Genomic DNA, 288,358 nt, shown 5'->3' with positions numbered 1-288,358 from the left:
CCAATATATCTACTGAAGGAGATAAAAGGATGCAGGATGCTGGAATTTTGAGCAAAACACCAAAAAGCTGGACTATCTCAGCGGATCAGGCAGCACCTCTTAGGAGAAAAAAAAGTAGGTGACGTTTCGGGTCGAGACCCTTCTTCGGACTGAGTGTCACTGGAGAGGGGAACGAGAGGTGGAGCCCACAATGGTCCATTGTCGGCTGTGGAAGAGGTGATAACGAAGAACTGGAGCGGGCCAGGCGGCATCTGTAGATGAAATTGACAAGCCGCGTTTCGAGTCGGAAGGGTCCAAACCCGAAACGTCGCCTATCTATCTGTTCCCTCCACCCATGCAGCCTCCCGCTGAGTTACTCCAGCACTTGATGTTTTTCTCCACTGAAGACTCAGTTACTCACTGCGCCGCCTGGGTTAGACAACCCACGGGACATTAAAACTGGCATTTAAAACTGTCGCTAATTTTTTTTTTTTTAATATAAGCACGTAGCAACATTATAACTTCTTTAATTTTGGACAAAATTTGAACTTGCAAGTGCACAACAGGAGTCAGTTCCAGCACAAGGCTGCATTGTAATTGCTGGTATTTTAGTCTTACCTGGATTCACCTGGAGTGACCCACGCTAATCGCCATGTATGGATTCAACGGATTGTACGGGGAATGTAGAATTGACCCCTAGCTGTTGAGAGAAAGGGGCGAGCCCCGATACCAAACCCCTCGGTACGTGTGTGTCGCTCGTCTGATCGCCTGCCGCCGCTACATTGAGACCACCCCCTTCAGCAAGCGAATGCGTCTTTGCCTCTCCGCTCTTGCTGTCTGTCGTTCGCTGCAGGTCCAGTACCTGCCGGCTGCTGGTCTTCTGTCACTGACTCTCGTACTGTCTCAGCCTGCACTTCGCTTTTTGTTTCTCAGGTTTGAAAGGGGAAATCCCCAGAATCACAAGCTGGCATTAGACCACCAGCAAGTTCCATGCGTCACTGGAGGTACACTGGAGAAGCAGGGGGACACACACACACTGCCAACCAAACTGTTCTCACTAACCTGCCCCTCACAGAGCAACCAGCCAGTTATGGTGTCGCCCTGCTGAAGGAAGGAGACTGGTAACTCATAGGCTGGGCTCATTCTGAAAGGCAAAAGAAAAATGCATTCTTTCTAGGAAGTTGCACTGAGAATAACTGATGAGGAGGGGGAGTGAATTACAAGGGAAGAATTTTAATAAGGGATTTGGGTGATGCCTGAAGGATTAATACTGATTTGTGACTGGGAACTGTTAAACCCACCTGAAATGTTAACAATTTATAGTTTTATTTCATTGTATTTAATGGAAAGGTGGGTAAATAAATACATTGTCCCTAGTGTGTAGGATTAGTGTTGGTGTACGGGGTGATTGCTGGTCATCGCAGACTCGGTGGGCCAAAGGACTTGTTTCCCTGCTGTATCTAAAGACTCCTGGAAATGGTTTGGATTGTATATTTCTCCCCCCCCCCCCCACCCACTCATATTTAAATTTAGAGTCCATAATATGAATTAAATGATTGCAATCAAATGGAATCCAGCTGGGAATCGACTTGCATCTTGTTCTGACAACATGACCTGAAAGATAACTGATGTTTTAATTCTTATCACATAAAGATTGTTTAGAGCGATTGTAACTTTTTAGTTTTAAAAATGTGAACATTTAACATACAGTAACTGGCTCAGAGCTATGTATCCTCCAATATCAGAATAGTGGGTTAGGGTAGAAGTTGGTTGATGGTTGACACAGACCCAGTAAGCCAAAATGCCTGTTTACATGCTGTATAGAGTCATACAGTGTAGAAACAAGCTATTCAGCCCAAGCTGCTCACATTAGTCCCACTTGCCTGCATTTGGCCCACACCCTTCTAAACATGTACCTGTCCAAATGTATTTTGAACATTGTGATATGCCTGAACTTCCTCCTCTGGCAATTTATTCCATACACCCACCACCCTTTGTGTAAAGAAGTTGTCCTTCAGGTTCCTATTAAATCTTTCCCCCCTCACCTTAAAACCATGCACTCTGGTTCTTGATTCGCTTACTCTGGGTAAAATACTGTGCAATTACCCTATCTATTCCTCTCATGATCTTATACACCTCTATAAGATCATCCATCATTCTCCTATGCTCTAAGGAATAAAGTCCTAGCCGGTTCAACCTCGCCCTGTAGTTCAGGCCATGTCCTGGCAACATCCTCGTAAATCCTCTCTGCACGCTTTCCAGCTTAACAATATCTTTTTTATAACGGGGAGACCAAAACTGAACATAATATTCAAAATGTGCCCTCACCAATGTCTTGTATCGCTAACAAACTCCAGAAGCAAGGAAGTAACCTTGCATGATAATACAATGGTTGTGCTACAACTACAGCAGTACACCCCAAACCGCACATTAGGATGAAAATGAAGACACTAGAAAGGAAGAGTGGAAATGACTTACTATAGTGTTTCAAAGATAAGAGATTTCAGTTATGATGACATTAGAAACATAGAAAATAGGTGCAGGAGGAGGCCATTTGGCCCTTCGAGCCAGCACCGCCATTCATTGTGATCATGGCTGATCTTTCCTTATCAATAACCCGTGCCTGCCTTCTCCCCATATCCCTTGACTCCACTAGCCCCTAGAGCTCTATCTAACTCTCTCTTAAATCCATCCAATGATTTGGCCTCCACTGCCCTCTGTGGCAGGGAATTCCATAAATTTAGAGATTCTAGATTAAAGGTAGACACAAAATGCTGAAATAACTCAGCGGGAGAAGCAGCATCTCTGGAGAGAGGGAATGGGCGACGTTTCGGGTCGAGACCCTTCTTCGGACTGATGTCAGGGGAGGGGGCGGGACAAAGATAGAATGAAGGCGGAGACAGTACGACTAGTGGGAGAACTGGGAAGGGGAAGGAGATGGAGAGAGGAAGCAAGCGATATCTGAAGTTAGAGAAGTCAATGTTCATACTGCTGCAGTGTAAATTACCCATCGTTAGAGAAGTTAATGTTCATACCACTGTGGTTTACAGAAGTCAATATTCATACCGCTGGGGATTAGAGAAGTCAATGTTCACACTTATGTTCAATAGATGTTATGTTCATACACTGTTCAATAGAGATTCTGGATTGTTTGCCTTGGATCAGAGATAACAGAGATGAGATTTGATAGAGGTATATATATTTTTTAGATGTAATGCAGCCAGGTTTACAGAGATAATTGTTCCTGTTAGCAGTGTGATCAAAAACAGTGACCTACGGTGATTGGCAAAAGATCCAGGGGTAACATGAAGAAGAATTATAAGCAACAAATGGACTGAAACAAGAGCAGAGGACTCCGCGGAAGGACAACTGGTTCAGTCCAGGTTAACCTTGGGTAACACTCCAGTGGAATGTGGAGGGAAGTTTACACCCTCTTTCAGGTGAGACATAAAATTGAGGACACGTCTGCTTTCTCAAGACGACATAAACAAATCCCATCAACTATTGCAAAGATGAGCATAGTTTCCTCCTGTGTTCTGGCCAATGTTTTTCTTCTCACTCTGCACCACAAGAGAGCTTATCAGTTTGGTTCACATTGCAGGTTGCGAGAATTTGCAGTGAAGAAATTATCAACAACATTTCCTGCATTTCAATAGTGACTATATTTCAACACTATCTAATTGGTTGTACAGAGCATTTGTGGTTTCTGAGAATTATGTGAAAGGCGATGTTGAAATTGATAATTTTTCTGCTGAGACGAAGCTGACATGAGAGGTCGGAAGTCCAAAGAATGGAAGAAACCGATGGCAACAGATGTGGATAAACTCCACACCAATTATCCAATTATTTATGTCCCCACAATGGTAAATAATGTTTACCATTTACAGTGTGCTTTCAGTGAATATTCTCCCCCCATGTGTCACCACCTTGTTAGATGTCCTACTAAGCTCCTTTTTACGAATAGTTCCAGCATTTGTTTGCCTAACCTGTCCATGTTCCACCTGTAATTTCCCTCCGTTTTTGTTAATTACCAAAATGAATATAAAACACATCAATCCCCTTCATTCATATTTGAAAGTAATTCACCGCAACAGAAAGCAAAGTAAACAATCCCAAATCAAATCAATGTGCCAAAACAGTAATAAAATATATTAGAGATAGGCCTTTGGTGACCGTCTTAGTCCGGAGAAGAGTATGTAAACTGAAGAAGTAGAAATAAGGAACTGCAGGTGCTAATTTAGCAAGGAAAGGCACAAAATGCTGAAGTAACTCAACGAGTCATGCAGATTCCCTAGAGAACATGGATAGGTGACATTTCGGGTCAGGACTCTTCTTCAGCCTTCATATTGAGGAAGGGTCCTGAGCTGAAACACCAGCTATCCATGTTCTCCAGAGATGCTACCTGACCCATTGAGTTGCACCAGCATTTTGTTTCAATATGCAAACTGAACTGAGCACAAAGAAATCCTCTGCACACCAGTGCTCCAGCAAGTAGAACAGACTACACGATGATCCAATCTGTGGCAGCTTGTTCTAATCACTGTGGGTGCAGTCACTACCTAATTAATTCTGTTATCTCCATCAACCTGCCTCCTAATGAACAGCAACCATCCTTGACCATCGTTGACTCATTCAGTAACTCTTCTGAGAGGACGCGCATCACATTCACAAGGAGTGATGGGGAAAAACAACCTTGCTGCCTCCAAAGAATTCTCCATATACTTGACAGTATCACTGAACCATTATCAATGTACTTTCCCTGGCCACCACTTTCAGTACTGAGGTTCAAATTACATGCAGTTGGCCCTGTCGGACAACCACATGACTCACCTTGTCTGTACGGAGTTTGTGCGTTCTCCCTTTGACTGCGTGCGTTTTCTCCCAGTGCTCCAATTTCCTCGCATATTCCAATGACATGCAGGTTTGTAGGTTAATTGGCTTCTGTAAATTGTCCCTAGTGTGTAGGATACAACTAGTGTATGGGTAGACAAAAATGCTGGAGAAACTCAGCGGGTGAGGCAGCATCTATATAGCGAAGGAAATAGGCAATGTTTCGGATCGAGACCCTTCTTCAGACTGATGTGAGGGCGGGAAGAAGAAAGGAAGAGGCGGAGACAGTGGGCTGAGGGAGAGCTGGGAAGGGAAGGAGAAAGCAGGGACTACCTGAAATTGGAGAAGTCAATGTTCATACCACTGGGGTGTAAAATGCTCAAGCAAAATATGAGGTGCTGCTCCTCCAACTTACGGTGGGCCTCACTCTGGCCATGGAGGAGGCACAGGACAGAAAGGTCGTATTTGGAATGGGAGAGGGAATTGAAGTGCTGAGCCACCGGGAGATCAGTTTGGTTATTGCGAACCGAGCGGAGGTGTTGGGCGAAGCGATCGCCAAGCCTACGCTTGGTCTGATCAATGTAGAGACTGCTTGGGTCCTTGAATGGAGTCAAGGGGGGAGGTAAAGCGATAAGTGTAGCATTTCCTGCGGTTGCAAGGGAAAGTGCCAGGAGAGGGGGTGGTTTGGGTGGGAAAGGACGAATTGACCTGGGAGTTACCAGGAAATGGTCTCTGCGGAAAGCAGACAGGGACGGAGATGGGAAGATGTTGCCAGTGGTGGGATCCCGTTGGAGGAGGTGAAAATAGCGGAGTAGAGTGGTAGAGTAAAGGTGAGGACAAGGGGGACTTTGCCCTTGTTACGAGTGGGGGGATGGGGAGTGAGAGCAAAGTTACGGGGTATAGAAGAGACCCTGGTGAGAGCCTCATCTATAGTAGAAGAGGGGAACCCCAGTTCTCTGAAGAATTAGGACATCTCCCATGCCCTGGTTTGGAACCTAGTGTATGGGTGATCACTGGTCAGCCTCCACTTGGTGGGCTGAAGGGCCCGTTTCCTACTGTATTTACTAAACTAAACTTAACTCAAACTATCAAAAGTACACTCTATCTTGAGCTCCATCACAGGAAGAGAATATCAAGACAGGGGAAAAAAGATGAAAGAATATTCTTACCACCTCCTTGAAAGAGTGTCACATCCCTGATGACTCTGTGTGATGTTATTATCCTGTGATGTTAATCCTGTTTTGAGATACTTTGTTGACATCAGGGGTTGGAAATGAATCATTCAGGACATTATGCACAATGAATACAAATAACCAGATAAAGCTTTATTCATTGTGGATCTAGCTATGATCTATAAAACAATCATTAATTAAACTGGATCTGAACAACAGAACACATTTTTTTAATCATGCCAATTTTACGGATTGTGAACACTGGCCAAAGATATTTTTACAAACTGCCAGGACTGGAAGGAGATAAACTTTGATAAATATCTGGGGTGTTGCCTTGTTTTTGCTCTTGCTCTCACTGCCCACGTTTATCTCTGCCACAGAAGGCAGTGGAGGGCAAATCACTGGATGTTTTCAAGAGAGAGTTAGATATAGCTTTTTGGGCTCACGGAATCAAGGGATGCAGGAAAAGAGGAAAAATTGTTCGTCCCAGTTTGGCAAAAAAATAAATCAGGGAAGGTAGTGCATCCGTGGATAACAAGGGAAATCAGGGATAGTATCAAAACAAAAGATGAAGCGTACAAATTAGCCAGAAAAAGCAGCCTACCAGAGGACTGGGAGAAATTCAGAGACCAGCAGAGGAGGACAAAGGGCTTAATTAGGAAAGGGAAAATAGATTATGAAAGAAAACTGGCAGGGAACATAAAAACTGACTGCAAAAGCTTTTATAGATATGTGAAGAGAAAAAGATTAGTTAAAACAAATGTAGGTCCCTTGCAGTCAGAAACGGGTGAATTGATCATGGGGAACAAGGACATGGCAGACCAATTGAATAACTACTTTGTTTCTGTCTTCACTAAGGAAGACATAAATAATCTGCCGGAAATAGCAGGGGACCGGGGGTCAAATGAGATGGAGGAACTGAGTGAAATCCAGGTTAGCCGGGAAGTGGTGTTAGGTAAATTGAATGGATTAAAGGCCGATAAATCCCCAGGGCCAGATAGGCTGCATCCTAGAGTACTTAAGGAAGTAGCCCCAGAAATAGTGGATGCATTAGTGATAATTTTTCAAAACTCTTTAGATTCTGGAGTAGTTCCTGAGGATTGGAGGGTAGCTAATGTAACACCACTTTTTAAAAAGGGAGGGAGAGAGAAAACGGGGAATTACAGACCAGTTAGTCTAACGTCGGTAGTGGGGAAACTGCTAGAATCAGTTTTAAAGATGGGATAGCAGCACATTTGGAAAGTGGTGAAATCATTGGACAAAGTCAGCATGGATTTATGAAGGGTAAATCATGTCTGACGAATCTTATAGAATTTTTCGAGGATGTAACTAGTAGAGTGGATAAGGGAGAAGTCCCACATAAGAGATTAGTATACAAACTTAAAGCATACGGTATTGGGGGTTCAGTATTGATGTGGATAGAGAACTGGCTGGCAGACAGGAAGCAAAGAGTAGGAGTAAACGGGTCCTTTTCACAATGGCAGGCAGTGACTAGTGGGGTACCGCAAGGCTCAGTTCTGGGACCCCAGCTATTTACGATATATATTAATGATTTGGACGAGGGAATTGAATGCAACATCTCCCAGTTTGCGGGTGACACGAAGCTGGGGGGCAGTGTTAGCTGTGAGGAGGATGCTAGGAGGCTGCAAGGTGACTTGGATAGGCTGGGTGAGTGGGCAAATGCATGGCAGATGCAGTATAATGTGGATAAATGTGAGGTTATCCACTTTGGTGGCAAAAACAGGAAAGTAGATTATCATCTGAATGGTGGCCGATTAGGAAAGGGGGCGATGCAACGAGACCTGGGTGTCATGGTACACCAGTCATTTAAAGTAGGCATGCAGGTGCAGCAGGCAGTGAAGAAGGCGAATGGTATGTTAGCATTCATAACAAAAGGGTTTGAGTATAGGAGCAGAGAGGTTCTACTGCAGTTGTACAGGGTCTTGGTGAGACCACACCTGGAGTATTGCGTACAGTTTTGGTCTCCTAATCTGAGGAAAGACATTCTTGCCATAGAGGGAGTACAGAGAAGGTTCACCAGACTGATTCCTGGGATGTCAGGACTTTCATATGAAGAAAGACTGGATAGACTCGGTTTGTACTCGCTAGAATTTAGAAGATTGAGGCGGGATCTTATAGAAACGTACAAAATTCTTAAGGGGTTGGACAGGCTAGATGCAGGAAGATTGTTCCCGATGTTGGGGAAGTCCAGAACAAGGGGTCACAGTTTAAGGATAAAGGGGAAATCTTTTAGGACCGAGATGAAGAAAACTTTTTTCACACAGAGAGTGGTGAATCTGTGGAATTCTCTCCCGCAGAAGGTAGTTGAGGCCAGTTCATTGGCTCTATTTAAGAGGGAGTTAGATGTGGCCCTTGTGGCTAAAGGGATCAGGGGGTATGGAGAGAAGGCAGGTACAGGATATTGAGCTGGATGATCAGCCATGATCATATTGAATGGCGGTGCAGGCTCGAAGGGCCGAATGGCCTACTCCTGCACCTATTTTCTATGTTTCTATGTTTCTATAAGAGCAGGAATGGGGTACTGATTTTGGATGATTAGCCATGAACATATTGAATGGCGGTGCTGGCGCGAAGGGCCAAATGGCCTACCCCTGCACGTAATTTCAATGTTTCTATCTGTTCCAGATATGATGGTTGAATTGAAGTGAGGCTTTGAGAAGCAAGTTGGCTTCAAGTATCATATCCTAAGGCCCCTTGCCTAGAAAGCCCTGACATCCTCTGACAGCTCGCCATTGTCAACGGCATTGGAACTGTTATTAATTGTCTCTGCTAGCCTAGAGCATTTGAAAGCTATTCATGTAAAATTTAAATGAACCAAAAAAAGTATTTTAAAAGTATAAAAAGTTTTGCGTAAAGCTCTGTAAAATGTTATAATAATTAGTAACATTAAAATAACGTAAAATAATAAAAAGATCAGTGGGAGTGTCCAAGCATGCGGAGAGGTAGAAAATGTATTGAGCTGCTCATGTTAAAATCCTATTATGCATGTACATGTTTCCATTTGCATTAGGAGTTCAGCCAGTATATTACTAAAGCTTTAATCATCAAATCCTTAAAATGGCAGTACATTTTCACTTGCATGTTTTTCTCTCCTAATTTCTAGCATATAACAAACACCCTGGCTGAGTGGCGACCTTTGAATCAAACTGAATAAAGAAATTAGCTGAATTAAAACAACATCAGGCACATTTTATGTGAAAGATTAATTGGAAAGCACCAGGGATTGATGCCAGAAACTTAATGTTCCTAGTTAGCATTGAGAACTCTGAAATCTGAATATTAATTGGTCATGATTTGCAAGTAATGGAGAATAAAAGATGACAATCAGCTCATAGTTCCAAACACAGGAAAATATTGAATTTATTTTCAGTGAGGAGAGATTCTCGCAAACAACGCCTCAACACAAAGACCTATTTCAAGGAAAGATAAGTTAAATTCAGTTTCAAACACAAAACATAGAACAGCACAGCACAGGAACAGGCTCTTCATCCCAAAATGTTTATGCCAAATATGATGCCAAGATAAACTAATCTCATCTGCCTGCATATGCTCCATGGCTTATTACCATGGAGAAATCTCTGGGCCGGGAGAGTTGTGCAGCCTAATAAAAGGGGGAAACAGCAACTTCCATCACACCTCAGCCCGCTGATTCACAGCTCACTGGTAGCCTCTCCACACCGATCCATAAAGAGATCACTGATGTATTTATGCCAAGTTCTGACAACAGCAGTACTGTCAGTAAATTGCCTTTTTCTATATAATGCGATACTGATCCATTAAATGCTGATTCCTTTAGCGTTCATTCCTGGGTGTGCATCTTGAGTTTTGCACAATGTATCAGGCTACCAAGAAATGGTAAAGTTCAGAAAATGTCAAGAACTAGATAATGTCATGGCAGAATTATAGAGAATGGTGACGTTCCAGGAATAACCGTTGAGGAGGTTAAATTTAGTGTTACAGTCTTATTCACTTCAAGAATTTAAGATGAGGGGAAAGATTTAATAGGAAACTGTGGAGCAACTTATTCACTCAGGGGATAGTGAGTATATGGAATGAGCTGCCAGAAGAGGTACTTGAGGCAGGTCCTATAACAGCAGATACTTGAACAGCTACCTGGAGAGGAAAAGTTCAGAGGGATATGGGCCAAATGCAGGCAAATGGGATTAGCCTAGACAGGGCAGCTTGGTCGGCATGGACAAGTTGGGATGAAGAGTCCTTTGCCTTGCTGTATGACCCTATGATTGAATGACCCTAATTTAACTTTGCAAATAAGACCTTCCTGAACTGTGAATTGTATTGCAATCTTTTATAATAGGCGTACCATGCGTTATGCATCTATGCTCATCAAAAAAATATTTTCTATAATTAAAATGCAGCAGGGAATTATTTTAAACGTCACAGAGATTTAAGGCAACAATTATTTAAATCATAGGGAATGGGTGAAGTTGGCAAAGTGCTTTCATATGGAAATTCTACTATAATTAATCATTGCGAGAAATCTTCTACTGGAGGAAGCATGGCTTACAAAATAAGTTAAGAATAGCACTAGATCCAAAGATAAGAACATTAAATTGCCAGAATATGTAGAAGGCCTGAGGATGAGGAGCAGTTTAAAATTTAGCGAGAATGACCTGAAGTTTGATTTAGAAAGGGAAAAGAGTAAAGGGCCTGTCCCACTTACGTGTCCTTGGCACGCAAATTACGCGACCTCGTGGTCGCGTTGAGCCGAGACGGTCGAGCGAAGGTCGGGCGCGATTACATGCGTACGCGCAGCCGTCTAGAGCGCGTGACGTCATTTGAAGATGGACACAAAGCTGGAGTAACTCAGCAGGATCGGCAGCATCTCTGGAGAGAAGGAATGGGTGACGTTTCATGTCGAGACTCTTCTTCAGTCTGAAAAGAAGGGTCTTGATCCGAAACGTCACCCATTGCTTCTCTCCAGAGATGCTGCCGGTCCCGTTGAGTTACTCCTGCATTTTGTGTCTATCTTCAATTTTCTTGGCCCCGCTCTGGGAGTAGAAGTGGGGGCGGATCCGGACCGCAACGGCCGTAAGCCCCAGGCCGAGTTCGACGATCATTTGCCTGCTTCTGCTGCAGTTGGAGGTGACACGTTGCTTCGCGCCAGGGTCTTGGGCCTGTCCCACTTTGGCCGTCAGTTCCGCGACAGGCCGTTGTCGCGCAAATATATTGTTCACTGCATGAATTTCGGAGCCCCGCGCGATGCCGGGACCAGCCCTGCACAACTCCATACCCCTCCGCGCTTCTAAGTGGGACCGGCCCCGCGCAGCCATACGGTGCCCGTACGCCTCGAGCGACCACGAGGTCGCATAATTTGCGAGCCAAGGACGCGTAAGTGGGACAGGCCCTTAAGCATACAAGAGTTATCTTGCAGGTAACATTGTACATTTTCTCCAAATACGTAGAAAACCAAAAGGATAAAGAATAAAAATATAATTGTCTTTTAGCCAGAAGTGGGAGAATTTATAACAGAGAATAAAGAAGTTGAATAAATTATTGACAAAGCCAAATTATTTACAAAAACATCCCATGATGCTCGGGTGCCAAGGTCTTGTGAAAAGGAGGAATTTAAGAAAGTTAGTATTAGTCTGAAAGTTCTGGAGAAATTAATGAGTCTGAAAACCAATAAATCCCCCGGGCCTGCTACTTTGCATCCAGACTACATAAATAAATAACTATAGAAGGAGCTGATGGATTGGATGTCAAGTTCCAACATTTTATTGATCATGCAACAATTCTTGCAGATTTTGAGGTGGCCAATTACAATTAAAGCACAATTAAAGTACTTGTGCTATGACTCCAGGATTAGCACTCAACTAAGAAAACCAAGCCCAAAACCAAATACACCAACTTACAATAAATGACACCACATGCAAAAAAAACCAGTTACCTACATATTAATTCTCTTTAAAAAAAAAAATGATCCTGTAGATGTAAGTATATCATTGGGGTCATCAAGTGGGCACCTCTCTTCATTGGAGTTTTCTTGAGTTAGGCCAACAACACCTCGGGAAGGTTCAACAGTTGGTTCTGGCGTACCTCTCTACAACCAATTTCCTCCTCTGTTGGACCAGCCTTACTCCACACTGGTTACCCTGTGCTGAGCCCTCAGCCTCCTTTCCCTTGCTGCACCCTACCAACAATGTCTGCATGCCTCAGAGCTGCTTGTGGTTCTTCTACTGCCTGCTTTGAGTTTCACTTCCTCCCTCTAGTCACACTTGGTACCAGATTACTAACCAAGGTTATGCCCTGATAATTGCAACTCTAACCTCACCTTAGCACACTTAAACTCCTCTGTTAGGTTGGACAATGGTAAATGGAGAATTCCTTTCCCATCCAAAGCCTCATTACTAAGGCACCGTGGAACTCCTAACTATTTCTTAAGGTATGAACTAACCAATCTCTCTAACCTCTCCACCTCAGAATTTGCCACCTCATATACTGTCAATGGCCACATCAACCTAGGGAACAGCCCAAACTGCAAACACCGCAACTTCAACTTGCTTGGAAGCCCTGACTTCTCTATCCTTTCTAACCTGTCAGTAACATCCTTTCTAAGTTGCTGAACTTGCTCAGTGTCATCCAACTTCCTGTTATACCACCCACCCTAACTTTTAACTGGTTTCTCCATCATAGATGGGATTTCTTCTTCATCTGCACAGAATATTTTCTCTACTGCCTTTCCTCTTGCCAAAGAAATACTCTGTGATTTACCTGGCTTAATCTTCAATCTAGCCCATTTAAGATTATTATGCCACGATTTTAACAAAGAGGGAGAGAGAAAAAATGGAAATTGCCCGTCTGTTTCAAAGGCTGTATGATCACAACACTTAGAAACTATCAATGGGATCACATAAATCCAATATGGATTCATGACATCATATTTTATAAATCTATTGGAGTTCATCAATTTGAAGTGAACCTGTGGAATTCTCCGTAGAACTGTCCTGATTATATTTAAGAAGGAGCTAAGTAGGTTGATAGACCTAAAGGACATCAAAGAATTTGGGAAAAGAGCGGCAATATGGAATTGAGATAGAGGATTGACAATGAGTGCAATGAATGATGGAACTGCATAACACTGCTCCCAACTATTATAAGTTTCTATGTTTCCATAAGGCTAATCTATTGAAACTTGACAGTATAGTTATACTTGTGTAAATACAGTTCAAGATAATACCATTAAAATTAACATTTGGGAAGGAAAGAGGACTTCATAGAGAGCCATTCAGGACACATGTGAATTCCAAGCTTCCACAAATGGCATTGTAAGAATTGCAATGTCAGAATGAAAACCTAATTATTTTGTGATATAGGCTGAAAATAAAAATTAGCCAGTATATTAGTGATAACTATATTGTTTGTCTTTGAACTAATGGACCTTTTTCATCCACCTCAGATCAGATTAAAACCTCACCTCATTTCATTCAAAAGACAGCATAGACATTTAAATGTCAGGCTGGAACATTTGAACATCCAGTACTTGAATCAGAAATGAAAGTACTCTCAGCCGAGCTGCACCTGCCACTAATAAATAATACCTCTCAAAGGTAACTGTGAAAAGGGACATGGAAATTGGATTGCGTAGTGTTGTTTAGGAATGAGGATGAGAAAAAAAGCAAAGGAAATCACCTCACAATCAGTCTTAATTGTAGATTGTTTTGTGATTAACAGCAACAGGAGAATTGAGGATGTGAAAAGCCATCAGTTTCCTTTAATTCATCTACTTGAAGTTTCAATAACTCACGATTGTAGAACGTTGAAGAACCTTTCCTTCCATGCACTTTTAAGAAACTTAGTCTTGATGTTGCCAACTATATGTGTTAAGAATGTCCAAATTTCATCCCTGAGATTAAATCCTCTATTTGGAATGATTATAGTCAGGCTCTCACCGCAGTTGAAAATCCATTTAACGGTGAAGGTTCTGTACTTTCAAAATCAATATCGAAAGGTAAAACACATCTCACAATCAGTCTTAGTCATAAATCGTTTAGTGCATTGAGCAGGCCATCAGCATCTTTGCAGAGAAGACATGTGGTTTTGGCTCAGATTTTGATTAGATTGAATGGGATTCAATCATTTGGCAACCTGTGATGAGCAAGCAAGTTACTTCACACTTCTGCATGATTTTCTCCCTCTTTTACTTTTATGATTTGCTTAAATACCCTTGCAGGAATGGTTGTTCATAGTTAATCTTCCTGAGAGTACCATGAAGTTGCTGAATGTTTGCATTAACTTGCCTAGAATGAAAGGACTATTCCTTCACTGCAGAAATACACTTTTAATCAATTGGTCATTACCAACGCTGCGGGCAGCTCTTCTACTGTGTTGTCCCAATAGAATGGTCTCATCCTCCCATATCACAAGGGAAAGCAGGAGCCACAATTAAAAACATAAACTATTTCAATCAACGATAACGCCAGAGGGTACAAATTATCTGACTGCAGAATTACATTTTATTACTTAAATTTGGATTCAGTTCAGTTAGACAATTTCAAAAGCCAAAGGCACATATCACAATAGGAATAGATTGAACATCCCATGTCTAGAAATCCCTAGCAGGATGGATAATTGAAGTTACAAGTGACAAGCTGTTTAGAGTTCACTTGCACAATGAAATGGGAATACTTTTGCACGCTGAAATGGAAATACAACAATCGCCTAATCATTGCTGATCTCCACAGTATAGAAGTAGAATTTCAAATTCATTCTACAGTATATACCCTTTTCCCAAGGTAAGGCAGTCTAAAACAAGAGGGCGTCAGTTTAAGGAGAAGGGAAAGATTTCAAAGGAACCTGAGGGTTTTATTCACAGAAGGTGGTGGGTGTACGGAATGAGCTACCAAAGGAAATGGTCGAGGTGGGTAGAATACAATGTTTAAAAGACATTTAGTCATATACATGAAAAGGAAATGCTTAGAGGGAAATGGATTAAACACTGGCAGAGAGGACTAGTTTGGGTAGGTACCCTGATCTTCATGGACAAATTAGGCCAAAGAGCCTGTCGCCATGTTGTATAGTTCTATGACAGATTCCCTAATTCTTTAGCTTAATCACAGCAAATCAATCTATACTATTTAAACATATTTGAGTTGCCTATATTTGAGATTGGGAATGAAAAATGACAACAGAATGACTGACATAGGGAAATATAGAAAAATAGGTGCAGGAGTGGGTCATTCAGCCATTCGAGCCAGCACTGCCATTCAATATGATCATGGCTGATCATCTAAAAATCAGTACCCCATTCCTGCTTTTTCCCCCATATCCCTTGATTCCATTAGCCCTAAGAGTTAAATCTAAAGGGCCTGTCCCACTTGGCGACTTTTTCGGCAACATTTCAGAACAGTTCAAAATCCAGCGGCGACAAAAGAAATGTTGCGACACTTGAAAAAATACCGCGCGTCACACCGCGTCACGCTGTCTCTCGCCGCAAATTTTTCGGTGACATGATACGTCAGTCGTTGATGCTGGCAGTTGCCGAAAAAAATCGCCAAGTTGGACAGGCCCTTAACTCTCTCTTGAAGTCTGACTTGATTTGCCTGAAAGCCAAACAACAACCCAATGTGGTGAATAATGGCTGATTCAGAATTAAATGTTTCATCAGGTCTATCCTAGTTTATAATACATAATATGGCTTTGAGTTTTGCTTAATTGAGCAGAAAGGAATTAATTTCTCCTAAGGCATTTTTGGAACCACTTTGGTAATTAACAATCCAATAAAATTATACTATTGAATTTCCCGGCTTGCAACAGATTGCAATTTATTTTTATCTTTAGGAACAAAGTGTCAAATGCCTCTTAATAATGTCTCAATTCCAAAAATCTAAGAGGAGCCACATTCTGTACTCAACAATGTAAATGGACGATAAGACAATGTTCTTCCACAAAATCTTTACTCCACAATTCCATCAAACAAACGTTTCTGATGGAAGTGTTGGATGCCACAGGTAGGACAAGCAGTGTTTGATAAATTGATTAGGATTTTATACACTAATTCTTCTGTTTGCTCCCAATTTGATTTGGAATTGTTTTAGAATTTGACCAATTTTCTATGAAAACTTATTCACCAAATCATATACTTTCATTCCCTCGGGTCTCGTGTGAAAACATTCATATTCTAGACACCGGGCTTCCTTAAAGGTTTAGAACCCATTGAACATTCACATTTTCTAACCATGTTTTGGAAATGTTGAGCTGTTGTTTTCCATTTGTCATCAGTTGAAATACATTGAGAATCTCATCCACCTGAACTCTGATCTTCCTATGGAACTTCCAATTTCCATACATGTACCAAATGATCAGATTTACAAGTTAAAAATAGAAATGGCTGATATTCTCAGAGGGATTGAGGAATGTAGTTTAACACTGGGTTAATGAATGTGATCCATTTGACAAAGGATCACATGGAAGACTGGTTTGGAATATTAAATCGCATAGGATCTATGGTGAACTAGCCAGTGGATACAAAATTATCCTGAAGGTAAGAGACAGAGTGATGGTAGAGGGTTGTTTTTCAGACTGGAGGCCTATAAACAAGCGGTGTGTCACAGGAATCAGTGCTGAATGAACTTTTGCCATTATTTATGTTAACAATTTGAATCTGAATATCAGTCGAAAAAAGGGTGCAAAAAAGATTTACAAGGATATTACCAAGTCTGAGAACTTTAAATTATAAGGAGAGTCTGGATATGCTGGGACCTTCCCCTGGCGTATAGGAGGCTGAGGGGTGATCTTGTTCAGGTTTATAAAATCATAAGTGGCACAGATAGGGTGATTAGACACATCCTTTTTCTTGAGGATATAGTTTTAAGTGTGAGGGGAAGCTTTAAAAGGTACATGACAGACATTTTATTTAATGCTGCAGGTGCTGCATATGTGGAACGAGCTGTCAGAGGAAGTGGTAGGGGCATGTACAATTTCCACATTTAAAAGTCACGGAGAGGTAAATGGAGAGGAAAGGTTTGGAGGGGTCAGGACCAGGTGGAGGCAAGTGGGATGAACTAGGTTATCCCGGCTGTACATGACAAGTTGGACTGAAGGGCCTGCATCAATGTCTATATGACTGCCCATCAGTGAAGGGTGTGTGGATTAGGAGAATGCTATTGCGGATGCATCCTACCACTAATTGATGCCTGCTCAAAATACAATCACTGCACTATTATAAAACAATTTTTTTGCAGAGGAAAACCATGTTTATAAATTGCTAACAAATTGAATAATATTTGTTCTTCAGCATGCGAATGGAAATTCTTTACTTTTTTTTTTTGCATTCTTTGCCCATTGACCACCTGAGTCATCCAAAGCACTTAGCTGCAGAGTAAATTCCTCTTTAGCAGGGGAAGCACAACGCAGTTATTTACAGCTCTCAGTCTGCCTCAGTAAATATTTGAAACCACCTCCAGGCAGCGTCATTGCAGCCTTCTATTCAAACATAATCACAAGTGAATTACTGAAGAGTGGGCAGGTGTTCATTGATCAGAGCATAATTTTAAATTGTATTTGAATTTTTTGCAATGTCCTCTTAAGTCATCAGCTCAATCCCCATATGCCTGATGCAGAATTTTAACAAAATACTGACATATTGATATATTTATAAGCAACTGGACAATATCACATCTTGGAACGTGGCAATTGTTTCCCCATTCAAACAGAAAATAATGAGCTTTTACCCTGAACATCTTTTACATATGTTTTACATGAAACAGCTTTTACCCTGAATTAAGGGACAGAAGTTTAGGGGTAACATGAGGGGGAACTTCTTTACTCAGAGAGTGGTAGCGGTGTGGAATGAGCTTCCAGTGGAAGTGGTGGCGGCAGGTTCGTTGGTATCATTTAAAAGTAAATTGGATAGGCATATGGATGAGAAGGGAATGGAGGGTTATGGTATGAGTGCAGGCAGGTGGGACTAAGGGAAAAAAGTTGTTCGGCACGGACTTGTAGGGCCGAGATGGCCTGTTTCCGTGCTGTAATTGTTATATGGTTATATGGTTAACATCATTAAATACTGTTATTTTCCCTTCACGATTCCCCTCTCAATTTTTACATTATGTTTAACATTCCATCTTTGCATAATTACATCTCTGTCAAATCATTGCTGGGACCTCTGTTGTTTGTGATATATATAAGTGACTTGGATAAAAATGAAGATGGGTTGGTTAGTAAGTTTGTAGATGACATAACAATTGGTGGAGATGCAGACAGTGAAGAAGGCTATCACAGGATACAGCGGGATATTGTTTTAGTTACAAAAATGGGTAAAGAAATGGAGTTTAATCCAAGTATAGGTGTAAGGTGTTGCAATTTAGGAGGTCAAATATAAGTAGAAAATAATGGCAAGAGCCTTAACAGCATTGATGTATAAAAGTATCTTAGGATCCAAGTCCATAGCTCCCTGAAAATGGCAACATATATCTAAGTAGATAGGGTGGTATGCTTGCCTTCATCACTTGGGGCATTGAGTCAGGAAGATATGTTGTAGCCTTTTAAAACTTTGGTTAGGCCACATTTGGAGTACAGTGTGCAACTCCATTACAGAAAGATTGTGGAGGCTTTGAAGATGATTTATTAGGATGCTGCCTGAACTGAGGTGAGGTTTAACAAACTTGGATTGTGTTTGCTGGAGCATCGGAGTCTGAGTGATGATCTAGTAGAAGTATATAAAATTATGAGGGGCACACTGAGGCTAGACCGTCAGAACCTTTCCCCAAGGGTGGAAATTTAAAGGAAATGCATGGGACAAGTTTTTTACAAAGAGAGTGGTAGTTGCCTGGAACCTGTTTGAGAGGCGTTTAAATTTGCAATGAATATGCAGGGACTGGACGGATGTAGAATATATGCCGGCAGAGGATATTAGTTTAACTTGGTATCATATTTTGCAGGGACATTTGGGTCAAAGGGTCTGTTCCAACAAAGAACTGCAGACATTGTTTATAATAATAATAATAATACATTTTATTTATGGGCGCCTTTCAAGAGTCTCAAGGACACCTTACAAAAATTGAGCATGTATAGGAAAAACATGTAAGGGGAATGAAATAAATAGTAGAGACATGACTAGTACACAAAGTAAAGACAGAATTCAATACAAAACACAGCATGAGGCAAGTAATGCACAGATGAAAAGGGACGGGGACGTGGGGCTAAGGATAGGCAGAGGTGAAGAGATGGGTCTTGAGGCGGGACTGGAAGATGGGGAGGGACACAGAATTGCGGATCAGTTGGGGGAGGGAGTTCCAGAGCCTGGGAGCTGCCCTGGAGAAGGCTCTGTCCCCAAAACTGCGGAGGTTGGACTTGTGGATGGAGAGGAGACCGGCTGATGTGGATCTGAGGGACCGTGAGGGTTGGTAGGGGGAGAGGAGGTCAATGAGATATGTGGGGGCCAGATGGTGGAGGGCTTTGTAGGTGAGGACCAGGATTTTGTAGGTGATCCGGTGGGAGATGGGAAGCCAGTGAAGTTTTTTGAGGACTGGAGTGATGTGATGCCAGGATTTGGTGTGGGTGATGAGTCGGGCGGCTGCGTTCTGGACCAGTTGGAGTCGGTTGATGTAGGTGGAGCTGATGCCAAGGAGAAGTGAGTTGCAATAGTCCAGTCGGGAGGAGATGAAGGCATGGATGAGTCTTTCAGCAGCAGGCGGAGTGAGAGAGGGTCTGAGTTTGGCGATGTTGCGGAGATGAAAGAAGGAGGTTTTAATGACATGGCGGATGTGAGGCTCAAGGGAGAGGGTGGAATCAAAGATCACGCCAAGGTTATACCAAAGAAAGACTCAAATGCTGGAGAAACTTAGCGGGTCAGGCAACATCTTAAACTAAATCTCATACCTTTGGTACAATAAACCAAATATTGTCAAAGAAAGGAACGATGTGGTTTAAGTCTTTAAAAAAAATGCATTGTAATAGTTTGAAGGAAATTGGCAACACTGACCAACAATTTCATTAATTGATTTAACTAATGTTGCTAATCATGTGTATTTTGTTTAAACAAAAATAAACCCGATAGATGGTTCTTATTAAGCTGAATGAAGTGTTAGCGATCCCATCACTGGTTTTCCTTTCTTAGTATGTAGGTTAATTTCACATATTTTGTCTGCTATATTACTGCATTTTCCGGTTTCAGGTTAATGAAACCTACATTCAATAAACATGTATTTTTTTGCGACATAAACCAGAATTTCAAAATATATTAAAACAGATGTCTGGCCTTGTGTCATTATTCATAGTTTGGGGAAATTCCTTTGTGAACTGGCCATATCTCTTTCATTACTTGTTTGTGTTACTTCTGTTAAATAGTCTTGCCAGCGGAGTTACGTTGAGTTTTATTTCCATCCTACTCATGCATTTTCTGTAGGGCTATTCAGTGATATCTTGGACATTTGAAATGTTGGTGGTATTTTGTACTTATTCTTTGGCATTTTAATCCTACAGTTTTCATGCAGTTTTGATCATTGTGCATCAAGTGGGTTTAACTAGAGAGTAGTCAAGGTTTATTAACTGCAACATCATTTTAATATATCGTTTATAGACCTTCAAGAGAAAGATGTTCTTTTGCTTCAATAAACTGTGCACAATAATGCAAAATTATGACATATGATGCTGGAAATCTGAAATTAAAAATCAAACATTAAGCTTGAAAGATTCAGCAGTTCAGGCAAAATATGTGGAAAGAGAATCAGAGTTAACATTTTTGGTCCTGTACTCGGAAAGAGAGAACAGGGCAGTTTGAAGTAGCAGAGAAGGTGGGTGAAGGATGATACAGATAAAGGGAATATCTCTGAGAGAGTGAGTCCAAATGAATTAATGTTTCAGTTGAATCAGATTATGCCTCCTTGAATATGTAATGTATTGGTTAAAGCAATCCGAGGTTCATGCCCAACAGGCCCGTGTATACTAATTGAAAGAGAAATCTTTCAGGCCAAGAAAGAGAAATCTTTCAGGCCAAAATCACAGGTCGATGATTGGCAGAAATGGCCCATTCTCATACGGACAGAAAGAAAAAGAAAAAGCAAACTATCTAAAGCTGGAAGATTCAGTATTCCATTCAGAATGCCTCAAGGAGCCTGAACAGATGATGTGGTGCTGATTGCCTAGTCTGCATTTGGCCTCAATGTAAAAGTTAAAGAGGCCGTAGACAGAAAGGTCAGAGAGGGAGTGGGATGGTGAATTAAAGCAGCATTCAACCATAAGCTTATGGTCACTCCTGCAGACTGAGAGCGGGTGCTCTGCAAACTCATCACTCAATCTGCTTGTGGCTTCCCCAAAGTAGAGATGGCCACCGTGTGATCACCAAATGCACTAAGCCAGATTGGAAGAAGTGCAAGTAAATTACTGCGTCGTTTGGAAAGATTGTTTGGCTCCTTGGATGGTGGGAATGTGGAAGTGCTTCTTTTTTTTCTTGCGTATGGCGTGCACAGCCTAAAGTTGTAGGACAACTTGTCCTATTTGATCTTATTTGATTGTGCACACCAGGTTGATTGCAGTTGTTGAAACAGTGAAGGTTGCAATCTCCCACCCCGTGGAAGTGCTATAAGATGGAGAATTATTATTGGGTCAGACCAGGGAACAAGGTGGAATGCTATTGGAGCTGACCAAATACATTTCTGACAGTTTTGTCATCACTGCAAGGAACCATATCACATATGATAAGCATACTTCTATTTCAGAATTCTTCCAATTGACTTTTTTCCCTAAAGATAAGTGGAGAATTATCCAAATTATGTCAGAATATATAAACTAAGTGGTATTGAAGTCATATAAACACATGGCAAATTAATTTAGGAGAAAAGACCACCCAAAAAGTTATCAGAAGTAATGTATGGAAGGTCACAAGAATGTGCACATTGTCAGATTCATGACGAGATAGATATATATCACTTGGGACCCAATCGGCTTGTTCAGTGTAGCAAGTAAATTACATCATAAACATAATAACAGAAATGTGGCAAAGGAATAATTATTTGTTGACTGAGATACTCAAGAAATCTATAAATAAAGCGTTGTCAGCGCATCAAATTACAATCTTAGACTTGCTGAATATAAATCTTAGATGCCACCTATGGAGGTCTAGGTGAAAAAAAGACTTAGGTAGGTTGGAAATTTTAATTTGAAAGGTATGACAATAGATAACCAATGGGAAAAGTTTAAATAAATATGCTTACTATTGAAAGAAATCTCTGCTGGAAATGTGGCAAGCCAATGGCTCAATAAGCTGGTTATGGAAAATTATTGGAGGATGCTAGCAATGTTGTCAAAGCAGTGTAAACGCATGACAATTGGGAGGATTTGGCCACTAGAGTCTTTGCTGACTCGGCAAAGTAATCCCATCAGGGGAGTCATGTTTGACAGATCTGTTAGAGTTTGTTGAAGTTTTAATTAGCAGAATAGATAAGGGAGAACTGGTGAATGTGGGGCAGAGAAAAAAACGATTGAACATAAATAGAATGCACAATATTGGCAGTAGTATACTATAAGAGATTGCAGATAGACACAAAAAGCTGGAGTAACTCAGCAGGACATGCAGCATCTCAAAGGTATCAAAGGGATTTTTTTTTATTGGTCACATTCACATACACCTAGGTGTAGTGAAGTGAAATGCTTCTTGCCATTTTGCAGCACATAAAGAAGGAATACAGACATAACATTAATAAGAGTTTTAAACATAAAGAACATCCCCCCAGAATGGTTCCCATTAAGAGGGAAGGCACAAAGTCCATTCCCCAACCCCAGTTCACCCATAGTCGGGCCTATTGATGCCTCCACAGTTGCCTCTACGGAGGCCCGATGTTCCAGGCCGTTCTTGCCGGGTGATGTTGCTCCGGCGTCGGGAGAGTCCTCTCAGCGGCTTGGGAACCCTGGAACGGCCGCTTCCGTACTGGAGTCCGCGGCTTCCGAAGCCAACAAGGCCGCGCCGGTTGGAGCTCCACAACTGGCGATCTCATCTAGAGATCCCAGGCTCCCGGTGTAAAGTTCAGCGCCGCCGTCCGCAGCTGGTCGCTCCACAGTCCCGCAGCTCCGCGATGTTTGCCTCAGCGATCTTCAGCTCACCGGAGCTCCAGCGCGGCGACCCGGGCAAGGCATCGCCCGCTCCGCGATAGCGCTCCAGCGCTGTGCCGCCACCGAAGCCGAGGTTCTGGGCGGTCCCCGACAGGAAACGCCGCTCCAGGCCCGCTGGTAGGCCGCGAGGACGGGTCGAAGCTGCAGCCCGGAAGAAAAGCTGCCTTTCCGACCAGGTAGGGACCCTGAAAGATAGTTTCCCCCCCTCCCCCCCCCCCCCCCCCCACCCCCCACATAAAAATGTCTAGACCTCCAAACAAAACACTTTAACTAACTAAAATAAAAATAAAAAGATGAAAAGACAGACAGCTGCTGGCTGGGCAGCCATGCACAGGACAGCGCCCCCTAGATCTAGGAGAGAAACAATAGGTAACGTTTTGGGTCGAAACCCTTCTTCAGATTGCAGACTGGTTAATAGACAGAATACAGAGTTCTACCAATGTAAACATGGATTCCTACAAATTAAGAAAGGAAAGGCCTATTCCAGACATGCATGCAACATTCATACTAAACCCAATTTCAATGCAATAAGTGATTTTCAGATAAAGTCTAAATTTAAGATTTGTTCTTGTATTAACAATAGACAGTGAGCCACCAGTGTTGTACCAATAGCTCAAGACATGGAAATGTTCCAACTTCCATTTCCCATGGTCTAATGCTGAGGCACTTGTTTAAATTGCATCATGTGGCTGCTGTCTCACTTCCCCATTTAAGGTGCCCGTATTCGAGACCAGAGTGGGGTGGGAATGTTACCTAACAAGACACTGTTTTTTTAACTTGCGCATCTCATAACCTACAATCGGAATCTCCAAAATTCGATATGAAATGAATATGCAGCACAGTGGCACAGCTGGTAGAGCTGTTGCCTCACAGCACCAGATGCCCGAGTTCGATCCTCACCTTGGGTGCTGTCTGTGTGTAGTTTGCACGTTCTTCCTGTGACTGTGTGGGTTTCCTTCAGGTGCTTTGGGTTCCTCCAACATCCTAAAGATGTGTGGATTTGTAGGTTAATTGGTCTCTATAAATTTGCTCCAAAAGTGTAGGGAATGGATGTGAAAGTGGGGTAACTTAGAACTACTGTGGATTCAATGGTCAATGTGCTCACATCGAAGGGCCTGGGTCGAAGGGCCTGTTTCCATGCTATATCTCTAAAACTAAATATCAGCTTATTGACCAAAATTGCTGCATCTGAGTAATGTGTAATAAAATAATGAAGATTATTGCTTATTTTCAGTGCGAGGGTGCAAAAATTATTAACTTTCCCAATGGAGCCTATATAGACATATGTTTCATTTTTAATGTACTGCTATGCTACAAATAATTTAACTCTGCTATACTTGGTCAGGAGAAGATTTAATCCATTAACCTTACACAAATGCCAATAAAGCTACTTGTCTTGAAAAAGCACTGCCTTGAAAATTATTCTACACTATTTCAGATACTGATTAATTTACACCATCCCTACAGGCAGTGGATTTCTGATCCTGTCTTTACTCTTCCAAAAAAGCTATTTTCTCATTTCACTCTTTAACTTTTACCCCAAATGTAATAAGTGTCTCCTGGACCATAACTCATCCACTAATGGGAACAGTTTCCCTCTAGTTACCCCCCATCTAAACTTGTTATGGCAGACAAAGTACCCAAATCATAAACTATTTTACAAAGAAAACTGAGCAGAGAGATGATGGAAAGCCGCAATTTTGTGAAATACCATCAAACCAGGACTGTGCTCATATTGCGGGAAATATTTCCAGTTCCTTTCTCACTAACCTAACAGGAACCAAGAAAGCATGTGCAATTTCAATGTTAGGTCTGGTTCCAATCTTCTCCTCTTCTGTTCCTCCCTTAACAACCTTCCTTCTCTTGTTTATTAATGCAGCTTTTCTGCAGTCATTTGAACACAACAGCTCAGAGTACATTATTTTCTCTTTCTACATTCCTACTGTGAGGGGATGTGCTAAAATGCATATATTAAGCCAATGCATTGCATAATTCCTTGCCTTCACTACAAAACTTTCTTTGCTTCTTCCTACAATCTTTCCAACCCCAAGCAGATAATTAGCAGCCTGGTGCTTTCCGGTGTATTTTGACTTATCAGTATTGATCAACTCGCACCCATAAGCATAGTAACATCACAGTGTGGGGTTTCCAGTTGAACCAGCATGCCATGGTCATCAGTGCCTATATACCAACCTTAGAAGCTGTGGACAGGGCCGGATTTAGACGAAGAGAGGCCCTAAGCTGTTCCACGTGAGCCCCCACCTCCACGACTAGAGGAAGATGGTCCACCAGATTGACACCGATTTGCAGCCGAGCATGGCCAATGAGATAAGGGGCTGGAAAGCTGTGCTTTATTTATTTATTTATTTATTTATTGCCACTGCTAGTGTCGAGTTATTGGCTTAAAACACTGTGTGGATGTGGCAGAGGAAGCTTCTTTTCCACTTTAAAAAGACCTTGGTCCACAATCCAGAGGAGGACAAATCGATTCTCCTGGGTGATTTCAATGCCAGGTTCAGTAAAGACAAAATCTACTGCCTGTCATGAATAGCTTTGAGGGAATAGGGACCATTAATTCCAATGGAGCACTCATCCTATCAAAATGTATGGAACAAAGTCTTACCAAAACCATCAGACAATTTTACGAGAGTAACAAGCACAAGACCCCGATAAATCCAGCCACTGGAGCCCATTAGATTATATCATCATTCAAGTAAGGATGTCCATATCACTCAAGCTATGACAAGTACTGACTTATCTTTGTCAGCCTGGTCCCAAAGCAACAGAGGTGGCAGATACACTACTGCAAGAAAATCAATGTTGAAGCCCGCAAAGAACATTTAAAGACAGATCTTCTCCCTTAGGACCACTAAACCAGGCCTGGTAAAGAAGCCAAGAGTTTCTCCTCTGGTGCTAATTATTGTGGGCTTCAAGACAGTTCAGACATGCTACATCTCCTATTACTTGGGGTTGTCAGGTTGGACCTGAAGTACATCTGAACGTTCACAGGTTGTACTTCAAGTCGCTGACAATTTGTTTGTTGAAGCAAAGAAGAGAATATACCTTATGTAATTAACATCACAAATTAAAGGTCCTCTACAAATCTTCCCCACAACACCTCCGCCCTGTGCAACACTTCACACCAAAAATTATAGTCTACAAGCAGACCTGGAAAACATGGAGAGCAGGAAAACGCTATCCATATCTTGGCAAAGGCAGATATCGGTGATGAAATTCACCATTGTCTTTGGTGCACTGGCACAATCATTGACTGTCTGAGGAATAGCCTTTTTAAGGAAGAAGACCAGCACAAAACTAATGATCTACCAGGCAGCAGTGCCTACCTCTTGGCACTTTAGTATATACCAGCAGCCTCTCCCTGTCCAATATCTCCAGCATTGAGGCTCTAATTACATTCAGTTGGTTCAAATAGGCAGAGCACTCTATTTGCTAATTCAGCACCGCACTCTTGAAAGGTGGTCTATTCCACGTGCCATCATGGCAAGCGATTACCAGAATGTCCTTGAACATGTAACATTGCCTCAGCTTGTGAAAATTGTTGGCCTGTGACTGCTGACAAAGGAGGAAGAACATGAAACATGTGACATGAGACATGATCTGTTCGTGGCAGGTAATGACCTATGAACGATTGAGATTTTGAGGAGATGATCGATGCCAGTACAGCTGTGGATGATGTCTTCATAGATTTTAGTAAGGCATTTGATAATGTCCCTCATGATAGGTTGATTCAGAAGAATAAGATTTTTTTACACAGAGAGTTGAGGATGCCTGGAACGCTCTGGATTTCAGGGATGCTGGTGGAGGCAGACATGATACAATATTGTCACAGTTGCAAAATAATAGCGGCAATGTTGAGTTTTTAACCTTAGTAAGCTTTACCAAGTATGAAAACAAATACTGTATCTGAAGAAGGGTTTCGGCCCGAAAAGTTGCCTATTTTATCGCTCCATAGATGCTGCTGCACCCGCTGAGTTTCTCCAGCATTTTTGTGTACCTTCGATTTTCCATTTTTGTGTACATTCGATACAGTTCCTTCTTAAACACTGTATCCGACATTGTCTCTCTGGAGCGCGATAAACAAGATTTATTTATATGATGTACATTTTTATGTAAAATGGCATTTTAAATAATAAGTTCATCTTCACTGTTTGCTTTATCAAAGAGCTATCCAATTTGTCCCACTAACTAATTCCGTCCCCATCACAGTTCTTTCCCCTTTCAAGCATTCATCCCTCTTGTTTCTTTACTTTCATTTCACTGCACATCTTGTATGTGTACGTGACAAATAAAACTTGAATTGACTTGGAAATTACAGATGAATTTATTTCAACGCCCATGTTTTTAGAAAGGATTCCAACTCACTTGAATTTACCTTGATTTCCTGGTATACTCTCAATAACCATCAACTACATAGTTCCTGGAAAACTAATATCACTGACTTGTAATGAAATACTGTAATTTCTTCCAATTACGTAATTATTCAATTTGTTTAATCCAAAGTATAATCTGGAGCTACTAGCAGATACATTGATACTGGAGATGCTGCATACAGTGGCCCAAGCCTTCTCACACTTTGGCAACATATTGTTATACAGTAGGTTGCAGACATTCACTCATTGACTGTATTCAAAGCTGAGATTGATAGTTTGTCGGATTCAGGTGATACAGTAGTGTGTCACCAAACTGGTTGACTGGTAAGACTGGATAAGCAATGATGACATGCAAATTAGGGGCCATTTACAGAGAAATATAAAATCAAGCAGTCAATAATTAGTGAAATTCAATTAGCTGAATTGTATTAGAGATGAGTACACCTTACTCTCACTTGAGAACATCTGGAATAGAAATTATTGCATTATTATCCTCTTAATTGAAAGATATTTACAAATCCTAAATAACATTCAGAGCGAAACAGAATAAAACCATGGATGTGCTGTTAATTTTAGAGATTATGGAAAGGTGTGCGTAGGACACGAGGTAATAAAGTGCAGTATGTAATTCAACAATAAGTAATTCCGAGAACATTTCCTTGAAATGAAATGAAGGTGCGAGGAAAGCTAAGCAGTCCATGAAATGAATGACAATCCTGCTTTATTTCCTCTGCCAAACAAAGTACTAATATATAAGAAGGTACTGCAGATGCTGGAAAATCGAAGGTACACAAAAATGCTGGAGAAACTCAGCGGGTGCAGCAGCATCTATGGAGCGAAGTAAATAGGCAACGTTTCGGACCGAAACCCTTCTTCAGACTAAGTACTAAGTAGATTTTTACTTGTCATACTTGTGCAGCTCAGACAGAGGGACCAATTGCCCAAAGGGAACTTGTCCCCTTGGGTCCCTCCTTCTTCTTTCAGACTCTTCTGTGCGAAGAAGGGTCTCAACCTGAAACATCACCCATTCGTTCTCTTCAGAGATTCTGCCTGTCCCGCTGACTTACTCCAGCATTTGGTATCTATCTTTGGTTTAAACCAGCATCTGCAGTTCCTTCCTACACCCTTGGGCCCCTTCCTTGATATCAATCAGTCTGTGACTTTCATTGGACACAAAACAACCAACTAAAGCAGCGATGATGTTGCGGCATCCTGTGTGAAATTGTTTGTCTTTATGACCACTGACTATGAGGATACTATTTGCAGTGCCATCTAGCATTGTTGTACACTGGGGAATGTAATCAGTCACAGGGACATTTGATCAGTGCTTCCATGTTATAGCATTCTAGATCAGGGAAAGGGCTGAATGTCTTTTTCCGGACAGGAGGAAGACTGTGAGTTTAAGGTGTTGCAGCTAGTCTCCTTCAGCTTCAAGGATTTCCTGCAACCAATCTGAGGGGTCTCCTGGGCAGGAGTGGAAAACCTAATTACTTGAAGATTGTCTGACCCTGGAAATTACTCCAGGTTAACTGAGTCATAGTCGGGTCTGAACCCTTCTTCAAACTGAAAGATAGAGAAGGCCAGAACAAATGTTTTGTTCTGAGCTTCCCTATCTTTCAGTCTGAAGAAAGGTTTCGACCTGAAACATCACCTGTTCCTTTTCACCAGAGATGCTGCCTGACCCACTGAGTTGCTCCAGCATTTTTGTGTCAATCTTCAGTATAAACAAGTATTTCCAGTTCCTTCTTACACAAACTAAAAACTATATTGGACTTCAACAATTCCGCCGTGCAATATGATAATGGCACATCTATGACCTAACTAATTTTCCCCTCACTTGTAAGCATCTTTTGTAAATTAAAATATATCAACAGCAGTTGTAAAATTAACAACTGATGGAACATGAGTTGTCACTTGTGAATGAGGGTTCCAAACATTTAACTTTCTTGCTTCCTTCACTTATTGTTGAAGAGCCTGGCTCCAGTGTAATCCCATAATCCCCACCTCTTAGCTCCAACATCAGCAGCTGGGGTATAAAGTGAATGTCACTTTTTTTTCACGTTTCCACTCAACATAATGTGGCTAAACAGTTATATAAGGAGTTGATAAGTTGGTATCAAGTTGAGACTTTTCTTTTTCACAGAGGATCAGTGGCGGACTGGCCAGGGTGTCAGCTTGCCCAATGGTAAATGGGCCCCTGATGAAATGGGCCCCCTTTGTCTCCTGGCAACCAATATTTTTAGACCCAGTCCGCCACTGCAGAGGATGGTGGGTGTATGGAATGAGCTGCCAATGGAGGTAGTTGAGGCAGTTACAATAACAACATTTAAAAGACACTTGGACAGGTACGTCCATGCATAGGAAATGTTTAGAGGGATTTGGACCAAATGTGGGCATATGGGATGAACTGAAAAGGGGCATCTTGGTCAGTGTGAATGAGTTGGGCCATATTTCTGTGCTATGGGTACCTATGTCTATGAAGACCAGATGATTGCTTTGTTGCTTCCCACTTGATCCTGGAAGGCAGGTTAAAGTCTGCAAATGCAATATTTTTAAAAATAAAATTTCAAATGCACAGAGTATTGCAAGATTTTTCAGAGTCCTGGCAACTATGTCTATTGTGACAGCTGCTTAAACAGAAACAGGCAGGTGTAACTCTCATTAATACAGCCTCCTGCGTTATAGTAAATAATAATTTCTTCCATTAGAAATATTCTACTTTATGCTGAAGTAATTTCCTGGCATAATAACAGCTGTCCGTCTCTGCTCAGCTGCCTCTGTAACACTACAGTTCCAATCCACTCACTGGTCCGGTGTGTATGTAATAATTCATGGCACTGACTGCATCTGACCAAGTGCCCTGGGCATTCCCAATTGATATTTTCTAAAGGTAGTCATTTATTTGTTTTGGTTCACTTCAAAAGCAATTTAAAAGTCATTGATGTTCTATGAGTGGAAAATTTCAAAAATATTAGGATTTAAAAACTTCTCTTAACAAAAGAGAACAACTTCAGTTAAGACATATACTGAACAATTTGGGCATGGAAATAGATTGAGCTCATTTTTAAGAGTCAGAATTGGCAGATGGCACAATAATAGGGAGCAATTAGCTGTGCAGTGGGCTGTGAGTGACTTCAGGATATTGCTAGCAGGTTGATAGATCAGGGAAGTAGGAGATGGATGGAGTTTAATGAAGGGAAGTATAGCATAATATATTTTAGGGGTAGGGGAAGAATACAGAAAGTAAATTTACACTATAGTATACAGTAAAACAAAAGGGCGGCATAGAGATAGAGCTGCTGCCTCACAGTGCCAGAGACCCGGATTCGATCCTGATCTTGGGTGCTGTCTGTGTGGAGTTTGTACGTTCTCCCTGTGACGTCACGTGCATTTCCTCCGGGTGCTCTGGTTTCCTCCCACATTCGGAAGATGTGCAGGTTTGTGGGTGAATTGCCCCTTGAGTGTTGTGGGCTAACTGATGTGAACGGGTGATTACTGGTCGGTGTGGACTCGGTAGGCCACAGCTGTATCTCTAAACTAAATTAAAAAAACTAAAACCACAGTATATGTAGGAATTGTGCAATTAAATCTTTTAAATGTGGATGGGTAAGATGTAGTTTAAAAAAGGAACAAGATATTTCTGCTTTATAGACAGATATATGTGTTGCAAAAGAAAACCGATAACACTGAAAGGATACAATTTGCTGCCTCGGAGTTGTGAAAATATTATGGCTTAATTTGAATAGAGCCTGCGGAGGTGCATTTGTGGGAGAGAAGACATCGGACTAATTATCGTTGCTTTTCAAGGTCCTGCCACTGCAAAGTTCAATCAAACCCAAGATCTGAGACAGTAACTATTGGCCGATCTTTACACGTACTGCCACTAAGGAAATCCTTGGTAACCAGGGCCATGGAGTGAGGATGAGAGCTTTGGAGAGTGAAACCTGGATGGTGCAGTGGTGGTTCGAACATCAATCAAAGGAGTGAAGTTGGAAGATGAAGAGTGAGAATGGGTCAGTGGAGGAGATTGGGGATGATCGTTTCCATCAGATACCATTGATCAGTTGGAGCAAGGGTAAGATCAAAAGGACCTAGGGTGAAGATCAGACCAGGGGTCAGTAGTGGCAGATGTTCAGTAGAGAATTGTCAGGCCAGGATAGACACAACATGCTGGAGTAACTCAGCGGGACAGGCAGCATCTCTGGAGAGAAGGAATGGGTGACGGTTCGGGTCGAGACCCTTCTTCAGACTGGAATATGATCTGATGTCAGGCTGATGACCTGATGTCAGGCCAGGATATTGGTAAGGAAGACGAGGTGAGGTTGATGGAGTGGGCGGCTGATGGAGTGGTTGGATCAAAGGCGGTTTGTGCAAAGGATGAGATGAGAGGTGATGGTCAGTGTATGGCAAGGAGGCTGGCAGTTTGAAGGAGAGGGATGGGGTAGAGGAAATTGGTGGTGAAAATGTCTGTAACTGTGCCAGTGCCTGACATATTAGAATAAAGACGTCTTTGCCATACTGAGTCCAATGCTTCTGTTGTCGACCTTCTCACCATATCCAGGCACATTTACTTGATCGTGGTTGCAGGGTTCCTTCTCCCTCTGCTGGAGAAGAGCATCCAGTAAACTCTTCACTGCTCAGTACAGGCAAGCATTAATTATAAAGGATCCTAACTTTGTTTCCTACTCTTGTTTCAAATCTCCTAATGTCTCCACTTTATTTCTCTGTTGTCCTCAATTGAAATCACATCATAAAAGATTTTACCAAAGCCAATGCATTGCGTTCAAGACCAAAATTACAATGCCATCGGGAGATAGACTTGCTGAATATTAACCAAATATCTCACCCAATATTAAACGCAAGCACCACATGCCCCCAACGTTGAAAGTTTCTGTACTGGAGCAGCAAAAGTCCAGTAAAGATGTAATGGACACCTTCAAGGTTTAGAGAGATCTTGCACATTCAAACATGAAACTTTGATACGTTTCTGTGAGAAACAATACAAATAGGATTGTCATCAACACATTAAAAAGAGTGGTAGATTTGTGGAGGGACATTCCAAAGAATCCTTTGCTGGAAATCCAGGTAAAAGTAAAATCAATAACACCCAAGTATATAATTACTTGAGAAAGAAAAGTTATCTTCGGGAAAGAGCACCTAATTGGCTGACTACAATGGACCAAATCACGTGTTCCTTTCTGGTGTACAAAGGCCACATTACTCGCATTTCAGAAGGCAAGATGGTCTAACTAGACTGTCTCAGTCCATTAATTTGGATGTGATACAAACAAGTGAAGTGAAAGAACGGGACCTCCACCATTGCTGGAGAGAGGCCACGCATGCCCACACTGACCTTTCTGTACTCCATTATCAGAGTGACGCCACATGTGTACTGGAGGAACAGAACTTAATTTTCCGCTTGGTTAGCTTGCAACCTAATGGTATGAACATTGAATTCTCCAATTTTAGATAACTCCAACCCCCCCCCCCCACCTTCCTTCTTCCCCTACAACCTTCCCCCTCATCATCTTGCCCCCCTCTTCTCCCCTGTGCCCCACACTCGCACCTATTTCTCCCCTCACCCCACCCCTTCCTCCTCCATTCCTACCTCAAGCTTCACAATTTGCAACTCTTCTATCCTTTTGCCTCACACCTCCCGTCATTTCTGGCCATTGTGGAATCATCTGCCGATCAAAAAAAAATCCCCAGATTATCAACCTATAATCTGTCATGCTTTGTTTTTTCATCCCCACCCTCCTCATACATTGAAGAAAGGTCCCGACCCGACACATCACCTATCCATGTTCTCCAGAGACGCTGCATGACCCGCTGTGATAATCCAGCACTTTGTGTCTTTTTTTGATGTGAGATTACTGTAGTTCTAACATAGCGGGTAAACTTAGCCAAGGGAAGTTTTTTCTCAGTTCTGTACTAAATGAGCAAACTGTTTTACTTTGGAGCCCAATATTAATTCTGTTCTTTAAGCCCTGTGGGAAATTCATTGTTATTGAGAAGACATTCCTTCCATTACAAGGGCACAGTAGTACATGCACAACCAGTCCTAATTTGTGTCGCCTTTTCAACATTGTATAGGCTCATTGCTTTTGGCACTTACATGTCCCCGTTTTATTACATAAATCTTCTGTGGGATATACTACCATTTGGTTATTACCTTCTTTCTTGAGTAAAATAGCATACACTGACAGCCAGTCGCAGATATTCCAGTCATAAAAAACTTGAGTCAACCTTCCATTATTAACTGCTGCTCACAATTATTTACGGCATTCATATTTGATCATTTTGAATACTGAGTGTATATATAGTAATAACATTTAACATTACTCTCCTCACATTCCAAATGGCTTTACAAATAATTAATGACTTTTGAAATATCATCATAGTTGTAATTTGAAATTGCAATTGATATTAGAAATTTGTGTCAAAGTTACACAAGGCCAGAGTTAAGTCAAAGTTGTTAATTATTTTTCTATCAGGATTAATTTTGAAGGCCTGCTTCAGCCTGTTAGGACTATGTGGATTAAGGTGTATTATGTGACTATAGCCTTTGTTTTTTCTCTGACAGAAAAATAGCATTTTGCAGAGATTGGGCAAGCAAGCAGAATATCTAATGTTCACATCTAACAGGCATTGCAGGGGTTAATGATCCAAATAACATGGTGAATTTAGAATTGTGGTGCATCCTGGAACTATTGCACGCCCTAGAATTCTTTGCTCAAGGTTGTGTGAGCACAGTAACTGTGGTGGTCCAATTAAAAAATCCATTCTCAAGGGCAACTGCCCATGGTGTAGTTGCAAGAAAATAAGTGTAAAAGTAAATCTTGGAATTTAACTCATTGCAAAACCTCTAATTGTTAAATTCAAAATCCGTTAATAGAATTCAAAAATATATTGTTTATTTTAATGTTATTTGTTTTCTGCACGTAACAAGAAATGGATGATTTATGGATACATGGAGGAACAGAACTTCATTTTCCGCTTGGTTAGCTTGCAACCTAATGGTATGAACTTGAATTCTCCAATTTTAGACAACTCCAACCCCCCCCCCCCCCCCCACCTTCCTTCTTCCCCTACAACCTTCCCCCTCATCATCTTGCCCCCCTCTTCTCCCCTGTGCCCCACACTCGCACCTATTTCTCCCCTCACCCCACCCCTTCCTCCTCCATTCCTACCTCAAGCTTCACAATTTGCAACTCTTCTATCCTTTTGCCTCACACCTCCCGTCATTTCTGGCCATTGTGGAATCATCTGCCGATCAAAAAAAAATCCCCAGATTATCAACCTATAATCTGTCATGCTTTGTTTTTTCATCCCCACCCTCCCCATACATTGAAGAAAGATCCCGACCCGACACATCACCTATCCATGTTCTCCAGAGACGCTGCCTGACCCGCTGTGATAATCCAGCACTTTGTGTCTTTTTTTGAAGTGAGATTACTGTAGTTCTAACATAGCGGGTAAACTTAGTCAAGGGAAGTTTTTTCTCAGTTCTGTACTAAATGAGCAAACTGTTTTACTTTGGAGCCCAATATTAATTCTGTTCTTTAAGCCCCGTGGGAAATTCATTGTTATTGAGAAGACATTCCTTCCATTACAAGGGCACAGTAGTACATGCACAACCAGTCCTAATTTGTGTCGCCTTTTCAGCATTGTATAGGCTCATTGCTTTTGGCACTTACATGTCCCCGTTTTATTACATAAATCTTCTGTGGGATATACTACCATTTGGTTATTACCTTCTTTCTTGAGTAAAATAGCATACACTGACTGCCAGTCGCAGATATTCCAGTCATAAAAAACTTGAGTCAACCTTCGTTATTAACTGCTGCTCACAATTATTTACGGCATTCATATTTGATCATTTTGAATACTGAGTGTATATATAGTAATAACATTTAACATTACTCTCCTCACATTCCAAATGGCTTTACAAATAATTAATGACTTTTGAAATATCATCATAGTTGTAATTTGAAATTGCAATTGATATTAGAAATTTGTGTCAAAGTTACACAAGGCCAGAGTTAAGTCAAAGTTGTTAATTATTTTTCTATCAGGATTAATTTTGAAGGCCTGCTTCAGCCTGTTAGGACTACCCTGTATGTGGATTAAGGTGTATTATGTGACTATAGCCTTTGTTTTTTCTCTGACAGAAAAATAGCATTTTGCAGAGATTGGGCAAGCAAGCAGAATATCTAATGTTCACATCTAACAGGCATTGCAGGGGTTAATGATCCAAATAACATGGTGAATTTAGAATTGTGGTGCATCCTGGAACTATTGCACGCCCTAGAATTCTTTGCTCAAGGTTGTGTGAGCACAGTAACTGTGGTGGTCCAATTAAAAAATCCATTCTCAAGGGCAACTGCCCATGGTGTAGTTGCAAGAAAATAAGTGTAAAAGTAAATCTTGGAATTTAACTCATTGCAAAACCTCTAATTGTTAAATTTAAAATCCGTTAATAGAATTCAAAAATATATTGTTTATTTTAATGTTATTTGTTTTCTGCACGTAACAAGAAATGGATGATTTATGGATATTCTGCATGCATTTGTAAAGGCAGCTATACCTGACTGGTTTAGTTGATTAAATGAAGGATTCGCTTGTTAAAATATTGTAAGTGTAATGGATATCGAAAAGGGGATATTTTGAAAGCTGTTCAATATGTTGCTGCGAGAGACAAACACAAAACTAAACATTTGGCTTTCGAGTGATATCAAAGTGAATTAATGGAAAATGTTAAAGTAACAAAAGTAACATAAAGTAATCCAAATATCTCTCCCATCTGTGATAAATGTCCTTCTCAAAATGCCAACATTACACACTCATTTGCTTCTTGTACAAAACTTCATAAATTTTGGTGTGATATATTTGATATATTCACAAAGCTATTTAAGATAAAAATGGAAAATGGAACCGAATACTGAAATGATTATATTTGGAGTAAGGGGAGACGGGAATAAATTAAATAAACCCCAAAACTCATTCTTTAATTATGGGTTAATAATAGCAAAAAAACATATACTTAAATTCTGAAAAAATGCTAATACACCAACAGTTAAAATGTGGATCAGTAATATGTTGGACACAGCACATTTGGAAGAAATGAGATTCCTCCTAATAGACAAATAAGACCAATTCTTAATGAGTTGGTCTCCATTTATTGATTTCTTGGATTCATGTGGTGCAACAGTATCGTAAAAATTAAAAGTTTCAGGTCTGGGTGAAAGACGACCTAGAATATAAAAAATCATCTCCTTGTGGCGATTGGATAAACTCCCTCCTGCTTTCCTTCCTCACTTATTTCTTTTCTTCACTATTTCCTTTTTCTGCTTCTTACTCACGCACACTAGTCTATCCACTCTTTACTACCTCTTTTTCTTTTTCTCTTCTTACTTTTCTTGTTAAAAAAAGAAAAGAAAAAGGAGGTTGTACAGAGAATGTAATATGTTAACATAATTTTGGGAACCTGGAAAAAGGTGCCATTGTATTGTACTGACTTCTAATAAATAAAAAAAATTTAAAAATAAAAAAACAAAACAAAAGTAATGGGTACGGAATAAATATGGCACAGAGAAGTGTCCTCGGATCTGCTACCCACTTTATGTGACTGATTCGGATATAACACAAGAGAAATTATGCCATTAAGTTTGTTAGATGTTAGGGAGTTAGATGTGGCCCTTGTGGCTAAAGGGATCAGGGAGTATGGAGAGAAGGCAGGTACAGGATACTGAGTTGGATGATCAGCCATGATCATATTGAATGGCGGTGCAGGCTCGGAGGGCCGAATGGCCTACTCCTGCACCTATTTTCTATGTTTCTATGTCTATGTTTCTATGCTTATACCAAATTAGCCGCACAGCAATGGGTGAGGATGTAGGATGATGATACTGCAGGACGAAACAGCTGAGATGGTCACGTGGCAAAACAGGATGCTAAATGCAATGAAATGCAGTTCGGCAAATTCTGAGAAAACAAGAATGAAAGAAACTTCCTTTTAAATGATGCAATCCTTAAAAGAATGGCGAAATGTAAGAGCCAGATCTTTAAGATAAGAGATGAGCGCAGGATTAAAAAATAAAAACAAAAAAAATTATAAGGTGCATTGAATGTAAATAGCAAAATGTGTTGTTGAACTTTTACAGGACATTAATTGGCTATTATCTGCAATCAAATCACTGAACGGATTTTTCATATGCTGAAAATGAATTCCCAATCTTTCAATCTACCTTGTGCGGCCCTTGCACTTTTTAAATACTTTTGCATAACCTAATGTATCCATGTATGGCATGATTTACCTCAATAGCATGCAAAACAAAGCTTTTCACTATCTCAGTACACATGACAATAATAAACCAACACCAATACCAATATCAATACTGGAGTCAGAAAGAATAGTAGAGTCAGGTAAAGAACATGACATTGATCTTGCAGTTTAAAAAAAATACAAAAGATTAAAAGGATGGGCATATGGTTAGTGAATATTATAATAACTGTCCATCTAATTAGCTCTTCTATTCATTTTCAGAAAGGAAGAAATGGTAAGGACTGAGAATTACCACTGAAAGAATGAAGGGAATGTTGGAAGACATTTTCCAAAATAAATATTCCATAATGGAATATTGTCATTTAAACACTTTTGATGTAGGATATGTATTAAAAAATAACTCATCTATCTATCTAATCAGGAAGAGGACAATTAGATAGGGACAACACAAAGTAAGATTGTTATTGCTGATACAAAATTAATGCTGGTACATAATATAAAGTGTGAGACAATATCTAAAAAAGCATCTAAGGCGTATATTGGACACAGGAAAAGGCATGGAAGTGGAAGGAAGAGTGTACATTCAATGCTAGAGGGAACATGCAACTGAACTAACTGATATAATTAGCAATGTTACAAAATTTTGAGATTTTAAAAATCAAGTCTGTAATTTATCCCATCAGATAAAGCATAAAAATAAGTTTAATTTGACACCTAATTCACTTTCATATCTCAAGTATTTAAAAAGTTATGGCCATTTTCATACTCGGAAATGAGCATCTTGTTCCCTATTGATTTTCTATGGACATAACAAAAAAGTTGTGACCGTGAACAGTCAAAAGCCCATAACTTTCTTAAAAATTAAGAGAACTGAATGAAATTTTCAGTTATCATAGATTGAAGCATTCTGAAACAAATATAAAATAATCTTACTTGGATGACCTGAAATTAAAGCATATAATTAGTTAGTTACCTAATTGTAGCTAATTTCAGACTTCAATTACTAGATCTAAACATCTATCCATTTCTTAATAAATGATTAACATTTTTAAATAGCCTAAATGTCCAAATAATATTCACAAATAATTCACAATAAAACATGATTTTTAAATCTCATTTACATTAATTTATAGGCCAAATGGAAGGAATTCAGTGTTCAATTGCTGTAAATAAATGCCCATTTAAATCAGCTTTCCAGTGGGTCTCTGTGGAACGCGCTGGTTTAGAACGTTCACATTGCGGTAGATTTGTGCCCCCAAATGCCCAGAAAAATACTGCGCGATATAATGGGCCCAAAATGAGCTACTCGCAATATTAAACTTTGTATAAAGGGATCTTTAGAAGCCCTTTTTAATGTAAAAATATACAACCTACCTTCTATGGTTTGCTTTATGAGACCCTGCGGTTGCTGGCGGTCGCGGGTTTAGAGATTGATTTTTAAACTACTATAACTATTATTCAAGGCCTTTAAACCTAATAATAGCTTTTGCGACGGGGTCTTCCAGCGATTTTACGTTAATAATTAACTAGGCTGAACATCTTCGATTTGAACAGCCTAGAGAAAATCGCGTTTTAAACCCGCCCCCTCTAAACGGCGCCAAAATCGCGCACACCCGCAGCGGCAGATTTTCAAAGACGCTTCAGGTAGGCTTTGCAACATACCTAATATAATAAAAAGGAACTGCAGATGCTGGTTTATATTAGTTAGACAGAAAATGCTGGAATCAGGCAGCATCTCTGGAGAAAATAGTTGACATTTCAGGTTGAGACCCTTCTTCAGAACTAGATTGTTGGAAACTCTCTGTCTTCTGATCTTCAAGCTAATGGCGATTCATTGGCTGGACTCATTTCTCTGTTTCTTAACTATTGTTAACTGTTTTAAATGTCTTGCAAATTCTTTAATAAACAGTACCTCAACCCACAACTCTGTAATTAAAAACAATGCTCTAAACTATATTGAACTACTTAAAAATTCAGCTATTTATAAATTTAAGTCGGAAAATAAAGTCAGAAGCACAATTACTGACACATTCAATCGCGCGTGCCAGAACCAGTTAACCAGCAGAGGGAAATCTGCTGGGTATTGGCATGATGTAATGTAAGCTTGTTCAAGTCCCAGCATTAACGCAAACTGCCAAAGTAGAGAAAATGAACAAAATACATATAGTGAGAAATGTAACATATACCAAGCAAGGTGTAATTATTCACAATTATTGCTAAATTAATAACAAGGTTTATTTTGTGGACCACCTGGCACAGTGTATTGCTGAAAGAGCAAGTTCCTCTTATCTTCAGTGTCCAAGGTTCAATCCTGACCTAAGTCCTGTCTAAGTGGAGTTTGCATGTTCTCCTAGTGGGCTTCCTCTGTGTGCTACAATTTCCTCTCGCAGCCCAAAAATGTGCAGGTTGGTGGGTTAATTGGCCTCTGTGAAATACTCCTAGTGTGAGGATGAGTGGGAAAAGCCGGGGGTAAGGTGGTGGAATAAAACGGCTTCATGCAGGATTAGTATGTGGGTGAAAATCAAAACAAACTGCACATGTTAGAAATCTTAAACAAAAATCTGAAAATGTGCCGGGATCGAGTTAAAAAATCTTTAGAATCTTTAGAGAGATCTTGCACATTCAAACATGAAACTTTGATACGTTTCTGTGAGAAACAATACAAATAGAATTGTCATCAACACATTAAAAAGAGTGGTAGATTTGTGGAGGGACATTCCAAAGAATCCTTTGCTGGAAATCCAGGTAAAAGTAAAATCAATAACACCCAAGTATATAATTACTTGAGAAAGAAAAGTTATCTTCGGGAAAGAGCACCTAATTGGCTGACTACAATGGGCCAAATCACGTGTTCCTTTCTGGTGTACAAAGGCCACATTACTCGCATTTCAGAAGGCAAGATGGTCTAACTAGACTGTTTCAGTCCATTAATTTGGATGTGATACAAACAAGTGAAGTGAAAGAACGGGACCTCCGCCATTGCTGGAGAGAGGCCACGCATGCCCACACTGACCTTTCTGTACTCCATTATCAGAGTGACGCCACATGTGTACTGGAGGAACAGAACTTCATTTTCCGCTTCGTTAGCTTGCAACCTAATGGTATGAACATTGAATTCTCCAATTTTAGATAACTCCAACCCCCCCCCCCACCTTCCTTCTTCCCCTACAACCTTCCCCCTCATCATCTTGCCCCCCTCTACTCCCCTGTGCCCCACACTCGCACCTATTTCTCCCCTCACCCCACCCCTTCCTCCTCCATTCCTACCTCAAGCTTCACAATTTGCAACTCTTCTATCCTTTTGCCTCACACCTCCCATCATTTCTGGCCATTGTGGAATCATCTGCCGATCAAAAAAAAATCCCCAGATTATCAACCTATAATCTGTCATGCTTTGATTTTTCATCCCCACCCTCCCCATACATTGAAGAAAGGTCCCGACCCGACACATCACCTATCCATGTTCTCCAGAGACGCTGCCTGACCCGCTGTGATAATCCAGCACTTTGTGTCTTTTTTTGAAGTGAGATTACTGTAGTTCTAACATAGCGGGTAAATTTAGCCAAGGGAAGTTTTTTCTCAGTTCTGTACTAAATGAGCAAACTGTTTTACTTTGGAGCCCAATATTAATTCTGTTCTTTAAGCCCCGTGGGAAATTCATTGTTATTGAGAAGACATTCCTTCCATTACAAGGGCACAGTAGTACATGCACAACCAGTCCTAATTTGTGTCGCCTTTTCAGCATTGTATAGGCTCATTGCTTTTGGCACTTACATGTCCCCGTTTTATTACATAAATCTTCTGTGGGATATACTACCATTTGGTTATTACCTTCTTTCTTGAGTAAAATAGCATACACTGACTGCCAGTCGCAGATATTCCAGTCATAAAAAGCTTGAGTCAACCTTCCATTATTAACTGCTGCTCACAATTATTTACGGCATTCATATTTGATCATTTTGAATACTGAGTGTATATATAGTAATAACATTTAACATTACTCTCCTCACATTCCAAATGGCTTTACAAATAATTAATGACTTTTGAAATATCATCATAGTTGTAATTTGAAATTGCAATTGATATTAGAAATTTGTGTCAAAGTTACACCAAGGCCAGAGTTAAGTCAAAGTTGTTAATTATTTTTCTATCAGGATTAATTTTGAAGGCCTGCTTCAGCCTGTTAGGACTATGTGGATTAAGGTGTATTATGTGACTACAGCCTTTGTTTTTTCTCTGACAGAAAAATAGCATTTTGCAGAGATTGGGCAAGCAAGCAGAATATCTAATGTTCACATCTAACAGGCATTGCAGGGGTTAATGATCCAAATAACATGGTGAATTTAGAATTGTGGTGCATCCTGGAACTATTGCACGCCCTAGAATTCTTTGCTCAAGGTTGTGTGAGCACAGTAACTGTGGTGGTCCAATTAAAAAATCCATTCTCAAGGGCAACTGCCCATGGTGTAGTTGCAAGAAAATAAGTGTAAAAGTAAATCTTGGAATTTAACTCATTGCAAAACCTCTAATTGTTAAATTCAAAATCCGTTAATAGAATTCAAAAATATATTGTTTATTTTAATGTTATTTGTTTTCTGCACGTAACAAGAAATGGATGATTTATGGATATTCTGCATGCATTTGTAAAGGCAGCTATACCCGACTGGTTTAGTTGATTAAATGAAGGATTCGCTTGTTAAAATATTGTAAGTGTAATGGATATCGAAAAGGGGATATTTTGAAAGCTGTTCAATATGTTGCTGCAAGAGATAAACACAAAACTAAACATTTGGTTTTCGAGTGATATCTAAGTGAATTAATGGAAAATGTTAAAGTAACAAAAGTAACATAAAGTAATCCAAATATCTCTCCCATCTGTGATAAATGTCTTTCTCAAAATGCCAATATTACACACTCATTTGCTTCTTGTACAAAACTTCATAAATTTTGGTGTGATATATTTGATATATTCACAAAGCTATTTAAGATAAAAATGGAACCGAATACTGAAATAATTATATTTGGAGTAAGGGGAGACGGGAATAAATTAAATAAACCCCAAAACTCATTCTTTAATTATGGGTTAATAATAGCAAAAAAACTTATACTTAAATTCTGAAAAAATGCTAATACACCAACAGTTAAAATGTGGATCAGTAATATGTTGGACACAGCACATTTGGAAGAAATGAGATTCCTCCTAATAGACAAAAAAGACCAATTCTTAATGAGTTGGTCTCCATTTATTGATTTCTTGGATTCATGTGGTGCAACAGTATCCTAAAAATTAAAAGTTTCAGGTCTGGGTGAAAGACGACCTAGAATATAAAAAATCATCTCCTTGTGGCGATTGGATAAACTCCTTCCTGCTTTCCTTCCTCACTTATTTCTTTTCTTCACTATTTCCTTTTTCTGCTTCTTACTCACGCACACTAGTCTATCCACTCTTTACTACCTCTTTTTCTTTTTCTCTTCTTACTTTTCTTGTTAAAAAAAGAAAAGAAAAAGGAGGTTGTACAGAGAATGTAATATGTTAACATAATTTTGGGAACCTGGAAAAAGGTACCACTGAATTGTACTGACTTCTAATAAATAAAAAAAATGTTTAAATAAAAAAACAAAACAAAAGTAATGGGTACAGAATAAATATGGCACAGAGAAGTGTCCTCGGATCTGCTACCCACTTTATGTGACTGATTCGGATATAACACAAGAGAAATGATGCCATTAAGTTTGTTAGATGTTAGGGAGTTAGATGTGGCCCTTGTGGCTAAAGGGATCAGGGGGTATGGAGAGAAGGCAGGTACAGGATACTGAGTTGGATGATCAGCCATGATCATATTGAATGGCGGTGCAGGCTCGAAGGGCCGAATGGCCTACTCCTGCACCTATTTTCTATGTTTCTATGTCTATGTTTCTATGCTTATACCAAATTAGCCGCACAGCAATGGGTGAGGATGTAGGATGATGATACTGCAGGACGAAACAGCTGAGATGGTCACGTGGCAAAACAGGATGCTAAATGCAATGAAATGCAGTTCGGCAAATTCTGAGAAAACAAGAATGAAAGAAACTTCCTTTTAAATGATGCAATCCTTAAAAGAATGGCGAAATGTAAGAGCCAGATCTTTAAGATAAGAGATGAGCGCAGGATTAAAAAATAAAAACAAAAAAAACTTTAAGGTGCATTGAATGTAAATAGCAAAATGTGTTGTTGAACTTTTACAGGATATTAGTTGGCTATTATCTGCAATCAAATCACTGAACGGATTTGTCATATGCTGAAAATGAATTCCCAATCTTTCAATCTACCTTGTGCGGCCCTTGCACTTTTTAAATACTTTTGCATAACCTAATGTATCCATGTATGGCATGATTTGCCTCAATAGCATGCAAAACAAAGCTTTTCACTATCTCAGTACACATGACAATAATAAACCAACACCAATACCAATATCAATACTGGAGTCAGAAAGAATAGTAGAGTCAGGTAAAGAACATGACATTGATCTTGCAGTTTAAAAAAAATACAAAAGATTAAAAGGATGGGCATATGGTTAGTGAATATTATAATAACTGTCCATCTAATTAGCTCTTCTATTCATTTTCAGAAAGGAAGAAATGGTAAGGACTGAGAATTACCACTGAAAGAATGAAGGGAATGTTGGAAGACATTTTCCAAAATAAATATTCCATAATGGAATATTGTCATTTAAACACTTTTGATGTAGGATATGTATTAAAAAATAACTCATCTATCTATCTAATCAGGAAGAGGACAATTAGGTAGGGACAACACAAAGTAAGATTGTTATTGCTGATACAAAATTAATGCTGGTACATAATATAAAGTGTGAGACAATATCTAAAAAAGCATCTAAGGCGTATATTGGACACAGGAAAAGGCATGGAAGTGGAAGGAAGAGTGTACATTCAATGCTAGAGGGAACATGCAACTGAACTAACTGATATAATAAAAAGGAACTGCAGATGCTGGTTTATATTAGTTAGACAGAAAATGCTGGAATCAGGCAGCATCTCTGGAGAAAATAGTTGACATTTCAGGGTGAGACCCTTCTTCAGAACTAGATTGTTGGAAACTCTCTGTCTTCTGATCTTCAAGCTAATGGCGATTCATTGGCTGGACTCATTTCTCTGTTTCTTAACTATTGTTAACTGTTTTAAATGTCTTGCAAATTCTTTAATAAACAGTACCTCAACCCACAACTCTGTAATTAAAAACAATGCTCTAAACTATATTGAACTACTTAAAAATTCAGCTATTTATAAATTTAAGTCGGAAAATAAAGTCAGAAGCACAATTACTGACACATTCAATCGCGCGTGCCAGAACCAGTTAACCAGCAGAGGGAAATCTGCTGGGTATTGGCATGATGTAATGTAAGCTTGTTCGTCCCAGCATTAACACAAACTGCCAAAGTAGAGAAAATGAACAAAATACATATAGTGAGAAATGTAACATATACCAAGCAAGGTGTAATTATTCACAATTATTGCTAAATTAATAACAAGGTTTATTTTGTGGACCACCTGGCACAGTGTATTGCTGAAAGAGCCAGTTCCTCTTATCTTCAGTGTCCAAGGTTCAATCCTGACCTAAGTCCTGTCTAAGTGGAGTTTGCATGTTCTCCTAGTGGGCTTCCTCTGTGTGCTACAATTTCCTCTCGCAGCCCAAAAATGTGCAGGTTGGTGGGTTAATTGGCCTCTGTGAAATACCCCTAGTGTGAGGATGAGTGGGAAAAGCCGGGGGTAAGGTGGTGGAATAAAACGGCTTCATGCAGGATTAGTATGTGGGTGAAAATCAAAACAAACTGCACACGTTAGAAATCTTAAACAAAAATCTGAAAATGTGCCGGGATCGAGTTAAAAAATCTTTAGAATCTTTAGAGAGATCTTGCACATTCAAACATGAAACTTTGATACGTTTCTGTGAGAAACAATACAAATAGGATTGTCATCAACACATTAAAAAGAGTGGTAGATTTGTGGAGGGACATTCCAAAGAATCCTTTGCTGGAAATCCAGGTAAAAGTAAAATCAATAACACCCAAGTATATAATTACTTGAGAAAGAAAAGTTATCTTCGGGAAAGAGCACCTAATTGGCTGACTACAATGGACCAAATCACGAGTTCCTTTCTGGTGTACAAAGGCCACATTACTCGCATTTCAGAAGGCAAGATGGTCTAACTAGACTGTTTCAGTCCATTAATTTGGATGTGATACAAACAAGTGAAGTGAAAGAACGGGACCTCCACCATTGCTGGAGAGAGGCCACGCATGCCCACATTGACCTTTCTGTACTCCATTATCAGAGTGACGCCACATGTGTACTGGAGGAACAGAACTTCATTTTCCACTTGGTTAGCTTGCAACCTAATGGTATGAACATTGAATTCTCCAATTTTAGATAACTCCAACCCCCCCCCCACCTTCCTTCTTCCCCTACAACCTTCCCCCTCATCATCTTGCCCCCCTCTTCTCCCCTGTGCCCCACACTCGCACCTATTTCTCCCCTCACCCCACCCCTTCCTCCTCCATTCCTACCTCAAGCTTCACAATTTGCAACTCTTCTATCCTTTTGCCTCACACCTCCCGTCATTTCTGGCCATTGTGGAATCATCTGCCGATCAAAAAAAAATCCCCAGATTATCAACCTATAATCTGTCGTGCTTTGTTTTTTCATCCCCACCCTCCCCATACATTGAAGAAAGGTCCCGACCCGACACATCACCTATCCATGTTCTCCAGAGACGCTGCCTGACCCGCTGTGATAATCCAGCACTTTGTGTCTTTTTTTGAAGTGAGATTACTGTAGTTCTAACATAGCGGGTAAACTTAGCCAAGGGAAGTTTTTTCTCAGTTCTGTACTAAATGAGCAAACTGTTTTACTTTGGAGCCCAATATTAATTCTGTTCTTTAAGCCCTGTTGGAAATTCATTGTTATTGAGAAGACATTCCTTCCATTACAAGGGCACAGTAGTACATGCACAACCAGTCCTAATTTGTGTCGCCTTTTCAGCATTGTATAGGCTCATTGCTTTTGGCACTTACATGTCCCCGTTTTATTACATAAATCTTCTGTGGGATATACTACCATTTGGTTATTACCTTCTTTCTTGAGTAAAATAGCATACACTGACAGCCAGTCGCAGATATTCCAGTCATAAAAAGCTTGAGTCAACCTTCCGTTATTAACTGCTGCTCACAATTATTTACGGCATTCATATTTGATCATTTTGAATACTGAGTGTATATATAGTAATAACATTTAACATTACTCTCCTCACATTCCAAATGGCTTTACAAATAATTAATGACTTTTGAAATATCATCATAGTTGTAATTTGAAATTGCAATTGATATTAGAAATTTGTGTCAAAGTTACACAAGGCCAGAGTTAAGTCAAAGTTGTTAATTATTTTTCTATCAGGATTAATTTTGAAGGCCTGCTTCAGCCTGTTAGGACTATGTGGATTAAGGTGTATTATGTGACTATAGCCTTTGTTTTTTCTTTGACAGAAAAATAGCATTTTGCAGAGATTGGGCAAGCAAGCAGAATATCTAATGTTCACATCTAACAGGCATTGCAGGGGTTAATGATCCAAATGACATGGTGAATTTAGAATTGTGGTGCATCCTGGAACTATTGCACGCCCTAGAATTCTTTGCCCAAGGTTGTGTGAGCACAGTAACTGTGGTGGTCCAATTAAAAAATCCATTCTCAAGGGCAACTGCCCATGGTGTAGTTGCAAGAAAATAAGTGTAAAAGTAAATCTTGGAATTTAACTCATTGCAAAACCTCTAATTGTTAAATTTAAACTCCATTAATAGAATTCAAAAATATATTGTTTATTTTAATGTTATTTGTTTTCTGCACGTAACAAGAAATGGATGATTTATGGATATTCTGCATGCATTTGTAAAGGCAGCTATACCTGACTGGTTTAGTTGATTAACTGAAGGATTCGCTTGTTAAAATATTGTAAGTGTAATGGATATCGAAAAGGGGATATTTTGAAAGCTGTTCAATATGTTGCTGCAAGAGATAAACACAAAACTAAACATTTGGCTTTCGAGTGATATCTAAGTGAATTAATGGAAAATGTTAAAGTAACAAAAGTAACATAAAGTAATCCAAATATCTCTCCCATCTGTGATAAATGTCTTTCTCAAAATGCCAATATTACACACTCATTTGCTTCTTGTACAAAACTTCATAAATTTTGGTGTGATATATTTGATATATTCACAAAGCTATTTAAGATAAAAATGGAACCGAATACTGAAATAATTATATTTGGAGTAAGGGGAGACGGGAATAAATTAAATAAACCCCAAAACTCATTCTTTAATTATGGGTTAATAATAGCAAAAAAACTTATACTTAAATTCTGAAAAAATGCTAATACACCAACAGTTAAAATGTGGATCAGTAATATGTTGGACACAGCACATTTGGAAGAAATGAGATTCCTCCTAATAGACAAATAAGACCAATTCTTAATGAGTTGGTCTCCATTTATTGATTTCTTGGATTCATGTGGTGCAACAGTATCGTAAAAATTAAAAGTTTCAGGTCTGGGTGAAAGACGACCTAGAATATAAAAAATCATCTCCTTGTGGCGATTGGATAAACTCCCTCCTGCTTTCCTTCCTCACATTTCTTTTCTTCACTATTTCCTTTTTCTGCTTCTTACTCACGCACACTAGTCTATCCACTCTTTACTACCTCTTTTTCTTTTTCTCTTCTTACTTTTCTTGTTAAAAAAAGAAAAGAAAAAGGAGGTTGTACAGAGAATGTAATATGTTAACATAATTTTGGGAACCTGGAATAAGGTACCACTGTATTGTACTGACTTCTAATAAATAAAAAAAATGTTTAAATAAAAAAACAAAACAAAAGTAATGGGTACGGAATAAATATGGCACAGAGAAGTGTCCTCGGATCTGCTACCCACTTTATGTGACTGATTCGGATATAACACAAGAGAAATGATGCCATTAAGTTTGTTAGATGTTAGGGAGTTAGATGTGGCCCTTGTGGCTAAAGGGATCAGGGGGTATGGAGAGAAGGCAGGTACAGGATACTGAGTTGGATGATCAGCCATGATCATATTGAATGGCGGTGCAGGCTCGAAGGGCCGAATGGCCTACTCCTGCACCTATTTTCTATGTTTCTATGTCTATGTTTCTATGCTTATACCAAATTAGCCGCACAGCAATGGGTGAGGATGTAGGATGATGATACTGCAGGACGAAACAGCTGAGATGGTCATGTGGCAAAACAGGATGCTAAATGCAATGAAATGCAGTTCGGCAAATTCTGAGAAAACAAGAATGAAAGGAACTTCCTTTTAAATGATGCAATCCTTAAAAGAATGGCGAAATGTAAGAGCCAGATCTTTAAGATAAGAGATGAGCGCAGGATTAAAAAATTAAAACAAAAAAAACTTTAAGGTGCATTGAATGTAAATAGCAAAATGTGTTGTTGAACTTTTACAGGATATTAGTTGGCTATTATCTGCAATCAAATCACTGAACGGATTTGTCATATGCTGAAAATGAATTCCCAATCTTTCAATCTACCTTGTGCGGCCCTTGCACTTTTTAAATACTTTTGCATAACCTAATGTATCCATGTATGGCATGATTTACCTCAATAGCATGCAAAACAAAGCTTTTCACTATCTCAGTACACATGACAATAATAAACCAACACCAATACCAATATCAATACTGGAGTCAGAAAGAATAGTAGAGTCAGGTAAAGAACATGACATTGATCTTGCAGTTTAAAAAAAATACAAAAGATTAAAAGGAGGGGCATATGGTTAGTGAATATTATAATAACTGTCCATCTAATTAGCTCTTCTATTCATTTTCAGAAAGGAAGAAATGGTAAGGACTGAGAATTACCACTGAAAGAATGAAGGGAATGTTGGAAGACATTTTCCAAAATAAATATTCCATAATGGAATATTGTCATTTAAACACTTTTGATGTAGGATATGTATTAAAAAATAACTCATCTATCTATCTAATCAGGAAGAGGACAATTAGATAGGGACAACACAAAGTAAGATTGTTAATGCTGATACAAAATTAATGCTGGTACATAATATAAAGTGTGAGACAATATCTAAAAAAGCATCTAAGGCATATATTGGACACAGGAAAAGGCATGGAAGTGGAAGGAAGAGTGTACATTCAATGCTAGAGGGAACATGCAACTGAACTAACTGATATAATAAAAAGGAACTGCAGATGCTGGTTTATATTAGTTAGACAGAAAGTGCTGGAATCAGGCAGCATCTCTGGAGAAAATAGTTGACATTTCAGGTTGAGACCCTTCTTCAGAACTAGATTGTTGGAAACTCTCTGTCTTCTGATCTTCAAGCTAATGGTGATTCATTGGCTGGACTCATTTCTCTGTTTCTTAACTATTGTTAACTGTTTTAAATGTCTTGCAAATTCTTTAATAAACAGTACCTCAACCCACAACTCTGTAATTAAAACCAATGCTCTAAACTATATTGAACTACTTAAAAATTCAGCTATTTATAAATTTAAGTTGGAAAATAAAGTCAGAAGCACAATTACTGACACATTCAATCGCGCGTGCCAGAACCAGTTAACCAGCAGAGGGAAATCTGCTGGGTATTGGCATGATGTAATGTAAGCTTGTTCGTCCCAGCATTAACACAAACTGCCAAAGTAGAGAAAATGAACAAAATACATATAGTGAGAAATGTAACATATACCAAGCAAGGTGTAATTATTCACAATTATTGCCAAATTAATAACAAGGTTTATTTTGTGGACCACCTGGCACAGTGTATTGTTGAAAGAGCAAGTTCCTCTTATCTTCAGTGTCCAAGGTTCAATCCTGACCTAAGACCTGTCCAAGTGGAGTTTGCATGTTCTCCTAGTGGGCTTCCCCTGTGTGCTACAATTTTACTTCGGAGTCACGTGAGTGACTACGTGAAGAACCCGCTCAGTGCGCAGGCGCGGCATTACGCCAGCAGTGCAACAGCGGCTGCCACGGGAGTTAGGCACTCCCGTTACAGGATGAACCGGACCGTCAGGTGAGTACCCTGAGGTCGGGTTTTCTTTTACAGGTGAGCCTTTATCTGCTTGTGTTTTTTACAGGCAGAGAAAAAGGCTCTGGAACAAAACTGTCCCCCGTTTTCCCGTTGGGGAGGGGGGCAGCAACAGGCGGTAGGAGCGTTACCCGGTGTTCCGTAATTCCCCGACACCGTGCCGAGGCCAGCCCGCTAGTACCTGAAGCAGCGGGCTGGACGCATAGCCACTCGAGAGGCATCCGGCAGGTGTTCCCGATGTCGGACGGGACGTCTCTCCACCCGCACGGGGGGAGAGAGAGCCGCCTGAGCCGCTGGAGCGGCTCACGGAGCAGGTGCCTGCGAGACGCGCTGCTTGAGGGGCGCTCTCGCTACTACAAGGCACAAAAGCTCCAGAAGAACCTGTCCCCCGCTCGACTCCAGCGGAGGAGCGTTCCATTGCAGGGGGGGTAGCAACAGGCGGTAGGAACAATTACCGGTCGCACCGCTATCCCCATCACCGCGCCGAGCCCAGTCCCGCTAGTGCCTGAACTGCGGGCTGGATGTCTTGCCATCCGAACAGGCATCCGGCCGGTGGCGTCCGATTCGTCGGACGGGGACATGTCTCCACCTAAATGGAGGAGAGACAGCCGCCTGAGCTGCATCCAACAGCAATTGGAGCAGCTCCAGCGAGATGCGCAGAAAGAGCGCTCTCGCGGAGGGAGGTCAGGCACCCCCTCCACAGTGCTTCATGCACTGCCCTCTGCTCCCTCATTGCTGGAGGCTAGCATTGGTGACCAGGGCTGGGCTGGTCTGGAACAGGGGCAGGCGGACGAATTCGGGAGTATGCCAGGGGTGCAGGAACATGAAGAGCTGTTGGGTGTGATGGACCGCTTGTAGCAACCCCACGGGCTGGAGCACCGCTGGAACCAAGAATGGCGGCCAGCATCAACCATTACTGGAAAAGGTGCTCGCTGAGGTGCTGAAACAACACAGCACCAGAAAACGGTGAGGCCCTCAAAGTAAAAAGTGTCAACAGCCAAATCTGGGGGCATGTGCGTCACACATCCAGACCCAAGAACTCAAGCTACAGATTCAGATTCAATTTTAATTTTCATTGTCAGTGTACAGTACAGAGACGACGAAATGCATTTAGCATCTCCCTGGAAGAGCGACATAGCAAATTATTTGAATAAATAATAATAAGTGATAATAAGTGGGGGGTGGGGGGGTGATTGGCAGTCACCGAGGTACGTTGTTGAGTAGAGTGACAGCCGCCGGGAAGAAGCTGTTCCTGGACCTGCTGGTTCGGCAACGGAGAGACCTGTAGCGCCTCCCGGATGGTAGGAGGGTAAACAGTCCATGGTTGGGGTGAGAGCAGTCCTTGAGAGCAGTACAGCGGATCCTAAGGCTCCTGACGTCAGCCATCACAGCCTTTGCTCGTTCCGTGGAGACCACGGAGATGGATACCTGCCAGCAGGATGTGCTGGCATTAATGTGTACCACACAATTTGAGATCAACAATCTCCGGAGGGAAACATAAGACCTGCCCTCAATCCCAAATTTGCTGGCTTGTGTAAAGCCCCAGCTGCGGAGACGGACGCGCTGCTATTTGGGAAAGATTTCAATAAAAAACTGAAGGAGATGCAGGAAGCATCAAAAACCTTCGGCCTAATGAGGGCAGGCCCCGGGACGAGCAAACCAAGACCTCCGATACCCAAGCGGCAGCACCCCACGGCACCCACCAGTCGACGTCCGCAATATGGGACTGGTGAACGCTTGGGGTCCGCACATTATCCCCAAAGATCTTTTAGATCAGGGCCCGCAGCGGACCCTCTGGAAAATGCGCCTCCCCCCAACATCGCCAGCACGTCAGAACAAAATCTTCAGGAAAATGAAGAAACAGAATCGCCAATAACCATGGAGGTAGTTGGGTCTGGTCCCTACCAGCATATAGAGAATAAGGGTGCTTTATTAACAGGGGGAGATTACACTTGTTTAAAAAAGCATGGGGTATGGTCACGAGTGACAAGTATATACTCAACAACATTACAGGATATAAAATACAATTCATGTCAGAAAAAAAAAAAAAAAAAGAAAAAAAAAGAAAAACGCCGCCAGTTCAACAATGGCCCCAAAGGGTATTTCTCCCTCCGTCAAAGAGAAACGTGAGGGACAAGCTGAACTGGTGAGACTTATCACAAAGGGGGTCATCGAAAAGACCAAACATGAACCTTTGGAATTTGTATCGAATATATTCACTAAAACCAAAAAAGATGGTGTCTGTCGCATCATCATTGACTTAACATCATTAAACAAATTTGTTAAGTATATACATTTCAAAATGGAGACATATGTTACTGCCAAACAACTGAATTCCAAAGGACACTTCATGGCAAGCATTTATCTTAAATATGCTTACTATCTAGTACCCATATACAAGGATCATCGCAGATGCCTAAAATTTATCTGGATGGTACAAAGCATTGCCCTATGGGCGAACTTCAGCCCAAGATTATTCACCAAAATATTGAACCCAGCCATGGCAATACTAAGAAAACAAAAACATATTGTCATGGCATATCTGGAGGATATTCTGATAGTAGGGAAAACGATGGAATTGGCTGTGGCAGCAGTATCAGCTACAAAACAGCTCCTCGAAACTCTGGGGTTCGTCCTACATCCAGATAAATCTAAGTTGAAGCCATCCACTATCATGGACTACCTGGGCTTCACAATTAACTCAGTCCATATGACTGTTACCTTGCCAAAGGCAAAAATAGTTGAATTAGCACAATCATGCAACAAATTAATGGTCAACGAGCGACCAACTATTCGACAAGTAGCAAGAGTAATTGGGGAAATGGTAGCAGCATTTCCGGCTACACAATTCGGACCTTTGCACTATCAAAAAATTTACAGAGAGCAAAGGTACGGGCAATAAAACGACATACAGGTCACTATGATCGTGTCATGAACTTACCCACTGAAGCAATATCAGAGCTACAGTGGTGGGCAGAAAACGTTTGGCATAGTTTCAGCCCTATCTTTATCACTAACCCTACTTTAGTTATTCAAACAGATGCCAGTGCTCAAGGCTGGGGAGCGACTAACTCCATATCCAGCACAAGTGGTAGATGGACTAAACTAGAGTCATCATTACTACTTACACTGGGCATTAACTATCTAGAGATGTTGGGCGCCTTTTATGGTTTAAAAGCATATGTATCTAATATGCAGCACTTGCATGTTCGGTTACAAATTGATAAATACTACGGTGATGGCTTATATTAACCATATGGGTAGCATAAAATCATTATCATGCGACAAATTGGTCAACATGATTTGGCAATGGTATGTCGAAAGACATATTTGGCTATCAGCTACTTACCTACCAGGTAAGCTAAACACCCATGCCATGAGAAAATTAAACGCCTGGGTTGCAAGTTTGAACAGACTTTACCTGGAACTGGGATTGTCCAAACAAACCATCACCACCATGTCGGCATCCCTTCGAACATCCACCAAGAGGCAGTACTTAACCAGCATCAAAAAAGGGAGAAGTACTGCCAGGAAACATGGACAACATACGCAACAGCTACAGCCACCAACATACTGGAGTTCCTGGCCATCTACACCACGATGTAGGGATCAGCTACAGTGCCATCAACACAGCGCAGAGTGCTCTTTCTGCTTATCTCAAACCAGCGCCAGGACAACAGGCGATGGGATCCCATCCACTGGTGGTAAAACTGATGAAGGGCATTTACAATATCAAGCCCTAAGCCCAGGTATACCCATATTTGGGATATCAGTGTGGTCCTGACATATCTCAGGGAATGGCCACCAGCCAGATCCGCCGGCCTCGAGCAAGCTACACTAAAGACGCTCATGTTGATGGCACTTGTATCCGCTCAGAGGGTCCAGTCACTACACCTATTGCGACTGGACAACATGATCACAGCTCCAGACCAGATCTGTCGTTATCCAGCGACTGGTCAAACAGAGCAGACCAGGAACACCTAATCCAGTCGTGGCTTACCCACCAGAACCACGGTTATGTGCCATGACCCACCTACTATCCTACATAGACACAACCAGAATATTCGAGGGAGATGAAAAGCCTTGTGGGTCAGTCACAAAAACCTTATGGTGGGGTACGAGCCAAACCATTGCGAGATGGCTCAAGCAGGTGCTAGAAACTGCTGGGATAAACACTAACATGTACAAATTTTATTCCACCAGGGCAGCATCCATGTCGACGGCTAAAGAATGGACATGCCTATAGACCACATCCTGGCTACAGCAGGATGGTGGGAAGGGAAAAGACCGTTCAGAAATTTTATAATAAGCCGTTGGCAAAACCTGGTTTATTTGCAGTAAAGATTTACGAACTGCAAATATTTAATTTAAGCCCAGGGGAGCAACTTAATTCTTTGTTGTTATTGTTTAAAAAATACCATTGTGTTTTTCTACAAATAGACTCATTGGTTCATTACGATAACACTTCCTCCCTCAAGAACTTCGGCAGTGAGTGAAATGAAACTGTTACACGGTTTGAAATCACAGAGCTTTGAAATCTTCACGTAGTCACTCACGTGACTCCGAAGTAAAATAGTAAGATTAAACGAGAACTTACCAGTTTGAAGTTTGATCTGTATTTTATGAGGAGTTACGATGAGGGATTACGTGCCCTCCGCTCCCACCCTCATTATATGGATCAAACTAATAAATTGATGTCTCCTTATCTTTACTATGTTTACTTCAAAATAACTGTGTCTATCTGTGATTCCACACCGCTGCTTGGAAGTATGCCGCGCCTGCGCACTGAGCGGGTTCTTCACGTAATCCCTCATCGTAACTCCTCATAAAATACAGATCAAACTTCAAACTGGTAAATTCTCGTTTAATCTTACTATTTCCTCTCGCAGCCCAAAAATGTGCAGGTTGGTGGGTTAATTGGCCTCTGTGAAATACCCCTAGTGTGAGGATGAGTGGGTAAAGCCGGGGGTAAGGTGGTGGAATAAAACGGCTTCATGCAGGATTAGTATGTGGGTGAAAATCAAAACAAACTGCACATGTTAGAAATCTTAAACAAAAATCTGAAAATGTGCCGGGATCGAGTTAAAAAATCTTTAGAATCTTTAGAGAGATCTTGCACATTCAAACATGAAACTTTGATACGTTTCTGTAAGAAACAATACAAATAGGATTGTCATCAACACATTAAAAAGAGTGGTAGATTTGTGGAGGGACATTCCAAAGAATCCTTTGCTGGAAATCCAGGTAAAAGAAAAATCAATAACACCCAAGTATATAATTACTTGAGAAAGAAAAGTTATCTTCGGGAAAGAGCACCTAATTGGCTGACTACAATGGGCCAAATCACGTGTTCCTTTCTGGTGTACAAAGGCCACATTACTCGCATTTCAGAAGGCAAGATGGTCTAACTAGACTGTTTCAGTCCATTAATTTGGATGTGATACAAACAAGTGAAGTGAAAGAACGGGACCTCCGCCATTGCTGGAGAGAGGCCACGCATGCCCACACTGACCTTTCTGTACTCCATTATCAGAGTGACGCCACATGTGTACTGGAGGAACAGAACTTCATTTTCCGCTTGGTTAGCTTGCAACCTAATGGTATGAACATTGAATTCTCCAATTTTAGACAACTCCAACCCCCCCCCCCACCTTCCTTCTTCCCCTACAACCTTCCCCCTCATCATCTTGCCCCCCTCTACTCCCCTGTGCCCCACACTCGCACCTATTTCTCCCCTCACCCCACCCCTTCCTCCTCCATTCCTACCTCAAGCTTCACAATTTGCAACTCTTCTACCCTTTTGCCTCATACCTCCCGTCATTTCCGGCCATTGTGGAATCATCTGCCAATCAAAAAAAAATCCCCAGATTATCAACCTATAATCTGTCATGCTTTGTTTTTTTCATCCCCACCCTCCCCGACCCGACACATCACCTATCCATGTTCTCCAGAGACGCTGCCTGACCCGCTGTGATAATCCAGCACTTTGTGTCTTTTTTTGAAGTGAGATTACTGTAGTTCTAACATAGCGGGTAAACTTAGCCAAGGGAAGTTTTTTCTCAGTTCTGTACTAAATGAGCAAACTGTTTTACTTTGGAGCCCAATATTAATTCTGTTCTTTAAGCCCCGTGGGAAATTCATTGTTATTGAGAAGACATTCCTTCCATTACAAGGGCACAGTAGTACATGCACAACCAGTCCTAATTTGTGTCGCCTTTTCAGCATTGTATAGGCTCATTGCTTTTGGCACTTACATGTCCCCGTTTTATTACATAAATCTTCTGTGGGATATACTACCATTTGGTTATTACCTTCTTTCTTGAGTAAAATAGCATACACTGACAGCCAGTCGCAGATATTCCAGTCATAAAAAGCTTGAGTCAACCTTCCATTATTAACTGCTGCTCACAATTATTTACGGCATTCATATTTGAGGTTGGGCAAGCAAGCAGAATATCTAATGTTCACATCTAACAGGCATTGCAGGGGTTAATGATCCAAATAACATGGTGAATTTAGAATTGTGGTGCATCCTGGAACTATTGCACGCCCTAGAATTCTTTGCTCAAGGTTGTGTGAGCACAGTAACTGTGGTGGTCCAATTAAAAAATCCATTCTCAAGGGCAACTGCCCATGGTGTAGTTGCAAGAAAATAAGTGTAAAAGTAAATCTTGGAATTTAACTCATTGCAAAACCTCTAATTGTTAAATTTAAAATCCGTTAATAGAATTCAAAAATATATTGTTTATTTTAATGTTATTTGTTTTCTGCACGTAACAAGAAATGGATGATTTATGGATATTCTGCATGCATTTGTAAAGGCAGCTATACCTGACTGGTTTAGTTGGTTAAATGAAGGATTCGCTTTTAAAATATTGTAAGTGTAATGGATATCGAAAAGGGGATATTTTGAAAGCTGTTCAATATGTTGCTGCAAGAGATAAACACAAAACTAAACATTTGGCTTTCGAGTGATATCTAAGTGAATTAATGGAAAATGTTAAAGTAACAAACGTAACATAAAGTAATCCAAATATCTCTCCCATCTGTGATAAATGTCTTTCTCAAAATGCCAACATTACACACTCATTTGCTTCTTGTACAAAACTTCATAAATTTTGGTGTGATATATTTGATATATTCACAAAGCTATTTAAGATAAAAATGGAACCGAATACTGAAATAATTATATTTGGAGTAAGGGGAGACGGGAATAAATTAAATAAACCCCAAAACTCATTCTTTAATTATGGGTTAATAATAGCAAAAAAACTTATACTTAAATTCTGAAAAAATGCTAATACACCAACAGTTAAAATGTGGATCAGTAATATGTTGGACACAGCACATTTGGAAGAAATGAGATTCCTCCTAATAGACAAATAAGACCAATTCTTAATGAGTTGGTCTCCATTTATTGATTTCTTGGATTCATGTGGTGCAACAGTATCGTAAAAATTAAAAGTTTCAGGTCTGGGTGAAAGACGGCCTAGAATATAAAAAATCATCTCCTTGTGGCGATTGGATAAACTCCCTCCTGCTTTCCTTCCTCACTTATTTCTTGTAAAGGAGTGATTGCTGACACACTGTAACCTTTACTGGTAGTTTATTATAGCACATGGCACACACGTCCCAGCACTGACTGCATCCAGCCTTCAGGCGTACCGGGACCTAGTGGGAGGAACAAAGGGAGGATACTACAGTTATACTAATATGATGGGGCGTGGTTAGTGGTGATGAGGTAACTACATTATAGGTTGCATGCATAACCCATCTACATCCTTTCCCTTACAATTCGAACAAGTTACTACAGTAGCAGGTTTATTATACAGTACCTGCAAAGCTAAGCATATTCTCCGTAGCGAGCCGGAGGTTTTACAATCCGACCCGAGCGAGTGCGCACAGCACCTTCACCCTCCCCGCCCGAAAGAATAGGAGGAGGGACAGGAGCAGAAACAGGAGGGGGAGAGAAGATGGGTGGGGAACCCAGCTTGGAGGGGGAACGGAGAGGCACAGGAGAGCCAGGTGAGAATGGAGGGGTAGAACGAGCTGAAGTTGGAGAGAGGGAAGACCTTGCAGGGGACAACAGAGCCTGGGGAGCAAAACCGGGAGGAGCAGGGGGGGCTATCCGAGGCAAAAGGACCGACCGTGGCGTGCAGGGAGCAGATGGTACGTTAGTGGAGGAAGGCTCGACACGCGAAGGAGGGGTATACGGAACCGCAGGAGGTGGTTTGGGCTCGTTAACCGCCAGCAGGTGCTGGCGGCTGCGTCGGTATACAGTCCCTTCGAAATTCACGAGGTAGGACCGTGGCGCGCTGTCAAACCCGACGACGGTGGCAAGTCGGGAATAGCCGGTGGGCGTCTGCAAACGGACGACCTGTCCAGGCATCAGTGGAGAAAGAGGGCGGCAGGATTTATCATGCGATCGTCGCTGGATCTCGTGCTTCTGGGCAATACGTTTCTGGACATCAGCAGGCTGCAGGACTTTAGGCATCAGGGACTGCTGGGCAATAGGCATCGGAGGGCGTACAACTCGGGACATGAGTCACTGGGCAGGGGATCCCATGGTACTGTCTCTGGAAATGTTGCGAAGGTTCAGGAGACCCTGGTAGAAATCCCCGTTCGAGAGGCGGGTTTGTTCAAGCAGGTGCTTAGCGCTGCGGACCGCCCGTTCAGCTAGACCATTGCTCTGCGGGTACTCCGGGCTGCTAGTGAAATGATTAAAGTTCCACTTTGTGGCAAATGCTCGAAACTCGGTGCTGGTGAACTGGCGACCGTTGTCTGTCTGCAGCCGGACAGGGGAACCAAACGTGGCAAAGTGGCGGCGAAGCTTGCTGATCACCATCTCGGAGGTGATGGCAGGGAGGAGGTCCACCTCGAACCAATTCGAGTAAGAGTCTACTAGCACAAGGTATTGCCTCCCACGCCAGTCGAAGATATCGGCCGCCAGAGAAGACCAGGGCATGTCAGGGGCAGGCTGCTGCAAAAGTGGCTGTCTTTGCTGATGCGGGGCAAGCGAGTGACAGTCCGGACAGGAATCCACCCTGGCCTGGATGTATTTAGCCATGGCCGGCCAGTAGTACTGTTCCTGGGCATGTGAGATGGTGGCATCTGCACCGGGATGTCCCATGTGGGCGGCATCAAAATACAAGCCACGCAGCGATTCCGGGATGACAACTTTGTGTCCTTTGATAATAATACCGTCACGAAGGACTAACTCATCGCGGACCAAAAAATAGGGGTGGACGCTGGCAGGCAACGAATTCCGTTTGGTGGGCCACCCCCGCTTGATGACAGCAGCAAGCTGCTGCAGGTCGGGGTCGTTTGCGGTGTGTTCAACCAAGCACTGCAGCTGGTGAGAAGGGACGAAGTTGACGTTCAGTACCTGTAAGTCCGACTGCTCGAAGGGGTGCTGGTCGCAGGAGGCACGGGGGGCCCGGGACAGTGCATCAGCCACATGCATCTCGGTGCCCCTCTTATATACGATTTTAAAGTCAAAACGCTGTAGCTGCAGCATCATCCGCTGTAGCCTGGCAGGAGCGCAGTGTATTGGTTTGTTAAGTATCGTTACCAGTGGCTGGTGATCCGTCTCAACGGTGAACCTGGTGCCAAATAAGAAGTCCTTAAACTTCGAACACGCGAAAACCACCGCCAGCAGCTCCTTCTCTATCTGGGCATAGCGCTGCTCTGTGTCCGTCATGGTCCTGGAGGCATAGGAGATGGGCAGCAGCGAGTCACCAGCGTGGGGTTGCAGGCAGGCAGCACCCAGACCAAATCGAGAGGCATCGCAAGTGACTACGATTGGACGCAGCAGATCAAAAAACTTCAGTGTAGGTGTGCTGACCAGCCTCGTCTTTAGCAGATCAAATGCCTGCTGGTGGTGCGGAAACCATGCCCAGGCAATGTCCTTCTTTGTGAGCTGTCTCAGGGGTGCGCTCAACTCGCTGAGGTCGGGGATAAACTTCCCCAGGTAATTCACCATACCCAGGAAGCGCTGCAGACTGACAGCGTCTGTCGGGGCGGGCAGCTCAGAGATTGCGCTGGTCTTTTGCGGGTCTGGCTTCAACCCTTGGGCCGTGAAAACGTGGCCGACATATGTGACCTCAGGCACCCGGAACTTGCACTTTGACCGATTGAGCTTCAAATTAATCTGCCGCGCACGGTCCAAAATCCGCCGGAGGTTGTGGTCATGTTCGGCCACATCCCTCCCATAGACCAGAATGTCATCCACAATGATCGCGCAGGGCAGACCTGCGAATAATTGTTCCATAGAACGCTGAAATACCTCGCTGGCAGAGTTGATGCCGAACGGCATCCGTAAAAACTTAAACCTGCCGAAGGGCGTGCTGAACGTGGTCAGGTCCGTGGAGCGTTTGTCCAGTGGTATCTGCCAAAACGAACTTTTTGCATCGAGGACGGAGAACACAGTAGCTTGTCCCACCTGGGCGGCAACATCTTCGACAGTCCTCATGGGGTAGTGGGGCCGTTTAATCGCCATATTTAAGTCCTTAGGGTTGATGCATATCCGTATCTCGTTTTTTCCTTTCTTCAACGTGGCGACCATGGTGGAGACCCATACGGTTGGATCGCTGACAGCCTCCAGCACTCCCATGTTGACCATGTCCTTCAGCATATTCTCCACCTTGCCCTTCATGGCAAAAGACACTCTGTGAGGTGGACGGATCACAGGCTCCACAGATGGGTCAGTCGCGATCTTGTACACCACCGGCAGCTTCCCCAACTTGTGGTCAAACAGGTCTGGGTACTCACATAGTGGATCCATCACAGGTTGCACCTCGTGGACCGTACGGGCAAACGACACTAGCCCAAGATCCTGGCAGGCCTGGTTGCTAAGCAACGTCACACAGTCACTGTCCAGAATGAAGAAAGACAGGTCCTGGGAAGATTCCTGCAGCACGCAGTGGAAAGTTGCCCTCCCCACAGGTGTTAGTTCCTCTCCCCCATAGGCACGCAAAACAGAGCGGTCTGCAATCAGCAGCTCATTATTCCTTATCTGGTGGAACAGCTTTGTTGACATTACGTTCACTTTCGCCCCCGTGTCAAGTTTAGCAGAGAAAGACTTATTGTTTACAGTTATGTTCACAGAAGGATCGGGGAGGCGAGATCGGCTGTGGAGGAGAGTGTAAATACTTACATCTCCCGTGGAAAAGCTGAGCTCAGAGTCGGGGGCAGCGTCAACAGAGGGCTGAGAGTCCATCTCGCTATCAACTTGCAGAAGGTTGTTTAGGAGTTGTCTGGGAGCTGGGGGCACTTTCCCACGGGATCGGCAGGCAGCTGCAAAATGGTTTCTTCTCCCGCAGAAATTGCAGGTTTTCCCGAGGGCTGGGCACTGTGATTCTGAGGAGTGCACGTAGTTGCAGTTAGGACACTTTTTAGATCTTGGGTCCCGGGGTGTACGAACGGGCCGCGGTGGAGGGCGAAAGTTGTCCTTCATCCGTCGTTGTCCAGCAACACCAGTTAAGTTTATGGCTCGGTTGTCAGACCCCCTCTGTCCATGAGGAGGGGTGACCAGTTCGGCAATGCGGCACGCATGCATTGCCTGAGTCAGGGTTAGGTCAGGCCGTTGCAGCAGGTCGGCGCGCAGCTTCTGATCGATCATACCGGTAACGAGAATGTCTCTGGTAAGCTGGTCGCGCATGGTTTCGAATCGGCACCGCTGGGCAAGGTGCCGCAGGTCGGCAATGAAGCATTCAACAGGTTCATCCGGCTGTTGCTTGCGTGAGAAGAACCTGGCCCGCTCCAGTATACGGTTGGAGGGCAGGTCACATATCTCCGCGAATTTGCGCAAAAGACATACCGGGTCGTCGGCCGATTCAGCTGGCTCGACCGGTTGGTCGTTGTCATCCAGGACCGCTGGTTCGTAGACAAAGGCTTGAGCTCTCTTCATTGCGTAGGGACCGGCCAGGTTGAGCAGGAGTGATGCTTTGACCGCGGCTGGGTCGTTCCGGTTCGCAATATTGACGTAGTGAGTGTAGTCCATCACAAAAGTTGACCATCGTTCCGCAATGTCAGCGTCGAAGACAAGGGGAGATGGCTTTCGGCATGAGGATGCCATGTCAAGGGAAACCCAAAACTGGGCACTAACGGGGACAAAATAAATGAAAACCGGTAAACGGGAAACGCGAGTTTTAAACTTCTGACGCCATGTAAAGGAGTGATTGCTGACACACTGTAACCTTTACTGGTAGTTTATTATAGCACATGGCACACACGTCCCAGCACTGACTGCATCCAGCCTTCAGGCGTACCGGGACCTAGTGGGAGGAACAAAGGGAGGATACTACAGTTATACTAATATGATGGGGCGTGGTTAGTGGTGATGAGGTAACTACATTATAGGTTGCATGCATAACCCATCTACATTTCTTTTCTTCACTATTTCCTTTTTCTGCTTCTTACTCACGCACACTAGTCTATCCACTCTTTACTACCTCTTTTTCTTTTTCTCTTCTTACTTTTCTTGTTAAAAAAAGAAAAGAAAAAGGAGGTTGTACAGAGAATGTAATATGTTAACATAATTTTGGGAACCTGGAAAAAGGTACCACTGTATTGTACTGACTTCTAATAAATAAAATTTAAAAAAAAATAAAAAACAAAACAAAAGTAATGGGTACGGAATAAATATGGCACAGAGAAGTGTCCTCGGATCTGCTACCCACTTTATGTGACTGATTCGGATATAACACAAGAGAAATTATGCCATTAAGTTTGTTAGATGTTAGGGAGTTAGATGTGGCCCTTGTGGCTAAAGGGATCAGGGGTATGGAGAGAAGGCAGGTACAGGATACCGAGTTGGATGATCAGCCATGATCATATTGAATGGCGGTGCAGGCTCGAAGGGCCGAATGGCCTACTCCTGCACCTATTTTCTATGTTTCTATGTCTATGTTTCTATGCTTATACCAAATTAGCCGCACAGCAATGGGTGAGGATGTAGGATGATGATACTGCAGGACGAAACAACAGAAGTGGAAGGAAGAGTGTACATTCAATGCTAGAGGGAACATGAAACTGAACTAACTGATATAATAAAAAGGAACTGCAGATGCTGGTTTATATTAGTTAGACAGAAAATGCTGGAATCAGGCAGCATCTCTGGAGAAAATAGTTGACATTTCAGGTTGAGACCCTTCTTCAGAACTAGATTGTTGGAAACTCTCTGTCTTCTGATCTTCAAGCTAATGGTGATTCATTGGCTGGACTCATTTCTCTGTTTCTTAACTATTGTTAACTGTTTTAAATGTCTTGCAAATTCTTTAATAAACAGTACCTCAACCCACAACTCTGTAATTAAAAACAATGCTCTAAACTATATTGAACTACTTAAAAATTCAGCTATTTATAAATTTAAGTCGGAAAATAAAGTCAGAAGCACAATTACTGACACATTCAATCGCGCGTGCCAGAACCAGTTAACCAGCAGAGGGAAATCTGCTGGGTATTGGCATGATGTAATGTAAGCTTGTTCGTCCCAGCATTAACGCAAACTGCCAAAGTAGAGAAAATGAACAAAATACATATAGTGAGAAATGTAACATATACCAAGCAAGGTGTAATTATTCACAATTATTGCTAAATTAATAACAAGGTTTATTTTGTGGACCACCTGGCACAGTGTATTGCTGAAAGAGCCAGTTCCTTTTATCTTCAGTGTCCAAGGATCAATCCTGACCTAAGTCCTGTCTAAGTGGAGTTTGCATGTTCTCCTAGTGGGCTTCCTCTGTGTGCTACAATTTCCTCTCGCAGCCCAAAAAATGTGCAGGTTGGTGGGTTAATTGGCCTCTGTGAAATACCCCTAGTGTGAGGATGAGTGGGAAAATCCGGGGGTAAGGTGGTGGAATAAAACGGCTTCATGCAGGATTAGTATGTGGGTGAAAATCAAAACAAACTGCACATGTTAGAAATCTTAAACAAAAATCTGAAAATGTGCCGGGATCGAGTTAAAAAATCTTATCAGGTTTGCTGAACGTCGAGGGTACTGACTCCATCAAACGGTACCGGTGGATTTGGGATTTAAAACGATCTTATCGTAAAAACTGGATGAGAAAGAGAAGAGGTCAGAGAGGACCCAAGAAGACTACAATCAGTTTCCAGCTCCAAAAAGCTCTGGATGAGCTTGAAACCACCCCGGAACTCACTTTTGAAAGTTTGGAAGAGGAGCTGGTACCTCAACAACCTACAAGCGATATGGCTGCGAGAAGTGATACAAAGGAGAAGAAATGAAAAGCTGGGAAGAAACGGTAAGAGCTAATATTCTTAAAGACATTACTAAAGATCTTCAGAAGCAATTTGCCAAAATGAATTCTACAATTCAGAACAACTTCTCCACTATGGAGGGCAATCTTTCTAAGAAAATTGATAATAGCTGCGGCGAAGTAAAAGAGCTTTATGTAGCCCTGAACCAGCAGTTTAAAGATTTGGAGTCCGGGACTGCGAAGGAATTGGAAAGTATGCAGAGAGATTATAACAATAAACATGACACCCTGCTGAAGCAATTAACAGACACGGAAAAATTGATGGAAGAGATGGAGGGTGAAATGGAACAGATGAGCCAAGAAATAACAGGTCTGAAAAAACAACACGATACGAATTGGAGCTAACGAATAAACTGAATGAGAAATGTCAAGATTTAGAGGCCAGGTCAAGGAGGCAAAATCTGAGAATAGTAGGAGTTAAAGAGGGTGCTGAACACGGCCTTCAAATGCGTGATTTTATTACTAATCTACTTAAAGATGTTTTCAAACTTCCAGAAAAACCAAAGATAGATCTGGCTCACCGAGTGGGTCGCTTCCAAAAACATGATAATGCTACACCAAGGCAAATTATTGTAAAGTTCCTGGATATTTCAACTTTGGAAACTCTATTAAAGAAGATAACCTATGGAGAAAATCTTACATTCGCTGATAATATCGTAGGATTCTACAGGGATTATCCTCGGGAAATTCTGGCAAAAAGACGCGAGTTTAAAAGGGCAAGCAGTATTTTATATGGACATTCTGAAGTTCGTTACGGCGTGATCTATCCAGTGAATATGCTAATTACGTTTAATGGCAAGCAACGCTCATTTACGGACCCGGACTCTGCTTGCAAATACGCCCAGGAGATTTTAAACAAAATTCAAGGATGAACAGAATAATAGACATTTTATCTGTGGAACTTTGTTTTTTTTTCTGTTTCAATTAAGACACTAGAACGCTTCAGACGGTTACCAGACAGGCTTATCTGGCAAGAATGTGTTATTCAATAACAGAGGCCGAATTAAACTTCTGAAATGAAAGCACAGATGGAAGCTCAAGGTCGCAAGCTCGTCACCAAACCCTTCAGCACGGAGAACTATGAGACCGTCTCCTTTTGAAATGGCCATGATATGAGGCATTTGTTCCACACTATATGACCTATTATTTATACATATAACTAACTAACTAATTAACCACTTACGCGCAATAAACTCAACTAACGTTAAAGGCGTAATGTACTATACTAACACGACTAACTATATAGCAGGAAGGATGGGGGAGGTTAGACATATATTTTAAATACTAAATACTAATTATGAATTAACTAACATACAGGTAAATGAAAAGTGTAATTATTGACGAGGTACTTTAACCCATAATTTCTTTTATTTTAATCCAAATCTTCTACCTTCCCTTTTATTTTATTCTATTTTAAACTGTTCAGCGATTAATTGACCTGATATGATAATTTTGGTAACAATTAGAGGGAACCGACTAACGATGGGTCAAATTCTAATAGGGGGATACGGCCCAGTGCATAATCTCATCGACGGAGGTCAATTTAAAAACAAACCTAGCTACCTTAGGTGGCTTTTTTGTAATTTATCGCTTTTTTGATAAATTACACTCACTTTTTTTGTTTATTCACAATTATGTGTTGTATGACTTAATAATTTTTATGTACACTTTATTTTATGTTTTTCTCTTTCCCTTAATTATGTTTAATAGTGTCAGGAGATGTAAAACTACTGTAGAAATTATGAAGGACAACTCTGGATTCGGGATTCCGAGGTACTTGGCTGCATCACATGAATCATACAGTCTGGTAATAATAGCCAATGTAAGATAATAGTCGAATAAATATCGGAGGTCTCACCTTCTTTAGTTGGAACATCAGAGGTGCGAATGAGCCAATTAAGAGGGGTAAAATTCTGGCACATTTAAAATCATTAAATATGGATATTGCTTTCCTACAAGAGACACATTTGAAACAACAAACTCAGATCAGATTAAGGGCAAATTGGATAGGTCAAACCTATTACTCCTCATTCACCTCTAAAGCAAGAGGCACGGCCATTATAATTCGGAAGGGTATACCTTTTAAATTAAAGAAATCCATATCTGATAAAGAGGGAAGATATGTTATAGTCACGGGAGAAATTTACAATACACCATTAATTATGATAAATATTTACGCGCCTAATTTTGATAACCCACAATTTTTTAGGAAAATAATAGACTTAATCGCAGAGCATAATTATCAAAATATAATAATGGGGGGAGATTTTAACTGTGTTATAGACCCATACGTAGATAAATCAATAAAGCTAGGGAAGCGTCTTGTTAAAACTAAGACCTGTGAATTTTTAAATACTTATATAAAAAATAATAACATAGCTGATGTTTGGAGAATAGCAAATCCAAGTGGTAGGGAATACTCATTTTATTCATCAGTTCACAAAACATATTCGCGAATTGACTATTTCTTATTGGACACAAAATTAATCCCGTATACGAATAAACCATCATATCATAATAGTATTATTTCTGATCATTCACCATTGACTTTTATACTTAAAATTGAGGGAATGCCGACTATAAAACCTTTTTGGAGATTCAATGTACACATATTAAATAACCCGCAGGGTTATGAGTATATAAAAGAACAAATAAAACTTTTTTTCGAAATAAATGACACGCCGGGTATTTCTGCACCGCTATTATGGGAAACCTTCAAGGCATATATTCGCGGTGTCATAATTTCTTACCAAAGTTTTCAAAATAAGGAAAATAAAAGAGAACTTCAGCGGATAGAACAGAAAATAAAATTACTAGAACTGGACAATGCAACTGACCCAACCATAAATAAACATAATAAGATAACTTTATTGAAATATAAAGTCAATAGAATACTATCGGCTAGAGTAATAAGATTATTCCAAATTACAAAACAAACACACTTTGAATTTGGGGATAAGCCACATAAACTACTTGCGAGGCAACTGAAGCAACGAGAAAAGGAAAAAACTATTACTAAAATTAAATCGGATAAGGGTGAGTTTTTAACACTGCCTAAGGATATTAATAAGAGGTTTGCCCAATTTTATCATAATTTATATACATCTAAAATAAATACAGATGTAAGTAAAATTACAAATTTTTTAGATAATTGCAAGCTTCCAAAATTGGATAGTTTAGAACAAGAGCAATTAGGAGCACGGATTACTAATGAAGAAATAAAACAAATAATAAACTCACTGAAAAATGGGAAGACCCCAGGACCAGACGGTTTTAGTAATTAATTTTATAAAAGATTTCAGGAGTCAATTGTACCAAGATTATTCAATTTATACACGCAGGCTTATACTGAAAATAAACTACCAGAAACCCTAGCAGAAGCAACAATAACACTTATACCAAAAAAAGATAAAGATTTAGATGAACCGGGTTCTTATAGAGCTATTTCACTTCTAAATACGGATCAGAAAATTTTAGCAAAGATTCTAGCTAGAAGGCTAAATAATTATATTAATAATTTAATAAATACGGATCAAACGGGATTTATACCCAAAAGACAATCATTTAATAATTTGAGAAGGCTTTTCAATATAATGTACTCTCATAATGAGGACAACGAAGATATTTCAGTTGTCACGCTGGATGCAGAGAAGGCATTTGATCAAGTAGAATGGCAGTATTTATACAAGGTACTCCAAAAATTTAATATGGGAGAGAATTTTATTAGATGGGTTAAACTACTTTACGATAGACCTACGGCAAGAATACTAACTAACAACACGCTATCTCCAAAATTTTACTTATCAAGGGGTAATAGGTAAGGGTGTGCCTTATCACCATTGCTATTTGCCCTTATGATAGAACCGTTGGCCGAAAAGATTAGAAATCACCCGAATATTCACGGATATAACACTAAGGACTCAAAGAATAAAATTTCACCATATGCTGATGATATCCTTTTATATATTACTAATACACAAACGAGTATACCCACCTTATTAACACTAATTGAGGAATTCGGCTCTTTTTCAGGATATAGAATAAATTGGAATAAAAGCGAAATTATGTCTAAAACCACAGGATTCGAGACACTTACTAAAATTCCCCTTCAAAATTGCAACAGAAAAATTCAAGTATCTGGGTATTCAAATTACGAGAAGACACAAATCATTATTTAGTGCCAATTTTATACCACTATTAAATAAACTGAATGATATGATTAAATTTTGGAAAACGCTTCCGCTCTCATTGATAGGTAGAATTAACGCTATAAAAATGACTTTCTTACCACAATTAATATATTTGTTTCAAGCGATCCCAATATATATTCCAAAATATTTTTTCAAAAATCTAGATTCCACTATCACTAATTTTATATGGGACTACAGAACACATAGAATTCAACGAAAGCATTTGTGCAAATCTAAAGAAGTTGGGGGTTTATCATTACCTAACTTTATGTATTACTACTATGCAGTGCATATTAAGAACATAATGTACTGGCTGGATAGTTCCACTCAGCAGTTGGAGTGGATAAGAATGGAGAAAGAGGAGTGCTATCCGCACGATATAGGAACGATCCTGCTCTCACCGATAAAATTGAATAGTATAATATATAAGAAGAACCCAATTATTCACACTATAATAAGAATTTGGAAACAAATAAAAGTATCCTTGAAATTAAATAATTTATCAGTACTAACCCCACTATTGAACAACCCCGCATTCAAACCTTCTCTCATCGATAACACATATCAACAATGGGATAGACTGGGGATTAGGAAAGTAGGGGATATGTATGAATTGGGCAAACTGTTATCGTTTCAACAATTAAAATTAAAATTTAAATTGAAGGATAATCAATATTTTAAATATATACAGGTATGTGACTTTATGAAGAAATATACACATAGATTTCAAACTATATTTTTAGACCCTTTAGAAGAAGCAATGAATATTGAGGCTGATTCACAAAAATTAATATCATACTTTTATAATAATACTAGACCAAGTGCAGACCCGTTGGGTCTGTTTCCCTAACGGCGTTTGCGGGGGGGGGGGGGGGCGGTGAGAAGAGGGGAGGGAGGGGAGAGGAGGAGGAGGAAACGGGATAGATTTGGGAGGGAAAGGAGAGCGGGGTAGGGGGTGAGAGATGGGGGGAGAGATGTGGGGGAGGGGGGATGGGGAAGATGGGGAGGAGGGAGGGAGGGGGAGAGGGGTGGGGGAGAGAGGGGAAAGAGTGGGGAGGGAGAGTGGAGGGGGAAGGGGGAGAGGTGGAAGAGTGGGGAGGGAGGTGGAGAGGGGTAGGGGGAGTGATGGAAGAGGGACAGAGGGGTAGGAGGAAGGGGGCGGGTGGAGAGAGGGAAGGGGGCGGGTGGAGAGAGGGAAGGGGTGGCGTAGAGAGGGAAGGGGGGTGGGGGAGAGAGGGATGGGTTGGAGAGGGAGAGGGGTGAGGAGAGGGAAACATAGAACCATTGAAATTAAGTGCAGGAGTAGGCCATTCGGCCCTTCGAGCCTGCACCACCATTCAATATGATCGTGGCTGTTCATCCAACTCAGTATCCTGTACCTGCCTTCTCTCCATACCCCCTGATCCCTTTAGCCACAAGGGCCACATCTAACTCCCTCTTAAATACAGCCAATGAACAGGCCTCAACTACCTTCTGTGCCAGTGAATTCCAGAGATTCACCACTCTCTGTGTGAAAAATGTTTTTCTCATCTTGGCCCTAAAAGATTTACCCCTTATCCTTAAACTGTGACCCCTTGTTCTGGACTTCCCCAACATCTGGAACAATCTTCCTGCATCTAGCCTGTCCGACCCCTTAAGAATTTTGTACGTTTCTATAAGATACCCCCTCAATCTTCTAAATTCTAGCATGTACAAGCCGAGTCTATCCAGTCTTTCGTCATATGAAAATCCTGACATCCCAGGAATCAGTCTGGTGAACCTTCTCTATACTCCCTCTATGGCAACAATGTATTTGAACATTGGGCATTGTGACATCACACGATGGAACGTTCACTAGGGGCTGGGGCTCCTGCAAAGGCATATGTAAATGAATCCATTCCGATTGGACATATGTGAACATCGGGCATTGTGACATCACACGATGGAACGTTCACCAGGGGCTGGGGCTGGTGCTGACTCTATGGGTGAGAAGCCAGTTTATTTTTGAAATATTGGGGGGGGGGGGCGAAGGATTTGATTAAAAATGTGTACTTAAACATGACGAAATGTAATGAGGAGCGGATACTTAGAAAGAAAAGTGAAATCTCTACCGAAATGGAAAAGATGTCGGCAATTCTGCGTCTGGTTTCGGAGTTGCAGGGAATCAAAGGAAGAAATGCAGCCGGAAGCCGTACATGTAAATGGATCCATTCCGATAGGACGTCTGCGAGCGTCGGGCATCGCGATTGAACATCTGCGAGCATCGGGCATTGTGACATCGCACGGCGGTAACGAATCGAAAGGCAGAAAGGCAGCCGGATGGATGTCGGACGGATGGGACGAGAGTTTTATATAATAATAGATATTAAATAGAGAATCACCCTCAACAGAAGCACTAAGGGAAGATTGGGAACATGAGCTAATGATAAAGATCTCGAAGGATAGATGGGAAAAGTATTTGATGAATACACATAACTGTTCTATTAATGCAAGACATAATTTAATTCAATTCAAATTATTACATAGACTATGTTATTCAAAAACGAGGTTGAATAAATTTTATCCAAACGTCTCTCCCAGATGCGATAAATGTTTGTTTCAAAACACTAATTAATATAACACATTCATTTGTAGGATGTACAAAGTTGAATAAATTTTGGAGTGATATATTTGATATATTTACAAAGCTTTTCAAGTCAAGAATAGAACCCAAAATGGAATGGATTATATTTGGAATAATAGGAGAAGATACCAATTTAAATAAAGACCAAAATGTTTTTTTTAATTATGGGTTAATAATTGGAAAGAAATTGATACTTAAATTTTGGAAAAATATAACCATACCAACTGTTAAAATGTGGATTAGGAATATGATGGACATAGCACGCCTTGAAGAAATGAGACTCCGACTAATAGATAAATATGACCAATTCTTAAAGAGTTGGTCTCCTTTCATCGACTTTTTGGAATCATGTGATGCAGCGGTACCGTAAGGATTGCTGATTTCAGTTCATGACGTGGATAGATCTACATCTCCGAATACAGATTTGAAAATTTCTCTTTTAAGGGGCCTTCTCTTCTATTTCTACTTTCCACTTTTTCTTTTTATTTTTTTTATTTTTTTTATATACACACTTCACGTTTTTCTACTCTCTACCATCTATTTTTCCACTTTTTCTCCTTTCTATTGTTTTCTTTTTCTTGTCTTGCTTACTTCCTTCTCATAACATAAAACTAGAGGTTGTACATAGAATGGATTACGGTATGACATAGTTGGCACCTAAAATTAGGTGCTATTGTACTGTTTTGTACTGTATTAACTTCTAATAAAATAAATTTAAAAAAAAGAAATAAAAATAAAAATAAAAAAATAAAAAATCTGAAAATGCTGGAAATGCTCAGCTGCTCAAGTTGGATCAGTTTGAAGAGAAACTGAGTCAATGTTTCAGGACAGAGACTCTTCATCAGAACTCATGGGGATATGGATGCTTGATGGGGGGCATGGACTTGGTGGACCAAAGCACCTGTGCTGTATCTCACTCTGACTGTGACTATGACAAAAAGAAAGAAGCACATGATCAAAGGAACAAATTACTGTTTGATGTTTTCAAATGCTGCTTAAAGATCAAGTTATGAGGTTCTATTCAAATCTGTCCAACACAGCTGTTCTTTGTGGAGGCTGAACGTGTGTATGCAGCTAACAGAAAATAGACAAAAATCTAATGATTTCTCCTCAACCTCTGCCTGTGCTTTCATGTTGTCAAATCAACTGCCCTGCAAGTAAATATATTACACTTGTTAAAGGAATGTAGCAAATTGGGGCTCAAACCATAAACTCTGATTCACATATATACTGCTGAAAGATTTTTGAAACTAATAACTCTCCCAACTAACAATTTCCCAGGAAATGTCATCAAAAATAATTTGGTAATTTAGGTGTATATGTTAGACCATAAGGCATAAGGCCAATGGGCTATCTGTCAGTTTTGCCTCCTCATGAAGTCATAACCTCCCCTTATATTTGGTAGGTGATGGGTTTTTATGAGTCAGCATAATACACATTATAAATAGTGCTATATTTTGTTACATTCCACATTTGTGTGATTATAAAAGTAAAAGAAGATTGGAATTTGAGAATGAAATAGACTAGTCAGTGGCCTTTAATATTTGTGTTTTAGCTCTTGTAGGACATCAGCATGGACAAGATATGAGAAGGAAAAAATGCCCCAACAAACAATTTGCAAAACATAGTAACATTTTTCAAGAAACAAATCTGTAAAACATGCACCCACTGTTTGTGTAAAGTCACCAGTTAAGGTCCTTTATCCCACTGTATGGACTGCCCTTATATACAAACCTGCTGCTGTAGAACTGAGGCATTTTCTGCCATGTGGGAACTTAGTTCACAGCAGTATTATCTTATCTTGCAGAGAAATCTGACTAGTTGAGTTAAATGCTCTGGTCTAACTACACGTGGTCCGTGGTTGGTTTATGTTCTAATTAAATATATTAAGTAAATCAGCGGCCAAAGTTCTGACTTGTTAACGGCGTGGGTAACAAACAGTTCTCAAGAATGAAATCCTGTTGTAATCAGGAGAGGGTCTGTGGTAATGTAAGTCTTTATCCAAAGTTGAGTTGACAAAGTCCAAACAAACTGGGCTGCATCACGACTAAGTGTTAAAATATTCATGAAGCCTTGATGTGTAGCAGCAGGAAGGAGAATATGAAATGTAAGGAAAGAGACTAAGTCATAAGCAATATCATCATCTTTGATAGTGTCTGCATCTCCAGTGGCATTATGTGTAGTTATTAAATCAATCCCTTCAGCCTGGGCTTCAGGCACTGAATTCCCCAAAGGTCCTCTCACTGCCATTGACAGAGAACCTTGATGTCTTTCTGAGGAACTCTCTGTTCCTCAAACCTTATCCACCAGTGGCTTAAGAACAGGCTCAGAGAAACAGTGGATGGTGGGAGAGAAGTTTCTGCTCACTCCAGCTGTGGAAGGACTTCCATAAAGCGCCATGGTTTTACAGATTAGGCTTGCTTTAGGGTTGACTGGTGCTACTATTGTGCTAATGAGGTCTGAGCACGAAGTTCCCTCCAATCGCTCAAAGGAACACGCTAATCTCATGCTGCAAGTCCCAAACCTATTTTCCAGCACTATCCAATTTGTATCGTAATTATTTTTTGCTTAAGGCTCAAAATATTTAAATTCATAGCTTGACTTTGTATGTGCTGAAATTTCAAAATGTTTGTGTGACTGAATGTAACAACTCATTGTGCAGAGTTAAACAGATATCTTGACTTCCCCAGGCAGCCAGCAGCTGAAACAGCAGGTTTCTAATTGGATTGATCACAAACTGCTGCTGGATTGATGATGACTATTATGATGGTTGGCTGATTTATACTGTATGTGTTCAACTGCATGAACTGTTGAGTTTGTTTATTTTGCCTGTTAAGCCACCAATGTGTTTATGTTTCTACTTCAGATTTGTATGTCCTATTGCCCATGAATATTTCAACAGCAATGAAGAAATGTAGATTGGATCATTAGATCTATACTCCTCATAATTTGATATAGCTCAGTCATATCTCCCCCAGCACCACCTCCTATGCCCCAGGGAGAACAGGCTCAGCTCCTCCAGTCTCTCCTCTGAACTGAACAGCTTCATCCCAGGTAACATTTGGTGAATCTCCTCTCCACCTTCTCATGTGCGGTATCTGCTCACTCCACCACTGGAGGCCCAGCCTATGCTTAGACCACTCCACTGGTGTCCAGGGTAGATGGGAGCTAAAGGCCCAAATAAATCCTTAAAAGTATTAATAACCAGCAAAGCCTCCCGCCTCCCCTCTCACCCCCCCCCCCCCCCCCCCCCCCCCCCCTTTGTCACTTTAGTTTAGTTTTAGTTTAGTTTAGTTTAGTTTAGTTTCGGGATACTGTGCGGAAATAGGCCTTTTGGCCAACTGAGTCCGCACCAACGAGCGATCCTCACACACTAACACCATCCTACACAAATTAGGGATAATTTACAATTTTAACCTAAGCCAATTAGCCTACAAACCCGTATGTCTTTGGAGCGTGGGAGGAAACCGGAGCACCCGGCGAAAGCCCACACAAGTCACAGGGAGAACATATAAACACCACACAGACACCACCTGTAGTCAGGATCGAATTGGGGTCCCTGGTACTGTAAGACAGCAACTTTACCATTGTGCCACCTCGCACCTTGTCAATGTTGCAAGTTGATTGAATAATGTTTCTGAAGTATTAAAAAACATCTTTTAAAACAGATTGTATAAAATATCTGCTGCTGCAATATTTATGTAGCTTGCACCCAAATTGCTGATTTTACCTGAAAACAAACCCGTGGGTGATATTGCAATGGCACACCTTCGTCACTTGAGGGCGTTCCATATCACCGTTACTCAGGTGGGTGTTAAATAGCATCAATGAAGACGTTGGCTGTACTGAACTTGACTGACCATCAATCTGCAGCACTCATGGATAAAGATTATGGAGTTTATACCTGACATTCACAATCAGGTGCATCAACATAATGAATACATCAATCCACGAAGAGTGGTAAATAAACGAAAACTGCAGGTGCTGAAAATCTAGAAAACTCAGTAGATCAGGCAGCATCGGGGAAAGGAGAAATAATGTTAACTCTTCAGGTCAATAACCATAAGAAATAGGGTAGATGAAAAATATGTTACTTTAAAGTTGTAAATAGAATGGGTGAGGGATAGGACAAAGACAATGTCTGTGCTATGGTGAGGTCAGAGTTAGGCTGAGGATAAGTTGTGGAGGTGCTCCAGTCAATGGGGGCAGTTACAGAGGGACAATAAACCAAATCTATAAGGTAAACACTGTTACAGAATGAAAATACAAAGAAAGGTGACGAATGAAGGGCTGTGGTACATTCTTGATTAGTATGTGTCACAGGTTACGGGGAGAAGGCAGGAGAATGGGGTTAGGAGGGAGAGATAAATCAGCCATGATTGAATGGCGGAGTAGACATGATGGGCCGAATAGCCTAATTCTACTCCTATTCCTTATGACCTCATGTCTAGCCGGTCAGGCTGTGCCATTGGAAAGATAAAAATACTGAGCCATTGCAATAGATGGATGACTTACAGCAGAAATGGCCAGTTCTGATACAGACAGAGAATGAGTTATCTGAATTATAGAAATGAATGTTAAGTTTGGAAGGCTACAGCATGCCCACAAAAGGAAGAAGAGATGTTGTTCTTTGAGTTTAGGTCTTGTTATAACAGTACAGCAGGCTGCAGACAGAAAGATCCGAGTGGAAGAATTAAAATGGCAGACATGAAAGAGGTCTGAGTCATCCCCATTGATTGATTGCAAGTGCTCTCAATTTTGTCACCCAACCTGCGTATGGTTTTCCAGTTGGCGAGAACTCCACCATTGCCAGCGTGAAGCCACTTGCAAATTGGAGGAACAGCACCTCATATTCAGCTGGGTAGCTTACAACCCAACAGTATGAACATTGCATTCTGTCATTTTAGCTACCTTTTGCAAACATCTCCTTCCTTCCCTCCCATCCCCCCCTCCTTCCCCCTCTCCTTCCCCCCTCACCTCCCCCCCTTCCATCCGCCCCCTTCCTTCCTCCCCCTCTCCTTCCCCCCTCAACTCCCCCCCTTCCATCCGCCCCCTTCCTCCCCCCCCTCCTTCCCCCCTCACCTACCCCCTTCCACCCGCCCCCTTCGTCCCTCCCGCCCTCCTTCCACCCTCTCCTTCCCCCCTCACCTCCCCCTTCCATCCGCCCCCTTCCTCCCCCCTCCCCCCCTCTACCTCCTCCCCACTTCCCCCTCCCTCTATCCCCCTCTCCCTCTCTCCCCCCCTCTCTCTTCCTCTCTCCCCCCTCCCCTTCTGCCTTCCCTCCCTCTTCCTCCACTAGAAATCCATTAACCAGTTCCACAGTTCATAACTATGTCTCCCTCTTGGGCTCACACTGTCTCTAGCCATCAGCCGTTCCTTTTTATTATGTTTTTCCAGTGTTTTGGAGATCACATTGTTAACACTGAATGGAACAATGAAGAATTAATCTGGTGCGTGCGAATCACTACTTCATTGGGAAGGACTGTTTGGGTTCCTGGAAATGGAGTGCTGTTTCAGATTGGTCACACCTCACTGCCCAGCACTATGCAACTTTTTGACATCCTTTTAATATTTCAGGTTATCAGCACCTGCAATCTTTTTGTATTTCATTTACATTCCGTTGTTTGTATTTTTATTCTGACTGTCCTCATCTCATAGCTTGTGTTGATTTTTTTTCTTCACTGGATAACTCCAATTTATTGTCAAGAAATATTTGTCCTCACCCCATCAGAGATATTCCCATATGTCTTCTGTCCTCACATCATCCCAGTATTCCATCCTGAAGAATGGCATATATAAGTAAGTAAGTAAGTAAGTAAGTAAATAAGTTTATTGGCCAAGTATTCACATTTTACAAGGAATTTGCCTTGGTGCCAATATGCAATAATTTTAACAATTGTGAGTATTAGTTTGGTGATGTTAAAAATAGTGGATAAACACACAGTCCACAGAGGCCCCCTGGTGAAGTTTCGTCACGTTTTGTCATGCACCAAGCACAGAGAAGGTGAAAAAAACAACTACTTTGATAATGTCTCAGTGGGTTGCCCAGTCATTAAATCTGTTACTTCAAAACCGAGAGAGAGCCAAACCAATCCACACATTTGAATTATCTTTGTATGTCCTATAACTTGTGTCAATTTGTGAAAACTGGTGCTTCAGATCTAACTAAAACAAAAAAATAATTAAAATAACTGAAAAACAAAATTGTTTTAGTGTGTTGAAAGATGAACGGCTAGATGAAGCCTGTTTCCACGCTGTATGACTTCATCTATGAAAGGCTGGATTTCTTTTTGGATTGCCCCTATTGTCACTTACTGAAAATTTGTAGGGAGAATTTGTTCCAGGCAAACTTTACAACTGAACAGGTTTACTCATGTTTCCAGCGACTAAAGGTATGTGAACTCTGTCTTCCTTGATTGACACTTGGCTAATCTTTTTGTCTGCAGACCTGTTCTCTCTTGTGTTCTATTGCTGCCAAGGAGATCTAACATGCTTAATTTTTTATCAATTGCAAACATTTGGTTTCAGTGATACCATTATCTGGAAGAGATATGTAGTTACGTAGGATGAGAGGGGATCTTACAGAAACATATAAAATTCTTAAGGGATTGGATAGGCTAGATGCAGGAAAAATGTTCCCGATGTTGGGGGAGTCCAGAACCGGGGGTCACAGTTTAAGAATAAGGGGTAGGCCATGTAGGTCTGAGATGAGGAAAAACGTTTTCACCCAGAGAGTTGTGAATCTGTGGAATTCTCTGCCACAGCAGGCAGTGGAGGCCAATTCACTGGATGTTTTCAAGAGAGTTAGATTTAGCTCTTAGGGCTAAGGGAATCGAGCGATATGGGTCAAAAGCTGGAACAGGGTAATAATTTTGGATGATCAGCCATGATCATATTGAATGGTGGTGCTGGCTCAAGAAGCCAAATGACCTACTCCTGCACCTTATTTTCTATGTTTCGATGTTTCTATGTTCTCTTTCTGAGTACAACGCCTTGTTCAGTCAATATACAGGAATGAATGTGGAGATCTCACATGGGTTGCTTTATGGAGCAGCTCTATATTTGCAAGCTGAAAAATATTTGTACTAAGGGAGGTCTTGTGGTGCCTGATACTTACAGAGGTCTGCAAACTGTTTTCTATGTGATACTAAAAAAAATTGAAGTGCATGTCTATTTGGGCAGAGTTGTGTTTAGTCCAGAATCACAGGGTTTCCTCTGTGTCCTCCAGTTTATGCCAGCATCACAAATAAATATTGCTGTGTTTCAATATTGGTTGCTGTGAATTGCTTCAAAGAGGAGCTGATGGGCATTTGTGAGAAAAAAAAGAAGTTGCAGAGATACAGGGGAATAATGAGAGGGGGAATGGGACTGCTGGGATTATTCTCTGGGCGGCTGCATTCATCTGCTCACTTGAGTGCCTGTTATGTGTCATTATAAATATAAGACCAGATACAGAAGAAGGGTCTCGACCCAAAACATCACCCATTCCTTCCCTCCAGAGATGCTACCTGTCCCGCTGAGTTACTCCAGCCTTTTGTGTCTATCTTCGGTTGAAACATCTGCAGTTTCTCCCTACAGAGTAAGTATTCAAGCTGCTTATTTTGTGTTACTAATTTCCAAAAATGCACAAATGAATTTGCAGTGCATGGTAATTGGTGCTGCACCTTCTCCAAATGAAGGTGAACTAATGGAAGGTTGAAATGTTTGTTGACTCATTTTTTGTAACTGAGTGCTACAACCGACACCCCACAATGGAAACACACTGTCCCTCCCTCATACCAATGGCAGCTTGTTCTGGGTAATTTTAACAGCCGTGATTCCTGGTGCCTTGTTGTAATCGAACCCTCAGGGTTGGCTGAAGGAGTCTCATGAGCGCAGGTGTTCTATTGGCAGTTTGTTTTTGAGTAACTGTCAACAACTGTCAGTAACTGTCATTCTAGCACCCACGCTTATGGAAGCAACATTACTTTAGGCTGTCTTATTCGACTCGGGTGATTCATTGTTTGTGTTCTAAAATAAAGAACTTTTCGTACACCCTAAAGTTTTGACTTGCAAAACTATAGTGTTTACTATAGTGTCTACTATAAGAGGGAGTACAGAGAAGGTTCACCAGACTGATTCCTGGGATGGCAGGACTTTCATATGAAGAAAGATTGGATAGACTCGGCTTGTACTCGCTAGAATTTAGAAGATTGAGGGGGGATCTTATAGAAACTTACAAAATTCTTAAGGGGTTGGACAGGCTAGATGCAGGAAGATTGTTCCCGATGTTGGGAAAGTCCAGAACAAGGGGTCACAGTTTAAGGATAAGAGGGAAGTATTTTAGGACCGAGATGAGAAAATCATTTTTTACACAGAGAGCGGTGAATCTGTGAAATTCTCTGCCACAGTAGGTAGTTGAGGCCAGTTCATTGGCTAGATTTAAGAGGGAGTTAGATGTGGCCCTTGTGGCTAAAGGGATCAGGGGGTATGGAGAGAAGGCAGGTATGGGACATTGAATTGGATGATCAGCCATGGCCGAATGGCCTACTGCTGCACCTATTTTCTATGTTTCTATGTTTAATGAATCACCCACTCCAATTAATATACACTGCAAATTTGTAAATACATTCACAATGGTTTGGAAATTAATTACACAGAAGGAATAACACAATTATTTAAAATGGTGTTGTAGAGCTGCTGCCACACAGCGCCAGAGACCCCAGGTTCGATCCTGACTGTGCGGAGTTTGTGCGTTCTCCCCGGTGACCAACTGGGATTTGCTCCGGGTGCTCTAGTTTCCTCCCACATTCCAAAGATGTGTAGGTTAGGTTTTAACAATAGCAACAATGGAGTTTTTGTTGCACGTGTCAAGTGCACTTTACTCAACTACCACGGCAAGTGACGTGCTGCCTCATCTAGAATGACTGCTTGAGTCCCCGGATCTTGGGAAGGAAAGTAGGTAAATGTGCAGGCAGAGCAACTCTGGGAAAATGCCATGAAATGGGAAGTGGTACGTGCAGATAGAAGAGTGGACCAGGAATTCACAGAGAGAAGAGCCCCATAGCATGGCGATAAGGGATGGAGAGTAAGATTTATCTGGTGATGAAATCCAATGGAAAGTGGCGGAAATTATGATGGGTGATCTGGTGAATATGGAAGGCTGATGGGCGGAAGGTGATGTTAAAGGGAATCCTATCTTTGTTCTGGCTTGGGGGAGAGAAGGAAAGAATGAATAAATAAACATGCTCCAGGTTGGCCCTCCACAAACATGGTTGTACTTTTCAGTTTCAGTTTCTTTCTTATCTTTCACTTCTGTCTCAGTTTTTAAAGCAAGTTTTACAGCCAGTTTTTAAAGCAATTTTTACCTTCACAATTTTGATCTACTCCCTACCACAGATATCCCCCTGTCCTTTCATCCTCCTCCTCGCAGGCACTTAAAACACTCTTGTTTTCTTACTTTTCCAAATCCTATGAAATAAGTGTTAACCTGAAACATTGGCTCTATTTCTTTCTTGCTAGTTGCGTTGCCAATCGCTTTAAATATTTTCTGTTTTAACTTTGGATTTCTAGTGTCTGCATGTTTTTGTTGAATGTGATTGTGAGTGTTGTTTCTCTGCCTAAAGGGGCTGTCCCACTTGGGCGACCTAATTGGCGAGTTTAGAAGAGCTTAGGAGAGTTTGAAAAAATGTCATGTTGAAGACCTCCTTCGACTATGTTGAAGACCAGCTTCAACTAGCTACGACTCGCTACGACTAACTTCGGGAAAATTGGTCACAGAATAGTGGAGAGTGAAGACGACCTCCTTCGACCGCCCTTCGACCAATGATCTTATAGCAGAGCAAGATAGGCTACTCCTGCGAAATGCAATGGACTGACGTGTAGTACGCTATGGAGGGGATCATCCGCTATAGGATCTTTGCCTTCGACTATGATGAAGACTATCTACGACTACCTTCGACTACCTTCGACTACCCTCGATTACCTACGACTAACATGCCGACCTACTAAAACGACGAGTAAAAAAAGTATTGATTTTTTCCATGGCGACCTTTTTTTACACGTGGGCATTTTTCAACATGGTGAAAAATACGCCGCGACCTAGCTGAGGCCTTGAGTACACGGGGACTACTCTCGAGCATGAAGGAAAGTTACAAAGACCTCCTACGACATTGTGTCGACCATGCTGCGAGTATGAGTCGAGGGCAAACTCGGCAGAACGCGCGGATTAGGTCGCCCAAGTGGGACAGCCCCCTTAAGGTGGGGAGTTGGCTTATTTTTTTATTAATGATTACATCAAATGTACAAAAGCACAGTCGAAACTCAAGATGGAATGATGATTGTATCGGATGAGAAGAACATTTTCTTTCCCCTGTTTGATTTTAACGTTCTTTGGCGTTGTTAAGAAACTACCGGTTCTGAGCGTGTTGGGGCAGCCTGCTGGAATTATCTTGCTTCACTGAGTTCTGTTTCATGGATGAGTGAGAAGGTTTGTGCAGTGATGGATTGATGATCATGCGGCAATTGCCCAGGATTTGTCCAGAAACATTGAACTTTGTCTCAATATTGTCTTCAGAATAACATCAACCATTAATCTGGAGGGTGTGCAGGGAGGTATGATTGAGCTGCTTTGGTTTCTGCTAATGTTTAGTGTAGTTAAGGATTAAAAAGTAATCATAAAATAACCAGTCGACCCATTCTCCATTATTCTTCTGTTCAGGTGCAAATCAATTCACCTGGCCTGATTTCAAAACATTCAGTTCCATCCCACACAATTAGTGCACCATATTCAAGTTTCAGACGCAACCTATTCAACAGTGGGCAACGAATAAAAGTCACTTCATGTGCCTTGAGTGATCAGTCAATACAAAGAATGATTGGTTTCAACCAAACTAATTCCTGGAGAATTTCAAAACCTGGAATTAAGAGTTTATAGATTGTTTGGTTTTGCATTCATTATTTTGACAAACTTTTAAATGTTGAGCGTGAATGAGTGTATCAGTGGAAATTAAAGGAATGAATTATTACAACAGTTTCAAATTAACATAGTTTCCCTGATGTAATTGTCCTGCTAATGTATTGTATAATATAATATATATTAGCATATATATGTATCTTCAATCGTCTTTGTTTTGTAAACTTCTAATCGTAAACTCCCAATGTTCTTCTACACACTAACCTCAGCAAGGATGATCTTCTATGGACGATGTCTTTGGCTGGATTATGGACTTCAGTTTTTGCACTATTATGGTTACCTAATATTACGGTTATTAATTTAAAAGAAAATTATTATATTGATCTGTGCTTCTGCGTTTACAGGCTTGTTGAACTGCAACTAGTAAAAATTGCATTGTTCTGTTGCCACTACATGTAACAATGAAACGCTCTTGACTCTTGAAAGGAACCATGCTCAGTCAAGACAAGGACACTTTACATACTATCCACAGTACAGTTTGGAACGGCAAGTGACAGTTTTCATTTAAATAAAAACAGAAAATGCTGGGAGAACGTAACCGATCTGGCAGCCTCTGAGAAAGTTGACAAGGCAAACGTTTCTAATCTTAGATCCTTCAACAGAAATGTGAAAAGGGGAAATATGTTAAGGTAGCAGAAAAAGTGGGGTCGGATGCTGGGAAAGGGAAATTCTCTGAATGGATGACCAATATTGTGATAGTTAAGGACAGGTTTATACAAAAAAAGGAAAAAACCCCCTAGGATAGCAGGCTTATACATGTAGACTCGTACAGTTCCCATGCTGACAGAAAGAGAGTGAGTCATTTAAAGATTAGTTTAGAGATATAGCAAATTATTTGAATATTGAAATTTGATAAATTGACAATTAAAGGCATATGAAGTTTAATCTAGATTTTTTCTCTTTTTATTTTTATTTTTTATTAACCATATGCGATAATATGAGTTGTTATTTTGGGCTTCATAATGCCCCATTAATTTAAACATAAATGGTCCAGGACCTCATACTTTGATCTATTTGCATAAATATGAGCTATGCAGACTGAGGTGTGTATGCTCGTTTTTTTTTCTTTTTCTCTCTCTCTCTCTCAATGACGCAGCCTAATCTTGTGTGCTTTGTCTGTCCTGTCTTCTGTGTGTGTGTGTGTTTGTGTCAATCTGTGTATGTGGCTCTCTCGTCCCCTTTCTCATGCTATTTCCCTGCCCCACTCCCCCAACCTTATCTACACCCAATTGATCCACAATTGATACAGCTAAAGGCCTAAAAATCATCCATTTGAACATTAGGAGTCTTCTTCCAAAGATAGAGTTAATTAGAGTTTGGATTGCACAGAATAAACCTGACATAATAACATTTTCAGAAACATGGTTACATAGTGAAATTTGTGACAATGATATTCATATTGATAATTTTGCATTATATAGAGCAGATAGGCCTACGAGAGCTGGAGGTGTGGCTTGTTATGTGTCAACTCGCTTTATATCTGAACCTGCTATCCCTAAAGTAACCTCATCTCTCTTTGAAAGCCTTTTCATTAGGTTAAAACTTCATGAGAATAAACATCTAATTATCGGCACTATCTATCGACCCCCCCCCTGTTCATCCTGACTCAACTAAGTCCCTAATTTTCACTCTCACCTCTATTGAACACCCATGTGAATTAGTGCTTCTTGGTGACTTCAATAAAAACTGGCTCGATCGCTCCTCTTCTAACGACAAAAAACTTGCTTAAAAGTATAAACCTGACCCAGTTAATCAACGAACCTACCAGAGTTCATGGCAATTCTACATCACTATTAGATTGGATTCTTGTTACCCATCCTGACCGAATCTTAACATCTGGTGTTTTGTCAGATTGCTTTAGCGATCATTCTGCTATTTTCTGTGTGTGGAAGATTAAACCTTCCCGTCTCCCTCCTAAACATATTCGTGTTAGACAATGTAGAAAATTTAATTATGATAATTATATGCATGACCTGATTGCAATAAACTGGGACAGGTTTCAACTTATACCAACTGTCGAGGATGCCTGGAATTATTTATACACTGAAGTCACAAGAGTTATCGATAAGCATGCCCCCTGGAGAGAAATAAAAGTCAAGGGAAAACATTTACCATGGATTAGTGCTGATTTGATCAACCTTTTTAATGAGCGGGATAAAGTCTGGAAGACTTTCAGGGAAACAAAGGACCCTGCTGATTGGGAAAAATATAGGTCCTTAAGGAATCAGTGTACGACAAAAACACGTAATGCTAAATCAAGTCATTTTAAAAAACATCTTTCTGAAGACATGCATAAATCCAAAAAAGTTCTGGAAAAGACTAAATAATGTTCTTAATAAATCAAATCAAAATATCAGCACTCAGATTCGGGTCAACAATGACATAATTCAGGACCCTGCTGTTATATCCAATGCTTTCAACCAGCACTTTTCCACTGTATGTAGCTCTACTGTATTTGACTCATCTATTATATGTGACTTTCCAGCTACCTCTACATGTAGAAGCTCTTTTTCTTTCCAAAAAATAAAACCTGTTGACGTTCAACGTGCTATTAATGAATTAAAGGATGATTGTGGATCTGGACCAGCTGGTATTGAGACTAAATTCATTAAGTTAGGAGCTAATATTCTAATGTACCCACTATGCGACCTGTTTAATTTATCCTTCTCAACTTGTACCCTCCCTTCCGCATGGAAGTGTGCCAATGTTACTCCACTGCATAAGGGAGGCGACCCACACGATATTAACAATTACCGCCCCATCTCAATTATCAACTCGGTGGCTAAAATCCTCGAGAAACTAGTGTTCAACCAGCTATCACATTATGTCTCAACTTTCAACATTTTATCTCCATGCCAGTCTGGGTTCAGACCTAATCACTCCACAACTACAGCTCTGTTAAAACTCACCAGCGATGTGTTCACAGCTTCTGAGGATGGTAAACTCACCGGTGCCATCTTTCTTGATTTAACCAAGGCCTTTGATGTTGTTGACCACTACCTACTGCTTGATAAACTTTACTCTATTGGTCTTTCTCAAAACAATCTACTGTGGTTTAACTCATACCTTCATAACAGACGCCAATGTGTCACCTTTAATGGAAGTCAATCCAATTCCTTAATTGTTGAGAAGGGGGTCCCGCAAGGTTCGTCTTTGGGACCATTCCTTTTCTCTATTTTCATAAACGACCTCCCTAATATCTGTTCTGACTGTCAAACACAACTATATGCCGATGATGCAATGCTATATACATCTAGTACTAACAAGTCTGAAATTGAAAGATCCCTTCAATCAGATCTTACTTCTGTTCAGAAATGGCTATTATTTAACAAATTAATTTTAAATAAAAATAAATCATGCAGTATGTCATTTGGTACCAGACAAGGCCTTGGTAATTCTGTAGATCTGACTATATCATTTAATGAAGGATCACCATTAGAACAAGTATTGAACTTCAAATATCTTGGTGTTTGGCTCGACCCAACGCTTTCATTTACGCAGCATAGTGAGACGATTACTAAAAAACTCAGCTGTAATCTAGCTATTCTTTACCGCCATATAAATTGTTTCACCTTTCAGATGAGAAAAAGAATTGTCTCTCAACTACTACTACCAACACTGGATTATGTTGATATTGTCTATCAGAATACATTTGATACACATCTTCAACCCCTCAATGTAGTTTATAATAGTCTTTGCAGATTTATTTTAAGGTGTCCATATATAACTCACCACTGTTCTATGTACGAAACTCTAAACTGGTTATCCCCCCACGCTCGAAGATGCTACCACTGGTTCCAGTTCATCTTTAAATGCATCCATCTCAATTACCCTTCTTATTTAAAACAAGACCTATTACCATACACACCCTCATATTCACTAAGACATATTCAGCAACCCTTCTTTTTTATTCCAAGAACTAACAAAGAAATTGGGAGACGTGCATTTAAATTCAAAGCTCCTTCTGACTGGAACACTCTGCCTAGTACCATAAGAACTATTAGCTCATTTCGTCTATTTAAAAATACACTTTTACCCTTCCTTATAAAACCATGTACCTGTTTCTAGTATTAGAGTCTTCGAGCTCCTTCATCTAGCTTATTTTTTTATTTATTATTTTTTTTTAAAATTTATTTATTTATTCCGAACAAATAAAGACATTAAAGACATTAATAGTAACAAAATCGAAATTATCAAACAATTGGACATTACAATCAATATTTACAAAGCAATGAAAAGAACAAAAGCAAAGTTCCAATGTGTCTGTACAAGCTCGAAAAGGAGTGAGAAGAAGAATAACTTATTAAATCTCACCCCTTTTCTCCAACACTTCTACCATGTTTAAAAATCAATTAATTAATAATAATAATGCTACCCTAGGCAATTTCCCATAATACCTACAGACATATATATACATACAACTATTATGCACATACAAACTTCATATCTGAAGTACCCAAACATAAGTAAACAATAGTAAAGCAATAGATAAACATTAACCCCCACTTGTCAACCATCCCCTCCATCCCTGTACCCCTTGAAAATTATTTTTTTATATATCATTTTAAAATGATTCATGTTTGTGCATTGCTTTAATTCCCCGTTCAATTTATTCCACACTCCTGCTCCACAAACCGAAATACAAAAGGTTTTTCTAGTCGTACGGACTCTTTGTTTCTTAAAGTTAAATATTCCTCTTAAATTGTAACCCCCCACACGCTCGTTAAATAATTTTTGAATGTTTCCAGGTAAATTTTTATTTTTGGCCCTAAACATTATCTGAGCTGTTTTGAATGTAATCAAATCTTCTAATTTTAATAATTTTGACTCTAAAAATAATGGATTCGTATGACCCAGATACTTAGCATTATGGATAATACGAATTGCTCTTTTTTGCATCATGGTTAATGAGTGTATCGAATTTTTATAGTTATTACCCCAGACTTCTGCACAATAATTTAAGTAAGGTAAAATTAATGAACAATAAAGAATACGGAGTGATTTGTAATCCAGAGCTTGCTTGGCTTTGTATAATACAGAGATACTTTTTGACAATTTTAATTTTACATGTTTAATATGTGATTTCCAACTTATTTTATCGTCAATTATAACCCCAAGAAATTTATTTTCATGCACTCTTTCAACTTCCACCCCATTTATCTTTATACTTACTAGTGTATTTATTCTACAATTACCAAATAACATTATTTTAGTTTTACTCAGATTTACTCAGATGTGGCACCAACATCATGGAGCTGCGGTTTGCGGAGCTCCCAACGCGGGCGGCGCTGATGGACAGCGCGGGGTCCTGCGACTCTGCCCGGCTCGGCCTGCGGATTCGGGAGCTGCGGACTCCGGCTGCGGGAGGTGGCTGATCAGGAGGTCCGGGCCGCTGAGGAGGAGGATGTTCACCGTCGGGGTTCGGCGTCGGCGTTCCACCAGCCCGGCGAGAGGGCCTGAACATCGGGCCACCCGGGGCGGCGACTGCGGGTGCTAGGAAGGCCTCGACCACGAGTGAACATCTGGGAAGAACGGAGGGGAGGCTGGCTGGACTATGGTGCCTTCCTCACCTTGGTGCCACTGTGTTATGTTGTGTCGTGGACTTTCAGTGTTTGTGCTTTTTTTTAAATTCTATTTTATTTTTAATATGTTTTATTATTTATTATTTTTATTTATTTTTATTTTTATTTTTATGATACTGCCTGTAAGGGAAATTCATTTCGTTGTCTCTAACTGAGACAATGACAATAAATTTGAATACAATACAATACAATTAATGAAATTTTATTCCTATCAAACCATATTTTCAATTTACCCATTTCTTTTATTATTTTATCCAATAGCTGTTTTAAATTTTCCCCAGAACAAAAAATATTTGTATCATCTGCAAACAAAACCAGCCTCAAGACATTGGACACATTACAAATATCGTTTATGTACATGATAAATAATTTTGGGCCCAGCACTCACCCCTGTGGTACACCACACACAATGTCCAAGCATGTAGAATTGTGGCTACCCAGATTTACAAACTGTTGCCTGTTACTTAAGTAGATTTTAATCCAGTCCAGTACTATTCCTCTAATTCCATACCTCTCCAATTTTTTAAATAAGATATCGTGATTAATTGTATCAAATGCTTTTTTTATGTCAATGAATATCCCAGCTGCATATAATTTATTATCAATGGCGTTTGTGATGTCTTCAGTTAATTCTAATATTGCAATTGATGTTGATCTATTTGTTCTGAATCCATATTGACTTTCTGTGATTAATTTATTCTTTTCTACAAATTTATCTAATCTATTATTAAACATTTTTTCTAGTATTTTGGAAAATTGTGGGAGTAAGGAAACAGGTCTATAGTTTGTAAAATGATGCTTGTTCCCAGTTTTGTATATTGGTATTATTTTTGCTATTTTCATTTGAATTGGAAAAGTACCGGTTTGGAAGGATAAATTACAGATGAATGTTAAAGGTTTGGAGATCCCCTCAATGACCATCTTAACTAGCGACATGTCAATGTCGTTGAAATCGGTAGACTTTTTATTTTTACATGTTTTGACAATATCCAACAGTTCTTTTTCTTCTACTGCCGTAAGAAACATAGAGCAGGGATTTCTCTCCACTAAATTCTCAGGAGTTTCTCCAGATGTCCCTGGATCAGGGATTTGTTTAGCCAGGTCTGGTCCAATATTTACAAAAAAATTATTAAAGCTATTAGCTATATCTTCCATATTATAATTTTCCTTATCCTTATCAATAAAATACTTTGGGTAATTTGTTCTCCCCGGACCATTTCTGATAATGCTATTAAGTATGCTCCATATTCTTTTTATGTTGTCTTTGTTATCATCTAATTTCTTCTTGTAATAATCTTTCTTGCTTTTTCTTATGATGTTAGTTAATTTATTTTTATACTTTTTATATATATTTTCTGTATCTTTAGTTCTCTTTCTTATAAAATCTCTGTATAGGGCAATTTTTTTTTTGCAAGCATTTTGTAATCCCTTTGTAATCCATGGACATTTAGTATATTTTGATTTTCTATTATATTCTTTAATTGGACAATTTTTATCATATAATGACTTAAACATAGCAATAAATGTTTCATAAGCACTATCAATGTCTCTTTTTTGGTATATTATATCCCAGTTTTGTACCAATAGATCCTTTTTTAGTGCATTGATAGCTTCCTCCGATCTCACTCGTCTATATTCTATTAATTTGTTTGGTTTGTTGTTCCTGTGGATATTATCATAAACTATAAAAACTGGCAGATGGTCACATATCATTAATTAATAATCCACTTACTATTTTATTTTCCACATCATTGTTGAATATATTGTCAATGAGTGTAGCACAATGGGAAGTAATTCTACTCGGTCTAGTGATTTTAGGAAATAGACTCATACTGTACATTGTATTGATAAAATCTTCTGTAAGGTTGTGTTGATTAGGATTTAGTAGGTCAATATTGAAATCTCCACATAAAAACACTGATTTACTACTTGTTATTGAAAACATACTCTCCATCCAGCCCCTGAAGATTTCAATATACAACTAATGATTATATTTTTATTTCCACCATTACTTATTTCTATAGTTATACATTCATGCAGATTGTCAACCACAGTTGTCATATTATCTACTACCTTATAATTCAGAGTTGTATCCACATATAGTGCTACCCCTCCTCCCCCCTTATTTTTTCTATTAATGTAATTGAAATCATATCCATCCATCTCAAAATCAATTCCTTTTTCCTGATTAATCCATGTTTCAGATATTGCGATAACACTGAATGGTTGTAAAAATTTGTGTAAATACTCTTTAATACTATTGAAATTCGCATAGAGGCTCCTGCTATTAAAATGGATAATCGATAATTTGCCTTTTGCATTAATGTTCTGATTATACTGATCATCTGTGTAGTAGCAGCAGATATATTTGTCGTTAGAATTAAAGTAAAAATTATTGTCCGGGTCTATATCGTATTCCAAATCCTGTAAATTGTGATCGGTATATTCAAATGGTTGTAACTTCAGTTGTTTCTTTTCGCTTATTATTTTAATTACTTGACTGCCATTTCCAGATGTAAATGACTGAATTCCTTCAGTGTATGCCATAGTTGTGTGTGTAAATAAATTTCACCTCACAATCCCGTTTTATGATCATTGATATTTATCCAGGTCTGCAATATCTCTAATGACCAGCACTTTGGCTTCCTCTGGTGTTCCATTTAATTTAATAAAGATTTTACAGTTTGCAGTCCAGGTATTTTGTATTTTTTTCTGTTTCTTAAGGTATCGTGCTTGTCGGGCTATGTCGGCATTTCGTTTTGTTAGGTGTTCATTCATGAATACTTTTGTTCCCTTCAAATGTCTTCCTTGTTTTAGTAGGCTAACTTTATATTTCCTATTGACAACCCTTATTATGATGGCTGGTTTGTCATCGCTATTTTTATCATCGCTGGATTTTCTCCTGGGCAGGGGGTGACAAGCCTCGATGTTATCGCAGTCCAAGTGTATTCCCTTTGACTGCAGGAAGGCCGCCACCTGCTTGCTCTGTGTGTGATCATTTGGCATAACTATTGTATATGCATGGCCATTACACTTATGTATTATTGTATTGCATAGTGTAACAAGGTCTTATATTGTATTATGTCACAATATCATGAAATAATATATCATGTAATAATGTTGATAGTATGTATTAACGTACGATGTATGATAGGTGGTATATGGTATTATGCATCAACATTATGCTGTAACGCATAACTATTATTATTATTGGATATGTAAAGCCAATTAACAATTGTTATAAACTATAACAAGTGGGGATGGAGGGGTTTTGGGATTGGTGTGTGTGTAGGTGGGTCAATGAGAGTCTCTATGTATGTTATGTCTTGTGCTGTATGTTCTGTGTTGGACCCCCTCGAAAACGAGATGACTGTCCATCTCAAGGGGTTATCCATGAATAAACTTGTTTCAAACTTGTTTCAAATTCACCTGGCCTGATTTCAAAACATTCAGTTCCATCCCACACAATTAGTGCACCATATTCAAGTTTCAGACGCAATCTATTCAACAGTGGGGAACGAATAAAAGTCACTTCATGTGCCTTGAGTGATCAGTCAATACAAAGAATGATTGGTTTCAACCAAACTAATTCCTGGAGAATTTCAAAACCTGGAATTAAGAGTTTATAGATTGTTTGGTTTTGCATTCATTATTTTGACAAACTTTTAAATGTTGAGCGTGAATGAGTGTATCAGTGGAAATTAAAGGAATGAATTATTACAACAGTTTCAAATTAACATAGTTTCCCTGATGTAATTGTCCTGCTAATGTATTGTATAATATAATATATATTAGCATATATATGTATCTTCAATCGTCTTTGTTTTGTAAACTTCTAATCGTAAACTCCCAATGTTCTTCTACACACTAACCTCAGCAAGGATGATCTTCTATGGACGATGTCTTTGGCTGGATTATGGACTTCAGTTTTTGCACTATTATGGTTACCTAATATTACGGTTATTAATTTAAAAGAAAATTATTATATTGATCTGTGTGCTTCTGCGTTTACAGGCTTGTTGAACTGCAACTAGTAAAAATTGCATTGTTCTGTTGCCACTACATGTAACAATGAAACGCTCTTGACTCTTGAAAGGAACCATGCTCAGTCAAGACAAGGACACTTTACATACTATCCACAGTACAGTTTGGAACGGCAAGTGACAGTTTTCATTTAAACAAGTTAAACAAATTCACAAACTATACTCCGATAACTTCTTTTTTTAAATTTATTTATTAGAAGTAGACATATTATAAAATGTAGTTACATATTATAGTAAAAAAACTTTTCATATACATCAGTCATACATTATTAAAATTTTCCATTATCAATTACTTCTGCTTCTAGTGTTTTTATTTTTTATAGAAAGAGGGAAAAAAAGAGGGTAAAAAGTTACAAATAAAAAAGAAAGCAAAAAAAAAACACAACAGAAAAACAAGGGAGGTGGAATGGGTTACCTGTAATACATCAATGGAGATAGGTTCGTAGGTTATAAAGTATAGCTTTTCATCTATTCCTGAGTTCAAGTTTCAGTTGGGTCCTCGTGCTGTGCCAATCTATCCCTTCAGATAGTTAATGAATGGAGCCCAAATTTTATGGAAAAGATCTTGTTTGTCCATTAAGACAAGTCTAATTCTTTCTAAGTATAGGGTCTCCGACATTTCCGTAATCCACATTTTAATTGTGGGGGTTGTAGGGCCTTTCCAAAATTTTAATATTAATTTTTTTCCGGTTATTATACTGTAGTTGAGGAAATTTCTTTGGTTTGTTGTGAGTGTTAAGCTTTGTTCTGATATTCCAAGTATTATTAATTTTGTGTCTGGGTCCAGTTTTGTATTAATAACTTCTGAAGTTATTTCAAAAATATCAGTCCAGAAATGTTTAAGTTTTATACAGTTTGCAAACGTATGTGTTAAATTAGCCTCTAAATGTAGACATTTATCACAAATAGGAGAGATTTGTGGGAAGATTCTATTTAGTTTTATTTTAGAGAAGTGTAGTCTATGTAAGACCTTGAATTGTATTAAAGTATGTCTGGCATTTAATGAACATTGATGTATTTGTTGTAAACTTTCGTCCCACATATCTTTCGTGATAGGATGACCTATTTCATTTTCCCATTTGTATCTATATGGTTCGGTTGGTGGTACCTCGTTGTTTAGTAGGGTGTTATAAATATAAGCTATTAGTTTTTCAGTATTAGGATGCTTGTTCAGACATTCATCAAGAATTATACTCCAATAACTTCTGATGTTTAATATAATTAAATCAATTGGACAGAAAATTAAATGCAGGTACAGACATGCTGCAGTGAAATACTTTATGCGTAAAGAAAGTATTCCCAAATAATAGGACATCACGTCTTGTCTCACAAGATAGGCAAATATCAGTAATTTTGTTTCAGTGAATTATTTGTACAAACAATAAAATATATGGTAAGCACAAATATCAATCACAAAACGGACAATTACATATCTTAAAGACGTACAATTTAAAGCTGAATAAAAACAATCTTTTGAACATAAATATGTGTGTAAAACAAACTAAGTTTATAGTTTCTGTCAATACTGTATTTATAATTTAGAATTGAAATTTAAACCTGTTTTCACAAGAACAATAGAAATAGGTGGAGTCGGCCATCAGAGTTTTTACGCCTGCCCCACCATATAATGCAATCATGATTGATCTATGCTGACCTTAACTCCTATTCTTTGTCATTTCTCCATGCCCCTCTCTCATTCATCTATCAAATATTTACCCACCTTCACTTTAAATATTTTTAATTATCCTTCTTTCGTGACCTACCCAGCAGAAGGTTCCAGAAAATAAATAAATACCTTTCTGCACACCTCATTTTGTACCATGTGGTCTTAGTGAATGGAATATATTTAGTAAGATATTCAATTACAATCCGCCTGATTTTGAGCACCAGTGGAGTCATTAAAATGTGAAGTTCGGCAAGACCCAAATTTGTTTATCATCCACACCGTGATCTGAATCTCCTCCGCACATTAGATTGTAATTGGGGGAATCAGCCTTGAAGGTATCTGTCAATACTGATTATAAATTAACTGAAAACATGTTAAAGAAATTTGGATCTTAAAGTCCAAGGTAAATCTCCCAGCTTTAACCATTATTTTGGCAGAACCAAACAGAAATCAAAAGGGATCAGGTTTAAGGAAGCCATGTAGTCATGTAGCATAGCAATGGCCTTCGGCCCACCAAGTCTGCACTAATACTTAAGCACCCTTTTATACTAAACCCATTGCATTCTCCCCATAGATCAATTTCCCCCAAGATTCTACCATGTCAGGATTCCCCCCCCCCCCCCCCACGCCACGGGTACCATGTACTCCCGTGCTTCCTGCTCCATGGTCAGATAGTCGGCAACTAAACCGTCTCCCCCACCTGGTTTACCAGGTGAGGAGGCGACTGTGGACTCCCAGCAGGACCAAAAACAAGACCTGTCAAAGGGCGGATGAGCTTCTACCGAGCCGACGACCATCCACACTTCAGTAGAAGTTGCGATCAATGTCGTACATGGCATTGTAAGGAATGATGATAAAGCACACACACCAAAATCCTATACTTCCAGCGGCGGATGCCCACAGGACCTGGAGGACAGACATGTGTGGTGCGTCCGTCACCGTTCCCATTGGAAACCAGCACCACTGCGTCGCTAATGTTTTCAACAATGATGAATGAATGAAGATTCTACCACTCGTCTATACACTAGGAATAATTTTATCGTGGCCAACTGATCTATCATCCTGTACATTTTCAGGATGTGGATGAACGACCCGGCCACAGAGAGAATGTGCAAATTTCACCAGAGCTCAGGAATGAACTTGGGTCACTGGAGTTGTGAGGCAGCAGCTCTACCAGTTCATTCCGGATCTGATTTACCTGCCCCTCAGAGGCAAATAATTATAACAGCGACACATCTCTCTACAACAGGGTTTCTGTACGTGCTTTGTGATCCTGCATGTATTTGGCATGCCTCGTTAGATTAGGCACATCTATATATCAAGAAGGTTCTCAATGGATCCCACTGTGGATCTGCATGAGGTTTGTTGCTTTCTGTTAATCCTATCATCGGATCATCTTCGTGAATCAAGGTGAAGGGGCTAAGACTGGGAATTTCCCTGCAGGCAAACTAGCCTGGATATTCCCAAAACCTCCAAAGCAGGCAGATGCCAAATGTAGTGGAATGAGAGGATGGGCGGAGGAAGTACTCACAGTAAACTCAGCAATTACTGAGAGTGAGATCAACTCTAGATGACCGCACAAACTCTGGGAGGGAAGTGGTGGAGCCTGTGAAGCCGACATTTGGGTATGTGGAGAGGGGTCACATCATGTTGATTTGTATTTAGAACCACAATATATTATCTTTGTGATCCACGTACATTAAATTGTCGGTTGCGCAATATTTTTCTTTCTGCCATATCTACAGATCGATAGCGGCCATTGAATCCACTCCACTTGTAGTCCTTGTTATTTTAATGCCCTCCTGTTTTCCCCATTTGCTCTCCCTGAGTTTTTTGTTTGAATATTTGCAAAAGTTAGAAACTTCAGAAACATTCAATCTCATGGATAACTCAAGCAGCTTTTAAGCCTCGGTACAGGACCTGCACTGGTCTGAAGGTCAATCTGTGCGTGCAGCTGACCACATGCTGAGAGCGTTGTGCTGGGCAGAGACTGTGCTGTGCATGTCTGATCAGGTGAGAGCTGGAAACCTGTGGAAAGCTGTGTGCTGGAAGTACCAGCATGGTCCAAGGACAGGTGACCAATGATCTTGTAGTCAGTGGAAGATTTGTACTCCTGTTGTCCAGCAACACTCAATGAAGCCCAAAACCCCCTGCTCCAAGTTCCTTACAAATATTGTTATGTATACAATTGACTCGGTGATCATGTCAGAGTCACCAGTGAAGTGTGATAACAAAAAGCACCCAATCCAAATATTCCACCTGATGTAAAACAACCTACAATTATCATTTTCACCTCTGACACAGGAAACAAAAGATTTACAATTGTGTAAGGCTGATAATAAACAACATCAGATTTCCATACTGACTTTTCCAGTACCACAAGGATAAGTAGATGTTAAACATTTTATTCATACTTCCACATTCACACGCTCATTATTTTATCTTGATGCTTGTGTTGCTTGTTTACAGTTAAGCACATATTCAGAATGAGGATTGCTACAATCACCAGTAGAAACAGGCCCAAAACAATCCAAATGTAACTGGAACCAACTTTTTCCTGTGCTCCCATCCTCTCTGAAATTGAAACACATATAAATGTGAAATAATCAATCATGCTAGGTCATGTTTTAAAACATCAGAGCAACTTCAAATGGGATTGTCAAAGTTTCCCACACACCTTCTCTTGCTACTTACAGAAGGAGACTTGAAACCCTATAAAAACAACGGCACTGGCTTCTTAGTCATAGAGTGATACAGTATGAAAACAGGCCCTTTGGCCCAATTTGCCCACACCGGCCAACATGTCCCATCTACACTAGTCCCACCTGCCTGCTCTTGGTCCATATCCCTCCAAACCTGTCCTACCCATGTACTTGCCTAACTTTCTTAAACGTTGGGATAGTCCCAGCCTCAACTACCTCCTCTGGCAGCTTGTTCCATACACCCACCACCCTTATCAAGATATAATTCTGCAAAAACCCACCAAAAGTGATTAATGCTGCAGTCTTTGAAAGAAATCCACATTGTACGATTAAAACCAATTTTGCAAATGTACGGCCCTTGCCTTAAGTCCCACCCAATGGGAGTGTACATCGAGGAATGTATATATTTTCACCACTGATCGTGACAAAATATCAAAAGATATGTTGGGCTCTGCCCCGATAGTATTCTGTCCATTAAATGCTACAAACAGGAAATTATGAAGAATGAGCCATAATATCTTGCAAAGTGCCGTGCTGGTGTACATGAGTCTGGAAGTGAATAGATTGACCATTCCCATATTCTTTGTCAAATTCACTGAAAATTCAAAAGAGAAAAACTAATTGTGGAGCAAAAGAAATAACTCACGTGGAATAAAGAGGTTGAATTTCCTGATGATAGTCTGATTGACAAGATGGTTGTGTATTTTAACGATATGGTTACAATATGTCTCTGTGTTAGCAACTTCAAGACTACTTTGGAGTGAGTAAAGACCATCTTCAGTTTCAGCAAAGAAAACTTCAGGCTCAAAGAGCGTGTTATTATCTTCTGCACATTGCCAGAAAACAGATGCTTTAGGATAACCTCGAGATGTTAGAACAAAGGTCACACTGGATGACTGGAGTTTGACCAGCAGTTCCGGCTCCTTGTAGTAAGCTGCAAGTTATAACATAGGTTTGATTAGATTACCCAAACAAAAAGTACTTTATTTTGTTTTAAATAGCTTCTGTAAGTTTCTGTATGTTTTCAGACGTAGCTGAACATGTTGGAAATATCACCATGTTACACAAGGAGGAACCGGTTATCCTGTAATTACTGCCAACCAGAATTGACTCAGTTCTTGGAATACTTCTAAGTATAAACACAGGAGGCTTTTGTTAACGCATGGAATATGTAGCATGGAGTCTAGTCAGGTAAAGAACACTAAATCAACTATGAAAATAAGCTGGTGAGAAATTTAAAAAGAGACAGAAGGAGTTTCTAATCTAAATGGACCTAAAAAAAGTGCATGGCTAAGGTATTCTCCTGGGGGGCGAAAACTTGGGAAATCATAATAAAGAATAAAGAAACCAGACACAGTGAACAAATATATTGGATGTGTTTACAGTTTCCAAAAAGCATCAATAATAATAAAAAATAAGGGGCTAAAGGGAGGGAAGAATATAAGACAGTCATGATCTCATGAGATAAGTAGTAGACAAACTAATAAGATTAAGGTCTGGACTTGATGGGCAGCACTCTAGGATTTTAAAGTGGTTGAAGTCAATGCTTTGGTTATGATCATTGAAAATGTCCTGGATTCCAAAAGTAAGTAAGTAAGTACATTTTATTTATATAGCACGTTTAAATCAACTCGCGTTGAAACCAAAGTGCTTTACATAAAATAAATAATTAAGTTTACGTACATCCATAGAAAAATTAAAAATAAGAAAAATGACACAACACATTATAGAATTCAACATGAACGTCCCCCCACAACAAAATCAAAAATTTCCACTGTGGGGAAAGGCACATGTTCCAACATGTTCCAACATGTTCCACTGGGGGGAAAAGTGTTTGTGTGGATTCGGAAAGTGTAAATATAAGAACCCTAATCAAGAAAGTGGGAAGACTAAGCAAGAAGCAAACGCCAGTTAGTCTAATAACTGCCAAATGCTGGAATCTATTATAAAAGAAGTAACAGCAGCACATTTAGAAAATCAGGATGCCACCAAGTAAAATAGATACGTTTAAATGAAAGAGAGAGGGAATGCAGGGGTTACTTGAAATTAGAGAAATCAATGTTCATACCGCTGGGTTGTGAGTTGCCCAAGCAAAATATGAGATGCTGTTCCTCCAATTTGCTTGTGGCCACACTCTGACAGTGGAGGAGGTCCAGGACAGAAAGGTCAGTATTAGAATGGGAAGGGGAGCTAAAATGTTTGAAAACCGGGGGATGGTGTAGGCAAAGGCAGACTGAGCGTAACTGTTCAGCCAAACGATCGCCCAGTCTGCCCTTGGTCTTGCCGATATATAGGAGCATACACTGATAACAACAGATACAGTAGATGAGGATGGAGGAGGTGCAAGTGAACGTCTGCCTAAACTGAAAGGACTGTCGGGGACCCTGGATGGAGTCGAGGGAGGAGGTTTCAGGACAGGTGTTGCATCTCCTGCGGTTGCAGGGGTAAGTACTTTGACTTGGATTTTTATATGTATTAACTTTGTGAAGAAACATTTATTGTGATCAAAATTATTTGCATCTATTACACATTTTCCCCAAAAAGACGAACAATAAGAAGACAGCTTACCTGCAACTGTCAATGACACTGTTCCTTTGGCACTTCCCATTGTACTGCTGACATAACACATGTACTGACCAGCATCCTCAACTCTCAGTCCGTCCAACTGCAGTGAAACATTGCCATTTTTGAATTCCCCTGGAAATAGACTTGTTCTGCCTGAATACTGTTTACTCTGTTGACCAAGCTGATCTTTGCCATAATGATAACTGTGCACCACCTCGTTGTTTTCAGTGCGTTGCCAATTAATTACAAAATGTTCAAGTGAGAAGTCACCGGTAGCATTAAAACGGCATCCAAGGACGATACTGTGACTGTGGATACCGAGTAAAGCAGTCTTCGGTACAGTGACATCAAATGCATCTGGAAAAAATGATTTTCAAAAAATCTTGTAACATTTTTGCAGCCTGTTGTTTACATATTTTATGATAGTTAGGGAGGGTTGCAGGTTCACAATTCAACTCTTTGAGTGGAAAGCTCCTTCCAGGACCCCACACCAGCCACATCATAGTAAACTCTGCACTATAACTGTCCAATGAAGATGCAAATCACTCAGGCAGCAATTTCAGTTATGTTTGATGCATAGTTTACCTGGTGAAAACTGGGGTCAACATATTTCTTTATACATGAAGGATGAATGCTTTGATCATGCTTGCAAGGATGTTTACTCGTCTGCAGTATGCCTGATTACAAGATGGTGCAAAAATACATCAGCCAGCTCTGGTATCTTGCATCACTCCAAAGTACCAGTGTGAAGCAGATACTCGCAATATATGAAAAAATGTGTTAGACATACGAAGGCCACTCAAGGTTTAAGGGTACAGTTTCAGATTTAGTTCAGTCAGAGGTGCATACGCACTTCAGCATCAACTTACACAATGTTTAAAATTTGGCTGGAGTTGGTAGTCAATATCATCAGGCATGGATCAAGGTTTCAGTTTGAGCTATGTAATTAGGAAATCATCAGATACAATAGTCCCAAAGGGTTACGGATCTTTGAAGATGCTGATTTTGTTTATTACACGTGGTTAGCCAAATTAAAATGAGACAAATTAGCATTTATAAAAGAAATGGAGCAATTAATGCGTTGACAAAGTCATTCAAAAGTTACAGTACTGTTATTCAAAAATCTTAAGACCAATGTTAAATGGTCAACACAGAGTAAATCCAGAACTGACTCAGATTCATTGTATAGTCCTGCTGAGATTTACAATATCAGGCAGTAGTGGGGACTAAGTAAATGGAGAAAGTGAACCACAAACACAGAAATAGTAGGATTTTAATTTACCGTTTAAAAGATTAATCTGTAATTTTATCAGTTTAAAAAAAATAAACTGTTCGATAGTAAAGATGTAGGCTTGTAAAATCAAAATGTCCTGAAAGCCAACTGAATATAAATTGTGAACAATTGCTGTGATTGGTTTCATCAATGTAAGTTTACTGTATGTTGGGCTGTGATAATTTCCAAACATTTAAGGTTCAAATTCCAGGTGACAATTCTCCTCTGACAAAGCACTACACCAGCCTCTGTTAAAAAAACAAAACACATGAGCATCCTTTGATGGAGTTGCAAAAAACCTGGATATCTGAAATAAAAAGAAAAAGTGCTGGAAGCACTCCCAGAATGCATCACAGCTTAGATACCTATCATCTTTATTAATGATCTGGATGAAAATGTAGTTGGCATGGTTAGTAAGTTTGTGGATGACACTAAAATGGGTGATATAATAGACAATGAAGAAAGTTATTTCAAATTACAACAGGGTCTAGATTATCTGGGAGACTGAGCCAAGATTTGGGAGGTGGAATTTAACACAAACAAGTTAAAAGTTTCACATTTTGAGATGTTAAACCAGGGCAATACTTGCACAGTACATGGCAGGGCCCTGGAGATTCTTGTAGAACAGAGAGACTTTGGGGTACCAGTACATTATTCCCTGAATATGGCAACACAGGTAGACAGGGTCGTGAAGAAGGCATCTGACACACCTATATTAATTGGTTAGGGCATTAAGTACAAGAGTTGGGACAACTGCACAAGACATTGGTGGGATCACACTTATATTCTTGTGTGGTGTTATGGCCATCTAGCTGTACAAAGAATATCACTAAGCTAGAAAGGGTGCTGAGAAGGTTCACAACGATAATATTGGGACTTGAGAACTTGAGTTATAAGAAGAGGCTGGAGAGTCTGGGACTTTTTCCCCTGGGGCTTAGAAGGCTGAGGGGTGAGCGGTACACAGAATCATGGGATGCTTGGATAAAGTGAATGGTCACATTATTTTTGTCCAAGAATGGGGGACTATGAAATTGGAGGACATAGATTTAAGGTGGGAGGGTAATGGATATAAAGGGGACCTGTGTGGCAATATTTCCACAGAGGGTGGTAGATATGTGAACAAGCTGCTGGAGGAAGTGGTGGAGGTGGGTACAATTCTACAAGTTTAAAAGACATTTGGACAGATACATGGATAGAAAATGTATGGTGGGAGGTGGGTTAAATCTAGACAAATGGGACCAGCAATGGTAGACATCTTGGTTGGCATTGATGAGTTGGGTCAAATGGCCTGTTTCTATGCTGCATAACTCTGACATTCAGCAGTATCTAAGGAAAGGTTGAAGATATTTCATGTTTTCAATAGGAAACTAACTTTGTTTCACTTTCCACAGATGCTCTTTGACCAACTGAATATTTCTGGCAATTTCTGTGTTCTTTTTATAAAGGCTATTGTTTAAATATTAAATAAATGTTAAATTCGACTTACCAGAAACAAATGCATGTCGCCACAGAATTAAAATGTGAAACGTGAATTTCATTCCATTATGTGATCCCAGGACATTAGATGCCTAGAAAATAATTACATTTGCAATTAATAGTAAATCAAGTACTTTTCCACCTCTGAATAAAAAGTTGGTAATAGCTCCCGTGGTATCAGATATCATAGAACATGCCTCCTCGGGGAAGGGAGTTTAAGTTTTGGTTTAGTTTAGTTTAGAGATAGAGCATGGAAGCAGGTCCTTTGGCCCATCAAGTCCACGCTGACTATTGGCCACCTGTTCACACTGGTTCCATGTTATCCCGCTTTTTTTTCCGCTCCCTACAGATTCAGGCAATTTAGAGAGGCCAATTAATCTATACACCCACATGTTTTTGGGATGTGGGAGGAAACTCACACAATCACAAATAGAACATGCAAACTCTATACCAACAGCACCCGAGGTCAGGATCAAACCCAGGTCTCTGGTGCTGTGAGGCCGCAGTTCTACCAGCTGCGCTACTGTGCCGCCCTTTGTGATTAAGAAGAACTGTATTTAAGTCAAGTCAAGTCAAGTTTATTTGTCACATACAAATACGAGATGTGCAGTGAAATGAAAGTGGCAATGCTCGCGGACTTTGTGCAAAAAGACAAACAACCAAACAACCAAACAAACTATAAACACAATCATAACACACATATACCTTTACATAATAAATAATGGAAGGAAAAACGTTCAGTAAAGTTAGTCCCTGGTGAGATAGGCGTTTACAGTCCGAATGGCCTCTGGGAAGAAACTCCTTCTCAACCTCTCTGTTCTCACCGCATGGCAACGGAGGCGTTTGCCTGACCGTAGCAGCTGGAACAGTCCGTTGCAGGGGTGGAAGGAGTCTCTCATGATATTGTTGGCTCTGGAGTTGCACCTCCTGATGTATAATTCCTGCAGGGGGGCAAGTGAAGTTCCCATAGTGCGTTCGGCCGAACGCACTACTCTCTGCAGAGCCTTCTTGTCCTTGGCAGAGCAATTCCCAAACCAGGTCGTAATGTTCCCGGACAAGATGCTTTCCACCGCCGCTGCATAGAAGCACTGGAGGATCCTCGGAGACACTCTGAATTTCCTCAATTGCCTGAGGTGGTAAAGGCGCTGCCTTGCCTTACTCACGAGTGCTGAGGCGTGTGATGCCTATGTCATATCCTCGGAGATGTGGACTCCCAGATATTTAAAACAGTTCACCCTATCCACAGGATCCCCATTTATCCTCAATGGAGTGTACGTCCTCGGAAGATGTGCCCTCCTAAAGTCCATGATCAACTCCTTCGTTTTTTTGATGTTCAAGAGGAGGCTGTTATCCTGGCACCAGAGTGCTAGATCAGCCACCTCCTCCCGGTAGGCCTTCTCGTCGTTGTCTGAGATCAGGCCTACCAGTGTCATCAGCAAACTTAATTATTGAGTTGGAGCTGAACCTAGCCATACAGTCATGTGTGTACAGGGAGTAAAATAGGGGACTGAGGACGCAACCCTGGGGCGATCCTGTGATCAAGGTGAGGGACTTCGATGTATTCGCTCCCATCTTGACTACCTGGGGCCTGGCGGTGAGAAAGTCCAGGACCCAGGCACACCGGGAGGTGTTGAGTCCCAATTCCATTAGCTTCCCGGCCAGTCTGGTGGGGACTATCGTGTTGAAGGCTGAACTGTAGTCTATGAACAGCATCCTCACGTAGCCCCCCTTCTGGCTGTCCAGATGGGAGAGAGCGGTGTGCAAGACCTGGGAGACCGCATCGTCCGTGGATCTGTTCGGACGGTATGCGAACTGCAACGGGTCCATGTTCCGAGGGAGGAAGGCGCAGATGTGTTTCTTCACCAGCCTCTGAAAGCATTTCATGACTACCGAGGTAAGGGCCACCGGACGGTAGTCATTGAGACAGGCTGGGGAGGCATTTTTTGGTACTGGTACAATGATGGATTTTTTGAAGCAGGCAGGGACCACTGACTTGTCCAGGGAGAGGTTGAATAATGTAGTGAGCACTGGAGCTAGCTGCATAGCACAAGACTTGAGTACTCGCCCTGAGATGCCATCGGGGCCTGCAGCTTTCCTCGTGTTCACCCATGTCAGAGCCCTCCTCACGTCGTGCTCGGACAGCGAGAATGTGTGCACATTCCTCCCTTCAGCTTCGGTAGCCAGCCCACTGGCGGTATTGTCGATAGTCGGCAGACCTGGGGTGGTGTTGCCCCTCTCGAAACGAGTGTAAAAGGAGTTCAGGTCATCAGCTAGGGAGGTGCCGGCACTTGCGGATGAGGGAGGGGTGCTCCGGTAGTTGGTTACAATCCGTAACCCCTGCCACAGGCTTCTGGTGTCCTGCTGCTCCATCTGTAACTCCATCTTGTCTCTGTACCTCCTCTTTGCGTACTTCACCGCCCTTCGCAGTCGGTAGGACTCTGCCTTGTAGACGTCCATGTTTCCTGATGCCAGGCCCGAGTTGTAGGCAGCGGTGCGAGCATTCAGGGCCACATGGACAGACCTGTCTACCCAGGGTTTTTGGTTCAGAAAGGTGCTTACCCTTACCGTGGGGACGATGTTGTCGGTTACTGTTGCGATAAAGTCCGTGACTGCTTCCGCGAACTCACTGACGTCACTGGAACTTGCTTCGAACATATTCCAGTCGACATCACTCAGTGCATCTTGGAGCATGGCCTCTGACTGGTCGGACCATCGCTTTACGTCCCTCGTCTCTACCGCTTCCCGAACTATCCTCTGTTTATACTCCGGCAACAGGAAAATGGCAGCGTGGTCAGATTTTCCTAGGGGAGGGAGTGAAACGGCCTTGTAGCCTTTCCTGAACGGCGTGTAGCAGTGGTCCAAAGTTCTCTCCCCCCTGGTGGCACACGTGATGTGTTGGTAGAAGTTCGGCATGACCTTCTTGAGATTTGATTTATTAAAATCTCCAGCCACCACCATAGCTGCATCCGGGTACTTGTTTTAAGGCTTTAAGGCCACACCTTAACTTTCTATCCTGACCAAGTGTTCTTGTAAACAAGCAAAATCATTTACATCGGTAAAGTATTTCAGGGGTGGCACAGCGGGTAGAGTTGCTGCCTTGCAGCAATTGCAGCGGCAGAGACCCGGGTTCGATCCTGACTACGGGTGCTACTTGCACAGAGTTTATACATTCTTCCCGTGACCCGCGAGGGTTTTCTCCGAGATCTTCGGTTTCCTCCCACACTCTAAATACGTACAGATTTGTAGGTTAATTGGCTTGGTATAAATGTAAAATTGTCCCTAGTGTGTGTAGAATAGTGTTAATGTGCGAAGATCGCTGGTTGGTGCGGTCTCGGTGGGCCGAAGGGCCTGTTCCCGCGCTGTATCTCGAAACGAAACTAAACTAAACTAAACCAAAATAAAACGAATAAATTGTGGTAAGAATAGAATTCCCAGAATTAGAGTTACTGGCAAAGGGAGTTGGACTGGAATCATTCATTACAGTATAGACCTTGGCACAGATTCACATCATGTATCAGCCAGAAGGTATGTAAAGCTGTTGCATTGCAATGAAAAAAAAGACTTATCTGGTACCTAACCCTAACATGTAGAAACAAAGAATTACAGATGCTTGTTTATACCACAGATAGGCACAAAGTGCTGGAGTAACTCAGTGGGTCAGGCAGCATTACTCAGGGTGATGTTTTGGGTCGGGACTCTTCTTCAGACCCGAATTCAGAACCTCATTTTAGCTGCTGCGTTAACAAATTCTATCTTGGCTACAAACCATATAGGCTATTTTCCCCTAATTTAAATTGCACTCATAAAATTAGAATGTTATGCATTCATTATACTGAAGCAATTAATACAGCACTTTGCGACTATCGGCAGACTAATTTCTTCCATGCAAAGTTCTAACAGTCTAACTTATTGTCTGATCCACAAACTTACTCAGTCCTGTCTAAAAATTATGTCCTGAGTGAACATTCACTGTGTTAGAGGGTAGAGACAAACATTTTAATTATCTTTCATTTACTCTTAAAGACACTGGAAATAATGTGTAATTTAAATTAAATGACTAGAATAATTTACAAACAGCTCACAGGACCAGTTGGCATGCTACACAATGCCATACCTGCACAAACTGGAACCTTCTGCGTTAAAATGTAGCACACAAAGCAGTTCATGAAGAAATGCAGTTCACACTCAATATTACGCATGCCACATATATTAATAACAAAAGACAAAAACGAAAACAACTTCCAAAATAAGTGTTCAGTCTCATTGCAGTCTTGAGTCAATGGACTGTTCTTTCAAATTTGTCCTTATTGATCTTGGCTCATTGAATTGTGATGTTCTCACTCATCACGTTAAATGGTACACCCTCCTTTGTATCCATAGCTACCTCCATCTAGCATGGACGTATAACACGCAGACAAACCACACATCAGGATTCAGTGCGCATACAGTACATCCAAGCACACTGTTGGTGATCACTCAAAAGTGGAGTATGGGTCCTTTCTGTGGGTCTTGAGGTGGCTGAAGCCAATTATTTCAGGTGGACAGCTATGCGCGACATATTTTAACATGGGGAGTGGTGTAGGGGACAGCCACCATAAGGTGCTTGACAGAGACAGACCGGGTCCAACATCATGGACTGCACAACAGTTGAGAATCACTCCCTGCTGCAGCCTTCCGCTTGCTGGCCAGCTACCATCCCCTGCCTATTTCACCATCAAGGTCTTCTTAGACCATGCTTTCTAAGAATCTCCCCCCCCCTCTCGATCTGCCCTGCTGTGGGTGATCCTGTCTGGAGCATAGCTCCGAATGATACAGCTCTCAGGAAAGATCCCAAGCTTCTCCTTGAAGCTCACATTATGCGCACACACACCAAGTGTACAGCAAACACACATCACATGCCGTACAACAGGCAGCACATAAAACATAACATTCACACACAAAATGAAAAGCATTTCTTCCACTCTTCAGTCCGTTTCCAAGTTTGCAGCACAGAGTATTTAACAATATGAAAAAGAAACCTTACCATTTAACTATTCGCTCAGCAACTTTGTGGTTCTGTCTTTCCTCTCCTGTGCACTGACTGAAAATGTGTTCAATCCACATTCTGACAGTTTTATTTATTGGGACTCGCCAAAGGATATTGCGTTGCGGTTGCCATGGCGACAGTTGTAATCCTTCATGTATAAAGCAGTCCTTGTATTTGCTTCCGGATAAACTGTTTCCTTGGTGAAATAACACTGCACAGCATATAGGGTAGAGGCAATTGCTTGGTTCAAGAGTCAAGAAAGTTCTATTGTCCTTTGTCCCAAAACAGAACAAAGAAATTCTCACTTGCAGCAGCACAACAAATATGTAACAACAGTACTCTGCAAAACCCATATTAAACAACAGAAAAAAAATCAGAATATATAATACAAACATACAATAGCAAACAAACAAACAAACAAAGCAAGGATGAAAATAATGCCCCCAAATCTGCGTAGTTCGGAGATTATTTGAAGGTTGTAGTGTTTAATAGCCTGATAGCTATTCTGAAATATTCACAAACTTCACATACTTCAAACTTTATTTTCAAAGACTTGTATTGATACCTGCAGGAGGCAGCAAATAAACTGTACCTATATTAACAAGGCTGGGTGACTGTTCAGAAAAGGCTGTTTGTGCGCCGTACACGTCAAGAAATTGACCAATATTTACATTTCAGCATTTCTTACTGAACTAACTAACTGTGCAACAGATTTCCAAAGAACAAGCTGTGAAAAGAAGGATGTACGGGGAGGGCCAACATGTATTTGTCAAGAAACAGCAAATAAAGATGAAACACCACCTATCTATGTTCTCCGGGATGCTGCCTGAGCCGAGTTACTCCGGGACTACACATTTGAACCAACCCTTTTCTTCCGTGATGCCCTCTGGTCTTGACAGTCCACATACCCTGATGTTCATAGTAAAGTAACAAATTTGACTCCAAAGGGTTGGATTCATCTTCATGCATTTGAAAATGATAATGCTTACGAGACTAAGTGGGACCCGTTGGGTCCCAGGTTCACACGGGAGGGCTAGTCCCCCAACGCAATATTCCACTTCTCCACCAATTCCAATATTGGTGGCCAGTGCGGGGTTCTGCAGCGCTAGCATGGGTGTTGTGGGTCAAGTTAAATCAAGCACAGTGAGTGCAGGGCCAGCCAACAATACAATTCATTTGCTTTAATTTCAGGTGAGGTCAAGCAAACCAAAAGCACAGGGCAGGCCAAACAACTCATTTCATTTCATTAAGGGCTAACAAATCATTTATTGCAAGCACATTAATGGTTAACAAATCATCATTCATTGCAAGCACATTGCTGGCTAACAAATCATTTATTGCAAGCACATTAAGCAAGCAAGATTGTTAAGGGCTTGGAAAGATTGTTAAGGGTTTGGACATGCTAGAGGCAGGAAATATGTTCCCGATGTTGGGGGAGACCAGAACCAGGGGCCACAGTTTAAGAATAAGGAGTAAGCCATTTAGAACGGAGACAAGGAAACACTTTTTCTCACAGAGAGTGGTGAGTTTGTGAAATTCTCTGCCTCAGAGGGTGGTGGAGGCAGGTTCTCTGGATGCTTTCAAGAGAGAGCTAGATAGGGCTCTTAAAAATGGTGGAGTCAGGGGATATGGGGAGAAGGCAGGAATGGGGTACTGATTGGGGATGATCAGCCATGATCACATTGAATGGCAGTGCTGGCTCGAAGGGCCGAATGGCCTACTCCTGCACCTATTGTCTATTGTCTATTAAGGGCGAACAAATCTTCATTCATTGCAAGCACATTGCTGGCTAACAAATCATTTATTGCAAGCACATTAAGGGTTAACAACTTTTAGTTATACAGATATTGTTGTTGGAATGAAATTCATTGATCAACTCTTCAAAAATCACAATATACCCAGAACTGTTCCTATCGTAAGATCTTTATGTGTTTAATATTAATTGGTCAACAGAATATCATTTTCATTGTGACCACAAGCTGATTAGTTCAGAGAAATATATCAGACAAGTAGGAAGTATGTACAATGAAAGGAGGGAAGAAGCAAAATTGAATTTTCCCACTTAAATGTAATCTAGAATCAGGAATCACGTGTGATTAATTATCATGTGCATCAGTTTTACCTTCAAGCTACAAACTCAACATTTGGTGGCAGCAGTTTAGGAAGGATGGCAAGATCATCCACCAAAACTCATCGCTCATCAAATCACTACCGTTGTACGAGATGCTGGGGAGACCACATTTGGTGTATTCTGTGCAGTTCTGGCTTTAGCAAGAATGTCATTAAGCTATAAAGGATTTCGAAAAGATTCACCAGGATGACACCAGGATTTGAGCGCTTGAATTATGAGAGGTTGGATAAACTGGGAGTTTATTTCCTTAGGGCAAGGTATGCAGAGCTGTGACCATATCCAAGTATATAAAATCCTAAATAAGGTGAATCGTCAGTCTTTTTCCAGGATGGAGGAATGGCTTTGTTGCTCTTGGAATGGAGGAAGATGGGATGGGGGGGGGGGGGGGGGGGGGGGGGGGGGAAGGGGGGTAGCTTTTCATTATGTGTGTGACAATAAGCTAAACTGAACTAAAACAAAAGCTGGGGAGTACTACATGAGTGAATGGATAGGGTAGGTAGAAGGAAACGTTTCTCCACAGCAAAAGCATCTAAAACCAGAACAGAATGAGCAACGTCTTCTGAGAAAGAGCTTTTTCACCCATAGGATGGTTGAGATCTGCAAGTATGGGTGGTGAAGACAGGTACTCACATAATATTTAACAATCCAGTTTGAATCACCAGTGCAAAGAAAGCCAAAATCTAGGTGCTCAGAAATGGGGTAATATAAATGGTTCTTGACAGTCAGGTTGCAAGTGATAGGCTCTCCGACTCTATGCCGCTACACAACTTTTAGTGTTTGTTTTGTAATGTTGTCGTTACGGCTGACAGCCTGAAGCAAAGATCATAGAGGAGCAAGATAAACCACTCTCCGAAAAACGCGTAGTATGACGCGTGTGATTGTCGACGCCATTTTTTGAGGCATTTTGTTGGGCTTCCCCCCACACTGTCATGGCGTCCTTATCTAAATCTTCACATCACTGCTCTGCTATCAATTGTTCTAATCGTAAATCTAAACGACCCGACCTGTCAATCTTTAGGTTCCCCAATAAAAAAGAAAGGTGAGAAAATATTATTATTATTTTCAGTCGATATTCTGTCGTGAAAATGTTATTTTCTGTTCTCCCATCAACGGCCATTGGGAAACTAGGTTTGTCGGTACATTAGAAAGTTATTAGACTTATTTTTAATAGATCTTTACTTACCATAATAATAAAGACAATTTTAACACTTCTGTACGTTTTTGGTTTTGTTCTTGTAAGGGATTGGTCTCCAAAATATGGCCCGCGGGACACATTGGGTGCAATGGTGGGCCGGGGGGTTCGGCGGCGGCCGCAATCAAAGATAGGAGAGGAGATCTGCTCTATAATCTTTGGTCGGAATGGGACGGCTGCGCGTTATAATGTGTTATCGTTCCACTCCCTCTCCCCGTTCTCCCTGTCCCCCTTCTCCCTCTCCCCCCTTTTCCCCTTCTCCCTCTCCCCCTTTTTCCCCTTCACCCTCACCCCCTTCTTCCTCTCCCCCCATCTCCCTCTCCCCCTTCTCCCTCTCTTCTCTCGATCTCTCTCTCCCCTCTCTTCTCTCGATCTCTCTCTCTCTCCCTCTCTTCTCTCTCCCTCTCTTCTCCCTCTCTCCCTCCCTTCCCTCTCTCCCTCCCTTACCTCTTCGTGAGGGCAGCTCTGCTATGCCTTGGGTCCAAAAGAGGATAGAAAGAAAATACTTAATGGTCTTTGTAAGAAGATTTTAATAAGCTCTTCTACATTTAAGGTAAATTGACATATTAGAGGCAAAAAGCATCTTCAACATACAGGTTTTGTAACTCTCCACACAACTGAAAACAATTGCATTTAAGTGACATATCATCCATTGTTCAGGCATGTAGTTATGATCATCTTTTTTCTTATTAGTTAATCCTAAATGATATCTCCTGAAATTTCAGATGTCAACAGTGGGTCCAGAATATTCGTCGACAAGATCTCCTGCACCGAACTGCAGAGTATTTGTCAAATAACTGCTGTCTTATGTACATTGTGTGAAATTGTGATTTGTTAACTGCACAAAACTAATGCAAATGGCGATATATTTATTATTGTATCTACGTTGGACATTTTGCTCTTTGGTGTCAGAACGCGGGGTGGGAGATTGCAACCTTCACGTGGTCCGCCCTGTTTCGACAAATCCAATCAACCTGGTGTGCACAGTCAAATAAGATCAAATAGAACAAGTTGTCCTACAACTTTAGGCTGTGCACGCCATACGCAAGAAGAAGAAGAAGAAGTGTCAGAACGCAGTCTGAAGAAGGCTTCCGACCTGCAACATCACCTATTCCTTTTCTCCAGAGATGCTGCCTGACCCACTGAGTTACTCCAGCATTTTGTGTCTATCTCTGTTTAGATTGGGCTCGTGGGTGGAGATTGCGGTTGGTCTGGTGATCTAGAACGAGGGCCAAAGTCTCAGAATATGGGTCATGATATTTAGTAATGAGACAAGGAGCAGTTTCTTCACTCAAGGGCTGGGAATCTTGGAATTCTTTATCGCGTGAGATGGTGGAAGTCGAGTCCTTGAAAGGAGAGATATTTTTTTTCAAATACGAAAAGGATGAAGGATAATGGAGAGAATGTGGGAATAAGGTGTTGAGTTGCAGGATCAACAATAATCTTACTGATGGTGGTTTGAACTTAGATGGCTTATCCTTGCTTCTATTTCTTACAGAGATACAGCGCGGAAACAGGCCCTTTGGCCCACCGCGTCCGCATTGACCAGCGATCCCCGCACACTAACACCATCCTACACACACTAGGGACAATTTACACTTATACCAAGCCTACAAACCTGTATGTCTTTGGAGTGTGGGAAGAAACCGAAGATCTCGGAGAACACCCATTCAGTCACGGGGAGAATGTACGAACTCTGTACAGACAGCACCCACTGTAAGGCAGCAACTTTACCGCTGCACCACCATGCCGCCCTTAATCCACGAGGGCACTAGGTTACAATAAACTTCCTACATATTCCAGGAATGCATCTCATAAAAATGGGAGAGGTTTAAATGCATTGTAAAATCTGCTCTCAGTTTCCTAGATCGGTATTGCTCTAATGGCCTCTTTGTATCATTTTCTTTGATTTAAACCATCCATTGTTCTGCATTTAGATTTTATTTTTTCCCCTGTGGATCACAAGGCACTGTTTGTTTCAGGGGTGACTAATCTCCAGCGTAATTTGACAAGACAGCCAAGAGGGCAAACACAGGCAGTTCAGAGCTGCTGCCTGTATTCGCATGAGAGAACAAGAATGAGACCAAGTTGTTTTTTGCAGATCATCAACCCCTGACTGATGTTATCAATGCCGATGGTGACTCAAGGAGACTCAACCAGGTGGTGGTTTACAAAGGTCCATGCCCATTGTTCCTCATGGCATACCACCAGCCTCAACAGATCACCTAGTCATAGAGTCTCACAGCGTAGAAGCAGGCCCTTCAGCTCAACTTGCCCACGCTGGCCAACATGTCCCATCTACACTAGTCCCACATGCCTGCATTTGGCCCATACCCCTCTAAACCTGTCCTAACCATCAAATAACCTAAAAGAACTGTCATATGAGGAAAGATTTAAAAGACTAGGCTTGTATTCACTGGAGTTTAGAAGGATGAGGGGGGTCTTATCATATTGTTTACAATGTACTATGTTTACAGATTCTGTTGTGCTGCTGAAAGTAAGAATTTAATTGTGCTATATGGGACAAGCTAGATGCAGGAAATTGTTCTACATGACAATAAAACACTCTTGTTAGATGCAAGGGGATCTTATAGAAACATATAAATGAATAAAAAGACTGAACAAGCTAGATACAGGAAAAATGTTCCCAATGTTGGGCGAGTCCAGAACCAGGGGCCACAGTCTTAGAACAAAGGGGAGGCCATTTAAGACAGGTGAGAAAAAACGTTTTCACCCAGAGAGTTGTGAATTTGTGGAATTCCCTGCCACAGAGGGCAGTGGAGGCCAAATCACTGGGTGGATTTAAGAGAGAGTTAGATAGATCTCTAGGGGCTAGTGGAATCAAGGGATATGGGGAGAAGGCAGGCACGGGTTATCGATTACGGCTGATCAGCCATGATCACAATGAATGGCGGTGCTGGCTCGAAGGGCCAAATGGCCTCCTCCTGCACCTATTTTCTATGTTTCTAGAACACTCATCCAGCAATCCTCGAGCCCACCAGCTCATCCCGTAGTCAATTCATCAGCTTTTCCATAAGAACTTCCATCAGTTCTTCCAAAAGAGTGACAATCATACAATCTCGATTACCCTCAGCCCATCAAGCAGCCCCTTAATTCACCCAGAAGTCTGAACTATTGAATGCTCACTGCATCTCTTTCCATGTCGGCAAGTTAATATCCAGCTGCATGAACCATGGGAAAAGGGAATAAATAGATGCATGTGGTGCAGTGATTTGTGCAGCACTATAGGCCTGGAGACCAAGAGGAGTTCACCATTGAACGGATTTTGAACGGGGGGCTTGAGGCCCCCGACCGAGGAAGAACAAAAGGAAGGGACTTGAACTTTATTTCGCCTTCCATCACAGTGAGGAATGTGTAGGAGTCACTGGTGAATGTCCGTATTAAAATGTGTTTTTGAGTGCTGTTGCTTTTAATTGTATGACTGACCTGGCCAATGAAATTCCTCGTATGTTGCAAAACATACTTGGCAAATAAAATCTGATTATGCTTCTGAAAAGCCTTTCCCTTCCATACTCTTTCCTATCTTTGATCTTTTTGCAGTTGACTGCCTTTCTGTACTTGTTGCAAGAGATTGTCGCAGCATCCAGCATCCTCGGAGAATGTAGAATTAAAGGCAGAGGCAATGCCAGTTTTAAAGATGGTTATTTGCCTCAAGATTGGATTATTGTATCTCCAGAACCTCCCCAGAGGCTCTGGGAGACACAAAGTTCAAGAGGGAACACAAAAAGCCTAATTAGGAAGAATATTAAGAGTAAGATTTTCAATTAAAATACTGTAATTGATGGAACCTTGCCTTTAAATTGGTTCTTGGATGAAACCCTGATGGGTCTCACATTGTCTCTTTAAATTTACTCTCCTTTTCACACTTGCATTAAAACACACAGCCACCGCCATTCACAGTGATACTGCCCGGCAGTCTCATAATTACAGTCAACACAGCCACACAAAATGATGTAAATAAAAATTGTTTTCCTTGTTTAAGAAGTTCAATTTAGAATTATTTGAAATTGTGGGGGTTGGTACAAAATACTTCTGACCCACAAATGTGTTGCTATGAGACATTCACATTTAAAAAATCCATGTCTCAAAAAAAGCAAGAAGGTGCCCATGTTATTTGACCAACTTATCAGATGAATTTAAATATGTAGGTATGTATGCATTAGTTTTGCTCCTAATTCCCTTTTCCAAATCATTAATATATATGGTAAACAGTTGCGGCCCCAACACCAAGCCTTGAGGCAAAAAAATCCAGAAGATTAGTCAAATATGATTTCCCTTTCATAAATCCATGTTGACTTGGACTAATTCTTTTACTGCTATCCAAATGCCCCATTATTACCTTTAATAATTGATTCCAGCATCTTTCACACCACCAAAGCCGGGCTAACTGGTCTGTAATTCCCCGTTTTCTCTCACGCTCCTTTCTTGAAAAGTGGGATAGCATTAGCTATCCTCCAATCCACAGGAACTGATCGTAAATCTATTGATCGTTGGAAAATGATCATATGTATAAATATATATGTATGTGTATATATGCATGTATGTGTATACATGCATGTATATGTATACATGCATGTATATGTATATGTGTGTATATATGTATGTATATATATGTGTGTATGTATATGTGTCTATTTATATGTTCTCTGTTGTTTTTTAAAAAAATTATTGTCTGTAACTGTGGAACTGTACTGCTGCCTGTCTTGGCCAGGACTCTCTTGTAAAAGAGATTTTTAATCTCAATGAGACTTATCCTGGTTAAATAAAGGTTAAATGAAAATGAAAAATGAAATGTATGCATATAAATGTATCCATATGTATGTGTGCATATGTATGTGTATACGTGTGTATGTATGTGTATATATGTATGTGTATATATATGTATGTGTATAAATATATATATATGCATATATTTATTATTACTATATAATTATATATATAATTGCCTTTATGGTTTATGTATATCATCTTACAAGACAAATGAATTAATAGTGATTATTTAAATCAAAGTTGCTTCTGATCCATGAGAATAAACTTTATTATCTCTAACTTGCCTCTCACACACAGACACACATTCATATAAATATATAAAATATAGAAACGTTAAATTTAATTTTGTGCAGTGTGTGTTAAAGCAATACAAGGGAAACTGCACAATACAATGCAAGGGAAACTACGCAAATGAGGGGGCTGTTCCCGCTACAAGATACTCGAGGATCTTTGCTTTGGATCAAAGATTATAGAGGAGCTCTATAATCTTTGCTTTGGATCTCAGCAAGTGGCATACCGGAAGTCGCGTGTCGCATTAAGAAATGGCGGCCGTGACGTTCCGTCACGTACTACACGTCAGTCCATTGGATTTCGGAGGAGTGGTCTATCTTGCTCCTCTGTGATCTTAGGCCTGAAGCTTTTCAGGATTGCTGAGGAAATTGAGACACAAGAGACTGCTGTCACTGAAATTTCAAACAAAGTGAGACTCGACTCTCTGAGTTCCTCCAGCTGTTTAAGAAATGACTGGGGCCCCTGTTTAAATATCAGCCAAACATTGATAAGGATTGATAATCTCGCAGTTACACAAATGGGCTGAGTTAATCCATCCACTCACCACCGCGCCTGCGCCAGCATAGACGAGTGACGCCAGGCCTGAGGGCGGAGCCTGCATGCGTGCGTAACTGGGAGTTTCCATGCATGGGGAGGGTGGGGCCAGAATGCGTGTGTAACAGCGTGATTAAATAGTGCGCTGCCAGTGAGCGTGCATAAGCGCGTGATGGGAAGGGCGGGACCAGCAACCGTACGTCACTGCGTGATAGACGATTCTCCATGCAGGATTGTGGGCTTCAGGTTGAGCCTGAATGTGGTTGGCCTTGAGGAGATGGAGATGGAGATGGAGATGGAGATGGAGATGGAGATGGTGGAGAGGGGCTGCTCCAGCTAGCTCAGTCCTTGAGGTGGTGGTGAAACCCACATTGTTGTTGGGGGGGGAGGAGCTTCAGGATTTTGCTCCAACGAAGGAGGAGAAATGGCCATAAATTTTGAGGAAGGACATTATTAGAATTTAGGAGATTGAGAGGGGATCTTATAGAAACTTACAAAATTCTTAAGGGGTTGGACAGGCTAGATGCAGGAAGATTGCTCACGATGTTGGGGAAGTCCAGGACAAGGGGTCACAGCTTAAGGATAAGGGGGAAATCCTTTAAAACCGAGATGAGAAGAACTTTTTTCACACAGAGAGTGGTGAATCTCTGGAACTCCCTGCCACAGAGGGTAGTCGAGGCCAGTTCATTGGCTATATTTAAGAGGGAGTTAGATGTGGCCCTTGTGGCTAAGGGGATCAGAGGGTATGGAGAGAAGGCAGGTACGGGATACTGAGTTGGATGATCAGCCATGATCATATTGAATGGCGGTGCAGGCTCGAAGGGCCGAATGGCCTACTCCTGCACCTAATTTCTATGTTTCTATTACTATTCAGGAAGTGCAGCGTGGGTTCACCAGGTTAATTCCCGGGATGGCGGGACTGACATATGATGAAAGAATGGGTCAAGTGGGCTTGTATTCGCTGGAATTTAGAAGGATGAGAGGGTATCTTATAGAAACATGTAAAATTCTTAAAGGATAGGCCAGGCTGGATGCAGGAAAAATGTTGGGGGAGCCCAGAACCGGGGGTCACAGTTTAAGAATAAGGGGTAGGGTATTCAAGACTGAGATGAGGAGAAACTTTTTCACCCAGAGAGTTGTGAATCTGTCGAATTCTCTGCCACAGAAGGCTGTGGAGGCCAATTCACTGGATGTTTTCAAGAGAGAGTTAGATTTAGCTCTTAGGGCTAAGGGAATCAAGGGATATGGGAAAAAAGCCGGAACGGGTTACTGATTTTGGATGATCAGCCATGATCATATTGAATGGCGGTGCCGGCTCAAAGGCCTGAATGGCCTACTCCTGCACCTATTTTCTATGTTTCTATTTTTCCAAGTCAGGGTGGTGCATAGGTTGCAGGACAACGTTCAGGTTGTGGCTGTATTTTTAGGCTTTTGTTGCCCCTGCTGTCCAATAAGTCTTGGCAAGTTGCTGCAGTGTCTTTTGTACAAGGTGCAAACTGCTGCCACTGTATGTCAGTGATGGAATACGTTTAGTTTATTATTGTCCCGTGCACAGAGGTACAGTGGAATGGAATACCAATGGATGGGAGGTTGGTTTGTGTGATATCCACAACTCTGCCATGTCTTGCGGCATTGGTGGAGCTATTCTCAAACTTCGGCACATCTGTACAGGTTGTTGAGCATTGTTGGGGACATGCCAAACTTCCTAAGCCTTCGGAGGATGTAGAGGTGTTGGTGTGCGTTCATGGCCACAGCTTCAATGGACAAATTGCAGGTGAAATTTATTGGAAAAAACTTCCGAACTTCTCTATTTCGGCGGCATCAATGCTCCTGGCGGGCATCACAGAGCCATCAAGTGTGGATCCGCTGTCCACAAAGACACGGCGGGCAGGCAGTGGCCAAGTGTGGTAGCAGGCCTGGTGGGCCAATAGGTCATTCGGCCCCTCGAGCCAGCACCGCCATTCAATATGATCATGGCTGATCATCCTAAATCAGTACCCTGTTCCTGCTTTCTCCCCATATCCCTTGATTCAGTTAGCCCTAAGAACTATAACTAACGCTCTTGAAAACATCCAGTGAATTGGCCTCCACTGCCTTCCATGGCAGAGAATTCCACAGATTCACAACTCTCTGGGTGAAAATGTTTTTCCTCATCTCATTCCTAAATGGCCTACCCCTTATTCTTAAACTGTGACCCCCGGTACTGGACTCTCCCAACATCGGGAACATTTTTTCTGCATCTAGCCTGTCCAATCCCTTAAGAATTTTAGATGTTTCTATAAGATCCCCTCTCAGCCTACAAAATTCCAGTGAATATATTCAGTATTCAGTATTTCTTTAATATCATTTTCACTGAGTACTCGCATACACAGAGGATACGAAAAAACGTTACTCGATCAGTTTCCATTCAGTGTAGTTAATAAAAAAAGGATAAATACATAGAGATTTAAAAACAAATTAAAATTACCATGTCTAAAAACAGAAAGTAGGCCTAAAACTTACAATAGAATAAAAACAGACATTCGGACCGACAGTGGCTTTACTTTGACAGGTGCCTAGCTGTCAAAGTATGGACGAGGTTGAATGTGTTGGTGAACGATATTTGGGGAGGGGACACAGTCCGTTAATCAGTCTTATTGCCCGTGGGAAGAAGCTGAGGAGCATCCTGCTGGTTTTGCAGCTGATGCTCCTGTACCTCTTCCCAGATGGCAGAATGGAGAAGATGTGGTGTGATGGGTGACAGGGGTCCTTGATGATGGAGTTGGCTCTACTGATGCTCCGCTTCTTGTAGATCTCCAACAGGAAAGGGAGCGGGGCACCAATGATCCTGCTGGCTGTCTTCACTATCCTGTTGATATAGTTAGTAAGCCTTGCAGCTCCCAAACCAGGAAGTGATGCCGTAGGTCATTATGCTTTCGATGGTGCCCCTGTAGAAGGTCCTTAGATGAGCAGTAGGGAGACCTGCTTTCCTTAGTCTCCGGAGAGGGTGGAGCCACTGCTGAGCTCTTTTGATCACTGCTGTGGTGTTGGTCGTAGAGGTCAGGTCATCCGCCAGGTGGAGTCCTAGGAACTTCACACTGCTGACCCTCTCCACAGCAGCTCCATCAATATGCAGCAGAGTGTGATGTTGTTTTCCAGCTCTCCTGAAGTCGATCACCATCTCCTTAGTTTTTTCCACATTGAGAGTGAGGTTGTGGGATCTGCACCATTCTGGGAGCAGCTCCACCTCCATCCTGTACGCCGACTCATTATTGTCGCTGATGAGACAGGATCCTGGCATAGGTATTCTTCCGGTCGAGATGTGATAGTGCGAGGTTGAGTGTTGTGGAAACTGCGTCCTCTGTGGACCGGTTGGCTCTATGGGGACTAGGAAAAGGGGAGATGCAGCGAGACCTGGGTGTCATGGTACACCAGTCATTGAAAGTGGGCATGCAGGTGCAGCAGGCAGTGAAGAAAGCGAATGGTATGTTAGCTTTCATAGCAAAAGGATTTGAGTATAGGAGCAGGGAGGTTCTACTGCAGTTGTACAGGGTCTTGGTGAGACCACACCTGGAGTATTGCGTACAGTTTTGGTCTCCAAATCTGAGGAAGGACATTATTGCCATAGAGGGAGTGCAGAGAAGGTTCACCAGACTGATTCCTGGGATGTCAGGACTGTCTTATGAAGAAAGACTGGATAGACTTGGTTTATACTCTCTAGAATTTAGGAGATTGAGAGGGGATCTTATAGAAACTTACAAAATTCTTAAGGGGTTGGACAGGCTAGATGCAGGAAGATTGCTCCCGATGTTGGGGAAGTCCAGGACAAGGGGTCACAGCTTAAGGATAAGGGGGAAATCCTTTAAAACCGAGATGAGAAGAACTTTTTTCACACAGAGAGTGGTGAATCTCTGGAACTCCCTGCCACAGAGGGTAGTCGAGGCCAGTTCATTGGCTATATTTAAGAGGGAGTTAGATGTGGCCCTTGTGGCTAAGGGGATCAGAGGGTGTGGAGAGAAGGCAGGTACAGGATACTGAGTTGGATGATCAGCCATGATCATATTGAATGGCGGTGCAGGCTCGAAGGGCCGAATGGCCTACTCCTGCACCTAATTTCTATGTTTCTATAAACCGGTCCACAGAAGGTAGTTGAGGCCAGTTCATTGGCTATATTTAAGAGGGAGTTAGATGTGGCCCTTGTGACTAAAGGGATCAGGGGGTATGGAGAGAAGGCAGGGATGGGATACTGCGTTGGATGATCAGCCATGATCATATCAAATGGCGGTGCAGGCTCGAAGGGCCGAATGGCCTACTCCTGCACCTATTTTCTATGTTTCTATAAGCAAACTGCAGTGGGTCTAGGTCGGCAGGGAGACAATTTTTAATATGCTGCAAAACCAGCCGCTCAAAGCACTTCATTAGTATGGGTGTGAGAGCCACTGGACAAAAGTCATTGAGACAGGCTGGGTTGGGTTTCTTCGGGACAGGAACGATGGTGGCAGTTTTAAGACAGTTGGGCACTACTGCCTGGCTGAGTGAGATGTTAAAAATGTCTGTAAAGACATCTTTTAGTTGCTCAGCACAATCCCTTAAAATGCATCCAGGGATGTTATCCGGCCGTACACAAAATTGCTGGGGAAACTCAGCGGGTGCAGCAGCATCCATGGAGCGAAGGAAATAGGCGACGTTTCGGGCCGAAACCCTTCTTCAGACTCTTCTGTACCTTCGATATTCCAGCATCTGCAGTTCCCTTTTGAACAACATGTTATCCGGCCCTGCAGCTTTGCGTGAATTGATGCTGGCAAAGGCCTTTTTAACTCCGGCTGTGGACAGCCTGAGTGACTGGTCGCTGGGTGATGGCAGGAGTGCTTGTATCTGGGTGGTATTTTTAACCTCAAACCGTGCGTAAAACTCGTTCAGTTCATCTGGTAGAGAGGGGTCGTTTTGGCATATCCGCAGCGGGGGAGGCTTGTAGTCAGTGATGGTATGAAATCCCTGCCACAAGTGACGTGTGTATTTGTCATTTGTGAAGTGGCTATTAAGTTTTTGTACATACCATGTCTTCGCTTCCCTGATCCCCCGGGATAGGTTACTCCGTGCCAGTTTGTATGCTGCGTTGTCCCCAGATTTGAATGCAGCATTCCGGACTCTCAGTAGAGAACAAACTTCCCCAGTTAGCCAAGGATTCTTGACGGTTTTAACCACCGTCATATCATCAATGCATTTATTGATGTATCCGATGACGGATATATTCTTGGAGGTCAATGCCACTGTCACATGTTGCTGCCTCTCTGAAAATGGCCCACTGTGTGGTTTCAAAACAGTCTTGCAGTGCTGCGGTAGCTCCCTGTGGCCATATTCTGAATTATTTGACCATTGGCCTGTCCTGTTTCACACTGGGCCTGTATGCAGGTGTGAGCATAACCGCCAGGTGGTCAGAGTTGCCGATATGGGGGAGGGGGGCTGCTTTATATGCATCTTTGATGTTTGTGTACACCAGGTCTAGTTTGTTCTTTCCCCTGGTTGCAATGTTCACATGCTGGTAGAATTTAGGCAGAACAGATGTTAGACTCGCCTTGTTGAAATCTCCAGCTGCCATGAAGAAAGCATCGGGATGTTCCCTATGCTGCTCACTGATGTTGTTGTAGAGCTCTGTCATAGCGTCCTTCACGTCCGCGCTCGGTGGTACACAGACGGCCGTTATATGAAGACTGCCGTTAGCTCTCTCGGTAAGTAGAAGGGTCGGCATTTCACAGTCATTAGCTCTACGTGGGGTGAGCAGTAAGTGGAAACCACCACGGCATCCCGACACCACGATCTATTAACATACACAGCCAGACCGCCCCCCCCATGACTTACCAGCCAGTGAAGCTACTCTGTCAGCTCTGTGTAGCATTAGCCCCTCCAGCTGGATCGCAGCAACCGTGATGTTCTGGTTCAGCCAGGTCTCCGTAAGGATGTAGACGCAGCAGTTCTTCACGCTACGTTGACTAGCTCTCCACACTCTGATGTAATCCATATTGTTGTCGAGGGAGCGGACATTTGCCAACATGAATGTAGGCACTGCTGGTTTATATGGATTAGCGTCCTGCTACAGGTGATTCCTCACCAATGTTGTTCCAGATGCAGCTGCGGCTTTCCGTGGGCCTATACGGCGCAGAAGTCCCAGCTCGCCCAGAACGCTCCGTAAGTGTTTGTTACAGCAAGAAGCTTTGTTGTGAGTGTCCAACAGAAACTGTTGCTCATATTGCCGCACATACATACTCTCTCTCATCACACATTCTACAGTCACACCACTCGCTCCAATAACACGAGAAAGCACTGAATTTTCACTGAGAGAGGCCACTGCAAACACTGGTCGTGCTGCCATCTTGTCCCTGATATATGTTCAGTCAATCCATAGTTACACCATATGTTAGTCCTGCCATCCAGGAAATTAACCTGATGAACCTATGCTGCACTCCCCAAATAGCAGGAATAGGAAGGAATAGACATACTGGTCACCCTGCTAGTTTCATTGTTCATCTCCCTTCTTTATCACCTCGTCCACAGCCAACAATGGACCAATGGACAACTCCCTCAATAGCAGGAATGTCCTTCTTCAATTTAGGAGACGAAAACTACACATAATACTCCAGGTGTGGTCTCACCAGGTCGCCTGTACAACTGCAGTAGGACCTCTTGCTCCAATACTCATATTCTCTTGCTATGAAGGCCCAACATGCCATTTGTTTTCTTCACTGCCTGCTGTACCTGCAAGCTTACTTTCAGTAACTGATGTACAAGGACACACAGGTCTTGTTGCACCGTCCCTTTTCCTAATCTGACACCATTTAGATAATAATTTGCCTTGTTCTTGCCACCAAAGTGGATAACTTTTCATTTATCAACATTATACTGCATCTACCCACTCACCCAACCTATCCAAATCACCCCTCAGGCAGCCACATAGCATCCTCCTCGCATCTCACACTGCCCCCAGCTTTTTTGTCATCCGCAAACTTGGAGATGTTACATTTAATTCCTTCGTCTAAATCCTTAATATATATTGTAAATAACTGATGTCCCAGCAGTGAGCCTTGCGGCACCCCACTAGTCACTGCCTGCAATTCTGAAAAGGGCCTATTAATTCCTATTCTTTGCTTCCTGTCTGCCAACCAGTTCTCTATACATGTCAATACCCTTCTCTCAATACCACGTGCTCTAATTTTGCACACTAACCTCTTGTGTGGAACCTTGTTAAAGGCTTTTTGAAAGTCCAGATACACTGGCTCTCCCTTATCCATTCTACTTGTTATTTCCTCAAAAAATTCCAGCAGATTAGTCCTGCATGATTTCCCCTATATAAATCCATGCTAACTTTGACTGATCCTGTCACTGCTTTCCAAATGCGCTGCTATTACATCTTTAATAATCGACTCGAGCATCTTCCCCACTGCCGATGTCAGGCTAACTGGTGTATAATCCCGTTTTCTCCCTCCCTCCTTTCTTGAAAAGTGGAGTTACATTAGCTACCCTCCTGTCCACAGGAACGTAATCCAGAGTCGAGAGAACATTAGAAAACGATCACCAATGCATCCACGATTTCTAGGGCTGCCTCGAGTTGTCTGGGATGCAGACCATCAGGCCTTGGGAATTTATCTGCCTTGAGTCCCAACAGTTTACCTAACACCATTTCCTGACTAATGTGAATTTCCTTCAGTTCCTCTCTCCCACTCGATCATCGGTCCCCTAGTATTTCTGGAAGATTGTTTCTGTCTTCCTTAGTGAGGACAGAGCCAAAGTATTTGTTTAACTGGTCTGCCATTTCTTTGTTTCTTCATTATAAATTCACGATTTCTGACTGTAAGGGACCTACATTTGTCTTCACTATTCTTTTCCTCCTCACATATCTGTAGAAGCTTTTACAGTTAGTTTTTATATTCCCTGCAAGCTTTCTTTGATGCTACATTTTCCCACTCTTAATTAACCCCTTTGTCCCCCTCTCCATCTTCATGCAGAATTCTTCCATATTATGGTCACAGTTGCCCAAGGGGCTTTACACAACAAGATTGCTGACTAATCCTTCCTCATTACACAATATCTAGTCTCAGATGGCCTGCCCTCTTGTTGGTTCCTCTCCATATTGGCTTAGTAAACCATCCCGTACACATTCCAGGATGTCCTCCTCCTCCGGGTTGCTACCAATTCGGTTAGCCCAATCTATATGTAGATTAAAGTCACCCATGCTGTACCTTTGCTACACGCATCCCCAATTTCCCGTTTGATGCTATCCTCAACCTCACTACTGCTGTTTGGGAAGCTCGGAAGCCCTGAAGATAATTGAGGAGGGGACTGCTGGCAACTACGGATGGGTGGAGTGGGAGTGGTGTAGGAGAGGGACTGGGGTATTGTCTCCAGCACCTTCAAGGTTGGCTGGAGGAGACACCCCCCCCCCCCCCCCCCCCCCCCCGGGAGAGAAAAGGGTCGTCTGGTCACGGGCATGCAGCAGCCTGGAGCTTCACTGGATCGGGGGTACTCCAGTACTTCCAGCATGTGGACTGGACTTTGGACTTGGTTCTTTTTCTTTGTAAACTGTGACAAAATATGGCAACTGCATTTGTGGGTTGTGCAAAAGAATCTCACTATGTTGTGCGTACGTGACAATAATGAACCATTGGGCCATCAATGTATTTGTGTACCAGTTTGCTTCGTTAAGTCGATCCCAATCTCCTTTGTCTTGCTGTCAATGGGGGAGAGGTTGCTGCCTTGGCTCCAGGTTGCGAGGTTCTCAATCTCCTTCCTGTATTCCGTCTTGTAATTATTTGATATTTGGCCTATAATGGTGATATCATCTTTGAACTTGTAAATTAAGTTGGATAGGTATTTGGCTACAGTTATAAGTGTACAAGTATAGTAGGGAGCACCAGTGTTGAGGATTATCATGGAGGATGAATTGCCAGTTGCAGAGGGGAATGCTAACACCAAGTTTCATGAGTTTGGGCATGAGTTTGGTTGGTATAATGGTATTGAAAGCAGAATTGTCGTCTATGAATAGTGGGTTGATGTAGGTATCCTTGTCCAGGTATTTCAGCCATGAGTGCAGGGCCAAGGAGATGGCATCAGCCCCAGGGACCTGTTGTGGCAAAAGGTGAATTGCAGTGGATCAAGGCTGCTTGGCAAGCTGGACATCATGCGTGCCATAACCAGCCTCTCAATGTACTTTATGATGGTGTATGTCTCGGCCACTGGACGTTAGTCATTAAGGAATGGCATCTTGCTTGTCTTTGACACTGGGATGATGGTGGTTTTCTTGGAAACAGGCGGGTTCCTCAGAATGGAGTAGGGAGAGGTTAAAGATGTCTGAATGGTTGTGGACGGAGTGTCTATAAAATGAGTGTGCTGTCTCAAGCCATTAACATTTCTCAACATCTGTTGCTGATTTAATTACAATGTTTTTGTTAATTGCTACATGAACAATATCTCCAATGTTAGTAACTTTTAAGTTAAATGTAATTAAAGAAGTTTCAAGCAATCAGTCTACAAGTTATTATGACATTGAAAACGTATGGGAGAGTATAAACCCCCAGGAGTTTGGTGATGGGTTTGCAGATCCTGGGAGAGTATAAACCCCCAGGAGTTTGGTGATGGGTTTGCAGACCCTAAACATACTGTGAGAGGTAGTGAAAACTGCTGATTTTAGGAAACCCCAGTCAGGAAGTTAATTCACTCATCAGTGGTCATCTTTGGTGAATACTGCACTAAATATTGTATCTTATACTCGTTCTTTTAGGCTCATCTGTTGCTCAAATTCAGACTGTACAAGTGCCCCCATCACCCCTATCAACATGGCAGTGGCTTTACATCATATTGAATGCTATTCGCCTCAACCTCAACCAGAAACATATCATCCCAGGTGGATCGCACAACATTCCTGATGCAAAAGCAAATGTTGTGCTTTGGTGGCAAAGGAATCATCTGGAGGGAGGGGCATTGTAATATGGAAATAGGCTCCTATTCCAACCGCAAATAGTAACAGGAATTTAATGAATCATTAGTCACATTTTCCCCTCGACTGATTATAATTACTTCTGAATTTTTCATGCTTTGCAGGAGTATAGTTTGTTTAGGAGTGTTGTGTTCCTCTGCAGTCTAGCAACTGCCAATTGATGTTTTCTTGTTTGACTTGGAAACCCTGGTAATAATGGAAACAATTGCTGGAGGATTCTCACTGATCACTGGTGCAAAATTTCATGCTGGATCATATTGTGAAATAAGCATGGGCATCAATCATATGGGCAGTTAACTGGAAATTAAATAAACAAAATCTCCCAATAAGCCATGATGTGAGATAATGTGTCACAGAGCTTTGTGCGTTCCGTTTCAAGTGACCACCCAGCTACTCTGGTGCCAATCCCATTCTTAATAATAATCAATGTATATTCTTTGTAATGGTCTCCTTGGCCATCTCCAAATCTAACTATTTCTTCACTGGCTTGGCTCGTAAATGTTGATGGAAAGCAAATGTATACTATGTTTTTAAGGTCCAGGTCAATAAACAGTACTCCTGCCAATTCCCTCATTCTTACGATAGTGGAACATTCGTCATTGGTACTTTATTATCACGTGTATCTAATTACAGTAGAATTTATTTTTTGCATACAGTTCAGTGACAATCCTACACTACATTAGGCATAATCATACTAGTGTTAGACAGTAGACCACACTGAGTTATTATGTACCCTTCTGGTCCAAATGTTTTAAAATGTTAGTCATGAAGTTTGACAAAATATTCTGTCTCGTCCACCCATGGGTTTAACCCACCCAGTTTTGTATTTAACAAAACTATATTTCACTGGAAATTCAAATTGTTGATCAGAGTGCATTCTCATGGCTTCATCTAAATGGTTGTCTGATTCATTGCACAATTTGAATGGTCAGTAAGATTTATTCCAAACAATAACACTGGTTTGGCTTAGAGATGCAGCATAGAAATGGGTCCTTCAATCTCCCGATCCCATTAGTTCTATCTTATTGCACTTACTCATTTACTCCCTATACAATGGGGGCAATTTTACAGAGGCCAATTAACCTGTAAATCCTAACATGTCTTTGGTATGTCTTTGGGATAGACAATAGACAATAGGAGTAGGCCATTCGGCCCTTCGAGCCAGCACCGCCATTCAATGTGATCATGGCTGATCATCCCCAATCAGTACCCCGTTCCTGCATTCTCCCCATGTGGGAGGAACCCGGAGCACCCAGAGGAAAACGACATAGAGAACATAGGGCGGCACGGTGGCGCAGTGATAGAGTTGCTGCCTTACAGTGTAGCAGCGCCGGAGACCCGGGTTCGATCCCGACTACGGGTGCTGTCTGTACGGAGTTTGTACATTCTCCCCGTGAGCGCGTGGGTTTTCTCCGAGATCTTCGGTTTCCTCCCACACACCAAAAACGTGCAGGTACGTAGGCTAACTGGCTTGGTAAATGTAAAAATTGCCCCTAGTGTGTGTAGGATAGTGCTAATATGCAGGGATCACTGGTCGGCACGGACCCTGTGGGCCGAAGGGACTGTTTCCGTGCTGTATCTCTAAACTAAACATGCCAATTCTGCACAGACCTGGGTCTCTGGCACTGTAAGGCAGCAACTCTACCAGTTGTGTCACTGAGGTCGAGTTCACCCAACACAGTTATTTTAACAAAGAAATTGATACTGATAGGTAGACATTTGAAAGTTTGTTCAGGATCCCAAATATGTATATCTTTTCTGTAGGAAGGAATGGGTTTCGACATGAAATGTCACCCATTCCTTCTCTCCAGAGATGCTGCCTGGCCCACTTAGTTACTTCAGCATTTTGTGACTATCTTCTATGTATATCTTTTTTGTGCCTTCTCCGTTGGTTCTTTTGCTGTAACATAGAATCACACAGCTCATAAGCCCATCGAGTTTACGCACTGACTTGCACTAAACCCATACACCTTTGTGATATGGGAGGAAACTGGCTATTTAATCAGGCTATTGAACACCCTCTTCAGGTGTTCACAATAGGTGAGGGTGCTATCCAGAGTAACTCTGAGGTACTTGGGGAATTCTTCATTCTTCACCAGCTTACCACAAAAGGACACTCGGTGATTTGCGTTGCGAAGCCAATTGCTGAGGTGAAAGGCAGTGACAGTTGTCTTAAATGGGTTGGGGTGAAGTCGCCAGAAGGTGAAGTATTCCATCCCCTTCAAGTCTTGGGTTTAGCACTCTGCTGATATCCTCAAGAGCAGCTCCCTGGTAGACATGGGCAAGGTCATCTGCATATGCAATCTTCCTGGATGAGGTGGTTGGCAAGTCACTCAGATAAATGTTGAAGAGTAGGGGAGCTAGGACAGAGCCCTGAGGGAGACCATCATTCAGGGTCCAAACAAAGATGGGGGATGAGGACGCCATCATCCACCTTCTTCATCGTTCTTATGCTTACTTGGATAAGCCGGGAAGCATTGTGAGAGTCATGTTTTTTTACTTCACCAGTGCTTTTAACATCATCCGCCCTGCACTGATAGGAGCAAACTAACAAGATGCGGGTGGATGCTGCTTTGGTGCCCTGGATCACCAACTACCTGACTGGACGACCACAGTATATCAGGCTACAGAGCTGTGTCTCGGACATGGTAGTGAGCAACATAGGAGCCCAATGGGACAGTCCTCTCCCCCTTCCTGTTCACTATCTACACCTTGGACTTCAGATATAACTCGGACTCCTGCCACCTGCAGAAGTTTTTGGATGACTCTGGAACTGTGGGCTGCATCAGTGAGGGGATGGAAGCTGAATACAGAGGTGTAGTCAACGACTTTGTTGAGTGGTGTGGGCCGAATCACCTGCAGCTCCACACCGACAAGACTGAGGAGTTAATTGTGGACTTCAGGAGGAGAGGAATACCCCTGTCTCCATCAATGGTGTGTATGTGCAGTTTACTAGTGAGTATAAAGCCATTGCCACCTTTGCTGTCGTGTTGACAGCAAAGCGAAGGCTGTGATGAAGCCGAATTTTAGTTAAAAATATAAGAAGATATTAAATTGGCTTCTGGGCTACCTTACAGTTTATATTTAGTCTCAAATTAGGCTTGCCTCAGGTTGCGGGTGTGTGAGATAATAAATCCTATAACATTGTCTCACAAGTGAGGAAGTGACAGAGAAAGAAACAGCTAGTCACATCTTTGAAGTAAGATGCCATAAACCAAATGGCCTATGTTTATGAGGGACCAAATGACAGCGAGGAAGCAGCGAAAGAGCTAGGGTGATCTCTGTGAAGATAAAATGGCATTATCCAAATGGCCAATGTTATCTTGTAACATGTAAACAAAAGGCCTTTGATGTGATGTATTCTGTGGAAACCTTTTCCTGTACCTCTGACCATGACTAATGTCTGTGAAATGTGCTAAGGGGACAGAAAAACCCTATTTAAGGCAATATAATTCTGTTGTTCAGAGAAGGGGACTGAGGACAGTCGAGTGTCTATATTGGTCACTTAGCTGGAGTTCTCCCTCCCTTCCATCGGCCGATGTTAAGTAAACTTTTGAACTGGTCTACCAAACCGTTTGTGTGGTGTCTGTTTATTAAGAAGCGAACCTGGTTTAGTTGTTAAGAAAAGTAGCTTTTTCATTGGCGTAGTCGGCAGGCCTCGCTGGGACCACATCAACGGCTGACTGTGCAAGAGGTTGCAGAGGTTGCCGGGATTGGAAGGGAGATAACTGAGCTCTATCGGCCCCCTTGTAAGACCGACTCCCTAGAAACTCCCGGGAACATCTGTGATCCTTCATCAGACATTGAATTGGTTCCCTGCCGAGGTTCTTAGAAACAGACAAAGGTAAGACCAGTTGGGCTTTATATGTTTTTTTTTAAGAAGGGATTGTGTATGTATTTTTAAGACAGAATTGTGCATGTATTTTTGAGAAGGGCTTGTGTATATTTTTAAGAAGGACTAGAGCGGTTTCTCTTTCTATCTCTCTTTGTTTTCTTTTTTTTATCTCTCTCTACTAAGGGCTCATCGGCCTCGTTGAGACATCCGTGATTTGTCGGGTTGAATGGGGGGTGAGGTGTGCGTCTGGCTTATTGAGACATCCGCAGAGTTGTCGGATTCAGAAATAAGTGGCGTTGTATATTAAAGATTTAAGAAGTCTGCCAGGTTGAGAAACAGGGGTCCCGGTTAGCGGGTCTGCTTCGTTGAGACACTTGGGTCGTATATTAAAGAGTTAAAAAGTCAGCCAAATTGAGAAACTGGGGTCTCGAGTAGCGAGTCGGCCTGGTTGATATATTTGGAACGATTCGGAATTAAGAAGTCTGCTTTCTCTCTCTCTTTCTCTCTATCTATCTATGGGGAATGCTCTGGATAACAGTCCAACATATGTGTTATTTGAATCCTAGGTATAATAAGAAATTTAGAATGTTACGTTACAAGTTGACCAAACGGTTAGGGGATGAAGCCTGGCCAGTAGGGGGAACATGGAATGTAGAGACATTTATATGGGAAAGGAAGGCAGGAAAGAAATGGAAGAAAGGAATTAAAACATGGGAAGCAGAAGCAGTGAAGAAGCATGAGGAGAGTATAGAGTTTGAAGTTGGATGGATACTGCGTGTAAACAAGGGATAGAGTTACGAAAATTGGGATAGCACTAGGAAAGGATGGAAATTATTGCAACTAGAATGCCAGTGGGCAGAGGAACAAGATAAAAGAATTAAAAGACAGACAGGAGGTGAGAAACAGGTGATGGTTAGTAAAAATAAACCCAGTACTGGTAAATCCTCTGGAGGAGACGTCATGTCTGGCACGACGACCCTATTTGGTAATGAAGATGAGGAGTTAGATCATCTTGGGAGATATCCACCTCCCTATGCCCTACCAGTAGCAATGGCATATTTACCTGGGACAGTTCCGTCAGTAACATACCTATACCTTGAAGTTCTGACCTTACAAAGCTCCCCAGGATTGGGAGCACGGGAATGCCTTTCTGTGCGTAATTTGTTTAAGACATTGATGCTACCAGAACAGCTGGTCATTGTTAAATGTACTGCACACACTGGTGCTGGGGACCCTATAGCAAAAGGCAATAGGTTGCTGATAGTGTATCCAAACAATGCAGCCTGTACATCCAAATGCATAGTGACAGCACGTAAACAGTCGCGAGTAAATAGAACGGTCCTGCCAAACATGAAGGAGGTATGTACATTACAGAGGGACGCCTCTCATATATAATAATAACTATGGAAACAAGAGGGCTGTGCCAATGATACAGCACACCCCGCTTGGACAAGTTGGTGTATTCGATACATTTTTACTCGTCTTACCCATGCTGGTAAGGAGGGAATGATAGGATAACAAAGGAAACGTGGTGGCAGGCATCTGAATGTAAAATTTGCCAACAAAGTAATCCAGACAAATCAATTAAGATACCCTCAGGGGTGACGCCAATGCCATCACGATCGTTTGAATGCATACCGATTGATTTTATTGAAATGCCAAGGGCTCAGAGTTATAAATATTGCTTAGTGATTTTAGATTTATTTAGCAGGTGGAGTGAAGCTCTACCAACCACTAATAATACTGCTGAAACTACAGTAACATTGTTGTAATCCCAGGTTTGGCCTACCTACTGTCATAAGTTCAGACAATGGTCCTCATTTTAACCACTATTAATAAGGAAAAATGTGAACATTTTAATATTCGACCATTTTAATATTCGGCGGTATACACCACCCACAGGCATCTGGGATGGTGGAAAGAGTCAATGGGGATTGCAAAACAAAATTACCCCAGAGGTAAATCCTTTTTCTGACAGGCAACCATGTTATAAAAAAAATTGGGGATGAAGGAAAATTTGATGGAGAAATGAGGAAAGAGCTAGGGAGACTGAAAGTCACGGGGAGTCTGGCTAATCATGATCTGGATCAATGTCCAATTAGGGTTAGGTAACCAGGATTTTGGTAAACAGAAGTCTTATCAGAAAAAGGGAAAGTAAATTACAAAGAGACGTCTTTGAAGATGAAATATTATATACTGCTGGTAAAACAATGTTTTTGTATATGTACTGCTTGTAAAACAATGTTTTTTTTATGTGGAATGTGTGAAATTTGAAGCAATGAGCAAAGTTGTGTGTCGCTTTAAGAAGTTTGTCCTTTAAAATGCAAATGGACAGACAGTTTATGGTGTGCTCCATTAAGAAACAGCATAGCTCATTCAACCTCAACATATGGGGTTTATAGTCAAAGATTTGTACTTTAGATAGTTTTTATTTCACCTTAGGTACACAAAAATGCTGGAGAAACTCAGCGGGTGCAGCAGCATCTATGGAGCGAAGGAGATAGGCAAAGTTTCAGGCCGAAACCCTTCTTCAGACTGATAGGGGGTGGGGGAGGCGGGGAGAAGAAAGGGATAGGGATCAGTCTGAAGAAGGGTTTCAGCCCGAAACGTTGCCTATCTCCTTCGCTCCATAGATGCTGCAGCATCCACTGAGTTTGTCCAGCATTTTTGTGTACCTTCGATTTTTCAGCATCTGCAGTTCCTTCTTAAACATTTTTTTTCACCTTACATTGTACTGAGTTGTCAGGTAATGTGCTTTGATTTATAAAATTATGTAATCTCCATTTTATCATGTATCATTCAATGTATAATTTTCATGCAAAAATTAAGTTTAATCATATTCTTTAATCACTTTCAGAATTATAAAATACATTCCTTTGTCATTCTCAATAGAACAAAACTTTTTGCTGATTATGAAACACCTTCCATTTTCACTGTCCAGCCATTTTTTGAGGGAGCAGTAAATGGAGAAAGAGGGGACAGGGAGATGAGAAGGCCTTTGGTGGGAGAAGTCGTCCATTTCAAAGGTTTTGGGATTCCCAACATTGTCACCTGGAGAGATAGCACAAGAGCATGAAACAAGAACAATTCCTAGGATGCATCTCAGTCTGGTGACAACTGGTTTCTTCTTGACCACATTATCCTGCAGAGTGGTGAACACAGTCAAGTCCATCATGGGCCTATCACTTCCTTCCACCCAGCCCACCTTCATGGTACATTAGTATCAGGAAGTTGGAAGTGAAGGATGCCTGTTACTCTGGCCATTCCCTTTACTCTACCTTCTTGGAGATGACAAAGGAGCTCAAAAGGCTGAAGTACAGCTTCTTCTCTCTAACAGACTCCAGAGCAAATCAACCCCTTCCAATAGGTGCTGTCATGTACCTTTACTCATAACTTTGCTTTATTCCATTAATGCACTTTTGTAATGTTTGCACGACTTCAGACAGCACTACAATCTGCACCATTCTGCTGTTTTGCATTTGTTTTTGTATTTATCATCACCATGTCTACTTTTTACCCTAAGATTTGTGCAAACTAGGAATTCCATTGCACCCTGGTGCACATTACAAATTAATCTAAATCTGAAGCCTGGCTGCAGAATTGAAATGTAGAAATGAACAGGTTTTTTCGTGCTTCTGGGAGATTCAAGTACGATGCCACTAAATCAGAAAAGGTGACAGAGGAAAGTCCTGGAACCTGACACAAGATGCTCTTGCATGGACCTGCGTCTGGCATGACAAACATCGCAAACGTGTCAACATGATAAAACATGAAGCTTGATATACTGCATGGTATGACTTCAGTTGCAATAAATATTAACTCTTGTCATCAATCTAGACTTGGGGGACAAAGAGTATTTGTGAGATGATTTATTGCAAGATCCTTTTCTCAAAGAGCCTTGAAATAAATTAGCCAAACATTATTTTTAAACTCGAGGAAAACCGAAATGGGGAGAACGCTATTTAATTAATATATAGGTCAGAAGGAAATGACAATAGGCCAAGTTTACTTAGGGTCTAATTTGCACTTTATGATCATAACATTTTAAGTATAAATTAAGTATAGATATGGAAGGATAAAGATGAGTAAGAAAAGAACTGTCAGAGTAATATAAAAAAGACAAATTGCTGAATTGATGTGGAAAAAGCTGGAAACTATTGAGATGGAAGTGGAAAGTTAATTGGGGATTTTTAGCGTTTTTTTGGTTGTGTTATATTCCAGGACAAGCCAAACATGCAACCTGAATGAAGTAGATTACTCGTGGGATATTGAAATATCTAGAATAAATAAAAGATGAAGCTAGAAATTTCAGAAAATGTCGAAGGAGTAAAGAATATCTAACTGTTGACTACAAACCATTGACAGCAGCAAGCGATGAATCTAGAGGATATTGGATTGCCCACAATAGCATGAGGTGGTCTGTAGGTCATTTCTGCGTGTACTATAAGTGGCAGAATGACTAGCTATTTATGCTTTTGTTACCAGTAAATGGGCAGAGAAATCCAAGTAGAGAAAGCATGAGGGAGCTCTTAGACAAATGCAGTGCCACACAAGAGAAGCATGAACCAGTTACACCAGCACACGGCGAAGCCGAATAAAGGCTGAGCAATTTTTATGATCCTTTTCCTGTGCTATTAGTGTCACGTCTGGGGGAGGTTGGTGGCCATTTAAAATGTTTGGAGGGACTTGTGGAACGATTGTCCACTATGAAATGATTGTGTTACTAGTGTACTATTAATTTGTCTGATGAGATGCTTATGGTCTTTCGTATGTACTCAGCAAGGACTGTAGTTGTTATCAAAATTTTGATAAACGGATGGAATGATGAAGCCGAATTTTAGTTAAAAATATAAGAAGATATTAAATTGGCTTCTGGGCTAGCTTACAGCTTATATTTAGTCTCAAATTAGGCTTGCCTCAGGTTGCGGGTGTGTGAGATAATAAATCCTATAACATTGTCTCACAAGTGAGGAAGTGACAGAGAAAGAAACAGCTAGTCACATCTTTGAAGTAAGATGCCATAAACCAAATGGCCTATGTTTATGAGGGACCAAATGACAGTGAGGAAGCAGCGAAAGAGCTAGGGTGATCTCTGTGAAGATAAAATGGCATTATCCAAATGGCCAATGTTATCTTGTAACATGTAAACAAAAGGCCTTTGATGTGATGCATTCTGTGGAAACCTTTTCCTGTACCTCTGACCATGACTAATGTCTGTGAAATGTGCTAAGGGGACAAAAAAACCCTATTTAAGGCAATATAATTCTGTTGTTCAGAGAAGGCCAGTGTTGGAGAAGAGGCCACTTCATGGCGTTCCAAAATTCCAACTTCAGCTCTTGATTCTTGTTGGAAAATGTGCAAATAGTGCTTCGCTGAGTATGAGCAGAAATGGCCTCACACTTCCCTTGATCTCACTCATTAGGAGCAGTCCAACTGTGGGCATTAAAGTCATAACATTGAAGGTAGAATTGGTAGACAAGTTTACTCTTTGTAAATAAACATGTAAAGGTTTCCCCAACACGCAGACAACAATTGCAGTTTGCGAGCAGAGGGGAGGATGTGCGGAGCTGTGTTAGACCTGCGTGTTTGACCTGCGGGTACGAATTAGCTAGGTTGGACTTTTTTTGTGCGAGCAGAATCTATTTGGACAGTTTGTCATGTTAGGTACATGCCAGCTTGTACATTGTAACTCTGCTAGATCCAGTGTACAGGCCTTCAGTCCTACAGCTGGGTTATTGTCTGGCCAATAGATTTTGATGTTTCCAGTTCTCTCATGGGGCTAAAAGGAAGTACCCGACCTAAACAACCCAAAACAAAATCTCAACTCATGCATACTCTCTGATTGGGGGATTATGCCTTTGAATTTATCTTCTGCTGCTTGGAGGCATATCAGCCACAATATCACAAAACATTATTTTCAATCTTTAATCTGAGTTATCCAGTATCATGAACAGGGTGGTCAATTTCACTTGACTCTGACAAATCCATTAGCTTAAAAATAGTTATGGAATGGATAAGGCTGGTCAACGAGTGGGGTTAAGTGAGGGTGTGAGAGTTCACAATATGCATGTACCTGTTAGAGTAAAGGGTATGGCTGGCAGGAGTAAGATGACAAGATAAATTGAAGCTTGTCAGGTTTAGGGAGATCAAGAGTACCCTTGGAGGAGATTAGGGGATTGAGTAATTTGCTTGGGAAGGAATCCAGGAAAACAAAAGGGGGGCAGGAGATAGCTCTGGCAGATAAGATTAAGGCGTATCCAAAGAGATTTTATATTAAGCGAAAGGTGTGACAAAGTGGTCGTCCATGTGTGAAATCGCACGAGGTGGGCAAAGTCCTGGGCATGGTAACCAATAGCAACCTGAGAGGACAGCTTCTTCACAGAAGGCATTTGGAATGAACCACCTGACTGAGGTAACATTACATCTAAAGTCATTTGGAGAGGTACACGGATAAGAAGGGTTCAGAGGCATTTGGGCCAAGTAGCTCTATTACTCAATGACTCGATATGTGTTTGTTTGAAACAGCTAGTATGTAATGAACAAAACATTATTGCTTACTCTTTATTAAGGATCACATTAACAGAGTTTCTGAACAAGACGAATATAGCAGCAAATAACAAATTATATGTTTACAGGACAACTGTTTATTTACTGTGACCACATCAAATAAAGTCAAACTGCCGTATTTACACAAATCAGCAAATGATGTAGAAAGTCCCATTAAAAATAAAGGCATTGAAATAGTTACACATCTTCCTTAGTCCAAAGCAAATCTGTAATATTAAAGTGAAGTTGGCAGAAAAGCCGCCCTCTATGAGTGCCATCAGTGTTCTTGGAAACAACATATACCCTGAAACACAATGGGCATATTGCAAGTATGATTCTCTGCACTGCCTGAGTGTAAGTTTGGAAAGCAGCAATTGAAGGATTAACTTTAAAATCCTAAAAAAAATCACGTACGTTTTTAATAATCTTCTGTTCAGTAAAAATATTTGATCGGATTATTGTAGAAGTTTGTACATCAAGTTTATTTTCAATAAAATTGTAAATAACCAGTAATAACTACTGGTTTTACTTTGATTTCTGGCATTGTTTAAAAGCGTTAACAATGTGGATTTTTTTTATCCAAAGCAACCTTTATAAAACTGTTTAAAACTCAAGTTCGATCATGGATCTTTCCCAGGTAGCACTTTTTTTTTTAGATTCCCAAGTCATGTGAAGCAATACAAAATTATGAAAGTATAAAAGTCACAGCATAGCTCATTCAACCTCAACATATGGGGTTTATAGTCAAAGGTTTGTACTTTAGATAGTTTTTATTTCACCTTAGGTACACAAAAATGCTGGAGAAACTCAGCGGGTGCAGCAGCATCTATGGAGCGAAGGAGATAGGCAAAGTTTCAGGCCGAAACCCTTCTTCAGACTGATAGGGGGTGGGGGAGGCGGGGAGAAGAAAGGGATAGGGATCAGTCTGAAGAAGGGTTTCAGCCCGAAACGTTGCCTATCTCCTTCGCTCCATAGATGCTGCAGCATCCGCTGAGTTTGTCCAGCATTTTTGTGTACCTTCGATTTTTCAGCATCTGCAGTTCCTTCTTAAACATTTTTTTTCACCTTACATTGTACTGAGTTGTCAGGTAATGTGCTTTGATTTATAAAATTATGTAATCTCCATTTTATCATGTATCATTCAATGTATAATTTTCATGCAAAAATTAATAGTTTAATCATGTTTTTCAATAACTTTCATAATCATAAAATACATTCCTTTGTCATTCTCAGTAGAACTAAACTTTTTGCTGATTATGAAACACCTTCCATTTTCACTGTCCAGCCATTTTTTGAGGGAGCAGTAAATGGAGAAAGAGGGGACAGGGAGATGAGAAGGCCTTTGGTGGGAGAAGTCGTACATTTCAAAGGTTTTGGGATTCCCAACATTGTCACCTGGAGAGATAGCACAAGAGCATGAAACAAGAACAATTCCTAGGATGCATCTCAGTCTGGTGACAACTGGTTTCTTCTTGACCACATTATCCTGCAGAGTGGTGAACACAGTCAAGTCCATCATGGGCCTATCACTTCCTTCCACCCAGCCCACCTTCATGGTACATTAGTATCAGGAAGTTGGAAGTGAAGGATGCCTGTTACTCTGGCCATTCCCTTTACTCTACCTTCTTGGAGATGACAAAGGAGCTCAAAAGGCTGAAGTACAGCTTCTCCTCTCTAACAGACTCCAGAGCAAATCAACCCCTTCCAATAGGTGCTGTCATGTACCTTTAACTCATAACTTTGCTTTATTCCATTAATGCACTTTTGTAATGTTTACACAACTTCAGATCGCACTACAATCTGCACCATTCTGCTGTTTTGCATTTGTTTTTGTATTTATCATCACCATGTCTACTTTTTACTCTAAGATTTGTGCAAACTAGGAATTCCATTGCACCCTGGTGCACATTACAAATTAATCTAAATCTGAAGCCTGGCTGCAGAATTGAAATGTAGAAATGAACAGGTTTTTTCGTGCTTCTGGGAGATTCAAGTACGATGCCACTAAATCAGAAAAGGTGACAGAGGAAAGTCCTGGAACCTGACACAAGATGCTCTTGCATGGACCTGCGTCTGGCATGACAAACATCGCAAACGTGTCAACATGATAAAACATGAAGCTTGATATACTGCATGGTATGACTTCAGTTGCAATAAATGTTAACTCTTGTCATCAATCTAGACTTGGGGGACAAAGAGTATTTGTGAGATGATTTATTGCAAGATCCTTTTCTCAAAGAGCCTTGAAATAAATTAGCCAAACATTATTTTTAAACTCGAGGAAAACCGAAATGGGGAGAACGCTATTTAATTAATATATAGGTCAGAAGGAAATGACAATAGGCCAAGTTTACTTAGGGTCTAATTTGCACTTTATGATCATAACATTTTAAGTATAAATTAAGTATAGATATGGAAGGATAAAGATGAGTGAGAAAAGAACTGTCAGAGTAATATAAAAAAGACAAATTGCTGAATTGATGTGGAAAAAGCTGGAAACTATTGAGATGGAAGTGGAAAGTTAATTGGGGATTTTTAGCGTTTTTTTGGTTGTGTTATATTCCAGGACAAGCCAAACATGCAACCTGAATGAAGTAGATTACTCGTGGGATATTGAAATATCTAGAATAAATAAAAGATGAAGCTAGAAATTTCAGAAAATGTCGAAGGAGTAAAGAATATCTAACTGTTGACTACAAACCATTGACAGCAGCAAGCGATGAATCTAGAGGATATTGGATTGCCCACAATAGCATGAGGTGGTCTGTAGGTCATTTCTGCGTGTACTATAAGTGGCAGAATGACTAACTATTTATGCTTTTGTTACCAGTAAATGGGCAGAGAAATCCAAGTAGAGAAAGCATGAGGGAGCTCTTAGACAAATGCAGTGCCACACAAGAGAAGCATGAACCAATTACACCAGCACACGGCGAAGCCGAATAAAGGCTGAGCAATTTTTATGATCCTTTTCCTGTGCTATTAGTGTCACGTCTGGGGGAGGTTGGTGGCCATTTAAAATGTTTGGAGGGACTTGTGGAACGATTGTCCACTATGAAATGATTGTGTTACTAGTGTACTATTAATTTGTCTGATGAGATGCTTATGGTCTTTCGTATGTACTCAGCAAGGACTGTAGTTGTAATCAAAATTTTGATAAAAGGATGGAATGATGAAGCCGAATTTTAGTTAAAAATATAAGAAGATATTAAATTGGCTTCTGGGCTAGCTTACAGCTTATATTTAGTCTCAAATTAGGCTTGCCTCAGGTTGCGGGTGTGTGAGATAATAAATCCTATAACATTGTCTCACAAGTGAGGAAGTGACAGAGAAAGAAACAGCTAGTCACATCTTTGAAGTAAGATGCCATAAACCAAATGGCCTATGTTTATGAGGGACCAAATGACAGCGAGGAAGCAGCGAAAGAGCTAGGGTGATCTCTGTGAAGATAAAATGGCATTATCCAAATGGCCAATGTTATCTTGTAACATGTAAACAAAAGGCCTTTGATGTGATGCATTCTGTGGAAACCTTTTCCTGTACCTCTGACCATGACTAATGTCTGTGAAATGTGCTAAGGGGACAAAAAAAACCCTATTTATGGCAATATAATTCTGTTGTTCAGAGAAGGGGACCGAGGACAGCCGAGTGTCTATATTGGTCACTTAGCTGGAGTTCTCCCTCCCTTCCATCGGCCGATGTTAAGTAAACTTTTGAACTGGTCTACCAAACAGTTTGTGTGGTGTCTGTTTATTAAGAAGCGAACCTGGTTTAGTTGTTAAGAAAAGTAGCTTTTTCAGCTGCAGTTGCCAATATTATTAACAAACACATCAGGAAGGCTGGCTCCATCCTGAGGGCGGAGTTGGATTTACGAGTGGGGTTAAGTGAGGGTGTGAGAGTTCACAATATGCATGTACCTGTTAGAGTAAAGGGTATGGCTGGCAGGAGTAAGATGACAAGATAAATTGAAGCTTGTCAGGTTTAGGGAGATCAAGAGTACCCTTGGAGGAGATTAGGGGATTGAGTAATTTGCTTGGGAAGGAATCCAGGAAAACAAAAGGGGGGCAGGAGATAGCTCTGGCAGATAAGATTAAGGCGTATCCAAAGAGATTTTATATTAAGCGAAAGGTGTGACAAAGTGGTCGTCCATGTGTGAAATCGCACGAGGTGGGCAAAGTCCTGGGCATGGTAACCAATAGCAACCTGAGAGGACAGCTTCTTCACAGAAGGCATTTGGAATGAACCACCTGACTCAGGTAACAATACATCTAAAGTCATTTGGAGAGGTACACGGATAAGAAGGGTTCAGAGGCATTTGGGCCAAGAAGCTCTATTACTCAATGACTCGATATGTGTTTGTTTGAAACAGCTAGAATGTAATGAACAAAACATTATTGCTTACTCTTTATTAAGGATCACATTAACAGAGTTTCTGAACAAGACGAATATAGCAGCAAATAACAAATTATATGTTTACAGGACAACTGTTTATTTACTGTGACCACATCAAATAAAGTCAAACTGCCGTATTTACACAAATCAGCAAATGATGTAGAAAGTCCCATTAAAAATAAAGGCATTGAAATAGTTACACATCTTCCTTATTTCCAAAGCAAATCTGTAATATTAAAGTGAAGTTGGCAGAAAAGCCGCCCTCTATGAGTGCCATCAGTGTTCTTGGAAACAACATATACCCTGAAACACAATGGGCATATTGCAAGTATGATTCTCTGCACTGCCCGAGTGTAATTTTGGAAAGCAGCAATTGAAGGATTAATTTTAAAATCCTAAAAAAAATCACGTACGTTTTTAATAATCTTCTGTTCAGTAAAAATATTTGATCGGATTATTGTAGAAGTTTGTACATCGTTTATTTTCAATAAAATTGTAAATAACCAGTAATAACTACTGGTATTATTTTGATTTCAGGCATTGTTTAAAAGCGTTAACAATGTGGATTTTTTTTATCCAAAGCAACCTTTATAAAACTGTTTAAAACTCAAGTTCGATCATGGATCTTTCCCAGGTAGCACTTTTTTTTTTAGATTCCCAAGTCATGTGAAGCAATACAAAATTATGAAAGTATAAAAGTCACAGCATAGCTCATTCAACCTCAACATATGGGGTTTATAGTCAAAGATTTGTACTTTAGATAGTTTTTATTTCACCTTAGGTACACAAAAATGCTGGAGAAACTCAGCGGGTGCAGCAGCATCTATGGAGCGAAGGAGATAGGCAAAGGTTCAGGCCGAAACCCTTCTTCAGACTGATAGGGGGTGGGGGAGGCGGGGAGAAGAAAGGGATAGGGATCAGTCTGAAGAAGGGTTTCGGCCCGAAACGTTGCCTATCTCCTTCGCTCCATAGATGCTGCAGCATCCGCTGAGTTTGTCCAGCATTTTTGTGTACCTTCGATTTTTCAGCATCTGCAGTTCCTTCTTAAACATTTTTTTTCACCTTACATTGTACTGAGTTGTCAGGTAATGTGCTTTGATTTATAAAATTATGTAATCTCCATTTTATCATGTATCATTCAATGTATAATTTTCATGCAAAAATTAATAGTTTAATCATGTTTTTCAATAACTTTCATAATCATAAAATACATTCCTTTGTCATTCTCAGTAGAACTAAACTTTTTGCTGATTATGAAACACCTTCCATTTTCACTGTCCAGCCATTTTTTGAGGGAGCAGTAAATGGAGAAAGAGGGGACAGGGAGATGAGAAGGCCTTTGGTGGGAGAAGTCGTCCATTTCAAAGGTTTTGGGATTCCCAACATTATCACCTGGAGAGATAGCACAAGAGCATGAAACAAGAACAATTCCTAGGATGCATCTCAGTCTGGTGACAACTGGTTTCTTCTTGACCACATTATCCTGCAGAGTGGTGAACACAGTCAAGTCCATCATGGGCCTATCACTTCCTTCCACCCAGCCCACCTTCATGGTACATTAGTATCAGGAAGTTGGAAGTGAAGGATGCCTGTTACTCTGGCCATTCCCTTTACTCTACCTTCTTGGAGATGACAAAGGAGCTCAAAAGGCTGAAGTACAGCTTCTCCTCTCTAACAGACTCCAGAGCAAATCAACCCCTTCCAATAGGTGCTGTCATGTACCTTTACTCATAACTTTGCTTTATTCCATTAATGCACTTTTGTAATGTTTGCACGACTTCAGATCGCACTATAATCTGCACCATTCTGCTGTTTTGCATTTGTTTTTGTATTTATCATCACCATGTCTACTTTTTACTCTAAGATTTGTGCAAACTAGGAATTCCATTGCACCCTGGTGCACATTACAAATTAATCTAAATCTGAAGCCTGGCTGCAGAATTGAAATGTAGAAATGAACAGGTTTTTTCGTGCTTCTGGGAGATTCAAGTACGATGCCACTAAATCAGAAAAGGTGACAGGGGAAAGTCCTGGAACCTGACTCAAGATGCTCTTGCATGGACCTGCGTCTGGCATGACAAACATCGCAAACGTGTCAACATGATAAAACATGAAGCTTGATATACTGCATGGTATGACTTCAGTTGCAATAAATGTTAACTCTTGTCATCAATCTAGACTTGGGGGACAAAGAGTATTTGTGAGATGATTTATTGCAAGATCCTTTTCTCAAAGAGCCTTGAAATAAATTAGCCAAACATTATTTTTAAACTCGAGGACAACCGAAATGGGGAGAACGCTATTTAATTAATATATAAGTCGGAAGGAAATGACAATAGGCCACGTTTACTTAGGGTCTAATTTGCACTTTATGATCATAACATTTTAAGTATAAATTAAGTATAGATATGGAAGGATAAAGATGAGTGAGAAAAGAACTGTCAGAGTAATATAAAAAAGACAAATTGCTGAATTGATGTGGAAAAAGCTGGAAACTATTGAGATGGAAGTGGAAAGTTAATTGGGGATTTTTAGCGTTTTTTTGGTTGTGTTATATTCCAGGACAAGCCAAACATGCAACCTGAATGAAGTAGATTACTCGTGCGATATTGAAATATCTAAAATAAATAAAAGATGAAGCTAGAAATTTCAGAAAATGTCGAAGGAGTAAAGAATATCTAACTGTTGACTACAAACCATTGACAGCAGCAAGCGATGAATCTAGAGGATATTGGATTGCCCACAATAGCATGAGGTGGTCTGTAGGTCATTTCTGCGTGTACTATAAGTGGCAGAATGACTAGCTATTTATGCTTTTGTTACCAGTAAATGGGCAGAGAAATCCAAGTAGAGAAAGCATGAGGGAGCTCTTAGACAAATGCAGTGCCACACAAGAGAAGCATGAACCAGTTACACCAGCACACGGCGAAGCCGAATAAAGGCTGAGCAATTTTTATGATCCTTTTCTTGTGCTATTAGTGTCACGTCTGGGGGAGGTTGGTGGCCATTTAAAATGTTTGGAGGGACTTGTGGAACGATTGTCCACTATGTAATGATTGTGTTACTAGTGTACTATTAATTTGTCTGATGAGATGCTTATGGTCTTTCGTATGTACTCAGCAAGGACTGTAGTTGTTATCAAAATTTTGATAAAAGGATGGAATGATGAAGCCGAATTTTAGTTAAAAATATAAGAAGATATTAAATTGGCTTCTGGGCTAGCTTACAGCTTATATTTAGTCTCAAATTAGGCTTGCCTCAGGTTGCGGGTGTGTGACATAATAAATCCTATAACATTGTCTCACAAGTGAGGAAGTGACAGAGAAAGAAACAGCTAGTCACATCTTTGAAGTAAGATGCCATAAACCAAATGGCCTATGTTTATGAGGGACCAAATGACAGCGAGGAAGCAGAGAAAGAGCTAGGGTGATCTCTGTGAAGATAAAATGGCATTATCCAAATGGCCAATGTTATCTTGTAACATGTAAACAAAAGACCTTTGATGTGATGCATTCTGTGGAAACCTTTTCCTGTACCTCTGACCATGACTAATGTCTGTGAAATGTGCTAAGGGGACAAAAAAACCCCTATTTAAGGCAATATAATTCTGTTGTTCAGAGAAGGGGACCGAGGACAATCGAGTGTCTATATTGGTCACTTAGCTGGAGTTCTCCCTCCCTTCCATCGGCCGATGTTAAGTAAACTTTTGAACTGGTCTACCAAACAGTTTGTGTGGTGTCTGTTTATTAAGAAGCAAACCTGGTTTAGTTGTTAAGAAAAATAGCTTTTTCAGCTGCAGATGCCAATATTATTAACAAACACATCAGGAAGGCTGGCTCCATCCTGAGGGCGGAGTTGGATTTACGAGTGGGGTTAAGTGAGGGTGTGAGAGTTCACAATATGCATGTACCTGTTAGAGTAAAGGGTATGGCTGGCAGGAGTTAGATGACAAGATAAATTGAAGCTTGTCAGGTTTAGGGAGATCAAGAGTACCCTTGGAGGAGATTAGGGGTTTGAGTAATTTGCTTGGGAAGGAATCCAGGAAAACAAAAGGGGGGCAGGAGAAAGCTCTGGCAGATAAGATTAAGGCGTATCCAAAGAGATTTTATATTAAGCGATAGGTGTGACAAAGTGGTCGTCCATGTGTGAAATCGCACGAGGTGGGCAAAGTCCTGGGCATGGTAACCAATAGCAACCTGAGAGGACAGCTTCTTCACAGAAGGCATTTGGAATGAACCACCTGACTGAGGTAACAATACATCTAAAGTCATTTGAAGAGGTACACGGATAAGAAGGGTTCAGAGGCATTTGGGCCAAGAAGCTCTATTACTCAATGACTCGATATGTGTTTGTTTGAAACAGCTAGAATGTAATGAACAAAACATTATTGCTTACTCTTTATTAAGGATCACATTAACAGAGTTTCTGAAGAAGACGAATATAGCACCAAATAACAAATTATATGTTTACAGGACAACTGTTTATTTACTGTGAACACATCAAATAAAGTCAAACTGCCGTATTTACACAAATCAGCAAATGATGTAGAAAGTCCCATTAAAATTAAAGGCATTGAAATAGTTACACATCTTCCTTATTTCCAAAGCAAATCTGTAATATTAAAGTGAAGTTGGCAGAAAAGCCGCCCTCTATGAGTGCCATCAGTGTTCTTGGAAACAACATATACCCTGAAACACAATGGGCATATTGCAAGTATGATTCTCTGCACTGCCCGAGTGTAATTTTGGAAAGCAGCAATTGAAGGATTAATTTTAAAATCCTAAAAAAAATCACGTACGTTTTTAATAATCTTCTGTTCAGTAAAAATATTTGATCGGATTATTGTAGAAGTTTGTACATCAAGTTTATTTTCAATAAAATTGTAAATAACCAGTAATAACTACTGGTTTTACTTTGATTTCTGGCATTGTTTAAAAGCGTTAACAATGTGGATTTTTTTTATCCAAAGCAACCTTTATAAAACTGTTTAAAACTCAAGTTCGATCATGGATCTTTCCCAGGTAGCACTTTTTTTTTTAGATTCCCAAGTCATGTGAAGCAATACAAAATTATGAAAGTATAAAAGTCACAGCATAGCTCATTCAACCTCAACATATGGGGTTTATAGTCAAAGATTTGTACTTTAGATAGTTTTTATTTCACCTTAGGTACACAAAAATGCTGGAGAAACTCAGCGGGTGCAGCAGCATCTATGGAGCGAAGGAGATAGTCAAAGTTTCAGGCCGAAACCTTTCTTCAGACTGATAGGGGTGGGGGAGGCGGGGAGAAGAAAGGGATAGGGATCAGTCTGAAGAAGGGTATCAGCCCGAAACGTTGCCTATCTCCTTCGCTCCATAGAGGCTGCAGCATCCGCTGAGTTTGTCCAGCATTTTTGTGTACCTTCGATTTTTCAGCATCTGCAGTTCCTTCTTAAACATTTTTTTTCACCTTACATTGTACTGAGTTGTCAGGTAATGTGCTTTGATTTATAAAATTATGTAATCTCCATTTTATCATGTATCATTCAATGTATAATTTTCATGCAAAAATTAAGTTTAATCATATTCTTTAATCACTTTCAGAATTATAAAATACATTCCTTTGTCATTCTCAGTAGAACAAAACTTTTTGCTGATTAGGAAACACCTTCCATTTTCACTGTCCAGCCATTTTTTGAGGGAGCAGTAAATGGAGAAAGAGGGGACAGGGAGATGAGAAGGCCTTTGGTGGGAGAAGTCGTCCATTTCAAAGGTTTTGGGATTCCCAACATTGTCACCTGGAGAGATAGCACAAGAGCATGAAACAAGAACAATTCCTAGGATGCATCTCAGTCTGGTGACAACTGGTTTCTTCTTGACCACATTATCCTGCAGAGTGGTGAACACAGTCAAGTCCATCATGGGCCTATCACTTCCTTCCACCCAGCCCACCTTCATGGTACATTAGTATCAGGAAGTTGGAAGTGAAGGATGCCTGTTACTCTGGCCATTCCCTTTACTTTACCTTCTTGGAGATGACAAAGGAGCTCAAAAGGCTGAAGTACAGCTTCTTCTCTCTAACAGACTCCAGAGCAAATCAACCCCTTCCAATAGGTGCTGTCATGTACCTTTACTCATAACTTTGCTTTATTCCATTAATGCACTTTTGTAATGTTTGCACGACTTCAGATCGCACTATAATCTGCACCATTCTGCTGTTTTGCATTTGTTTTTGTATTTATCATCACCATGTCTACTTTTTACTCTAAGATTTGTGCAAACTAGGAATTCCATTGCACCCTGGTGCACATTACAAATTAATCTAAATCTGAAGCCTGGCTGCAGAATTGAAATGTAGAAATGAACAGGTTTTTTCGTGCTTCTGGGAGATTCAAGTACGATGCCACTAAATCAGTAAAGGTGACAGAGGAAAGTCCTGGAACCTGACACAGGATGCTCTTGCATGGACCTGCGTCTGGCATGACAAACATCGCAAACGTGTCAACATGATAAAACATGAAGCTTGATATACTGCATGGTATGACTTCAGTTGCAATAAATGTTAACTCTTGTCATCAATCTAGACTTGGGGGACAAAGAGTATTTGTGAGATGATTTATTGCAAGATCCTTTTCTCAAAGAGCCTTGAAATAAATTAGCCAAACATTATTTTTAAACTCGAGGAAAACCGAAATGGGGAGAACGCTATTTAATTAATATATAGGTCAGAAGGAAATGACAATAGGCCAAGTTTACTTAGGGTCTAATTTGCACTTTATGATCATAACATTTTAAGTATAAATTAAGTATAGATATGGAAGGATAAAGATGAGTGAGAAAAGAACTGTCAGAGTAATATAAAAAAGACAAATTGCTGAATTGATGTGGAAAAAGCTGGAAACTATTGAGATGGAAGTGGAAAGTTAATTGGGGATTTTTAGCATTTTTTTGGTTGTGTTATATTCCAGGACAAGCCAAACATGCAACCTGAATGAAGTAGATTACTTGTGGGATATTGAAATATCTAGAATAAATAAAAGATGAAGCTAGAAATTTCAGAAAATGTCGAAGGAGTAAAGAATATCTAACTGTTGACTACAAACCATTGACAGCAGCAAGCGATGAATCTAGAGGATATTGGATTGCCCACAATAGCATGAGGTGGTCTGTAGGTCATTTCTGCGTGTACTATAAGTGGCAGAATGACTAGCTATTTATGCTTTTGTTACCAGTAAATGGGCAGAGAAATCCAAGTAGAGAAAGCATGAGGGAGCTCTTAGACAAATGCAATGCCACACAAGAGAAGCATGAACCAGTTACACCAGCACACGGCGAAGCCGAATAAAGGCTGAGCAATTTTTATGATCCTTTTCCTGTGCTATTAGTGTCACGTCTGGGGGAGGTTGGTGGCCATTTAAAATGTTTGGAGGGACTTGTGGAACGATTGTCCACTATGAAATGATTGTGTTACTAGTGTACTATTAATTTGTCTGATGAGATGCTTATGGTCTTTCGTATGTACTCAGCAAGGACTGTAGTTGTTATCAAAATGTTGATAAAAGGATGGAATGATGAAGCCGAATTTTAGTTAAAAATATAAGAAGATATTAAATTGGCTTCTGGGCTAGCTTACAGCTTATATTTAGTCTCAAATTAGGCTTGCCTCAGGTTGCGGGTGTGTGACATAATAAATCCTATAACATTGTCTCACAAGTGAGGAAGTGACAGAGAAAGAAACAGCTAGTCACATCTTTGAAGTAAGATGCCATAAACCAAATGGCCTATGTTTATGAGGGACCAAATGACAGCGAGGAAGCAGCGAAAGAGCTAGGGTGATCTCTGTGAAGATAAAATGGCATTATCCAAATGGCCAATGTTATCTTGTAACATGTAAACAAAAGGCCTTTGATGTGATGCATTCTGTGGAAACCTTTTCCTGTACCTCTGACCATGACTAATGTCTGTGAAATGTGCTAAGGGGACAAAAAACCCTATTTAAGGCAATATAATTCTGTTGTTCAGAGAAGGACAGTCGAGTGTCTATATTGGTCACTTAGCTGGAGTTCTCCCTCCCTTCCATCGGCCGATGTTAAGTAAACTTTTGAACTGGTCTACCAAACAGTTTGTGTGGTGTCTGTTTATTAAGAAGCGAACCTGGTTTAGTTGTTAAGAAAAGTAGCTTTTTCAGCTGCAGATGCCAATATTATTAACAAACACATCAGGAAGGCTGGCTCCATCCTGAGGGCGGAGTTGGATTAACGGGAGGTGGTCTTGGAGGGAAGGATGCTCCTCAAACTGTGGAGCATCTTGGACAATGCAGCTCACCCCCTCCATGACACACTGGTCAACCTGAGGAGCACCTTCAGCAACAGACTAGTTCCACCAAGATGCAGGACAGAATGCCACGGAAGATCCTTCTTCCCTGTGGCTATCAAACTGTACAACTCCTCCCCCCTCCTGCGGTGGGATAGACTGAGAGACTTCTCACCCCCCCACCCCCACCCCCCCCCGATCCCAATCTTTGAACATCCCCATTCCTTTCCACTTGTCATTTTGATTTAATGTTTCACGTATTTTGTGTTTTTATGACTTAGCAGATGAATTTCCCTCCTGGGATAAATAATGTTGTATCGTATCGTAGTTGTGATTTTCTTTTCCACCTCAATTGTTTATTTGAATGGTTAAAATGTATTTGCTCATACCTTGTCCAATATATATTTTTTTTCTTTCTGTATAAATGTATATTTGTTTCTTTTGAGTCTTAGCTTGTATTCACGTAGCCATCTGAAAGGTTTGTTTAATATTCCAAGACTTCTGCAGTACCCTTGGCTTTAGTACTCCATCTTAAATTCATAGACAATGATCGATATCCTGTGTGGCTTGTCTGCTGTATCATGAAATATCTTTGGAGAGGATTTCACACCACAAGTTAGCTTATGGTGATAATGACCTTTGTGTGTATTAAATAGCAAACATTGTTGACTGCTCTGCTCAATATTCAACTGAGCATAAATCTACGACAGGTCAAGCTCAGTGAAAACAATATCTGTTTCCCACACTGAGGTGCATTTTGTACCTGCTGTCCTTTGGATTTTCAATGAATCATCATTTAGGTGACGCGCTATCAAGTTTCGTCTGATCTATGAATCGTGTTTTGCCCTGCGATTGTGTGACACTATTCCAGTGCGGGCTGCTGGATGGCTATGTTGTCGCCAACGGAGTGCAAGGATTGGAATGATGGTGATGGGGAAGGAGATGGGGAAGGAAGGGCGATGATAGAGAAGGATGGTGATGAGGGAGGAAGGCCAGTGTTGGAGAAGAGGCCACTTCATGGCGTTCCAAAATTCCAACTTCAGCTCTTGATTCTTGTTGGAAAATGTGCAAATAGTCCTTCGCTGAGTGTGAGCAGAAATGGCCTCACACTTCCCTTGATCTCACTCATTAGGAGCAGTCCAACTGTGGGCATTAAAGTCATAACATTGAAGGTAGAATTGGTAGACAAGTTTACTCTTTGTAAATAAACATGTAAAGGTTTCCCCAACACGCAGACAACAATTGCAGTTTGCGAGCAGAGGGGAGGATGTGCGGAGCTGTGTTAGACCTGCGTGTTTGACCTGCGGGTACGAATTAGCTAGGTTGGACTTTTTTTGTGCGAGCAGAATCTATTTGGACAGTTTGTCATGTTAGGTACATGCCAGCTTGTACATTGTAACTCTGCTAGATCCAGTGTACAGGCCTTCAGTCCTACAGCTGGGTTATTGTCTGGCCAATAGATTTTGATGTTTCCAGTTCTCTCATGGGGCTAAAAGGAAGTACCCGACCTAAACAACCCAAAACAAAATCTCAACTCATGCATACTCTCTGATTGGGGGATTATGCCTTTGAATTTATCTTCTGCTGCTTGGAGGCATCTCAGCCACAATATCACAAAACATTATTTTCAATCTTTAATCTGAGTTATCCAGTATCATGAACAGGGTGGTCAATTTCACTTGACTCTGACAAATCCATTAGCTTAAAAATAGTTATGGAATGGATAAGGCTGGTCAACGAGTGGGGTTAAGTGAGGGTGTGAGAGTTCACAATATGCATGTACCTGTTAGAGTAAAGGGTATGGCTGGCAGGAGTAAGATGACAAGATAAATTGAAGCTTGTCAGGTTTAGGGAGATCAAGAGTACCCTTGGAGGAGATTAGGGGATTGAGTAATTTGCTTGGGAAGGAATCCAGGAAAACAAAAGGGGGGCAGGAGATAGCTCTGGCAGATAAGATTAAGGCGTATCCAAAGAGATTTTATATTAAGCGAAAGGTGTGACAAAGTGGTCGTCCATGTGTGAAATCGCACGAGGTGGGCAAAGTCCTGGGCATGGTAACCAATAGCAACCTGAGAGGACAGCTTCTTCACAGAAGGCATTTGGAATGAACCACCTGACTGAGGTAACAATACATCTAAAGTCATTTGGAGAGGTACACGGATAAGAAGGGTTCAGAGGCATTTGGGCCAAGAAGCTCTATTACTCAATGACTCGATATGTGTTTGTTTGAAACAGCTAGAATGTAATGAACAAAACATTATTGCTTACTCTTTATTAAGGATCACATTAACAGAGTTTCTGAACAAGACGAATATAGCAGCAAATAACAAATTATATGTTTACAGGACAACTGTTTATTTACTGTGACCACATCAAATAAAGTCAAACTGCCGTATTTACACAAATCAGCAAATGATGTTGAAAGTCCCATTAAAAATAAAGGCATTGAAATAGTTACACATCTTCCTTATTTCCAAAGCAAATCTGTAATATTAAAGTGAAGTTGGCAGAAAAGCCGCCCTCTATGAGTGCCATCAGTGTTCTTGGAAACAACATATACCCTGAAACACAATGGGCATATTGCAAGTATGATTCTCTGCACTGCCCGAGTGTAATTTTGGAAAGCAGCAATTGAAGGATTAATTTTAAAATCCTAAAAAAAATCACGTACGTTTTTAATAAACTTCTGTTCAGTAAAAATATTTGATTGGATTATTGTAGAAGTTTGTACATCAAGTTTATTTTCAATAAAATTGTAAATAACCAGTAATAACTACTGGTTTTATTTTGATTTCTGGCATTGTTTAAAAGCGTTAACAATGTGGATTTTTTTTATCCAAAGCAACCTTTATAAAACTGTTTAAAACTCAAGTTCGATCATGGATCTTTCCCAGGTAGCACTTTTTTTTTTAGATTCCCAAGTCATGTGAAGCAATACAAAATTATGAAAGTATAAAAGTCACAGCATAGCTCATTCAACCTCAACATATGGGGTTTATAGTCAAAGATTTGTACTTTAGATAGTTTTTATTTCACCTTAGGTACACAAAAATGCTGGAGAAACTCAGCGGGTGCAGCAGCATCTATGGAGCGAAGGAGATAGGCAAAGTTTCAGGCCGAAACCCTTCTTCAGACTGATAGGGGTTGGGGGAGGCGGGGAGAAGAAAGGGATAGGGATCAGTCTGAAGAAGGGTTTCAGCCCGAAACGTTGCCTATCCCCTTCGCTCCATAGATGCTGCAGCATCCGCTGAGTTTGTCCACAATTTTTGTGTACCTTCGATTTTTCAGCATCTGCAGTTCCTTCTTAAACATTTTTTTTCACCTTACATTGTACTGAGTTGTCAGGTAATGTGCTTTGATTTATAAAATTATGTAATCTCCATTTTATCATGTATCATTCAATGTATAATTTTCATGCAAAAATTAAGTTTAATCATATTCTTTAATCACTTTCAGAATTATAAAATACATTCCTTTGTCATTCTCAGTAGAACTAAACTTTTTGCTGATTATGAAACACCTTCCATTTTCACTGTCCAGCCATTTTTTGAGGGAGCAGTAAATGGAGAAAGAGGGGACAGGGAGATGAGAAGGCCTTTGGTGGGAGAAGTCGTCCATTTCAAAGGTTTTGGGATTCCCAACATTGTCACCTGGAGAGATAGCACAAGAGCATGAAACAAGAACAATTCCTAGGATGCATCTCAGTCTGGTGACAACTGGTTTCTTCTTGACCACATTATCCTGCAGAGTGGTGAACACAGTCAAGTCCATCATGGGCCTATCACTTCCTTCCACCCAGCCCACCTTCATGGTACATTAGTATCAGGAAGTTGGAAGTGAAGGATGCCTGTTACTCTGGCCATTCCCTTTACTCTACCTTCTTGGAGATGACAAAGGAGCTCAAAAGGCTGAAGTACAGCTTTTTCTCTCTAACAGACTCCAGAGCTAATTAACCCCTTCCAATAGGTGCTGTCATGTACCTTTACTCATAACTTTGCTTTATTCCATTAATGCACTTTTGTAATGTTTGCACGACTTCAGATCGCACTACAATCTGCACCATTCTGCTGTTTTGCATTTGTTTTTGTATTTATCATCACCATGTCTACTTTTTACTCTAAGATTTGTGCAAACTAGGAATTCCATTGCACCCTGGTGCACATTACAAATTAATCTAAATCTGAAGCCTGGCTGCAGAATTGAAATGTAGAAATGAACAGGTTTTTTCGTGCTTCTGGGAGATTCAAGTACGATGCCACTAAATCAGAAAAGGTGACAGAGGAAAGTCCTGGAACCTGACACAGGATGCTCTTGCATGGACCTGCGTCTGGCATGACAAACATCGCAAACGTGTCAACATGATAAAACATGAAGCTTGATATACTGCATGGTATGACTTCAGTTGCAATAAATGTTAACTCTTGTCATCAATCTAGACTTGGGGGACAAAGAGTATTTGTGAGATGATTTATTGCAAGATCCTTTTCTCAAAGAGCCTTGAAATAAATTAGCCAAACATTATTTTTAAACTCGAGGAAAACCGAAATGGGGAGAACGCTATTTAATTAATATATAGGTCAGAAGGAAATGACAATAGGCCAAGTTTACTTAGGGTCTAATTTGCACTTTATGATCATAACATTTAAAGTATAAATTAAGTATAGATATGGAAGGATAAAGATGAGTGAGAAAAGAACTGTCAGAGTAATATAAAAAAGACAAATTGCTGAAATGATGAGGAAAAAGCTGGAAACTATTGAGATGGAAGTGGAAAGTTAATTGGGGATTTTTAGCGTTTTTTTGGTTGTGTTATATTCCAGGACAAGCCAAACATGCAACCTGAATGAAGTAGATTACTCGTGGGATATTGAAATATCTAGAATAAATAAACGATGAAGCTAGAAATTTCAGAAAATGTCGAAGGAGTAAAGAATATCTAACTGTTGACTACAAACCATTGACAGCAGCAAGCGATGAATCTAGAGGATATTGGATTGCCCACAATAGCATGAGGTGGTCTGTAGTTCATTTCTGAGTGTACTATAAGTGGCAGAATGACTAGCTATTTATGCTTTTGTTACCAGTAAATGGGCAGAGAAATCCAAGTAGAGAAAGCATGAGGGAGCTCTTAGACTAGAATATCCTTAAACATAGGAGGATATATTATAATTTCCTCAAGCAAAATACATTGTTTTCTGACACTTAACAAATAAGGAACTTCTAAAAGACATCCTGGACAGACTATTGGAGACAAAAAAATAAGGAGACTCAGAATGAAAAGGGACACAGCTGAAGAATAATATATTGTAAGTGACAAAGAAGATAAACACGTAGCAAATGTTGGATAATTTAATAAAAAAGGAACGGGAGGGGTTAAAGAAGGAAAATTAAGTATATATTTGTAGGACAACAATAACCAGACTTAAATGTCTGTACAATTAGCAACCATGAAAACCAGGGCAAAAGCCAACATATTTGATGATGACTGTCAATTGGAACAGACTGAAATCATTGGAGACAACTGTGAAAGGTTGGGTAAAGACCAAGAAGTTGATTGGGAATGAAACAAGTTCTATATACTTACAGTGGTGTTTGGAAAGGTCTTTGGTGATTCCAGTTGTAGGATGTTGTCAATGGGCCACTTTGTAAATATTCCATAAACTGAGGATCCTTTACTGGTGTACCTAGAAGGAAGAAAAGAGCAGAATGCAGAGGTGAGCAGTGAATTAAAACACTGCTTGCCACAGAAGGCTGTGGGGGCCAAGTCAATGGATATTTTTTAAGGCAGAGATAGATTCTTGTTTAGTACGAAGGTGAGGGGTTATGGGTGAAGGCAGGAGAATGGGGTTAGGAGGGAGAGATAGATCACCCATGATTGAATGGCGGAGTGGGCTTGATGCCGAATAGCCTAATTCTGCTCCTATCACATAAGAGTCTTCTGTGCAACATGAGTGAAGCATAAACAGCAAGCTCACAGCATGAGAATAGTTCTATAGCTATTGTAATGTGCCCTCTTGCAGTCTGACCCAAGTAGGGTACAAATGCTGCCATGATCTGGTTCAAGTGACTGATCCATTTCATTCTTCTGTATTTCAAGCAATTCTACACTTCCCCAATTATTCAGTCCTTATTAAATTAGCGGAAGTTGTCAAAATGAACACTGAACTTTCAATAGATAACATATCTCCCCCCCCCCCCCCTCCCAAGACATTACAATAAATTCAATTCCAACAAAGAATGACAGATCTGAAACATTGACCATTTCTCCTTTCACAGATGCAGCTGAACCTGCTGAGCTTTTCCAGCATTTTCTGCTTCAATAACTTCACTACCCAGCACCATTTCTGCTGGATTCCAACTTTAGCTATCATTAGAGGAGTGAACAATGGTATCTCCCCACAGTTCTAACAATCAGGTGATATCCAAAAGCTGGACTGCTAAAAGATATTTTCTTAAAACTAAAAAAAATGTTGAAACTGACATCAGGTTAATTTATATTTAAGATTCGAAAATTGGTGAATAATTGAGGCACTCCAGTAAAATGGAGTAGATTCAACTTTCACCTCAGGAAGTAATTCAGGAGTCTTCCAAGTTTTCATCCTATAGACTTGAAGCTGAATCTATTAAAAAAAATCCCCAAAAGTAAATGAGTAGAAGTTTGCACATTTTTCCTGTGACCTCATGGGTTTCCTCCCACATCCCAAAGACATGGGGGTTTGTAGGTTAATTTGTGTCTATAAATTGCCCCAGTGCATAGGGAATGGGTGCAAAAGTGGAAAAACAGAATTAGTGTGAGCAGGTGATCGATGGTTAGTATGGACTCAGTTGGAGCCTGTTTCTATGCTGTATCTTTCAATCAATCAACTCCCCTTTAATCATTTACCTGAACTATGGGGTAATTTACAGTGACCAATTAATCTACCAGTATCTCTTTGGGACGAGGGAGGAAAGAAAATGGTCACAGAGAGAGCGTGCAAACTCCACTCAAGACAGCACCCGAGGTCACGATCAATTCCAGATCCCTGGAGCTGAGGTAGCAGTACTAATCATTGCACCATCTTGCCTCCCATCTTTAAACATGAAGTGACTGAATATAGGAATGAAGAATGATGCAAAGTGAAAATAAATAGTTGCTACATTTAAACCTGATGGATATTACCATATTATATTTGTAGAGTTCTCTTTCTGAACTCTCCATGGTGTTGATGCATATATTGCTTCACCATTAACACGCAGCCACTGTCCCAGGCCACGCAACCTTTCCTGAAAAATAGGAGCAATGGTGCCGTCTTTCGTTGGACCGATGTTGAGCAGGAAGTTGCCACCATAAGCGATAGTATCCAGTAAATTCTGCCAGAAAGAGAGAGATTTTGCAATGATCCCCAATACCACAGTTCTGATTCTAATTCCAGGCCTCATTACAACAATGGACCATTATATTTTGGCACAATTTCTCAACACCATCCCAGAGAAGCGACTAGATTGCTACTGTGCACATCACCCAGTTTGCTAAATAAATAGTAGTATTTGCACATGATTAACTAGCTTTAACATCCACACCATAACATAAAAATACATTGTAAAAAATTTCCAATTATTTGAAAAGTCCTTGCTTTAATCAAACTCAAAGCACCACCACTTAATGGCAATCTTGGGGAAATTGCGACTTTGTTTCTCCATAAATATCTGCTTGAAAGGCATTGATTCAATGCAAACCAACCCACTAAAATGTACCCGGAATGACTTTTCACTGTTACAGCTGGACTGAACACATGCTACAGTGTCCTGATTGAATACTAATATTTCTGGCTATTTCTTGGTCGGCTTAACAGTTGAATACAGCATCCCTGCACTGGGATCAGAAACATCCTGCTCAAAGTCAGTGACACATGGGTCAATTGTTATGTCCACTACTGATTGAGACACAAGTAGGAAACTATCTGATCTCTGTGGCTCAGTTTCCATTTGTTTGCTAAGAAAGTTATCCCAGGAGGCCAATACACTTTTGCCTGGACTCATTTTCATTCCAGTGATGTACCATATTGATTAACCTGGAGTACATACAGTGAGAAGGGATGGCAGATCCATCACGTCGCTCATCATCATATTTCTGCGATATCCCCATGACCTTTTGTCGATTGAGGTGCACATCTCCCATTTGTGGTTCTCTAGTTCACCGGGACTGTATTTGTCTTTGCAGTCGTAGAAGCCACCGTGTTTACAAGCGCAGCCAACTCCCCAGCGGTCATTAGTTACCACAGTATCCTAGTGACAGAAATTATATATTTTTTAAACTTGTATTTAGATAGCAGTTTTACAACCACACCATGTTACCAAACACTATACAGCACCGTTGTGGATAATGTAAGAAACATGCTAGCAGGTCAACACAAAGCAAGGTCTCAAAACAACAAGGAAATTGCTGACATTCAGTCAAGGATTATTGTGGACAGGGCATAACAGGAAACACAATTTTATTACCAGAATCAATGTGCAGGGGACTGGAATTATTTCAATACATTTGTCTAAATACCATAAAATGGGGTGGAAAGTATCCACACGATGAAATTAAATTTAGTGAAAAAGAAAGAACAAAAAATAGTGCAACTTTGTCAAGGATACCTGGGATGTCAATAAAATTAATTCTGCAAGAAATGAAGAGAGCATAAAATAAAAAGATCCAATATGAAAACAATTAAGCTCGCCAACCCAGAGTACTTAGACAATCAGATTAGTGTGGGTATAGAAGTACTTCGATTTGATGTGAGAAGTGTGAACAAAAGTAGATAAGTTATTTTAAGAAGGCAATTCCATCAATTCTACATCGGTGAGACCAAGCGTAGGATTGGCGATCGCTTCGCCGAACACCTCCGCTCGGTCCACAATAACCAACCTGATCTCCCGGTGGCCCAGCACTTCAACTCCCCCTCCCATTCCGAATCCGACCTTTCTGTCCTTGGCCTCCTCCATGGCCAGAGTGAGGACCACCATAAATTGGAGGAGCAGCATCTCATATTTCGCTTGGGCAGTTTGCACCCCAGTGGTATGAACATTGACTTCTCTCATTTCAAGTAGACCTTACTTTCTCCTCCCCTTCTCAGCTCACCCTCAGCTCTCTGGCTCCACCTCTTCCTTTCTTCCTCTCCCCCCCCCCCCTCCCCCCACCACCAACCCTCACATTAGTCTGAAGAAGGGTTTCGACCCGAAACGTTGCATATTTCCTTCGCTCCATAGATGCTGCCTCACCCGCTGGGTTTCTCCAGCATTTTGTCTACCTTCCATCAATTTAAAACAAACTTTAAAAAACTCAAACAATAACAACAATCAACTGCTTCCAACACATAAGATGCTGCGCACATTTCGAGTTGGTGATTGTAAATGACCAACGTGTTTAAATAAGGTGAAGTTGCAGCTCTGTCATGCACCTTGACATGATCTACAGACTCTCCCACAACTAAAAACCATGGCTACGTTGATCAAAATGTGGGGGGAAAAACACGGCTAATCAATTGTATGATAGGGGAATTGTTCAAACAATTCAGTTCATTGTAAAGCCAACAGCTTTAATTGAATAGCTGAAGAAGTCTGAAAAATGGTCTCGACCCAACCACTCTTTCCCTCCAGAGATGCTGCCTGCCCCGCTGAGTTCCGCCAACATTTTATGTCTATCTTCGGTGTAAACCAACATCTGCAGCTTTAAATTCTTGTTAAGCACAGAAGTAAAAAAAACACAGGTAAATGAGCCTAATCCAAAATAGGCCAATAAATAAATTAAAAATGAGAAAACTGATCATTGTTAAATTATAATCATTGATACAGATCGTGAATATTGTTAATATATACCTTGACAGGACTATCATTGTAAAGCCAGGCGAGAAATCCAGTGGAATTCCAGTACGTATCTGGTCCCTCCCAGTCCCCATCTGACCAGATTATATCAGGTTTATATCTATCAAAACACAAAACAAAATGCCTATAATTTCTAGACATTCATGCTGCAAAAACCTGATTCTATTTATCAAGGAATGACATTGTCTTCTTTAAAAATGCCTTAAAATTAACATTGGTTCTTTTGGAATTCAACTCTAGGGAATTACATAATCTCAATTAGTTTGAACTGAAAATTATAAACACAAGATTCTTTTAGTAATAGTAATAGGATTACCAATATTATGAGGTTTAAGATATAAGCAGCAGATGAATTATGTAACTGAAATTATTTTGGCCGATTACGTACATTGTTGTTAAATCATATGGGGGAAATAAAAGAGAATTTGATGCTTTCACCCACTCATGTTACACCAGAGTATATATTTAAAGTGGAACAATATGACAGCCGTTTAGTTGCCAGTGAAATATTCCTGCTAATCTTAGCAATTTTTTCCATCCTGAGAAATTCTCAATACTCTCCGTGTGTCTCTGCCCTGCCCTCAACCTCACAGAAGAATCCGTGAGGAGCCCCACAAATGCTGCCTGATCTACTGCACAGTTCCAAGATTTATTTTAGATTTCCAGCATCTGCAGTTTTATTTTGATTTTCAAAACACTCAGACCACAGGCACCATCTACTGGTCTCTCTGTTAAAGGCATGAAACAAGAGGCACTGCACACATCAAATGTGTTTATTAGTGATGAGAACATATACAACAAAAGATTGCAAAACCATCATATGGCATTACCTCATGACCAGTTCGTACAGTTCTGGTAAAGTTTTTTCCACAACAAATTTCTGGGTCTTGAATTTGTTTAGCTTGTCATACAAGAAGAGAGGGTTAAACCACTCAAGGAGAGAATGGTACACTCCATAATATAACTTCCTATTGCAAAAGAACAACAATTTTGAAATATTAAATTCAGTTGGAATTTCAGCTTCTTTTACATAACCGCTATGCATGGTTAAAAATGGCCCAGAAATAAACAGATTCGCTACAATAACAAAAGTAGTATTGGTTATAATGATCGCAGGATTAAATTTGGTATTCCTTTGACAAAAGAAGGGTGCATCAACTGGAGACACAATTTGCAGAACAAAGCATTTGAGAATCCATGAGTTTAGAGAACTGTGCCTCAAATTATCTACCTAGGACTGAACTGAGACATGTGAAAATAGAGACATTGTGCAGACATATAGCAAGACAAATATCAAATGTTACTGCAAGATCATCAAATCAGTGAAGGAATGCATTTTAGTTAGTTCGAAACTTATTACGCTTCCAGTTCAAAGAGTTCTTTGTAAGTTGATGTTACTGACTGAGCCATTCCAGGCTGCAGGAGTGCACCTTGAGGGACACACCGGCTTGGTGAGGAATGCAAAGACTTTGTCAGAAAGGAACACAATCTAGAGTCCTGCCTCCACCAGATACTGAAAGGGTGGGTCCTGCATAACAGCCCCTCAAACGCTTGAACAGTATTATTCAGGAAGACCACATGAGTGGCAATGGTATTTGTACATAGAATATAAAGAAAGACATACACTGTTTATACTGTATTTACAGTTTATGATTTTAGGAATAACGATTATTTTTTTTGGGGGGAAATGCAGTGGACAGGCCACGTTAAAAACTGCTTAAAGGCCCACAGCAATACAATATCAAGGATAAAATTAAGGTTTAGTCTTTAAGAATAGAAATCTCAGCTACTCTCAGCATTTTTTGCTTTCAGGCATACTTTAGACATGAATTAGTACAATGAATCTGCTCTATGAACGTCAAGAATGGCAAACAACAACCTTCTTGACATCTTTGTCAATGTTTCCCATTATACCTTTATATCCAGATGAACACATCCCAGTTTAATTCAGATGTATCGCAAAAATACAGCAAGGTCTCAACAAAATGAAAGGTGAAAGTGAATAAAAATAGAACAGCGACATAAACTTTAATATTTCTGGAAATGCAATAAATAAAGTGACTGTCAACACCTCATTCAGAGTGTGACCCCTGGTTCGTGAAACCCTGAACAAATCGTGAATGTTTCAATGTAATAATTCCTAATTTTTCTGAACTCTAATGAGCATTCTGCTTAATCCCTCTTAGAAACATAGAAAATAGGTGCAGGAGTAGGCCATTCGGCCCTTCGAGCCTGCACCGCCATTCAATATGATCATGGCTGATCATGGCTCTTCATAAGATACTCCATCCCAGAAATTTTGTTCCATCTTTCCTCGGCTCTGGAGAACAGATTTGCACACAATAATCCAGGTGCATGCACCTGTAATTTCATTAAGACATTTTTACCCTTGTGTTCATAACCTCTGTAATAAAGAACAACAGTGGTGCAGCTGGTAGAGCTGCTGCCTCACAGCACCAGGGACTCAATCCAGATCTCTGGTATTGATATCTATGTAATTACTGGAAGGATAGGCATCAACAGCGGACAGGTTTCAATGGGCCAAACACCAAGCAAACTACCTGTGTATGAATGAAGTTATATGCTGGCTTTGGGAATTCTATTACACCTGGGACAAGGAGGCATCCCAGGTAGACATCTGCACACTCATGCCATCAAAGCATAATCATGGTCACATCTAATGGATTATCAATCAATATTGCATTAAAATGTAATGTGGATAGATTGGAGAAGCTGGAACTGTTCTTGAAAAAGAAGAGGTTGTGATTGAATTGAAAGGATGTATTTTAAAATGATGAAAGCCGTTTATTTTAGTTTAGTTTAATATTATTGTCATGTGTACCAAGGTACAGTTTTGTTGCGTGCTATCCAGTCAAAGACATGATTTTACATGATTATAATCAACACAGCATTCAAATACAGGGTAAAGTTCGATTAAAGATAGTTCTAAGTTCGCCAATGAGATAGATGGGAGATCAAGACAGCAGAAAAAGATTCTGTACAATTATTGTGGGCTTCATTTGTCTGTATGGACCAGGGCAATTATAAATACAGTGAACCTTCCCCAAATACATAATATTAAATACAGACCGTCTACGAACAGCAGCTGCCAGATCACCCACTAGATCTCGATGTGGTCCTGTGTCAATGGAGTTCCAGTTCCAGGACACTGGTGATCCCCAGTTTGTGAACCCTTCATGGTGTTTTGATGTCAGCACCACATACCTGAAAATATAAACCAAATACGTTTCTGCAACAAATTAGTCATTAACAACCAAGGCCAAAAGTAAAGTAAAGGGCCTGTCCCACTTTCACAACCTAATTCGCGACCTCTGCCGAGTTTGCCCTTGACTCGTACCCGCAGCATGGTCGTCATGAGGTCGTAGGTAGGTCGTGATGCTAGTCGTAGGTACTCATGGCATCAAGTCGGTCGGGGCGTTTTTCTAGCCTGATGAAAAATGTCCACGAGTAAAAAAAGGGTGTGAATTAGGTCGTGAAAGTGGTACAAGACCTTAACTCTTAGATATATCTGCGAGTCAGCTTTATTTTGGCTAAAATACAGACCAATTCGAGTTGTGTGCTTGACATTTTAAAGATTTGATCAATTAGAGTGAAATGTGTGAACATTTAGTGTGCTTTTAATTTAGATGTACTGTAAAGGTTACCTATTCACAAGTTTTCTGGGCGACACAAGTGGCATAAAGAAATACATTTCTGCAACAAATTTGCAGCAGGAAGGCGATTAACAAAAATAATGCATTTTTGGAGATTACTAATTGAAATTTACAAACAGTAGTAGAAAAGCAGCCTTTACTCATAGCAGGGCTACCAACATTGGGTGAGTTGGGAGTGAGAAATTGGGAGAGACCAAGCCAGAGGGACCGTAGCGACCGAAGGTGCCCCCCCCCCCCCCCCCCCCCCCCACCCCGTGTTATGGAGCTTTTGCATTTTTCGGCTTGGAATTGTTCAATCTAGTGCATACTGTAGCGAGTCTTTTAACTACCACTTGAATGCAATATTTATGCTTTACATTGGATTAGCTATGAATAAGGTTAGGCTAAATTACATTCCTATTTACATTCCACAGTAGAGCCAGGCTCTGATCAAGAGGTGCAGCACATGTATGGAAATCAGATTATAATCAAGCACTTGGCCTATGTTGACCAACCTGGGTCTCACTGCACACCTGGTACTATTCCTGACCCTGACTCCAGTTGTATACCTTCTCTCATTCCTGACCCTGAGTCCAGCCTTACACCTGGCCCCCTATTCTACCCTGATCATAGCTGCTTACCTGCTTAGGTTTCCAGCGCTGAACACTCCCATTGTCTCAGCTTTGACTGCACACCTAGTACTATTCCAGACCTTGACTCTGGATGCACACTTGTCCTTGCTCCTAGCACCTCTGCACTAGCAATCTATCTGGCCCACATATAAAGCCCCATATCTGACACCCTGGACTTAACCTATTATGTTTAAGTCCACATGTGCTTATCTAATGCGGTAATCTTTTATGGGGCACTTCACGGACCAAATTTTTTATAACAAAATTTGCTACATCCATTGGCTCCCTTGTTATCTAACATGCTAGTTACTTTGTCAAAGAAGTCATCAATTGGTTGAACACAATTTCTCATCCATAAAAGGCACTGCAAAGGGTTGCTTGGGGGGTTTGGGTTGAAGTGAAAAGGCTGAACCCCCAAGCAACCCTCTGCAGTGCCTTTTTACTTCAACCCAAACCCCCCCAAGCAACCCTTTGCAGTGCCTTTTTACTTCAACCCAAAACCCCCAAACAACCCTTTGCAGTGCCTATTTACTTCAACCCAAAACCCCCAAACAACCCTTTGCAGTGCCTTTCTACTTCAACCCAAAACCCCCAAACAACCGCTTGCAGTGCCTTTTTACTTCAACCTAAAGCCCCCAATCAACCATTTGCAGTGCCTTTTTACTTCAAACCAACCATATTTTCATTTTCAAACCACATTAAGGGCACTCACAGTTGAGTAGACATTTGTTCAGTATTATTCAGAGCTCAGAGAGACGTGACCCTCTCACTTCCTCCATCTTGCAGAGACTGAGTGAGGGACACCACTTCCGGGTTTATAGTCCCTCCCCCTCCCACCAGCAGGGGCAGCAGAGAGAATGGCAAAACATTTTTAAACATTAATATATCTCTGATTTTCCAACGATGAGAAAAATCCTGTAGTCCAGTCCGGCAGAGGGGGGCTCTGAGCGAGGTGGCCAAAAATGACGGCCATAAGTGGCGACGTTTTCTCGGATATCACATCGCAGTGAGTCAAAAGCGGTCAAGATCTTACTTTTAGTAATATAAAGATTATGAAATTGTACACTAAGGTGCTATGGATTATACACTGTCTTAATCTCCTCTGCGTATCAAAAACAGGAAGGCAGTTTACTATCTAAATGGTGTCAAGTTATATATATGTCTCAGTAAGATCTCCTCTCATCCTTATAACCCTATAACCCCCACAATTAAAATGTGGATTGTGGAAATATCGGAGACCCTACATCTAGAAAGAATTAGACTTGTCTTAATGGACAAACACAAACTTTTTGTTAAAATATGGGCTCCATTCTTTAACTATTTGAAGGGATAGATTGGCCCGGCGCGGAAACCCAACTGAAGCTTGAACTCAGGATTAGATGAAAAGTTATACCCTGTATTTTATAATCTACAAACTTATCTCCAATGACGTATTATAAGTAATTCATTCCACCTTTTCTCTTTTTTGATATTTGTAATTCTCTTTTTTCTCTTTCTCTCTCTTTCTATCTATATAGAAAAACACTAGAAGCAGAATTAATTGAAAATTTAAATAATGTATATGAAAAGTTTTTTTTACTATAATATGTAACTATACTTTATAATATGTTTGCTTCTAATAAAAATATTTTTAAAAAAATAAAAAAATGGTGTCAAGTTGACAAAAGGGGAAGTACAACGGGATCTGGGGGTCCTTGTTCATCAGTCTATGAAAGTAAGCATGCAGGTACAGCAGGCGGTGAAGAAAGCGAATAGCATGTTGGCCTTTATAACAAGAGGATTCGAGTATAGGAGCAAAGAGGTCCTTCTGCAGTCGTACAGGGCCCTAGTGAGACCACGCCTGGAGTATTGTGTGCAGTTTTGGTCCCCTAATTTGGGGAAGGACATTCTTGCTATTGAGGGAGTGCAGCGTAGGTTCACAAGGTTAATTCCCGGGATGGCAGGACTGAAGTATGCTGAGAGAATGGAGCGGCTGGGCTTGTACATTCTGAAGTTTAGAAGGATGAGAGGGTATCTTATTGAGACATATAAGATTGTTAAGGGTTTGGACATGCTAGAGGTAGGAAACATGTTCCTGATGTTGGGGTAGTCCAGAACCAGGGGCCACAGTTTAAGAATAAGGGGTGAGCCATTTAGAACGGAGACGAGGAAACACTTTTTCTCACAGAGAGTTGTGAGTCTGTGGAATTCTCTGCCTCAGAGGGCGGTGGAGGCAAGTTCTCTGGATGCTTTCAAGAGAGAGCTAGATAGGGCTCTTAAAAATAGCGGAGTCAGGGGATATGGGGAGAAGGCAGGGACTGGGTGCTGATTGGGGATGATCAGCCATGATCACATTGAATGGCGGTGCTGGCTCGAAGGGCCGAATGGTCTACTCCTGCATCTATTGTCTATTGTTATTTGCTCCACAGACGATGCCTGACCCGGTGAGTTTCACCAGCACTTTGTGTTTTGCTCAAGTTTCCAGCATCTGCACTTCCTTGTATCACACTTGCACTAGCTCTGTCATTCCACCCCATTGCCCCTTCCTTCACCTTCGTGGAGGAATTGGTGTTGAGATAAATTATCGCCAGTGCCAGGTTCAACACATGTTCTGACAGAAAGGATACAAAGTGCTGGAGTAAGCTAGGCGGGTCAGGCAGCATCGTTGGAGAACATGGATAGTCAGGGCTGGCCTTAGGAGGTGTGGGGCTCAATTGGGAACAATTTTGGTGAGCCCCAGGTTCCCAGCCAAGGTCTGTCAGGCCTGTTATTTAGTATATGCTAGACTAAGTGGGATCCGTTGGGTTCCAGCTTCACACTGGAGACCTGGTCTATTATCTGAATGGTGGCCGATTAGGAAAAGGGGAGATGCAACGAGACCTGGGTGTCATGGTACACCAGTCATTGAAAGTGGGCATGCAGGTGCAGCAGGCAGTGAAGAAAGCGAATGGTATGTTAGCATTCATAGCAAAAGGATTTGAGTATAGGAGCAGGGAGGTTCTACTGCAGTTGTACAGGGTCTTGGTGAGACCACACCTGGAGTATTGCGTACAGTTTTGGTCTCCTAATTTGAGGAAAGACATTCTTGCCGTAGAGGGGGTACAGAGAAGGTTCACCAGACTGATTCCTGGGATGGCAGGACTTTCATATGAAGAAAGACTGGATAGACTTGGCTTGTACTCGCTAGAATTTAGAAGATTGAGGGGGGATCTTATAGAAACTTACAAAATTCTTAAGGGGTTGGACAGGCTAGATGCAGGAAGATTGTTCCCGATGTTGGGGAAGTCCAGAACAAGGGGTCACAGTTTAAGGATAAGGGGGAAATCTTTTAGGACCGAGATGAGAAAAACATTTTTCACAGAGAGTGCTGAATCTCTGGAATTCTCTGCCACAGAAGATAGTTGAGGCCAGTTCATTGGCTATATTTAAGATGTTAGATGTGGCCCTTGTGGCTAAAGGTATCAGGGGGTATGGAGAGAAGGCAGGTACAGGATACTGAGTTGGATGATCAGCCATGATTATATTGAATGGCGGTGCAGGCTCAAAGGGCCGAATGGCCTACTCCTGCACCTATTTTCTATGTTTCTATTCTATGTTTCTATGGTCCCCCAACGCAATATTCCACCTCTCCACCAATTCCAATATTGCTGGCCAGTGGTGGGGGGGGGGGCTTTCTGGAGCGCTAGCATGGGCGTTGTGAGCTGAAGGGGCTGGTTTCCAGAAGGCTAGTATGGACATTGTGGGCCAAATGGATTCTTGGGCTGGCAGCTCAGTCACTGAGGCCTGGCAGCTCAATCACTCAGGCCTGGCAGCTCAGTCACTCAGGCCTGGCAGCCCAGTCACTCAGGCCTGGCAGCTCAGTCACTCAGGCCTGGCAGCTCAGTCACTCAGGCCTGGCAGCTCAGTCACTCAGGCCCGGCAGCTCAGTCACTCAGGCCTGGCAGCTCAGTCACTCAGGCCCGGCAGCTCAGTCACTCCGGCCTGGCAGCTCAGTCACTCATGCCTGGCAGCTCAGTCACTCAGGCATGGCAGGCTGCCAGCTCAGTAACTCAGGCCTGGTGGGCTGGCAGCTGAGAAACTGCTAGAAATTCTGCCGAAAACAGGTGACAGACTCTGTGAGAGAGAAGGGGGTGAGGGTGGACAATCAATTTTAGAAATGTTCATATTTTTTACAGTTCACAGCAATGAAGGGGGAAAGTCTTCCCTTGCGTGGATCTCTGGAGCGCAAGTATGGGTGTTGTGCGCTGAAGGGATGGGTTTCCAGAGGGACCTGGACTTGCAGTTCAGTGAGTCATGGCTGGTGGGCTGACAGTTCACTGAGTCATGACTGGTGGGCTGGCACTTCAGTCACTTATAGCTGATGGGCTGGCAGTTCACTTACTCATGGCTGGTGGGGTGGCAGTTCACTCAGTCACCCCTCCTCCCTTCACCCCCCCCCCCACTCTGCTCCTTGCCATCCCCCTCCCCCCACGCATTCTGTCCATCTCCTCTCAACCTCCCCCCCCCCCCCCCCCCCCCCATGCACTCTTAGTGGCTTTACAACAGCACAGCCATTCCTGCCTATTTGGTTCCCATTGTGATGAAGAACATGCAGGCATGGCAAGTGGAAAAAGGATTTATTAAAGTTTAAAATGTGAATGACTTAAAATATAACCTCAAAAGTCATCATTCAGTGCAGGCAGCAAGTCCAACCTCACAGCACGTCAAGTGGACTGCAGGCCAGCAAATCCAATTTCACAGCATTTCAAGCAGGACACACACACACACACACACACACACACACACACCCACACACCCACACACCCACACAGACACACACAACTTCTTCCTGAACGCCATTAGGCTATTAAACATAGCGAATAAGCTCTGAACTACAAAATACTATATTATTTGTACTATTAGTTATTTGTTGATCACACACACCCTCCACCTCACACACACCCAAACACACCGACTGTCACACAGACACACACACAGACACACACACACCTATACACACACTCACACACAGCACCAATACTAAAATGCCAAGTAACTTCAGAATGTGGTAAGCATACTGAATCCTGTTACTAACCATATACTCTATGTAAGTAGTTTGAAAATAAGAGCACAGGTGTGTCTAACCCAAATTATTCAAATGTTTAAAGCCTTTTTTATTCTGAAACACTCCTCTAGAACTGCTGCTACTGCAAAAACGTGCTTTAAATAACTTTCAACAAACACACACACTCACCATATATATGGCAGTAAGCTCTCTTGAATTACTCAAACAGCTCAGCGCGGCGTCTCCACTTGGGGCCTTCCGCACTCAGCGCGACCTCTGAACTCACCGGAAATTACACAATCAGCACCACCTCTGAACTCACCGGAAATTACGCAATCAGCACCACCTCTTCACTAAGCGGAAGTCACGGAATGAGCGGCAATTTTGCATTAAACACAGTCCTGATCTAATAAAAAGTTTATTCACGGTTTTTCCTTCCAAAAACTGTTGCACACTTCTCAATAGGCATGCCACTTCTCAATAGGCACGCCACTCTTCAATGGCCACACCACTTTTCAATTAGCCACACCACTTTTCAATTAGCCACACATTTTCAATTAGCCACACAGTTTAAAGGCCCAGTTTAAAGGCCCAGTTTAAAGGCAGGTAAAAACATTTATTCCTTCCACAGTTCCAAATAAACCACATAAAACCACACTCGCAGTTTAGTAGACATGTGTTCAGTGTTATTCACAGCTCAGACTGAGAGTCATGGCCTCTCCCTCCCCCACCTTTCAGTGACTGAGCCACGTCCACACTTCCGGGTTTTATAGTCCCAACCCCCTCCCACCGGAAGGGGCGTGGTCTTCATGGCGTGATTGATAGGAGAGTGAATCTCTACATTTTTTTAAACATTAATAAGTCTTTTATTTTTAATCGATGGGACCTATTTGGATGGGAATTTTAAGGGAAGCTGGTCGGTGATTGGCTGACAAATAATCAGGCACAAAAAATTGATTAATAGGAAAACAAAAAAAAAAAGTCGGAATTCCGATTTAAATCTGATATGGCACATATGTTGGGTGTCGATTAATTCTAGACAACAGATTAAAAAAAAAGAATCTAACCCCATTAATTCACTCAAGGTGTATTATGATGTGTTCTACAGTATGAAGTGTACAGCAAAACTTGCACTTCCAGAGTGGTTTATCGTGTTGTTTCTTCAACGGAGCACAGATGTATTTAAAGAGCAAAACATAAAGTGCTGGAGAACTCAGCAGGTCAGGCTGGATCTATGGAGGGTCCGAAGAAGGGTCTCGACCCTAAATGTCACCTATTCCTTCTCTCCAGAGATGCTGCCTGACCTGCTGAGTAATCCAGCGGGAATGGCTAGGCAACGTTTAGGGCCGGGTCCCTTCTTCAGGCATTTTTTAAGGGGTTGGGAAAGATCGAAAATTTCAAGTATTTAAATATGTTAACTATCACCCTGAGCACCGGCTCACCACAGGGCTGTGTACTAAGCCCCATGCTCTACTCCCTCTTCACTCACGACTGTGTTCCTGCATTCGACACCAACACCATCGTGAAGTTTGCAGACGACACAACAGTGATTGGGCTGATCACCAACGGTGATGAAACAAAATACAGGGCGGAGGTGCAGAACCTGGCGGACTGGTGCACACGTATCAACTTGTCACTAAACACCTCCAAGACCAAGGAGCTGATTATTGACTTCAGGAGGTCCCATAATGGAGAATACGCCCCAATCTCCATTTACGGGGAAAGTGTGGAGAGAGTGTCCAGCTTTAAGTTTCTGGGCACTCACATTTCAGAGGACCTCACATGGTCCACCAACACCGCTGCGCTGGTCAAGAAGGCACAGCAACGACTGTTCTTCCTGAGGACATTAAAAAAGACTGGTCTGCCCCAACAGCTGCTGACACGTTCTACCGCTGCACCACAGAGAGCATATTAACGTATGGCATCTCTGTGTGGTATCTCAGCTGCACGGAGGCGGAGAGGAGAGCTCTTCAGCGCGTCGTCCACAGAGCGCAGAGGATCATTGGGACAGAGCTACCTGCTTTGGAGGGCATCTACCACACGCGGTGCCTCAGGAAGGCCGTCAGCATCCATAAAGACTCATCACACCCCTGTAACGGACTGTTTGAACTACTTCCCTCCGGCAGACGTTACAAGGCCTTCTACGCCCGTACCTCAAGACTCAGAAATAGCTTCATTCCAAGAGCTATAGCGGCTCTGAACCGGCCCTGCTGAGTGCCCCCCACCCCCCCTGGACTGTCTCCCTCGGATGGTCACGACACACAGCTTATTTATTTATTTTACTTTTATTTTTCATCGGTTGGAGCTGCATACTAAATCTCGTTGCACTGACGTGCAATGACAATAAAAGTTATTATTATTATTATTATTATTATTATTATTATTATTATTATTATTATTATGTTGTTACGAATATAACTAGTAGTGTGGGATAAAATTCCATGATCCATAATTGCCACATACATACCAAGAAGTAGAAATGTAGAAAGTTACAGTGTGTAAAAAAAAACCGAGCTTTGTAGTCTCCTTGTACCAATCAAACGCCAAATTCAAAATTCTGTATTTTGAAAATGGACAAAGCAAAAAGTAGCATGTTCTCTAGAAAGGCTTATCATGAAATAATTGATCGGAAGGGTGTGATTTTCAGTCAGGACGTCTGTATCATTCAGTCAGTGAGCTCGCGGTCCGGAGCCTTTCTCTATAGGGGGTTGCACGAAAGGTCACTGGGTCATAGGGCTCGACGCACGGAGCCGCTAAATCCAACTGGAAGACATCCGTCACTTCCGGTATATGTTATTAATGCTAGAAACGCGTACTTTCCTACCTGTTAAAAAACGCCAAAATGTTGAATCTTTGCGCTGAAAAAAATTGTGGGAGTCGGGGTAAGTGTGAGAGACATGTACCCAACTTTAGAATTCCAAAAGTGAAGTGAAATGAAGGTATAGAGAAGCGAGAACTGAAGGGACTACAGCAGCTAAAGTGTTTGGATAACATTGAAAATATTGGGAATTATCGCGTTTGCTCACTGCATTTCATCAAGTAAGGCATTATTTGTGTTTTTCCTTGATTCCTTGGTATCTAAAAATTCTCAGAAGTGATAAATCTGGCTGTAAATTTTTCTTCAGATGCGTTTTCATTTTGTATGTAAAAACGCATATCCCGATTTCCATAATTATTTACAGCGCAAAAATTGACAATTTCAGCGGGTTTTAACGGGCCCGCTACGCTGGAAACAAGGTTTCACGGCAGTCGGGTCACGACCCATGACCCGTACTGTTGCTACACTACTCCAAATGGATTACACGCGATGAACTGCAGGTAGGCACTTACCATTGTTTCCAGCGTAGCGGGCCCGTTAAAACCCGCTGAAATTGTCAATGTTTGCGCTGTAAATAATTATGGAAATCGGGATAAGCGTGTGAGACATTTAGCCTACTTCAGAATTCCAAAAGTGAGGAGAAATGACGGTAGATAGAAGCGAGAGCTGAAGTGACAACAACAGCCAGAGTGCTTGGCTAACATTGGCCGTTTGCTCACTGCATTTTATCAACTAAGGTGTTTTTTCTTCATTCCTTTGACATCTAAAAAGTTTCAGAAGTGGTAAATCTGGCGGTAATTTTTTTAATCGCCCATGGTTCCCAAGTGGGTTTTTACATACAAAATGAAAACGCATCTGAAGAAAAATTTACAGCCAGATTTATCACTTCTGAGATTTTTTAGATATCAAAGGAATCAAGAAAAAACACAAATAATGCCTTACTTGATCGAATACAGTGAGCAAACGCGATAATTCCCAATATTTTCAATTCCGATATCTGCACAGCCAATGATTACCAAGCACTTTAGCTGCTGTTGTCCCTTCAGTTCTCGCTTCTCTGTACATTCATTTCGCTTCACGTTTGGAATTCTAAAGTTGGGTACATGTCTCTCACACTTACCCCGACTCCCACAATTTTTATTCAGCGCAAAAATTCAACATTTTGGCGGTTTTTAACAGGTAGGAAAGTACGCGTTTCTAGCATTAATAACATATACCGGAAGTGACGGATGTCCTCCAGATGGATTTAGCGGCTCCGTGCGTCGAGCCCTATGACCCAGTGACCTTACGTGCAACCCCCCTATTACCCCTCTACGTAAAAACAAAGTGAAAATGCCTCTTCAATGTCTACTAATCCACCCGTAGCTTCAGTTGCAGGTAGTTGAAGGGATTTATATGAATTTTAAAAATCCGATACGTTTAAATCATTCAAAAACTACAACCACAACGTGATAAATAACACTAAATAAAACTGAAGCAAATAACGGCAAACTGATGAACTAATCTTGAAGGAGAGAGAGAAAACACACATAAACTTTTTTTTTAAAATTCATATAACATCCCTAAATGACGGGTACAAATTACTAATAACGTGACAATAGCATTGTCCCAGCATTTGCAGTTCCTTCTTAAAATAACGTGGGTGAATGACTGTATCTGCATAGAAGAAGCCAGTGCTCGCGGTCCGGAGCCCTGAATGACAGTGGGTTTTAAGAAATTCTGCCGTGAATTTTATTCAAAGGAACGCGGCGTCATTAATACTTGGTCAAAACACAATTATGCAGATGCTGGTTTACACCCAAGATAGACACAAAATGCTGGAGTAACTCAGCGGGACTCAACATTTCTGGATAAGTGCCAAAGTCTGCTTTGATTCAACTCATCCTGCACAACTGCCCTGGCCGGTTTCAGCAGCTGATGCTGGCGGTTGTCATATGACCGGTCACATGAACGAGAGATCACGTGAAGCTCGGGCTCATTATTCAAACTCAGCAATACTGTACATGTAACATTGGCGACATTGCCTAGACCGCACAAAATACTTCTCTAGTCAAAAATAGATACAAAAAGCTAGAATAACTCTGCGAGGCAGGCAGCATCTCTGCAGAGAAGGAGTGGGGGACGTTTCGGTCGAGGCCCTTCTTCAGAATAACACCTCCAGTCACCCATCTTTTTATCACTAAATACATTTTTACACCAAATCTATCATTTCTCGACACTGAAACTCGGTGGCTGCTGACATTTGCTCGGCTTTGGCTGCGCTTTTCACGAACCTGGCTCCGGATTCCTCGAACAGTTCCGCCCATTGATCCGGGTTGAAGAAGGTGGCGGTGAATTCTGGAGCGAAGTCGCTGTATTCGAACCCCGGTGGGTAGTTCTTTTCCATAAACGCCACATAGCTAGGATCCTTGCTTTCCTTCCAGTGCCACCAGAACCACTCGCTGCCGAAGCTGGGCACGGAAAACACTCCCCAGTGGATGAAAATCCCAAACTTGCTCTCATCGTACCAGCTGGGTAAAGGCCTGCTGTCAAGACTCTTCCAGTTCGGTTGGTAAGGGCCATCGCAGAAAGCCCTGGAGCATAAATACCCGGTAAGGCAAATAAAACTCAAGAAACCCTTGCACCCCATGATCTGCATCCTTTGTAAATAGAACAGGAAATGATCGCTCCTGTTACGTCACTTCAAGCAGAGACTTTCAACATGCGGCAAGCAATGCAGAACCAAAGAACTGCAGATGATTGTTTACCCAGAAAGGCACAAAGTGCTGGAGTAAGTGACTCAGCGGGTCACACCGCAACTCTGGGGAACGTGGATAGATTACGTTTCTGGTCGGGGCCCTTCTTCATTAACATTTACAATTAATTGTAAATAATTCCGGTTTATCAATTTGTGGATTTAAACATTTCTTCCTCGGTGAGCATTTTCATTTTAAAATAGCAATGTCCTCACTTCAGAGTAACCTTTAAAGGTGCCGTTTTTTTTAATTCAAAACGCTGTCGCATTTTGCGATAAGTAGCATTCACGATATGCTCTTTATGGAGCCTCCATTCTGAAGAAGGGTCTCAACCCGAAACGTCACCCATTCCTTCTCTCCAGAGATGCTGCCTGCCCCGCTGAGTTACTCCAGCTTATTGTGTCTATGCTCTTTTTATGATTTGTAAATATTACTAGCGAAGTTATGACGATGATAGGAATAATGCGATTTGTTATGAAAGTTGCTTTAATGTTCAGTGTTAAACTATTTTAGAATATATTATTCTTGAAATATATTTTGAACTTAAAACATTTTAACATGAATGCATATAATTTCTATACTGAATGGCGGCCCAACTTGCCCACACTGGCCAACGTGTCCCATCTATACGTCCCACCTGCCTGCATTTGGCCGACATCCCTCTAATCCTATCCTATGTCTAAATGTTTCTTAAATGTTGCGATAGTACATGCATCAACTATCTCCTCTGGCAGCTGTTCCATGCACCAACCACCCTTTGCTTGAAAAGGTTACTCCTCACGTTCCTATTAAATCTTTCCTCCTCACCTATGCCCTCTGGTTCTTGATTTCCCCTACACTGGGCATGAGTGTGCCCAATCTATTCCTATCATGATTTTGTACAGCTCTATAAGATCACTGCACATCCTCCTGCGCTACAGGGAATACAGTCCCTGTCTGCTCAATCTCTCCCTTTTGCTCAGGCCCTCGGGTCCTGGCAACACCCTCATAAATCTTCTCCGCACCCTTTCCTGTTTGACATCTTTCCTATAACGTGGTGCCCAAAACTGAGCACAATACTCTAAATGAGGCCTCACCGACATCTTATACAACTGCAACAGGACCTCCCAACTTCTATACTCAATGCCCTGACTGCTGAAGGCCAATGTGCCCAAAGCCTTGTTGACCAACCTATCTGCCTGAGATGCCACATTCAACAAACTATGTACCTGTACTCCTAGATCTCTCTGCCCTACAACACTCCCGAGCCCCACCATTCACTATGTAAGTTCTACCTATGTTTGTGCTCCCAAAATGCAACACTTCACATTTCTCTGTTAAATTCCATCAACAATTCCTCAGCCCACCTGCCCAACTGATCAAGATCCTGCTGTAATTTCTGACAACCATCTTCATGGCGGGAAAATGCTGGAGTAAACTCAGCGGACTGTCAACATTTCTGGATAGTGCCAAAGTCTGCTTTGATTCAACTCATCCTGCACAACTGCCCTGGCCGGTTTCAGCAGCTGATGCTGGCGGTTGTCATATGACCGGTCCATGAACGAGAGCTCACGTGAAGCTCGGGCTCATTATTCAAACTCAGCAATACTGTACATGTAAACATTGGCGACATTGCCTAGACCGCACAAAATACTTCTCTAGTCAAAAATAGATACAAAAAGCTAGAATAACTCTGCGAGGCAGGCAGCATCTATGCAGAGAAGGATATGGGGGACGTTTCGGTCGAGACCCTTCTCAGAATAACACCTCTAGTCACCCATCTTTTTTGTATAATAAAGACATTTTTACACCAAATCTATCCTTTCTCGACACTGAAACTCGGTGACTGCTGACATTTGCTCGGCTTTGGCTGCGCTTTTCACGAACCTGGCTCCGGATTCCTCGAACAGTTCCGCCCATTGATCCGGGTTGAAGAAGGTGGCGGTGAATTCTGGAGCGAAGTCGGTGTATTCGAACCCCGGTGGGTAGTTCTGTTCCATAAACGCCACATAGCTAGGATCCTTGCTTTCCTTCCAGTGCCACCAGAACCACTCGCTGCCGAAGCTGGGCACGGAAAACACTCCCCAGTGGATGAAAATCCCAAACTTGCTCTCATCGTACCAGCTGGGTAAAGGTCTGCTGTCAAGACTCTTCCAGTTCGGTTGGTAAGGGCCATCGCAGAAAGCCCTGGAGCATAAATACCCGGTAAGGCAAATAAAACTCAAGAAACCCTTGCACCCCATGATCTGCATCCTTTGTAAATAGAACAGGAAATGATCGCTCCTGTTACGTCACTTCAAGCAGAGACTTTCAACATGCAGCAAGCAATGCAGAACCAAAGAACTGCAGATGATTGTTTACCCAGGAAAGGCACAAAGTGCTGGAGTAAGTGACTCAGCGGGTCACACCGCAACTCTGGAGAACGTGGATAGATTACGTTTCTGGTCGGGGCCCTTCTTCATTAACATTTACAATTAATTGTAAATAATTCCGGTTTATCAATTTGTGGATTTAAACATTTCTTCCTCGGTGAGCATTTTCATTTTAAAATAGCAATGTCCTCACTTCAGGGTAACCTTTAAAGGTGCCGTTTTTTTTAATTCAAAACGCTGTCGCATTTTGCGATAAGTAGCATTCACGATATGCTCTTTATGGAGCCTCCATTCTGAAGAAGGGTCTCAACCCGAAAAGTCACCCATTCCTTCTCTCCAGAGATGCTGCCTGCCCGGTTGAGTTACTCCAGCTTCTTGTGTCTATGCTCTTTTTATTTGTAAATATTACTAGCGAAGTTATGACGATGATAGGAATAATGCGATTTGTTATGAAAGTTGCTTTAATGTTCAGTGTTAAACTATTTTAGAATATATTATTCTTGAAATATATTTTGAACTTAAAACATTTTAACATGAATGCATATAATTTCTATACTGAATGGCGGCCCAACTTGCCCACACTGGCCAACGTGTCCCATCTATACGTCCCACCTGCCTGCATTTGGCCGACGTCCCTCTAATCCTATCCTATGTCTAAATGTTTCTTAAATGTTGCGATAGTACATGCATCAACTATCTCCTCTGGCAGCTCGTTCCATGCACCAACCACCCTTTGCTTGAAAAGGTTACTCCTCGCGTTCCTATTAAATCTTTCCTCCTCACCTATGCCCTCTGGTTCTTGATTTCCCCTACACTGGGCATGAGTGTGCCCAATCTATTCCTATCATGATTTTGTACAGCTCTATAAGATCACTGCACATCCTCCTGCGCTACAGGGAATACAGTCCCTGTCTGCTCAATCTCTCCCTTTTGCTCAGGCCCTCGGGTCCTGGCAACACCCTCATAAATCTTCTCCGCACCCTTTCCTGTTTGACATCTTTCCTACAACGTGGTGCCCAAAACTGAGCACAATACTCTAAATGAGGCCTCACCGACATCTTATACAACTGCAACAGGACCTCCCAACTTCTATACTCAATGCCCTGACTGCTGAAGGCCAATGTGCCCAAAGCCTTGTTGACCAACCTATCTGCCTGAGATGCCACATTCAACAAACTATGTACCTGTACTCCTAGATCCCTCTGCCCTACAACACTCCCGAGCCCCACCATTCACTATGTAAGTTCTACCTATGTTTGTGCTCCCAAAATGCAACACTTCACATTTCTCTGTTAAATTCCATCAACAATTCCTCAGCCCACCTGCCCAACTGATCAAGATCCTGCTGTAATTTCTGACAACCATCTTCATGGCGGGACTGTCATATGAGGAAAGATTAGAAAGACTTGGCTTGTATTCATTGGAATTTAGTAAGATGAGAGGGGAATTTATAGAAGCATATAAAATTATAAAAGGACTGGACAAGCTAGATGCAGGAAAAATGTTCCCAATGTTGGGGGAGTCAAGAAGCAGGAGCCACAGTCTAAGAATAAAGGGGAGGCCATTTAAAACTGAGATGAGAAAAAACGTTTTCACCCAGAGAGTTGTGAATTTGTGGAATTCTCTGCCACAGAATTTAAAAGAGAGTTAGATAGTGCTAGGGGCTAGCGGAATTAAAGGATATGGGGAGAAGACAGGTACGGGTTACTGATTGTGGATGATCAGCCATGATCACAATGAATGGCGATGCTGGCTCGAAGGGCCGAATAGCCTCCTCCTGCAACTATTTTCTATGTTTCTATGTTTGCTCTATTATAGAATAGTTGAGATATCATGGAATTTCCTGCAGAAACCCAACCCAAATCACCCCATAATATATTTCTACATGTGTTTAAGAAGGAACTGCAGATGCTGGAAAATCAAAGGTACACAAAAATGCTGGAGAAACTCAGCAGGTGCAGCAGCATCTATGGAGCGAAGGAAATAGGCAACGTTTCGGGCCGAAACCCTTCTTCAGACTGATAGTGTTTCATACCCAGTGAAAATACCTGCAGACAGTGAGGGCGTGCTGAAAACAAAATTACAATTTGGTGACCAACCAAGTACAATGGAAAATGTTCTGTCACCTGTAAAGCCTGAAATCTTAGTAGCAAAACCAGGTAACAATGTTGATGGATAAATGTCATCAATTCTGCCTGTAGCATCATTTCGCAATTTAACCATGATAATCAAATCTTTCCTTTTTACATTTCTAAAATGATTCAAACACAAGGGCTCTATATTTTTGTTCATGTCTGATTCAATGGTTTGTAAGCCTACATCTTGAAGACCATTTTGAGCAAAAAAAATGTTGTATATAAAAGTAGGTTGATATGGATACAGTACAGAAGCTCATTGATCCAATATGCCCACACAGGCTCTCCACCAGAGCAACATGATGGTGAATATTTGAACATAAATACATTTTAACATTATACCATGACTGAAACAAAGATATTAATTTAACTCCAATTCTGTGCATCCATTTTCTCTTTAACAAACGTGCCGAAGAGGTTCTTCGCTATAGGCTTTAGTCTCTTTTAGTTTTAAAAACATACAATATCCAACATGGAACACTTTAACAAAGCTATACAATAGAATGTCAATAATCTGAACAATTACCATCCCACCTTTCCTATTGAACAGAAACGAGAAACAACTAATACAATTGTTATCATTAACATTTTAAGGGGCAAATAAATTTCAAATTGATACAACTTACATTTTGAACCCCTCGGGTAACTCTTATACTTTTCTTGCTTTAATAGAAATGACTCAGCACAGAATGTTCCTCAGTCACTCTTGTCAACGGTATCATAAACTTAAGACTTGTTCATCTTCGTCAGCCAGGATTTCTCGTGCTGCATGAACTTGGCAGCTTTCTGGATCTTCTCCCCCAGAACTCAGGAACTCAGTCTCGCCATCAGGCTCTCTAGAAATCCAGCCAGACTCTTTGTCACTTTCCTGAAATTCTGTATCATGGTCTGTATGTGAATCTAAGTCGATAGGCTCATCAGAATTCGACGGATCTATGCAGTTAATGCACAAGATTTGGCACCATCTTGTGCAGTTTTGGTTGCAATGCCAGTGAATGGCTTCTTGCAAACTTTGCAAGTAAAGATGTCTCTAGATCTGTGGACCTGGGAAAAGTTCAAACAATACAATGACATGAATGAAACGAGAAGGAAACACAAAATATTATTAGGAACAAATAGAACTCATTGCTCTTGTTGATCAGAGCAATAGACACATTGTAAATGTCGATGAGAATAAAATGATGAATTTAAGAAAAAGTGAAAGCAAAGTCCTGTTGCAATGCTGGCAAACAGTACCAACTAACAACATCAAGCTAAAGGAAAGCAAGAAATTCATTGTCCTATCAGGGACACATGACAATAAAACTCTCTTGATCTCTCTCTTGAGACTCAGGACTTCAAGTTCATTTGCACCTCTGCTAAATCATAAAGATTCATTTTTTATAATATAAAGAGACACAACTATGATACTAAGGCAAGATGTTCAGAGATTCAGGCAAAATAGCTATAAAAGTTTTAGAAATTCCTTTAAATCATAAATGGTGTTTAATGCTAATGGATGTTCAATGTTAAGCAGAACTACTTGTAGACATATTAAGGGGAAAGGTGAATATCATAAAGGAAACCACCAAAACAGATCATGAGGCAGAAAAAGAATTCCACATCACATTTGATGTTATCCAAGAGATAATGTCAATATGGACCAGATGATATTTCTGCCACCTCCCCATTATTATTTACATTATTGTCCAACAGGTGTTTTTTCTCGCTTCAGAAAATATAGCACAAGCAGGATATTGAGTTCCTGTCGACTGCAAAAAAAAAAAAAACTTTAGTAATCAGCAAGACCTTACACTCAGGTGGTGGTTGCGGAGATGCTCAAGTCGTGTGACTCGCTTGTCACAGGAATTGTAATAATATGGTCTCTCTCCTGTATGTGATCGTAGATGTCGCTTCAAGTCAGATTTCCTCTTCACAGTATGTGTACAGAAAGGACACTTGGATCTCACCTTTCGTAATACGTTACAGTCTCCTTAGAAAGAAATTCAGATGCTTAGTGTGATCTTTGATTTAAATCTTTTTATTTGAATTTCACAGCAATTTGCATACATACAATGATAACAGACAGTGACAGTCAAGGCATAATTGTGCAACAGTATGTAAGAGACCCTCAAAGCCCTTACCCTTACCCTCCTTCAACCCAACCGAATCAGGTCGGAACCAAACGGAGACAAACAACACTCACATACATACACATCCACACAAATATGATAAGCTAAACGAAACAAAAAGTATTAAAAAAATAAAATTAAAAAAAGTTTAAAAAAGGGGGTCACTAATAACAGTAAATAAGTAAGTAATTAAATATATAAGTGTGGGGAGGGGGGGGGGTTAAGGGGAGAGCAGCTGCAGTAGAGTAGAACAATGGTGCAGAGCACTCAGTCCTCTTCCGAGTCCGGGGACAAGTTGAGAGAGTTCACAAGTTCCAAGAAAGGGTTCCATGTATCTAGGAATGTCTTGGTAGAGCCTTTGAGAGAGAACCTAAGTTTTTCAAGCTTTAAATTGTAAAGCACCTCCTTAATCCAGCGGGTGTGTGTCGGGGGACAGGTGAGCCTCCAGTTAAGCAAGATCAGTCTCCGGTCTGGGCTAACAAGGTTGTAAAAGCTAGAACCCGTTTCACCGCAACAGAGAGGTTGGTGTTGGGAGGGGTACCGAAAATGGCTGACAGTGGGTTTGGAGGAATAGTCTGGCCGTAGGCTCTCCTTATCAAGTCGAAAGCACTCCTCCAAAAGGCTGCTAGCTTAGGGCAAGACCAAAACATATGGCTATGGTTGGCAGGAGATTGATTACATCTGTTGCAGGTGTCCCTAACAGCGGGGTAAATTCTAGATAATCTTGCATTTGTGTAGTGGACTTTGTGAAGGACTTTGCATTGGATTAGGCCATGACGGGCACATATGGAGGAAGAATGGGTCAAGTCCAAGGCAGAGTCCCATTGCTGGTCTGTTAGTTTCGTATTCAGCTCACCCTCCCACGCAGCTTTTAATGAGGTATGAGGTTTCAATATAACCGACCCTAACAAGTTATACAAAACAGAGATGCATTTCTTCCGGTTGGGATCTAGAGCTAAGATGGTATCGGTCAGGGTTTCAGGGGGACGATTTGGGAAATGGGGGAATGTCTTCTTCACAAAATCCCTAATCTGGAAAAAACGAAAGAGGTGGGAGTTTGGGAGGCTATAGTTGGACGAGAGCTCCGCAAAAGACGAAAAGATGCCATCCTTGAATAGGTTTTTGATACTACTGATACCGTTGCTATGCCAGGTTTTGAATGCGTGGTCTGTACTTGAAGGTTTAAAGATGTGGTTTTTAAGCAGTGGGGTCAAGATGGAAGGGCCTTGTAAACCGAAGCTTTTCCTGAGTTGACTCCATATCTTGAGCGAGAGAGACGCAATTGGGCCTGCACCCACAGATGTTATAGGAAGGGGGAGTTGGGAGCATAGGACAGACCGCAACGGGAGACGTGAACTCGCCTTTTCCATGTGTACCCAGGTCGGTAGGTGGTCGCAATCATCATTCATCCAATACAGGAGTTTTTGCAAGTTAGCTGCCCAATAGTATCGCCTAAAGTCAGGAAGTGCCAAACCGCCGTCACTCTTAGGAGACTGCAGTATCGCCTTTCGGATTCTAGCCGGTTTGCTACCCCATAAAAATTTAGATATTGTCCTTTCTAATTTATCAAAAAAAGATTTAGTGATAAGTATAGGGACGTGCTGGAAAAGATACAGGAATTTGGGTAGGACGACCATCTTGACCAGATTTATCCGGCCCACGAGGGATAGCGGTAAAACTGACCAGCGGTCAAAATCTCTTTCAGCTTTCTCAACCAGAGGCAGAAAGTTTAGTGCGGAACATATCAGATAAGGGTGTTGTGATAAAGACGTCCGAGGTAGCGAAACCCGTCCTCTGCCCATTTGAATGAGGTTAAAGAGCGAGGGAGCTGCTTAGCCAATGAGTTAATCGGTAATAGCTCACTCTTTTGGTAGTTAAGTTTATAACCAGAATACGCGCCAAACCGTTCTAAAATATTCGTAATCACAGGGAGAGAGCTGACTGGGTTCGAGATGTACAGGAGCAGGTCATCCACATACAATGAGACTTTATGAGTTGTGTCGAACCGTGTAATACCTTTAAAGCCCTTCTCTGAGCGTAACCAGACCGCCAAGGGTTCTATCGCGACAGCAAACAGAAGTGGTGATAACGGGCAACCCTAACTGGTACCTCTCTGAAGGGGGAAGTGGGGCGACAGTGTGCCGTTTGTTTGTACTGAGGCCACCGGGGACGAGTATAATAGACTGACCCAAAGAATAAAACTGTTACCGAGGCCAAACCTGTCCATCGCCTCATATAGGTACCTCCACTCGACCCTGTCGAAAGCTTTTTCGGCGTCGAGGGAGACCACTATCTCCGGGGTCTCACTACTCAGTGAATGGAATGGATAATGTTAAGGAGACGCCTAGTATTGTGGGAAGACTGTCGGCCTGGCATAAACCCTGTTTGGTCTAACGAGATAATAGAGGGCATCACTCGTTGAAGACGGAGCGCAAGGGCTTTAGAGAGGATTTTGAGGTCCACATTCAGGAGTGAAATTGGTCTATAGCTACTACAAAGCAGGGGATCTTTCTCCTTTTTAAGAATTAGGGAGATAGTAGCCCACGACAAGGTGGGCGGTAGGCGACGATGTAAAAACGCCTCATTGTACATATCTCTCAGGACTGGTGCGAGGAGAGCAGAGAAGGCTTTGTAATATTCTACAGTGAAGCCGTCAGGGCCGGGTGACTTTCCACTTTGCAGCGATGTGATGGCTGCTTGGACCTCAGCAACAGTTATGGGACCACCCAAGTCTCTCGTGGCTTCATCGTCAATTCGGGGAAACGTCATACTACTGAGCATGTCACCTGCAGTGGGAGGACAATCGGAAACGTATAGTTCAGCGTAGAATTTAGCAAATGCTTCATTAATTCTAAGAGGATCAGTATGAATCTCCCCTAAGCTGGATCTAATGGCTGGAATTAGCCGTGAAGTCGCCTCGGTTCTGGCCTGATGGGCCAAAAGCTTCCCAGCTTTATCCCCAGATTCAAAAAAGTGTTGCCTAGATTTAAGCAGTCGTAGCTTAGCTTTATTAGTAGACGTGAGGTCAAAGTCTGTTTGTAACCTAAGGCGTTCTTTATAAAGGTTAGGGTCTGGGTCAGATGCATATTTGTCATCAATGTCCTTTATTTTTTGTAACAGGTCTGCCGTTTGGGACGTCTCGGTTCTTTTCAGGTTGGAGACAAAAGAGATAAGTTAGCCCCTAATATAGGCTTTTGAAGCTTCCCAGAGTATACCTCTTTCTATGTCCGGCGAGTCATTCAGCTCAAAATATAAGGTGATTTGGGAGTGCAAGAATTGCATGTAGTGAGCCTCTGCTAATAATGAGGAGTTGAACCTCCACTGTTTAAAGGGGTTAGTTCGTTTACGAAAGTGGAGATCGAGGGAGGTTGCAGCGTGATCTGATATTACGATGCTATGATACTCGCTGGATTTGATTTTGGAGAGCAGTCTGTTATCTAAGAGAAAGAAGTCTATACGGGTATAGGTACGGTGCACGTGGGGAAAAAAATGAAAATAATTTAGTCGTGGGGAATGTAAATCTCCATGGGTCTGTGAGCCCAAGTTGTTTGGCGAAAGCATGCAGAGCCTTACCTGATTTAGTTAAAGTAGAGGCTTTGTTCGAAGATCTGTCCAGTATAGGGTCTTGGACCAGATTAAAATCTCCACCCACAATGACGTGGTGATTTTCAATATTTGGGAGAGATGTAAAAAATTTGGTTACAAATGAGCTGTCATCCCAGTTGGGACCGTAAATGCTGGCCAATATGACAGGTGTGTCTTGCAGTTTGCTTAGTGTGATCTTTAACCAAATTGAAAATATCCGTAGCTGTAAATCTGCATATGACCACAGCAAATAGAAACACGAATCATAACAGAACATTACTAAGATTTAAAGATATAAGGTTGAAAATCGACAGAGGTTGAAATGTCTGACACTGGAAATTATATTATCTTACTTACTCATAGTATGTATCAAGTTATTATTTTCCTTCTGTATATCTGACATTTTCTTCAACCTAAATATGCAAATTTTGAGCAATATTTGCATTTCCTGCTCTAATTTCTCTTCACACGGTTCTTTGCTTACTTGGATAACCCCTGCAAAATGCCTTAAAATGCTTACTCTGTCCATACAAATGGAAGCAGTTGCAGCAGTAATCAGAAATGTATACAATGGACAACAGTGACTTCCAAACAAATGACGATTCCAACTTCAGCTCTTGATTCTTGCTGGAAAATATGTGAATATTTGAATCTCTGAATATGAGCAGAAATGGCCCTTGATCTCACTCATTAGGAGCAGTCCAACTGAGGGAATTAAAGTAATAACATTGAAGGTAGAATTGGTAGACAAGTTTACTCTTTGTAAATAAACATGTAAAGGTTTCCCCAACACGCAGACAACAATTGCAGTGAGCGTTTGCGACCAGAGGGGAGGATGTGCGGAGCTGTGTTTGACCTGCGGGTACTAATTAGCTAGGTTGGACTTTTTTTGTGCGAGCAGGTTTGGCCGGTTTTTCATGTTAGGTACATGCCAGCATTGTAACTCTGCTAGATCCAGAGTACAGGCCTTCAGTCCTACAGCTGGGTTATTGTCTGGCCAATAGATTTTGCTGTTTCCAGTTCACTCATGGGGCTAAAAGGAAGTACCCGACCTAAACAATCCAAAACTAAATCTCAACTCATGCATACTCTCTGATTGGGGCATTATGCCTCTTTGAATTTATCTTCTGTTGCTTGGAGGCATCTCAGCCACAATATCACAAATATTATTTTCAATCTTTAATCTGAGTTATCCAGTATCATGAACAGGGTGGTCAATTTCACATGACTGACAATTCCTTTAGCTTAAAAAGTTATGGCTAGTCAACAAGTGGGTTTCAGTGAGGGTGTGAGAGTTCAAGATATGCATGTAACTGTTAAGAGTGAAGGGTATGGCTGGCAGGAGTAAGATGGTATAGGCAGCTGTGATCAAGAGTACCCTTGGAGGAGTTTAGGGGATTGAGTAATTTGCTTGGGAATGAAACCAGGAAGGCAAAAGGGGGGCAGGAAATAGCTGGCAGATAAGATTAAGGAGTACCCAAAGAGATTTTATATTAAGCGAAAGGTGTGACAAAGTGGTCGTCCATGTGTGAAATCGCAAGAGGTGGGCAAAGTCCTGGGCATTGTAATAGCAACCCGAGAGGACAGCTTCTTCACAGAAGGCATTTGGAATGCACCACCTGACTGAGGTAACAATACATTTAAAGTCATTTGGAGAGGTACATGGATAAGAAGGTTTCAGAGGCATTTGGGCCAAGAAGCTCTATTACTCAATAACTCGATATGTGTTTGTTTGAAACAGCTAGAATGTAATGAACAAAACATTATTGCTTACTCTTTATTAAGGATCACATTAACAGAGTTTCTGAACAAGACGAATATAGCAGCAAATAACAAATTATATGTTTACAGGATAACTGTTTATTTACTGTGACCACATCAAATAAAGTCAAACTGCAGTATTTACACAAATCAGCAAATGATGTAGAAAGCCCCATTAAAAAGAAATGTATTGCAAGAGTTACACATCTTCCTTATTTCCAAAGCAAATCTGTAATATTAAAGTGGTTGGCAGAGAAAACGACCCTCTATGAGTGCCATCAGTGTTCTTGGAAACAACATATACCCTGAAACACAATGGGCATATTGCAAGTATGATTCTCTGCACTGCCCGAATGTAATTTTGGAAAGCAGCAATTGAAGGATTAATTTTTAAATCCTATAAAATCACATACGTTTTTAATAATCTTCTGTTCAGTAAAAAAAGATTTGATCCGATTATTGTAGAAGTTTGTACATCAAGTTTATTTTCAATAAAATTGTAAATAACCAGTAATAACTACTGGTTTTACTTTGATTTCTGGCATTGTTTAACAGCATTAACAACGTGGATTTTTTTGATCCAAAGCAACCTTTATAAAACTGTTTAAAACTCAAGTTCGATCATGGATCTTTCCCAGGTAGCACTTTAAAAAAAAAATCCCCAAGTCATGTGAAGCAATACAAAATTATAAAAGTATAAAAATCACACCATAGCTCATTCAACCTCAACATATGGGGTTTATGGTCAAAGATTTGTACTTTAGATAGTTTTTTTTTCACCTTACATTGTACTGAGTTGTCAGGTAATGTACTTTGATTTACAAAATTATGTAATCTCCATTTTATCATGTATCATTCAATGTATAATTTTCATGCAAAAATTAATAGTTTAATCATGTTTTTCAATAACTTTCATAATCATAAAATACATTCCTTTGTCATTCGCGGTAGAACTAAATCTTTTGCCGATTATGAAACACCTTCCATTTTCACTGTCCAGCCATTTTTTGAGGGAGCAGTAAATGGAGAAAGAGGGGACAGGGAGATGAGAAGGCCTTTGGTGGGAGAAGTCGTCCATTTCAGAGGTTTTGGGATTCCCAACATTGTCACCTGGAGAGATAGCACAAGAGCATGAAACGAGAACAATTCATAAGATGCATCTCAGTCTGGTGACAACTGTTTTTACCTCTTGACCACATTATCCTGCAGAGTGGTGAACACAGCCAAGTCCATCATGGGCCTATCACTTCCTTCCACCCAGCCCATCTTCATGGTACATTAGTATCAGGAAGTTGGAAGTGAAGGATGCCTGTTACTCTGGCCATTCCCTTTACTCTACCTTCTTGGAGATGACAAAGGAGCTCAAAAGGCTGAAGTACAGCTTCTACTCTCTAACAGACTCCAGAGCAAATCAACCCCTTCCAATAGGTGCTGTCATGTACCTTTAACTCATAACTTTGCCTTATTCCATTAATTCACTTTTGTAATGTTTGCACAACTTCAGATCGCACTACAATCTGCACCATTCAGCATTTTTGCATTTGTTTTTGTATTTATCATCACCATGTCTACCGTTTACTATAAACGTCGTGTAAACTAGGAATTCTATGGTGCACATTACAAATTAATCCAAATCTGAAGCCTGGCTGCAGAATTGAAATGTAGAAATGTGTAGGTTTTTTCGTGCTTCTGGGAGATTCAAGTACGATGCCACTAAATCAGAAAAGGTGACAGATGAAAGTCCTGGAACCTGACACAAGATGCTCTTGCCTGGACCTGCGTCTGGCATGACAAACATCGCAAACGTGTCAACATGATAAAACATGAAGCTTGATATACTGCATGGTATGACTTCAGTTGCAATAAATTTTAACTCTTGTCATCAATCTAGACTTGGGGGACAAGTAGTGTTTGTGAGATGATTTATTGCAAGATCCTTTTCTCAAACTGCCTTGGAATAAATTGCCAAACATTATTGTAAAAGAAGTCGAGGAAAAATTAAATGGGAAGAACGCTATTTAATTAATATATAGGTCAGAAGGAAATGACAATGGGCCAAGTTTACTGAGGGTCTAATTTGCACTTTATGATCATAACATTTAAAGTATAAATTAAGTATAGTTATGGAAGGATAAAGATGAGTGAGAAAAGAACTGTCAAGAGAGCAATATAAAAAAGACAAATTGCTGAATTGATGAGGAAAAAGCGGAAAAAATATTGAGATGAAGGAAGTGGAAAGTTAATTGGGGATTTTTAGCGTTTTTTTGGTTGTGTTATATTCCAGGACAAGCCAAGCATGCAACCTGAATAAAGTAGATTACTCGTGGGATATTGAAATATCTAGAATAAATAAACGATGAAGCTTGAAATTTCAGAAAATGATGAAAGAGTAAAGAATATCTAACTGTTGACTACAACCCATTGTCAGCAGCAAGCGATGAATCTAGAGGATATTGAATTGCCCACAATAGCACGAGGTGGCCTGTAGGTCATTTCTGCATGTACTATAAGTGGCAGAATGATTATCGATTTATGCTTTTGTTACCAGTGAATGGGCAGAGAAATCCAAGTAGAGAAAGCATGAGGGAGCTCTAAGACTAGAATATCCTTAAACATAGGAGGATATATTATAATTTCCTTAAGCAAAATAAATTGTTTCTGATACTTAACAAATATGGAACTTCTAAAAGATATCCCAGACAGAATATTGGAGAGAAAAAAATTAAGAAGACTCAGAATGACAAGGAACACAGCTGAAGAATAAAAATATTGTAGCAAATGTTGGATAAATTAATTAAAAAGGACCAATAGGGGTTAAAGGAGGAAAATTAAGTATACATTTGTGTTATGTTCAATCTTAGGACAACAATTACCAAACTTAAATAATGTCTGTACAATTAGCAACCATGAAAACCAGGGCAAAACCAAACAGATTTGATGATGACTGTCAATTGGAACAGACTAAAATCATTGGAGACAACTGTGAAAGGTTGGGTAAAGACCAAGAAGTTGGTTAGGAATGAAACATGTTCTATATACTTACAGTGGTGTTTGGAAAGGTCTTTGGTGATTCCAGTTGTAGGATGTTGTCAATGGGCCACTTTGTAAATATTCCATAAACTGAGGATCCTTTACTGGTGTACCTAGAAGGAAGAAAAGAGCAGAATGCAAAGGTGAGCTGTGAATTAAAACACTGCTTGCCACAGAAGGCTGTGGAGGCCACGTCAATGGATATTTTTAAGGCAGAGATAGATAGATTCTTGTTTAGTATGGGTGTCAGCGGTTTTGGGATGAAGGCAGGAGAATGGGGTTAGGAGGGAGAGATACATCACCCGTGATTGAATGGCAGAGTAGACTTGTTGGGCCGAATAGCCTAATTCTGCTCCTATCACTTATGACCTAAGAGTCTTCTGTGCAACATGAGTGAAGCATAAACAGCAAGCTCACAGCATGAGACTAGTTCTATAGCTATTGAGTAGTGCCCTCTTGCAGTCTGACCCAAGTAGGGTACAAATGCTGCCATGATCTGGTTCATGACAGATCCATTTCATTCTTCTGTATTTCAAGCAATTGTACACTTCTCCAATTATTCAGTCCTCATTAAATTATCGGAAGTTGTCAAAATGAACACTGAACTTTCAATAGATAACATATTCCTCCCCCCCCCCCCCCCCCCCCCATCCCAAGACATTACAATAAATTCAATTCCAACAAAGAATGACAGATCTGAAACATTGACCATTTCTCCTTTCACAGATGCAGCTGAACCTGCTGAGCTTTCCCAGCATTTTCTGCTTCAATAACTTCACTACCCAGCACCATTTCTGCTGGATTCCGACTTTATCTATCATTAGAGGAGTGAACAATGGTATCTCCCCACAGTTCTAACAATCAGGTGATATCCAAAAGCTGGACTGCTAAAAGATATTTTCTTAAAACTAAAAAAAATGATGAAACTGCACCCCCTGACATCAGGTTAATTTATATTTAAGATTCGAAAATTGGTGAATAATTGAGGCACTCCAGTAAAATGGAGTAGATTCAACTTTCACCTCAGGAAGTAATTCAGGAGTCTTCCAAGTTATCATCCTATAGACTTGAAGCTGAATCTATTAAAAAAAATCCCCAAAAGTAAATCAGTAGAAGTTTGCACATTTCCCTGTGACCTCATGGGTTTCCTCCCACATCCCAAAGACATGGGGGTTTGTAGGTTAATTTGTGTCTATAAATTGCCCCAGTGCATAGGGAATGGGTGCAAAAGTGGAAAAACAGAATTAGTGTGAACAGGTTAGTATAGTCGGATGGTTAGTATGGACTCAGTTGGAGCCTGTTTCTATGCTGTATCTTTCAATCAATCAACTCCCTTTTAATCATTTTGCTATTTACCTGAACTATGGGGTAATTTACAGTGACCAATTAATCTACCAGTATCTCTTTGGGACGAGGGAGGAAAGAAAATGGTCACAGAGAGAGCGTGCAAACTCCACTCAAGACAGCACCCGAGGTCACGATCAATTCCAGATCCCTGGAGCTGAGGCAGCAGTACTAATCATTGCACCATCTTGCCTCCCATCTTTAAACATGAAGTGACTGTATATAGGAATGAAGAATGGTGCAAAGTGAAAATAAATAGTTGCTACATTTAAACCTGATGGATATTACCATATATTTGTAGAGTTCTCTTTCTGAACTCTCCATGGTGTTGATGCATATATTGCTTCACCATTAACACGCAGCCACTGTCCCAGGCCACGCAACCTTTCCTCAAAAATAGGAGCGATGGTGCCGTCTTTCGTTGGACCGATGTTGAGCAGGAAGTTGCCACCATAAGCGATAGTATCCAGTAAATTCTGCCAGAAAGAGAGAGATTTTGCAATGATCCCCAATACCACAGTTCTGATTCTAATTCCAGGCCTCATTACAACAATGGACCATTATATTTTGGCACAATTTCTCAACACCATCCCAGAGAAGCGACTAGATTGCTACTGTGCACATCACCCAGTTTGCTAAATAAATAGTAGTATTTGCACATGATTAACTAGCTTTAACATCCACACCATAACATAAAAATACTTTGTAAAAAATTTCAAATTATTTGAAAAGTCCTTGCTTTAATCAAACTCAAAGCACCACCACTTAATGGCAATCTTGGGGAAATTGCGACTTTGTTTCTCCATAAATATCTGCTTGAAAGACATTGATTCAATGCAAACCAACCCACTAAAATGTACCCGGAATGGCTTTTCACTGTTACAGCTGGACTGAACACATGTTACAGTGTCCTGATTGAATACTAATATTTCTGGCTATTTCTTGGTCGGCTTAACAGTTGAATACAGCATCCCTGCACTGGGATCAGAAACATCCTGCTCAAAGTCAGTGACACATGGGTCAATTGTTATGTCCACTACTGATTGAGAAACAAGTAGGAAACTATCTGATCTCTGTGGCTCAGTTTCCATTTGTTTGCTAAGAAAGTTATCCCAGGAGGCCAATACACTTTTGCCTGGACTCATTTTCATTCCAGTGATGTACCATATTGATTAACCTGGAGTACATACAGTGAGAAGGGATGGCAGATCCATCACGTCGCTCATCATCATATTTCTGCGATATCCCCATGACCTTTTGTCGATTGAGGTGCACATCTCCCATTTGTGGTTCTCTAGTTCACCGGGACTGTATTTGTCTTTGCAGTCGTAGAAGCCACCGTGTTTACAAGCGCAGCCAACTCCCCAGCGGTCATTAGTTACCACAGTATCCTAGTGACAGAAATTATATATTTTTTAAACTTGTATTTAGATAGCAGTTTTACAACCACACCATGTTACCAAACACTATACAGCACCGTTGTGGATAATGTAAGAAACATGCTAGCAGGTCAACACAAAGCAAGGTCTCAAAACAACAAGGAAATTGCTGACATTCAGTCAAGGATTATTGTGGACAGGGCATAACAGGAAACACAATTTTATTACCAGAATCAATGTGCAGGGGACTGGAATTATTTCAATACATTTGTCTAAATACCATAAAATGGGGTGGAAAGTATCCACACGATGAAATTAAATTTAGTGAAAAAGAAAGAACAAAAAATAGTGCAACTTTGTCAAGGATACCTGGGATGTCAATAAAATTAATTCTGCAAGAAATGAAGAGAGCATAAAATAAAAAGATCCAATATGAAAACAATTAAGCTCGCCAACCCAGAGTACTTAGACAATCAGATTAGTGTGGGTATAGAAGTACTTCGATTTGATGTGAGAAGTGTGAACAAAAGTAGATAAGTTATTTTAAGAAGGCAATTCCATCAATTCTACATCGGTGAGACCAAGCGTAGGATTGGCGATCGCTTCGCCGAACACCTCCGCTCGGTCCACAATAACCAACCTGATCTCCCGGTGGCCCAGCACTTCAACTCCCCCTCCCATTCCGAATCCGACCTTTCTGTCCTTGGCCTCCTCCATGGCCAGAGTGAGGACCACCATAAATTGGAGGAGCAGCATCTCATATTTCGCTTGGGCAGTTTGCACCCCAGTGGTATGAACATTGACTTCTCTCATTTCAAGTAGACCTTACTTTCTCCTCCCCTTCTCAGCTCTCCCTCAGCTCTCTGGCTCCACCTCTTCCTTTCTTCCTCTCCCCACCCCCACCAACCCTCACATTAGTCTGAAGAAGGGTTTCGACCCGAAACGTTGCATATTTCCTTCGCTCCATAGATGCTGCCTCACCCGCTGGGTTTCTCCAGCATTTTGTCTACCTTCCATCAATTTAAAACAAACTTTAAAAAACTCAAACAATAACAACAATCAACTGCTTCCAACACATAAGATGCTGCGCACATTTCGAGTTGGTGATTGTAAATGATAAAACGTGTTTAAATAAGGTGAAGTTGCAGCTCTGTCATGCACCTTGACATGATCTACAGACTCTCCCACAACTAAAAACCATGGCTACGTTGATCAAAATGTGGGGGGGAAAACACGGCTAATCAATTGTATGATAGGGGAATTGTTCAAACAATTCAGTTCATTGTAAAGCCAACAGCTTTAATTGAATAGCTGAAGAAGTCTGAAGAATGGTCTCGACCCAACCACTCTTTCCCTCCAGAGATGCTGCCTGCCCCGCTGAGTTCCGCCAACATTTTATGTCTATCTTCGGTGTAAACCAACATCTGCAGCTTTAAATTCTTGTTAAGCACAGAAGTAAAAAAAACACAGGTAAATGAGCCTAATCCAAAATAGGCCAATAAATAAATTAAAAATGAGAAAACTGATCATTGTTAAATTATAATCATTGATACAGATCGTGAATATTGTTAATATATACCTTGACAGGACTATCATTGTAAAGCCAGGCGAGAAATCCAGTGGAATTCCAGTACGTATCTGGTCCCTCCCAGTCCCCATCTGACCAGATTATATCAGGTTTATATCTATCAAAACACAAAACAAAATGCCTATAATTTCTAGACATTCATGCTGCAAAAACCTGATTCTATTTATCAAGGAATGACATTGTCTTCTTTAAAAATGCCTTAAAATTAACATTGGTTCTTTTGGAATTCAACTCTAGGGAATTACATAATCTCAATTAGTTTGAACTGAAAATTATAAACACAAGATTCTTTTAGTAATAGTAATAGGATTACCAATATTATGAGGTTTAAGATATAAGCAGCAGATGAATTATGTAACTGAAATTATTTTGGCCGATTACGTACATTGTTGTTAAATCATATGGGGGAAATAAAAGAGAATTTGATGCTTTCACCCACTTCATGTTACACCAGAGTATATATTTAAAGTGGAACAATATGACAGCCATTTAGTTGCCTTAGTGAAATATTCCTGCTAATATTAGCAATTTTTTCCATCCTGAGAAATTCTCAATACTCTCCGTGTGTCTCTGCCCTGCCCTCAACCTCACAGAAGAATCCGTGAGGAGCCCCACAAATGCTGCCTGATCTACTGCACAGTTCCAAGATTTATTTTAGATTTCCAGCATCTGCAGTTTTATTTTGATTTTCAAAACACTCAGACCACAGGCACCATCTACTGGTCTCTCTGTTAAAGGCATGAAACAAGAGGCACTGCACACATCAAATGTGTTTATTAGTGATGAGAACATATACAACAAAAGATTGCAAAACCATCATATGGCATTACCTCATGACCAGTTCGTACAGTTCTGGTAAAGTTTTTTCCACAACAAATTTCTGGGTCTTGAATTTGTTTAGCTTGTCATACAAGAAGAGAGGGTTAAACCACTCAAGGAGAGAATGGTACACTCCATAATATAACTTCCTATTGCAAAAGAACAACAATTTTGAAATATTAAATTCAGTTGGAATTTCAGCTTCTTTTACATAACCGCTATGCATGGTTAAAAATGGCCCAGAAAAAAAAACAGATTCGCTACAATAACAAAAGTAGTATTGGTTATAATGATCACAGGATTAAATTTGGTATTCCTTTGACAAAAGAAGGGTGCATCAACTGGAGACACAATTTGCAGAACAAAGCATTTGAGAATCCATGAGTTTAGAGAACTGTGCCTCAAATTATCTACCTAGGACTGAACTGAGACATGTGAAAATAGAGACATTGTGCAGACATATAGCAAGACAAATATCAAATGTTACTGCAAGATCATCAAATCAGTGAAGGAATGCATTTTAGTTAGTTCGAAACTTATTACGCTTCCAGTTCAAAGAGTTCTTTGTAAATTGATGTTACTGACTGAGCCATTCCAGGCTGCAGGAGTGCACCTTGAGGGACACACCGGCTTGGTGAGGAATGCAAAGACTTTGTCAGAAAGGAACACAATCTAGAGTCCTGCCTCCACCAGATACTGAAAGGGTGGGTCCTGCATAACAGCCCCTCAAACGCTTGAACAGTATTATTCAGGAAGACCACATGAGTGGCAATGGTATTTGTACATAGAATATAAAGAAAGACATACACTGTTTATACTGTATTTACAGTTTATGATTTTAGGAATAACGATTATTTTTGGGGGGGGAAATGCAGTGGACAGGCCACTTTAAAAACTGCTTAAAGGCCCACAGCAATACAATATCAAGGATAAAATTAAGGTTTAGTCTTTAAGAATAGAAATCTCAGCTACTCTCAGCATTTTTTGCTTTCAGGCATACTTTAGACATGAATTAGTACAATGAATCTGCTCTATGAACGTCAAGAATGGCAAACAACAACCTTCTTGACATCTTTGTCTATGTTTCCCATTATACCTTTATATCTAGATGAACACATCCCAGTTTAATTCAGATGTATCGCAAAAATACAGCAAGGTCTCAACAAAATGAAAGGTGAAAGTGAATAAAAATAGAACAGCGACATAAACTTTAATATTTCTGGAAATGCAATAAATAAAGTGACTGTCAACACCTCATTCAGAGTGTGACCCCTGGTTCGTGAAACCCTGAACAAATCGTGAATGTTTCAATGTAATAATTCCTAATTTTTCTGAACTCTAATGAGCATTCTGCTTAATCCCTCTTAGAAACATAGAAAATAGGTGCAGGAGTAGGCCATTCGGCCCTTCGAGCCTGCACCGCCATTCAATATGATCATGGCTGATCATGGCTCTTCATAAGATACTCCATCCCAGAAATTTTGTTCCATCTTTCCTCGGCTCTGGAGAACAGATTTGCACACAATAATCCAGGTGCATGCACCTGTAATTTCATTAAGACATTTTTACCCTTGTGTTCATAACCTCTGTAATAAAGAACAACGGTGGTGCAGCTGGTAGAGCTGCTGCCTCACAGCACCAGGGTCTCAATCCAGATCTCTGGTATTGATATCTATGTAATTACTGGAAGGATAGGCATCAACAGCGGACAGGTTTCAATGGGCCAAACACCAAGCAAACTACCTGTGTATGAATGAAGTTATATGCTGGCTTTGGGAATTCTATTACACCTGGGACAAGGAGGCATCCCAGGTAGACATCTGCACACTCATGCCATCGAAGCATAATCATGGTCACATCTAATGGGTTATCAATCAATATTGCATTAAAATGTAATGTGGATAGATTGGAGAAGCTGGAACTGTTCTTGAAAAAGAAGAGGTTGTGATTGAATTGAAAGGATGTATTTAAAAATGATGAAAGCCGTTTATTTTAGTTTAGTTTAATATTATTGTCATGTGTACCAAGATACAGTTTTGTTGCGTGCTATCCAGTCAAAGACATGATTTTACATGATTATAATCAACACAGCATTCAAATACAGGGTAAAGTTCGATTAAAGATAGTTCTAAGTTCGCCAATGAGATAGATGGGAGATCAAGACAGCAGAAAAAGATTCTGTACAATTATTGTGGGCTTCATTTGTCTGTATGGACCAGGGCAATTATAAATACAGTGAACCTTCCCCAAATACATAATATTAAATACAGACCGTCTACGAACAGCAGCTGCCAGATCACCCACTAGATCTCGATGTGGTCCTGTGTCAATGGAGTTCCAGTTCCAGGACACTGGTGATCCCCAGTTTGTGAACCCTTCATGGTGTTTTGATGTCAGCACCACATACCTGAAAATATAAACCAAATACGTTTCTGCAACAAATTAGTCATTAACAACCAAGGCCAAAAGTAAAGTAAAGGGCCTGTCCCACTTTCACAACCTAATTCGTGACCTCTGCCGAGTTTGCCCTTGACTCGTACCCGCAGCATGGTCGTCATGAGGTCGTAGGTAGGTCGTGATGCTAGTCGTAGGTACTCATGGCATCAAGTCGGTCGGGGCGTTTTTCTAGCCTGATGAAAAATGTCCACGAGTAAAAAAAGGGTGTGAATTAGGTCGTGAAAGTGGTACAAGACCTTAACTCTTAGATATATCTGCGAGTCAGCTTTATTTTGGCTAAAATACAGACCAATTCGAGTTGTGTGCTTGACATTTTAAAGATTTGATCAATTAGAGTGAAATGTGTGAACATTTAGTGTGCTTTTAATTTAGATGTACTGTAAAGGTTACCTATTCACAAGTTTTCTGGGCACCACAAGTGGCATAAAGAAATACATTTCTGCAACAAATTTGCAGCAGGAAGGCGATTAACAAAAATAATGCATTTTTGGAGATTACTAATTGAAATTTACAAACAGAAGTAGAAAAGCAGCCTTTACTCATAGCAGGGCTACCAACATTGGGTGAGTTGGGAGTGAGAAATTGGGAGAGACCAAGCCAGAGGGACCGTAGCGACCGAAGGTGCCCCCCCCCCCATCCCGTGTTATGGAGCTTTTGCATTTTTCGGCTTGGAATTGTTCAATCTAGTGCATACTGTAGCGAGTCTTTTAACTCCCACTTGAATGCAATATTTATGCTTTACATTGGATTAGCTATGAATAAGGTTAGGCTAAATTACATTCCTATTTACATTCCACAGTAGAGCCAGGCTCTGATCAAGAGGTGCAGCACATGTATGGAAATCAGATTATAATCAAGCACTTGGCCTATGTTGACCAACCTGGGTCTCACTGCACACCTGGTACTATTCCTGACCCTGACTCCAGTTGTATACCTTCTCTCATTCCTGACCCTGAGTCCAGCCTTACACCTGGCCCCCTATTCTACCCTGATCATAGCTGCTTACCTGCTTAGGTTTCCAGCGCTGAACACTCCCATTGTCTCAGCTTTGACTGCACACCTAGTACTATTCCAGACCTTGACTCTGGATGCACACTTGGCCTTGCTCCTAGCACCTCTGCACTAGCAATCTATCTGGCCCACATATAAAGCCCCATATCTGACACCCTGGACTTAACCTATTATGTTTAAGTCCACATGTGCTTATCTAATACGGTAATCTTTTATGGGGCACTTCACGGACCAAATTTTTGATAACAAAATTTGCTACATCCATTGGCTCCCTTGTTATCTAACATGCTAGTTACTTTGTCAAAGAAGTCATCAATTGGTTGAACACAATTTCTCATCCATAAAAGGCACTGCAAAGGGTTGCTTGGGGGGTTTGGGTTGAAGTGAAAAGGCTGAACCCCCAAGCAACCCTCTGCAGTGCCTTTTTACTTCAACCCAAACCCCCCAAGCAACCCTTTGCAGTGCCTTGTTACTTCAACCCAAAACCCCCAAACAACCCTTTGCAGTGCCTATTTACTTCAACCCAAAACCCCCAAACAACCCTTTGCAGTGCCTTTCTACTTCAACCCAAAACCCCCAAACAACCGCTTGCAGTGCCTTTTTAACTTCAACCCAAACCCCCCCAAACAACCATTTGCAGTGCCTTTTTACTTCAAACCAACCATATTTTCATTTTCAAACCACATTAAGGGCACTCACAGTTGAGTAGACATTTGTTCAGTATTATTCAGAGCTCAGAGAGACGTGACCCTCTCACTTCCTCCATCTTGCAGAGACTGAGTGAGGGACACCACTTCCGGGTTTTATAGTCCCTCCCCCTCCCACCAGCAGGGGCAGCAGAGAGAATGGCAAAACATTTTTAAACATTAATATATCTCTGATTTTCCAACGATGAGAAAAATCCTGTAGTCCAGTCCGGCAGAGGGGGGCTCTGAGCGAGGTGGCCAAAAATGACGGCCATAAGTGGCGACGTTTTCTCGGATATCACATCGCAGTGAGTCAAAAGCGGTCAAGATCTTACTTTTAGTAATATAAAGATTATGAAATTGTACACTAAGGTGCTATGGATTATACACTGTCTTAATCTCCTCTGCGTATCAAAAACAGGAAGGCAGTTTACTATCTAAATGGTGTCGAGTTATATATATGTCTCAGTAAGATCTCCTCTCATCCTTATAACCCTATAACCCCCACAATTAAAATGTGGATTGTGGAAATATCGGAGACCCTACATCTAGAAAGAATTAGACTTGTCTTAATGGACAAACACAAACTTTTTGTTAAAATATGGGCTCCATTCATTAACTATTTGAAGGGATAGATTGGCCCGGCGCGGAAACCCAACTGAAGCTTGAACTCAGGATTAGATGAAAAGTTATACCCTGTACTTTATAATCTACAAACTTATCTCCAATGACGTATTATAAGTAATTCATTCCACCTTTTCTCTTTTTTGATATTTGTAATTCTCTTTTTTCTCTTTCTCTCTCTTTCTATCTATATAAAAAAACACTAGAAGCAGAATTAATTGAAAATTTTAATAATGTATATGAAAAGTTTTTTTTACTATAATATGTAACTATACTTTATAATATGTTTGCTTCTAATAAAAATATTTTTAAAAAAATAAAAAAATGGTGTCAAGTTGACAAAAGGGGAAGTACAACCGGATCTGGGGGTCCTTGTTCATCAGTCTATGAAAGTAAGCATGCAGGTACAGCAGGCGGTGAAGAAAGCGAATAGCATGTTGGCCTTTATAACAAGAGGATTCGAGTATAGGAGCAAAGAGGTCCTTCTGCAGTCGTACAGGGCCCTAGTGAGACCACACCTGGAGTATTGTGTGCAGTTTTGGTCCCCTAATTTGGGGAAGGACATTCTTGCTATTGAGGGAGTGCAGCGTAGGTTCACAAGGTTAATTCCCGGGATGGCAGGACTGAAGTATGCTGAGAGAATGGAGCGGCTGGGCTTGTACATTCTGAAGTTTAGAAGGATGAGAGGGTATCTTATTGAGACATATAAGATTGTTAAGGGTTTGGACATGCTAGAGGTAGGAAACATGTTCCTGATGTTGGGGTAGTCCAGAACCAGGGGCCACAGTTTAAGAATAAGGGGTGAGCCATTTAGAACGGAGACGAGGAAACACTTTTTCTCACAGAGAGTTGTGCGTCTGTGGAATTCTCTGCCTCAGAGGGCGGTGGAGGCAGGTTCTCTGGATGCTTTCAAGAGAGAGCTAGATAGGGCTCTTAAAAATAGCGGAGTCAGGGGATATGGGGAGAAGGCAGGAACTGGGTGCTGATTGGGGATGATCAGCCATGATCACATTGAATGGCGGTGCTGGCTCGAAGGGCCGAATGGTCTACTCCTGCATCTATTGTCTATTGTTATTTGCTCCACAGACGCTGCCTGACCCGGTGAGTTTCACCAGCACTTTGTGTTTTGCTCAAGTTTCCAGCATCTGCACTTCCTTGTATCACACTTGCACTAGCTCTGTCATTCCACCCCATTGCCCCTTCCTTCACCTTCGTGGAGGAATTGGTGTTGAGATAAATTATCGCCAGTGCCAGGTTCAACACATGTTCTGACAGAAAGGATACAAAGTGCTGGAGTAAGGTAGGCGGGTCAGGCAGCATCGTTGGAGAACATGGATAGTCAGGGCTGGCCTTAGGAGGTGTGGGGCTCAATTGGGAACAATTTTGGTGAGCCCCAGGTTCCCAGCCAAGGTCTGTCAGGCCTGTTATTTAGTATATGCTAGACTAAGTGGGATCCGTTGGGTTCCAGCTTCACACTGGAGACCTGGTCTATTATCTGAATGGTGGCCGATTAGGAAAAGGGGAGATGCAACGAGACCTGGGTGTCATGGTACACCAGTCATTGAAAGTGGGCATGCAGGTGCAGCAGGCAGTGAAGAAAGCGAATGGTATGTTAGCATTCATAGCAAAAGGATTTGAGTATAGGAGCAGGGAGGTTCTACTGCAGTTGTACAGGGTCTTGGTGAGACCACACCTGGAGTATTGCGTACAGTTTTGGTCTCCTAATTTGAGGAAAGACATTCTTGCCGTAGAGGGAGTACAGAGAAGGTTCACCAGACTGATTCCTGGGATGGCAGGACTTTCATATGAAGAAAGACTGGATAGACTCGGCTTGTACTCGCTAGAATTTAGAAGATTGAGGGGGGATCTTATAGAAACTTACAAAATTCTTAAGGGGTTGGACAGGCTAGATGCAGGAAGATTGTTCCCGATGTTGGGGAAGTCCAGAACAAGGGGTCACAGTTTAAGGATAAGGGGGAAATCTTTTAGGACCGAGATGAGAAAAACATTTTTCACAGAGAGTGGTGAATCTCTGGAATTCTCTGCCACAGAAGGTAGTTGAGGCCAGTTCATTGGCTATATTTAAGATGTTAGATGTGGCCCTTGTGGCTAAAGGTATCAGGGGGTATGGAGAGAAGGCAGGTACAGGATACTGAGTTGGATGATCAGCCATGATTATATTGAATGGCGGTGCAGGCTCAAAGGGCCGAATGGCCTACTCCTGCACCTATTTTCTATGTTTCTATTCTATGTTTCTATGGTCCCCCAATGCAATATTCCACCTCTCCACCAATTCCAATATTGCTGGCCAGTGGTGGGGGGGGGGCTTTCTGGAGCGCTAGCATGGGCGTTGTGAGCTGAAGGGGCTGGTTTCCAGAAGGCTAGTATGGACATTGTGGGCCAAATGGATTCTTGGGCTGGCAGCTCAGTCACTGAGGCCTGGCAGCTCAATCACTCACGCCTGGCAGCTCAGTCACTCAGGCCTGGCAGCCCAGTCACTCAGGCCTGGCAGCTCAGTCACTCAGGCCTGGCAGCTCAGTCACTCAGGCCTGGCAGCTCAGTCACTCAGGCCCGGCAGCTCAGTCACTCCGGCCTGGCAGCTCAGTCACTCCAGCTTGGCAGCTCAGTCACTCCAGCTTGACAGCTCAGTCACTCATGCCTGGCAGCTCAGTCACTCAGGCATGGCAGGCTGCCAGCTCAGTAACTCAGGCCTGGTGGGCTGGCAGCTGAGAAACTGCTAGAAATTCTGCCGAAAACAGGTGACAGACTCTGTGAGAGAGAAGGGGGTGAGGGTGGACAATCAATTTTAGAAATGTTCATATTTTTTACAGTTCACAGCAATGAAGGGGGAAAGTCTTCCCTTGCGTGGATCTCTGGAGCGCAAGTATGGGTGTTGTGCGCTGAAGGGATGGGTTTCCAGAGGGACCTGGACTTGCAGTTCAGTGAGTCATGGCTGGTGGGCTGACAGTTCACTGAGTCATGACTGGTGGGCTGGCACTTCAGTCACTTATAGCTGATGGGCTGGCAGTTCACTTACTCATGGCTGGTGGGGTAGCAGTTCACTCAGTCACCCCTCCTCCCTTCACCCCCCCCCCCACTCTGCTCCTTGCCATCCCCCTCCCCCCACGCATTCTGTCCATCTCCTCTCAACCTCCCCCCCCCCCCCCCCCCCCATGCACTCTTAGTGGCTTTACAACAGCACAGCCATTCCTGCCTATTTGGTTCCCATTGTGATGAAGAACATGCAGGCATGGCAAGTGGAAAAAGGATTTATTAAAGTTTAAAATGTGAATGACTTAAAATATAACCTCAAAAGTCATCATTCAGTGCAGGCAGCAAGTCCAACCTCACAGCACGTCAAGTGGACTGCAGGCCAGCAAATCCAATTTCACAGCATTTCAAGCAGGACACACACACACACACACACACACACACCCACACACCCACACAGACACACACAACTTCTTCCTGAACGCCATTAGGCTATTAAACATAGCGAATAAGCTCTGAACTACAAAATACTATATTATTTGTACTATTAGTTATTTGTTGATCACACACACCCTCCACCTCACACACACCCAAACACACCGACTGTCACACAGACACACACACAGAGACACACACACCTATACACACACTCACACACAGCACCAATACTAAAATGCCAAGTAACTTCAGAATGTGGTAAGCATACTGAATCCTGTTACTAACCATATACTCTATGTAAGTAGTTTGAAAATAAGAGCACAGGTGTGTCTAACCCAAATTATTCAAATGTTTAAAGCCTTTTTTATTCTGAAACACTCCTCTAGAACTGCTGCTACTGCAAAAACGTGCTTTAAATAACTTTCAACAAACACACACACTCACCATATATATGGCAGTAAGCTCTCTTGAATTACTCAAACAGCTCAGCGCGGCGTCTCCACTTGGGGCCTTCCGCACTCAGCGCGACCTCTGAACTCACCGGAAATTACACAATCAGCACCACCTCTGAACTCACCGGAAATTACGCAATCAGCACCACCTCTTCACTAAGCGGAAGTCACGGAATGAGCGGCAATTTTGCATTAAACACAGTCCTGATCTAATAAAAAGTTTATTCACGGTTTATCCTTCCAAAAACTGTTGCACACTTCTCAATAGGCATGCCACTTCTCAATAGGCACGCCACGCTTCAATGGCCACATCACTTTTCAATTAGCCACGCAACTTTTCAATTAGGCACACATTTTCAATTAGCCACACAGTTTAAAGGCCCAGTTTAAAGGCAGATAAAAACATTTATTCCTTCCAAACACAGTTCCAAATAAACCACATAAAACCACACTCGCAGTTTAGTAGACATGTGTTCAGTGTTATTCACAGCTCAGACTGAGAGTCATGGCCTCTCCCTCCCCCACCTTGCAGTGACTGAGCCACGTCCACACTTCCGGGTTTTATAGTCCCAACCCCCTCCCACCGGAAGGGGCGTGGTCTTCATGGCGTGATTGATAGGAGAGTGAATCTCTACATTTTTAAAAACATTAATAAGTCTTTTATTTTTCATCGATGGGAAAAATCCTCTGCACCTGATGAGCGGAGGGGGGCTCTGTGTAAGATGGCCAAAAATCACAGCCGTAAGTAGTAGCGTTTTTTCTACAATCAATATACAGTGGAAACAAGAAGTGGTCAAGTTTAGACTTTTAATTATATAGATCATGAAATAGATCATGATGTTGTGCACTGAGGTGCTGTGGATTATACACTGTCTTAATCTCTCCTGCTCTCGTCTGACTGTCAGTACCTCCGCTGACTTCCAACCTTCACCGTAGCTACTCGGAGACTGTGTCTGATTGGCGGCCGAGTGATCAGCGCAATATGCGATTTGACACAATGCCCTTGGACGGCAGGAGACCTATTTGTTGATTGGATGGGAATTTTAAGGGAAGCTGGTCGGTGATTGGCTGACAAATAATCAGGCACAAAAAATTGATTAATAGGAAAACAAAAAAAAAGTCGGAATTCCGATTTAAATCTGATATAAGGCACATATGTTGGGTGTCGATTAATTCTAGACAACAGATTAAAAAAAAACAATCTAATCCCATTAATTCACTCAAGGTGTATTATGATGTGTTCTACAGTATGAAGTGTACAGCAAAACTTGCACTTCCAGAGTGGTTTATCGTGTTGTTTCTTCAACGGAGCACAGATGTATTTAAAGAGCAAAACATAAAGTGCTGGAGAACTCAGCAGGTCAGGCTGGATCTATGGAGGGTCCGAAGCAGGGTCTCGACCCTAAATGTCACCTATTCCTTCTCTCCAGAGATGCTGCCTGACCTGCTGAGTAATCCAGCGGGAATGGCTAGGCAACGTTTAGGGCCGGGTCCCTTCTTCAGGCATTTTTTAAGGGGTTGGGAAAGATCGAAAATTTCAAGTATTTAAATATGTTAACTATCACCCTGAGCACCGGCTCACCACAGGGCTGTGTACTAAGCCCCATGCTCTACTCCCTCTTCACTCACGACTGTGTTCCTGCATTCGACACCAACACCATCGTGAAGTTTGCAGACGACACAACAGTGATTGGGCTGATCACCAACGGTGATGAAACAAAATACAGGGCGGAGGTGCAGAACCTGGCGGACTGGTGCACACGTAACAACTTGTCACTAAACACCTCCAAGACCAAGGAGCTGATTATTGACTTCAGGAGGTCCCATAATGGAGAATACGCCCCAATCTCCATTTACGGGGAAAGTGTGGAGAGAGTGTCCAGCTTTAAGTTTCTGGGCACTCACATTTCAGAGGACCTCACATGGTCCACCAACACCGCTGCGCTAGTCAAGAAGGCACAGCAACGACTGTTCTTCCTGAGGACATTAAAAAAGACTGGTCTGCCCCAACAGCTGCTGACACGTTCTACCGCTGCACCACAGAGAGCATATTAACGTATGGCATCTCTGTGTGGTATCTCAACTGCACGGAGGCGGAGAGGAGAGCTCTTCAGCGCGTCGTCCACAGAGCGCAGAGGATCATTGGGACAGAGCTACCTGCTTTGGAGGGCATCTACCACACGCGGTGCCTCAGGAAGGCCGTCAGCATCCATAAAGACTCATCACACCCCTGTAACGGACTGTTTGAACTACTTCCCTCCGGCAGACGTTACAAGGCCTTCTACGCCCGTACCTCCAGACTCAGAAATAGCTTCATTCCAAGAGCTATAGCGGCTCTGAACCGGCCCTGCTGAGTGCCCCCCACCCCCCCTGGACTGTCTCCCTCGGATGGTCACAACACACAGCTTATTTATTTATTTTACTTTTATTTTTCATCGGTTGGAGCTGCATACTAAATCTCGTTGCACTGACGTGCAATGACAATAAAAGTTATTATTATTATTATTATTATTATTATTATTATTATTATTATTATTATTATTATTATTATTATTATGTTGTTACGAATATAACTAGTAGTGTGGGATAAAATTCCATGATCCATAATTGCCACATACATACCAAGAAGTAGAAATGTAGAAAGTTACAGTGTGTAAAAAAAAACCGAGCTTTGTAGTCTCCTTGTACCAATCAAACGCCAAATTCAAAATTCTGTATTTTGAAAATGGACAAAGCAAAAAGTAGCATGTTCTCTAGAAAGGCTTATCCTGAAATAATTGATGGGAAGGGTGTGATTTTCAGTCAGGACGTCTGTATCATTCAGTCAGTGAGCTCGCGGTCCGGAGCCTTTCTCTATAGGGTGATTGCACGAAAGGTCACTGGGTCATAGGGCTCGACGCACGGAGCCGCTAAATCCAACTGGAAGACATCCGTCACTTCCGGTATATGTTATTAATGCTAGAAACGCGTACTTTCCTACCTGTTAAAAAACGCCAAAATGTTGAATCTTTGCGCTGAAAAAAATTGTGGGAGTCGGGGTAAGTGTGAGAGACATGTACCCAACTTTAGAATTCCAAAAGTGAAGTAAAATGCTGGAGTAACTCAGCGGGACTGTCAACATTTCTGGATAAGTGCCAAAGTCTGCTTTGATTCAACTCATCCTGCACAACTGCCCTGGCCGGTTTCAGCAGCTGATGCTGGCGGTTGTCATGTGACCGGTCACATGAACGAGAGCTCACGTGAAGCTCGGGCTCATTATTCAAACTCAGCAATACTGTACATGTAACATTGGCGACATTGCCTAGACCGCACAAAACACTTCTCTAGTCAAAAATAGATACAAAAAGCTAGAATAACTCTGCGAGGCAGGCAGCATCTCTGCAGAGAAGGAATGGGGGACGTTTCGGTCGAGACCCTTCTTCAGAATAACACCTCTAGTCACCCATCTTTTTTATCAATAAATACATTTTTACACCAAATCTATCCTTTCTCGACACTGAAACTCGGTGACTGCTGACATTTGCTCGGCTTTGGCTGCGCTTTTCACGAACCTGGCTCCGGATTCCTCGAACAGTTCCGCCCATTGATCCGGGTTGAAGAAGGTGGCGGTGAATTCTGGAGCGAAGTCGGTGTATTCGAACCCCGGTGGGTAGTTCTTTTCCATAAACGCCACATAGCTAGGATCCTTGCTTCCCTTCCAGTGCCACCAGAACCACTCGCTGCCGAAGCTGGGCACGGAAAACACTCCCCAGTGGATGAAAATCCCAAACTTGCTCTCATCGTACCAGCTGGGTAAAGGCCTGCTGTCAAGACTCTTCCAGTTCGGTTGGTAAGGGCCATCGCAGAAAGCCCTGGAGCATAAATACCCGGTAAGGCAAATAAAACTCAAGAAACCCTTGCACCCCATGATCTGCATCCTTTGTTAATAGATCAGGAAATGATCGCTCCTGTTACGTCACTTTAAGCAGAGACTTTCAACATGCAGCAAGCAATGCAGAACCAAAGAACTGCAGATGATTGTTTACCCAGGAAAGGCACAAAGTGCTGGAGTAAGTGACTCGGCGGGTCACACCGCAACTCTGGGGAACGTGGATAGATTACGTTTCTGGTCGGGGCCCTTCTTCATTAACATTTACAATTAATTGTAAATAATTCCGGTTTATCAATTTGTGGATTTAAACATTTCTTCCTCGGTGAGCATTTTCATTTTAAAATAGCAATGTCCTCACTTCAGGGTAACCTTTAAAGGTGCCGTTTTTTTAAATTCAAAACGCTGTCGCATTTTGCGATAAGTAGCATTCACGATATGCTCTTTATGGAGCCTCCATTCTGAAGAAGGGTCTCAACCCGAAAAGTCACCCATTCCTTCTCTCCAGAGATGCTGCCTGCCCGGCTGAGTTACTCCAGCTTCTTGTGTCTATGCTCTTTTTATGATTTGTAAATATTACTAGCGAAGTTATGACGATGATAGGAATAATGCGATTTGTTATGAAAGTTGCTTTAATGTTCAGTGTTAAACTATTTTAGAATATATTATTCTTGAAATAAATTTTGAACTTAAAACATTTTAACATGAATGCATATAATTTCTATACTGAATGGCGGCCCAACTTGCCCACACTGGCCAACGTGCCCCATCTACACGTCCCACCTGCCTGCATTTGGCCGACATCCCTCTAATCCTATCCTATGTCTAAATGTTTCTTAAATGTTGCGATAGTACATGCATCAACTATCTCCTCTGGCAGCTCGTTCCATGCACCAACCACCCTTTGCTTGAAAAGGTTACTCCTCACGTTCCTATTAAATCTTTCCTCCTCACCTATGCCCTCTGGTTCTTGATTTCCCCTACACTGGGCATGAGTGTGCCCAATCTATTCCTATCATGATTTTGTACAGCTCTATAAGATCACTGCACATCCTCCTGCGCTACAGGGAATACAGTCCCTGTCTGCTCAATCTCTCCCTTTTGCTCAGGCCCTCGGGTCCTGGCAACACCCTCATAAATCTTCTCCGCACCCTTTCCTGTTTGACATCTTTCCTACAACGTGGTGCCCAAAACTGAGCACAATACTCTAAATACCCTCACCGACATCTTATACAACTGCAACAGGACCTCCCAACTTCTATACTTAATGCCCTGACTGCTGAAGGCCAATGTGCCCAAAGCCTTGTTGACCAACCTATCTGCCTGAGATGCCACATTCAACAAACTATGTACCTGTACTCCTAGATCCCTCTGCCCTACAACACTCCCGAGCCCCACCATTCACTATGTAAGTTCTACCTATGTTTGTGCTACCAAAATGCAACACTTCACATTTCTCTGTTAAATTCCATCAACAATTCCTCAGCCCACCTGCCCAACTGATCAAGATCCTGCTGTAATTTCTGACAACCATCTTCATGGCGGGACTGTCATATGAGGAAAGATTAGCAAGACTTGGCTTGTATTCATTGGAATTTAGTAAGATGAGAGGGGAATTTATAGAAGCATATAAAATTATAAAAGGACTGGACAAGCTAGATGCAGGAAAAATGTTCCCAATGTTGGGGGAGTCAAGGAGCAGGAGCCACAGTCTAAGAATAAAGGGGAGGCCATTTAAAACTGAGATGAGAAAAAACGTTTTCACCCAGAGAGTTGTGAATTTGTGGAATTCTCTGCCACAGAATTTAAAAGAGAGTTAGATAGAGTGCTAGGGGCTAGCGGAATTAAAGGATATGGGGAGAAGACAGGTACGGGTTACTGATTGTGGATGATCAGCCATGATCACAATGAATGGCGATGTTGGCTCGAAGGGCCGAATAGCCTCCTCCTGCAACTATTTTCTATGTTTCTATGTTTGCTCTATTATAGAATAGTTGAGATATCATGGAATTTCCTGCAGAAACCCAACCCAAATCACCCCATAATATATTTCTACATGTGTTTAAGAAGGAACTGCAGATGCTGGAAAATCAAAGGTACACAAAAATGCTGGAGAAACTCAGCGGGTGCAGCAGCATCTATGGAGCGAAGGAAATAGGCAACGTTTCGGGCCGAACCCCTTCTTCAGACTGATAGTGTTTCATACCCAGTGAAAATACCTGCAGACAGTGAGGGCGTGCTGAAAACAAAATTACAATTTGGTGACCAACCAAGTACAATGGAAAATGTTCTGTCACCTGTAAAGCCTGAAATCTTAGTAGCAAAACCAGGTAACAATGTTGATGGATAAATGTCATCAATTCTGCCTGTAGCACCATTTCGCAATTTAACCATGATAATCAAATCTTTCCTTTTTACATTTCTAAAATGATTCAAACACAAGGGCTCTATATTTTTGTTCATGTCTGATTCAATGGTTTGTAAGCCTACATCTTGAAGACCATTTTGAGCAAAAAAAATGTTGTATATAAAAGTAGGTTGATATGGATACAGTACAGAAGCTCATTGATCCAATATGCCCACACAGGCTCTCCACCAGAGCAACATGATGGTGAATATTTGAACATAAATACATTTTAACATTACACTATGACTGAAACAAAGATATTAATTTAACTCCAATTCTGTGCATCCATTTTCTCTTTAACAAACGTGCCGAAGAGGTTCTTCGCTATAGGCTTTAGTCTCTTTTAGTTTTAAAAACATACAATATCCAACATGGAACACTTTAACAAAGCTATACAATAGAATGTCAATAATCTGAACAATTACCATCCCACCTTTCCTATTGAACAGAAACGAGAAACAACTAATACAATTGTTATCATTAACATTTTAAGGGGCAAATAAATTTCAAATTGATACAACTTACATTTTGAACCCCTCGGGTAACTCTTATACTTTTCTTGCTTTAATAGAAATGACTCAGCACAGAATGTTCCTCAGTCACTCTTGTCAACGGTATCATAAACTTAAGACTTGTTCATCTTCGTCGGCCAGGATTTCTCGTGCTGCATGAACTTGGCAGCTTTCTGGATCTTCTCCCCCAGAACTCAGGAACTCAGGAACTTAGCCTTGCCATCAGGCTCTCTAGAAATCCAGCCAGACTCTTTGTCACTTTCCTGAAATTCTGTATCATGGTCTGTATGTGAATCTAAGTCGATAGGCTCATCAGAATTCGACGGATCTATGCAGTTAATGCACAGTTAATGCACAAGATTTGGCACCATCTTGTGCAGTTTTGGTTGCAATGCCAGTGAATGGCATCTTGCAAACTTTGCAAGTAATGATGTCTCTAGATCTGTGGACCTGGGAAAAGTTCAAACAATACAATGACATGAATGAAACGAGAAGGAAACACAAAATATTATTAGGAACAAATAGAACCCATTGCTCTTGTTGATCAGAGCAATAGACACATTGTAAATGTTGATGAGAATAAAATGATGAATTTAAGAAAAAGTGAAAGCAAAGTCCTGTTGCAATGCTGGCAAACAGTACCAACTAACAACATCAAGCTAAAGGAAAGCAAGAAATTCATTGTCCTATCAGGGACACATGACAATAAAACTCTCTTGATCTCTCTCTTGAGACTCAGGACTTCAAGTTCATTTGCACCTCTGCTAAATCATAAAGATTCATTTTTTATAATATAAAGAGACACAACTATGATACTAAGGCAAGATGTTCAGAGATTCAGGCAAAATAGCTATAAAAGTTTTAGAAATTCCTTTAAATCATAAATGGTGTTTAATGCTAATGGATGTTTAATGTTAAGCAGAGCTACTTGTAGACATATTAAGGGGAAAGGTGAATATCATATAGGAAACCACCAAAACAGATCATGAGGCAGAAAAAGAATTCCACATCACATTTGATGTTATCCAAGAGATAATGTCAATATGGACCAGATGATATTTCTGCCACCTCCCCATTATTATTTACATTATTGTCTAACAGGTGTTTTTTCTCGCTTCAGAAAATATAGCACAAGCAGGATATTGAGTTCCTGTCGACTGCAAAAAAAAAAAAAACTTTAGTAATCAGCAAGACCTTACACTCAGGTGGTGGTTGCGGAGATGCTCAAGTCGTGTGACTCGCTTGTCACAGGAATTGTAATAATATGGTCTCTCTCCTGTATGTGATCGTAGATGTCGCTTCAAGTCAGATTTCCTCTTCACAGTATGTGTACAGAAAGGACACTTGGATCTCACCTTTCGTAATACGTTACAGTCTCCTTAGAAAGAAATTCAGATGCTTAGTGTGATCTTTGATTTAAATCTTTTTATTTGAATTTCACAGCAATTTGCATACATACAATGATAACAGACAGTGACAGTCAAGGCATAATTGTGCAACAGTATGTAAGCTACCCTCAAAGCCCTTACCCTTACCCACCTTCAACCCACCCGAATCAGGTCGGAACCAAACGGGGACAAACAACACTCACATACATACACATCCACACAAATATGGTAAGATAAACGAAACATAAAGTACTAAAAAAAAAAAAGTGGGTCACTAATAACAGTAAATAAGTAAGTAATTAAATAAATAAGTGTGGGGAGGGGGGGGGGGGGAGTTAAGGGGAGAGCAGCTGCAGTAGAGCAGGACAATGGTGGAGAGCACTCAGTCCTCTTCCGAGTCCGGGGACAAGTTGAGAGAGTTAACAAGTTCCAAGAAAGGGTTCCATGTATCTAGGAATGTCTTGGTAGAGCCTTTGAGAGAGAACCTAAGTTTTTCAAGCTTTAAATTGTAAAGCACCTCCTTAATCCAGCGGGTGTGTGTCGGGGGACAGGTGAGCCTCCAGTTAAGCAAGATCAGTCTCCGGGCTAACAAGGTTGTAAAAGCTAGAACCCGTGTCACTGCAACAGAGAGGTTGGTGTTGGGAGGGGTACCAAAAATGGCTGACAGTGGGTTTGGAGGAATAGTCTGGCCATAGGCTCTGCTTATCAAATACTCCTCCAAAAGGCTGCTAGGTATCGGTTGGCAGGAGATTGATTACATCTGTTGCAGGTGTCCCTAACAGCGGGGTAAATTCTAGATAATCTTGCATTTGTGTAGTGGACTTTGTGAAGGACTTTGCATTGGATTAGGCCATGACGGGCACATATGGAGGAAGAATGGGTCAAGTCCAAGGCAGAGTCCCATTGCTGGTCTGTTAGTTTCGTATTCAGCTCACCCTCCCACGCAGCTTTTAATGAGGTATGAGGTTTCAATATAACCGACCCTAACAAGTTATACAAAACAGAGATGCATTTCTTCCGGCTGGGATCTAGAGCTAAGATGGTATCGGTCAGGGTTTCAGGGGGGCGATTTGGGAAATGGGGGAATGTCTTCTTCACAAAATCCCAAATCTGGAAAAAACGAAAAAGGTGGGAGTTTGGGAGGCTATAGTTGGACGAGAGCTCCGCAAAAGATGAAAAGATGCCATCCTTGTATAGGTTTTTGATACTACTGATACCGTTGCTATGCCAGGTTTTGAATGCGTGGTCTGTACTTGGAGGTTTAAAGATGCGGTTTTTAAGCAGTGGGGTCAAGATGGAAGGGCCTTGTAAACCGAAGTTTTTCCTGAGTTGACTCCATATCTTGAGCGAGAGGGACGCAATTGGGCCTGCACCCACAGATGTTATAGGAAGGGGGAGTTGGGAGCATAGGACAGACCGCAACGGGAGATGTGAACTCGCCTTTTCCATGTGTACCCAGGTCGGTAGGTGGTCGCAATCATCATTCATCCAATACAGGAGTTTTTGCAAGTTAGCTGCCCAATAGTATCGCCTAAAGTCAGGAAGTGCCAAACCGCCGTCACTCTTAGGAGACTGCAGTATCGCCTTTCGGATTCTAACCGGTTTGCTACCCCATAAAAATTTAGATATTGTCCTTTCTAATTTATCAAAAAAAGATTTAGTGATAAGTATAGGGACGTGCTGGAAAAGATACAGGAATTTGGGTAGGACGACCATCTTGACCAGATTTATCTGGCCCACGAGGGATAGCGGTAAAACTGACCAGCGGTCAAAATCTCTTTCAGCTTTCTCAACCAGAGGCAGAAAGTTTGTGTGGAACATATCAGATAAGGGTGTTGTGATAAAGACGCCGAGGTAGCGAAACCCGTCCTCTGCCCATTTGAATGAGGTAATAGCTCACTCTTTTGGAAGTTAAGTTTATAACCAGAATACGTGCCAAACCGTTCTAAAATATTCGTAATCACAGGGAGAGAGCTGACTGGGTTCAAGATGTACAGGAGCAGGTCATCTGCATACAATGAGACTTTATGAATTGTGTCGAACCGTGTAATACCTTTAAAGCCCTTCTCTGAGCGTAACCAGACCGCCAAGGGTTCTATCGCGACAGCAAACAGAAGTGGTGATAACGGGCAACCCTGTCTGGTACCTCTCTGAAGGGGGAAGTGGGGCGACAGTGTGCCGTTTGTTTGTACTGAGGCCACCGGGGACGAGTATAATAGACTGACCCAAAGAATAAAACTATTACCGAGGCCAAACCTGTCCATCGCCTCATATAGGTACCTCCACTCGACCCTGTCGAAAGCTTCTTCGGCGTCGAGGGAGACCACTATCTCCGGGGTCTCACTACTCGGTGAATGGATGATGTTAAGGAGACGCCTACTATTGTGGGAAGACTGTCGGCCTGGTATGAACCCTGTTTGGTCTAACGAGATAATAGAGGGCATCACTCGTTGAAGACGGAGCGCAAGGGCTTTAGAGAGGATTTTGAGGTCCACATTTAGGAGTGAAATTGGTCTATAGCTACTACAAAGCAGGGGATCTTTCTCCTTTTTAAGAATTAGGGAGATAGTAGCCCACGACAAGGTGGGCAGTAGGCGACGATGTAAAAACGCCTCATTGTACATATCTCTCAGGACTGGTGCGAGGAGAGCAGAGAAAGCTTTGTAATATTCTACAGTGAAGCTTCAGGGCCGGGTGACTTTCCGCTTTGCAGCGATGTGATGGCTGCTTGGACCTCAGCAACAGTTATGGGACCACCCAAGTCTCTCGTGGCTTCATCGTCAATTTGGGGAAACGTCATACTACTGAGCAAGTCACCTGCAGTGGGAGGACAATCGGAAACGTATAGTTCAGCGTAGAATTTAGCAAATGCTTCATTAATTCTAAGAGGATCTGTATGAATCTCCCCTAAGCTGGATCTAATGGCTGGAATTAGCCGTGACGTCGCCTCGGTTCTGGCCTGATGGGCCAAAAGCTTCCCAGCTTTATCCCCAGATTCAAAAAAGTGTTGCCTAGATTTAAGCAGTCGTAGCTTAGCTTTATTAGTAGACGTGAGGTCAAAGTCTGTTTGTAACCTAAGGCGTTCTCTATAAAGGTTAGGGTCTGGGTCAGATGCATATTTGTCATCAATGTCCTTTATTTTTTGTAACAGGTCTGCCGTTTGGGACGTCTTTGTTCTTTTCAGGTTGGAGGCAAAAGAGATAAGTTGGCCCCTAATATAGGCTTTTGAAGCTTCCCAGAGTATACCTCTTTCTATGTCCGGTGAGTCATTCAGCTCAAAATATAAGGTGATTTGGGAGTGCAAGAATTGCATGTAGTGAGCCTCTGCTAATAATGAGGAGTTGAACCTCCACTGTTTAAAGGGGTTAGTTCGTTTACGAAAGTGGAGATCGAGGGAGGTTGCAGCGTGATCTGATATTACGATGCTATGATACTCGCTGGATTTGATTTTGGAGAGCAGTCTGTTATCTAAGAGAAAGAAGTCTATACAGGTATAGGTACGGTGCACGTGGGAAAAAAATGAAAATAATTTAGTCGTGGGGAATGTAAATCTCCATGGGTCTGTGAGCCCAAGTTGTTTGGCGAAAGCATGCAGAGCCTTACCTGATTTAGTTAAAGTAGAGGCTTTGTTCGAAGATCTGTCCAGTATAGGGTCTTGGACCAGATTAAAATCTCCACCCACAATGACGTGGTGATTTTCAATATTTGGGAGAGATGTAAAAAATTTGGTTACAAATGAGCTGTCATCCCAGTTGGGACCGTAAATGCTGGCCAATATGACAGGTGTGTCTTGCAGTTTGCTTAGTGTGATCTTTAACCAAATTGAAAATATCCGTAGCTGTAAATCTGCATATGACCACAGCAAATAGAAACACGAATCATAACAGAACATTACTAAGATTTAAAGATATAAGGTTGAAAATCGACAGAGGTTGAAATGTCTGACACTGGAAATTATATTATCTTACTTACTCATAGTATGTATCAAGTTATTATTTTCCTTCTGTATATCTGACATTTTCTTCAACCTAAATATGCAAATTTTGAGCAATATTTGCATTTCCTGCTCTAATTTCTCTTCACAAGGTTCTTTGCTTACTTGGATAACCCCTGCAAAATGCCTTAAAATGCTTACTCTGTCCATACAAATGGAAGCAGTTGCAGCAGTAATCAGAAATTTATACAATGGACAACAGTGACTTCCAAACAAATGACGATTCCAACTTCAGCTCTTGATTCTTGCTGGAAAATATGTGAATAGTGCTTCTCTGAATATGAGCAGAAATGGCCCTTGATCTCACTCATTAGGAGCAGTCCAACTGAGGGAATTAAAGTAATAACATTGAAGGTAGAATTGGTAGACAAGTTTACTCTTTGTAAATAAACATGTAAAGGTTTCCCCAACACGCAGACAACAATTGCAGTGAGCGTTTGCGACCAGAGGGGAGGATGTGCGGAGCTGTGTTTGACCTGCGGGTACTAATTAGCTAGGTTGGACTTTTTTTGTGCGAGCAGGTTTGGCCGGTTTTTCATGTTAGGTACATGCCAGCATTGTAACTCTGCTAGATCCAGAGTACAGGCCTTCAGTCCTACAGCTGGGTTATTGTCTGGCCAATAGATTTTGCTGTTTCCAGTTCTCTCATGGGGCTAAAAGGAAGTACCCGACCTAAACAATCCAAAACTAAATCTCAACTCATGCGTACTCTCTGATTGGGGCATTATGCCTCTTTGAATTTATCTTCTGTTGCTTGGAGGCATCTCAGCCACAATATCACAAATATTATTTTCAATCTTTAATCTGAGTTATCCAGTATCATGAACAGGGTGGTCAATTTCACATGACTCTGACAATTCCTTTAGCTTAAAAAGTTATGGCTAGTCAACAAGTGGGTTTCAGTGAGGGTGTGAGAGTTCAAGATATGCATGTAACTGTTAAGAGTGAAGGGTATGGCTGGCAGGAGTAAGATGGTATAGGCAGCTGTGATCAAGAGTACCCTTGGAGGAGTTTAGGGGATTGAGTAATTTTCTTGGGAATGAAACCAGGAAGGCAAAAGGGGGGCAGGAAATAGCTGGCAGATAAGATTAAGGAGTACCCAGAGAGATTTTATATTAAGCGAAAGGTGTGACAAAGTGGTCGTCCATGTGTGAAATCGCAAGAGGTGGGCAATGGTAACCTGGGCATTGTAATAGCAACCCGAGAGGACAGCTTCTTCACAGAAGGCATTTGGAATGCACCACCTGACTGAGGTAACAATACATTTAAAGTCATTTGGAGAGGTACACGGATAAGAAGGTTTCAGAGGCATTTTGGGCCAAGAAGCTCTATTACTCAATAACTCGATATGTGTTTGAAACAGCTAGAATGTAATGAACAAAACATTATTGCTTACTCTTTATTAAGGATCACATTAACAGAGTTTCTGAACAAGACGAATATAGCAGCAAATAACAAATTATATGTTTACAGGATAACTGTTTATTTACTGTGACCACATCAAATAAAGTCAAACTGCAGTATTTACACAAATCAGCAAATGATGTAGAAAGCCCCATTAAAAAGAAATGTATTGAAAGAGTTACACATCTTCCTTATTTCCAAAGCAAATCTGTAATATTAAAGTGGTTGGCAGAGAAAACGACCCTCTATGAGTGCCATCAGTGTTCTTGGAAACAACATATACCCTGAAACACAATGGGCATATTGCAGGTATGATTCTCTGCACTGCCCGAATGTAATTTTGGAAAGCAGCAATTGAAGGATTAATTTAAAAATCCTATAAAATCACATACGTTTTTAATAATCTTCTGTTCAGTAAAAAAAGATTTGATCCGATTATTGTAGAAGTTTGTACATCAAGTTTATTTTCAATAAAATTGTAAATAACCAGTAATAACTACTGGTTTTACTTTGAATTCTGGCATTGTTTAACAGCGTTAACAACGTGGATTTTTTTGATCCAAAGCAACCTTTATAAAACTGTTTAAAACTCAAGTTCGATCATGGATCTTTCCCAGGTAGCACTTTAAAAAAAAAATCCCCAAGTCATGTGAAGCAATACAAAATTATAAAAGTATAAAAATCACACCATAGCTCATTCAACCTCAACATATGGAGTTTATGGTCAAAGATTTGTACTTTAGATAGTTTTTTTTTCACCTTACATTGTACTGAGTTGTCAGGTAATGTGCTTTGATTTACAAAATTATGTAATCTCCATTTTATCATGTATCATTCAATGTATAATTTTCATGCAAAAATTAAGTTTAATCATATTCTTTAATCACTTTCAGAATTATAAAATACATTCCTTTGTCATTCTCAGTAGAACTAAACTTTTTGCTGATTATGAAACACCTTCCATTTTCACTGTCCAGCCATTTTTTGAGGGAGCAGTAAATGGAGAAAGAGGGGACAGGGAGATGAGAAGGCCTTTGGTGGGAGAAGTCGTCCATTTCAGAGGTTTTGGGATTCCCAACATTGTCACCTGGAGAGATAGCACAAGAGCATGAAACGAGAACAATTCATAAGATGCATCTCAGTCTGGTGACAACTGTTTACCTCTTGACCACATTATCCTGCAGAGTGGTGAACACAGCCAAGTCCATCATGGGCCTATCACTTCCTTCCACCCAGCCCATCTTCATGGTACATTAGTATCAGGAAGTTGGAAGTGAAGGATGCCTGTTACTCTGGCCATTCCCTTTACTCTACCTTCTTGGAGATGACAAAGGAGCTCAAAAGGCTGAAGTACAGCTTCTCCTCTCTAACAGACTCCAGAGCTAATCAACCCCTTCCAATAGGTGCTGTCATGTACCTTTACTCATAACTTTGCCTTATTCCATTAATTCACTTTTGTAATGTTTGCACAACTTCAGATCGCACTACAATCTGCACCATTCTGCTGTTTTGCATTTGTTTTTGTATTTATCATCACCATGTCTACCGTTTACTATAAACGTCATGTAAACTAGGAATTCTATGGTGCACATTACAAATTAATCCAAATCTGAAGCCTGGCTGCAAAATTGAAATGTAGAAATGTGTAGGTTTTTTCGTGCTTCTGGGAGATTCAAGTACGATGCCACTAAATCAGAAAAGGTGACAGATGAAAGTCCTGGAACCTGACACAAGATGCTCTTGCCTGGACCTGCGTCTGGCATGACAAACATCGCAAACGTGTCAACATGATAAAACATGAAGCTTGATATACTGCATGGTATGACTTCAGTTGCAATAAATTTTAACTCTTGTCATCAATCTCGACTTGGGGGACAAGTAGGATTTGTGAGATGATTTATTGCAAGATCCTTTTCTCAAACTGCCTTGGAATAAATTGCCAAACATTATTGTAAAAGAAGTCGAGGAAAATTAAATGGGAAGAACGCTATTTAATTAATATATAGGTCAGAAGGAAATGACAATGGGCCAAGTTTACTGAGGGTCTAATTTGCACTTTATGATCATAACATTTAAAGTATAAATTAAGTATAGTTATGGAAGGATAAAGATGAGTGAGAAAAGAACTGTCAAGAGAGCAATATAAAAAAGACAAATTGCTGAATTGATGAGGAAAAAGCGGAAAAAATATTGAGATGAAGGAAGTGGAAAGTTAATTGGGGATTTTTAGCGTTTTTTTGGTTGTGTTATATTCCAGGACAAGCCAAGCATGCAACCTGAATAAAGTAGATTACTCGTGGGATATTGAAATATCTAGAATAAATAAACGATGAAGCTTGAAATTTCAGAAAATGATGAAAGAGTAAAGAATATCTAACTGTTGACTACAACCCATTGTCAGCAGCAAGCGATGAATCTAGAGGATATTGAATTGCCCACAATAGCATGAGGTGGCCTGTAGGTCATTTCTGCGTGTACTATAAGTGGCAGAATGATTATCGATTTATGCTTTTGTTACCAGTGAATGGGCAGAGAAATCCAAGTAGAGAAAGCATGAGGGAGCTCTAAGACTAGAATATCCTTAAACATAGGAGGATATATTATAATTTCCTTAAGCAAAATAAATTGTTTCTGATACTTAACAAATATGGAACTTCTAAAAGATATCCCAGACAGAATATTGGAGAGAAAAAAAAATAAGAAGACTCAGAATGACAAGGAACACAGCTGAAGAATAAAAATATTGTAGCAAATGTTGGATAAATTAATAAAAAAAGGACCAATAGGGGTTAAAGGAGGAAAATTAAGTATACATTTGTGTTATGTTCAATCTTAGGACAACAATTACCAAACTTAAATAATGTCTGTACAATTAGCAACCATGAAAACCAGGGCAAAACCAAACAGATTTGATGATGACTGTCAATTGGAACAGACTAAAATCATTGGAGCCAACTGTGAAAGGTTGGGTAAAGACCAAGAAGTTGGTTAGGAATGAAACAAGTTCTATATACTTACAGTGGTGTTTGGAAAGGTCTTTGGTGATTCCAGTTGTAGGATGTTGTCAATGGGCCACTTTGTAAATATTCCATAAACTGAGGATCCTTTACTGGTGTACCTAGAAGGAAGAAAAGAGCAGAATGCAAAGGTGAGCTGTGAATTAAAACACTGCTTGCCACAGAAGGCTGTGGAGGCCACGTCAATGGATATTTTTAAGGCAGAGATAGATAGATTCTTGTTTAGTATGGGTGTCAGCGGTTTTGGGATGAAGGCAGGAGAATGGGGTTAGGAGGGAGAGATACATCACCCGTGATTGAATGGCAGAGTAGACTTGTTGGGCCGAATAGCCTAATTCTGCTCCTATCACTTATGACCTAAGAGTCTTCTGTGCAACATGAGTGAAGCATAAACAGCAAGCTCACAGCATGAGACTAGTTCTATAGCTATTGAGTAGTGCCCTCTTGCAGTCTGACCCAAGTAGGGTACAAATGCTGCCATGATCTGGTTCGTGACAGATCCATTTCATTCTTCTGTATTTCAAGCAATTGTACACTTCTCCAATTATTCAGTCCTCATTAAATTATCGGAAGTTGTCAAAATGAACACTGAACTTTCAATAGATAACATATCCTCCCCCCCCCCCCCCCCCCCCCCCCCATCCCAAGATATTACAATAAATTCAATTCCAACAAAGAATGACAGATCTGAAACATTGACCATTTCTCCTTTCACAGATGCAGCTGAACCTGCTGAGCTTTCCCAGCATTTTCTGCTTCAATAACTTCACTACTCAGCACCATTTCTGCTGGATTCCGACTTTATCTATCATTAGAGGAGTGAACAATGGTATCTCCCCACAGTTCTAACAATCAGGTGATATCCAAAAGCTGGACTGCTAAAAGATATTTTCTTAAAACTAAAAAAAATGATGAAACTGCGCCCCCTGACATCAGGTTAATTTATATTTAAGATTCGAAAATTGGTGAATAATTGAGGCACTCCAGTAAAATGGAGTAGATTCAACTTTCACCTCAGGAAGTAATTCAGGAGTCTTCCAAGTTATCATCCTATAGACTTGAAGCTGAATCTATTAAAAAAAATCCCCAAAAGTAAATCAGTAGAAGTTTGCACATTTTTCCTGTGACCTCATGGGTTTCCTCCCACATCCCAAAGACATGGGGGTTTGTAGGTTAATTTGTGTCTATAAATTGCCCCAGTGCATAGGGAATGGGTGCAAAAGTGGAAAAACAGAATTAGTGTGAACAGGTTAGTATAGTCGGATGGTTAGTATGGACTCAGTTGGAGCCTGTTTCTATGCTGTATCTTTCAATCAATCAACTCCCTTTTAATCATTTTGCTATTTACCTGAACTATGGGGTAATTTACAGTGACCAATTAATCTACCAGTATCTCTTTGGGACGAGGGAGGAAAGAAAATGGTCACAGAGAGAGCGTGCAAACTCCACTCAAGACAGCACCCGAGGTCACGATCAATTCCAGATCCCTGGAGCTGAGGCAGCAGTACTAATCATTGCACCATCTTGCCTCCCATCTTTAAACATGAAGTGACTGAATATAGGAATGAAGAATGGTGCAAAGTGAAAATAAATAGTTGCTACATTTAAACCTGATGGATATTACCATATATTTGTAGAGTTCTCTTTCTGAACTCTCCATGGTGTTGATGCATATATTGCTTCACCATTAACACGCAGCCACTGTCCCAGGCCACGCAACCTTTCCTCAAAAATAGGAGCGATGGTGCCGTCTTTCGTTGGACCGATGTTGAGCAGGAAGTTGCCACCATAAGCGATAGTATCCAGTAAATTCTGCCAGAAAGAGAGAGATTTTGCAATGATCTCCAATACCACAGTTCTGATTCTAATTCCAGGCCTCATTACAACAATGGACCATTATATTTTGGCACAATTTCTCAACACCATCCCAGAGAAGCGACTAGATTGCTACTGTGCACATCACCCAGTTTGCTAAATAAATAGTAGTATTTGCACATGATTAACTAGCTTTAAGCATCCACCATCATCACATAAAAATACTTTGAAAAAAAATTGCAATTATTTGAAAATCCCTTGCTTTAATCTAAACTCAAAGCACCACCATTTTAAGGCAATCTTGCAGAAACTGCGACTTAATTTTCTCCATAAATATCTGCTTGAAAGACATTGATTCAATGCAAACCAACCCACTAAAATGTACCCGGAATGGCTTTTCACTGTTACAGCTGGACTGAACACATTTTACAGTGTCCTGATTGAATACTAATATTTCTGGCTATTTCTTGGTCGGCTTAACAGTTGAATACAGCATCCCTGCACTGGGATCAGAAACATCCTGCTCAAAGTCAGTGGCACATGGGTCAATTGTTATGTCCACTACTGATTGAGACACAAGTAGGAAACTATCTGATCTGTTTGTTTGCTGAGAAAGTTATCCCAATGCATTTTTGCCTGGACTCATTTTCATTCCAGTGATGTACCACATTGATTAACCTGGAGTACATACAGTGAGAAGGGATGGCAGATCCATCACGTCGCTCATCATCATATTTCTGCGATATCCCCATGACCTTTTGTCGACTGAGGTGCACATCTCCCATTTATGGTTCTGTAGTTTACCGGGACTGTATTTGTCTTTGCAGTTGTAGAAGCCACCATGTTTACAACCACAGCCAGCTCCCCAGCGGTCATTAGTTACCACAGTATCCTAGTGACAGAAATTATATATTTTTTAAACTTGTATTTAGATAGCAGTTTTACAACCACACCATGTTACCAAACACTTTACAGCACCGTTGTGGATAATGTAAGAAACATGCTAGCAGGTCAACACAAAGCAAGGTCTCAAAACAACAAGGAAATTAGTGATATTCAGTGAAGGATTATTGTGGACAGGGCATAACAGGAAACGCAATTTGATTACCAGCAGAATCAATGTGCAGGGGACTGGAATTATTTCAATACAATTATCTAAATACCATAAAATGGGGTGGAAAGTATCCACACGATGAAATTAAATTTAGTGGAAAAGAAAGAACAAAAGATAGTGCAACTTTGTCAAGGATACCTGGGATGTCAATAAAATTAATGCTGCAAGAAATGAAGAGAGCATAAAATGAAAAGATCCAATATGAAAACAATCAAGCTAGCCAACCCAGAGTACTTAGACAATCAAATTAGTGTGGGTATAGAAGTACTTCGATTTGATGTGAAAAGTGTGAACAAAAGTAGATAAGTTATTTTAAGAAGGCAATTCCATCAATTTAAAACAAACTTTTAAAACCTCAAACAATATAAAGTTGGTAAACACAACACCCAACTGCTTCAACACATAAGATGCTGCGCACATTTCGAGTTGGTGATTGTAAATTACCCAACATGTTTAAATAAGGTGAAGTTGCAGCTCCGTCATGCAGCTTGACATGATCTACAGACTCTCCCACAACTAAAAACCATGGCTACATTGATCAAAATGTGGGGGAAAAAACATGGCTAATCAATTGTATGATAGGGGAATTGTTCAAACAATTCAGTTCATTGTAAAGCCAACAGCTTTAAATGAATAGCTGAAGAAGTCTGAAGAAGGGTCTCGACCCAACCATTCTTTCCCTCCAGAGATGCCGCCTGTCCCACACCGAGTTGCTCCAACATTTTATGTCTATCTTCGGCGTAAACCAGCATCTGCAGTTCCTTCCCACACAGCTTTAAATTATATCTTGTTAAACACAGAAGTTAAAAAAAAAAACAGGTAAATGAGCCTAATCCCAAATAGGCCAATAAAGAAATAAAAAATGAGAAAACTGATCATTGTTAAATTATAATCATCGATACGGATCGCGAATATTGTTAATATATACCTTGACAGGACTATCATTGTAAAGCCAGGCCAAAAATCCAGTGGAATTCCAGTAAGTATCTGGTGCCTCCCAGTCCCCATCTGACCAGATTATATCAGGTTTATATCTATCAAAACACATAACAAAATTCCGATTATTTCTAGACATTCATGCTGCAAAAACCTGATTCTATTTACCAAGGAATGACATTGTCTTCTTTAAAAATGCCTTTAAATCAACATTGGTTCTTTTGGAATTCAACTCTAGGGAATTACATCATCTCAATTAGTTTGAATGCAACATTAAAAGCACAAGATTCTTTCAGTAATAGTAATAGGATTACCAATATTACGAGGCTTAAAATATAAGCAGCAAATGAATTATGTAACTGAAATTATTTTGTCTGATGACATTGTTGTTAAATCATATGGCAGAAATAAAAGATAATTTGATGATTTCACCCATTCATGCTACACCAGAGTATATATTTAAAGTGGAACAATATGACAGCCGTTTAGCTGCCTTCAAGTGAAATATTCCTGCTAATTTTAGCAATTTTTTCCATCCTGAGCAGTTTTATTTTGATTTTCAAAAGACTCAGATCCCAGGTGCAAAGTTAATGCACCATCTACTGGTCTCTCTGATAAAGGCATAACACAAGAGACAAATGTGTTTATTAGTGATGAGAACATTTACAACAAAAGATTGCAAAACCATCATATGGCATTACCTTCTGACCAGATCGTAGAGTTCTGGTAAAGTTTTTTCCACAACAAATTTCTGGGTCTTGAATTTGTTTAGCTTGTCATACAAGTAGAGAGGGTTAAACCACTCAAAGAGAGAATGGTACACTCCATAATATAACTTCCTATTGCAAAAGAACAACAATTTAGCAATATTAAATTCAGTTGGAATGTCAGTTTCTTTTACATAACCTTTGTACATGGTTAAAAATGGCCCATGTTTTGTTGCATGCTATCCAGTCAAAGACAAGATTTTACATGATTATAATCAACCCGTCCACAGCATTCAAATACAGGGTAAAGTTCGATTAAAGATAGTTCTAAGGTCTCCAATGAGATAGATGGGAGTTCAGGACTGCACTCTAGCAGGTGAGAATTGATAGAAATAAATGATTCTCATTGGCAGAAGGATCAGGAAATGGGGAGGCAATAATAAATGCTATCGGCAAACCAACCAAACAGGCGAGTTATTAGGATTTGGAATATGCTGCCGAAGGTAGCAGTGGAAACAGATTCTGTATAATTATTATGGGCTTCATTTGTCTGAATAGACCAGGGCAATTATAAATACAGCGAATCTTCCCCAAATACATAATATTAAATACAGACCGTCTACGAACAGCAGCTGCCAGATCACCCACTAGATCTCGATGTGGTCCTGTGTCAATGGAGTTCCAGTTCCAGGACACTGGCGATCCCCAGTTTGTGAACCCTTCATGGTGTTTTGTTGTCAGCACCACATATCTGAAAATATAAACCACAGGAAAACAATTAGTCATCAACAACCAAGGCCAAAAGGCAAGTAACTCTTAGATATATCTGCGTCATCTGTATTTTAGCTAAAACACAAACCAATGCTTGCAGTTCGAGCTTGGCATTTTAAAGCGTCTATAAATTAGAGTGAAATGTGTGAACATTTAGTGTGCTTTTAATTTAGATGTACTGTAAAGGTTACCTGTTCGCGAGTTTTCAGGGTTACACACCGAGTCTGTGATGACCAGCAATCAACCATACACTAGTTGTATCCTACAGTAGAACTTACAGAACCCAATTAACCAACAAACCTGCACGTCTTTGGAATATGGGATGAGCACCCGTAGAAAATGCACTCAGTCACATGGAGAAATTACAAACTCCATACAGACAGCACCCATACTCAGGATCGAGCCCAGGACCCTGGCGCTTTAAAGCACCAGCTCTACCAATGCACCCTCTCATAGCTATGCCACAATGCTACCCATATTCATTGGGATGAGCCATCAAAAGTGCGTGAACATTGATAAGAGGAAACTGAACGAACAGTGTGTTTCTGCAATTCTCTTTATGTTTCAGATTTCTAATTCTGGTCAGGGCACAACTTCCAATAATGTACTGAAGAAATAATTCATGCTCATTCGCTTTTATTTTAACAATGGAGCCAAAACCACTGAAAGTTAGTTAATACACCACGCTTGGCACACATTGAATGGGGACACCACCCTGTGCACTCTACACTGAAAAAGGGTTCCGGCCTGAAACAATGCATATCCATTTGCCCCACAGATGCTACCTGACCTGCTGAGTTTCTCCACCACTTTGTGTTTTGCTCAAGATTCCAGCAGCTGCACTTCCTCATGTCACACTTGCACTAGCTCAGCCATTCCACCCCATTGCCCCTTCCTTCTCGTTCTCAGAAGAATGGGTGTTGAGATAAATTATCGGCAGTGCCAGGTTCAACACATGTTCTGACAGAAAGGAGACAAATTGCTGGAGTAAGGTAGGCGCGTCAGGCAGCATCGTTGGAAAACATGGATAGTGACGTTTCGGGTTAAGACACTTCTTCAGACTGTTGGAGGGTGGGGAGAAAATAGCGAGAAGAGGGGAGAGGCAGGACAAAGCAGAGCAGGTAATAGATAGACAAGCATGGAGCGGAGTTTGATAGATGGTTGGAACAGAGGTCAGATATAAGAGTTGGAAATTGTAAAGCTAGAGGGAGGAAAGTCACAATAGGGGTGGGAGGTAGGTGGGGCACGTGGGGGAAGAGAGGGGGAGGGAAGTTTTGTAGGGAACCCCATCATGGATAGCACGTTAAACAAAGTTTTTCACTGTGTCCATGGATACGTGACAATACCAAAACTAAACAGGGAAAGGTGCAGGAAGGAACTGCAGATGCTAGTTTACACCCAACATAGACACAAAATGCTGGAGTAACTCAGCGGGACAGCAGCATCTCTGGATAAGTGCCAAAGTCTGCTTTGATTCAACTCATCCTGCACTACTGCCCTGGCCGGTTTCAGCTCTGCTCTAAGATCTTTGGTTTCAGCAGCTGATGCTGGCGGTTGTCATGTGACCGGTCACATGAACGAGAGATCACGTGAAGCTCGGGCTAATTATTCAAACTCAGCAATATTGTAAATCAAAGATCCTATAGGATCTTTGCTGTAAATGTAACATTGGCGACATTGCCTAGACCGGACAAAACACTTCTCTAGTCAAAAATAGATACGAAAAGCTGGAGTAACTCTGCGCGGCAGGCAGCATCTCTGCAGAGAAGGAATGGGGGACGTCTGAAGAAGGGTTTCGGCCCGAAACGACGCCTATTTCCTTCGCTCCATAGATGCTGCTGCACCCGCTGAGTTTCCCCAGCAATTTTGTGTACCTAGGAATGGGGGACGTTTCGGTCGAGGCCCTTCTTCAGAATAACATCTCTAGTCACCCATATTTTTTATCAATAAAGACATTTTTACACCAAATCTATCCTTTCTCGACACTGAAACTCGGTGACTGCTGACATTTGCTCGGCTTTGGCTGCGCTTTTCACGAACCTGGCTCCGGATTCCTCGAACAGTTCCGCCCATTGATCCGGGTTGAAGAAGGTGGCGGTGAATTCTGGAGCGAACTCGCTGTATTCGAACCCCGGTGGGTAGTTCTGTTCCATAAACGCCACATAGCTAAATTCCCTCCTTTCCTTCCAGTTCCACCAAAACCACTCGCTGCCGAAGCTGGGCACGGAAAACACTCCCCAGTGGATGAAAATCCCAAACTTGCTCTCATCGTACCAGCTGGGTAAAGGCCTGCTGTCAAGACTCTTCCAGTTCGGTTGGTAAGGGCCATCGCAGAAAGCCCTGGAGCATAAATACCCGGTAAGGCAAATAAAACTCAAGAAACTCTTGCACCCCATGATCTGCATCCTTTGTAAATAGAACAGGAAATGATCGCTCCTGTTACGTCACTTCAAGCAGAGACTTTCAACCAAAGATTATAGAGCTCCTCCTATTTGCTTTCAACATGCAGCAAGCAATGCAGAACCAAAGAACTGCAGATGATTGTTTATCCAGGAAAGGCACAAAGTGCCGGACATTCAGCGGGTCAGACCAAAGATCTTTGGGTCAGACCGCAACTCTGGGGAACATAGGATCTTTGCTGGGGAACGTGGATAGATTACGTTTCTGTTCGGGACCCTTCTTCAGATTAGCATGCAATTCAATTAATTGTAAATAATCCCGGTTCATCAATGTTGTGAATTTAAACATTTCTTCCTCGGTGAGCATTTTCATTTTAAAATAGCAATGTCCCCAATTCACTGTGTGGGTTCTATCCATGTTTGTGCTCCCAAAATGCAACACTTCACATTTCTCTGTTAAATTTCATCAACCATTCCTCCGCCCACCTGCCCAACTGATCAAGATCCTGCTGCAATTTCTGACAACCATCTTCATGGTGGGACATGGTCATATCTTGGAGTTTCCTGCTGAAACCCAACCCAAATCTTCCCAAAACATATTTCTACATGTCTGTTTAAACAACGTTTGTACAATGCAAACTCTGTGAATTTAAAAAAGCTAGAATGTACATATCTTTAGCAGACATGCATTATAGTCTGTAGGTAGGAAAATAACAATGAATAAGATGAATCTCTTACAAGAATGTTTTAATTTATTGCTTTATGTAATGACACCTGGTCACGTGTGTGATATTTTGGTTCACTTTCCAAAGAATGGCCCTTTAACATAACCTAAAAGTTAAACATGCCTGAAAGTTGTGTAAATAGTTCCACTTGAAGAATTAACATTAAAAATACACAAAATGACACAAAGTATTAGAGTTTGACCTCAGTAGGTCAGACAGCATTGCTGGAGAACATGGATAGGTTAACATTAATAATACATGTTATGATAAGCACCTTACCTAAAAAGTATAAAATCTACCCTTAACCTTCATCTGTCAGATCTGTCTGTTGTGTTATTTTTCCACACTATAGAAATATAATTTATTTTCTTCTGAACAGTGTAAAATAACATGGCTTATTTCACAAATAATTGCATTGATCAAAGTTTTTAAACTTCACAGCTCCGATCAGTCAGGCAGCTTGCCTGACTTCCATTATTAGATCAGCAGAAATATCCCTCCATTAAATATTGGAAAGGAACAAACCTTAGCCTCTATCACTAACTGTACCCCTGCCACTGACTCCATCCCATTGCCTGGTAATAAAGTAATACAGCAATTTGGAAGTACCAAGAGCTCTCAATATACTCCTTTATCAGAATTGTGCTTACATCTATTTCCATTGCTCCACTCACCTGTTGATGCTCACCTGCTGATAAAACACACCCATGCCTTTGTTTCTGGACTTAATTATTAGAAGAACTGAAAATACTATTATTTGCCAATGATTTTGGCCAATGCTAATCCAGTTTGAGCTGTATATTACGACAGGATGGTATGGATAATCAATCCACAATAGTCAATTCTGATATACTTTGTGTTTTACTAATAAAAATAGTGTTTCATACCCAGTGAAAATACCTACAGACAGTGAGGGTGTGCTGAAAACAAAATGACAATTTGGTGACAATAATAACCAAGTACAATGGAAAATGTTCTGTCACCTGCAAAGCCTGAAATCTTAGTTGCAAAACCAGGTAATAATGTTGATGGGTAATGTCATAAATTCTGCCTGTAGTATCATTTCACAAGTTGAATTAACATGATAGTCAAATCTTTTTTTTAACCAGAGTATTACATTTCTAAAATGATTCAAACACAAGGGCTCTATATTTTTGTTCATGTCTTTCAATGACATCTGGTTTATAAACATACATCTTGAAGACCATTTTGAGCACAAAAAAAAAGTATATAAAAGTTGAAATGAGTACAGTACAGAAGCTCATTGGTCCAATATGCCCACACAGGCTCTCCACCAGAGCAACATGATGGTGAATACTTGAACATAAATACATTTTAACATTACACTATGACTGAAACAAATATATTAATTTAACTCCAATTCTGTGCATCCATTTTATCTTTAACAAACGTGCCGATGAGGTTCTTCGCTATAGGTTTTAGTCTCTTTTAGTTTTAAATACATACAATATCCAACATGGAACACTTTAACAAAGCTATACAATAGAATGTCAATAATCTGAACAATTACCATCCCACCTTTCCTATTGAACAGAAACGAGAAACAACTAATACAATTGTTATCATTAACATTTTAAGGGGCAAATAAATTTCAAATTGATACAACTTACATTTTGAACCCCTCGGGTAACTCTTATACTTTTCTTGCTTTAATAGAAATGACTCAGCACAGAATGGTCCTCAGTCACTCTTCTCAACGGTATCATAAACTTAGACTTGTTCATCTTCGTCAGCCAGGATTTCTCGTACTGCATGAACTTGGCAGCTTTCTGGATCTTCTCCCCCAGAACTCAGGAACTCAGTCTCGCCATCAGGCTCTCTAGAAATCCAGCCAGACTCTTTGTCACTTTCCTGAAATTCTATATCATGGTCTGTATGTGAATCTAAGTCGATAGGCTCATCAGAATTCGTTGCATCTATGCAGTTAATGCACAGACCTAAAGATGTGGCACCATCTTGTGCAGGTTTGGTTGCAATGCCAGTGAATGGCTTCTTGCAAACTTTGCAAGTAATGATGTCTCTAGATCTGTGGACCTGGGAAAAGTTCAAACAATGCAATGACATGAATGAAACGAGAAGGAAACACAAAATATTATTAGGAACAAATAGAATTCATTGCTCTTGATGATCAGAGCTTTAGACACATTGTAAATGTAGAATAAAATGATGAATTTAAGAAAAAGTGAAAGCAAGTCCTGTTGCAATGCTGGCAAACAGTACCAATTAACATCAAGACTCAGTACTTCAAGTTCATTTGCACCTCTGCTAAATCATAAAGATTCACTTTTTACAATAGAAAGAGACACAACTATGATACTAAGGCAAGATGCTCAAAGATTCAGGCAAAATAGATATAAAAGTTTTAGAAATTCCTTTAAATCATAAATGGTCTGTGATTTAATGGATGTTTAATGTTAAGTAAAGCTACTTGTAGACATATTAAGGGGAAAGGTGAATATCATAAAGGAAACCACCAAAACAGATCATGAGGCAGAAAAAGAATTCCACATCACATTTGACGTTATCCAAGAGATAATGCCAATATGGACCAGATGATATTTCTGCCACATCCCCATTATTATTTACATTATTGTCCAACAGGTGCTTTTTCTCGCTTCAGAAAATATAGCACAAGCAGGATATTGAGTTCCTGTCTACTGCAACAACAAAAAATAAATAAACTTTAGTAATCTGCAAGACCTTACACTCAGGTGGTGGTTGCGGAGATGCTCAAGTCGTGTGAATCGTTTGTCACAGGAATTGCAATAATATGGTCTCTCTCCTGTATGTGATCGTAGATGTCGCTTCAAGTCAGATTTCCTCTTCACAGTATGTGTACAGAAAGGGCACTTGAATCTCACCTTTCGTAATACATTGCAGTCTCCTTAGAAAGAAATTCAGACTTAGTGTGATCTTTAACCAAATTGAAAATATCCGTAGCTGTAAATCTGCATATGACCACGGCAAATAATGCAAATAGAAACACGAATCATAACAACAGAACATTACTGATAAATATAACATGGTTGAAAATTGACAGATGCTGAAATGTCTGACACTGGAAGTTAAATTATCTTAATTATAGTATGTATCAAGTTATTATTTTCCTTCTGTATATATGACATTTTCTTCTTAACCTAAATATGCAAATTTTGAGCAATATTTGCATTTCCTGCTCTTTCTCTTCACAAGGTTTTTTGCTTTCTTGGATAACCCCTGCAAAATGCCTTAGAATGGTTACTAATTGTCCATACAAATGGAAGCAGTTGCAGCAGTCATCAGAAATTTATGAAATGGACAACAGTGACTTCCAAACAAATGAATGGACTTTTAAAGTTACTCCATTCAGCCAGACATGTATGCAGTTGAACAGTATATTAGTGGTTCATGGCCATCAGATTTGTAAGGCAAATGATAAAGCAGAGTTCCATTAAGATAAGATACCCAGACACCACACACTAACAACCTGGCTCGATCTTTGTCATTAAAGGACTGCTATGCCTACCTGCTATTTCTCTTTTCCATTTAGCTGCAACCTCCACAATTTTAGGTATTGATGGATTACAGTCTTCTGTCTTTCGATCTCTATTTTGAGAAGGTTGCTCAATTGAATCACTGAAATCTTGTAGCAGAGGCAGCATATCTATCTGCTGATGCCTGAAAAAACTCACTGGAAGGGCAATTGATTCCAAACCTGGTACTCTCTTCTTATCACTGTATGGAACAACATTTTTGTGTTCAGATGTTCTTGCATTTGCACCTGAAATACACAAGGTACTAGCTTTGTAAACAGCAAGTTCAGAAACATCCATATGCTCTTGATTATTGGCGATAGAAATTGACAACTGGTCTCTGGAAAAGGGAAGGCTTGAAATTGCCTGATGAAAGTTGAAACTTATCCGGGATTGCCCAACAAGACTTCCGAGATTGGAGTTCTTCTGACTACGGCAAGAATTAGTCTCCAGATTCTGGCTGATGGTGTGCAAGGATATTGCTTCGCCACATGTAATCTTGCCATTATTGGAATAATTTAAATATTTCTCTTTTATACTTATGTCCAGTGATGATTTGATGAAGTTCTTGCAAACACTGAACACATCTGTCATTTGCAGGTAGCTGGCTGCTGACATCACATCAATAACATTTTGGCTTGAGAGTGACAATGTTCCTGAATATATGAAATCCAAAATAATTGCAAATGCATCTGCAGAGAAGACATTGAACGTGGCTACAGTAGGCTGTCCCGCATCCTGGGCACTATGCAGAAGTAACATACGGAAGTAACCACAGCTGGCAAATAAAACATTACGGTGACCCTTGAAGACTCTTCCCTCCACAATGATGCTACAGTCACAAAACATTTCTTGTTTGCGCTGTTCATTTAATTGTTGAAATAAACGGGCTTGGTGTGAGGAGATCTCCATTCTGAGAGCTGCCTGAGGTGACACGAGTCTGTAACGGATATGAAAAATATTATTTTGTTAATATTAGAAGGAAATCCATATCAATAATAGACACCAATACAATGCCCTCCATAATGTTTGGGACAAAGATCCATCATTTATTTATTTGCCTCTGTACTCCACAATTTGAGATTTGTAATAGAAAAAGATCACATGTAGTTAAAGTGCATATTGTCAGATTTTAATAAAGGCCATTTTTATACAGTTTAGTATCACCATGTAGAAATTACAGCAGTGTTTATACATAGCAGCACCCCCCCCCCCCCCCCCCCCCCCCCCCATTTTCAGGGCACCATAATGTTTGGGACACCGCAATGTCATGTAAATGAAAGCAGTCATGTTTAGTATTTTGTAGCATACCCTTTGCATGCAATGACTGCTTGAAGTCTGCAATTCATGGACATCACCAGTTGCTGTGTGTCTTCTCTGGTGATGTTCTGCCAGGCCTGTATTGCAGCCATCTTTAGCTTATGCTTGTTTTGGGGGCTAGTCCCCTTCAGTTTTCTCTACTGCATATAAGGCATGCTCAATTTTGTTCAGATCGGGTGATTGAATTGGTTACTCAAGAATTGACCATTTTTTAGCTTTGAAAAACTCCTTTGTTGCTTAAGATCATTGTCTTACTGTAGAATGAACTGCCGGCCAATGAGTTTTGAGGCATTTGTTTGAACTTGAAAAGATAGGATGTGTCTATACACTTCAGAATTCATTATGCTACTACCATCAGCAGTTGTATCATCAATGAAGATAAGTGAGCCAGTTCCTTCAGCAGCCATACATGCCCAAGCCATAACACCCCCACCTCCGTGTTTCACAGATGAGGTGGTATGCTTTGGATCTTCGGCAGTTCCTTCTCTCCTCCATACTTTGCTCTTGCCATCACCCTGATATAAGTTAATCTTCGTCTCATCTGCCAACTAGACCTTTTTCCAGAACTGTGGTTGCTCTTTAAAGTACTTCTTGGCAAACTGTAACCCGGGCATCCTATTTATGCAGTTAACCAGTGGTTTGCATCTTGCAGTGTAGCTGTATTTCTGTTCATGAAGTCTTCTGCGGACAGTGGTCATTGACAAATACACACCTGACTCCTGAAGAGTGTTCGGGGATATTCCTTTAATATAGAGATAATTCTTCTGTCATCAGCTGTGGAGGTCTTCCTTGGCCTGCCAGTCCCTTTGCAATTAGTAAGCTCACTAGTGCTCTCTTTCTTCTTAATGATGTTCCAAACAGTTGATTTTGGTAAGCCTAAGGTTTGGCTGATGTCTCTAAGTTTTATTTTTGTTTCTCAGTGTCATAACAGCTTCTTTGACTTTCATTGGCAGAACTTATGTCCTCGTGTTGATAAACAGCAATAAAAGTTTCCAAAGGTGATGGAAAGACTGGAGGAAAGACTAGGTGCTGAGAGCGCTTTTATACCTGCATAAAAGAGGCAATTAAATTCACTGCATAAATTATAAATGCCTGTGCAGGCATGTGTCCCAAACATTATGGTGCCCTGAAATGGGGGTGGGGGGGACTATGTATAAACACCGCTGTAATTTCTACATGGTGAAACCAAAATGTATAAAACTACCCTTTAAAATCTGACAATGTGCACTTTAACCACATGTGACTTTTTTAATTACATTTCTCAATTTGTGGAGTACAGAGGCAAATAAATGATGGGTCTTTGTCCCAAACATAATGGAGGGCACTGTATAATGCAAGCGATTCAATCGAGCAGAACTTAAAAGACCTTGTTTGCTTTGCTTTCTGTCATCCTATGGAAGGGGATGACTATCCAGAGGTCACAAAATTAAAATGTGCATGAAAACAACCAAAGGGTAAATTCACTCCAACCCCACATAAGGACCTAAATACTATTATGGAAGCACATTTTACTTTAAGACCAAGCTTTAGTAGGATGCAGCCCTAGATTAAATAAATGAATGGGTTTAAGCTTAGAAAGATGAGAAGTGAATCCACATCTCATGTTTTTTATGTTGCATCGAAAAACTTGTTTATATCTAAGACCCTCAGAAATATTGGCACAGGTGATAGGCCAAATTAGGCTTTGCATTTCCCCGACTCTTCCAGCCCCATAACTCTCCAGGAATATCATCCACTGGCTGCCATGCCTTCAGCTGTCTTGGACATGCCCTGGTATTCTCTCCAAACACCTTACCATCCACTGCTGTAAATGACTGCCGATTCCCACTTTCAACCGGTTCCTTAAACCGTATTTCTCATGGCCAAATCAACCCTTTTTATAATAAAACCATAAAGCAAACTGAAAACACTCAGCAGAGCAGAAACCAAAGACGAACAGTTGACATTTCAAAGACCATTCACAGACCTGCTTGGCGTTTCCAGCACTTTTTGGGTTGTATTTTAAAAAGATTTTCAATCTTTTTAGGTGACGCGCTATTAAGTTTCGTCTGATCTATGAATCGTGTTTTGCCCTGCGATTGTGTGACACTATTCCAGTGCGGGCTGCTGGATGGCTATGTTGTCGCCAACGGAGTGCAAGGATTGGAATGATGGTGATGGGGAAGGAAGGGCGATGATAGAGAAGGATGGTGATGAGGGAGGAAGGCCAGTGTTGGAGAAGGGACCACTTCATGGCGTTCTAAAATTCCAACTTCAGCTCTTGATTCTTGCTGGAAAATGTGCGAATAGTGCTTCGCTGAGTATGAGCAGAAATGGCCTCACACTTCCCTTGATCTCACTCATTAGGAAACATAGAAACATAGAAATTAGGTGCAGGAGTAGGCCATTCGGCCCTTCGAGCCTGCACCGCCATTCAATATGATCATGGCTGATCATCCAACTCAGTATCCCGTACCTACCTTCTCTCCATACCCTCTGATCCCCTTAGCCACAAGGGCCACATCTAACTCCCTCTTAAATATAGCCAATGAACTGGCCTCGACTACCCTCTGTGGCAGGGAGTTCCAGAGATTCACCACTCTCTGTGTGAAAAAAGTTCTTCTCATCTCGGTTTTAAAGGATTTCCCCCTTATCCTTAAGCTGTGACCCCTTGTCCTGGACTTCCCCAACATCGGGAGCAATCTTCATGCATCTAGCCTGTCCAACCCCTTAAGAATTTTGTAAGTTTCTATAAGATCCCCTCTCAATCTCCTAAATTCTAGAGAGTATAAACCAAGTCTATCCAGTCTTTCTTCATAAGACAGTCCTGACATCCCAGGAATCAGTCTGGTGAACCTTCTCTGCACTCCCTCTATGGCAATAATGTCCTTCCTCAGATTTGGAGACCAAAACTGTACGCAATACTCCAGGTGTGGTCTCACCAAGACCCTGTACAACTGCAGTAGAACCTCCCTGCTCCTATACTCAAATCCTTTTGCTATGAAAGCTAACATACCATTCGCTTTCTTCACTGCCTGCTGCACCTGCATGCCCACTTTCAATGACTGGTGTACCATGACACCCAGGTCTCGCTGCATCTCCCCTTTTCCTAGTCGGCCACCATTTAGATAATAGCCTGCTTTCCTATTTTTGCCACCAAAATGGATAACCTCACATTTATCCACATTATACTGCATCTGCCAAACATTTGCCCACTCACCCAGCCTATCCAAGTCACCTTGCAGTCTCCTAGCATCCTCCTCACAGCTAACACTGCCCCCCAGCTTAGTGTCATCCGCAAACTTGGAGATATTGCCTTCAATTCCCTCATCCAGATCATTAATATATATTGTAAATAGCTGGGGTCCCAGCACTGAGCCTTGCGGTACCCCACTAGTCACTGCCTGCCATTGTGAAAAGGACCCGTTTACTCCTACTCTTTGCTTCCTGTTTGCCAGCCAGTTCTCTATCCACATCAATACTGAACCCCCAATGCCGTGTGCTTTAAGTTTGTAAACTAATCTCTTATGTGGGACCTTGTTGAAAGCCTTCTGGAAGTCCAGATACACCACATCCACTGGTTCTCCCCTATCCACGCTACTAGTTACATCCTCGAAAAATTCTATAAGATTCGTCAGACATGATTTACCTTTTGTAAATCCATGCTGACTTTGTCCAATGATTTCACCACTTTCCAAATGTGCTGCTATCCCATCTTTAATAACTGACTCTAGCAGTTTCCCCACTACCGATGTTAGACTAACTGGTCTGTAATTCCCCGTTTTCTCTCTCCCTCCCTTCTTAAAAGGTGGGGTTACGTTTGCTACCCGCCAATCCTCAGGAACTACTCCAGAATCTAAAGAGTTTTGAAAGATTATTACTAATGCATCCACTATTTCTGGAGCTACTTCCTTAAGTACTCTGGGATGCAGCCTATCTGGCCCTGGGGATTTATCGGCCTTTAATCCATTTAATTTACCCAACACCACTTCCCGGCTAACCTGGATTTCACTCAATTCCTCCAACTCCTTTGACCCGCGGTCCCCTGCTATTTCCAGCAGATTATTTATGTCTTCCTTAGTGAAGACGGAACCAAAGTAGTTATTCAATTGGTCCGCCATATCCTTGTTCCCTATGATCAACTCACCTGTTTCTGACTGCAAGGGACCTACATTTGTTTTAACTAATCTCTTTCTTTTCACATATCTATAAAAACTTTGCAGTCAGTTTTTATGTTCCCTGCCAGTTTTCTTTCATAATCTATTTTTCCTTTCCTAATTAAGCCCTTTGTCCTCCTCTGCTGGTCTCTGAATTTCTCCCAGTCCTCCGGTATGCTGCTTGTTCTGGCTAATTTGTACGCATCATCCTTCGCTTTGATACTATCCCTGATTTCCCTTGTTATCCACGGATGCACTACCTTCCCTGATTTATTCTTTTGCCAAACTGGGATGAACAGTTTTTGTAGTTCATCCATGCAGTCTTTAAATGTCTTCCATTGCATATCCACCGTCAACCCTTTTAGAATTAATTGCCAGTCAATCTTGGCCAATTCACGTTTCATACCCTCAAAGTTACCTTTCTTTAAGTTCAGAACCATTGTTTCTGAATTAACAATGTCACTCTCCATCCTAATGAAGAACTCAACCATATTATGGTCACTCTTGCCCAAGGGGGCAAGTACAACAAGACTGCTAACTAACCCTTCCTCATTACTCAATACCCAGTCTAAAATAGCCTGCTCTCTCGTTGGTTCCTCTACATGTTGATTTAGATAACTATCCCGCATACATTCCAAAAAATCCTCTTCCTCAGCACCCCAGCTAATTTGATTCACCCAATCTATATGTAGATTGAAGTCACCCATTATAACGGTTTTGCCTTTGTCGCACGCATTTCTAATTTCCTGTTTGATACCATCTCCAACTTCACTACTACTGTTAGGTGGCCTGTACACAACACCCACCAGCGTTTTCTGCCCCTTTCGCAGCTCTACCCATACCGATTCCACATCCTGCAAACTAATGTCCTTCCTTTCCATTGCGTTAATCTCCTCTCTAATCAGCAACGCTACCCCACCACCTTTTCCTTTCTCTCTATCCCTCCTGAATATTGAATATCCCTGGATGTTCAGCTCCCAGCCTTGGTCACCCTGGAGCCATGTCTCCGTGATCCCAACTATATCATAGTCATTAATAGCTATCTGCACATTCAACTCATCCACCTTATTACGAATGCTCCTTGCATTGAGACACAAAGCCTTCAAGCTTGTTTTTACAACACTCTTACCCCTTATACAATTTTGTTGAAAAGTGGCCCTTTTTGATTTTTGCCCTGGATTTTCCGGCCTGCCACTTTTACTTTTCACCTTGCTACCTATTGCTTCTACCCTCATTTTACACCCCTCTGTCTCTACACTCACACATTTAAGAAACCCTTTCCCTTTAACTCCATCCTCCACTAGCCAATTCGACACCCCACCCCCCTTATTCAGTTTAAAACCACCCATGTAGCAGTGGTGTAGCAGGAGCAGTCCAACTGAGGGAATTAAAGTCATAACATTGAAGGTAGAATTTGTAGACAAGTTTACTCTTTGTAAATAAACATGTAAAGGTTTCCCCAGCACGCAGACAACAATTGCAGTGCGCGTTTGCGACCAGATGGGAGGATGTGCGGAGCTGTGTTTGACCTGCGTGAGCTGAGTGCACACCTGCCTGTGAAGCAAGGTAGGAATTTCCAAGATCCAATCCAGGGTGTGAATGACTCTTGATTCCAACTGGCCGGGTCAATGGTTAAACAGAGCGGTGGCGGCGGCAACGGCAACAGTGAAGAACGCCCAAGTTCACCCGCCCGCGTCCGACACCCGCGCGGACCACAGCGCACGTGACCAGCGGAGCGTGGGCGGACCAACCGCCCGCGCACGAGAGACCAGCGCCGCGCGCAGCAGCCCGGGTGGAGCGCAGCATCGGTGGGCGGGCGGCCAGTGCAGGGGCTGCATTATCTGCGGGAGGGGCGGGCGGGCGGCCAATGCAGGGGCTGCATTATCTGCGAGAGGGGTGGGCGGCAGCGGGTCTCTGCCCTTCGGCCTTTCATCGGCTTGTTGCTATTACCTCCACCTCGGGCTCTCATTCAAGCGGAGCAGAAAACCCCTTACCCGGGACAGACGACGCTTTCCACCCAGTCCGACCCGGACGTACCTTTAACGCCTGCATGTACACCCGGTGGCGCTGAAGAGGCGGAGTGCGACAGATGGCGCGATTTTTATCCAGAGAACCGCGCTTTGACTGCTCTCCGACTTCCTGGTTTTTACTCGGGTATTTTGGAAAATCAGGCAACGTCTGTCGCGGACCGTCCCTCGGGTCGCCTTCCATGGCAGCAGGGGCGTCGCTCCTTCCGTGTACATAATAGGTGCAGGAAGGAACTGCAGATGCTGGTTTACACCGAAGATTAGCAATGTTACAAAATTTTGAAATTTTAAAATCAAGTCTGCAATTTATCCCATCAGATAAAGCACAAAAAGAAGTTTAATTTGACACCTAATTCACTTTCATATCTTCAGTATTAATAAAGTTATGGCCATTTTCATACTCGGAAATTAACATCTTGTTCTCCCTATAGGGAGGGTTCACGGCAGTCGGGTCACGACCCATGACCCGTACTGTTGCCACGCTACTCCAAATGGATTACACGCGATGAACTGCAGGTAGGCACATACCATTGTTTCCAGCGTAGCGGGCCCGTTAAAACACGCTGAAAGTCAATTTTTGCGCTGTAAATAATTATGGAAATCGGGATAAGCGTGTGAGACATTTAGCCTACTTCAGAATTCCAAAAGTGAGGAGAAATAACGGTAGATAGAAACGAGAGCTGAAGGGATGACAACAGCCAGAGTGCTTGGCGAACATTGGCCGTTTGCTCACTGCATTTCGTCAACAGTAAGGCATTATTTGTGTTTTTTCTTGATTCCTTTGGCATCTAAAAAGTTTCAGAAGTGATAAATCTGGCTGTAATTTTTTTTAATCGCCCATGGTTCTCGTGGGTTTTTACATACAAAATGAAAACGCATCTGAAGAAAAATTTACAGCCAGATTTATCACCTGAGAATTTTTAGATACCAAAGGAATCAAGAAAAAGCACAAATAATGCCTTACTTGATGAAATGCAGTGAGCAAACGCGATAATTCCCAATATTTTCAATGTTTACCAAGCACTTTAGCTGCTGTTATCCCTTCAGTTCTCGCTTCTCTAAACCTTCATTTCGCTTCACATTTGGAATTCTGAAGTTGGGTACATGTCTCTCACACTTACCCCGACTCCACGATTTTTTTCAGCGCAAAAAATCAACATTTTGGCGGTTTTTAACAGGTAGGAAAGTACGCGTTTCTAGCATTAATAACATATACCGGAAGTGACGGATGTCTTCCAGTTGGATTTAGCGGCTCCGTGCGTCGAGCCCTATGACCCAGTGACCTTTCGTGCAATCACCCTATTGATTTTCCATTAACTTAACACAAAAGCTGTGATCGAGGACAGTCTAAAGCCCATAACTTTATTAAAAATTAAGAGAACTGAAATAAATTTTCAGTTATTTTAGATTGAAGCATTCTGAAACAAATATTAAACAATCTTACTTGGAGGACCTGAAATTAAAGCATATAATTAGTTAGTTACCTAATTGTAGCTAATTCCAAAATTCAATTACTAGATCTAAACATCTATCCATTTCTTAAGGAAAGATTAACATTTTTAAATAGCCTAAGTGTCCAAAGAACATTCACACAAGAATTCACGATAAAACATGATTTTTAAATCTCATTGTCATTAATTTATAGGCCAAATGGAAGGGATTTAGTGTTCAATTGCTGTAAATTAATGGCCATTTAAATCAGCTTGCCAGTGGGATTATGTGGAACGCGCTGGTTTGAACGCTGTCATTGCGGTGAATTTGTACCCCATATCGGCATGAAAGATACTGTGGGATTGAATGAGCCCCCAAGTCAGCTACTCGCAATATAAAATGTTGTATAAAGGGATCTGAAGAAGCCCTTTTTAATGTAAAAATAAACAACCTACCTTGCCTTGTCCCCTACATGAGATCCGTCCCGTTGTCGGGGTTCGCGGCTTTAGAGGATGATTTTTAATCTACTATAACAATTTAGTTTAAAAATACCTGCAGCGAACGAATTTCGCAGCGATTTTTCGTCAGCAACTAAGTAGGCTGAACAACATCGATTTCAACAGCCTAGAGAAAATCGCGTTTTAAACCCGCCCCCCTCTCAAAGGCACCAAAGTCGCTCACATGGGCAGCGGCAGAACTGCAGCACTGCTGAAGGTAAGTTTTGCAACATACCTACATAATAGGTGCAGGAAGGAACTGCAGATGCTGGTTTATACCGAAGATAGACACAAAATGCCGGAGTAACTAAGCGGGACAGAGAACATAAATGGGGATAAGGAATGTCACCCATTCCTTTTCACCAGAGACGCTGCTGGTCCCGCTGTGTTACTCCAGCATGTTGTGTAATAGGTGCCCCCGTCATGTTTGCAGATTAATGCAGCCTGAACGTTTAGAAAGGCATTGAAAATAAAGAATCGTGAACCTTGGATAGACTCCAGCAGTTTGTGTCTACCGGCAATCATGTTCTTGATTAGAAAACATTCAGCAGGACAATGACAATCAAAAGAAACATACAAAACAATTTACGCTATTGATATATTCGAGGGCTTCATTTTTAGAATTTAGATTTTATCTCTTGATTAAGAAATCCTTAAGGGCCTGTCCCACTTAGGCGAGTGCAGGAGACTATGCGCACGTCTCATGATCACCATATGTTCGCTGGTGGTCTCTTTCATGGTCGTGAGGAGTTCCCGCATTCTGGGAACTAGTTGCGGCTTCAGTATGGTCGCTGCAAATTTTTCAACATGGAGAAAATCGATAATTCTGTAGTAGGTGCAGTTGTAGTGGGGACATCATGTACTTATGGGTAGTCGTAGGTAGTTTTAGTTAATTGCCTTTGCTGACCGGGCATTTTCATTGGCTCATTGGGGGGAAAAAAACGTAAGCACGATTTTCAGAACCAAGGATAACCGACCGGTAATGTTAAATGCCTGCCAAACTTCACAGCTGTGTATCTCTGTGTATCTTATTAAAAGTTGGCTGGCTTCTGAAATGTGTCTCCACTCCTTCTCCCTCCTTTTCCCCCCTCTTTTAAAGGACTTACCGTACACTGTGCTAGCCGTCTTAACCTTCCTATTCATCGCTGTGTGTGTGTCTGTATCACCTTGGCTTTGCACCGTGTGAATTTCAGACAGCGCTCCCCCGCTTTTCCTGGCACCCGCCTTTGCTGTGTGTGTGCGTGCGTGTGTTTGTGTTCCACTCTGACACTCGCCGTTCCAGTTCCCGGTTTTTCAGCGAGTGCCGCAATACTTGACAGTCGGCAGCAGTCCACTGAAAAATCGCCCAAGTGGGACAGGCACTTTAAATTCTGACTGCTGCCGGGGAGGGAAGTAGCTCGGGTGACAAAGAGGTACCTCTGCAATTGTATAGGGCCTTAGTGAGACCACACCTGGAGTATTGTGTGCAGTTTTGGTCCCCTAATTTGAGGAAGGACATTATTGCTATTGAGGGAGTGCAGCGTAAATTTGCAAGGTTAATTCCCAGGATGCAGGACTGTCATATGCTGAGAGAATGGCGCGGCTGGGCTTGTATACTCTGGACTTTAAAAGGATGAGAGGATATCTTATTGAAACATATAAGATTATTAAGGGTTTGGACATGCTAGAGGCAGGAAACATGTTTCCCCACATGTTCCCGATGTTGGGGGAGTCCCAGAACCAGGGGCCACTGTTTAGGAATAAGGGGTAAGCCATTTAGAACAGAGATGAGGAAACACTTTTTCACACAGAGAGTTGTGAGTCTGTGGAGGCGTGGTGGTGGTGGTGGAGGCTGGTTCTCTGGATAATTTCAAGAGAGCTAGATAGGGCTCTTAAAGATAGCGGAGTCAGGGGATATGGGGAGAAGGCAGGAACGGGGTATTGATTGGGGATGATCAGCCATGATCACATTGAATGGCGGTGCTGGCTCGAGGGGTTGACTGGCCTACTCCTGCACCTATTGTCTATTGCCAGGACTGGACAGTGAGGGGACCATCTCAAGAGCAAAGATCATAGAGCGGAGCGGGTCAGTGGGCGATGGATAACAGGACAGCGGGCAGTGGATCTTACTCCTGTGTCAGTGCGATCAAAGGACCAATTAAGGTTACTCGTGCTGACACAAGAGTAAGCTCCACCGCCCGCTGCCCTGTTATCCATCGCCCGCTGACCCGCTCCGCTCTATGATCTTTGCTCTTCAAAGACACGGACCGGGCAGTGACTGCCATGCAGTCACCCAGCACAGCAAGTGAGGCCATGTCCTGCTCCCGGCAGCAGTCAGAATTTAAGGATTTGCGGCGAGCGGCAGGAGAGAGGTGTTCAGATGGAGAGCACTGCCAGAGGCGAGCGGGCTGGCAGAAGGCACTGAGGTGGCGGCCGGTTGCGCTGTCCGCTCCCGGCGGCCGGTCGCAGCCAACCGAGCTACTTCCCTCCCCGGCCACAATGCGGTGGGTCCGCGCCCAGAGTGCCGCAGCAAGTGAGTGAGTTGCTGGCATGATCCCCAACCCCCTCCTTCTCAACGCTCCTGCCCGTACTGACCCGGGCCAGACTCCCCACACGTTGTGAAAGGAACTCTTCCCCTCAATTTGTCCCTTGAACTAATATTGTCGTTCAATAAGATCACAACTGATTCAACGTCCTGGTGTGCTCCCGTTTTTCCCCACCAACTCTCCACCTGCCATCGCCCTCCACCCCCCACCCATTCAGTCATTCAGAATGGAGGAGATTTGGAAGCCTTGGGCAAATTGAATTGTTACTTTCTTTATTTTTAATTCTTTCTTTTATTGAGCTTGAGAAATTCTATGTCCCGCCAGCCTTTTTTTCAAAATTTAGCAACTCAGGTGCGTCTTCATTGCTGGGAAATACGGTAATCCCATTTTCCAGCATTTGGCCCATATCCCTGTAAATATTTCCTATCCATGTCTAAATGTCTTTTAAACATTGGAATCATGCTCATCGACACTACTTCCTCTGGAAGCTCATACCATATATCCACCACAATAAAAATGTTGACCCTCAGGTACTCTTTAAATCGTTCCCATCTCACTTTTAACCTGTACCCTCCAGTTTTAAATCCACTATTCTGTTAAAAGAAAGTGTGACCTTTACTTTATCCATGCCTCTCGTGACTTTATATATCTCCACAAGATCACCCTTATCTTCCTATGCTCCCAGAGGGAAAAAAGCACCTGTCTATTCAGTCTCTCCATATAACTCAAACCCTCCAGTCTATTGCATTCTTTGGAATCTTTTCTGCACCCTTTCCAGTTTCACGACATCCTTACGACAGATAGGCAACCAGAACTGTACACAATACTCCAAGTGCTGCCTCACCAACATCTTGTACAGCTATACCACAACATATACCACATGTTTTCAAGAGAGAGTTAGATTTAGCTCTTACGGCTAAGGGAATCAAGGGATATGTGGAAAAATCCGGAACGGGGTACTGATTTTAGATGATCAGCCATGATCATATTGAATGGCGGTGCTGGCTCGAAGGCCGACTGCACCTATTTTCTATAACAGCTCGTACTCAGTGCACAGACAGATGAAGGCAAACATGCCAAATACTTTCTGCATTTCTATCCCTATGTCTTGGTTCACACTGCTCCAGGGCCCTGCCATTTGTACCATACAAATCCTGTGCTGGTTTAACTTCCCAAAATCCAACACTCTGCACTTATCAGAGTTAAGTTCCATCTGTCATTCCTTGGTCTACTTTCTCAATTGGTCTAGATTCAGTTATAATCTTAGATAATCTTCTTCACTGTCCACTGCACCACAAATGTGGGTGTCATCTGCAAATCTATTACCCATACCAACTTTATTCTCATCCAAATAGATGACAAACAACAGTGAACCCAATACTGATTTCAGTGTCAGGTAGTTTAGATTCTCAATTTATATACTGCTTCCCTTTTGCTTCCAAAATTCCTAGCTTTAGGTCTGTCAAAATGTTCACTAATACTTCCATATTTTGGGAGGATTTCCTATTTCTCTTATATTCTGCCTTTTTTCCCTCACACGAGTAAATATTTATATAATCTGCTGTCATTGAGAGAATCTTATACACTTTGTACAACTTAAATTGCAACCGAATGATTTTGTGATTATAATAAGAGTAAAAAAATGTTATTTGCCCCACAGGTCACCGAGGTAACGAGGGAAACTACTAAACCAATATATTTTAACTGCATCTTGGGAGCAATTCAGACTATATTCCCAAAAGGATCACAAGAGCAGCAGCCTTGAAAGGACGGAGTAGATTAATAGTTAAACATCACAGCCTCGGTCTTTCATATCCTCGAGTATTTACAGCAATTAGAGCATCTGGCACACTTCAAAAGATTTCTATTTTCTGACCAATGCGAAAGAAAGCCTACATTCATGTTAGATTTCAAATTCCACCCATTAATAATTTGCTTACTGCTGCAAGGAGTTTAGAGTTATGTACAGTTATCCAAATTATTGGCCCCATAGCAGAAGCGTCCACGTCGCGGGGCTGGAAACTGGAAGTATCCCGAGCTAATTCTGCTACCACCATCATCTACTGCAACAAGTGATGGCTCCCACTGATTGTCGCCGGAAGCTTGCGTCCTTTTCAGGACGGACGATGACAGCGAAGTCAACATTTGAAACATGGAAGATGGACACGAAAGAAGAAGATCCAAATTATTCATGAATTAGTGATCTTAAAGAGGACATGTGAGGTCAGGTCAAATTAGCCAAACATGCCAGCCCATTTCTAAGAAATGTCGGAATAAATCTGCAAATCCTTTGCAGAAAATTTCATAATTTACGTCACATTTTTTAATAAGGCAAATTTGGAAAAATAGTTGTGTTTAGAAAGGAAACTTTTTAACTACTAGTGTTTTACTCTTTAAATGGGGCTAACAGAACATCTATATCTTTTGTGGGAGTGAAGATTTAATTACCTTGAGTCCACCGTTGAGTGTTCCGATTATAGTGTATTCCTGGAAAGGGTAAAATCATCTTGCCTGCTGGGCTGATTAGAAAGTTTGTTTTGGAAAATGAGTCAGGAACACTGCTCTTCCACCTGCTATGAATCCCTGCATGAGAAATGGAGAGAAAAGGGTTGTCAATCATTCCAAAAATAACTGTACATGGAAAGCCTGCATGTCAGTGTCTGCAGTTGGTTATGTAGAGATAACTGTAGAGCCAAAAGTCACTTCACTTAAAAAAGAGTTAATAGCTTACTATAGTTTTTTCTTTTTCTCTTTTTCTTTTTCTTTGGCTTGCTTCTTAACTCTTTTTTGAGTTTTTTGTTTCTAAGGGTCTCTCTTGATCACTCTTTCACACACTTATTATCCTATCTAACTCTCTTTACTTTTCTTATTTTTAAAGTTTAAAATATGAAGTGGTACAAGAAATGTATTATGTTATTTTTGGCTTATATTATTGTAATGTACACTACTTCTAATAAATAATTTTTTTTTAAATTAAAAAAAGAGCTAATAGCTTACTATAGTTTTTTTTCTTATTTGAAACAAGTAGGTCAAATGAAGAAAATGACTTTAATGTTGATTCGCTGTCTGTAAAATAAAGCAGCCTAACAATCAGACAGGTTTGTCACTATAGTGCTTAGTTCACCAATTAGATTAGATAAATTCAAATGAGGACAAATGTCAAATACATCATATCCAATAAAGATCAAGATTGTTACATCTTTCCTCCTGCACCTATTTTCTATGTTTCTGGTTACATGGCCATACAATTAAATAATGGGCATTCAGGAACAAAGAGTCAAACTATTTGAGCAAGTGACCAAAGTTACAATTGCTACAATTTTCTTGCAGCAAGCGTGGAAGGAAAAATTGCTTACCAACTCCAATGAGTTTACCTCAATTTTCCATGCTTTGGGATTAGCTGCATCACATCTGAATAATACAACATATCTTAACTATATACAATATGAAAATGCATTTTAATAACTAATAAAGATACATGGCTGCAACATAGCTAACCTTAAGCACGATTGTTTTGTTGATATGGCAATGAGAACAATTAAAGATGCCACATTCTACAACAGTTTTTTAGTCTGACATTTGCAATATAGTTAGTTATTAAATTACCAATTTTGAAATAATCAAAAACTGCCATCTTGTTGGAATGATCATAAAATACTTTACAATTTACTTGCACCTACTGGCACAATGACATCAACAACTCCCAAAAGGTCAAAATCTATGAATTTCAATGCTTAAGCACCAAAATGGATGGTTCATGAAAGTGAAAGATGGAAAAGGGCATGTTCTTCGAAGGAAATAGGATAACAGGTACAGTATTCAGAAGCAACAGGTTCACATAAAGAAAAATGTCCACCAACTCACAATAGCATATCACATCCTGTACATAGCAGAGTTGCAACCAAGATATGTTTGCTCTGCAGCATTAAATGTCATGACAATATTACAACTGAAAACATTATAAATGCCAAATTTAAACATACGATGTGGAATCAGTAGTTGTACAGGCAAGATCGCTAATAATGTCAAATTTTCTAATCAGAGTAGTTAAAAATATAATCCTATTTAAATGCATGTTTCCTTCTGGGAAAATAAATCTTTCTCAACCAATGTAGTCATACAGGATTTTGGCGAGACAGTTTTGCTAGATAGTGGGATAAGGAGTTATTACTGTCGGGAGAAACGGGGCAAAATTGAATAGAACAAATGCTACAAGCTGCACATACAAATATCCTAATGTAGGATGGCAATTAATTCACCACTCCCACATCGCAGAACTACAACAATGGAACAATGCTGCCTGCCAAGTACCCAAGTCAAACATTATAATACATTGTGGCATGTGATCCAAAGGTAGATAACAAAGGGCGTCAAGAATGACTAATACATTTTAAAAAGGAAAATCTAGTCAGGTAAGAATCAGAAGTCTCAAAGTCTAAAGCAGGAAAGCCAATTATTATTTCATCCGGTACGCTTTGACGAATCTGGAATCATAGTCATAAATTCTATTACTTCTCCAGGTAAAATGGCTGGCATGGGTGGTTCAGGAAAACAAATCCTATCTTTTTATGCATTTAAAAATATTTCAACTAGTTTACAATAATAATTTTGCAATAGTAACATTCGATCCCACCAACAACTCTGCTATAAAGGATTATGCCTCTGCATTAATTGTGCACTTGTAACTTGTAGGCTTGCACAAGTTTGATAATTACTTTATTTTTGAATGAGAGCCCATTTTTAAGAGGTTAACATACTCCCAGTTTGACCTGGTCACCCCTATTGAAATCTCCAAACTCATCAGCTCTTCCAAACCCACCACCTGCTCCCTCGACCCTCTCCCCACTCCCCTGTTGAAGTCCTGCCTCCCCGTTCTCTGCCCCTACCTCACTAATCTCTTCAACTCCTCATTGTCCCAAGGAATTGTCCCCTCCGCTTTCAAAACTGCTGCCGTTACACCAATCCTAAAGAAACCTGGTCTTGATCCCTCCTCTCTCATTAACTACCGCCCAATCTCAAACCTCCCCTTCCTTTCAAAAACCCTGGAGCGTATCGTTGCGTCGCAACTTCATTCCCACCTCCTTGCGTATAACCTACTTGAACCCCTCCAATCTGGCTTTCGCCCCCTCCATAGCACAGAAACTGCTCTCCTCAAAGTCCTCAACGACCTCCTCACCTCTGCTGACACTGGTTCCCTCAACATCCTCATCCTCCTCGACCTGAGCGCAGCCTTCGATACAGTGAACCATAACATCCTGCTCACCAGACTCAAGGACCTCGGCATTGAAGGCTCTGCACTCAGCTGGCTCCGTTCCTACCTTTCCAACAGATCCCGCTTCATCTCTCTCCACAACCACACCTCTGCTACAGCCGCAGTCACTCAAGGCGTTCCCCAAGGCTCCGTACTCGGCCCCCTCCTCTTCATCATCTACATCCTCCCCCTTGGTCAGATACTCCGCCACTTCAATCTGGACTTCCACTGTTACGCTGATGACACCCAGATTTACGTTGGCACCAAATCCCCCCACAACCCCCCCCCTCTCCCATATCAACTCCTGTTTGTCAGCTATAAAAACCTGGATGCAACATAATTTCCTCAAACTCAACAGCGATAAGACAGAATTCCTCCTCATAGGCTCCAAAGCCACACTCAGCAAAATCAATAACCCCACTCTCACCATCGACGGCACCACTGTCTCCCCATCTCCCCAGGCCCGCAACCTTGGCGTGATCTTTGATTCCACCCTCTCCCTTGAGCCTCACATCCGCCATGTCATTAAAACCTCCTTCTTTCATCTCCGCAACATCGCCAAACTCAGACCCTCTCTCACTCCGCCTGCTGCTGAAAGACTCATCCATGCCTTCATCTCCTCCCGACTGGACTATTGCAACTCACTTCTCCTTGGCATCAGCTCCACCTACATCAACCGACTCCAACTGGTCCAGAACGCAGCCGCCCGACTCATCACCCACACCAAATCCTGGCATCACATCACTCCAGTCCTCAAAAAACTTCACTGGCTTCCCATCTCCCACCGGATCACCTACAAAATCCTGGTCCTCACCTACAAAGCCCTCCACCATCTGGCCCCCACATATCTCATTGACCTCCTCTCCCCCTACCAACCCTCACGGTCCCTCAGATCCACGTCAGCCGGTCTCCTCTCCATCCACAAGTCCAACCTCCGCAGTTTTGGGGACAGAGCCTTCTCCAGGGCAGCTCCCAGGCTCTGGAACTCCCTCCCCCAACTGATCCGCAATTCCGTGTCCCTCCCCATCTTCCAGTCCCGCCTCAAGACCCATCTCTTCACCTCTGCCTATCCTTAGCCCCACGTCCCCGTCCCTTTTCATCTGTGCATTAATTGCCTCATGCTGTGTTTTGTATTGAATTCTGTCTTTACTTTGTGTACTAGTCATGTCTCTACTATTTATTTCATTCCCCTTACATGTTTTTCCTATACATGCTCAATTTTTGTAAGGTGTCCTTGAGACTCTTGAAAGGCGCCCATAAATAAAATGTATTATTATTATTATTATACGCCATAAAACAGTATCCAAACAGGATTTGTCATTTTATATCTGAATTTTACGGCATCATCCAATTGGATTGGAGGTGCTTGAATTGTGGAACAGTGGTTGTGTTATTTTGTAGTACTGATAATAACAATTGAAACATTGTTTAATTCCATTTTGTATTTCTATTCCTTTAGCACAACAAAAGGTCCAAAGGTATAATTTGACACCAAGTCACTAAAGGGGATACATTTGGTTGGAAAGATAAGACAAGCAGAATGATTTAAGGTTGGAAATCTAGAAATTAGGACTTTGGAAGCACTGGTGGTACGATGGCCATTAATGTTTCAATAACACCATTTGGGAATCAAACAGCTAAAAGTGGAGGTAGAAAGATTTCTCATTGGCTGAAGAAGTTTATAAAAATTATAAGTTAAGGCCATGTAAGGATTTGGAAACAAATGAGATTTTTTTTTAAACAAGACATTGCTTTGCAAGGAGCCATCATTGATAACAAGTACACAGGGTTAGGGTTATGCCCACCTTATTTACAATATTCAACCTCATATCTCACTAATATTATGGTGTATACAAAACAAAATAATCTACTTTTATGGATTTCACTGCAAGGGATTTATTGATAACCAAGTATTTTTAAATTGTTGCATTTTTCTGCTAACTGGGGTTCAAGAGTTGAAATTACAATTGAACCATAATCTTATTAAACAGCAGTCAAGACCTACTCCTGTTCCTTATTCATACGCATCTCATTCTACCCTCCTCATAATTTATTCCCTGTCCTCAACCATTTGGAAAAAAGTCAGCTAATTGTTACATCTATGTTAATCGCAGTTACTGCAGAATATTATGCAGCAGTCTGCATTTGAAACTGAAAACATTCTGGAAAATTTATTGGAAAATTGAAGCTGGTTGAAGCTAAGAGGAACAATTTTACAAAGCTTAAAGCTTAATGAAAAAAATAAATTTAGAAAGCTTTCAAGTTGAATTGGATCATAGCATGAAATGTATGCTTTTCATCATCAAACATGGAACTACATCTTGGTTCATTACTGGTAAAGGTTCCTTTACTTTACACCAGCATGAGAATGAATTTGTCTCCAGATTCTTCCATTTTTATTGATTGCTAGTAATTGATCTACCATCATATCTGTGCTACACTAATAATATTACTGTACCCCTTAGCTATAGATCAAAAAGTCCTTTTCATCAATAAACAAAAGTTTTTATTGACTGTCCAATATTAGAGTGGACAATTTATTTGGTTGCTTATGTTCGTGGTTTTTGATTAGCTCACTAATGCAATAACATAACTTCTCATATCATCTACATCCAAATATAATTGCATAATAATGATTCGTGATTTATTGGACATGCATTCACATTTATTCCCAATTGGAGTGAGATGAGATACATTTCTATTACTCTAGGCTGGATTTAATATACAGATACCCAAATTAAAAAGATATCCAAATTAACAACTTGCTCATTTGATCTATTTTACTGTCAACTTTTAACAGATCAAAAGAAGGGCCTGATAAGCTTCTTGAATCACTTTTGACATCCAAACTCCAAATCCTAAATTGGTTCCAGTGTTGGTTATATCATGGCCCTCGGGTTTGGAATTCTATCCTTGAGCCTACCTCTTTCCTTAAACAAAAAAAGAGCTCTGTTCACATATTTGGTTATTTGAACAATCACCTTCTGCAACCTGCTGTCAAATTTTATTTGTTAATATTACCTTGAAACCTATGATAATTTTTTGGTACATCAGAGACCTTATCTGTACGATTTGGTCTTCTGAGTAAGTTTATGCAGATAGATGACAAATAATAATAAAAACATCACAAAATGGCTTTCATCATATGATCCAGAGGGAGGGGTATATTTGAACCCAATAGCAATGGGATAAGGAAAACAAATATACAACCATAATTTTGTTCATATTTTGGAGATTAGTGCAGCATGATTCTGGCCTTAAGCTTAAAAGATTCTCTCATACAAGTCAAAGAACATTAGACTCATTACAACTGAGAAACAAACTTTATAACATGCACACATACATTAAAATCACATCCAATCAGTAATTATTAAAAAGATACGTTTTAAAATGGTGCCAGAATTAATGGCAAACATCTGACACCAAGGGAATGATGCATCAAGACACAGGGATAACGTTTCCGCCCCATTATTATGTGGACAATACAAACAGTGACAGGTTAGTGATTTAGGGCTATCAAACAGTAATACAGTCTGCGGTTAGAGCAACAATGGTGAGGTTTCCTTTTAGACAACCAGTCTGGTCTTCTACTTGTTCCCTTTGAGAGGTCGAATGTGAATCAAAAATAATTATTGCAGTTATGACAGATCAGAACAGTATTTTATATTGGACAAGTTTCAGTTTCTTTCCAAGTTCATTTAAAATACTATTTTCTAGCCCTTTAATTTTACCTTTCAAAGTGAAGCATAGGGTTCATCAAACTCTCATTATTACAGCAGTTCTTGGAAGGAAAGGTAACTATTTTATCCACGTACAATAAAAAGAAAGACAAGACAAACAGAAAAAGACAATAATGTGAATGGTTACAATTATAAATATATAGTCAAGTGCTGGAGAACTTTCTTCAGTTGTTTGGAGTCCACCCTGCCTCCCTCCATCTGTGTCATATCCTGGTTAAACAAAGTTCAGTTTCACACCCAGGGTTGGGCAAATCCTTGGCTCTGGCTATTGGCCCCAAAACAATAGGCTGGGAGAACAGACTTTTTACTCAACCGATGGAACACCAACACAATGTTCACTATGTACAAGTTAGAAAATATCCAAGTAAAATTCAAAGCTGAAGATTTGGATGCACTAATACCACAATTTTTAGTGCTTTTAAAATAAAACGTTATCCACATATTTATTTACACAACATCGAACAATTGAACAAAGTGATTAGCCTATGACACCAGTCAACCAATGTTTACTTGCCCAGAAAAGGTCAAGTAAAGTAGAATTAGCACAGCCCAATTATATTTGTGGAGATTCTTTTGGAAAAATTGATTCACAAACGGTCAACAAAGACTGAAAGGAAATTGGTTCTGGAGTTTACTTTGGTTGTACCAGCAAGTATTTGGCTCTTTCCATCTTAGAAATTATCCCAGAAAGAGTCTTCCCAGCTTCCCCATTCAGATTGGCAATCATTCCGTAATATTCTTCTGTCCAGTTCACCAACTTCGTATAAGACTCCTTGGGAAAGTATCAATTCATGTTCATATCCCATTTGAAAACCAATAAGGGATCTGTATTGGTGGAGTTTCTTTGGCCTTTAAGTTTCCAACTCTATATAATGGTACGTAACTGCACGTATTCACTGTGATGTTCAGGGAGGAGAATTTGCAATCCATCTGGAAAGGATGGAGTAAAGTGCAGCACTAAATAAATCCTTCACCATCTGTCAAACCTCTCTGGATCTGCTGCTTGTCATCCACATTGTCTCCAGCAGACTCATTCTCTTCACTTGATTCTATATACACAGGCCAGTTAGCATCTTTGTCTTCCTTCTCTTGGGTGTCCAAAACCTGCTCAGTCTGGCTCAGATTAACTGGAGACGTTTCCTCATTCGTTGTCATCACACACGTGCAGCTATCGCAGAGGCCAAATCGCCTTGCACCATGCTGCAGGTTGCTGGTAAATGTTCTCCTGCATCCTTTGCAGACTATTGGTCTGTTAGAACGATGCACCTGAGGAAAGTGGAAGTCAAATAGATGTTTTAATTGAATGGTACACTTTAGCATTTTAAGCTAGAACTAAAATAAGTCAATGATCACCAGTCTTTGAACATTTTTGTTTTATATTTTAAAAAACTATTTATATCTTGATCATCTGCAAACCTGGTTATTTTACTTTTTAATTCCATCATTCAAATTATTCATAAATTTAGTTCAAAGTTAAAGTGTTGTCACCGAATCATTCATCACATTCTGCCGATTAGAGAACCTGCACATTACCCCTCAGTCTCCTGCTGCTCAAATCGATGATTGCTTTCCATTCAACTATCCCCAATGTTTGTTAACAGAATCAAGTTAGGAACTTTATCATATGCTTTCTTGGTTCATTTAAGAAAGAAAAATATCTATAGATATAGATATCCAATATTTTAGGCACCTCTTAAAAACTTCAGAAAGGTATTTCAAACATGACATTCGCTATTCAATTTTATGCTGGATTTTCAATTATCGGAATTTTTTTTTAAGGCCTGGCTACTTTCACATTCATGAATTGTCATGCAAAATATTTTAGAAGACTGCCACCAACTGACACTTTGACTAAAGAATACAGTAGTTTGTTTTCCAGAATTTGTCATCAATAGACAATAGACGAAGGAGTAGGCCATTCGGCCCTTCGAGCCAGCACCGCCATTCAATGGGATCATGGCTGATCATCCCCAATCAGTATCCCGTTCCTGCCTTCTCCCCATATCCCCTGACTCCGCTATCTTTAAGAGCCCTATCTAGCTCTCTCTTGAAAGTATTCAGAGAACCGGTCTCCACCGCCCTCTGAGGCAGAGAATTCCACAGACGCACAACTCTCTGTGAGAGAAGGTGTTTCCTCGTCTCCGTTCGAAATGGCTTACCCCTTATTCATAAACTGTGGCCCCTGGTTCTGGACTCCCCCAACATCGGGAACATGTTTCCTGCCTCTAGCGTGTCCAAACCCTTAACAATCTTATATGTTTCAATAAGAATCCCTCTCATCCTTCTAAACTCCAGAGTGTACAAGCCCAGCCGCTCCATTTTCTCAGCATATGACAGTCCCGCCATCCCGGGAATTAACCTTGTAAACCTACGCTGCACTCTCTCAATAGCAAGAATGTCCTCCTTCAAATAAGGGGACCAAAACTGCACACAATACTCTAGGTGTGTTCTCACTAGGGCCCTGTACAACTGCAGAAGGACCTCTTTGTTCCTTTACTCGACTCCTCTTGTTACAAAGGCCAACATGCCATTCGCTTTCTTCACTGCCTGCTGTACCTGCATGTTTACTTTCATAGACTGATGAACAAGGACCCCCAGATCCCGTTGTATTTCCCCTTTTCCCAACTTGACGCCATTTAGATAGTAATCTGCCTTCCTGTTTTTGATACCAAATTGGATAACCTCACATTTATCCGCCATGCATCTGCCCACTCCCCCAACCTGTCCAAGTCACCCTGCATTCTCATAGCATCCTCCTCACAGTTCACACTGCCACCCAGCTTTATGTCACATAAACCCAGCTTTATGTCATCTGCAAATTTGCTAATGTTACTTTGAATCCCTGCATCCAAATCATTGATGTATATTGTAAATAGCTGCAGTCCCAGCACCGAGCCTTGCTGGACCCCACTAGTCACTGCCTGCCATTCTTTGTTTCCTGTCTGCAAACCAATTTTCTATCCATGTCAGCACTCTACCCCCAATACCATGTGCCCTAATTTTGCCCACTAATCTTCTATGTGGGACCTTATCCTCACAAATTAGAATTTATATTGAAGGGCATTCCCTTCAATTTTCTGTTATTCTTGCTGTTTGATTGCATTTATGTTGTATCACAACTGTGAAAAAAATATTGCATTGCTAACATCATAACTTGAGCTAATTACCTACTGGAATGCAAATCCAAAAGATGCAGAAATGCAATCAGATAAACAGTGCAAGGGCAAGTCTAATAAACAAATACCACAGATCAGTGTCAAAAATGTCTTGCATTAAGAGCTATTGATCCCAGTCCTGGATGTACAAGCAGTCATTGATTAACAGTGTTTGGGGGGGGGGGGGGGGGGGGGGGGGGGGAAGAATAAGGCATCTGAATGTCACAGATGGTAAAGACATGGGTGTGTAACTGCCCCATAATGAAAATAATGATTCAAATTTGTACTATATCAACTTAGTTTACTTCAGTTGACATAGCAAATTGGCGGTTCCAACTCCCTGGTGTACAATTCCATTGATCACTTCTATCGTGGTCCAAGTATATTAAATTCAGCTGTGTACCCAAACAGCCCCATATCTAACCGTACAACTGTTTTATCCATTGGTGTAGCAAGAAGAACTATTTGTGATCTGGAAGGGTATTCTATCCTTCGCATGCACTATTTTATTCAACAGAAGGCAGACTGAAAAACATCAGTGCAATTAGTAGGTATGTTGCAAAGCGTACCTGAAGCGTCTTTGAAAATCTGCCGTTGCGGGTGTGCGCGATTTTGGCGCCGTTTAGAGGGGGCGGGTTTAAAACGCGATTTTCTCTAGGCTGTTCAAATCGAAAATGTTCAGCCTAGTTAATTATTAACGAAAAATCGCTGGAAGACCCCGTCGCAAAAGCTATTATTAGGTTTAAAGGCCTCGTATAATAGTTATAGTAGTTTAAAAATCAATCTCTAAACCCGCGACCGCCAGCAACCGCAGAGTCTCATAAAGCAAATAGCAGAAGTTAGGTTGTATATTTTTACATTAAAAAGGGCTTCTAAAGATCCCTTTATACAAAATTTAATATTGCGAGTAGCTCAATTTGGGCCCATTATATCGCGCAGTATTTTTCTCGGCATTTGAGGCACAAATCTACCGCAATGTGAACGTTCTAAACCAGCGCGTTCCACAGGGACCCACTGGAAAGCTGATTTAAATGGGCATTTATTTACAGCAATTGAACACTGAATTCCTTCCATTTGGTCTATAAATTAATGTAAATGAGATTTAAAAATCATGTTTTATTGTGAATTATTTGTGAATATTATTTGGACATTTAGGCTATTTAATATGTTAATAATTTATTAAGAAATGGATAGATGTTTAGATCTAGTAATTGAAGTCTGAAATTAGCTACAATTAGGTAACTAACTAATTATATGCTTTAATTTCAGGTCATCCAAGTAAGATTATTTTATATTTGTTTCAGAATGCTTCAATCTATGATAACTGAAAATTTCATTCAGTTCTCTTAATTTTTAAGAAAGTTATGGGCTTTTGACTGTTCACGATCACAACTTTTTTGTTATGTCCATAGAAAATCAATAGGGAACAAGATGCTCATTTCCGAGTATGAAAATGGCCATAACTTTTTAAATACTTGAGATATGAAAGTGAATTAGGTGTCAAATTAAACTTATTTTTATGCTTTATCTGATGGGATAAATTACAGACTTGATTTTTTAAATCTCAAAATTTTGTAACATTGCTACAATTAGACCAGATATAAAATGTTATGCAATTTTGTTGTATAGACAGCAATTTTGTAATGTGCAGTGTTAGCTGTGGATCAAATGGTGAAATCATTACCTTGAGGAATCAAAAGGTGATTTATTATTACTTACATGAAGAGAGAATACCAATGAGAACATTTCTAAATCAAACTACTGGGAGGTACTCAGCAGGATGTGTGTTCTGATGTTTGAATCACTAAAATAATAGCAGGCGGGTCGAACAAGTAGTTAAAAAGGGAATTGGTTGCCCTTTATTATGATGAGGTTAGAGCTTAAGAATAAGGATGTTTTGTTAATTGTACAGGATGTTGGTGAGACCAGCTGAATACTGTGCTTGGTTCTGGTCCCGTAACCTAAAAATTATATAGCAGCATTAGAGGCGGTCCAAAGGAGATTCGCCAGACTAATCCTTACGAATAAGGGGGTTTCCTATCAAGAAAGATGACATGGTTTGAGTTTCTATTCCTTGCAGTTTAGAAGAATAAAAGATGAAATGTTTTTAAGAGGGCTTGACAGGGTAGATGTTGAGATGCATTCACTGGTACAAGAGCCACGAACAAGGGGAAATAGGTGCAAAACAAGGGGCTAGTTGTTAAAAATTGTGGTGCATAGAAAAGTATTCTCTGTGGGCAGTGAATGGTCCTTTATTGTTATGTAACTGTCTAAGATTCAAAGATTACCATGAAGTAGAGCCAGTTAGCCAACACCACTGGGATCCTATAATCCAGTCAGGAGGAAAAACATGTTAAAAAATCGAAGCCATTTAAGACTCAACAAATGAATGATCGACAAATATTGTCTTGAAGATGTTTGCTCACATTGTTCTAAAGAGTAAATGACCTGCATTTTCATACATCAAATGACTCTCTACTTCACTGGAGTCATATTCTAGATATCATCTTTCAGGACTTAAAGGTGTCTCAAAGAATGTTAGAACCAATTAAAACATTCTGAACTGTCCTGATAGTTGTAGAACAGAAAATACAATGTCCATTTTACACATGGCAAGATCCATCAGCAGCAAACCAGATCACATTTTATGTATTATTTTAGCACAAATATAAGCAAGGACATTTTTCCTGCTCTTTCTCAAAGTGCTGACTTAAAATCTTTCACATCCACCCATAATGGCAAACTAAACCTTAGTAAAACATCTCAACCTAATGGGAGCATCTCCAACAATTCAGCAATCCCCAGTGCAAAAGTGGAGCAGCAGCCTAGGTTTTGTATAGAATGGCTCTAAGATATAATTAACATTGTTTAAATTAGTCAGGAAAACAAATGTAGAGACATGCAAATTTCAAAGTACGGGCTCATATTTAACAATCGTTGAGGTGGTTCACTCATGAGTTCTTACTCACACTTAAAGCATGACTTCGAAGATGCTCAAGTCTGGTGAATCTTTTTCCACAGGTCTCACATGGATATGGGCGCTCTCCCGTATGTGAACGCATATGCCGTTTCAGGATTCCTTTCTGCTTCGCTGTGTAGGTGCAAAACGGACACTTGTAGATCTTTTTTGGCACAATTATCCCATTCCCTAAAATTAGAAACCATCAAATGTTATCACATAGAACCCAAATGAAATTGTGGTCAGAAATAAGAGTAAATTGAAAATGGGTATTGTAGGCAAACACCAAGAATAAATTACCCAGAGTTAATTTTCCAACTATCCCATTACCCCATCCTTGAATATAATAGATAAGAATTCAGTACAAGCAACCTTCAAACAGGATCTTACAATTCCATTTAAATATATGTAATCTAAAACATTGGACCCCAGACATTTAACCTGGTGAATATCTAATCCAGTCATTTCAAAACTAGAGTCAACGAGAAGCGATTTGGAAAAAAAAGTTTTGCAAGGATTTCCACACAACGATGGATCGATCAAAAACTTTCCAATAATAATAGGCTGTGAAGAAATCTCTAAATGAATGAAGAAACTGCAAATTAATAACAAGGTTTTAAATTGTAATTATACATATTACATTGTTAGGACAGGGTGAGGGAAGGAGTTTTGTTAAATCTAGTTGTAAACAACAAAACTGAGTTGATACATGTACAACACAGCAATAGAGTTTAAGATCCAAGCAGTAACAGGAAAAAGTACAAAAATAAAACTAACAAGCCACTTCCTTGATTTGTAATTTTTTGTATCCCATGCCCTGGAAGCAGATTGCACCCTAAAACAGTTATCTCAGCATTCAAGTATTTGTGCATTTAATTCTTCATGTTTCTGTTCCAGAATCCCCTTTAAATTATATTTTAATTGTTAATATCTCGCTTTCTTTAGTAATACATCACTTTGCACTTTGAATCACAGTATGTTGAAGCATAGAAGGAAGTCTTTTCTGCATTTTACGTCCTCAATTTGTTGTCCATATAGACACCTATATTTCCAAACTTACCATTAGTTGCAGACTTCAAATTATGCCCAACACATCCCAAATTGAGTTATTGGTACATATATAAAAAATGGGAAATTAGCCTTGCTCCAGAGGAATAGAACAGGGAAATTATATTTCCATTAATTGTAGCTGTATGCGAGAGAATTGAACAATAGCCAGTGTGATATCCACTTTCATAAAGGAAGTCAGTGTAATTACAACATCTGCATGGAGAATCGGAATCTTTCAATAAAGATGAATTTGCTTATGAGGCAGAAAGATAATGAGAAGCAGCTAACAAATTCCTGAAACAAAATTAATAATCAACGATCCTGAGATGGTCCTTCAAGGAGATGAATGATATTCCAAATGGAAAACTCAATAAATGTAGTATATATAAGCAAACCTTCGAGTCATCTTTGACAAGGACCTAAACAGAATACTACTGAACATTAAAGGAAATGGAATTGTGAATCGTAGTAAAATGGATTAATAACTGATTATAAGGGAGGACACAGAAAATAGAATTTAAGGACAGCTTCCCCTAGTACATGGGAGTGATTAACCAAGCCTCCCAGGGTTGCATTACGGACTACCACTGTTCGTTGTATACTTCAATGATTCACATGTAGACCTACATGAAATTAGGGTCAAACCTGCACATTAGATTAAAATGAAAGATAATGCTAAAGAAAAAAAGAAATTGTAAAAGCAAACCAATTGTCCCGTGATGTAATTAAAATGAGTTTTGTTCAGATCGATGGTATATTTAAAATGTTATTAACGTTAAAAAAAAATAACTTAAAACAGCGCCTCCCAGCCGTGCGTGCGCAGTTGGGGGAGAGTTCCCGTGCGCGTCTTTACTGGCATCGCAAAGGGCACCCGACGGGTCCTCAGCCGCGACTGCACAGTTGGGGCCTTTCCAGAATTTTATCGCCATATTTTTTTCACAACAGCAAAATAGGTAAGATTTAAAAAACAGCATTTTACTGCTAGGTCGGGCTCGCTGATGCTGAGGCTGGGGCAGCGGCTGCCGGCTCCGTGGACGGAGAGAGGCCGGAAGGGAAGAGGCCGGACGGGAAGAGGCCGTGTCGATCCGAAGCCTGGGCGCTGAGCCTGGCTCTGAGGCCGATGGTACTGCTGGCTCCGTGCATGCAAAGAGGGAAAGGAGCAGCACCCTCGAGATCCTGGGGAGGTGAAGAGGGAGAGTGGAGGGGATTGAGGGAGAAGAGGAGGGTTGGGTGGGAGAGGGAGGAATGTGGGGGAGGTGAGGAGAGTGGGGGAGGAGGGGGAATAAAGGTAGAGGAGGGGGGAGTGGGGGAGGTGAGGAGGGATAGTGTGGGGAAAAGGGAGAGGTGGGGGATGGAAGGATAGGAGGGCATAGGGAGGGGAGAGGAGTTATGGAGGGAGGGAGTGACTGAGGGTAGGGGAAAGGAGGGGGAGGGAGAGGTGAGGGAGGGATTGGGGAGGGGAGGAGGAGAGGGGAAAGAAGAGGGGGAGGGAGTGCTGGGGATATGGGGAAATGAGCCGCGCATGCGCAGTCGGGGGCTATGCGAGAGTGGTGGAATATTGTGTTGGGGGAACGGGTTGCGTTGGGGGAACAGGTGAGTGGTAGAATATGGGGAACGGGTTGCATTGGGGGACCAGGCCTCCCGTGTGTCCCACTTAGTCTAGTCCTTTGTTAAAAATAACTATACTCTTAATGAGAGAAGGCTTGGTTACAGGGAAGGTCAGAAAGTGTTGGAATGCAAATCCACAAAATGATAAAAGACAACAAGGAGAAATTCCTCTTTGGATTATTGGCAAATTGGATGTTGCAATTCATTTAAAAAATACCAGGAACAATGTAAATTTCCCAGCTACTTCCATATCTTGCATTAAACGCAATTAATTTTAGATCATCAGATAAGATATAGGAACAGAATGAGGCCATTCTGTACATTGAGTATGCTCAACCATTTGATCATGGCTGATCTGTTTTTCGCTCTCAACCATATTCTCCTTCCTTCTCACCGCAACCTTTGATGCCCTTCCTAATCAAGAATCTATCAATCTCCACTTTAAAAATACCCAATGGCTTGGCCACAACAGCCATCTGTGGCAATGAATTCCACAGATTCACCACCCTCTGGCTAAATTAATTCCTCCTCATCCCTCATTTTAAAAGTATGTCCTTGCATTCTGAGGCTGCGCCCCCTGGTACTAGACTCCCACTCGTGGAAACATCCTCTCCACATCCACTCTATCCAAGCTTTTTATTATTTGGTAGGTTTTGCCCCTTATCTTCCAAAGAATATAGTCCCAGAGCCGTCAAACACTCCTCACACTTTAACCCAATCATCCCCAGGATCGTTTTTGTGCATGTCCTCTCCAATGCCAGCACATATTTCCTCAGATATGGGGCCCAAAACTGGTCACAATGTTCTAAATATGGCCTTACCAGCACCTTATAAAGCTTCAACCGTACATCCTTGCTTTTATTTTCTAGTCTTTGAAATTAAGGCAAACATTGCATTTTTCTTTCTTACTACTGGCTCAACCTGCAAATTAACCTTTTGGGAATCCTGCGGCAGCACTCCCATGTCCCTTTGCACTGCCAATTTCCAAATCCTCTCTCCATTTAGAAAATAGTTTACACCTTTATTCCTTCTACTAAAGTGCATGACCGCACACTTTGCTATGCTGCATTCCATGTGTCACTTCTTTACCCACTCTCCCTTTGTCAGCGACGGTCACCTCCTTCTCCCCTTTAGTATGTTTCTTTCACTTTGGGATGAAAAGATCCTGCATTTTCCAAATTACTCCCAGAAACTCCTGCCAGTGCTACTCCACCGTCATTCCTGTTAGGGTCCCCTTCCAATCAACTTCAGCCAGATCCTCCCTCATGTCTCGGCAGTTGCCTTTACTCAACACTAATAAAAGGTTGAATTCTATCATATTATGATCACTGCCTCATATGGGTCCCTTCACCTTAAACGCTCTAATCAAATCTGGCTCATTATACAACACCAAATCCAGAATTGCCTTTTCCCCAGTAGGCTCGACCACGAGCTGCTCTAATAAAACCAGAAATTAGACATTCTACAAATTCCTTCTCTTGGGATCCAGTATCCACCTGATTTTCTCAGTCTACCTGCATATTGAAATCACCCATGACCATTGTAACATTGCCCTTCATACATGCTGATATAATTTGTACTGAACTTCCTCATGACTATTTGGAGGCCTTGGGGATGAATCCTGGGCATACATCACTGGTAATTAATTCAATTGAGGAAAAAAGAGAGAATATTGTGTTTTGTGGCAAGAGACGAGAACGTATAAAAATATTAGGCAGCTAAAATACTGCAGTATTTATAAACACCATACAAATAATGATATAAATATATGAAGGATTTGATAACAATCAGTGGTGAAACACGTGCGTGTGATATTTATGGTAAATCGCATAACTGTACATAATGTGAAGTTAGACAAGTTCATGTGGGAGAAGAAAAGGATGTATTGTCATGATTAGATAAAGAGGGTGGAGGTAGACTGTTAAGCGGCCTTTTCACGGGGCGACTTGACGCAAGAGTTAACCGGAGTTTAACATCGTGGGAACCTCGTGCGATAACAGTACGGCATTCGTGGACCACCGTGGACCACCGTAGCGCTAACGGCAGGTCATCGTGTAACTTGGTCACTCGGGAGAAAATTCAAGAAAGTTTGAATTTCTCCAAGATTGACTTGTACACTTGTGGTTGAGTATTGCAACATTATATGAACGTAGTGGTAAGTGCGATATCCGTAATAACTCTTGCGGGTACCGTGGGAACTCCTGCGAACGGTGAACCCGGAAACTGGACAGAGGGGACAGAAGGTGAGTAAAAATTATCTTCTGTGGGATTGAATTTAAAAAATAAATAAAAATAAAGATTTGCATCCGCATATGGACATCAACTTATTCATGTTATGTTAATGAGATTCAAGAAAATAACTATAATCTTTAAAAGGGACTTTAAAAGGGACTTTACTGAAAGGTTACGCATTTTTATGGTCCGTGAGAAATTTTTCACATGTACTTCTTTGAGAGATACAGGTTGGAGTCCTCGGGTCCAGGGGTCCGGAACGCTACCAATCAATGTTGTACAGTGACCCGTGTAAGGAGTGAACTGCACATGCTGGTTTAAACCGAAGACAGACACAAAAAGCTGGAGTAACTCAGCGAGTCAAGCAGCATCTCTGGAGAAAAAAAGCTGATGTTTCGGGACGAGACACATCTTCAGACTCAATTCCGATTAGGCTGTCTGAAGAAGGGCTCCGATTCGAATCGTCACCTATTCTTTTTCTCCAGAGATGCTGCCTGACCCGCTGATTTACTCCAGCTTTTTATGTTTTTCTTCCCAGATCTGACTTACCTGCTGAGTTACACCAACATTTTGTGTCCTTCTGTGCGTATTAACCAACATTAACCAGCGTCTGCAGTTCCTTTAGACATTACCTAACTTCAGATTTTAGAGATATAGCGCGTGGGAACTCCTGCGAACGGTAAACCCGGAAGCTGGACAGAGGGGACAGAAGGTGAGTAAAACAGGTGGTCTCAATATCGACAAGGGAACATGTGTCCTTCGAGGACGTCCCACCTAATTGTCATTGTTGGATAATCTTTTTAACAGGAACACTTGCAGAGATGGCTCCCATAAAATCTCAAAGAAAGGGGGTAAAGCGTGTCAGAGATGTTTTTGCCATGTTGCGCTATTCAGTTTCTATATTGTTTCAGTTTCTATATCTATATTGTTGCTCTATTCAGTTTCCCAGGGGGGTCGGGACGGGACTGGAGTTGGGAGGGAAAGGTGGGGGAGTCGAGGGAGAGGAGGGGGAGACAGATGGGGGTGTCTTCATTTACTGGCGGCGGGTGTCTGTCACTGAAACAGGCAGGTGAGATTTCACATCCACCTTGTGTGTGCCTCTCTCTCTCTCTCCCTCCCTCTTACACAGGCTGAGAGACTCTGCCTCTGTGAGTGTACATCTCTTTCTCCCCCTCTCCCACACACAGTAAGACCGAGGTACTGTGCTCAGTCCATCTGTGTCTCCCACATACACAGTAAAATATGTCTCCAAATGAGCCAATTCAACCAAGGGAGGATATATATAGTGTGTGAAAAAAAAAGTTACATAATTTGTGTCACGTGTAGTTCACGATGTTCATTCAAGATTTAACGCTAAAGCTCGGGAAACGGACAAGTCACTCGCACAAATAACAGAAATGCCGAGTACCGTGGGAACTCTTTATCTACCCCCGTTATATCGTGCGAGACTCGTGCTGGACCACGACCTCTTCACTCTGGTGACATCTTGCGTCAACTCGCCCCGTGAAAAAGCCCCATTATGGAAAAACACTGGCAAAGGACAGCCTCTTGTGGTGCAAAGCCGTGTGAAATTAGTACTGTTATCATTCGATACAAGGAGATTATGAAGTGATTCGATAATATTGTTTTATATTATGAAGGGTGCATAATGTAGTCAATTTCTCAAAGATATGCACTCAAAAATTCAGCCTTATATCAACAGCACTAACATGTGATAAGTGACACCCATGAATTGCACTTTGCTTCTGGAATTTAAAGTGGAACACAGCACACAATTTACTATATGGAGTGTTCAATACAACTGATTAAGGAATTGCCACTCCTTTTTTGTTTGTAAAGGCAAATCCCCAATCTCTCTGCTCATCCCCATAACCCAAACTTTACTCAAAGTATAATTATTACTATATTTTTAAAGTGTGATTTCTAGCGATAGCTAGGCTGAGAAGATGCAAGATTTAGGGCAAGGAGCAGGGAAACATTAAAATCATAAATGGCTCTGGAATTCATTACCCGGATTAGTAACTGAAGCATTTAAAAATCAGTTAAAAATGTTGCTGAAAGAAAGAGATACTGAAACAAAATGAGAGAATGGGAGAAGAGGAACTGAACTACTGCTCACCAGAGGGTAAACCCCACATCCCACCACAGGCTAATGCTAACCTAGCACTAGCACAGCTGCACTCGGCCATCATTAAGCAGCAGGATGCTCACCCCGACGGTGCCTTCATTGTTGCAGGGGACTTTAACCAGGTCGACCTACGTGCCACACTCCGTAAATTCCACCAGCATGTGCAGTGCCCTACCAGGGGCTCAAACACGTTGGATAAAGTGTACACCAACATCAAGGACGCATACAGAGCTCTCCCCTGCCCATCCCTGGGACAATCCGATCACCTCTCACTGTTTCTGCTGCCTGCATACAGACCCCTCATCCGCAAGACCAAACCTGCAATAAGGACGGTCAAAATATGGCCCGAGGACGCAACCCTACAACTCCAGGACTGCTTTGATCGCACCGACTGGGACCTGTTTGCACAACAGGCTACTAGTGGTACAGAGGTAGACTTGGAGGAGTACACATCCACTGTGCTCTCCTACATCAACTGCTGTGTGGAGACTGTCACAGTGGACAAGCAAATAAAGATGTTCCCAAACCGGAAACCCTGGATGAACAAGGAGGTTCAGGATCTACTAAGGGCACGCAACAACGCCTTTAAATCCAGGGACACTTCTGCTTACAGTGCGGCCAGGGCGAACCTGAACAGAGGCATAAAAAAGGTCAAAGTCATCCACAGGCAAAGGGTGGAAGACCACTTCAATACCGCGGACACCAGAAGCATGTGGCAGGGTGTCAGGGACATCACTGACTACAAGAGCAGCCCCGCCTGCCCCCACGGTGATATCACACTGGCCAACGAACTAAACACCTTCTTTGCCCGGTTCGATACTGGCAACACTACCAGGTGTGAAATAACCCCGGCCATAGCGGAGGGACAGGCCTTAACACTGAGCACTCAGGAGGTACAGTGCGCTCTGCGTAGGATCAATCCACGCAAGGCTGCAGGCCCGGATGGTGTACAGGGAAGAGTATTAAAGGACTGTGCTGGACAGCTGGCGGAGGTATTCACGAGAATCTTCAATCTCTCTCTATCTCTGGCAACGGTCCCCAAGTGCCTGAAAACAGCCACCATAGTGCCGGTGCCGAAAAAGTCCAAAATCACCAACCTCAACGACTACCGGCCGGTTGCCCTGACTCCAATCCCCATGAAGTGCTTCGAAAGGCTGGTCCTCTCCCATATTAAATCCAGCATCCCTGCCTCACTGGACTCCCATCAATTTGCATACAGGGCAAATAGATCGACAGAGGATGCCATCTCTCTGGCCCTTCACACTGTCCTGACTCACCTGGACAGACAGGGCACGTATGTGAGGATGCTCTTCATTGACTATAGCTCTGCATTCAATACGGTCATCCCCACCAAGCTCACCACCAAACTCCACCAGCTAGGCCTCAGCTCACCGATATGCGCTTGGATCCTGAACTTTCTCACGGAGCGACCGCAGGCAGTGAGACTGGGCCCGCACCTGTCCTCCACCATCACCCTGAGCACCGGCACACCACAGGGTTGTGTACTAAGCCCCATGCTCTACTCCCTCTTCACTCACGACTGTGTCCCTGCATTCGACACCAACACCATCGTGAAGTTTGCAGACGACACAACAGTGATTGGGCTGATCACCAACGGTGATGAAACAAAATACAGAGCGGAGGTGCAGAACCTGGCGGACTGGTGCGCCAATAACAACTTGGCACTAAACACCTCCAAGACCAAGGAGCTGATCATTGACTTCAGGAGGTCCCATTCTGGAGAATACGACCCAATCTCCATTTATGGGGAAAGTGTGGAGAGAGTGTCCAGCTTTAAGTTTCTGGGCACTCACATTTCAGAAGACCTCACATGGTCCACAAACACCGCCGCGCTGGTCAAGAAGGCACAGCAACGACTGTTCTTCCTGAGGACATTAAAAAAGACTGGTCTGCCCCAAAAGCTGCTGACAACGTTCTACCGCTGCACCACAGAGAGCATACTAACGTATGGCATCTCTGTGTGGTATCTCAGCTTCACGGAGACGGAGAGGAGAGCTCTTCAGCGCGTCGTCAACAGAGCGCAGAGGATCATCGGGACAGAGCTACCAGCCTTGGAGGGCATCTACCACACGCGGTGCCTCAGGAAGGCCCTCAGCATCCATGAGGACTCATCACACCCCTGCCACGGTCTGTTTCAACTACTTCCCTCCGGCAGACGTTACAAGGCCTTCTACGCCCGAACCTCCAGACTCAGGAACAGTTTCATCCCAAGAGCTATAGCGGCTCTGAACCGGCCCTAATGAGTGCCCCCCCACCCACCCCCTTTGGACAGTCTCCCTCAGATGGTCACGTCAATCAATTCAGCTTGTTTATTTATGTATTGTATTTATTTACCTTTCCTGGACATCAGTGGAGCTGCACACTAAATCTCGTTGCACTGACGTGCAATGACAATAAAAGATATATTATTATTATTATTATTATTGTTCCAAGTTATCCACGTCTGTGTGGTCATTTTAATGTAATGACTAGAGGTTTCTTTGAAACTTTTATTCACACTTTGATTGCCGGGTGCAGCTCCTATTTTGGAGTCAGAGTCATACAGCACGGAAATATTGGCCCAATATGTTGCCCATGGCAATCAACAGGCCCCTTCTACTGCAGTCCCACCTGCCTCCGTTGGCCAAAAGCCCTCTAAATCCTACCCATGTACCTGTCCAAAAATCTTTAAATGTGATATTATACCTGCTTTAACTACACCTTCTTGCCTTTCATTCTATGTACCGACACTTCTCTGTGTGAAAAATTTGCCCCCCAGGTACTTATTAAATCTTTCCATTCTTTAACCTATGTCCTCTGGTTCTAGAATCCCCGACTGCGTAAAAGACTTATTACACACCTCTATAAGATCACCCATCAGCTTCCTGAGTTCCAAGGAATATAGTCCTAGTCTGTACAACCTCTCTACAGTTCAGTTCCTGAAGTCCAGGCAACATCTTCGTAAATTTCCTCTGCCCACTTTCCAGCTTAACAACATCCTTCCTACAGCAGGGTGACCAAAACCAAACACAATGCTCCAGTGCGGTCTCTTCAACATCTCGTACAAATATAACATAACACCCAACTTCTATACTCAATTCCCTGACTATTGCAGGTTAATGTATCAAAGACCTTCTTGACCACCCTATGTACCTGTGATGCTGGTTTAAATCGAAGGTAGACACAAACTGCTGGAGTAACTCAGCGGGACAGGCAGCATCTCTGGAGAGAAAGAATGTGTGATGTTTCGGGTCGAGATGTCAGGGAAGAGCGAGATACATAGATAAGGAAGTCAAGGTGTGAAAATAGGACCCGGGGGGGGGGGGGGGACATGGGGGGGGGGGGTGGGGGGACACGGGGGGGGGGGGGGGGGGACGGGGGGGGGGGGGGGACACACACACCTCTTTGTCCTATTCTCACACCTTACACATCCTTATGCCTACATTCGATTTAAAATTAGCATCTGCCGTTCTTTCCCACACATTTTGTCTGGTCCACTGCGAAATCTCTTCAAGGAATGTCTACTTTGAAGAGGTTCACCCTTCTCTCAGCTAACAATGATCTATTCTACATTTTCCTTGATCTACATTCCCTTTGTCCAATTTTCTCACCTTACACTTCCTTATCTATGTATCTCCCTCTCCCCTGACATCAGTCCGAAGGGTCTCGACCCAAAATGTCACCCATTCCTTCTCTCCAGAGATGTTGCCTGTCCCGCTGAGTTACTCCAGCATTTTGTGTCTACCCTGGAGACTATCTATGATGGACTGAATTACTTTCAACTGTGCAGAAAAAAGTAGGGAGAACCAATGTATGCTTAAATTGGCTAAATGTGACTGGCAATGTCCTCCCAAGAATCTGGAAAGGGCATTACATTTTTCATTTGCAAATTACATGGCTAAATGAACACAAAATTGCAAATGTAAGCTAACTGATGATAGAGTTTAGCAGGAGCATAAATAACATAGAGGGAAGTACAAAGTTGCAAAGAACATTATAGGGTAATTGACCAGGCAACATTGTAGCATGTGGGGGTAGATCTAGCAAGGAAAGCTTGGAGTATTTTCTAAGTAGCAAGAAGCTCAAAATTGTGGATGATCAGAATTTTGTATCCAAGTTCAGTAAACACTTAAGATGTTGTACAACTTTTTTTGAAAAAAGAAAAAGCTTAGAGGAATGTTGTTTTTTATCTCAAAAGGTTTGAAAAGAAAGCTGGAAGTTAGTTTACAGCCGAACAGAATTCTCATCACATCCCATCTGGAATAATATGCAGAGTTTAGAGAGTTAAGGGCCTGTCCCCACTTGGGTTATTTTTTAGGCGACTGCAGGCGACTAGGCTGTCGCCACACGGTCGCCAGGGTGTCACTGGTATGGTCGTGAGTGGTCTCCTCAGTCGCCCAAAGAGTCATAGCGTCATTCTGGTCGCTGCTGGCTTTTCAACATGTTGAAAAACTTTTGGAGAGTCGGTGACAGTGGGTTTGACGCCAATGATTGTAGCTTGACTTCTCCTGACATAGGTGCTGTCATAGTTATCGCCAGGTTAACGTAGGTTGTCACCAGGTTAACGTAGGTTGTCGCCAGGTGCCGACTTCGTTGACGTGCTACGACTATGACAGTCGCCTAAAATTAGCCGAAGTGGACAGGCCCATTAAAAATTTTTGGAATTCACAACTCCTGAGAGCTGCAGATGCACGTTAAGTCGTAGGCATATTCAATACCTTGTTCAATATATTTCCAGACTTTAAGGGAATCAGAGGATACAGTGTTAGGATAGCCTAGTGAACGAGGCACAGACTCGGTCAATTTAATAAAGAGCAGTCTAAGCTTGAGCGGAAGCACAATCTATCCCTGTAATGCTGTCTGTCCTGCTAAGTTACTCCAGCATTTTGTGTCTATTCCTGCTTCTGTTCTTATCTGGGAAAACAGAAACAAACACTGCCCTCCCCCACGCAGTCATTTGTTGATAGGAAGAAATACATCCAGCCTATGGATTGGTATCCACACAACTTTATGTCGGGAAATATTAATTGCCCTAATGCACTGGACTCTGCATGGTCATTTTATGATCATGAGGAATGTACCCAATGTTAAATCAAACCTAATTTAAGTGTGTGGATTTAAAAAAACAAAAAAATGCCCCTCGTGCCACATTATGAAAATTCAAAACAAACATGGCTGATGTTTCCAAATTAACCCACATTTTTTCAGTATAATTATAGCTTCTCAAAGGCGTATATGTTATTTAAGAATGTAAGAAGGAACTGCAGATGCTGGTTTATACCGAAGATAGACACAAAATGCTTGAGTAACTCAGCGAGTCTGGCAGCATCTCTCGACAAAAGGAAGAGGTGATGTTTCAGGTTGGAACCCTTCTTCAGACCTATTTAGTATTATTTATGTACTTAGTTACTCCCAGTCTTCTTATAGAGATAAAATGTTCTCCATATTCGTATTTATGTTTAGATTAGTCATTCCCTGTATCATCAGAGGATTTAACGTTCGTTGATAAACACTCCTCCTGTATTATAATGCTGTTGCAGTGCAGGTAATTATTAATAATCCTTATTAATCTCACCTGCATCTTCCCCATACCAATCGCTCTGTACATCCATCATATTAGAGAAGTTGCCCCCTCCATCTTCCGGCCGTCCCCCTCGGGAAAAGTGCTGCATGATGTCCTCTTTCCGCTGGACATTCCCTGTCCTCAGTAGAACTTCCAGAAATTGCTTCATCTGATAATTTTCATAAGCTATTTCCATTGCTGGGGCAGCCTGCAGCCTGTCCTCAGCCTGCTCTGTGGCAGATGGTGTAAACTGTCGGAACCTGTCAACTGATTCTTCTTCATCGTCGTCAAATTCAACTTTTGGTTCTGGAAGCTTAGGTAATGATGGAGGGTGCACTTTATCTGGAGAAAGATTATCTTGATCCTTTTGTGCTAGATCTATGGGATAAGTACTGCATTCATTCCAGTTAAGTCCTTTATTATTCTCAGGGCTCGAATCTTTCTGTTGGTGAATTGATGTAACAGGGTTCGGACATTGACTCCTACAAAAAGACACCGTCTCTCCAAAGGCATTTATATTATTTCCGTTCTCCACATGACTGCAGTCATCATCCTTTTCATCTTTCACACAGATATCAAGAGAAGATCGAATATATAACTTACAAAAGCTGACCACATCAGTCATCTGCAGGTAACTAGCAGCTGACATAACTTCAATAACATTCTTACTGCAAAGGTTCAACTTCCCAGAATAAAGGAAGTCCAGAATAATTGAAAAGGCCTCAGACGTAACAATGTCCAAGGAAGCAGTACTAGGACGTCCACTGTCATGAATATAGTGAATTAACAAGGCTCTGAAGTAGCCACTGTTCGCAAATAGAACATTCCGGTGAGCTTTGAAGATTCTTCCCTCCACAATAATACTGCAGTCACAGAAGAAGTCCTGCTTACGCTGCTCATTTAGTTCTCCCAGTAGTTTTGTGTAATATGATGTGATCTCCATCTTTCATGAGCAAGACTTTTTCAAAAGGTATTTCTTTGCCTGCAAAATAAACAAAAGACACGAGCTTACCAAACAGAAACAGCAAAAAAAAATGTTTTCCATTTGACCCTTGGTATCAACATCAAGCAATTGAAGGCCCAAGCTGAATACAGTTTTTCAAGAATAAAATACCTATTATGGAAAAGTTCTCACAATAATTACGTGGGGGAAAAAGGTCCATTCATTTAGTCCATTGTGTCAAGAGTGCAGCCTACTCTGTTGGTTTATTATTTTCTGAAAAATGCTTGTTATGGCTCAATAGAATTTGCACCATCGTAAAAAGAGCCTTAAACAATTATTTTATTTGGTTTAGAAACTTCCCATCGTAGTTTAGCAATTCACTGCATACTTGCGAAGAGTATTGTGCTCTGCGATCATGCTTAATAGAAGCTAAACCAAATGCAATCTAAACACCCGACCGGTAGGTATACAAGGAAATGAATTACCCCTTCAGGTCAGCATTAATAAATGCAGAGGTGTGGGAAAGAACTGCAGATGCTGGTTTAAATCGAAGGTAGACACAAAATGCTGGAGTAACTCAGCGGGACAAGCTGCATCTCTGGAGAGAAGGGATGGGAGACATCTGAAGAAGGATCTCGACCCAAAACATTGCCCATTCCTTCTCTCCAGAGATGCTGCCTGTCCCACTGAGTTACTCCGGCATTTTGTGTCTACCTTTAATAAATACAGAGGTTGCCAATGAAGAAACAGGCACTATCAAGCCATTGCTGATTTCATTTATGAACCCATCAACATTTTCAGTAATTCTCTGAACAAAATAAAACTATTCAATTCGAATGTTGGACAAGAGACCAACAAATGCACATTTATCACCAGATAAACTAGATGCTTGACATTCATATTTAATTGTTTGAACTGTGTGAATAGGTAAGACTAAAATAAATGCATAATTAAATCCTGTGACTTCAGATACACGATTAAGTACCATTTAATAGAGGAAGCAGGTTTTTTTTTTTTAATTATTGTAGTAATGTATTAATAGTAAAGTTCTGTTGACAATAAGAAAGCCATTCATAACATTAGATAGCAATATTATTTAAATAGTAATATTTCCATTTATAAATACATATTTTACATAAAAACACCTTCAGATTGCTATCTAAAAAACTGCAATGGTTTTCCATGAAGCTGTTAGGTCTCATTAACTGTGTCATCCTCAATTTCAAATTAAAAAACGGATTCAGAAAATATCAGACAGCAAATAACTGAATACATTTTAAATAAAGGAAGGTCTAAATGTTGAATGCTACTCACTAGCAGTACTCGGGAAGCTGATGTGGGCTATTGTTTCAGGTTCAGTTCTGATGGGCTAATTAAAAAAAAATTAAGGTTCTTTATATGACGTCACGGATTTTATTGATCCATCACATGAAGCCTTCAGCAAAGAAACCCCCTATAAAATACCAGGTACTAATAATTACATGAATCCAATAATTAGACATGAACCCATTTTAGTGGCTATAACTGTTCTGCTGCAACACAGCTCTGAGCAGTTCCCAATGAATACTCCAAGAGGTCAGAGTTTAGGGTTACAATCTATGATTCTCTTCCACAGACATCCGTCACAGCTCAACTGTTATCTGGTCAACTCGTTTAAAAAGCCAGAATTACGTATTTGTTTCTTTATTTACCTTTCTTCCCTTTAGTGAAGGCAGAGATCAAACCGATGGCCATACGTCTTGCCAGCCTAATTTTACACCGGAAATTGCGGCGGCACTCGTTAATTGACAAAGACACGCACCAATTAGAAGCCCCGGGCAGCACCGCAGCCAATGGGAAGCTGGCTAGTGGGCGGGACATGTGAGCTGCCTGGCTTGGTTTCGTGGTCCGAAGGCCAATGAGCGTGCGCGGCGCTCAGTATGTGGGGGTTGTAGTTTTGGCGCTCATTAGTCGCTACGGCAACCTGCCCCGGAGGAACTACATACCCCAGAGTGCCGCGGTCCACGTCAGTGGAATGGCAAGTGGCCGGCGTCCGTCCGTTGATGGTTTCCGGTCCCTGGTCCCTTCACTTGACATCGAACATGGCAATCGGCATAATTGTCACCTGGCAGCATCAGCTAAACGCGGTGTTCCTGGGAGGGAAAGAGGATGGACTGAAGTGACCCATTCGCCCTACTGTTCCCCACCAGCGCGATCCTGGGTTGTCAAACCACCCGAGGGCTGCTCCACACAGTCTGCAAATGCGCCAAATTCACCAGCCATCCCTCAGCTGCGCCCTCTGCAATGGCGAGGTGTGTTGGGTGTTAGTCTGGCGTTAGTGCAAGCCACAGCAACACCTACTTACCTTAGCGGCAACAATATGTGTTGCCATTGCCCCTTTTGTGATGAGATCTTGCATTCCTCCCTGGCATCTGTATAAAACTGCGGAGTAAATGAACCTTTGTAGGCTATTAGCGTAAAATAATTGAAACTCCATGGTTTTTTTCTTTGTCGAAGATGTATTTAATACATTAGAACTAGGAGTAGGCTAGTTGTACTCTGAAGCCTGCCCCGCCATTTAGTAAAATCGTGGCGGATCTAATCTTAGTTTCAGTTGCACTTTCGCATACTTCTTGACTCACTTCTATTTTAAATATCTTGTCAATTTTGACCCTAAACATATTAATTGGCTCTCCCTCCGCCACAGATCTGAGATAGTGAGGTTCAACGATTCACCAACCGCCCAAGAGAAGAAAATTCATCTCTAACTGAAATGAACGACTCTTTATTTGAAGCTTCAAGTTTATTGTCAGACTGAGTATGATGAGGCACAGGTACAATGAAAAATGTTGCTTGCAACATCATCACAGGTACATAAACTCAGACAAGCACACAAAAAACAAATTACACATAAATTACAAGTAAAATTCTAAAAGAAAGAAGACTGCAAAAAACAAGACATTCATGCAAAAATAAACAAATCCCGCAGGATTGACAGGTGGTCCACCATTGTTCCATTATGGAGGTAGGGTCAGAGTTGTGCAGGTCAATTAAAAAAACTGATTCTTGAAGGAAAGTAGCTGTTCCAGCGCATACTGGTGTGGGACTTCAGGCTGTGCTTTCATCCTTCAATATGTTTAGGTCAACCCTCTCAATCTTTCTCCACATGTCAATCTCTTATTCTAATGGATTATGGTTAGGTGGCAATGAGGAGAGGGCAAAACCCAGATGGTGGGGATCCTGCCACCTTCTCGTGGCAAATTCTCATGTAGATGCTTTTGATAATGAGGAGGGATATGCCCGTGATGGACGTTATACATTGGAATTGCTATACCAGGCCATGAGGCAATTAGTGAGGTTACTTTCTACAGTACATTTGTAAAGGTTTGTTAGAATATTGGAGGCATACGAAATCTCTTAAAACTTCAAAGAGAGTTGTAGTGCTGGTAAGCTAGTAAAGTAGTAATATGATGATTCAGTTGCCTGATAACAGCCAGGAAGAAACTGTCCCAGAATTTGGTGGTGTGTGTTTTCACACTTCTATACCTTTTGCCTGATGGGGAGAGGGGAGAAGAGGGAGTGGCCAGCGTGTGACTCATCCTTGATTATGCTGCTGGCCTTGCCGAGGCAGCATGTATAAATGGAGTTAATGGGTGGGAGGTTGGTTTGTGTGATAGTCTGGGCTACATCCAAAATTCATTGCAATTTCTTGTGCTCTTGGATTGAGCTGTTCCTAAACCAAGCTGTGATGCATCCCAATAAAATGTTTTCTATGGTGCATCTGTGGAAGTAGGTGAGAGTTGTTGGGGACATGCCGAACTTCCTAAGCCTTCTAAGTAAGTAGAGACATTGGTGTACTTTCTTAGGCGTTGCTTCAATATGGCTGGTCCAGGAGAAGTTGTTGGTGATATTGACGCCAAGGAATTTGAAGTTTTCAGCCATCCCTCTACTTCGGCACCATCAATGCAAACTGGGGTATGTGTATCACTTCACTTCCTGAAGTCGATCACTATCTCCTTTGTCTTGCTGACATTGAGAGAAAGGTTGTTGTCTCGACACCAGGACACAAGGTTCTCAATCTCCTTCCTGTACTCCGTCTCATCATTATTTGATACCCAGCTCACAACGGTGGTGTCGTCTGCAAATTTGAAATCTGAATTAGATTTGTCTACTCAGTCGTGGGTGTACAAGGAGTAAAGAAGGGGGCTGAGAACACATCCTTGCGGAGCACCAGTATTGATGTTTATAGTAGAGGATGATTTGTCCTCTATCCTCATTGATTGGGATCTGTTGGTCAGGAAGTCGAGGCCAATATAAACTTAAACAGTTTTACCTAGCTAGTCTACCTAGACCCAGACCAACCTAGAATAACACACTAAGCTGGATTGCATAAAATATCTCTACACTGGAGAAAGAAATCTAATGATTTGAGAGACATAATATCATGAATGCAACTGTCTGCACCAATCGTCTAAAGTGGACCTGACCTTCTTACAGCAAGATATAGACTTCACACCAAAACAGTCCACACTTTTGTCTCAAATGTAATTGTTATCACATAATACTTATTCCAATGTTCAAAACTAACATTTTATTCATTTGACTACTTGAGGGATGTATTCCATACTGTTGAAACAAGAATCTGCAGATGCTGGTTTATACAAAAGGATACAAAGTGCTGGAGTAACTCAGCGGGTCAAGCACCATCACAGGAGAATATGGATAGGTACAGTAGCATATTTGGAGAACATGGATAGATAGTCTGAAGTCTGAACAAGGGTCGCGACCCAAACTGTCACCTATCTATGTCTCCAGAGATGCTGCCTGATCTGCTGAGTTACTCATGCACTTGGTATCCATTTATTCCAAACACTTTACTGATTAGGCACAATGTAAATATATTTAAGAGGTATTGCATAATCCTTAGTTTTATTCTCATTATCCTGTTCTGTTTTAACCGGCTTCATTTCATTTCCTATCTTTCTAAGTTATTCTTCAACTGGTTCCTCCTAAATTTGGTAATCGCCAAAACAATATTGGAAATGAATTGGCATTGGTTGTGGTCTCTCCAAGCAAAACAACAATAATTGGTGAGATGATCCATAAGTATATCCAATCTATTATGAATAATTGTACCCCCATACTGGTATAGGAACAGATGTGACAAAGACAATTCAGTTGTGAAGTCACTTTAATGAGACAAAAATAGTACCAGTTTGTCAAGATTATTTAAACCAAAGCAATAAACCCAGGCAGTGATTTACAGTGCAATGCATCCAATATTCTTCTCATATTAATCCCAATGGATTATTGATATTAATTCTCTTGCAGCTTTTGGTCTTGGGCTCTCCACATTCTGAACTTATTGTCTGTCTTCTTATATCTGGCTCTTCTCCATTGTGTTAGACCCCATCGGGAAAATATATTTTATACTGGCTGTTTTCAATGCAATGCCCTGGAGGATGCAGCTACAGTCAGACTCAAGTGCATCATCACATGCCTTTCATTTGATTAATTATGGGTGGGTTTACATGGACCAAATGTTTTGTGCATTATCCTGCTCCTGCATTCATTGCTGCTTCATTATTCTGTTCTAAATTTCAAGTGACTCTCAACACAACTTTGTTGCAATTGTTCGTACAGGTTGCTCAAACAATTACCAAGGTCCTTTGGGATGTTATCCTTTACCTGACTGCTCCGACTGCACAATACAGACAGGTTGACAATCTGGATGCCCGATGGTTAAAGGGACACTTGAAAACCTCAAGAATAATTCCCATCTCCCAAGCAGTAACATCAAGTGTAGCATTAATATTTGTTCCCGCAGAAGTAGAATGATCCCCAGGATGTATTGGTTTGAAAACGGCCCATTACTATCTCCTTGGACTATCTCAGGACAACTTGGACTATCTCTGATACCTCTCCTCCCCTTCACGATCTCTATCTCCATCGCAGGGGCAGACTATCAACAGACATCTATTACAAACTCATTGAGTCCCATAGCTACCTTGACGACACCTCCTCTTATCCTGTCTCTTGCAAAGACACTGTTCTTACTCTCAATTACCTCATTTTCATAACTGCTCCCAAGATGTAGCTTTCCAATCTAGGATGTCCTCTTTCATCAGTAAATGTGCTTTTCCCTCCTGCTTTTGTGGATGGAGCCCTCACCCATGTCTACCCCGTGTTCCACAGTTCTGCTCTTCAACCCCCCTCCCCCCACCAGCTGGAACAAGGATAGAGTTCACCTTTCACTCCGCCAGTCTCAGCATCCAACACATAAGTCTCCAACGTTTCTGCTACTTTCAACGTGATCCCACCACCAGTCACGCCGCAGTTTTTCCATCTTTCCACTTTCCGTATACTCCTTGGTTTGCTCATCCCTTTTCACTTAACCCACCTCTTCCCCAAGCACATTCCCCTACAACCACAGGAAATCTAACACCTGTCCCTAAATTACATTTCTTATTTCCATCCAGAGACCATAACAACCCTTCCAGGTTCACAAACACCTCTTTCAACCTTGTCTATTGCATTATGTTCCCATTCCCGTCCCTGTCCTCTTCCACCCATATTCCTCCCTGCCACTTTACATTTCACTCTTCCTCATCGTTGCTTATCTGACACCCATTCGTCTCCTTTTCACTTCTAGTCTTTGACGCTAAGACCTCCCGACACATCTATCCATCTATTACTTGTCAGGCTTTGCCATATATCTTCCTTTCTCCTGCGTTCTCTCTACTCCGTCAGTCTGAAGAAGGGTCTCAACCGGTAACGTCATCTGTCTATTCCCTTCACAGATGTTGCCTGACCCGCTGAGTTTCTCCAGCACTTTGTTTTGTGCCCATCATTGTCTCCATCTCTTTATTTGGCCTATCCCCTCAGAGAGACTCTCAGCATTGAAATGTATGAGTAACCATGTTCTGGTTGTTTCCTTCTGCTGGTGTCCACCTTCCTGTTTTACAGTAAAAGTCACTGAAAGCAGGCTGAAATTGTCAAGCATTTGTTGCCCCACATTTCTCAACCTCTTGACTCTTATCTTCCCATCCTAAATCTCCCCTTATCCCCACAAGGGGGTCATACCTACCACAGATACTATGGATATAATTACGTGGAAATACAAGAAACTGCAGATGCTGCAATCCTGAGCAAAACACAAAGTACTGGAGTAACTCAGCAAATCACTGAGCATGTATGGAAGGAATGGATAGGCGACTTTTTGGATCGGGATCCTTCAGAGTGATGTCAGTAGTGGGGAAGACATCTAGAAAAGGGTGGGAGGAGGAGGAGACAAATTCTGGCAAATGATAGGTGGATACAGATGAGGGGGGGGGGGGTTGATTGGCAGATGTGTGGAATTAGTGACAAAGGCTTGGGATGAAAATAAGACAAGGTGTCAGATAAGGACAGAAGAGGAGCAAAATGGAAAGCCAGAGGGTGGAAAATAGGTGAAAGTGGACGGGCGTGAGTGGTGGGGATGGAAAAAGTGGCAGAATATTGGGAGAAATAGGCGCACACCGTGGTGGGGTGAGTGGGGCCACAGGAAAGAGAGAGAGAGAGAGAGAGAGAGAGCATGGGGGTATTACTTAAAATTGGAGAATTCAGTGTTCATGCCGATGGGTTGTACGATACCATTGGCTTTTGTCTTCCCATATTTCTCCCCAGGTGGTACTGTGAATAATTAGCTTCCGGTTGTGGTTTACTCATAACCTCCTTTTGCGCACTTCTAGTGCCAAGCGATTTCTTTTCGTAAGCCTTCATTCTTCCCCTTTACATATATTAACTGGTTTTTAGTTTCCTGCTAGCATTTGGGCAAGGGATATGTTGCTGTGTAACTTAGTTAAACATTTCTAACTCGCAAACCTTCTGCATCAATTGTTTTAATCTCCTGGTTCTTCTGGCTAATAATTTTGTTATCCTACTGAAAGTGAGCAGAATAAACCAACAGATTGTTTATTATCTTGACCCTGACTTTCATTTGTTATACCCTATGGCAAATAAACACAGTGACTTCTTTATTTGGTTTTCAGTTAGCTGGCTTCAGACATCCGGCTAACTTTTTCCGAAGTTTGTTATCATGCATTTTGTCTAACTTCTCAAAGATCCATTTGATGTCTTTAAATAGCATGACTATATTTGTATTCTTGTACTGCGCCCACATTCTCCACAAAGGTTTCCCGACCAAAAAGCATGTGTTTACCAGATTTGCTAATCTCAAGCTTCTTCCTTTCTCTCAGAACGAGGTCACCACTGTAATCACAAATTTGATTTAAAAAATGATGATGAAAATTCAGTTGTGAATTTACTTTATTAAGACATAATTAAGATATGTTTCAGCAAGTTTACGCAGACCAGAGCAATAAATTCAGGCAGTGATTTACTGTCTAGCACAAGCTGTATACTTCCTACTTGCAGTAACCTTTCACCAAATTCTTATCAAGCATTATCTTCCTCGGCCTTAAAATTTTTCAAAGATTCTGTTTCCACTGCCCTTAGATGAAGAAAATTCCAAAGCAACAGGAGATAAAAATATTTTTGACATAAAACGATTTATTTATTTTTACCCTTCATTTTTAACCTGGATTCCAATTCTCTACCATGTCAAGACCTCTCAGGATCTTACACATTTCAAACAACTAAACTTCAATCAAGTAGCCCAGATAGACTCTCATCCTTTTACAATCCAGCAGATAGAAGCCCAACTTTCCCTTATTTAAATAATATGCTTCCTTTTCATCCTTGTATCTTCTCCATCATGTCAGATCTCAGCAGGATGATTTCATTTATTCTGGCTCTGATCCAACCAATGCCTAATAGACACATCTGTTGTCAGACTCGCGTAACTAACATCATTTATCAGACGACCATATTTTTAATTATTTCGGTCATCAGTAGATTTTCTGAGCATGGGTTTGTTCATCATTCTGTTTCTGTATCTGCCATTGTTTCATCATCTGTTATCAATTCTGTTTTTATTTTATGGCGATCAGCACATCTGAATTTTCAGTGGCACAAACAAATTAAACTTTTTGGTCAAGGATTCCATTATTTTGACTGGGCCTAAGTAAATTTAAAACATCATTAGTTCATATTATCGTTCTAATATTAAATTATGGTATTCCGCTTCTCCATTTGAAATTCATTAAAAAGCCTTAATTATTACACTATTAGCTTACAGTCAGCAATAATTGCAACTGTGCTCACAATACAACATGTAATCAAGTTAAAATCACATTGTTTTGAAATAGGCCATTCGGTCCAGTGTGTCCATGTCGAACATCTATTTTCTTGTGAATGTTTTCAACATTTAGAGTCTATCATTGAGACATACAGCACAGAAACAGCCCCTAAGGCCTAGTCAACAAAGGTGCTCCATCAAAGATAGTCCTATTTGCCCCCATTTGGCCCATATCCCTTTAAACCATTCCTATCTTTGTACCTGTCCAAGTGTTTATTAAGTGCTGTTATAATACCTGTCTCAACTAACTCCTCTGACATTTCGTTCCATATACCCACCACCATCTGAGTGAAAAAGTTGTCCCAAAGATTTGTCTGAAATCTTGCTCCTCTCCCCTTAATTCCATGTCCTCTGGTTTTGATTCCCTTACCCCGGGTAAAAGACTGTATTCACCCTATTTATTCCTTACCCGTCAGGCCTCTCGGATTGAAATAAATGCAACTTTAACTAACAGTCCTGCCTTACCCCCTGCAATGCTCCTGCCTCTCCTGTCTACTGAACTTGCTTTCTTCGCCTTCCATGTTGACTTCCAACCTCACTCTTGCATTGGATCCCATCCCCTGCCAAACTAATTTAAACCCTCCCAAGTTGTACTCAAAAGCCTACCCACAAGTTAGTGGTTCCATCCAGTTCAATATTGTTTTCACTCCAGTAGCATTATTTTGTCCCTGATGTTGGCTTGGTCATTATTATCTGTTATTATTCATTAAGCTTTCTTTCTCTTCGATGTTTGCTCCAACTAGATCACTATTCTGCTCTACCTTCTTGACTTATTCATCTCTAACTCAGCTCATGCTTTTACTTTTCCTCAACGACACAATTAATCCTCACAAGTTTCTTCCCCATTTGACACTATTCACCAGTCACTAAACTCCCTTGACTGAGCAAATGGTCCCTCCCACATCCATTCTATACTAACCTTGGTCCTCTTTACTAGATCCACTGAAGCTCCCATCATTTTAACACCCCAGTGCACCAGGCTCAATTATCTAATTCACTACATCCAGTCAGCTGTCTTACACAGCTTGTTGCTCTATTCTGCTCAACTTGTTCACTGTTCCATATTCAGAGACTGGCAGTAGTTTATTATTCACTCCTTCTGGAATACTTTCTTCTTCAAAAATTAGTTTAAACTACTGACAGGATGTGTGTTTACAGATGGTGAATCTTCCCCATCACTGGAGCCTAAATATCCCATTGCCTGGTACTTTACATTACTATGTGATTTATAGGTCTTTACATACAGTAAATAATATCTTAATCTGTGCCAGCTTTGAGCATTGCACTCCAATGCTTCTGTCTGCGATGTAATGCAGCCAATGCAATGCAGACACTGGTCTACAACGTATCCTAATTACACCCCCTAATTTGCCCTCATCAAGTCAAACACATTTCAATCACGCCCCACAAATTTCCACACCCTGCCCTAACTCAAATAGAGGAAAGAACATCTGTTGCTTTACTCCCAAGACTTCTTCACTAATATTTATATGTTTAATTTCGCCAAAACTTCTCAATGTACTTGAACATGACGCCTTCCAAAGCCATTCTCATCTCACCAAAAGATCTGATTGAAATCCTTCTAGTCAGCTTCTGTCCCGTGGGACACATTTGGTGCAGTTTCCTCTGGTGCAGGCATTAAGATCAGTGCCATCATTGGTCACAACGGATAATACAAGGGGATAGGATGTGCATGGGCACATTTCCCCTTATCTTGACATCCCCAAATGGCAAACCCATTTTTAATCAGTATCATCACCCATTTGTGAGGAAGAAAGTACTCTAGAAGGAGTGAATAATAATGAGCCCAGGGGAGCAAATCCCTCTTTCATTCCTCAGGACCAAAATGAAGAACTAAAGTGGAGGCAAACCATCTGCCACAATCAGCTGACTGAAGGAAAAGTGACCACTGCATAAAAAAACTGAACATGACACCACAGAAGTGGTTTGATCAAATTCATTGTAAAACACATGGCAACTGACCATATAGGAGGGTGTTTTTGTTTAAGAATGGAAATGGTTATCACTTTATTTCTATCTCTTTGATTGTCTGGAACGTTGGGAAATTCCCAACAGCTGGAGTTGGGATTTTAAATTCTCCCCTCCTCCACCCACGAAACAAGGGTCAGGAAGTTTAGGACTCTGACGTAACTGCAAAAGTCCTGAGCCTGCTGGTGGAAATCTGCCAGCTCTAGATGGAGTCTTATGATGAACAAAGCTTTGCTGACTTCCCCAGTACATAGACAGGAGAAGCTGCATAGACAGTGGAAGGTGCTGGCTGAATCCACGTCAGGTTAGATCTGGCACAGGAACAGGGAATGCATTCATTTCAATGGACAGGAATTTTTATGTGAGGGAAGGGTAAGTATAAGGCAATTACATTTTCATATTACCAACATGTGCAGTTTGTTTCATTTTCAAGTCCATGGCTCTAGTTGAGTGTTTATGGCCAAAGGGGAGGGTAAACCTGGATGCAGGATAAAGGACATAAGTATGAAGGGGGAAGCAATCAATGGTTAGTTTGGGGAGTGAGGGGTGTACTTTGGGTATCACTAGAAGGTGGTGATTGGTAGTTGTGGGATCGATTGGACAATCAATAGTTTAGGGACCTCTGGTCAGATTATCAGTGGGACGGGGGAATCTTGCCAGATGATCAATGGATGGGGCTTCAGATTTGGTGATTGGTGGTGATGTGGGATGGGGCAACAGGTAAGTGTTTGATTGGTGAGGTTTTGAGTCTTTTAAGAGTGATGAGCTTGGTGGCTGAGTGTTGGTTGATACAGTGGTAGAGTGGATGAAGAGGTGTAGGAAAGAACTGCAGATGCTGGTTTAAATCAAAGGGAGACACAAAATGCTGGAGTAACTCAGCAGGACAGGCAGCATCTCTGGAGAGAAGGAATGGGTGACGTTTCGGGTCGAGACCCTTCTTCAGATCAGTGGATGAAGGAGAATTGGAGAGTAATTAGCTTACCTGAGTTGGATTCCCAGAACTAGCTATGACCTGCTCAATTTAGCATGTTATACTGGTTCTGGCTGTAGGTCCCACTTTAGTCACCCAGAAGGAAGCTTCACAGGTATGTTTGAAGTTTGCTTCTGCAATGATGGTCAATGTAAAAGAACCAGGAATCCTGATGCAGGTACACAAAAATGCTGGAGAAACTCAGCGGGTGCAACAGCATCTATGGAGCGAAGGAAATAGGTAACGTTTCGGGCCAAAATCCTTCTTCAGACTGATAGGGGGTGGCGGGGAGAAGGAAGGAAAAAGGAGGAGGAGGAGCCGGAGGGCTGGGGGATGGGAGGAGACAGCCCGAGGACTGAGGAAGGGGAGGAGACAGCAAGGGCTAACAAAATTGGGAGAATTCAATGTTCATGCCCGCAGGATGCAGACTCCCCAAGTTGAATATGAGGTGCTGTTCCTCCAATTTCCTGTGTTGCTCACTCTGGCAATGGAGGAGACCCAGGACAGAGAGGTCGGATTGGGAATGGGAGGGGTAGTTGAAGTGCTGAGCCACCGGGAGGTCAGGTAGGTTCTTGCGGACCGAGCGGAGGTGTTCGGCGAAACGATCGCCCAACCTCCGCTTAGTCTCACCGATGTAGATCAGCTGACATCTAGATGCAGTAGATGAGGTTGGAGGAGATACAGGTGAACCTCTGTCGCACCTGGAACGACTGCTTGGGTCCTTGAATAGAGTCGAGGGGGGAGGTAAAGGGACAGGTGTTGCATTTCTTGCGGTTGCAACGGAAAGTGCCCGGGGAGGGGGTGGTACGGGAGGGAAGGCACTTCAACTCCCCCTCCCATTCCCAATCCGACCTCTCTGTCCTGGGTCTCCTCCATTGCCAGAGTGAGCAACACCGGAAATTGGAGGAACAGCACCTCATATTCCGCTTGGGGAGTCTGCATCCTGCGGGCATGAACATTGAATTCTCCCAATTTTGTTAGCCCTTGCTGTCTCCTCCCCTTCCTCAGCCCTCGGGCTGTCTCCTCCCATCCCCCAGCCCTCGGGCTCCTCCTCCTCCTTGTTCCTTCCTTCTCCCCGCCACCCCCTATCAGTCTGAAGAAGGGTTTCGGCCCGAAACGTTACCTATTTCCTTCGCTCCATAGATGCTGCTGCACCCGCTGGGTTTCTCCAGCATTTTTGTGTACCTTCGATTTTCCCGCATCTGCAGTTCCTTCTTGAACACAACATCCTGATGCAGGTGTCCTGACACACATTGTGTGTTGATAGACACAATTGTGTATGTTGGGGACCCTCCATGCATCAAGCAAGAGAAGAACAGGTAAACCAAGAACAAAAATCTTGGATTTTAGGAGAAAACACAGTAAATCCAGTATATTCTATAATTATGAACTTTCATACAAATATTTTTGCATAGTGCATAGAAATGTAGTCCACAAATTCTAGTTTAGTGTAGTTTAGTTTATTGACATGTGTACCAAGTAAAGTGAAAAGTTTTTTTTGTTGCGTGCTATCCAGTCAGCAGAAAGACTACATGATTACATTCAAGCCGTCCAAATGTTGGCAATGACATTGGCAACCAGCTGTTGACCCATTCTTTCATGGTTCAATGGTGACTATTATGAAAACTTTATTGTCATTCAGATATACACCTAGACACAGTGCACCTTGAACGAAATTTCGTTGCATTTGACTCTCCAATCAGGTAAATAGTAAAAGTAAAAGTGCTAGGTGCGTCCATAAAAATGCCTCATGTGCATGGTTCTGTAAAATAAATATATATAAAAAGTTTTTTAAAAAGTGTCGATATTTAAAAAGTTCTAGCCTCGGTTTTGTTGATTGTTCAGTAATCTTATGGCCTGGGGGATGAAGCTGTTGCAGAACCTGGTTGTCCCACTCTTCATGCTGCGGTACCTCCTCCCAGAGTTAAGCAGTATAAACAGTCCGAATTGTGGGTGTGTGGGGGCTCTGGTAATGCCCTTAGCTCTAATCAGACAGCGCTTGTACCCCATGTCCATGATTGAAGGAAGAGAAGTCCCAATGATTTTTTCCGCTGTCCTCACCACTCTCTGAAGGCACTTCCAGTCCGCAGCTGTACAGCTGCCGCACCACGTAGAGATGCAGCTGGTCATGACTGTGTAATATACAGTTATCAGTCCTATTTATAGCATATAAATGCATTCAATGCCAGAGAGAACATTCAACTCTTGATAAATCCTTTTTAACTCTTTAAAAATAGCTTTTATATATTCAGCAGTATGTTCGTGAATAGAAAAGATCCTTGATTTTTTTTTAAATTCAGACAAAAAGACATTTTTGAAGAAACCTGTTTATATCTATTAACATAAATTATCAGATGCACCACTAGGTGGCACCAAAGAGCTAAGAAATATATTTAATTGGAAATACTGCACTGAAGAATTTCATAGGCACTGATCAGTTCAAGGAAAGAGATAGTAATAAATCTAATGACATTAAATTAAACTTTTGTTACACTTCATTTCCAGTAGTGTGAAATAATGTCAGATATTACAATTTGCACAATATATAAAATTTAAATGTAAGTTGTACATCAGACCATAAGACATAGGAGCTGGCTTAGGCCATTCAGCCCATCAATTCTGCTCTGCCATTTGATCATGGCTGATCTATTTTTCCCTCTCAACCCTATTCTCCGGCTTTCTCACCTCAATCCTTGTAATGAAGCAGGGTCGTCTTTCTCACAGCTGGGATTTTGGTTGGATGCCTGGGAGGGACCACCTAAAGCAGTGTAATTCAGAATGGAATAGGTTTATATTTCTTCTCACACCAGGGACAATGCTGAATAACATCTAATGCGATTGTTACTACATGGTATTATAGGAAATTATGAAGTTTAATATGCACGCTTTTCACCAATACTGTGTCTATCTTGTATTATTCTCTTTGTGAATTTCCTTAATAATAATCTGAGCGGTAACTTTTTGTATGGAACAAGCTGCCAGAGGAGGTAGTTGAGGCTGGGACTATCCCATTGTTTAAGAAACAGTTGGACAGGTACATGGATAGGACAGGTTTGGAGTGTTATGGACCAAGCGCAGGCAAGTGGGACTAGTGTAGCTGGCACATTGTTGGCCGGTGTGGGCGAGTTGGGCTGAAGGCCCTGTTTCCACTGTATCACTCTATGACTATGACAAATTGTGGTTGGCTTCATTTAAAAGAATCAGAATTCAAATCTATTGACTTACTTGCTTATCTAAAAACTTACGTATCAGAAATCTCAGCATTGTTAATCACATGATATTTTCATGTCATCTATGCACATTTTCCAACCAAACTCAATATTTTAAGTCCTCTTGAAAACAAATCCTACAACTTTCTTTTATTTTGTCAAGCATCATAACATCTGCAGAGATCTTTAATGGGTGATGTTTCGGGTTGAGACCCTTCTTCAAACTGGATATATAGTTTACTTATTGAAAAGCTTGAGTTGCATATTTCCAAGGGAATCATCGTCATATGCACTAATAGAGCTCAAGTTCTCGTGGCTTTGTCATGGGAAAGACTAGAGCTAAAGTTTAGATGGCCAAGTACAATCTATCTATATATTACTAAAACTCTCATCTTGTTTGTTTGTTTATTTGTATGTGTGAATCTTGGAAACTCCACCAAAATGGTACATGATATTGCCACCTTACTCGCCATTGTCGTGGGGTGTGCAATAGCCAAGTTTCGTTCAGATTGATGTTATATTTTACAAGTTATTGACATTTGAAACTTTACAAAAACCATTTTACAAAACCACTTTCCACTATCCCTGCCAGTCTGCTGCGTTCGACGTCACAATGGGATCCTGAATATAATTAAATAAAAATCGTGATTTAAAAAAAAAAATCCCTTTTAATCAGTTCTTCCGTTTTCATTAACAGCTAACATTGTGTTTAGATTATTTTAAGGGAAAAAACACGAATTTCATTGAGAGTTTCATTTAAAAGAAAACATTGCGACTTTCATTGTGGGGGGATGGGATAGGGGGGAGGTGAGGAGTGGGGCGCAGGAGGATGGAGGGAGGGAGGGGAAAGTTGGGGGAGGTGAGGAGGGAGATGTGGGGGAGGAGGGGGGGGAAAGGGAGGGATGGGGGAGTGGGGGAGGGAGGGATGGGGATAGAGGGAGAGGAGGGCATTGGCGGAGGTGAGGAGGGAGAGTGGGGGGTGGGATAGGGGGGAGGTGAGGAGAGGGGGAGCAGGGGGATAGAAGCAGAGGATGGGGGTAGGGAGGGGAGAGGGTTTATGGAGGGAGGGAGTGACTGAGGGTAGGGGAAAGGTGAGGGAGGGAGTGGGGAAGGGGAGGAGGAGGGGAAAGAAGAGGGAGGGTTGGAGGAGGGGGAG

General features: G+C 41.3%; 7 protein-coding genes and 2 long non-coding RNA genes across 14 annotated transcripts in view; all 9 read right to left on the bottom strand.

Moving 5' to 3' along the window:
- Nucleotides 1-978, bottom strand: part of LOC116988522 (cannabinoid receptor 1-like) — a 16,134-nt gene extending 15,156 nt beyond the window's left edge. The window contains exon 1 of the mRNA XM_033045322.1: nucleotides 598-978. The gene's annotated coding sequence lies outside the window, so the exon portion shown is untranslated. The remainder of the gene's footprint in view (nucleotides 1-597) is intronic.
- Nucleotides 979-96,543: 95,565 nt separating this feature from the next.
- Nucleotides 96,544-107,313, bottom strand: LOC116988521 (CD276 antigen-like). Its single transcript, XM_033045320.1, has 5 exons — nucleotides 107,221-107,313; nucleotides 102,208-102,289; nucleotides 99,452-99,805; nucleotides 97,530-97,817; nucleotides 96,544-96,755 (listed from the first exon to the last, which is right to left on the bottom strand). Exons 1-5 carry the CDS (start codon nucleotides 107,221-107,223, stop codon nucleotides 96,604-96,606), a joined length of 879 nt encoding a protein of 292 aa, XP_032901211.1. The 5' UTR covers nucleotides 107,224-107,313; the 3' UTR covers nucleotides 96,544-96,603.
- A 45,211-nt stretch (nucleotides 107,314-152,524) lies between these two features.
- LOC116988520 (tissue alpha-L-fucosidase-like) lies at nucleotides 152,525-176,263 on the bottom strand. 2 transcript variants are annotated; one of them, XM_033045319.1, is made up of 8 exons: nucleotides 175,767-176,263; nucleotides 162,130-162,264; nucleotides 159,870-160,007; nucleotides 159,034-159,139; nucleotides 157,255-157,455; nucleotides 156,350-156,540; nucleotides 154,775-154,874; nucleotides 152,525-152,840 (listed from the first exon to the last, which is right to left on the bottom strand). In XM_033045319.1, the coding sequence occupies exons 1-8, from the start codon at nucleotides 176,129-176,131 to the stop codon at nucleotides 152,700-152,702; spliced, it is 1,377 nt and encodes a 458-aa protein (XP_032901210.1). In that variant the 5' UTR covers nucleotides 176,132-176,263; the 3' UTR covers nucleotides 152,525-152,699. The 2 variants fall into 2 exon arrangements, with proteins under 2 accessions (XP_032901210.1, XP_032901209.1); XM_033045318.1 differs by lacking the exon at nucleotides 175,767-176,263 and adding an exon at nucleotides 173,439-173,855.
- Nucleotides 176,264-178,532: 2,269 nt separating this feature from the next.
- On the bottom strand, nucleotides 178,533-180,379 carry LOC116988519. Its single transcript, XR_004415972.1, has 2 exons — nucleotides 180,180-180,379; nucleotides 178,533-179,430 (listed from the first exon to the last, which is right to left on the bottom strand). It is a non-coding gene; the product is annotated as an uncharacterized LOC116988519 (long non-coding RNA).
- A 5,466-nt stretch (nucleotides 180,380-185,845) lies between these two features.
- LOC116988516 (tissue alpha-L-fucosidase-like) lies at nucleotides 185,846-206,606 on the bottom strand. The gene is made up of 8 exons (XM_033045317.1): nucleotides 206,214-206,606; nucleotides 196,276-196,410; nucleotides 194,015-194,152; nucleotides 193,176-193,281; nucleotides 191,408-191,608; nucleotides 190,506-190,693; nucleotides 188,887-188,986; nucleotides 185,846-186,953 (listed from the first exon to the last, which is right to left on the bottom strand). Exons 1-8 carry the CDS (start codon nucleotides 206,576-206,578, stop codon nucleotides 186,813-186,815), a joined length of 1,374 nt encoding a protein of 457 aa, XP_032901208.1. The 5' UTR covers nucleotides 206,579-206,606; the 3' UTR covers nucleotides 185,846-186,812.
- An 8,608-nt stretch (nucleotides 206,607-215,214) lies between these two features.
- LOC116988517 lies at nucleotides 215,215-238,273 on the bottom strand. Its single transcript, XR_004415971.1, has 2 exons — nucleotides 238,238-238,273; nucleotides 215,215-215,307 (listed from the first exon to the last, which is right to left on the bottom strand). It is a non-coding gene; the product is annotated as an uncharacterized LOC116988517 (long non-coding RNA).
- On the bottom strand, nucleotides 216,294-227,087 carry LOC116988515 (tissue alpha-L-fucosidase-like). The gene is made up of 8 exons (XM_033045316.1): nucleotides 226,636-227,087; nucleotides 224,441-224,575; nucleotides 223,819-223,956; nucleotides 223,110-223,215; nucleotides 221,759-221,959; nucleotides 220,877-221,064; nucleotides 219,254-219,353; nucleotides 216,294-217,322 (listed from the first exon to the last, which is right to left on the bottom strand). Exons 1-8 carry the CDS (start codon nucleotides 226,998-227,000, stop codon nucleotides 217,182-217,184), a joined length of 1,374 nt encoding a protein of 457 aa, XP_032901207.1. The 5' UTR covers nucleotides 227,001-227,087; the 3' UTR covers nucleotides 216,294-217,181.
- On the bottom strand, nucleotides 228,562-238,841 carry LOC116988514 (zinc finger and BTB domain-containing protein 8A-like). 4 transcript variants are annotated; one of them, XM_033045311.1, is made up of 4 exons: nucleotides 238,703-238,841; nucleotides 231,246-232,192; nucleotides 230,446-230,624; nucleotides 228,562-229,774 (listed from the first exon to the last, which is right to left on the bottom strand). In XM_033045311.1, the coding sequence occupies exons 2-4, from the start codon at nucleotides 232,162-232,164 to the stop codon at nucleotides 229,451-229,453; spliced, it is 1,422 nt and encodes a 473-aa protein (XP_032901202.1). In that variant the 5' UTR covers nucleotides 232,165-232,192; nucleotides 238,703-238,841; the 3' UTR covers nucleotides 228,562-229,450. The 4 variants fall into 4 exon arrangements, with proteins under 4 accessions (XP_032901202.1, XP_032901206.1, XP_032901203.1 ...); XM_033045315.1 differs by having other exon boundaries at nucleotides 238,659-238,708; XM_033045312.1 differs by lacking the exon at nucleotides 238,703-238,841 and adding an exon at nucleotides 238,259-238,464.
- Nucleotides 238,842-251,590: 12,749 nt separating this feature from the next.
- zbtb8b (zinc finger and BTB domain containing 8B) lies at nucleotides 251,591-273,586 on the bottom strand. 2 transcript variants are annotated; one of them, XM_033045309.1, is made up of 4 exons: nucleotides 273,509-273,586; nucleotides 270,887-271,856; nucleotides 258,304-258,482; nucleotides 251,591-253,445 (listed from the first exon to the last, which is right to left on the bottom strand). In XM_033045309.1, the coding sequence occupies exons 2-4, from the start codon at nucleotides 271,815-271,817 to the stop codon at nucleotides 253,137-253,139; spliced, it is 1,419 nt and encodes a 472-aa protein (XP_032901200.1). In that variant the 5' UTR covers nucleotides 271,818-271,856; nucleotides 273,509-273,586; the 3' UTR covers nucleotides 251,591-253,136. The 2 variants fall into 2 exon arrangements, with proteins under 2 accessions (XP_032901200.1, XP_032901201.1); XM_033045310.1 differs by lacking the exon at nucleotides 273,509-273,586 and adding an exon at nucleotides 273,132-273,446.
- Nucleotides 273,587-288,358: the final 14,772 nt, after the last annotated feature.

Source organism: Amblyraja radiata, chromosome 27 (genome assembly GCF_010909765.2).
Source record: "Amblyraja radiata isolate CabotCenter1 chromosome 27, sAmbRad1.1.pri, whole genome shotgun sequence".
NCBI classification, from domain to species: Eukaryota; Metazoa; Chordata; class Chondrichthyes; order Rajiformes; family Rajidae; genus Amblyraja; species Amblyraja radiata.
Note: the sequence above shows the minus strand (reverse complement) of the source record. Positions and strands in the feature narration are given on the sequence as shown.

Bases quoted from the DNA above. Each gene is read 5' to 3' on its own strand.
- zbtb8b (XM_033045309.1), bottom strand. From the start codon at position 271,817: ATGGAGATCACATCATATTACACAAAACTACTGGGAGAACTAAATGAG. The intron at 258,483-270,886 runs GTGAGATTAATA...TTCTAATTTTAG, and splicing joins TTGGTATGGGGAAGATGCAG to GGAATGGGATAATTGTGCCA. The intron at 253,446-258,303 runs GTGAGTAAGAAC...CACTTTCCTCAG, and splicing joins TTCGAAGTCATGCTTTAAGT to GTGCATCGTTCTAACAGACC.
- LOC116988516 (XM_033045317.1), bottom strand. From the start codon at position 206,578: ATGCAGATCATGGGGTGCAAGGGTTTCTTGAGTTTTATTTGCCTTACC. The intron at 190,694-191,407 runs GTATGTACTCCA...TCTTTCTGGCAG, and splicing joins ATCTGCCATCCCTTCTCACT to AATTTACTGGATACTATCGC. The intron at 186,954-188,886 runs GTAAGTATATAG...CTATCTCTCCAG, and splicing joins AGACCTTTCCAAACACCACT to GTGACAATGTTGGGAATCCC.
- LOC116988520 (XM_033045319.1), bottom strand. From the start codon at position 176,131: ATGCAGATCATGGGGTGCAAGGGTTTCTTGAGTTTTATTTGCCTTACC. The intron at 162,265-175,766 runs GTTCGTGAAAAG...TTATATTTTCAG, and splicing joins TTCGAGGAATCCGGAGCCAG to GTATGTGGTGCTGACATCAA. The intron at 154,875-156,349 runs GTAATATCCATC...TCTTCCTTCTAG, and splicing joins AACTCTACAAATATAATATG to GTACACCAGTAAAGGATCCT.
- LOC116988514 (XM_033045311.1), bottom strand. From the start codon at position 232,164: ATGGAGATCTCCTCACACCAAGCCCGTTTATTTCAACAATTAAATGAA. The intron at 230,625-231,245 runs GTAGGCATAGCA...TTTCTTTCTAAG, and splicing joins ATGGAAAAGAGAAATAGCAG to GAGACTGCAATGTATTACGA. The intron at 229,775-230,445 runs GTAAGGTCTTGC...AACTTTTCCCAG, and splicing joins TCCGCAACCACCACCTGAGT to GTCCACAGATCTAGAGACAT.
- LOC116988521 (XM_033045320.1), bottom strand. The intron at 99,806-102,207 runs GTAAGTCGAATT...CATTTTTTCCAG, and splicing joins GCGACATGCATTTGTTTCTG to ATGCATTTGATGTCACTGTA. The intron at 96,756-97,529 runs GTGAGTTATTTC...TTTCAATTTCAG, and splicing joins ATTCAACCTCTTTATTCCAC to AGAGGATGGGAGCACAGGAA.
- LOC116988515 (XM_033045316.1), bottom strand. From the start codon at position 227,000: ATGCAGATCATGGGGTGCAAGAGTTTCTTGAGTTTTATTTGCCTTACC. The intron at 221,960-223,109 runs GTATATATTAAC...TTCTGTCACTAG, and splicing joins ACAATGATAGTCCTGTCAAG to GATACTGTGGTAACTAATGA. The intron at 219,354-220,876 runs GTAATATCCATC...TCTTCCTTCTAG, and splicing joins GAGAACTCTACAAATATATG to GTACACCAGTAAAGGATCCT.